Source organism: Oryza sativa, chromosome 3, assembly GCF_034140825.1.
Source record: "Oryza sativa Japonica Group chromosome 3, ASM3414082v1".
In the NCBI taxonomy this organism is placed as follows: Eukaryota; Viridiplantae; Streptophyta; class Magnoliopsida; order Poales; family Poaceae; genus Oryza; species Oryza sativa.
The window spans coordinates 24530250-24817727 of NC_089037.1; the positions used below are offsets into that span (position 1 = coordinate 24530250).

The 287478-nt window shown below is 40.9% G+C and overlaps 20 protein-coding genes, 1 long non-coding RNA gene and 1 pseudogene across 46 annotated transcripts; 17 read left to right on the plus strand and 5 right to left on the minus strand.

The window, feature by feature from the left end:
* Positions 1-25009: 25009 nt before the first annotated feature.
* Positions 25010-35557, plus strand: LOC9269134 (uncharacterized). 2 transcript variants are annotated; one of them, XM_015774428.3, is made up of 6 exons: positions 25010-25671; positions 26244-26320; positions 26592-26637; positions 26966-27071; positions 33472-33637; positions 34772-35557. In XM_015774428.3, the coding sequence occupies exons 1-6, from the start codon at positions 25257-25259 to the stop codon at positions 35321-35323; spliced, it is 1362 nt and encodes a 453-aa protein (XP_015629914.1). In that variant the 5' UTR covers positions 25010-25256; the 3' UTR covers positions 35324-35557. The 2 variants fall into 2 exon arrangements, with proteins under 2 accessions (XP_015629914.1, XP_015629915.1); XM_015774429.3 differs by having other exon boundaries at positions 25109-25671; positions 34781-35557.
* Positions 35558-45890: 10333 nt separating this feature from the next.
* On the plus strand, positions 45891-46510 carry LOC4333487 (uncharacterized). The gene has a single exon (XM_015774408.3). The coding sequence runs from the start codon at positions 45971-45973 to the stop codon at positions 46286-46288; it is 318 nt and encodes a 105-aa protein (XP_015629894.1). The 5' UTR covers positions 45891-45970; the 3' UTR covers positions 46289-46510.
* Positions 46511-65237: 18727 nt separating this feature from the next.
* On the plus strand, positions 65238-67354 carry LOC4333488 (NAC domain-containing protein 79). Its single transcript, XM_015773754.3, has 2 exons — positions 65238-65640; positions 66279-67354. Exons 1-2 carry the CDS (start codon positions 65487-65489, stop codon positions 67094-67096), a joined length of 972 nt encoding a protein of 323 aa, XP_015629240.1. The 5' UTR covers positions 65238-65486; the 3' UTR covers positions 67097-67354.
* Positions 67355-69666: 2312 nt separating this feature from the next.
* LOC4333489 (pentatricopeptide repeat-containing protein At5g66500, mitochondrial) lies at positions 69667-76943 on the plus strand. 7 transcript variants are annotated; one of them, XM_015777510.3, is made up of 5 exons: positions 69667-70141; positions 71291-73060; positions 73908-74174; positions 75787-75901; positions 76435-76943. In XM_015777510.3, the coding sequence occupies exon 2, from the start codon at positions 71424-71426 to the stop codon at positions 72771-72773; it is 1350 nt and encodes a 449-aa protein (XP_015632996.1). In that variant the 5' UTR covers positions 69667-70141; positions 71291-71423; the 3' UTR covers positions 72774-73060; positions 73908-74174; positions 75787-75901; positions 76435-76943. The 7 variants fall into 7 exon arrangements, with proteins under 7 accessions (XP_015632996.1, XP_015632999.1, XP_015632998.1 ...); XM_015777513.3 differs by having other exon boundaries at positions 73913-74174; XM_015777512.3 differs by having other exon boundaries at positions 71291-72990.
* LOC107280323 (uncharacterized) lies at positions 74084-85422 on the plus strand (annotated as a pseudogene).
* A 15040-nt stretch (positions 85423-100462) lies between these two features.
* Positions 100463-102389, plus strand: LOC107280398 (uncharacterized). Its single transcript, XM_066308323.1, has 6 exons — positions 100463-100655; positions 100735-100911; positions 100997-101092; positions 101181-101648; positions 101749-101826; positions 101929-102389. The coding sequence occupies exons 2-6, from the start codon at positions 100852-100854 to the stop codon at positions 102043-102045; spliced, it is 819 nt and encodes a 272-aa protein (XP_066164420.1). The 5' UTR covers positions 100463-100655; positions 100735-100851; the 3' UTR covers positions 102046-102389.
* Positions 102390-111913: 9524 nt separating this feature from the next.
* LOC4333492 (protein JINGUBANG) lies at positions 111914-113953 on the plus strand. Its single transcript, XM_015773621.3, has one exon. It carries the CDS (start codon positions 112048-112050, stop codon positions 113527-113529), a length of 1482 nt encoding a protein of 493 aa, XP_015629107.1. The 5' UTR covers positions 111914-112047; the 3' UTR covers positions 113530-113953.
* Positions 113954-119900: 5947 nt separating this feature from the next.
* LOC9269577 (uncharacterized) lies at positions 119901-123860 on the minus strand. The gene is made up of 4 exons (XM_015773367.3): positions 123768-123860; positions 122121-122218; positions 120787-121771; positions 119901-120668 (listed from the first exon to the last, which is right to left on the minus strand). Exons 1-3 carry the CDS (start codon positions 123841-123843, stop codon positions 121574-121576), a joined length of 372 nt encoding a protein of 123 aa, XP_015628853.2. The 5' UTR covers positions 123844-123860; the 3' UTR covers positions 119901-120668; positions 120787-121573.
* Positions 123861-127969: 4109 nt separating this feature from the next.
* On the minus strand, positions 127970-139150 carry LOC4333493 (exocyst complex component SEC3A). The gene is made up of 25 exons (XM_015776914.3): positions 138869-139150; positions 137174-137250; positions 136917-136997; positions 136749-136816; positions 136393-136495; positions 135986-136143; positions 134516-134633; positions 134242-134346; positions 133743-133844; positions 133529-133666; positions 133065-133193; positions 132891-132971; positions 132732-132806; positions 132306-132479; positions 132076-132220; positions 131905-131969; positions 131580-131750; positions 131397-131476; positions 130573-130654; positions 130371-130468; positions 130126-130234; positions 129979-130047; positions 129106-129171; positions 128631-128720; positions 127970-128372 (listed from the first exon to the last, which is right to left on the minus strand). Exons 1-25 carry the CDS (start codon positions 139038-139040, stop codon positions 128262-128264), a joined length of 2667 nt encoding a protein of 888 aa, XP_015632400.1. The 5' UTR covers positions 139041-139150; the 3' UTR covers positions 127970-128261.
* A 4031-nt stretch (positions 139151-143181) lies between these two features.
* On the plus strand, positions 143182-147383 carry LOC4333494 (probable E3 ubiquitin-protein ligase ARI1). The gene is made up of 5 exons (NM_001417716.1): positions 143182-143576; positions 144703-144735; positions 144840-145113; positions 145339-145819; positions 146408-147383. The coding sequence occupies exons 1-5, from the start codon at positions 143415-143417 to the stop codon at positions 147078-147080; spliced, it is 1623 nt and encodes a 540-aa protein (NP_001404645.1). The 5' UTR covers positions 143182-143414; the 3' UTR covers positions 147081-147383.
* Positions 147384-148441: 1058 nt separating this feature from the next.
* On the minus strand, positions 148442-155030 carry LOC4333495 (U3 snoRNP-associated protein-like YAOH). The gene is made up of 7 exons (NM_001417715.1): positions 154434-155030; positions 152391-152727; positions 151290-151514; positions 150688-150898; positions 150286-150458; positions 149623-149688; positions 148442-148994 (listed from the first exon to the last, which is right to left on the minus strand). Exons 1-7 carry the CDS (start codon positions 154859-154861, stop codon positions 148899-148901), a joined length of 1536 nt encoding a protein of 511 aa, NP_001404644.1. The 5' UTR covers positions 154862-155030; the 3' UTR covers positions 148442-148898.
* A 3183-nt stretch (positions 155031-158213) lies between these two features.
* Positions 158214-163836, plus strand: LOC107276191 (probable E3 ubiquitin-protein ligase ARI1). Its single transcript, XM_015774102.3, has 5 exons — positions 158214-158580; positions 160411-160443; positions 160581-160899; positions 161756-162242; positions 162857-163836. The coding sequence occupies exons 1-5, from the start codon at positions 158434-158436 to the stop codon at positions 163566-163568; spliced, it is 1698 nt and encodes a 565-aa protein (XP_015629588.1). The 5' UTR covers positions 158214-158433; the 3' UTR covers positions 163569-163836.
* Positions 163837-166743: 2907 nt separating this feature from the next.
* LOC4333496 (probable E3 ubiquitin-protein ligase ARI1) lies at positions 166744-170452 on the plus strand. Its single transcript, XM_015774670.3, has 5 exons — positions 166744-167073; positions 167874-167906; positions 168022-168331; positions 168957-169452; positions 169521-170452. The coding sequence occupies exons 1-5, from the start codon at positions 166903-166905 to the stop codon at positions 170221-170223; spliced, it is 1713 nt and encodes a 570-aa protein (XP_015630156.1). The 5' UTR covers positions 166744-166902; the 3' UTR covers positions 170224-170452.
* Positions 170453-172579: 2127 nt separating this feature from the next.
* LOC9270708 (mitochondrial import receptor subunit TOM6 homolog) lies at positions 172580-175232 on the plus strand. The gene is made up of 2 exons (XM_066309058.1): positions 172580-172917; positions 175009-175232. The coding sequence occupies exon 1, from the start codon at positions 172719-172721 to the stop codon at positions 172887-172889; it is 171 nt and encodes a 56-aa protein (XP_066165155.1). The 5' UTR covers positions 172580-172718; the 3' UTR covers positions 172890-172917; positions 175009-175232.
* Positions 175233-178998: 3766 nt separating this feature from the next.
* On the plus strand, positions 178999-182953 carry LOC4333499 (type IV inositol polyphosphate 5-phosphatase 11). 2 transcript variants are annotated; one of them, XM_015773383.3, is made up of 10 exons: positions 178999-179256; positions 179608-179749; positions 179829-180987; positions 181079-181232; positions 181314-181444; positions 181534-181610; positions 181734-181859; positions 182175-182362; positions 182435-182572; positions 182680-182953. In XM_015773383.3, the coding sequence occupies exons 3-10, from the start codon at positions 180956-180958 to the stop codon at positions 182842-182844; spliced, it is 1011 nt and encodes a 336-aa protein (XP_015628869.1). In that variant the 5' UTR covers positions 178999-179256; positions 179608-179749; positions 179829-180955; the 3' UTR covers positions 182845-182953. The 2 variants fall into 2 exon arrangements, with proteins under 2 accessions (XP_015628869.1, XP_015628870.1); XM_015773384.3 differs by lacking the exons at positions 178999-179256; positions 179608-179749 and having other exon boundaries at positions 180811-180987; positions 181338-181444.
* A 2671-nt stretch (positions 182954-185624) lies between these two features.
* Positions 185625-192630, plus strand: LOC4333500 (protein DA1-related 1). Of its 18 annotated transcripts, none has more exons than XM_015777232.3 (15): positions 185625-186191; positions 186365-186459; positions 186851-186979; positions 187484-187550; positions 187894-188040; positions 188389-188473; positions 188675-188846; positions 190351-190471; positions 190550-190633; positions 190726-190845; positions 191156-191368; positions 191449-191508; positions 191601-191719; positions 191904-191962; positions 192093-192630. In XM_015777232.3, exons 3-15 carry the CDS (start codon positions 186960-186962, stop codon positions 192425-192427), a joined length of 1602 nt encoding a protein of 533 aa, XP_015632718.1. In that variant the 5' UTR covers positions 185625-186191; positions 186365-186459; positions 186851-186959; the 3' UTR covers positions 192428-192630. The 18 variants fall into 18 exon arrangements, with proteins under 18 accessions (XP_015632718.1, XP_066165157.1, XP_025879968.1 ...); XM_066309060.1 differs by having other exon boundaries at positions 187899-188040; XM_026024183.2 differs by having other exon boundaries at positions 187508-187550.
* An 8494-nt stretch (positions 192631-201124) lies between these two features.
* Positions 201125-207278, minus strand: LOC4333501 (protein DETOXIFICATION 29). The gene is made up of 8 exons (XM_015772761.3): positions 206789-207278; positions 203442-203983; positions 202929-203015; positions 202768-202824; positions 202134-202372; positions 201837-201955; positions 201638-201724; positions 201125-201496 (listed from the first exon to the last, which is right to left on the minus strand). The coding sequence occupies exons 1-8, from the start codon at positions 206984-206986 to the stop codon at positions 201392-201394; spliced, it is 1434 nt and encodes a 477-aa protein (XP_015628247.1). The 5' UTR covers positions 206987-207278; the 3' UTR covers positions 201125-201391.
* Positions 207279-219589: 12311 nt separating this feature from the next.
* Positions 219590-226342, plus strand: LOC4333502 (calcineurin B-like protein 3). Its single transcript, NM_001402189.1, has 8 exons — positions 219590-220078; positions 220224-220306; positions 220432-220491; positions 220750-220858; positions 221889-221941; positions 223242-223322; positions 224257-224369; positions 225817-226342. Exons 1-8 carry the CDS (start codon positions 219958-219960, stop codon positions 225872-225874), a joined length of 678 nt encoding a protein of 225 aa, NP_001389118.1. The 5' UTR covers positions 219590-219957; the 3' UTR covers positions 225875-226342.
* Positions 226343-231008: 4666 nt separating this feature from the next.
* LOC136355665 (putative pentatricopeptide repeat-containing protein At5g59200, chloroplastic) lies at positions 231009-231401 on the minus strand. The gene has a single exon (XM_066308496.1). It carries the CDS (start codon positions 231399-231401, stop codon positions 231009-231011), a length of 393 nt encoding a protein of 130 aa, XP_066164593.1.
* A 7189-nt stretch (positions 231402-238590) lies between these two features.
* On the plus strand, positions 238591-244160 carry LOC9271868 (iron-sulfur protein required for NADH dehydrogenase, mitochondrial). Its single transcript, XM_015772830.3, has 8 exons — positions 238591-238855; positions 239001-239124; positions 239466-239588; positions 241108-241205; positions 242163-242289; positions 242370-242455; positions 242621-242746; positions 243701-244160. The coding sequence occupies exons 1-8, from the start codon at positions 238832-238834 to the stop codon at positions 243869-243871; spliced, it is 879 nt and encodes a 292-aa protein (XP_015628316.1). The 5' UTR covers positions 238591-238831; the 3' UTR covers positions 243872-244160.
* Positions 244161-256562: 12402 nt separating this feature from the next.
* Positions 256563-265065, plus strand: LOC4333505 (flowering locus K homology domain). The gene is made up of 7 exons (XM_015777033.2): positions 256563-256684; positions 257337-257803; positions 260401-260647; positions 261457-261605; positions 261698-261982; positions 262080-262274; positions 264636-265065. Exons 2-7 carry the CDS (start codon positions 257342-257344, stop codon positions 264828-264830), a joined length of 1533 nt encoding a protein of 510 aa, XP_015632519.1. The 5' UTR covers positions 256563-256684; positions 257337-257341; the 3' UTR covers positions 264831-265065.
* A 6982-nt stretch (positions 265066-272047) lies between these two features.
* Positions 272048-274630, plus strand: LOC136355878 (uncharacterized). The gene is made up of 3 exons (XR_010740417.1): positions 272048-272416; positions 273222-273284; positions 274401-274630. It is a non-coding gene; the product is annotated as an uncharacterized lncRNA (long non-coding RNA).
* Positions 274631-287478: the final 12848 nt, after the last annotated feature.

A 287478-nucleotide genomic window follows, 5' to 3' on the forward strand; every position in this document is an offset into this window, starting at 1 on the left:
CGTAAATAAAAGTTTTATTCACAAGTTATTTTACGTTTACAAATATGCCGTATCGTTTATTGCCCGAATAAGTGAAACGATATGTCCATGCTGGCTGCCTACCTAGCTAGCTAGATAGTAGTACGTCTATGTGCATGTATAATCCATTAATGTTTTGTTGGACCATGTCACCATGCATGGACCAGTTATTTTATCTTCTCCGGCCCCTCTGCAACAAGAAAACACACATCTATATTTTTCTAGATTAATTAGTTGTACACATCAACTTCTTCCTTGAATCCAAAGCTATGACAAGAGGGTCCACCGGGTTTTAATCAATTGAACCTGCAGCGAGCTACTCCCTCCGTTCTAAAAAAAAATTTAACTTCTAGAGTTTGAATTTTATACTATAAAAGTTTGAATTTTATACTATAAAAAATTAACTTCTAACATCCTATCTATCCTTAGCATATAAAACGAGAAGTTTTATTTCTTCAATACCCTTTACCTACCTATCACCATTACTATTTCTTTCAATAATAAGGGATATTTTGGTTATTTTCACTCTACTAATTTTGCATTGGGATATTAAGGTTGGATTTTATACGGGACATATGAGTAGGGGTGCATTTGCTTAGGAAAAATAAGGAACAGTGCTGCCGTTATATGCCATTGGTCCTGCTTTCTTCTGGACTTGTCTGGGCGACTGATGCAGTATAAAAAAAAATCCATTGGTCCTGCTCTCTTGTGGACCATCCTTGCATCTAAGTGAAAAGTGTTCAAACAGGCAATCATGATTCGTACTACCACGGCATACCCTTCGGTCTCATAAAAAAATAATCCTATTTACGAATCTGGATAATACATGTTTAATTTCGTAGATATTTTATTAGAACGGTATAGTATTTTCTTACATTTACTAGATTTGTAGCATCTCATACGAGTATAATCTAAGTATGAAATATTCGTATAACTCGCTTAGCTCCAAGAGTTTTGAACTTGAACCTTTAATTTTGCTCTAGATTAATTGCCGTATTTTACGAGCTATATATATGCAAGATAGTTTAATAACTAGTAATATAAAACATTTTTTGCAACAACGTATTCAAAAAGTAAACTCATATATTTACATAAACAGAAAGATAAATTCATAACTCTTGGAGTGAAGTAGAATGGCTGTGCTATTAACAAGCTAGCTCAGTTCGAGTTAAAAGCCTAGCTCGGCTTGGCTTGTGAGCTGGCACATAAAGCTCGTTGACGCATTTATACCACATTTATAATTTATAATTTACTAATTTATCGTATATAAACTTAATAATAAATAATAACTAATGAAGAATTCAAGAAATATAAATAGTTCTGATGGAACTAAAAGACTCATCACTAGTAAATTAGTAAAGAAACACTAAGTATACTAGATATGATGATTCTTTGTACTAACGGGCTCAACGAACAACTCTAACTCATTAAGATTGTAAGTTCGAGTCGATCTGAAGCAAACTCACTACTAGCATGGAGCCTTTTCTAGTGTTGTTCACCTTGTTAGGAGTGTCTTCCTATAGGGTTAAAAGGAGATACTATATATATAGATATATGGTTGCGCGCATGTCTATATATATATATATATATATATATATATATATATATATATATATATATATATATATATATATATATATATATATATATATATATATATATATATATATATACCTTCTCATCCATATATTAGTACTACAAGTACCTCTCTTGATGGAGGAAATTAATTAGAGAAATTAAAGAGAAACTGTTTCTGGCTCCTCCTGAATGCATGCATGCTATCAATTGCTACATGCATTGTCGACTGAAAAAAACCATTGCAGCACGCACATTGGCATGCACACTGAGAGGCAGACAGATTTGTGCAAGCAACCTCTCCACTTATGACGACCGATCAAAACGGAATTGAAAAGCAATCTCTCTCTCTCTCTCTCTCTCTCTCTCTGTGTATGCAATACTATGAATGCACATTTTGACCGATCGATCGATCGATGCATTATGCTTTTGTCTGCCTAGCTAGTTGTACTACTATATATCTATCTCTATTTATCTTTGTCAGTACTGTCTCTGGATCTAACTATACATGTTGTGTGTGTTTGGTCAAGCTATATATATGCATGCAGCTAGTCGCGCGTCTCGTCACCTTTTCCTTGGAAATAGTTGGAAAAACTGAATCACCACAAAGTTTGTCTCCAATCATGGTTCAATCGAGATGCCGGACCTTAGCTTATTGTATGGCCTTGCTGCCTGCCACCACCCTAAGAAATTACTACCATCTCTTTGTTTAGTTGTTTGGGTGTAAACTTTTTGAAGTATACGGACACATATTTAAAGTTTTAAACACAAAACAAATTACAGATTCCGCCTATAAACTGCGAGACAAATTTATTAAGCCTAATTAATCCGTTATTAGCAAATGTTTACTGTAGCACAACATTGTTAAATCATGGTATAATTAGGCTCAAAAGATTCGTCTCGCAATTTACATACAATCTGTGTAATTGTTTTTTTTTCGTCCACATTTAATACTTTACACATATGTTCAAAATTTGATGTGATGTTTTTTGGTAAAATTTTTTTTGGAATCTATATGTACTAGTATCTCTTTGCTGACGCGTGTAGTACAGTTTAAAACCGTACGTCATTATACTCACACAGATAGTTTCCATCTCTTTTTAGCGAGTCAATTAGGAACATTCACTACTGGTGTGTGTAAAGCTAGTTTTGTGTTGCCTACGTATAGTATGTAGTAATGTGTGTGTGCATCTTTAATATTACCGTGTAATCGGGAATTATTTTTATCAAACTCTGTTTATTTGTGAACTAAAGTGTGCATTATTAGGACGCTAATTAATTATATATATACTCAATACATCCAAAAGTCTAAAACACATTCCATTTTTTTGGTTTTTCCAAAAATCTAAACTTTATTAGTAGTCACTGTGTGCTAAATTAAATTGTTGAATGGAGCCCAAGAAGACATTTTAGCACTGTGTGCCAAGAAGACATTTTGTCACATATTGAATGAGTTAATTGCTTCTTAGTCTTGGTAAAAAAGAAATAGGTTTTAGAAGGGAGTAGTAGTTTTTTCTTTCTCTTGGAAATTAAGGCTTGGATTAGTTCCCAAAATTTTTTCCCAAAAACATCACATCGAATCTTTGAACACATGCATGGAGCATTAAATATAGATTAAAAAAACTAATTGCACAGTTAGGGGGGGAAATCACGAGACGAATCTTTTGAGCCTAATAAGTCAATGATTAGCCATAATTGCTACAGTAACCCACATGTGCTAATGATAGATTAATTAGGCTCAAAGATTCTTCTCGCGGTTTCCAGGTGAGTTATGAAATTAGTTTTTTCATTCGTGTCCGAAAACCCTTTCCGACATCCTGTCAAACATCCGATGTGACATCTAAAAATTTTCTTTTCGCGAGGTAAACAGGCGCTAACACTATACACTAGTGGAGAAACAGTTTGTAGTCCCGGTTCGTAACCCCCCTTTAGTCCCGGTTGTCCAACCGGGACTACGAATCCGGGACTAAAGATAGCTATCTTTAGTCCCGGGTGAAATAACCGGAACTAAAGATCGATCTTTAGTCCCGGTTCGTGTTACCAACCAAAAACAAGGGCAACGAAGAAGGCAAAAGTTGACGCCACCAAAAACAAGGAGCCGCCGTACGATTGCAGTCAAGAGGAGCTTGATGCTTATGTGGCAGGAGAAGTGAAGAGGCAACTCAAGCCTCGGAGTCATGAAAAGAAGATACCTATTGACCCGAGCGTGAAGAACTTCTTCAAGGGAATGTCCACAACAAACAAGGATGCCTTAAAGATATCGGACTATGACCGAACACTTCAGAAAGCCCATCACAAGAAGTCCAAACTAGTCCCTCAGCTTGGAGAACAACCAAACCAAGAGGTCGAGCCGTTGGTGACCGGCAAAGATTTTGGCATAACGGATTTCATTTCAGACACCGGTCTAACTGTGGATCAGCTAATTGGAGGCGCACCAATCCCGAAGGCGGAAGTGGCATACAAGTTTGAACTCGGTAAACCGCTTGTCACGCCTAAGCAGCTGTAGTCCCTACTGACACTGATGTACAAATTCCATGAACGGTACATGGAAATGAGCGCCAAGGGTAGAGAGATGTTTGGAGCGAGGATCAGAAACCCTGACTTCTTGCAAGGAGAAGATGTTCTCTGGATCCATTTCAAGGATCTCTTCGATCTGTACCATCTGGACGCCCTCAACGTCTCTCTTCTGAGCGCATGGATTTTGTGAGTATCTTTGAGTTCGATTTGTTTCGTTCAATAATTAGCTCCTGGCATATATGTAAGCAATAATAATTTCATTTCATCATTGTAGAATGGAGATTCAAAGGGCCCGACGGCGGAGGGTCTACGTTACTGGGTTCATCGACCCTCGGAAAATCAACACCGAAATGATCGACAAGTACGAGAAAGACATAGAGGACAATCTCGTCCATCTCCTAACGCAGCAGCATTTCAAGACGTACATACTACTGCCGTACAACACAGAGTGAGTTTTTATTGTCGTTCGAAGAAATTTCGTTCCCATGCATATAGCATGTACATTTTCATATATATCTTATCTCACGCATATTCTAGATTCCATTGGGTCCTGTTATTCTTCGACTTGGACGCATGCAGAGTCACTGTGTACGACTCAATGAATAAAGAGGAGAAGATTTTTGACAAGGTCTTCCAACTGATAGACAGGTAATATAATGCCATCTATTCCAAAGTCGCGGGGATCCTATTGCTATTATATTGATCTCGGGTAATAATTAATTAATCATAGCTTGCAACTGCATATGTAGGGCTTGGGATCGGTTCCGTCAATTGGTCTGCAGGACTTGGAAAGAAAAACTTGGACGGAGGTTTCATTTTCCAGTGAGTACATGCATGATCCAAAATTATATTGAATTGAATCTCTAATTACAGTGAATATAAAGAGTATATTAAATCTCTTCATCGTTTCTCATGTAGTGTGCAAAGCAGGACCAGGGAACTAACTTATGCGGCTACTACGTATGCGAGTATGCCCGCTGCCTATCAAACCAAATATGCACCACACGAGAGCTCGATGTACATATACATAAACCATTCAAAATTTCATTGCGTATCGATTTGTTAAGTTGTTTATTAATTTCATATATTGATATGTCATTATTTTTCGAATGATAGCGTATTCACATGAGGGATAATCTCCCACACAAGGATTTTATCACGGCTGTTCAAGAACAACTGATGGGATTCATCAACGAAGAAGTCCAAAATCCCAATGGTGAATTCTACTACGACGGATCGACAATTCATAATGTCGGTCCTTCCTCTTCTGACATAACGCCGGCGTCGAAGTAGTAGCTATAGCTAGCGTGCAAATGAATCGTACTATATATGCATGTATATATATATATATATATATATATATATATGCATATACATGTATTGTAACATATGTGTGTGTGTGTATATATATATATATAATCAACCATGCAGCAAACAGGGCCATGCAAATAAAAAAAAATGGTACACCGATCTTTAGTCCCGGTTGGTAAAACAAACCGAGACTAAAGATGGTTCGGCCGGCCATGTGGCTGACCGATCTTTAGTCCCGGTTGGTAACACGAAACGGGACTAAAGATCGATCTTTAGTCCCGGTTATTTCACCCAGGACTAAAGATAGCTATCTTTAGTCCCGGATTCGTAGTCCCGATTGGACAACCGGGACTAAAGGGGGTTACGAACCGGGACTACAAACGGTTTCTCCACCAGTGAGAGTATATAAAGTTTTCTCTGGGGGACCAAGATATAGCAGGTGCGGGGGTCACCATTTTTCTTGATGTGTCCCTAACTAAAGTTGCATTAATCTAGCCATGTAGAATTAATCCGATCGTTGCTCCTTCTCTACGCAAACGGACATGAATGCAGAATCGTTCCATGCAATTTCCCCGCGGGCTGCACGTCTGCCTTGACTGGTTGCATAAGCCAATGGAGATAAGTGTGTAATTAACGACTGCATGTCTGGACGAGTCAGGCCTGTTTGCATGGTTGGTACTACAATGGTCCTAAAATAAATTTAATTTTCACCTATCCTACGTATACCAATACAAAACTTAAAAGATTGATGAGGAACTAGGGTTCCGATCTTTCAACAGGCCGGTACGATAACTCTTCATTTGGCGAAAACTTAACACATATGATCCGACTTCCAATCAACATGACCCGAACCATGCAATTATAACACCACGTCTCATCTGGTTATCAACTGTGCGCTGCTCGGTTGACCTCGTCGAGAAGGCTAATCCTTGCATACGAATCGAAGAACACAAGCAAGAGCAAGGTAGATTGCAACTCAATTTGCAGATGAATGATTAATATCTCAAAATTGGTGTTTCACATACCGAACTAGTGGCGAAACTGCGATGACAGAAATAATCTAATCAAAACCTAACTCTAAACGATGATGTCTACTAAATAAATATGATTAGGAATGTCCTAGGGTTTCCCTATGGCGCCATCCCCTTAGACTTAGGCTTAGGCAACGATACATTATAAGGCCCAAGGTCCAAATTGAATTGGATGGGACAAGTTATGTGGCTTCTTTTGCAGATTCTCGACAGCTTGGTAGGAATTTTGACATGTGACCAAAACCATATAAAAATAGACTCCATAAGCTTTCTAACAAGTACTATGGGCCTCGAGATCCCTTCCAGATCTGCGACTAGGTCCGTTTAAAGTTGATGCTATCAGGAGGCTTGAATCTGAATGTAAACGTGCAAAACTTCTTCTCTTACCTTCCATGGACCACAAGTGACGGGGTAAGGTACTGGTAGACTTGAGGAAGGTGTTAGATTGGTCCCCAATCAACTTTACATTCCTTGCGCTCGATCTATTTCCCTTCACTCAAGCAAATACCTCTACAAACGAGAATACACAAAACTCATGGCGTAGTAATGTTTGTTTAAGTATATAACATGCAAATCTTACATAGAAAAACACGCACCTTTATTTGATGAATATATAAGGTAGCTATGGTTATTTTCGAGCTAGTAGTGTCCTCATCAGATATTGTTTGGTTGGTTAGATGAGAAGGATTAGATGTTTTGTTTGATTGATTGGAGGTATGAATATCTAGTTTGATTACCTCCTTATTTGGATGGTAACATTAATTTCCCTTTCCACCCATTGTATATAAATATTGCATTAGCCAAAAAAGTACTCCATATTATAATAAAACTCACATAAGCCTAAGTTTAGTTACTGCTCCTCTTCTTCTTTGATGGCGAGCTCACCCCTTGCATCTTATGAGAAGGTCTGATGGCTCTTGTCGCCCCTCATCCTAGTTATCTGTCACTTGCTGCATGTTACCGAGCTGCTCAATGCCATAGCTGCCACAAGATCCGGTGGCCCAGCGGTTGAAGAAGAGGTGCTAGAGAGAACAAATGAGAGGATAATGACTAGTGAAGGCAGTGACAACAGCGGTGCACGCTAGTGGCGATCGATGATGGTGACCGTGAAGACTGCAAGCGGTGTGCAGATCTAATCACGGTGGACGAGTTGAGGTGGGGAAAGGAGCGCTAGATCTCCTCGAGCAGCTCACCACCATTGAGCCTCTTCCCATTTTGTTGTTGTTATTGATTCGTGGGAGCTAACATCTACAATAGGGAGGTGGGGGCCTGGCTCCACCATGGCACAAGGACGACCACCCAATCTGTCCGTCTGAGCTTGGAACAAGCCATTAGTCTCGCTCAGTCTAGATCTGACAACACCTCTTCTCATGGCTCTAGCAGTCAATGTGTATGGATAGCACATCATAGAAGGAGAAGATGAGACAGAGGAAGAAAAGCTAGTGCTTGGAGAGAGGAGCCACTACACCGTGACAACAAGTTAGTAACAACCACAATTTACTAGTATTAGCAGCAGTTGTCCTGACATACCCTATTTGTCGGTGAAGTTTTCCCGACACATAATTTGCCAGTATATGAAGCCTGTGTCGATATATTTATAGTAAATAAATTTAGGGTATGGTGTAGTGAACAAAAATGAGGGATTATACGGGGTAAGGACGTTGACCCTAATGAAGAGGCTACACACGTGGATGCAATTACGCTCGCACCCCATCGGCATGGCTCGCGAGTGAAGCTCAATCCTTGTTTTTCTCTCATCCTAGATGAATGATGCAAATTTGCACGAAGTTAACTTAGCCCAAATAGCAATGTAGCCTACTAAACATCATGTTGCTCACACACAGATGCGAGCCACCCCTTATGTAGGTTACCAAATAAGCCCTAATTGCATCCGCTTAACTAAGTGCCGGCAAAGGTGGAAAGTCAGTCTTAGACAAAAGCAACAAAAGGCATATATAGTGTCGGTGAAATGGGAACTAGGGTATCCATTTCTCCAGCAAAACAATTACAAGTAAAATAAATGACATGCTTAAACCATCCTTAAAAATAAAAAGCTACCCCCAGGGTGATGTGACTAGGGGCCCACCTTGGTGGGTCCCGGGCCCACCTTTATCTGTTTGCGGGATAAGAATGTAGCCTAAGGTCTGCCTCAGACCCGGTCTTGTCCTTGGTACCGGGTTCACCTTGGTCCTTGTAAGTCCTACGCTACTCCATAAGAGGAGCTTAGAGACATACAACATCTACATATTAAGAGAAGTAGACTAAGATCTGCCTCAGACCCGGCCTTACTCTAGGTCTCGGGCTAGCCTTAGCTCATCTAAGTCACACACTACTCTGTGAAGAGGAGTGTTGAGACCTATAAAATCTATATCTTAAGTATGTAACCTAAGGTCTGCCTCGGACCCGGTCTTATCCTGGGTCTCGAGCTCACCGTAGTCCTTGTAAGTCCTACGCTACTCAGTAGGAGGAGCGTAGAGACATGCAAGATCTACATCTTAAGAGAAGTAACCTAAGGTATGCCTCGGACCTAGCCTTGTCCTAGGTCCTGGGCTCACCTTAGTCCTCATAGGTCACACTTTCTGCAAGGGGTCGAGGGTGGAGACATATGATTAGAAGATATAAACTAAGGCATGACTCGGTCCCGGCCTCGTCTTGGGATCCGGACACACCATAGTCTTGTAGTTTCCGCATTCTTCTACAAAGAAGAGCGTCGAAACATACAAAATAAATACATTATCTATTCATCAAAGACATCTTTGAGAAGCTCGCCTAAGAATAGATGAACTATCATCACAAAAAGTACGAGGACGCGACCTCAGGACTGGCTGGGGAGATGGGCGCGCTCCACGGGCTGTTGTGAAGCGGTCCTCTCCGCCATAAATAAAACAGGTTTATGGGAAGCCCTAGCCAGTCTGGAGCTGAAATGACGTGAACAAGACACCAGCGCTGAGTCATTAGGACTGGTGGTGTCTTGGACATGTGTCGTACATGCCCCACGCCACCTGATTTAGCCAAACGGGTAGAAGCGAAACCGTGGCGCTGTTTTAGGAAGTCCGGGTTCCACCAGGCCCACCACTCGCCACGTGGTCCCAGCTGGCGCGACCCAGTTGTCTCAGACAGAAGCCCGGGTGCCTTGGATAATGCAGGTTTCAAATCTCGGTGTGTTACATGAAGATTGTGTAAGAGAACCAGCCATCATCGACAAGACGACTGATAAGACAAGACATAGAGTAAATTTGTAATAATGTGAGCCCCTCTTTGGACTATAAAAGAAAGGGGACAAGCTACGGATGGAGGGTTGGATTTTTTAGATCAGTATACTTCACTTTGTAGCCTGGAAGGGCCTCTCTTGTACTTAGCTGATCTAGAGGAGACAACGAAACAACATAGGAGTAGGGTGTTACACCTCCGGGTGGCCTGAACCTATATAAATTCCTGTGTCTTTTCCTTGGCAGGGAGCTCGGGCCCCGTAGATCCTTTCTTGTTTAATTTGATCCCTTCCTACGTCTTGCACCGCTAACCTCCTGGTCGAATCTTCACACTCGGGGAGGGGTCTCCACTCCCCGCTGTCCGAGGAATTGATCCCTCGACATATAGAACATCCTATAATTTTTTTGACACCAACAAAAATTTTACATGTCCTATAAAATGGGAAAAGTGGGTACTAATTCCCCGATATTCAAATCGATATATACACTTGATCGATCCAGGTTTCTGGTTTTTGTTTCAAACATGAATCCTCCATACATCTAGTTAAACTTTCAATCTTTGAGTACAACTTTTTTTATATAAAAAAATAGTTTATTGGATGTATAAAAATCCATAACATGAAAATTTATCTTATAAAAATACTTTCATATAACTTTAAAGTGTATTTTGGAGGCAACATTGATGTTAAAGACAACACGTTATTATAGTGGTTTGCAGTTAAAAAACTTTTTTACGTGGTCCCAAGTTTTCTCTAAATTTCCTTAATATATATCGCTAAATATTGCTTTGACCCTTACATGTTATCGAGGAGTTATTTTAATAATCAACATGCATTTGATTTTCATCAGTTGACTGTTAGAAGTTCTCCAAATGGTCATATTGCCCTTGGCTCATAACATGAGAAACCTTTTTGCTAATACAAATCAAAGTATTGAATTTAAAATTTTCTAATAAGGTATGGTATTTAAATTTAAAATATGTTTAAATCATCTTTGAAGCAATTTCAAATATGGTTAAGTCCCATTTATCCCCCCTCAAATATCGCAAAAAGTTTGTTTTACTATACCCCCACCCCGCCGAACTATAATACCGTACACTATAGCCCCCTCATCTATTTAAACCGGATGAAACACACCTCTCCCTATCCAATTGAAAGTGATTATTTTAACTATGTGGCAATCTAGTCCGTAGTATAATTATAAAAAAGACGTGCTCCACATGTCATTCGCTACCCTTCTTGTTAGTCCACTTCAATCCCCTATTTCTTCCCAAATCAGACTGGCACCACCTTCCTGAGCAACGGCCGCACGCCAAGCCACTACCACTCTCTCATTTCCATCTTCCTCCTCCCATTGGGGCCACCTCGATGTTGTGCCCACACCACCACACTTCCTAGTGGCCATTATGCCCATGGCCCCTTCTCCTCTTCCAAATCAGCTTGAAGTGATCTCTGGTATGTAGAACTGGTCGGTGTGGAAGGGATAAGGCACTAGGTGAAAGACGAGGAAGTCGTCAAGGTTGGTATGCACGGCATGTGACTTTGTAGATTGGGGAGGCGGCAGTGAGGCAAAGGAACTGGAAGTAGAGGTGATCAGTAATTGACAATGCTGGCGTAGAGCGAGCAATCAAAGAGCTCACATAACACATGCTTCTAGACCTCACCTAAAGCCACCACCACATACTTCATTTCGATGTCGATGTCTTTGCGGACGGAATCTAGGTCTGAGATTGGGCTTGTGTGGGTAGACGAAGTGGACAAGCTTGATGAGGTCTGCGTGCCCCCTCCACGGAGTAATGACGAAGGTATCCTTGTTGTCAAGCATTTCTTGGAATTGCAAGAGAGAAGAACAGAGGTACTTCAAGCCACGTAGCTTGCACCTACCTTGCTGGAGAGAAGTGGGATAGATAAGGAGACGGCAGGAAGGAGGGTACATGCCGACAAGTGGGTTTGTTGCCATGTTGGACCCCACATAAGCCCATAAAACCATGTGTTGAGCAGAGAGGGATAATTTGTCTAGTTTAAAGAGTTAGGGGATAGTAAATTAATGTTCAATTTCGTAGTTGAGGAGGTAAATTGTACTTTTGTAGTAGTTGGGGGGAGAGGGTGTTAAATTGGAGTAAAACCTTTCAAATATATCCAAATCATTAAAAGTTTTCTTATTTTTACCCCATGTTTGATATCCATGTGGAACATAAGAAACAACTGGATATTCGAAGGACAAAATCCGAATCACCCCTTGAACTATTGCGAATTTGCGACAGTCTGAATTATCCCCGTCAATTCAAATACCATACATTTTAAACCTCAAATTTTCATACCAATCTAAGTACGCCCCCTCCCAACTCAATCTACAGTCGTTTTAGTCCAACGTTGCACACAGGTGGAAGTTTAGAAAAAATTTAAAAGCAACAGGGCCCACATTTGAGATTGCCTCATCTTCCTAAGGTGATTTTAGACGGTAGCTACTGTCGCGCCCAGAGATTCGACAACCCGAATCACTAGCTACCTGGTGCATTTAACCTCTGTCTAGGCATCAACCATAGTTCACAGATGACAATTTGATACAGTTCCACATATTACAATAATAAACTCATACGCAGCGGAAAAACTAGAGAACTAGACTTAATCTTCTCAGCAAAGCGAAGCTTCCTCCATTACTCCACAGGCAAACTCTTGACGGCGGGCACAAGCCTAATCTTCATAGAACTCACCATCTGACAGATTCTCTGCTTCTAGGGGGATTGGGAAAAAGAAAGCAAGACTGAGTACAACCAACGTACTCAACAAGTCATACCAAGGGGAAGGTATGATGTAAGGGTAATCAAATGATTGGCTCATAGGATATTTTTTGCAGTAAAAGCAGCATTTATAAATCATAAGTTGAAAGTAGTAAAAATAGTAGATAATAGAGCAATATTAACATCATCACTGTCCAACGCTAAACCACGTTGCGACAGGCCCAACCCAAAACCACCTGAACTGCACCAGTTCAATAAGTCAAGTTATTAAAGTGAGACTAATCACGATGAGCTGGTTGACCGCCCAATAACCGTGGGCACGACTATTCGAATAGTTTTACTCTGATTAGAGGTGTACAACTTTACCCACAAGACACAATCCACCGGCATGTTACCATGTCATCATGCGCCCATGATGAACATGTCACCATGTCGAGTGATTGTGACAAAACCCGTCATATAACTCTCCCTAACCGAACATACCCACCTTAGGTTTCACCCCCTCCTTATTCCAAGTCGGGTAGTCCCCTCTCGTGTCTAGGTAGATCCAGAAGTAGCATAGACCAAAATCCAGGTCCATCCATACTCCATCACACCCACCCTTGCCATGGTACGTCAGCTAGGTTAAGTTATACTCCTGATTTAGCCTGGAGCCCATTTGGCTTGTAGTTAGTACGAGTATATCTTCCAGGAATTCCCAAGAACCAGTCCTTAGTTGTCATGGGCACGACCACCAAATAAATCATGCATGTACCCACGACCCACCAAATAAATCATATTTTAATTAATTAACCATATGCCAAGATGGCATAAAATCATCATAAAATTAAGGACTATATTAGAGTGAATCCCATTGTGAACTAGTTGATCTAAGCATGGCTCAGATATCCTAGACCAATCATCTAGTCAAATTATAATCCCAGGCTAACAATGAATTAGGATAAACAAAGGCTGACCGGGTAAATTCCATCCCACATGACATTATAAAAATAATGCAATTTTAAGAGAAAAGCGGTGGTTTTGCAAATAGGCTCAATATGATCAATGATATCTATATGGCTTGCCTTGCTCTTGAGCTAACAGGACCTCGGCGACCACTTCAAAACAAACTGGAGCGTTGGAACTGCCAGAGTCTAAACGACAAACAAGGCACACAATAAATACAAGCTAAAAAGCTACTCAAATAGCAAAAGAAACCAATCTTAATGGATTCTTGACATTTTAATGAATTAACTGCAATTTGAATGGTAAAAACGAAGCTCAGATTATTTAGCTATGAATTTTACAAGATGCTCTGCGTTATTACTAATAACGGAAAAACCTTAGTCAATTGACAGGGATTAAAGCCCAAAAGCAACATAGGATCAAAGGATAGATTGACTGGCAAGCGAGCCTCGCGATATACCAACTCCACGAGTCAATTCCACGTGACACGGGATCACCCAAATGATCAACCGAAACCGGCGAATGGAACCGGCGGCTCTGAATGGCTCTAAACTAAAGGATGACTCAGGACGGACGAACGAACGAACCATAGGGAAACACCTCGTTCGAACGAACGAGCGAATGACTCAACAACGACTGCGACTTCATCGCAAAAAAAAACAATGACTGCGGCTAAATCGGCGGGCTAGACACGATTCATGGTAAAGCCCCGGTATGACAAACGATAGGCCCGGAGGAACCTAGGGTTTCACCTACGGTTAGACAACTCAACTTCCGAGCAGCGGGACAAAACAATGGCTAGGGTTTAATGGCACACGGCTGCAACACGACGGTGCAACGCAGCTAGGCTTGGCTAGGCGGCAGCGGTGGCGGTGGCGGCTAGGCGGCTAGGCACGGCGCGGCATGGCACGACGGCGCAAGACGGCGGAGCGGCACGGCAGCGGCGGCGGCTAGGTAGTGGCGGCTTGACAGCGGCTAGGCACTACAGCGGCACGGCACAGCAGGGCAATAGCAGCGGCTAGCTAAAGCGCAGCACGGCAACACGACTAAGCTACTACACATGGGAACAAAACCCTAAAATGCAGGAGGGAGGTTCTCACCGGGGAGCAAAACCGGCGAGGGAACACGACGACGGTGGTGGTGGTCCGGCGGCAAGCACGAGATCGACGAAGACGGCGGCGCTAGAGAGGACACAACAGGCTAGGTTAGACAGGAGATAATTGACGTTGGGTTAACCAATTCAATTGAGAGGGAAAACATATTACCGGCGACGCGAGGGCGACGACGGCGGGGACGGCGATGGCGGCGGCTAGCTAGGGCGGCGCAGCAGCTAGGGGAGGAAAAGAAAGAAAATAGGGGGGAAACACTTAAGTAGGGGAGGACTAGATTAGGAAAGGAGGAGTCCTAGAGGGAGTAGGACTAGGGGAGGGGAGGGAGTCTAACTCAAAGGGGGAGAGGGGGAGGGCGCGCACGCGGGGAGGAGAGGGGGAGGGGAGGCCGGCTAGAGAGGGGGAGGGAAAAGGAAACTAGGAGGAAACTAGGACTTTCCCAAAAAGGAAAATAATGCGGTGCCATTTCAGGAAAAGAAAGGAAACGGTCCCGCGGACTGACACAGATACGGTTCGTCATGCAAAACGAAACCGTGGACCGAGAGGGGAGTGAATTGGGCACAATTCATAACCAAAGGCAAAGGAAAGAAATTAACTTGACACTTTTAACTTAGCAACATTGCCTCTGGTGATATAATATTTACTCTTTAAGTCATGTTAGTGATTTTCAGAGCAAAGAGAATTCGAAAAAAAAATTTTCCCTGGCAATTCCGATTATTAAATGCATTGTTAACTGGGGTTTTCTCCTGGTTAACCAAAGCAAATTCTTGAAGCCAATTATTAGTGATTTGGAACCTAAGGGAAGGGAAAACTCCGGGTGTGACAGCTACAGTAGCGGGGGATAGGGGGAACCTGACATTTAGCCATGGCAGTCTCCATTACTCCTCTCGTGTCCAGTCTCTCCTGTAGCCAGCGAGCTGCGTGCCCCTCTCTCCCCAACCTCTGCCGATGGCCAGGACCCTGACCACACTTGATCTAGGCCTGTTGACCACTGATTGTGGTCTCCACGTCCACCCACACCACCACAGGTGCTAAACCTCTCCACCGGGATCTGTCTCTACCACCACCGACGGGAGGAGTCCTCCTTGCATAGCCTCTGGAGCGGCCGGCCTCTTTTGTACACAACGTTCTCCTCTATGTGACTCCACCACGCTTTCCCATCTTCTCCATCGCTGCTGCAGAACGGGACACTGCTCTTCGCCGCCCTACTCCACGAGGCGTCACCACCCCGACCCCCTTGTGGACTAGTCTCTACTGGGCACCTCCAGCTGGCCACGACAGCCCTAGGTGTTCGTCTACTCTCTCTGTGCTATGTGGGGGAGGTGGGGGATGCCTCGCCGTTGTTGGCTTCTCCTGCCGAGGAGCCTAGTGAAGAAATGAATTGGGCAACGAAAGTTGAGGTCCGAGTCACAGTTGTCCTCTCGCCCGCGTCGCTTGCAAGGGGCAAGGGAGTAGGGGAAAGAAAGGAAAGGTGAGAGGCAGGCAGGCCCACTAATTTTTAAAATAGTTTTTGAGAAATACAGTATAAACACATGTACTCAATGGTTGAGTGGAATGCTATATGTATGTCACGTATGACTAAAACCACTTCAGATTGAGTCAAGAGAGTAAGATTAGCAGGTATATAATTGTCGGGATGCCCCAAAACATTAGGAGCAAAAAAAATCCAAATGGAAAAAAAGATAGCAGAAGCATTGGGTCGGAGGTTTGCTCCAGAAAAATTCGGAACAAAACGTGCCTTCTTCTTCTTCTTCTTCATGTTGAACGGATTTTGGCGGGGCAAAGCTTCTATGACAGCTTCCCCCTCATCGCCATCGTTGGCCTTCCTCAGCTCCCCTCCGTTGACCTAAGCCCCTGTGCAGTGGCTCGGCTCCCGTACGTGAGCAACCTCATAATTTATCTGTTTTGCAGAATTATTTGGGGTGTGAAATATCTGCTATTTGAATTGAGGGGGTAATTTGAACAGTGGTAATAGTTCATGTATGTAATTGGACTTTTTCATATTCAAACTTGCCAGATATCAAGTTTAAATTCAAGTTCCCTAGTTGTCTAGCATGCAGAAAGTAGATATAAACCACAAATCTCGGACTGGCTAGAGAGTCTGATGTAAATTTTCATCTGACAGTGAAATCACCAAATACCATTATCCACTTTTTGGGAGAAATTATTTAATGGCTGGGGTGAGTTTAGAGTGGATACATTTGCACAAATATTATTCAAACGGACTATAAACCAGCTACCAACATATTTTAAAAAGATAAAAGAGGAGACATAAGAGCAGCGGGCTACAGTTTTGTAGTCAGCTGCAGCACGGACTCAAAGACGAATGTGTGTATGTCAGGTGGGACTAGATATTAATTGTGCAGTATATGTTTATATATAACTATTGTATGAATTTGCTATTAAGTTGACTATATATATGATTTAGAGTCAGTAGTTAACTGTACTATTATAAGTTTCATGCCTTTGGCAGGACCATGCAAGCTACTACTCCTAGAAGATACAAAGTTGAGATCGACAACATAATAATGGTCGATGTGGACATTAATAACGGACAGCCGCAGAGGATGTTTGCTAGTGGCAGTTGGACACATATGACGCCCACATGGTGATTTTCAGAAACCATCGATAGATAGATATATGCATGCTATGTACACATATACTGTACGACATATATATATATATATATATATATATATATATATATATATATATATATATATATATATATATATATATATATATATATATATATATATATATATATATATATATATATATATATATATATATATATATATATATATATATATATATATATATATATATATATATATATATATATATATATCCAACCTCCACATATACTATTGTCAGCGAAGATATAACACAAAATAAAAGGAACAATGCATGTCATACTTGATCTCTCTCCTGTTTATGCCTTGTTTCGTCTCCTTGCACTAGTTTGGCCACACATTTCACGTATATATTGAGCTTTTTCACTTGAAGGTGAAGAAATAGATGAGTAAATTTGTTAAATACAATTAAAAAAAATGTTACTTAGGAAATACTAGTGTAAGTGGCCTATCAAGTAAAATGACTTTGCAAATGTGAAAAAATCCTAGCAAATACCAGTACAGCCATTGAAGCTTCGTTGTTTTCAAATTAACAATTACTCCTCCCATCTCTAAAAGAATATAGTTTTACAAGTCAAATAGAGATTAAAAAAATTTAAAAGACTACTATATCATTCATTAATATAGAGATAAAAACAATCAAGTAGGGAGAGATAACTAGAAATGGGAGCGAATGCAAGTATTAGTAGTAGTAATATAGTATGAAATAGATCTAATAATTTCTACTTAAAATGTAGTTTTTTGAGAGAATTTTTTTTTAACTAAAACTATATATTCTTTTAGAGAGAGTGTGACTGTGTGAGAGATAGAAACTAGAGAGAGAGAGTAGTTAATTTCTATCAAATCCTTTCACGGGCCGTTTGGTTAGGAGGAGTTTTTAGGAGGGATTAGGAGTTTAGTGGGATGAGGATATTAACTACTCCCTCCGTATTTTAATGTATGACGTTGTTGACTTTTCGACAAACGTTTGACCATTCATTTTATTCAAAATTTTTGTGCAAACATAAAAATATTTATGTCATGCTTAGAGAACATTTGATGATGAATCAAATCACAATAAAATAAATAACAATTACATAATTTTTTTTAATAAGACGAACAGTCAAACGTTGAACAAAAAGTCAATAGCGTCATACATTAAAATATGGAGCTAGTATTTTGTTTGGTTGAGAGACATTGGAATTTTGGTGCTGATTGCAGTACTATAATGAACTGACTATTTATACATGAGAGATGGATCCAGCGAAGGGTCCAAAACATATTCTTTTTGAGAGGAGAAAGGTCCAAACTGGGCTCACGTGCATGCACGTATGTCCGGTCCGGTTCCGGTGAGCGAGAACGTCTTCCCCAGCAAAGCCAGACGATGTAACAAGTCGGGTTCTCGGTCGCTAAACTATCGTTGTCTCTTCCGGTTTTACTTAGGCCCTTATTAGTTTCTGAAACAAAAACATTTCACCTATCACATCAAATATTTAGACACATACATGCAGTATAAATTATGATAAAAAACCAATTACACAATTTGTGTGAAAATTGCGAGACGAATCTTTTAAGCCTAATTGTACCATGATTTGACAATGTGGTGCTACAGTAAATATTTACTAATGACGGATTAATTAGGGTTAATAAATTTGTTTCGCAGTTTCTTGGTGGAATCTGTAATTTGTTTTGTTATTAAACTACGTTTAATATTTCAAATATATTTTCGTATATCCGATGGGACAACCAAACCTAAAAATTTTCCCCAACTAAACAAGACCTTATTTTATTTTCCTACAGCTAGCCCTATTTACATTAAGTTGCACGACACTAAAATACTCTTTCCGTTTTAATATATAAACCGTTGAATTTTTTTATGTTAGACTATTTATCTGTAATTACCATGTCTTTTGTTATGACTTGATTAAAGCAACTTATATTTTATATATTTATATTAAAATTTAAATAAGATAAATAATCAAATGTACGTATCTCGAAAAATCAATATATGGTATATATTAAACATGAATTGTATTAACAATAATAATTAATTGTATATACTCACGGCCGTATGTTGAAGGTGAGTTGCTATGATTTCATAAACTCTTTTAAAAATGGTAAAGTCCAGTTGAAGTAATATCGAAGTAATATCCCCACACCAATTATGTACTACCTCTGTATTATATTTCTACCTTTCAAATTTTGTCAAAAAAATATATATTTGTAATATATGGTGGAACCCATCCAATTAGTTAGATGGAGATATACTACTGCCCTTTCATCTTTTATTTTACGCATGGAGAGCTACTGTGGTCATTTATATGTATTGGTAATATATCTAAAATTTCCTAGAAATGCAATTATTTTGAGATGGTTGTAGTACTTCCTCCTTTCCAAATTGATCATCATATAATCCCAAATTGATCATCATATAATGTAATCCAAAATGGACATAGATTTCATCGGAATATAATTAATGCAGCATGGAAGAATGTGTGCATACTAGGGTGTAATTGACATGTTGTGTTTTAGTCGATACATGCATTGTGAGAAAATGTGTGCATGGTGTCTTAATTGATACGATTTAAATTATCCTTGGTCTTGGTATATAAACATATATTATGACCATTTTGGGATGATGGATGGAGTATTTTTTAGTACAAATTAAAATTATCAAGAACATGCGGGCTTCCTTCTTTTCAAGTATATATAAAAGACGTGTGCGCACATGCCATTTACCACACTCATACACCTTACACCCAAAGTGTGCCCCCCTAGCATACTCTCAAAGAGACAGAAGCCAATCGTAAAATCCTATCTTTACTAAATTCATATTAAATCCAAATTAATCACTCATAAATATAAGTATTTGTTAGTTGTTTAATAAAAGTAAGGATATTGCAAATATTTCCTTTTGACTTGGTCCAATTTTGATTTTTAAATTACTTGGCAATTCCCCTCCTAAGCAATTGAAAGCTGAAAAATGCTTGATTCCCAGCGCTAGGGTCAGTGTCATAAAAATGCTTATATTATATATAAAATTTGAGTCCAAAAAGTACTTATATCTTAAAAGGGAGCAAATAGCTTTTATCATGGACCGGTATTGATAATAGAACATCTAACCGGTTTTAAGAAAAAACAACAATTATATAACTGTCATTTTTTATTTCGATTCGACCATGATGCTAGGCCGAACCAATTATATATATAATGAGATAGCAAGCTTGCCGATACAGGCAAAGAGTGCAACTTTTGGCCATCTTGATCCCCTCGTCACCCTTTCTTTCTTGGCTACTCCTCCGCTTGATCTCTCACACTCAACCTTGAGAAGCCAACGGTGGGGAGCACTTGAGGCACATGAGGGCAGTGATTCCAGCTGGGAGCTCTGGAGGTGCGTCGGAAGCCAACAGGTCCACTAGCGGGGTGCTTATGCGAGAGGGCTTGGGTCCCTAGCGGGGAGATCTGCACGAGAATGGGGTGGCAAGCGAGGAGTCTAAGGCCTTTGGATCTGTTAGAGCAGGTACAATAGCAGGCTATAAGCTGGCTATAACCATATATCGAGAAGAAAATAGAAGAGAGAAGAAAGTGGGCTACAGATTTGTAGCCGGCTGCAACACGAACTTCAAGATATTATATGTGTATGAGAGATGGGACCGGGTATTAATGGTATAGTATAATTTTATAGTTAACTATTGTATGAATAGGCTATTAGATTGGAGATGTTTTGGAGCCAGTAGTTGGCTATACTATTGACCTTGCTCTTAGATATGGTCACCACCGCTTGGGAACCTGCGGAAGCATTGGAGCACCGGATCTATCATATCCCTTAAACTAGAGGTTGTGTGGGAGGGAATGATTCGGATGCACATCGCTCGTCATGTCTTGTCAACGCATTCCTGGGAGCTAGAAGGGCGGCTACCAATTTAACTCGCCCTGCTTCTCCGCAGCTTCATGATACTTCCTCGGCACTGTCTCCACCGCCGCCACCGCCGCTTCACATAATTATTCTGGCTGGTTCTAGAGCAAATTACCTGATTTGTGCTTAGTGAATGAATTCATGATTGCATTGTTTGTTTTTGCAGTTTCAAAACATATTCCATATCAGTTGTATCTCCTTTCGGTGGAAGTTTTCATGAATGTTTTATGAAGTGATAACATTTGTTGGAATACTTTCATATTTACAGCATTACAATGTCATGTGTAAATCAAATTATATTTAAATTTTTGGTAAAATTTGTTTCATACCATTGAAATTTCACAACCTTAATTTAAATCATCGAAAGATTCAGTGGTGTTCCTTTGTACATCTTACCGGGTGCACCTGACATCAGGTAGCATGTGTATTTCTAGTTGTTTTGTTATATTAATGACAATATTCGTTGATGATTAGAGTAGTAGTACATACATGACCCCGGTAAATTTTAAATTAGGTTCACCACTGAAAGTATTAGTATATACTTTAATACCATTATCTTTGTTTCCAACATTACTCTTTATACCATTTCCATACACATCTGTTCAGCTTTACTTTTTTTTTCATTTTTTGTACAAAAATTTCATAGTAAATGATAATGTTACCCTTCATTTCCATACCTCTAGCTATTTTCTAGGATTGCTTCACTTGGGCCCAATTCCCTACAACATGTGCATGTGCGAGTGCAAGTAGGAGCGCTCTTCAAACAATGAGGGGCACATCATGTGAGAAAATGCGATGATCTGCCCCATGAGCCCAATGACACGATGTCAACTGCTTTGCCATGGCTGTTGGTTGTAGGTTGTAGCTGACGGTTGGAATTGGGAAATACTGGTACTCCCTCCGTTTCAAAATGTTTGACGCCGTTGACTTTTTTAGCATATATTTGACCGTTCGTCCATTCGTCTTATTCAAAAAATTTAAGTAATTATTAATTCTTTTCCTATCATTTGATTCATTGTTAAATATATTTTTATGTAGGCATATAATTTTACATATTTCACAAAAGTTTTTGAATAAGACGAACGGTCAAACATGTGCTAAAAAGTCAACGGTGTCAAACATTTTGAAACGGAGGGAGTATTTGATAGTGGAGGAGCTCGAAACAGCGGAAATTAACTTGAAGCCAAATCATGCCAATGGCGGTGGTATTTGGGGGTGGTGGGGTGGAGCTACTACACAATACCGTCATGAAGACCTCAACCTGGAGCCAAATCACAACCCAGCAGCAGGTGGAAGATCCGGCATGAAGGAGCTTGCCACCTCACCCTTATGTTCAAAAGGGGAAGGAGGAATGAGAGGTCAAGTTTTTGTTGGATGGGGAGCGAGCAAGAGCTGGACTCGAACGGGATCAGTGGGAAGGATGAGAATGCAGATTCTGACTCAATATGCCCATCCCAAGAGCTTGGAAGATGGGTACTTATGTTCTAACGGACAAGAGTAAATATAGGATGCTATTAAAGTATGGAAAAAGTCCAAATTACCCTCCTGAACTATTGCGATCGAACTCCAATACCAGACATTTGACACCATGAACTCCTAAATCCGAACAAATTACCCCCCCCTTCAATCCGGAGTAGTTTTTAGCCTATGTGGTGCACACGTGGCAATCTAGTCAACAACAAAATATTAAAAATCGGTGGACCCACCTATCAGTGCATCTTCCATTCCTCAACTCCCCGGCTCGACCCCAGCAGGCAACAACAACGAGGGTGCTCTGTCGTTGCCATCCCTCTTTGCCAAGAAGCCAACATGGGCTCCGACAATGTGGGACTCAGCCATAGGTCCCCCTCTTTCCTTGGATCAACCTTGGGAGGCGACTTAGGCTCCGACACGGTAGGGCCTCAGTCATTGCGACCCTCTTGCTAGGCTCAACCTACGCAGGTAGCAACCCGTGGAGCAGAGGAGGGGCATGTCCCCTAGCAGTGAGGAAGAAATGGGGAAGTCCAGCGGGGTCAATTAGGTAGGTCCAGGGGGCACCGACGGCGATGGTCGATGGGGCCATGGTGTGCCGGCAGCGCCAACGGAGTTGACGACGACAGGGATACTCATGAAGGAAGAGGTGGTGGGGCAAAAGCGGCGTGGCATGATGACCCGTCCTCTTGTCCGTGGAGCTGGCGGTCAGAGGTACATGGGGAGGCCAACTCAAGCTCCCATCATGGAGGCTGGTGGAGGTAGCGGCCGGTGGCCAAGCTTGAGCTCGATTCAGGAATGCAACAGAGGTAAACCTTGAGCTCTGTGTTGGGGTGGTGACAGAGACTTGGGGTGGGCGACCAGCGGTGAAGGGCAGGCGCCAAGCTTGGGGCTATGCAACCGGCAGTGAGCCAGTGAAGGGTGGATGCAGAGGGGGAGGAGGAAGATCCTATCATTGGTACCGCAGGCCTCCAACTTCATGATAGCCACCGCCACCTCTAGCTTGCAGGATGGCCTCCACACATCCATAGCTTGTCATCGTCTCAACATCTCGGACGACCTGGACAAGGGCGGGTTTGCCGCCTCCTCATAGAGGCAGCTTGTCCTCCTGAACATCTCAGACGACCTGGACAAGGGTGGGTTTGAGCTGAGAGAGAGAGAGAGAGAGGGAGGCATAGAAATGGAGGGGAATTTGTTTGGATTTAAGAGTTTTGGGGTGTCAAATATCCAATCTTGGAATTAGGGGGGTGTTAATTCGGACTATCGAAATAGTCAGGGGACGTAATTTGGACTTTCGATGGTGTTACAACCTTTTGATTTGTAAAACTTAAATCGCATACTTTGGATGGCATGGAACCAATTTTCCCCCTTTTTTTGTCTATATATGGATGAAAATAGCTTCGACCATTTCAGTAACCATATTTTTCACACAAACACTAAAGCTGGAAAGGAAAATGGTATAAAAAATATCATAAAAACGGAAACAGAATCATATGGACAAAAACATGTTGATGTCGATAGGAAACCGGTAAAACATGGAACAATGGAATCACATATTTAGCTTTGTTTAACTATATAATATAAGCAAATAAATTCAAGCTTACACTTGGTAAATTATAAATTGTCACTCTTTTAGACTTGCACTCAAACTATAATGATTTGGTTGAGGAGTTGACGAGCCTCTAAACTACATATCAGATAGAAACATGAAGCATAGATATTGGGGTATTAGAAATATGGTAATTACTTTATTATAAAAACATTAATTAGATCAGATAGAATGGTAATTACCTTAGTATAAAAATGGTAATTGCCACAAGAATACAGTAAAATATGGAAATGGTCGGGATAACGGGAAAATTGTTCCCGCTTCCGTTTCCATATTTTTTTCCATTCAGATTTTTGTTTTGGTTACCATTTTCACATGATAGGTTGGTAGAAGCTAGTCGGAAACTAGAGTCGGTCGGTCGGAAATTTTCATGACCGTTTTTACACTGCCGGTTGCACAACTGACATTGCACTTAAGAGTGTCACTCCCGATGATGTACCGCGGTGATGTCGGCTTTGTAGTGACACTTCATCTAGCAAAAATACACACGGTGTAACAAGGGTTACCATTTAATACATACAATATGAAGATTTGAAATATACAGGAAAAAAAAAGATATGTATCGTGTCAAGTCAGTTTTAGAGCCCATGCACCAACCCTGTTAGACCATTCCTTATTGCTGGTCTGCTACAACCCATCAAGAAAGCAAACAAATCAATGTGTCAAGCTGATGAGTCCCCTCTAGAAGAACAAAAAAAAAAAAACAAGAAGACCGGAGAGGGAAAAAAAATTGCATGGCAAATATACAGTGGTGGTGCCTGCTCCACCAGCTCCCCGTGCATATTGATCAAACAGCCCCCACACGCACACAAAAGCTAGTTTCTTCCACCAACTTCGCTATTGCCAATGATGCTGCTATGCTATCACCCCCCCCCCCCCCCCCCCACAATTTGTACCATGAGACACCCAACAACTTCTTCCTCCATTATTCCTCTCCCTATCTAAGCTATTGCTAGCCCCATTCCCTATGCATCGATCCATCGATCTCACCCACAAACACAAAGCCCTATACAAGAATCATCATATGCCACTCATGACCTAATCAACCAAGATCCCTCCCTAGCTAGCTTCTCGCTTCTCTCATATATCTCTCTTCTAGCTTGCAAGAAGAAGAAGCTTCCCACACCAACTCATTTTCTTAGCTTTGGAAGAAGCTGAAAAATCCTTTCAGTTTTCTCCCAAGAAACAGCAATGGCGACTACTGCTGCCACCGCGCCGGATCTGTCACTCCACATAAGCCCGCCTTCGCCGCCGGACATGGCCGCCGGCGGCGAGACGATGGAGCAGTTGGCTGAGCCAAAGCTGTGCCTAGGGTTTGGCACGGCGGCGGCGGCGGCGGCGGAGCAGTACAACAATGGCGGCTGCAACCTCCAGCAGCAGCAGCGGCTGCACCAACCTAGCCAGATCCAGAGATTCAAGAAGAGCGCCAGCGGCGGCAGCCCTGTGTGCTCCGGCGGCGCCACCGGCACCGGCGGCGTTGCGGCGGCGAGATCCGGGAATGGCGGTGGAGGTGGGAAGAGGAGCTCTAGGGCGCCGAGGATGCGATGGACGACGGCTCTCCATGCGCACTTTGTGCAAGCCGTCGAGCTTCTTGGAGGCCATGAAAGTAGGTTCATATGCATGCATATATACTATGCACATACAGATCATACAGCCTTGGATGTAATTAATTAGTTAATTAATGCTTTGCTTGCTTCTTCTTCTTGTTCGATTGTTCCTTTTGCTGTTTGACCTTTTTCAATTCACATGACTGTTCTTGGACTAGTTGAAGTTTTTGCACAATCACATGAGACAAGGGAATTGTGTCTATTCAATATATACACCTGCAACTTGAGTTTCTCGCGTGTTCTTGTATTAACTTTCTTTTTTGTTCTTGTATGAATTTCAGAGGAGTCAAATTGACTTTTTCCCCCCTTAGCTGTTCCAATATAATGCATCGATTGTTTGCAATCTTGTGACTCCATTTGTAGTTTTCCCGTTTACTTTTTGAAAGCATTGTTGTTCGAAGAGTTTTTTTTTTCTAATCCAATCCAGTATTTGCTATCATGGTTTCCTTGTTGTTTTGAAATTTTCTCTTATTCATGTGTACCATATACTACGGATTTAACAAGTTCGATCGTTCATTATGAAAAAAAAAATGTTGTAAAATGAAGCTATTAATTTTCACTATGTTTCTAGGAGCGACACCAAAGTCAGTATTGGAGTTGATGAACGTGAAAGATCTCACGCTGGCTCATGTGAAGAGTCACCTGCAGGCAAGTAGATCTCTCACTCTAGTCCATATCAACATTCAAGAGAATAAAACAATGTAACTAAAGTATGTATAATTGTATAATAATAAATTTTTTTATCGATTAGCTCTCTTTTCTTTTTTATTTTTGGTCTCTCTCGCTATAACATTTTGCATCTTAAGACACACTAGTATGATTAACTGCAAAAGTAAACCAAATGGAACACGCGCGAGGTCTAGTCTATTCTCTCTTTTTGCCTTTGTTTTACTTAGCTTATTTGCTTGACCTGGTGCAGATGTATAGAACAGTGAAGGGAACCACAGACAGAACATGTGCTGAAGGTAAAACAAGGCCTAGAAAATAATAACTTCTTCTTTTCCAGAGACATATTTTCTTGCCTGAGTTGATCATTCAGTAAGGTCAAATCACATAATGCTAGCTGAATTATTGGCATGGGATGTGTGTATGGTTTTGCTAGGAATGTCCCATAAAGCTAGCAAAGCATGCAGTCTAGCTAGCACTGTATATATTGGGTAGTACCGTTTATATATATGATTTTAGTGGAGGCATATATATATCATATACTGAACTGTTCCATCCATAACCAAAAACACATAATTTTTGCATATGAATTAGTTGGTCAGACATGCATCTATGTGGTGCCTGCAGGCCATGGGCAGATGAGAGATATGGGCTTTCTGAGGAGAGGAGGTGGTGGAGTGGATGGCTTTGACGTGCTTGGTAACACCTCTTCAATTGCAATCGCCAATATTAGGTTAGTATACTCCACATTATATCTGGTCGATTAATTAATTATTGTAGCACACTAATATTGCGCAATGAATGAAATAAAAGTATCAGCTAGGGTTTCCCTTTTCTTTTACACATCAGGGTTGTTTCTAACCTTAATTTGATTCTTCCTTTTTTTTTTGCATAATCGGCATTTGTATTATAAAAAAATTATATTGTACGTTGTGGCTGCAAATCTCTGCGTCTTCCATTTTTCTCCATTTGATGCATGTTTTGTTGGATTTGAGCATCTTCTGTGCATGCAATTAAACAGATATGTCTTTATATACATCAATGCATGCTTGCAAGTATGTGGGGCAGTTAAATTGCATGGCAGAAAATTTTGGAGCTATTTGAATGTACATCATAATTAAACTCATGTGCCGGATCTATTAGATCGACTCATAATTGTCTTTCGATACTAATTTGTACAATGCTCATGTTAACTTTCTCTATATCAAATTAATTATGTGAAGGGGTACGGTTTGCATGAAACGACGTTTTAATTTCCATTTATGGTTTATGGTTATACATATAATTAATTGATAACATTTAATTAATAGGGCCTTCAATCTCAAGGATGCAAATATATAAGTCACATTAATTAAAAAATCAATATTATTAATATGTTTCGATGTTCACATATTGTCAGAATGTGCAAGTTTAACAGTTATATTGTCTTACTATTTGGCATCGTTACTTAATTAAACTTGATATTCGACACTACATTAGCAATTCCCTTTTCATTAACATGACCAGGGATGCATCTAAAATATTAATAAGACTGCAGCCGGTTTGTGTCGCAGAAGTACTCCTGTTTTGATATGATTGTTATTAATTAAATATCCTCAGTAGCGCATTTAGAGAGTAGATCTAGTACTCCTACTTGATTTTCAGACACTTAACGCATCATTTCAATCAGGTTTTGTCCTGTGTAGAAGTACAAGTTAACAAATTATCATTAAACGTTCAGAGAATGTACGACAGATTCAAATTAATGGATTTTTAGTACAAATTAACAACGGTCCGTTCATATATACTCCAGAAAATTAGGAATGCAAAAAATGAGGGGATCATCATATCAAACATTGTGTGTAATGCATATTATCCACAAATACACATGGTATTTGTCATATGGATATTTGTATGGATGAATTAAGTAGATGGGAGTGATTCTGAAGGATTTTATAATTAAGAAGCTGATCTGAGAAAGCTACGAACAGGAAAATTGTGTATATTATATATCATTATTAATATGTTCCATAAAGTATAAACATATTAAATTGTATTTTACATTTTAAATTTTTTAAAAGAACTTGGGGTCGAATAATTAACAAATATTTTCTGCAAGAATCTTATGTATTTTATCTAAAGGAAGGAATTCTCATATATTTATATATTGATTTTTTCCAAAAAAAACCTGTTATTTTGGAGGAAAAACAAGTTTCCTAAAACAATTAGTTTTTACCCATGTTTTTCAAAAGCTTGTTTTCTCAAGAACTACCACATGAGATGTTTGCTAGCATTTTACCCACGGGAAATAATTATTAACAACATTATTACAAAATTAAATATCGGTTACGTGCAGGGGCGGAGCTACATGTGCATGGGGTGCAGGAACCTAGCTCAGACATTTTTTTAGCTATAATTTATCTATTTTCACTATATATGCACCTTCTAAATTAAAACTTACATACTCGTTCCAGTCTAAACTTGATCTTGTCCCAATATATAGAGGGTAAAGCAAGCGATTGAAACCCTCTCCATTTGATTCTAGCTTCACATCTGGTTATGTGTATATCGATCTAGGATACTTAATTTCACGCCTAGAATATACATCAGGCTGGTGAACATTTATCAAATACTTCAATTGACCTACTATATATGTTATATCTAGGATGACTGGCTGTGAACTTAATTACAGTAACTTACTTAGGCATATGTAAAAAATAAGTGAAGTATTCGTGTATTATTGTGCAGATTAAGATATTGGTCAAATTCATGAATCTATATTTATTTACACATGATAAAACTTTTTCCTCCCATTATTAGTTTGGGTAGTGTGAGGTTTTGAGAGGATTTGCTATGACGTGTAACTGTATCTACAAGCCTTAATTTCATACCTATGATATATATATATATATATATATATATATATATATATATATATATATATATATATATATATATATATATATATATATATAGACACACACACACAAGGGTTGTACTTTAATAAACTAAAGTTTAAAAAAAACACACTTTTATAACCCTTGTATAATTGTACGTGTATGATCTTAGAATAACTGTACTACTTAGGCCTATGTAATAGAATAAATGAATTTTATCGCATTATTATTCATATTTAAGACATTACTTTTTGAGCAATTTTACAGTCCTTGAGGGGTAACATGAGGCACCATTTTTTCTATTGCAAATTTGGTATCTCTTTATATCTAGATACTATGAGGTACTAAATTTTATACTAAATTTTTAGTATCTTATGGTACATCCTTAAGGACCGTAGAATGCTCTTACTTTTTAGGTATGGTTTCATGGGTTATCACTCATTTGATGGTTTCCTCGCATACTATTCCCCTTTCTTATATATAATAACAACTTATTTTCTCTCATTAGTTTTGTGTGGTGCGGTGTGATAGGTTTTGGAAGGGTGCGGTTGCAGTAGTGTACCCCATTGTCAATCCTAGGATTTGATCCCTGGACCAATATTTGGTTATCGGTCGTCCTTTTCGACACAATGGGAATTGAGTGCTAACAACTTCTATTGGCTGTCATGCATATTTCCCTTCACTTATGCATGAATACATATATCTCCCAGAGAACAAGGTGGCTAGCTATAGCTAAGGGTGACAAATCCTGCATACTGTCTGATGTAGTAGTACTACTACTACAGCCATGCATATACTGTCCTTCTCTCGTGATTCAAACTCTCATGCATGACACATCCTCTGGTGTATGCTCAGCATGCACACAGGGATAGAGCCATCTATCAGACGACTATTATCACATATGCTACCCAGGGTGGACATGGCCTGGGCTGGGGGACATTGATTAATGTCTTTAAAGGAAAAGTAATGCCTACTAGTAGCTATCATTAATGTTTGCAAAAAAGAAATAAAAATTGTACTGGCTGCTGGAAGAAAGGTCATGATGCATGGCAAGACTTTCTTCTGGCCTCCCCCTCTTCTCCTTGCTTGCAGTACTGCAGTTTTGTTGCAGCTACAGTAGCTGATCTATTCTCTCTGAGGTCCCAATATTAAGCATGCACAGAGCTACTCCCTTTATAAAAAAAACTCAATTTAGAAGAGATTATATTGGCTCTCAATTGAGTTTTTCCTGAACGGAAGGAGCAGAAGTCTAGCCACCATACCACGTACGGACCGGGAGTGTAGCTAGCTAGGGTTTCTCTCTATATATTTTTTTCTCTCGCTCACTTGCCGAGAAAGGGGGCGCGTTTGGTCTTGTGTGTTTCTCCGTCTCTTTTTTGTTAATCCGCATTGCATTGCATCTTGCCGTTGTATAAATCTGGTCCATACATTCTGTCTGTCTAGACCCGTGTTTTCTTCTAGGTTAAGTTTTTTTTTTATGGATGGAGTAGAAGTATAGCAGCTGTAGGTACGTAGCAGTGGCAGCAGGGATATATGCAGCAGATAGCTGAGAGAGGGCTGCATATATGCCTTAGTTGTTGCTCTTGTGATGATTCATTGATTTCCATGGCCAGATCCATATCAATTGTCCCCCTGCACCCATGCATCAGGGCTAGTGGTGGCCGGAATCTTGGCGTAAAACAAGTAGAAGATGACAAGCCGCTGCTGCAGCTCAGCTTGCTTGCTTGCTTCTGCGCCCTGCGATCGACTACATTTCCATCCATCCATCCATCCATCCCTTGCCTTGACCGAGCAGCCCAGAAAGCCTGCCATGCACACAGCGACCTCTAATTAGCGCATGTAGTACTAAGAAAATATTTTTAAAATTTTCTCTAGGAAAATTAAGGGGCTGTTATGTGGCTCAAAATTTGATGGCCACGCTTGTGGCAAACTTTGACTAAGAAAAGGGTTTATGACTAGTGGGACCAAAAGAGTAGAAAGTGTGGCATACCAAAGTTATAGAAACAAACCAAACACTAGCCACATTTGGTCAAACTAACATACCTCAAGTGTGGCAAAATGTGGCACCAACCAAACAGGCCTAAGAAGATCGGTTAGTTATGAGATAATTAATTAGTTGTGTGATTGGTAAGAAAAGAAAACGGATGTAGAAATTAAGTCAGAGATGATTACAGTTTAGTTAGTTATATTTGAAATAAATTTTAAACGCTACAAGTTACTCCTCTATGGCCATGTTTAGTTCTTTGGCTAAAAACTTTTTAAAGTATACGGACACATATTTAAAATATTAAACGTAACAAAATAAATTACAGATTCCACCTGTAAACTGCGAGATGAATTTATTAAACCTAATTAATCTATCATTAGCAAATATATACTGTAGCATCATATCGTTATGATATCATGGCGTAATTAGGCTCAAAATATTCGTCTCGCAATTTACATGCAAACTGTGCATTTGGTTTTTTTTTCGTCTACATTTAATACTCCATGCATGTGTCAAACATTTGATATGATATTTTTACCAAAATTTTTTTTATCTAATTAAACACTCCCTATATATATTTTGTGGCCATGTAGGAGATCTATTACTTAGGCCCTGTTTAGTTCACACCAAACTTCCTCCAGCTCCCAACTTTCCATCACATCACATCACATCCAAAACTTTCCTACACACATAAACTCTTAACTTTTTTTTTTCAAAATACCAACTTTCTCTAAACTTCTCCCTAATTTCAGAAACTAAACTTCTTCCTAATTTTAGATACTAAACACAGCTTTAGCTAGTGGCGAGCATGGACAAGCCAACTTGGCAGCAGCTAGCTAGCTGTAGCTAGCAAACATTGCATTAACAGCACAACGACGACACTGTCACTGCTGCTGCTAATGCCGGGCTCTTTGTGCCTTTGCTCTCGTGTCTCTCGATCTCTGACGATGATGCGTTGATTGCGTACACAAGCGACGACAATGTATGAGAGCGAGCGAGATCCTCTCTCTGGGCTCTGGCCTAGCTTGCCAGGCGAGACGGAGTTAATTCCTTCTGTGCCGCTGTGTACGTACAGTATGTACGTACGTGTGAGTGTGCTAGCTAGCTAGCTGCTGCTGCATGCATCTTTGTTTGTGTGATGAGTTGTAATCTCTGATGGTTTTAACTGTTTCTCTGCACGTTGTATTCATTGTGTCTGCTGCTCTTGTCTGACCCCCGGCCTGCGTACGTGTACGTATGTATATACAGTATGTATGTATCTACGATTCTACGTCACGTGATCCGCTACGTATATATCTCTGTACATGCATATGTACTACAGTACGTATATCTTGCTATCATCAGATGTACACTGCAGTCTGCAGGCATATTTTCTCGTCTAGTTCTTTTAATTCCAGCTGCTTCTTTTGCGCACACACACACACACACACATATATATATATATATATATATATATATATGCTAGTACTACCTCCGGTCATTTTTAATTTATTGTCGTTTTGGACATATGTCTTAGCTTGTTTTCTTTCTAATTTGGTTGTCCTAAATATTAATTCTTAATTAATACAAAGCACACCCCAAGTCTTCTGTTGTGTAGTTATTAGCCAAAAAAAAATACGCTACATGCAGAATGCTCCCACCATCCAAATTTATGAAAGTTTTAACTAATAATTAAACTATAACAATATGCATGTTTACTGTTACGCATGTGATATTAAGATATATTCGTACATATTCGAGTTTTATTTATATTACGTAAATTTTGTAGTTGCTGATAATATATTATAGAAAAATAATACAATGTAGTCCATGTAAAACAAATTTTACGTCCTATATTTTAGAGACGGAAGTAGTGTTACAGATGTGTAAAAGGAAAAAACTAGCTGGGAGTGTGGAGCGCTAGATCGATGGGGTGTGTGGGGTCAGGCTGTGTTCGAGAGGAGGGGAACGCAAAATAAAGCTCGTATTATTGCATAATTAGTTAAGTATTAACTATTTTTTAAAAAAATAGATTAATATGTTTTTAAAAGTTTTTTTTTTGCATAAATTGTACCGTTTAGCAGTTTGAAAAACGTGCGCACAAAAAACGAGAGAGGTGGGTTGGGAAAATGGGGGAAGGAACACAGCCGCCTAGCTACCGAGCTGTCTGTTAGAATTCCTAATTAACAAATTTAATTTGATTGATGAAATGTATCACCTGTTAGCGAAGAAAATTAACTGAGAGCCGGAGTATGATGCAATATTAATTTATTTGTGTTGTTTTATTGCAGAAGGCAGGCAGCAGGGTCGCCGGGTGAGCATCATCAAGAGACGATGATGAGCAGCGCCTGGTGCCAGCCGCAGTTCGCCCAGCAGCAAACCACTGCTTGTGGGCTGCCGCTGCCTTGCCCCTACATCGTGTCCACTCACCACTACCTCATCAAACAAAACCAGCTGGTATATGCATATAATTGATCATACATTCACATCCGTGCTTGCCGTTGGTCTCTACGTATATACAGCTATATAAAGGCCGGTTAGATTGATTTAGATTATCAGAAAAGTAATGCATATTTAATTTGCCCATTATCTAAGCTAACCACCACAAAATATAAGTAGGTTTACTTTATCACTGCTATTTTATTAATTTGGTGAAAACAGGTGATTCAATAATCAATAATTCATACTTTCATAGGGGTGTCTGGTTTACTACCAAATTTGTCAAACTCCGTTAGCCTATTATTGTTTGTTTCGTTGCCACAGTTAAATCAGGCCATAGTACGTTTTATTTTAATCTAGAGGCCCACACGTCATACACTCTTTTTTTAAAAAAATTCACATCTTGTCTAAGGTATTGCCATCAATTAGCAACACATTTGGGTGGCAATCATGTCTGGCAATTTCTGGGGTGAAATAAACATGACCTTAAACTCTAGCTTAATTCCTGGCTTTCCTCCTTTTGACCTTTTTTTTATTTTCTCTTTCCTGTATTTTGGATCATATTTTTCAATCAATCTTTAAATTACCACACTTCCAGATCCCCCTTATGTTTTCCCCTTAAAAATAATTAACTAAAACTCAATAGGAGTGTTATTCTCATTGATGTGTCCCCACAAAACTAAAAATTAAGTGCATGATGGTCACATGCATTTATATGGATCACATCCTGCACATTAATGGGTTTTCTCTGTATACAGCGCTAGGTGTGGGGATATAGAGGTTTAATTAGGGGAGTAATTGATATTTGCAGTGTTGGGGACTACAAACAGCATATTTTCAATGTCCCTGCAGGCTGTACGTACCTTACTCCAGCTAGCTAGCACTGTACCCTCTGCCATATATACGTGCCAAATATTTTTGCCTTTGGACCGGTTAATTACTGTACTCGCTCCTGATTGAATGCATGTCCAAACAGTAGTATATACTGTATATTGCAGAGCTTGTCCTGCCTCGATGATAAATCGGCCAGGTCTTCAGATGTGTACAGTTTAATGCCGTTAATTACTACTCATCATCGATCTGCATTACATGTTGACATGGATATGTGTATATATATTAATTGTGAGTTTTAATTAATTAATCATGTAAAAGATGATGCAGGGAGGTTGGAGGGGATCATCAGGGCAGCAGCTGGCGGTACAGCAAGATGCTGCAGCCCATAGCAGCCTAGGGATCAAGAACATGGGACAACAACGTCTGCCTGCTGCTGCTGCTGCGGCTGCAGGCAACCATGATGATGAGATTGTAGTAGTCGCCAGCAGGATTGGACGACGATCGTCGGGTACTGCAGGCTTTGCTAGGTCGTCGCCTCCTGCAGCTTCAGGCTGCTGGACGCCGACGACGACGACGTGGTCGCCGCCGCCGCCGCTGACACCGCAGACCACGTCGACGACGACGACGATGAGGGGCAGCAGCGTCGTCGTCGCCGCAGCAGCGCAGGCGTGCATGAAGCAGCAGCAGCAGCAGCAGACGCCATCGAGGGTGCCAAGCCTGGAGATCAGCCTCGGGAGGCAGGGGTGGCAAAGCGGCAGCAGCTTGGAGCAGCAGCAGCAGCATCAGCAGCGTCATCATCAGCAGCAGCAGCGGCAGCGCAGCGTGGAGTCCTCGGCGTCCAAAGAACTAACGCTACTAAAGTGCTTGTGAGATAATTAATTAAGTAAATTGAGTTTATAGTAGAGTATGTTTAGCAAGTAGTAGTAGTTTAAGTAGTGGTTAATTAGTTATTAATCTCAACAAGCAGAATTAATCGAAGTGTAACAAAAATTAATGGCCGATCCCCAAGCCTGCTGCTGGCTAGCTTAATTTCAACAAATATGAGGGCGGATGCTAGCTAGATTAATTCTTGGCTAGCTTAATTAATGTTTTTGTTCTGTCTTCTCTGCTGGTTGCTTTTCATATTTTCCAACTTTATTTTTTCTTTCTAGTGCATGCATGGCTTGAGTTTATGATAAAAGAAGATTGGATTTTCATCCCTCAAGCGATATCACCTCATTTCTCACATGTCACCTCAAAAGTTATATAATTTTTTTAAAAAAAGATAAGATAGATTAACAAACATACACTAGCACACAATTTTTCTGTGTGGGCCAAAACCTATTTTTGCGTGTGGAAGCCCAGCCTGTCTGCACCAAAACGTCTGCGAAAATCTAATTTTTATGTGCGGGTGGCGCACCCACACGCGAAAATCAGATTTTTCGCGTGCGGTTGCTTATATCGCCCGCACGAAAAAATAAAAATTCAAAAAAAAAACAAAAAACCCTAAAATCCGGCAGTGGCAGCACGAGTCCGGCCGACGCGCATTCGCAAGGGGCTGGCTATGCCGTTCTGGCCAGCCGCCGCCTCCTCCTCATCGTCATCGGCGAGGGCGGCGTGGATCCAGCCAGCGCGCGTGCACGAGGGGCTGGCGGCACCGCTCCTAGCCACCGCCTCCTCGTCGTTGTCGTTGGTGGGGCCGGCGTGGATCCGGCCAGCCCGCGTGTGCGCAAGACCAGTGGCGCCGCTCTCGGCCGCCTCCTCCTCATCCTCCTCATCAGAGGGGCAGCGCGGATCTGGCCGGCGTGCGTGTGCATTGCTCCTGGCCACCTCCTTCTCATCGTCAGCGGCGGTGGGGGCGGCGTGGATCCAGCTGTCATGGGGCCAAGGATGCCGCTCCCAGCCACTTCCTCCTTGTCGTTGTCGGCGGTGGCCACCGTGCCGCCCGCCGCTGGATCCACACGGGGGAGGACGGGAGAGAGCCCCGCCGGCCTCCTGCTCAAGCCCGCTGCCTGAGCAGCGTGGGGGAGGGCGAGGGAGCCACCGCCTTCCATCCCCTGTCGACCACGCCGCCCGTCGCGATGCCGGCGGAGGCGAATCCACCCGCCACCAAGTCGTTGGCTGCCGCCGTCTGTGCCCACCGCCCACCACCGTCCGCGCCCGCCGCCCGCCGTCGGCCGCGGCGCCACCCATACCCGACAGTGAGAGGAGAGTGAGAGAGGAGACAGAGTGAGAGATTGAGGGAGAGGTGAGAGTGTGAGAAAGGAGAGGATAAGGATGAGTGGATAAGGATGAAATTTTGAAGTGTTGAAGAGGGAAAATAGGAGGGAGAATAGACTTGTAGGCAAGATCCGCATGCGAAAATCGTGCGGCCGCTTAAGAGGTCCGTCTGCAAAAATAGGCTTATTTTTGCGCGCGGACTGCTAAGAGATCCATCTGCGAAAATCGATTTTTACATGCGGTCCTCTTAACGATCCGCTAAATGAAAGGATGATTTTTACATATGCGACCAGTTACAGTGTGTCTACAATCCAAAGAGCTCCTTTTTAGTAGTGATGCAAGGTTACATTTGTTAGTACTTGTGTAGGACTTCTAAAAGTAGTAACAATCGGAACAAATTAATTTAACTAAAACTAGTTTACGTATATTTCTAGTTATATTTAACGTATAAAAGTCGAATTTTAAATTGCATATTTATCGAGTGATATATCCTATACTAATCTATCATATCATTTATTTTCTAAAAATATTTTAATAACTGTTTAGGTGGTACTCTGTTCGTTTCTTATTACAAGTCGTTTTAAAACTTTTTTAAGTTTTACCACGTTTATAAAAAACTTTAGCAACATCTAAAATGTTAAATTAGTTTCATTAAATCTAAAATTGAATATATTTTGATAATATGTTTGTTTTGTATTAAAAGTATTACTATTTTTCTACAAACTTAACCAGTCAAAAATTACTTTTCAAATTCGTAAAGTTTCATAATTTTTGACATTTCAATGATTTTGGTAGTTTATCCTTGCTATTTTTTTCCATAACTCAAATAGTTTATCCATGCTATCTTTTCATAAAGCAGATAACTTGATCTACATGGAACAATTGTACCTTTTAGCTAAGTGGTTGGGAGAATAAGGTCATTTCTGTACTACTTAAAATGTTAGTAGTGGTGGTGTCCATTCCAGCACCACCTTATCACTAACATATGAGTCTCACAATCTGTATTATTACACACCATCTTTAAGTCCTCTCCCAATTCATTATTGGCTCCCCTCAAATTTCAAAATCACATATTTTTTTCAATAAGAAAAATCATAGTATTACTTAGATTAAATAAGTGCTTATTAATCAATTTAATAAGCTAGAAATTCAATTTGTTTTCCATTGCAACGCATAGGTTCTAGTAGGGGTGGGCAGAAAAAAACTGAACCAAAATGACCGAGACCGAAACCGAACTAACCGAGACTGAAAAATTCGGTCAGCAGTTTCTACTAACTAAATTTAGTTCGGTCAATTCAGTTTTGGAGCTCGGTTAACCGAATTGACCGAAAAAACCGAAATATAGTACTAGCCCATTAGGCCCAATACCTCCTCAGCAAAACCCACCACCACTATAGGACCCCACGACCTTATCCATTCCACACGACCTTATCCACCCCACCACCACCATCCTCCTCTCCATCCACTTCCTCCCCTTCCCATCCCCATCCCCTCCTCCCCCGTGCTGGTGACACTGACGTTGGAGCTCTCGGATAGTCTCCCGCAATCGCTCCTCCGCCTCCCACAGGCCACAGCAGCTCCGCGCCACCGCCTCTGACGCTGGCACTGCCTACTGCTGCTGCGGGGTAAGCTGGTGAGGGGCGTCAGCAGGAGGAGGAGAGCGTGGGCGAGGGTGGGCTCGGCGCCGGCAGAGAGGTCGAACGACGGCGTCGAGAGGAATGGCATGGCTGGCGCGGTGGGGTGGGCCCCCGCCTAGGATTCCCCTGCTTCAGTGGTTCGCGTCATCGTCGTAGGCCGTAGCCGCACCCCGGTGGATGGGATCTGGAGCTTCCGGTAGAATGGTGGAGATCGATGGGATGCAAGATCGATTTGCTTTGATTTGCTTCTCTTTTTTTTTTCTGAATCATGTGCTCTATTTTCTAGTGGCATCACATCCTAGTTATTCATCCGACTTACTTCGATTCATTGATTCTTGTATGGATTACTTATTTTTTGTGATTAATTTTTTTTATGCTCAAACTGCGATTATGGTTAGTTCGGTCTATGACCGAGGCCGAACTGAACTAACTGAAGACCGAAGTGCTCGGTCTTGAGTTTTCTTGAAGACCGATCAGTCTTGTGATTCTGAAGACCGAATTTTCCAAAAGACCAAGCCCGAACCGAATTTCTCGGTTAGACCGAATGCCCACCCCTAGGTTCTAGGCTAGTCTTTAAAAAAGGACGAACTCTTGATGAAGTATTAACACAGTGACCATGTAAGAACCAGAACAAAAACTCAGGTATATAAGGGTTCAAGCAAATCTCAATGGTATAGAAGGATTCGGGGTGAAATTTTGGGGCACTTAAGGAATTTTATTAATATATTTTGTTAATTTTGTTGCATATACTAGTACATACGACACCACATGCACACAAGCGCACAAGTACTCCACCTTAAAAAAAGCGCATATGTTTGATATTTTATTATACTAGCAAAAATATTTGTGTGTTGCAACAGGGTGAAGACAATTTTCACAATTGATAAAAATTCTATCAATTTAAACAATAAGCCAAAACAAGAAAAACAAAATAATAGAAAAACAAAGTTAGAAATAATATATATAGCATTGAACCCAGTTACGCTCACTTCATGCGTCACCACACGAAGAAACCCTTATTTACACCTTTCCATAGCCTTACAAATCGATTGGGTGGCTATTCCATAAGTTGACGCATGTAAATTTTGCTAAACCCCATGGACCAAACATTAAAAACTTTCATTATTCAATTAGTAAAATTTATTTTTACGATAGATGAAAAGCTTTTGCAAAGTAACAAACTTGCCACATGCATAAAAAATTTATGAGGAAAAAAGAGAAAATGAGGAGAGAAAAGAGTAGATTGGAAGGAGAGGGAGAAGATCATAATTATCCGAAGAAAAGAAAGGAAAGAAAAGAGAAAACGAAAAAAAAAGAGAGAGAAAAGATGCCAACCGGAGGAGGGGTGCGCGTGGTACCGAGTAGAGGTGCACAGGATGAGACGGTGGGATGGTGTGGGCCGGATGGGTTGGGCTGGGAGGGCGAGGGGTTGGGCTGGGTTAGGAGTGTATAGTAGTTATTCTAGACTCATGTCGAATATGATGCGAGTGAAATATAACCAACTCAAACACAGATATTGTACCAAAATTCTGGTGGAAACATCTTTAATTGTTATAATAATAGATATATAGAAGTTACATAAATAATTATAATATTAAAATATTATATGTTATTGATAATTGGTTAGGTAAGATAAAATCTGAAAGAAGCTACAATTCTGGTGTTGCTGTTTTATAAGTTGGAGAAAAATGTTCCGTCTCTCAATTCAATGTTTTAGCTCACTTGATGAAATATTTCAAAAGGATGAAACATTCAAAAGTTATTGATTACAACACCGAAAGCCAACTACATGAAGCATGCAGTCCTACCAACTGAAACATCGAAAACATTTATGAAATCAAAAATTAAAATCTGCAACCAAGTCAAATTCCAATTGAAACATTTCGTAGTCACACATGAAACTTTAAATTTAATGGTTGAAACATATATTTTCTTCGTTAGAATATAATCAAGCAAGATCGTGTTACAAGTATTTAATTGCAACGAATACGGTGTTATAATCAGGTCATTGATCATAAAAGTAATTTTGGAAATCATTTGAAGTTTAAAGTTTCAATGTAGGCTCTTTCTTAGGCACGTGCAACATGAGTAACCAGGCTGGGCCACAAAAATTAGGGTCTCCAAAAATTGTATTTTAAATATATGCCAATGTTATGATATATTTAGAATATCTTTAGTCCGGTTTTCCATTTTTTTCTTATTTTGGTCCTGTTATTTGGCTAGAACATTTTTTTTTATTCCGACAAGTGTTCGGTGGCCACCTCAATGAACTGTACTTCATGACAACAATGTGAACATGTATTCCAAGCATTAAGGATACCATTTTAATTTCTACTTAGTAAAAAAAATGAATTGGTGTATCGATTCTTCTTCCACTTAGCCAGATCATGACTACATACGTTATACGTAGGTGGATGAGCTCCTTTCCCGTATCACTAGTTGTCGTTGGTCACGAAAGATTTATGTTCGTTTGACAACAAGACATAGCTAAAGAGAAGCAATAGGTTGATGCTATAACTTTCTTGATGTGGTTAGAGGGTCAATGCGTATACACTCAAGACCCATCCCAACTTACTGTAAACTATTTACATTAAATTAAAAGTATGTATAGCCCTGATCTATGGTATTTTTTTCTTATTTTGTAAAATCAATGCTTAATTAGCACCCGCACCTAAGATTATTAGGGATGGTCATGTTCCAATGCTTCAAATGGATACCGTTTCCTCACGCGCTAGAAAAAATGGGGCTGTTGTATACACAAAGATCCCGTTTCAAACTTGTTGCCTAGGTCTGCTCAGTTTAGTTTAGATTAATTAGAGCATCCGCGATCTTTCCCAATAGATTTTTATCGAAAACACCAGGCGCCGGGCGCTTGATGCCACGCACATGGATCAGGCGCTCCTGCTGCGCAGGGGCCCACCACGTGCGCCTGTGTTGCCCTCGCCTCTCCCACGCACACCCGCGCATTGCAATGTGTCCCCACCACATACTCCGTTGCAAAAAAATCACCCACATATTTTGGAAACCCTCTATTAAGAAAATTCGTTTCATTTTTTATTCCATCAAAAATGTTTCACCTAGTGTACTCACAATGTTTCACTATGTATAGATATAATGTTGCAGCGGATTGAAACATTCTTTTGCAACAAATCACCCACATATTTTGGAAACCCTCTATTAATATAATTCGTTTCATTTTTTGTTTCACCAAAAATGTTTCACCTAGTATACTTGTAATGTTTCACTACGTATGGATCAAATGTTGAAGTGAACTGAAATATTCTTTCGCTATTTACCGAAACGTTGTTTTTATATAAGGTGAAACAACGCCCAATTTAAACGATTGAAACATTTTTGTTCTACTTAGTGAAACAATTCCGACATACTTGGTGGAACAACGTGCAACATTTAAAAATAATTCAATAATAAGCTAATTTTTTTCATCGTAATATATCTATGTGTAGTCTTGTTTTAAAGATTTAATTGCTACAAATTTAGTTGTGCAATCAGATCATGAATTGAATAAGTAATTTAAGAGAAAAACAGTTTAATGTTTTCTTTAAAAACATTAACCACACTAACTATTGATTGATTACTAGTATACATGCATGCCTATGCTATGCAGGCTGCGCCTGCATGCGCTGGCAAAGGCTGGGGTGGGCGCCCAATTTCACTGTAAAAAATTTTCCAGTGCATATTCTCATTTTGATGATCACAGTTGCATACTTAGCTTGTGGGCTACGTACCCATTCCATTGCATTGGCACCCAAGAAGCCTCGTCAATACAAATCAGGTAGATAGAAGTGAAAGATTGGTGATTTGGTAAACAGAAAACAAAAACAACTCGAGAAAATATGTAACGGAAAGTCAGAAAAATACCAGTACAATATTTGGCATCGTCCAATTTAATTCCGGAATTACACCGGATATCCTTGGCGCCGGGCCCCCGATGCCACTAGAAAAAATCGGGCGCATCGGGCGCCCGCGCCTTCGCCTCTAGCCCACGCGCCGCCCCCACACCCTAGCATATACGCCGTTGCAACAAATCACCCACATATTTTGGAAACCCTCTATTAAGGGAATTTGTTTCATTTTTTGTTCCACAAAAAATGTTTCACCTAGTGTACTTATAATGTTTCACTATGTATGGATCGAATGTTGCAGTGAACTGAAACATTCTTTTGCAACAAATCACCCACATATTTTGGAAACCCTCTATTAAGGGAATTCGTTTCATTTCTTTTTCCACCAAAAATGTTTCACCTAGTGTACTCACAATGTTTCACTGTGTATAGATTTAATGTTGCAGTGAACTGAAACATTCTTTTGCAACAAATCACCCACATATTTTGGAAACCCTCTATTAAGGGAATTCATTTTATTTTTTGTTCCACCAAAAATGTTTCACCTAGTGTACTCACAATGTTTTATTATGTATAGATCTAATGTTGCAGTGAGCTGAAACATTATTTCGCTATTTGCTGAAAAATTGTTTTTATATAAGGTCTAACAACGCCTGATTTAAACGATTGAAACATTTTCGATTTACTTAGTAAAACAATTCCGATATATTTGGTGGAACATCGTGCAACGTTTAAAAACAATTCAATAATAAGCTAAAAAAATTTTCGTCGGAATATATCCATGTGTTGTCTTGTTTTAAAGATTTAATTGCAACAAGTTTAATGGTGCAATCGGATTATGATTTGGATAAATAATTTAAGAGAAAAAATAGTTTAAAGTTTGCTTAAAAACTTTAACAACCCTAACTATTGATTACTAGTATACATGCATGCGTGTGCAGGCTGCTCCTGCATGCGCTGGCGTAGGCTGGGGTGGGCACCCGATTTCTTTGTAAAAAAACGAGCGCCCGATCTGTAGACCCTTCCAATTTTTATGTCGGGTTCGAAAGCTTAAGAGGAAAAATTTTCCTAAATGGAAATGCTAGAGTTTAGGTGACTGAGATTTTTCCAAATCTCCAGCAACTGCTCCCTGGAACGACTATATATGGAGTCATCTTCAACCTCCAGCCGAAGGAGAGGGAACTAGAGGAGACAAGAAGAAAAGGGCAAGGTGGCAACCAGGGCTTACCGGCAAGGGTGACGACAACGAGCTCCTTGCCGACCCCTTCATCTTCCTCACTATGATCAACACCCATCTCCAGACTATTACAAAATCGATTTTTCCGGAAGAGACCCCCTTTAGATTACAGACGAATCATAACTGCTTTCGCATGCAAAAATGATCCCCCCGAGCGCAGTTCAACAACCGCATGTGAAAATCAATTTTCTAACATGCGAAAATACCCCTCTTTCTTTTTTTTTCTCTCCTCCTTTATTTCTCCAAGTAACTCCTTTCCCCACTCCTCACACTCCCTCTCGTCTCCTCCCAGCCCCTCTCCTTCTGATGGCTTCTCCCACTCCTCTCCCAACAAGGAGACGGTGGGCAAGGGCGTTGTTTTCGGTGGCAATAGTGGACTTGGGCAAGGGCGGCGGGCCTAGGTGAGAGGGTCCAACTGGCAGCGACTACGGGAGGGGAAAATACAACGCCCCCTCCCCCTCCCGTGCAGATCTCGCGGCCTTTCCGCCCTCCCCCCCCCCCCTCCCCACACTCACTAGCTTGTGAAAATCGATTTTGACCGCAAGAAAAAATCTTTTATGTTATAGTGCCGGTAGAGGATCTATAAATTTGGGTTAGGGTTTTAGTGTGGGGGTTGGGTAGGGGGAAGGGGGCGATTTCCCTATACTTGGACTTGGGCGGTAGCCAGTAGCAGGTAGTGAGATGGCGACGACTGCTGCCGGAGATGTGGGGATGGAAGCTGGTATTGAGCGGGGTTGGTGGCAGGGACAAGAAAGACCTTTAGAATGGATCTGCCATAGGCTTAGGGAGGAAGAAATGGAGTGGGGGAGGCGGGAAGAGGGGAGAAGGCTTGTGTGACGGGCCTCACTAGCGCTGGTGACGTCTTATGTCCAGCCGACTATGCTAGGGATGGCATGGTCAGACGGAGAGGAGACGATGGCAACCCATCGTGGCATCTACTACGTGTCTCAGCGAGTGAATGGGAGAGGAGATGAAGATATAGGGTGTGTTCCGCACCCCTAGTTCCCAACCCATCTTCCTCGTTTTTCGCGCGCACACTTTTCAAACTGCTAAACGGTACATTTTTTTCAAAACGTTTCTATACGAAAGTTGTTTAAAAAAATCAAATTTATTTATTATTGATAAAAATTTAGCTAATACTTAATTAATCACGCGCTAACGGACCGCTTTGTTTGCCGTGCACACTATTGGTGTTGGGAGCCATGGGTGCCGAACACACCCATAATAGGGAGAGAAAAAAGGATGTACAATCTCAATGTAATTCTGTATATATAAAATGTGACTGAAATTTATGGTATTTTCAGGAGATTGAAAATTAGGCAGCCTTCTTTTTTTTTCTAAAAATCCCAGCCCAACCCATCCACGCACACGTCTTTGCGAAAAAGTCCACACTCCTCAATATTCACGTGCGTGGCACAGGAACTCGAAACTCTCCCGACAGTGCCAATTAATCATACTTGTCGAGCTTTTTTTTTCTCTCTCTATATCCAATCAGATATATGCAGCCATTTTAAATTGGGAACATAGCTCATCAAACAACATAATCTGAAATTCGCTTCTATAAAAATGTTACTTATATCACTGGAAGTACTAGACTATATGTAGTTTTGCACTTATCGAGTCTAGATATAATTTGATAAATTTACATCATCAGTGAATCAATCAAGGCGCCAATAATAGAGTTTCGCCTGACCTGATCGCCGTGAAGTTCCATCCCGATCGACAGAAATGTAGTAGGAGAAGACGCAGGAGACGATAGCACAAAAGGCAACAGCTACGTGGCGAAGAAGAGTTCCAGATAAGCCACGCGCCTCGCTGTCACCTATATATGTCCACGTCACCGCCTAACCCCGCTGGAATAGTAGACACGCACGACGATAAGGCGCCAAGGCCGACAGCAGCAGCGACCTCGCTTGGCCGCATCCACCGACTTTCCACGCTCGCAGTTCCAAACCGATCCAATCATATGTTTATTAAGACTTTTTTTTGCTTATCATATCATATATTTTCTAAGCTTGATTTTTCTTAGCACTTCTTTTTCAAACTGATAAATTATATAGCTCCTGTGAAACTTTCTATGCAGAAATTGCTCTCAAATGAATTTATTTTTAAAATTTATAATAATTAAAATTCAATTAATCGTATGTTAATAGCTTCATAATTTTTCATACTCTTACTATGTCCTGTTCTTGTCTTCAACAAAAGTTGGATTAAGATTAAGATTTTTTGGTACGTTTTTTAAACTGTTAAACGATGTGTTTCGTGCGAAAACTTTCTATATGAAAGTTGCTTTAAAATATCATATTAATCTATTTTTCAAGTTTGTGATAATTAAAACCCAATCAATCATAAGTTAATACCACCTCGTTTTGCGTAAAAAACTTAATATTCATCTTCATCTTCAGGAGATTCAAACACCACCTTAATTCTTATCTTTGTAACAGTGTTGTTTTTTTTTGGGTAATCTCTCCAGTTGCAGACTTGCAGTAGCAGTATAAGAAAGCCACTAAACCCAAGCCTCTTGCCAATCCATTTCCTGTCTTTTGCTGAAATATCACCGTACGTGTAGCATTAGCATATCATGTCGTCGTCGCTGCTGCAGCAGCAGCAGCAGCAGCAGCAACCGCAGTCGCCGCCGAGCTTGGTCGGGGCCTGGCTCTGCCAGATCTCGTCGGGCCTGCGGCAGCGTGAGGCCCGCCGCCGGGGCGGCCACGCCGAGGTTGACGACGAGCAGTCGTCCCCCAAGAACGCCGCCACCGCCGCCGGGCGGAATAAGGCGGCGAGAGAGGAAGCCAACAACAAGGCTTCAAGCACGGCGGTGACGGCGTCGTGCCGCGCCGGCGCGGCCATGCCGGAGGCCACCGTCTGCCTGCTCCTCGACCGCTTCGCCCCCAGCTAGAGGTTTCGTCGACGAACGCACGGCGGCGAAGAGTATATATGTCTGTTCGTCGTGCTGCCTGAGTACCTGATGATCACTGTAAATACGGCTTGTCGATCTGATGATATTCAGATCTTGCCTTTTCATTTCTTTTCGATTCCTCTTTCGATCCGTTCTGCAGATGTCAAGCCTGTGTACGTAAGTTGATGATAAATAAAAATGGAAAAGGGGTGTTGAACTCGACGTCTACAGCTTAAGTTTCACAAAAAGCAAACAATTTTCCTTTTTTTTTATCGAATCACAAGAACTAAGCCAACCAGAGGGAGGGTGAATGGTTGGTATACCCAAAAACCGAAAACTTTTAACGGAAATAAAAGTTACCCTCGAAATCGACGGATCGCGGTCTAACCGAAGTTGTCCTGCCGGTCTGACCGCCTGGTTGCCATCGGTCTGACCGCGGTTATATCTCTGGTCCGACCGCCGAGATCAGCTGCTGCTCGCTGTCGCCGCCGCCGGTCTGACCGCCGTGCTCCCGCCGGTCTGATCGCCGAAACCTGGTAAACACAAATCGAAGAACTCTTAAAGTAGATGATGACTTTATTGATTCTCTCTGTGTTTACAAAGTGCACCAACAGCACTCCTTACAAAAATTTCGACTAAACTCAAAACCCTAACTCAAAACTCAACTCAATTGCTCTCAAAAGCGATACCGGGAAGCCTCACGCTCCCCCTCTATTTATACATGAGGTAGACAGCCTAAATCCACGAACCAAACTCATACTAAGAATCCTAAACACCTTAGGAAACTCTCTAGTACAAGAAAGAAACTTTACATAACCAATCGTACCAAATTTGGACTCCTTCCAAATTCGACTCCGCATCTCATACGCACACAATAACTCCATCGTATGCCATATGGAATCTCCATCAACCACGTCCATCAACTCAAGCCTAAGTATCCCGCATGATCTCTGACCACCACGGACGTCGTCTTATCCCCAAGCCGACTCCCGGTCCATCACCGCAAATACTCTCCCGAGACATCGAGTCACCTACACATGGAACAAACAAAGAAACCATATTCCGAGACCAAGCCATCTCCAACTTGACTCATTAGCAGCAAACAATAGTATTACATACGTATAGTATCCATCTAGAAGTTATAATCATGAAATAAACTCGAATATCCAAATAAACAACCCGAAACCGAAACCGACACAGTGTCGGCTGGTCAGACCGCGTGCTGCGCCGGTCTGACCGCGCATTACACGCCGGTCTGATCGACTACCAGAGCCCGGTCTGACTGGTCACATAAAATGACGAATCCTGCAATCACCTGTGAAATCCAATCATCTCCAAAACCACTTCGTGAATAAATTCCAAATAACAAAACCAATAATCTCCAATGCCCAATTGTTCATCACAAAATAATAATCAAAAATACCTTTGATTTTACAATCTCCCCCTTGATGAACACATTGGCAAACCCATAAAAATGTTTTGGTGTTTGGAAAAATAAAAACAAAAGTGGTAAAAAGCAGACTTCGTACAAATGTACATATCGTGCTCAAAAATCCAAAAGAAAACTTCTCCCCCTTTTTAAAAAAAAAAGAAATTCCCAATTGAACCAAAAACATGCTCTTCTCAACAACTCTCCAAAAATTCACCTTGCTTCTCCAAAAATCCAAAAATTTTCACATTACTTCTCTCCCTTTTGACAATGATTTCATCAAGCATAGGAATTATGTTCATTAATGTTCAAGAGCTTATAGCATATCAAGTCATGTGTTGCAATAAAAAGAAGATGAACCCATCTATAACATAACAAGCATGCATTAAAGTATAACCATGAACCAAAGATTTTACAATTAAGCTTGAATCAACAATCGAAATTCATGATTTCATACGATTTATAATGCAACATCTTAACAAGCACATAGGTTGAAGAATAAACACTAAACACATATACCTATTGCATTTATCACTCTTTCTCAAATAACCTTTAGCACAAAATAACCAAGAGAATTTTTTTTTCAATTTTTTCTTTTCTTGAGCCTTTTTGCTCATATTTTTCTCTTTTATTCCAGGTACATCCCTGTCATCAAGACTGTTTCCAGGGATTCGGCACCCATTATTTTGCTCACATCGAATACGTCCTTGTCGTCAAGACTGTTTCCAAGGATTCGGTATTCATTTTTTTTATATTTTATTGTCTTTCTCACAATGAGCAATTAAAGCTATTTGAGGAATAACAATTCAATAAAGCATATATATAGAGTATTTATAGATCAAACCATATGCTAGCATCAACATTGCATATTTTCTTAATTCAAGTATAGAATTTAAGTGTCATGCATCATCTCACTTAAAAGTAAAATCTAAATCTCATGAAAAGACTAGAATACATACAAGCTATGCTAGAGACAAATAAACCTTCAAAGTATTGCTAGCATGCACAAGAAAATACCATATGTATAAACAAAGCTCTCTTTTCTCAAATTTTTTTCATTGTCATATTATTGCTTGATAAAACCATGAGGTACAAACTCCCCCTCAAACCATGCCAAAAGGATGAATTATTCCCAATTCACCACAAAGAAAAGTAAAGCAATTAGAATCCAAAGGTTTAGTGAAAATATCAGCAATTTGCAACTTGGTGTCCAAAAACTGCAATTCAACATCTCCCTTCTCAACATGATCCCTCAAAAAGTGAAAACGAATATCAACGTGCTTTGTGCGTGAGTGTTGAACAAGATTCTTAGCAATGTTAATAGCACTAGTATTATCACAAAAGAGAGGTACTTTTTCAAAAGTAAGACCATAATTTTTCAAAGTAGATAAAAGCCAAAGAATCTGTGAACAACAACTAGCAGCAGCAACATATTCAGATTCAGCTGTTGATTGAGCAACACTAGATTGTTTCCTAGAAGACCATGCAATCAATGATGTACCAAGAAAATGACATGTTCCACTAGTACTTTTCCTATCAATTCTACAACCTCCAAAATTAGCATCGGAATATCCACTTAAGCATAAAGAAGATGAAGTAGAATACCAAATTCCAAACTCAAGTGTATGATTCAAATACCTCATTATTCGCTTGACCGCTTGACGATGTGAAGCACGAGGAGAAGCTTGAAAGCGCGCACACAAACACACAGCAAATTGTATTTCTGGCCTAGAAGCAGTTAGATACAACAAAGATCCAATCATACTTCTATATTCTTTTTGATCAACGGCTTCACCATCTTCATCAGGATCCAACACAGCTGTAGAATCAATTGGTGTTGAAATCGGCTTGCAATTCTCCATCTTGAACCGTCTCAAAAGATCCTTCGTATACTTCGTTTGATGCACAAAAGTACCTTGAGGTGTTTGCTTAATTTGCAATCCCAAAAAGTACGATAACTCACCCATCATGCTCATCTCAAATTCCCTGCGCATAGTCTCAGCAAAATCTACAACCAAAGCATGAGTCGAACAACCAAAGATGATATCATCCACATAAATCTAAACGAAAAGTTGATTATCACCATGCTTAAGAACAAAAAGCGTTTTGTCAACCTTTCCCATTGTAAAACCTTTCGCAAGCAAAAAGTTCTTAAGCCTATCATACCATGCCCTAGGAGCTTGTTTCAAACCATACAAAGCTTTAGACAATTTAAAAACATAGTTGGGAAAATCAGGATTTTCAAAACCTGGTGGTTGTTTGACATAAACTTCCTCCTGTATAAAACCATTTAGAAAAGCACTTTTAACATCCATTTGATACAATTTAAAACCTTTTGAAGAAGCAAAAGCCAAGAAAAGTCTAATTGCCTCAATTCTAGCAACAGGAGCAAAAGTTTCATCAAAATCCAAACCCTCCACCTGGGTAAAACCTTGAGCAACAAGTCTAGCTTTATTTCTCACAATCAAATCATCCTCATTTTGTTTATTTTTGAAAACCCACTTGGTTCCAATAATATTATGTCCAGAAGGTGGTTCAACTAAAGTCCAAACTTTGTTTCTCTCAAAATTTTCAAGTTCTTCATGCATGGCGTTAATCCACGATTCATCAGTTAATGCATGTGACACATCTTTGGGTTCAAAAGAAGCAACAAATGCATAATTTGCACAAACATCATGAGTCGTTACCTTAGACCTTGTAGTCCGCTCACCTATATTACCAATAATTTGTTCCGGCGGATGTCGTTGTTGAATGTGCAAAGGAGCAACAACTTCTGAAGTTGATCCATGTTCTGTATCAGTACTGGTCGAAGTAGTAATTTCCAGAGGACCATCTCGAACAGCATCAACAGAACCCTCAGCCGACAACCCTGGCCGGTCTGACCGCTCCTCATGAGCCGGTCTGACCGGAGGTGTGCCGGCGGTCTGACCGGCCTGGCGCCCGGTCTGACCGGCCGAGCCAACCTCGTCGTCGTCGTTGTCGTCGCTCTCGTCTTCAAAAATACGACCATCCTCCCCTTGAACCTGTGATAGTGTACCTTAAATATCGGGTCTAATACCTGAACTAGCCTCATCAAAAGAAACTTCGCCAGTCTCCACGTTTTTGTTAGTCCCAAAAATAAGTACACGATAGCCACGAGTATGTGCAGGGTAACCAAGAAACAATCCATCGGTAGAACGTGCCTCAAACTTATCTAAATTTCCAGATTTCAAGACAAAGCACTTGCAACCAAAAACACGCAAATGTGAAACTTTGGGTTGATGTCCAAATCGAAGTTCATAAGAACTTTTTCCAAGTTTAGACCTCAAGAAAACCCGATTTGAAATATAATAAGCTGTGTTAATTGCCTCAGCCCAAAATTTTCTAGGAGTTTTATATTCATCCAACATCGTTCTAACCATCTCAACCAAAACATGATTTTTCCTTTCAACAACACCGTTTTGTTGTGGAACACGAGGAGAAGAAAATTCATGTTCAAGACCTCTTTCATTGCAAAATTGTTCAAATGAAGCATTTTTATACTCACTACCATTATCACTTCTAATTCTTTTCAAAGAACCAGGAAATTCAAGCTCCAATCGAAGAAACAAACCACGAAAGTGTTGAAAAGCTTCGTCCTTAGTTGCCATAAAGAAAACCCAAGAATATCGAGAAAAATCGTCAATAATAACCAACACATACCACTTTCCTCCAACAGATTGCACTCTAGCTGGACCAACAGTGTCCATATGTAATAGCTGTCTCGGTGCATCCGTCATCACAGAAACAATAGGAGCATGTGAAGAAGCAACCATCTTAGCATGATGACACGGTGCACAATCCAAATCAAGATCTTTCTTAAGTTTAGGCAAACCACGAACAAGATCCAAACCACTTAACCTAGTGAGATGATCAAAACCAACATGTCCAAGTCTACGATGCCAAAACATCACATCTTTATCAAACTTAGCAACCAAACATGTTATCACAGGTGAAACAGGATTTTCAAAATCAGCTTTAAACACTCTTCCATAGCGAGAAATATTCAACACAGAATCACCACAAGAATCAAAAACTTTACTTCTAGTTTTCTTAAAGTGAACCTCAAAATTTTCATAAACAATTTGTAAAACTGAAAGCAAATTGTAATTTAAGTCCTCAACCAAAGCTACATTCTTCAATTCAAATTTTTCATTTACCTTAACCATACCTGTAGTGAGAACGGCACTTGTAGCAGCATCACCAAAAATAATCGATTCAGTCTTAGATGCCTTCTTTAGGGAGGAGAACCAATTTTATCACCGGTCATGTGCCGCAAACAACCGGAATCCACGATCCACACGTTCTCCTTCCTTGCCACCAAAGCCTACACACAAGCAGAAGTCGAAGCCTCAGTACTGGGGTTAGGTGACAATAAAAATTTAGGAATGCAGTACTGAGACATACGACCAAAAGATCCAATAGGCATATATCCACGTGCAAAATCAATTTTAGAATTTTCAGAAAAATTCCTCCGAGGCCGGTCTGACCGAGGTACAGTGGCCGGTCTAACCGAGGGCCAGTCTGACCGCCTCTGTACCGCCGGTCTGACCGCCGCTCAGTAGCCGGTCTGACCGGTCGCCGGTCTGACCGCGGGACCCACTACGGTCTGACCGGTTTCCTCAAGGGAAAACCCGATTTTTGCCACTTTGATTTTGCAAAAGCAATCTCTCTCTCCTTTTTCTGTTTATGAGCTAATCTGAAACAAAAACCAACAATATGTCCATCTTTGCCAAAAAAGAACAAGTATATTATTCACGATGATTAGACACATTAGTAGAATTAGAAGATTTAGCAACACAAGCAACAATAGGAGATTTTGCATGCACAACATTGGATTTTGAAGAAGATGCATTCATAGTAGACATGATACCAGCAGATTTAAACACAGTTTTATTAGTATCAGGTTTAACCAAAATCTCACCACTTCTAGCACCAACACCTAACACAACAGGAGGATGTCTAGAATTATGAGCATAAGGATTAAAACCTAAACCACGATTATGTGTGCTAACCTTTGATTGATCCAAAATCATGTTGAGATTCTTTTTACCATCAGAAAATCTTAGCAAAGAATTTTTCAAATAAGAGACCTCTTTTTCCAAATTAGCACAATTTTCACAATCTACCATGACACATTTGCTTTTACGACATTTAGGGCAAGAAAGCACTTCATTGTTTTTCACAACATCTTCCATGTACTCAACACGACCTAAAGCATCTTTCAATTTCAACTTATTCAAATTACATGTTGAGCAATCCAAAACATCATGAGGTTTTTTTAAATTTTTAGCAGAAATCATGTTAAACATCAAACTAGCATGAAAAACAATTTGATATTTTTGCAACATCTTTTTAGTTAAAAACAATTCATCCAAAGTGCGTGTATGTAAGGCAAAACTACAAGTAAGAGAAGGTCTATTTTTCAAATCATGTGCAGTATTAACATCTCTAATTTTTGAAATCTCATTCATTAAAACCTCACAATTTTCACAATCATCGTCATTAGGAATAAGAGATTTTAAGCTATCAATTTCAGATTTAAGAGATTCAATGATAAATTCCTGTTTTCTATACATCTTCTCACACTTCTTATTTTTTGCACTCAAAATATTAATAGCTTCCTCAAAAGCACTCACCTCATTATCTTCATATTCTGTGTCAGATTCACCACGTGCCATGAAGCAAACATCGGAGACGTTTTTTCCCTTATCATCATCTCCACTTTCACCATCTACATCACTTAGTGGCTCGAAGGCGGCGCAAACTTGTTGAAAAGCCTTCCTAAGATTCTCCATCTTCCTCCCTTGATATGAACCTTTCGGCTTGTTGTTGTTATTCTTCTCACCATCTTTGTCTTCTCTTTTGCCTCTCCCAAGCTTAGGACAATGCGAACGAAGATGATCAATTGAACCACATTCAAAGCAACGATTTGGACCACCTCTTTTCCTGTTCTTGGCATTATTCATAGCTCGAGCAATTTTGTTAGCAACCAAAGCCAAATCCTCTTCCTCGATTTGTTCGAGTTAATCATCGGATGTGACATTAAAAACAGCAAGAAAAGAAGACTTAGATGAAGAAGCATCAACATCCAAAGAGGAAACCAAAGCACTCGACTTAGAATCAACTTTTCGAGAAAGAACATTCATCTCATGTGTTTACAATTTTGTATAAAGTGAATCCAAAGTCAAAGTAGACATTTTAACAGATTCCTGAATAGATGTAACTTTCATCTCCCAAATAGACATGTCAAGACCATTCAAAAAGTGGCGAGAAATCTCAGATTGTGGATAATTAGCATCATAAGAAGAATCAACAGATCTAAGATCACTCAAAATTTTATTAAACCGAGAAAGATAGTCATCCAAAGCTTCTCCAGGTTTCATCTCAAATTTAATATACTCCTTTTTGAAAAGATCACGACGAAGTTCTTTAATATTATTTGTTCCTTGATGAAAATTACTCAAAGTAGTCCAAATCTCATGAGCAGTTTGAAGATGAGCAACACGATCATAATCCGAACGAGAAATACCACTCAAAAGAATATTGCGAGCTTTGCAATTTTGTTCAAAAGCAGTTTTTTCAGCAGCAGTATTAATAGCTTCAGGAATCACATAAGGATGAGAAACTTTCCTCCAAATATCATAATCTTCAGCCATAATATAAGATTGCATCCTACTACACCAATGAGAAAAATCTGTTCCATCGAAAACATGAGGCTTAGTTGAAAACCTAGCGGGAGTAGCCATGGCAAAAACTCTAGATCGATAAAAATCCAAAGAAAAAAACAAGGCTCTAATACCACTTGTAGGATCGAATCACAAGAGCTAAGCCAACCAGAGGGGGGTGAATGGTTGGTATACCTAAAAACCGAAAACTTTTAGCGGAAATAAAAGTTACCCTCGAAATCGACGGATCGCGGTCTGACCGAAGTTGTCCTGCCGGTCTGACCGCCTGGTTGTCGTCGGTCTGACCGCGGTTATATCTCCGGTCCGACCGCCGAGATCAGCTGCTGCTCGCTGTCGCCGCCGCCGGTCTAACCGCCGTGCTCCCGCCGGTCTGACCGCCAAAACCCGGTAAACACAAATCGAAGAACTCTTAAAGTAGATGATGACTTTATTGATTCTCTCTGTGTTTACAAAGTGCACCAACAGCACTCCTTACAAAAATTTCGACTAAACTCGAAACCCTAACTCAAAACTCAACTCAATTGCTCTCAAAAGCGATATCGGGAAGCCTCACGCTCCCCCTCTATTTATACATGAGGTAGACAGCCTAAAGCCATGAACCAAACTTATACTAAGAGTCCTAAACACCTTAGGAAACCCTCTAGTACAAGAAAGAAACTTTACATAACCAATCATACCAAATTTGGACTCCTTCCAAATTTGACTCCGCATCCCATACGCACACAATAACTCCATCGTATGCCATATGGAATCTCCATCAACCACGTGCATCAACACTAGCCTAAGTATCCCGCATGATCTCTAACCACCACGGACGTCGTCTTATCCCCAAGCCGACTCCCGGTCCATCACCGCAAATACTCTCCCGAGACATCGAGTCACCTACACATGGAACAAACAAAGAAACCATATTCCGAGACCAAGCTATCTCCAACTTGACTCATTAGCAGCAAACAATAGTATTACATACGTATAGTATCCATCTAGAAGTCATAATCATGAAATAAACTCGAATATCCAAATAAACAACCCGAAACCAAAACCGACACAGTGTCGGCCGGTCAAACCGCGCATTACACGCCGGTCTGACCGGCTACCAGAGCCCGGTCTGACCGGTCACATAAAATGACGAATCCTACAATCACCTGTGAAATCTAATCATCTCCAAAACCACTTCGTGAATAAATTCCAAATAACAAAACCAATAATCTCCAATGCCCAATTGTTCATCATAAAATAATAATCAAAAACACCTTTGATTTTACATTTTTTTCTCTCCCCGTTTTTTTTTCCTTGATTCATCATCTATATAAGTGAATGTGCAAAAAGAAACATATATAACTGAGCGTGGAAATCCTTATGCAATGCACAATTCTGAAACTTGCAAGTTGCCGTCCTCTTCAAATGCTTAGGAGCACTCTACGATTACCGTTTTATCCTGAAAACCTGATCCCTGTAAGATACAGTTTGCAAAGTTCTGCAAATGCTCGATTTTAAGCTAAAGATCGGATCATAAAGAAAATCAGAGGGATCAAGGGACAATATGCAGAAGGATGATCTTGGCCATTTCAACATCAAGTCGAAATTCTTCATTTTAATTAATCCAATACAAGTGAGTTATCCACCCCCATAGGCCCCATTCAATATGCTAATCTCAACGGCGCGCCCCATTTTATATCATTTGGATGACTGAACTATTCATGGGTATTTGTCAACTATTCATGGTATTATGACAGTTTTGACTCTGAAGGTGGTTTCTTCTTCACGACTGATTGCTTTCTGATATTTTAATAGGTTGAGTGATTTTTAGGATGACGATAAGAACGACTAAATCTCTCATTGTTATTGAGGAAAATATGAAGTGCGAACTCATCTGCAAACTTAAAAACTATAGTAGGATTAAACAAATATCTGATGTTCATTTTTTATCGTAAAATAGCTTTTAGGTTCCAATATATGTGTGGTTTTCACTGCATATTTTCTCCTTTGTGTTCAGGGGCGAATCTAAAATAAAAATAGCAGTGGCCCTCCTATCCATAACACGATAACTTTTGAGCTAGACTAGCTAAAGCCCACAAAATTCCTAGTTAGTAGAAAAACACAAAAGTTTTTTTAAAAAAAAATGATTTGCAGCCTTCATAATAAGAAAAATGTTAAGTTGTCAGATTATGCCTAAAATCTACCCCTTAAAACTCAGATTTCTTTTTTTTTAACGAATTGCACCAATGATACGAGATTCCATATTGATATAACATTATAGGATTACGATCCTGTAAGGGTATAATCGGAAAAAGGAAAAAAACACAACCACATCCTAATGACTCCTACACATCAACTACAAGACAAAAACTAACATCGAGCCGGCCGCCACTATACGTGACCGATCGCCATAAGCTTTTCAACAGGGTTAAGGAGCTCCGTCCTACCCCAACTCCAAGCACAAAGCCACCCAAAGGCTCCTGATCGTTCCTAGAGAAGAGGATGTCGAGGGAGAAGACTAGAGAGAAGAAGAACCACTCGTCCCTCGAGCAAACCCGAAGCCGACTTTCGAGAGTGCCACCGAAGGTCCTACAGCTAGATGTAGAAAGAGGTAGAGACAGGACCTCCTCCAAGATGATGCCTCCAAGGAGACTACGACACTGAGAGTGTCACTGCCATCCATCCAAGAACTAGCCAGACTTGGTTTTCACCCGGATGATCCTACCTATGGGACGATAGAGGTGTATTGATAATGCCCCCATAGATAAAGGAAAGTGACACCCAAAGACGCCCTCATCGTCGACCCAAAATTCTAAGCTACGCTTTCGCCTACAACCTCCCTTCCCTAACATTGCAACCCCAACACCTCCCACCAACCTTCGCTGGCACGCAAACTCCGCCACTCCGAAGGCTAGCCCTTGCCGGCACCTTCACTGTGCCCACGTTCCTCTACGGCACCTACGCTACACCAACACCTCTGCTGCCCAGCCTCTTGCCTATGCCCGTCCATCAAGCCCCACACTACGAGATCATGGTGTCGCCGCACTTGGCATCCCTTCGCATCATGGGAGCCCACCACTTGTCGATGCTTTCTATTGCCACTGTCAGCCCCGCATGCCGCTTACCACTAGCGCCTGCGCCGCACACCAGCGAAGTTGCTGGCTACCTCCACCTCAACCTCTGCACCGTTGTAGCAACAACCCTACTTGGTTGCCACTCCATCGTTGTCACGGACTCTACAGCTGGATCTAGCATAGAGGCGCTAGATTCTGTCGTATCCTCCACTCCGACAGCATGGAATCTACCTGCCACCATATACGTGCCAAACCGCTGCGGGGGCCGATGCTGCTCCCAAATCCACCTCCTCACGGTCTAGCCGGTCGGTCAAACTGCCACCTCACCACTGCCGTAGGCTGGCGCAAATCAGTGGGGATGCCATCACCGCTGTGGACTCCTTCGATGGCTTTTTCCTTAGGAGTCGAGTGGAGAGAGGGAGTGAGAGCGCCCCACTGCTGTCTTCCCGTAACCGTCTGGAGTTCCAGCGATAGGCTCCGGCAATGGCGAGGTGAGGGAGAGGAGGCAGACAACTTGGTAGCGTGCACTAGGGTTTTTCAAGTTTCTCCCCGAGGGTGACAACGCGGGTGTATGCAAAAAAAGAGAGCCCTGATTTCTTATAAAGCCAATGAACCTAACCGCACTAAGATTATCTGCCAGTGCCATGCCCCTAACGTCCCTATGAAGCTGGATTTTAAACTATATTAATCTACCCGACGGGAGGCAGCTGGTGTTGTGGCTCTCCACGGTGGTCATCTCTGCTGCCAAGGAAGGTTTCCCCACCGTTGTATACAAGGGCAAGTCCCGTCGGAGGACCCCTTCAAGACCGTATGCGTCGCAAGGGGAGATACCAAGAAGATAGCTGCCGCCGCCTCATCCTCCTCTGCTCCAGCCACCGCCGTAACCACTTCGGCAGCAGCGCATCCCTCAGGCAACAGTGCGGTGGCTCCTCGTCCAACCACAACGGGCAAGTCGTTAGCAGTGTTCAATTGAATTTATCCAAAGGCGTTTTAGAGAGTTCGTCGTCGTCCAGTGTCCAGTGGAGTAGTTTGTACTTTGTAATAGATATCAGGGCATGTGTTCCTCTGTTTTTTTTTTTTTTTGGATTGGAAGAAGACGCATGTGTTTTTTTTAGATAATGAGAAGACGCATGTGTTGTCCTAGATAGAATGATTCTTTTCGCGTTCTTTGCATTGTAGCAAGAACGTAAGCCTAATATATTCAATGTATTTATCTCTGATTATCTGTGATTAATAATAAGATCTTTGTCTCTGTTTTCTCAGGAAAAAAGCACACTGATGTTCTTAATTTTTTTTATTGAACCCTAGAATTTACATGATACTCACTGAGATCATCATCCAAGTCCTGCTTCATATAGAGTCTTCGTAAGATCAAGATATTGATCTTGTTGCAATTTCCATTCAAGGAAAAAAAATCAAGATCAAGACGTGCACCATGGGGGCAGGGCAATGGAGGTTGTACAGTGCTAGCCCAATTTGTGCGCCTCTGTCCCTTCTGAAGAAGGAGCCCATGGGCTCCAATGGTGTATTTGTAGCCCATCAGTGTGTCCAAGACTCTTCCAAGGTTAACAATTTCGCTGCAATTTCTCACCAAAAAGTTCAAGATCCAGAAATGGAGATTGTGAAGTCCTATTCCGCTCTCCCTTTCAACACAGGAAGCCAATCACTGTGCGATCGTACTGACAGAGGGTGGCAGGAAAAATCAAGCTCTCCTCATCAATGAGGAACGTTGAAAATTATAGAGTACATATCAAGGCCACTGGCAGAGGTCGATCGATAATATTGCTTCAGTAGTTCACAAATATAAATTAACATTTTACAGCATCAACATCCTCTTCGGTTTGCTACTTTGACTAATCATATCTATAGAAATAAATTGTTTTTTAATAAAAAGAGTCGCATATTAGGATAACTTATTTTATGATAAATCTAATAACATTATTCTTGCGTCGTCAATCTTGATTACTTATTTGCTATCGACGCCGGTCATTTTAGAGAGTTTAATTTACTTAATCACGTCCGCAAAGCGACGATCATTCTCTTGGCAAATGAAGTGGCCATCAACCTCTTTTTGGCTAGGGCCAAACGCTTCTATTTGCTGGTCAAGCTTCCTTAAAAAAAGCGATGCATGTTTTTCATTTTCTCTTGGAGAAAATGCGAAGTCTTAGCATAAACATGCATGATTGCATCTGCTTAATTACGTGGAAATTGATCTAACTGACCTGTGAGAGGATAAAGCCATTGAAGACTTGATTTTCGATTCTGCAAATTTGGTGTTCTAGCTTCCTTTGTTTCTCCTCCCTTTTCTTATTTTGCTTTTTTTTCTGTTCTTCTTCCTTTTCTGTAAAGAAACTTGTGAACGTGAGCGAAAACTAGCCGGAGACACTACACGAACACCTTCAGCGTTTAGATCGACCGGGCAATTTAGATAAAGGATTTGGCATAGATAATTTGGGCATCCCCTCCTCTGCATCTTTTTCCCTTTTACGCTGCTGAGACTCATGGGTTTATCTTTGATTAGAATCAAATTTGTTTTTGGTGCCGATCACATAAAAAAAGGACTTTTACAATACAATATACTAGCAGCATATACTGCTAATATTTACATGGGCATCAAAGGAATCTGCTAAAATAATATAGAGAGCATTTTAGTAATTTATTTCTTAGGTTCAATGTTCTGTTAGTGCCGTCGTGTATGCGTGGGACGAGGCCAGCGGCGGCGAGATTCGACGGCGTGCGTGGCGACAACGTGACTCTCGTACCTGCTCGACTGCTCTGGCATCATGCCTCCGCTAGTGAGAGATATGGCGGCACTCTAGGTGGTAGCATGATTCGACGGCGTCCTGCCTACCGCCCAGGCCAGCCTCCTCCTTGGCATCTGGGCTCCCTGCTCGTGTCTTCCGCCCTTCCCCAAATAGCAGCGGGAGGCCTTGTGTTGTTCCTCAGATCCTGTTTTTTTGAGTAACTTTGTCTTCAATTTGTGAATATGTGACGGCTAGCCTGTGCTTAAGCATGCTAACCTATTGCTTCTTGTACCATTGCCATGTTCAGATTAAATTGTTCAGTAGAATGGCAGACAATGATAGTATTTTGGTCTGTCCTAGTATCACAATTTGACTTAGGCCTAGGACCGAGAGTGCTGGATGGATGGCTGCCTTTGCGTGCGTGCGATTGTGGCGGCACGGCGTGGTGCGGCACCGGCTGGCGGGGACATGTGACTACATGAGCTGCGAGGGCACCGAGCGTGTGGGCATAGCTCTAGCCTGAGACAGATCACGACGTGAGCGACAAACGAGTAGCAGGTGCCCTGGAAAAGCTAGCACAACCATATGATTTGAATTTTACGAAAATGCCCCAAGCAAATAACATAGAAAGACAAATTTACCCTTTCAAATTTTATATTACAATCTAATTAAGTAAAAGATCAAATTAATCTAGACCGTTAGATCATTTATACTAAAAGTATATACTACTAGTATTTTGTACCGTAAAAGTTCTCTAAAAAAATCTTGTCTCTAAGTATCCTTTTCTTGATAGGGAAGAAAATGGTGGTTTTCATCTCTTCCCTTAATCTTGTCAGCGGTGGGTCGATAAAATCAACCAATATTCTTCCCATATTCTTCCCTTAATTTTTAGACTAACTGACGAGTCTACTGAGTAAAACAGCTATAGTTCCGCCGACAAGTCATACAATCTATTATACATTAAGTCGATCATACAGTCTACTTAACCATAGCATGCTACCAGATCTAACTGCATCGTCGCTCCCTATGTGAAAATGTGGATATAGCTCAGTCTGATCTAACTTAATAATGGTCTTTCTAAGTATCCATATATCTCACAAAATAAATGTATGAATGACTCAAAACTTTAGAGGCTATTAGACCTTAGAAACATGAGTGTGTTACTTGAATTGCTTGTAAATGAGTAGAAAGCTCAGTGGTCTAGACTAGATTATACATACAAAATTTGTATGCATTCATATTTGAGCTAATATAAAAGCTTCTGTCAGCTGAATCATAAATTATTATATTTCTAATTTACTTTTTAACTCATTGAGATTTTAGTTGATTTCTCTTAAATTATTAAAGCACGTATCATATAACATTATTTCTTCAATTTATGACTTACTAACATAAGTCAAATACTCCTTTAGACCAAATTTTTATGACAAAAAATTATTTAGTTTCTCATAACAATATACTTCCTCCGTTTCACAATGTAAGTCATTCTAACTTTTTCCATATTCATATTGATATTAATAAATCTATATATATATATATATATATATATATATATATATATATATATATATATATATATATATATATATATATATATATATATATATATATATATATATGTGTGTGTGTGTGTGTGTGTGTGTGTGTGTGTGTAGATTCATTAACATTAATATGAATGTAGAAAATACTAGAATGACTTACATTGTGAAACAGAGGGAGTACTTGCTAATAAAATATCAACATAGAGTATTAGTTGATAAATGTCAACACCTGGGGATGGAATTTCCGAATACTCGAAGCATACACCGTACTACTCCTATCATTAGTGGCTAGTATAGTGGCGTATCCACTGTTGGGGCTTGTTGGTGCGCAAGCCCCACCTCCAATCCATGTTCTTATTAGCCATTAATGATTTTCATTAAGTCATAATTAGTAATTAGTGTAAAATTTTGTGAAAGTGCTTAGTGCCTAAAATTGTAAATATGTGATGCACTCTGGATAAATCATACCAATTTATTCATAGATTTTTTAGGCATATGTTAATATAGCTATAAATTAAAATGGAGAAGACGATAAGTTTTTTTTATTATATGTTTATTTGGGTTTTATCAAAAAAAATACCAAGTTGATATATCTCTTAGTTTACTTTAGCCCCACCTTAATTAATTTATATCCTGGATTCGCCACTGGGCTAGTAACATACTAACATGGTTCACATAATTTAGCGCGCACACAAGTTGTACTACATACATAGTGCCGATCAGTCAAATGGAAGAGTTTAAACAAAACGGAATAAGAATAGCAAAATATATAAGTTCTTAGGCATGCCCATATACCAAACCGTCACAAGCAACTGACTAGGAATCACCCTAGAAAGAACCTTCCTCGAAACCTCCGGTACCTAGTACAAAGTACTCCTCACTAAACATCTCATTTCTTGTATCAATGCCTAAAAACTGATTAGTAGAAACTGATTTCTCACATGTTTACATGTTTATCTCAGCAGAGACCCGTGCTGATAATATGTTAGGAAATTGGTCTATTCTACCAATCAGCACACAAGAAAGCAAATATAGAGCTTTGGAACGCAGAAGTAGGAACGAGTTCACACTTTATTTCTTCTTGGATCTGAGTACGGAAGGAGACAGGAGATATCCGAGAGGGTTGACCTATCCCTGGACCTTCTGGGTTCTATTTATAGGCAGAGAAGGTTGACGGCTTCCGTCTTAAGCTTGCTTCCGCGGCAAGCTTGCTTACACCCTAAGCTTCCTTCCATGCTAAGTTATCTTCTCGTAGTAAGCTTTCCACTAATTCCTTTAATTTGTCCACGTAAAACATGTTTCGTAACAATCAGAGCCAAGTATGTGAATTAAGCCATGTAAGTATGCGAACCTTGTATATAGGCAACTCTAAGTAGTTGTGTGAGTTGCAGAGAGTATAACTATATCTCGTAGATTGGGATTATTCTGAAACGCGACTACCCAGGCTGCCAGGCACGACCTTGACGATGATGGTAGAATTATTCATATCCGTTGTGCACTCCATTGAACACACATATAATAGATTTATACTGTAAAAATATATTCAATGAACTAATATGTTACTACATATATTATATTTATTTCTATAAACATGTTAAAGTTAAGCCTTGATGTAGGACAAACCTAAAACGTACGACTTAATTATATTGTGAAACGAGAGAGTAATAAACTCCTAAGTCCAGCATTCAAGCGCATCGGCATGAAACACCATGTCTGGCTTTACATGTTTGTGCGTACGTTATGGGTTTTGTTAGACTCGTCCGGGCTCCAAAAAATTCCAGCTCCACCACTCCATATAACTAGGTGATACCCAGCGCTTTGCTGCAGGATTCATCGATTAGTATATGTTAAATATTGTCAAAATGATAAAAGTTGAAATGTTAAGAAAATAATGTGAGGAAGATGATTTGACACATACTTGTTGATATCTATAATATAATATTGTAGATGATGTGTTATGCTTATATGAGATTTTAATAGGCTAGAATAGTAATTTCTACTGAGTGAAGATGTGGCATGCTTGCATGAGATTTTAAATGGTCTAAAATAGTAATTGCTAGTGGGTGATGATGTGGCATACTTGTATGTTGAGCTTTCGTTTTTAATAATTGTTAGTGGGTATCAACTATATAGAAAGTATAGATTAGCACAGTTATATAGAAAGTATAGATTAGCACAGTTTTCTTTTCTTTAGGTTCCATAATCCATATATTATTAATTTTTCCTTGGCCGACAAACAAAACACAACCAAACGCACCGTTGCTCATAGCAATGGCCCGAATACATAATTCAATTCCAGCGCAGTTTTCGCCATCGATTCTGTCTTGTCTGAATATATTACAAGTCGTTTTCAATTTTGCCGGGGGTGTACGTACGTAGTAACGTACTGTACGGTCTCATTCCCAGGATTCGACCAAATCGCGGCCAATCGATGGAGGTAACTGCAAAATATATAGAGCGCACAAAAAAATCAAACCTGCACGGTCGATTGGAGAATATATATGCCACCATAGCCCTTTCCTGATCGCACTGCAACAACCCGATTTGATTAATTAGCTACTAGCAGGATCGTACGATTGATCTGTCCTTTTCACACGTGCGACCCAGCCTTGTTTCCTCACTCAGCCGACACATCCATCCATCGATCAGAAGAGAAAAATTAGTGCCAGTGCAATTTATTTGTATAGAACTAGTCTAATTAATACTGTAGCTAGCCTACGCGCTTGTCTGATTGTGCATTGTCTTATCCACTTCGGCAGCAGTGGCAGTATAACTAATGTGATGATTAGTACTCCCTCCCTCCGTTTCAAAATGTTTGACACCATTAACTTTTTAGCACATATTTGACCGTTCGTCTTATTAAAAAAATTTATGAAATATGTAAAACTATATGTGTACATGAAAGTATATTTAACAATGAATCAAATTATATGAAAAAAATAAATGATTACTTAAATTTTTTTTTGAATAAGACGAATGGTCAAACACGTACTAAAAAGTCAACGGTGTCAAACATTTTGAAACGGAGGGAGTAGTAAGTAGTATAATTATATTGCTGCTGTTAGAGAGGCAGCTATAGCTTAGTAGCTGCTGTTAGAGAGGCAGCTATAGCTTAGTAGCTCTCGATGGCCATGGCCAGTGCCGGGTCGCCGTTAATTTCACTGTGCTGGTGGTTGGGAAGTGGTTGGAGTTGGCTGGAATTGAAACGGTCGATCGATCTCGACGGCCCCCGGCCAGCAGCTGACAGCTGCGTTCCTATGATCGAATCGATCGATCGAACGTGTGGTCTGATATGATCATGGAAGAAGAATCGATCCCAGCAAATACCTTTTCCTGTCGTCGCTGTCGCCTGCGATATTCCTTCCCGTATCGTACGTCGCTCTCACCTCTCTCACATATGGCCGTGGTTGTTGCGACCCTGGAAATTCATCAGAACCCCCACGAGGCAACGTACCTTAGCTCTAGAAGGAGATCGATCAGATGATGAGGAGGAAGACGACGAGCATGCGCTGCCACTGATCGATCATCCTATTTGTTTATTGCGACTGCCTAGCTTGTCTTCACGCACACATGTGCAGTGTGCAACCGGTATATATAAAGGTGTAGCGGGTGCCTCTGCCATGGACATTAGCTAGCTCAGCTCAGCTCACTGCCACTGCCGCTCTGCCTGCCGGCGATCGAGGAGAAGACCGGCCGGCGGCGAGCTAGCAGGAGAGGGCTAGTGATGGAGGAGGGGTTGCCGCCGGGGTTCCGGTTCCACCCGACGGACGAGGAGCTGGTGACGTACTACCTCGCCCGCAAGGTCTCCGACTTCGGCTTCGCCACCCGCGCCATCGCCGACGTCGACCTCAACAAGTGCGAGCCATGGGACCTCCCCAGTAAGTCTCTAGCTAACTCTTCGATTTCGATCCCCAGTAAGTGTGTTTAGCTTTAAAAACGAGTTTTGAAGGGAGAAATTGTGAGCATATTGAGGATTGAACACGGAACATTCGCGGGTTGAAATTGAAGTGCATCTCTAAATTGTGTTTAGCTTTGATTCAGCGAGTAATATAATATGCATGAATATGTCGTCCATTAATCATTCTTTGATCTGCAAGTTGATTTTAGGGGAAATGTAGGCTCTTCTGTGTCCCTTTCGGACTTGTTCAAGAATTCCCTTTTGAGAAGAAATGCCAAAGGCCCTGCATGCTTTCATAGAAAGCAGAAGACTTGTTCAATAATTCTCTCCTTTTAACTCTATACACTTTCTTCGATTAAGCTTTTTCTTATTCTCAGACTCGTTCTTTCTGATTGGTGAGAATTGCATTGCCCTCTCGTACCTTTATAGTTGCACCCGAAAATTTTAATAAAATTTCTACACGTGCACTTACATTATTATCGAATTGTACGGGTGTAGTTTAGTGGTCACTGGTGATCATATCACTGCATGCATACACTACAAATGCACACGTACAAATGAATGAATTGATCAATCGTTCTTACACATGAACGCAATGTTGATGGATGTGATATGCAGGCAAGGCAAGCATGGGGGAGAAGGAGTGGTACTTCTTCAGCATGCGCGACCGCAAGTACCCGACGGGGATCCGCACCAACCGCGCCACGGACTCCGGCTACTGGAAGACCACCGGCAAGGACAAGGAGATCTTCCACGGCGGCGCGCTCGCCGGCATGAAGAAGACGCTGGTGTTCTACCGCGGGAGGGCGCCCAAGGGCGCCAAGACCAGCTGGGTGATGCACGAGTACAGGCTCCAGTCCAAGTTCCCCTACAAGCCCGCCAAGGACGAGTGGGTCGTCTGCCGCGTCTTCAAGAAGCTCCAGTGCCACCTCGCCAAGCCCCGCCCGCCGCACGACGACGTCGACGGAGACGGCGCCTCGCCGCCGGAGATGGTGGACGCCTCGTCGCTCGGCGAGCTTGGCGAGCTCGACGTCTCCTCCATCCTCCTCGGCGGCTTCGCGCCGCCGTCGGGCGAGCTCTGCCATGGCGGCGGCGGCGGAGACGGTTTCGGCGCGCACAGGCTTCATGTCGGCGCGTACATGAGCTGGCTGCAGGCGGCGGCGGCGGCCAACCAGGGCATGTTCCAGTGGCCGGCGGCCACGCAGGCGGGGCTGGTCGGAGGCACCGTGTTCGCGGCGGCGCACAAGGCGGCGGGGACGATGCCGTTCGGCGGCGGGTGCAGCCAGCAGCAAGCGCGGGACGTGGGCGTTTCTCTGGCGAACGTAGGAGGAGGCGATGCGTTGTTCGGCGGGGCGCCGCTGGCGAAGGTGGACATGGAATGCGGCGAGCAGGCGCCGCAGCTGGACATGGACGACTCCACATGGAGAGCCTTCTGAACATGGCCACGCCACCATCAATTTGGATAATTATTAAGCAAACCATGCATACACGTATTATATACTCAGTTATATACTAGATGAAGAATTAATGTGGTCGTCATCCAAGATATCCACAGTACAGTACACTACAGTCAGTTATTAATTAATTAATCAAAAATGAAAGTGTAGTGTTGTCACCTAGAAAAAATGTGCCGAAAATATTTTGGTGGAGACGGGGCCCTCAAGTTTAATACAAAGCAGTAAGTCTATTTTGCATACTCATCTTTTACCCACGATTGAATCGCATCCTTCAACCACAAAACCGGGTATAACGTCTCTCCTAACTTCGAAAACCGATGCAAATCGACTCCTTTGATGGTTCGGGAAACGGCTTTTGCTAACGTGGCAGAATGACCGCGGTCAAAACCGTGAGTCAGCGCATGGGCCCACATGTCAATGAAATGTAGCAATCATATGTGGTAGAGCCCACATGTCAATTACATCCTTTTATCCTTCCCTGTCTCTCCCCTTTCTCTCCCCTGCTGCGGAAGCGGCACTGATGGAGTCAGCGAGGAGATCTACAGCGGGCAGCGACGAAGACAACATTGTGGCCGCCGGCGAATTCACAATATCTTGGGGACGACAGCCCATGGCTGATTAAGATGTTGCTATGATTGCCTGTCACCTCTGCAGGTTGCAGCGAGATTGAGGTGGCTGGCGAGGGCGGCGGCGAGGATGAGGAGGGAGAGGAGCCACAACGAAAGATGCTGTAGGGAGGTCACCATCTCCCCATTGCCGGGGGTGGGTTCACCTCTACCACCAGATCGAATCTAGATAGGGTAGGAGAGGCTACAGGAACAGGGGTCCTCCCATGCCCTTGGCCTGGCTCCCACTCCCTCACCGGCTCGCCCGCTCTGCCTCCCTCGCACGGAGTCAAACATGCAACCCCCACCTTCTAACACCGCCGCCCATCTCTAGAGAGGGGAACGCCACCAGCTGCCCACCATCATCCAAGCGTTTCCTTGGGTTCATCACCTTGCCAACCCCATCGCTCCTATCCCACCATGGCCGACGAGTTCCTTGGGGCTCCTCTTCCCGCTGCCCCTGCCCTCAGATCCTCCACCGTTGCCTGATGCATCCAGCAAACAGGGATGTGTCTCTGGTCACCATGTTTGTCTCCTCACCGCACTCCACAAGGGGGACAGGAGGCTCCCTGCAGACGGTGTCGAGGGTGGCATGGCCAGGGCACCGGGGAGCTACTCCGCCGCAAGGCGATGGATCGGCAGCAACAAGATGGAGTGAACATCGACTGTTGCCTACAAGGGGAGAGGGGGAGGTGAGGGAAGGAGAAAAGAATGTGTCTGACATGTAGGCCCTATGCTGACTTACTGGATTTGACCACGGTCAACCCGTCACGTCAGTGAAAACTCCTTTCCAAAATGCTAAATGAGTCGATTTATACTGGTTTTTAAAGTTGGGGGAGACGTTATACCCGGTTTTACGGTCGATGGATGCAATTCGATCGAGGGTAAGATAAGAGGGAGGAATGCAAATCGCCACCTCCTCAACCGCCTTCCACATGAGGCAAAATGGGCTTTCGCGCGCGGCTGCATCATGTATCATGGGTGGCCTCGTGGACTGACAGTTGAGATGGCACGTAAGTAGATTCCATTCCTTGTAGCTTGGGCCTGGACCTGGGCCCGTTCCTGGGACGGAGAGGCAGCAGAGCACGCGGCACGCCCCACAATCGACCTCTTAATCCATCCTCCCCTGTCTCCTCGCCCATCGCCCTCGACTCCCGTCTCCTCACCTGCCGCCTGCGCCCGTCTCCATCCTACTAGAAGAGGCGGCGGCGGCGTTCTCCTGCTTCCCCCCGCATCATCGCTCTCCCGTACTCCATCCCATCCGGCCTCGAATCCCGTCTCCTCGCCCTGCCGCCTGCGCCCATCTCCGTCATGCGAGCTGAAGGTGGCGCCCGGCGTCCTCCTGCTTCGTCGCTCGCCGCCTCATCAGGTATTTTCTGTTATTCTTCAAGATACAACGTTAGATCTGCCTCTGCCCTGCTCCACCAGGGGTGGGCCCAGTAGTAATTCAAGGGTATTCCCAAGATTTTTGGACAAAAAAATATGTATATGTACTCTATACTTTGCATATGTATTCAAACAAATAAAAAAGATGCCTTAAACTAATCTTGGGCCCTATTTTACCATTGGGCCCAAATTTTCCACTCCCCTCCCCCTCTCCTCTCACGGCCTGTTTGGCAAGAGAAGGGAAGAGGAATGGGAGTTTCAAGGAGGGAGTTGATGGTGGGATTGATCATGGGAGTTATATTTTTAGTCCCCATTCTTTGTTTGGTTTCACATCGAATTCTCTACAAGTCTCACGAATTAACAGGCCTCCCCCAGGTAAGAGATTGGTGGGAATTGGACCTCTTAATTTTCCATCCCAAACCCCATCGAATTCCTAAGTCTTCCAACCAAACTACAAACTTAAACTCCCAGATATCATAGACTCCCATTCCCCTTCACCAACTCCCTCCAACCAAACAGGCCGTCAGCCCATACTGAGTTTGGGCCACAACTCAGCCCATTCGGCTATTCCCCTCCCCTAACCCTAAGACTAGAGGCGGGCTGGAGCGTGGAGGCGGGAGGCGGGCGCGTCGGCGCGGGCGTGGCTAGGCGGCAGTAGGCGACGCGTCGGCGGCTCAGGCGTGCGCCCGCGGCGTGTGGTGCCAGTGCGGCTGCGAGCCGGCGACTGCGGCGTGCGACGACGTCTGCGAGCCGGGCCGGCGACTGGGGTGTGCGGCGTGCATCTGCGAGCCGGCGTGAAGCAGGGTCACGGGCGGCGCATGGACGACCGTTGAGGCGTCGCCCACAGCCGGTCGGCCCCTCTCCTCCCGTCCTCTCCCCTCGGCCCTTGCATGCCTCCTCTCCCCTGTCCTGTGGCCCTATGCTCCCACTGGTCACGCTGCTGCGGCCGCTCCCTCGCGCCGTGCTCCGCCGCCGTTGCTAGGCCGTCTCGCCGATCATGCCTGACTCGATTCAATCGATTGCCGGAGGTGAGGTAACCCTTCAATCCTCATCATTTCCCAATTCGATGTAATTTGTTGCTTGCTCAACTAGTCCAACAAGACAAGTATATACTGGATTTGAACCCAATTTGTTGTCTAATTTTGTAGACTAAACACCAAGGGCCTGTTCACTTTGGTGCCATTTTCAACCTTACCAAATTTTGGTAAAGTTGTCAAAAAAAGTGGCTACATTTAGTTTGTTGCCAAATTTTGGTAACTATATAATAAATCCTACCAAAATTTTGACAAGTTACCAAAATTTTGGCATAGTTGCCAAAATTTTGGTGCCAAAATTTGGTAAGGTTTTTTTTGGCATCAAAGTGAACAGGCCACAAATTTGAACTCAAGCAAAGCTGTAGTTTGTTTATTGTAGTGCATGGCTACCTAATTTTGTGCATTAACCAATGAATTTATGAAAATATGCTTATAGCCATTATATATATTATATAGGTTGGAACTGTACGAAACTATACATACATATCATTTATTAGGCTTGATGTTGTATTTTTTTATCCCTTCCTATTTCGAATACCCCAACCCAAAAATCCTGGGCCCGCCACTCTGCTCCACCTACTTCCAAGTTGTTGATTTTGATTTTTGCTTTTAGCAGATGTAATTTGGTGACTGAATCTCACGTCAATAAATTGTGAACAGGCACATTGCATCCATTCTTGTGTACTCATCCAAACATCCTTAGAATAGTTGCATTAGAATGAAAAAAGTAAGCTCTCTCATAATTTTGTATACTCATCCAAACTCACATAAATTTCTTAGCAAGAGTCAGACCACAAACTACTCATAGTCACTTAAATTATCTTTTTATCAAAGAATATTCTTATTTCACTTCACAAAATTTTCTAGACATACTTTGTCACAAAATTACTTTGTCATATTTTTATAAATTTTAAGTACAATCTATAAATAAAAATTTATAAATATAATTTTATATATAATTGATAATATAATAAAATACAAGTTAAAATTATTAATAAGAAAAATATTATTAATAAACAATGATATTTATGTATTTATAAATATTTTATCGAATATATTTATATCTATTAATATTAAAATATATTTATCTATTTAAATACATGGGTCATACTATTAGTCGAACATAAACATCCTTCTCTTCTTGACAGGTTTTTGGATTTTGGAGTAGCGGTGTGAAAAAGGATTAGATTTCTCATTCCCTCTCATTTCCTTTTCCGACTACACGAACTAGAGATTAGATTTCTCCCGCCATACATATCCTGTCCCTAACCCAAATGCGTGATGTGGCCGCCGCTTGCAGCGCTGCTCCGTCGCCTATCCTCTCACCCGTTTGACTCTCCCGCCATCCACGCTAACCTTGTCAAGTCCTCCTCCATCTCCAGCCCTATCCCTGCCACCGCCCTCCTCACCGCCTACGCCAATGCGGGCCTCCCAGCCGCGGCGTCCCGTCTGTTCGACGAAATGCCCACCCGGGATGCCGTCGCCTGGAACGCGCTCCTCGCCTGCCTGGTCTTCCATGCTCGGCCCTGCGCCGCCGTGGCCGCCTTCCGTGACATGGCCACCGCGGGGTTCACACCCACGGCTACAACCCTCTGCACCATGGCCAAGGCGTGTGCCACGTCTCGCGCCCTTCGTCCTGGCCGTCAGGTCCACGCGCGCAGCATCCTCGCGTGTCAAGGCGATGTCATCATGGCAACAACGCTTGTAGATCTCTACATGAGCTGTGGCCTTGTTGAGGAAGCGCTGAGGCTGTTTATGTGCACGGATTGCCCGAAGGATGTTGCTCTATACAATGCTGTTATTTCAGGTTGTGTGGAGAATGGCAGATTCAGGGAGGCTTTCTTTATTCTGGGGAGGATTGAGCTTAATGGAATTACGCTGACATGTGCTCTCACTGCCTGCTCAGCAACAGCGAATTTGATGTATGGTATGCAGGTGCATTGCAAGGCTCTCCGTGGTGGGTTTACTTTAGAGACGATCTTATGCAATGCACTTATTGATATGTACGCAAAATGTGGGCGGACAACGGCTGCTCGTATGGTGTTTGATCGAATGGCTTGCAGGAATGTGGTTTCCTGGTCCAGTATGATTGATGCTTATAGTCACCATGGGCATGGGGAAGCAGCATTAGATTTGTTTAAAAGGATGGATGAAACTGTACCAGTGGTCTTGCCAAACGCCATTACATTTCTTGCTGTTCTTTCTGCTTGTGGACAATCTGGTCTTGTGGATGAAGGCAGAGCTATGTTTCATTTGATGAAAAGACAATATGGGATTAATCCGGGACCAGAGCACTATGCATGTTTTATTGATTTACTAGGCCGTGCAGGCCAGATTGATGAGGCATGGGATCTCTATTGTAGTTTCAGTACAACCCGAAGTGAGCTTTCTGGTTCCATCTGTGTGGCTATGTTGAATGCATGTAGAGCTAATATGGATGTGGTGAGAGGCAACAAAGTAGCTCTGCACCTTCTGGAGGTTGATCCAGAAAATCCAGGAAGTCATGTGCTAATATCGAATTTTCATGCTGCTGCTAGACAATGGTTTGAATCGGATGAATCAAGGAGGATTATAATTGATAAGGGTCTCAGGAAAGAAGCAGCTAGTAGTCATATCTCCTCCACTGGCTAGAAACTGATTTTGCACTAGTCTGGAAGTACAACTCATCAGCTTAGCAAAATTATACAGCACAAGGATACCAAGAACTTGGGAAACCAAGCCACAAACACAGCTCATGCTAATTGGACTTGATGAGTGATATTGTTAAAGGGACTCACAAGGACGCTAAGTGGGAAAGGGGAACATTTTCGGTTCAGTGTTTACTATGGACAGGATATGAGATTATATGGTAGGACCAATTTTTCTCGCACTAGTGTACATTTGTAAAGCAGTCATCTTGTTTCCAAGACTATGCATTTGTAAGTGGTAAATATACCTTTTTATATGAAATTAAGCATCATACCTAGCTTATCTATGTTATCAAATATACTATGAACTACATTAGTTGTGTTCATTCTTACATGTTTTGGATTTTTTTGTTGCAATGACAATGATTGTGCCGTTGAACATGATGATAATATACGTGTGATTTAACATTGACACACTGTTTTGTGTCAAAAAACAAAAATATTTCAGGAGTGACATAAAATGTCTCTATCCACTAGCAGTACATGTGCATGCGTTTTAAGAATTTAAAAATGATTTATGTTTCGGACAACTATCCTCTGATATATAGATCAATTCCAGTTATGTCTTATCAATTTTACATATTGTTATCTTTTTATACATTTGAGGCTTTTGTTGGTCTGAAGTCTTGTTCAAACAACTGAGATCACTTGATGTGACATTAATAGCATAATTCATTTTCAACCCGGACATTAATTTTATATGTGATTGTTTTTTTGGAATATTCTAGTCACCAACTTCTGCACAGAAGTTACAAACGTAGGAAGGTGACCCACTATTGAAATTGCATGGTCTGAATGATAAATAAAGACTAAACAATATGATCATGTAATGGAACTGCTTGGTATAGTTAAATATGTTGTTAAAAAATGCTTTACCAGTTTGATTACTTTGTTTTGTTAGTGTGGTGAATTCTTATTAGCTTCCTACAGGGGCACATACAAGATTCAAGCCTAGTAGTCTGCTATTTAGATTACTTGTTTTTTTTAATTACTTAGAGGAGCACTTATGATGCTTGGTTCTCTGTAGTCAATTGTCTCCCTGATAATTATAATGAGATCAGTGAAATCTCTTTTGTAGGAAAGACTGGTCTTGCACCAGTTCTGTGGTGACAGGCATTAGTACGACAGCACTGAACGAACCGTCTACTGGCAATGAATGCTGTTACTTCTGCCTGAGACATTGGAGGTAATCTTTAGCAGCTAGCGCCCCATTTTGGAACCCCTTCTCTGAGGGAGGGAGAGAGATGGTTTGGAATGGCTTTGGGGAGGAGAGAAGAGAGGGGCCTTGAGCTGAGCCTTGGCCTCCATGGATACTTCTCCATCTCATCATCACCAGGCCAAGCAGGTGAGCTGCCTTGCTGTTCTTAGTTCATGCACGCACACACCCTTGCTTGTTCTATTCCTTGTTGTAAAAGTTGCCTACTTTAGTTGATCAATTGGTGCTTGTTTGTCTTTTGCATTTCATTCTGCTGGCGTTTTTCAGTTAAGCTTGCTATTTCTTTGTTCAAGGTAATAGCCAATTTTGTTTGTCAGACAGTACCTAGTTTTGTTTGGTGGTTTTAGGAGGTGCGCTCAGGGATTCCTGAAGTTCATTAGAGTTACTTTTGTTAGATTACAGCAGTTGGATTTTCATATTGACATTTTTGTTTGGAAAGGAGCCTGATTTAGCATAGTTACTGATTATACTGCAAGTCCAATTCTGCAATATGCATTATGTGAAGTTCTATTCAGGCATTGAACTATATAAGGTTTTGTATTAAAGGAATTAATGGAAGGTTTTGTTTGATGGTAATTAATGGATTTTTATATGGTTTTTACGCATAAGGTTTTATATGTTTGTTTTGTTAGCAGCTGGGCATTTCTTACTTTTGTTAGGCTCTAATAACACTTACTCCATCCGTCCAAAAAAAAAACGAATCTAGGATTAGATGTGACATATTCTAGTACAACGAATCTGGACAGAGGTATGTCTAGATTCGTAGTACTAGGAGATGTCACATCCAGTACTAGGTTGGTTTTTTATGGGACGGAGGGGGTAGTTTTGTTAGGTTTTAAAAAACACATAAGGTTTTGTTTTCAACTGTCATAGCTATGTTCTGTTTGCTACTAGCAGTACCTCATTTTTTCCCTTACAATTATAGCTTCTTTTTTTTTGTTAATTAAGCTACTAGAAAATTCACTTTTGCAAGGTTCTGTTCTGTTAATTTTTTTCTCTGTTTGTTTCTTTTGAGGGAAGCAAAGAAACAGTATTCTGTATTGAGATTGCTGAGTTCTGTACATGGCAACAGAGATTAGGCTAAACTTTAATTGCCTTTTCCTGTGCACTTGAAGCACTTACAGTAATAGCACGCAAGCTTGACAAGATGATATGTTATTATGGTACTAATAACACTTAGTTTTGTTTGCCACTGACATTTATTAGTTTCGTTAGGTACTAATAATACTAAGATTTATCAGCTATCAATAATACCAAGTTTGCTTATTTACTACCTAGATTTGTATGTTTACTAATAGTATTTAGGAGACTAATAATTTCACTTGATGCAGAACCCGTAAGCTTAGATGTCTCAGTGTTTGCATCATCAAACTAGTATGCTCTCTAAATTTAATTAGTTATAGTGATGGCTGGGTTTGATGACTCCTAGAGGTTGGCAGTTTCTTTATGTTCTGTTAGTTATGCTATAAATTTCTGGCTTGATACACCCAGACAGAACACATTTAGGCAGATTTTTGTTTAGGACACTAGTATACAGATTTTGGTTTCTGAAAATTTTAGGGTCTAGAATTAGGCTGATTTGGCAAACTAATTAAGTGTGAAACTGCATGGCCACTTGGCAAGCACTGCAGGACATGTAATCACTGTGTTCATGGATTTTATCACTATTGAAGGGTAACCATTGTAACTGAGTGACTGAGTACTTTTTTGGTAGTCTGTGACTCTGTGTTTCGTACTGCAGCCAAACAATTGCAGTTTTTGGAAGAAAGAACTATGCACCGGTTTAATTCTACCCATATGGCCATATTCTCTTTTGTTTAGCGCATGGCGGGGGCTATTTCTTCTAATATGCCAAGGTACTTACTCTCTTTTTGTTCCTATATGTTCTATTTTCAGGAGATATAGTACTACGAAGATTTTTAATGCAGAACTCATAAGTCATCAAACCCAGGATTTGTTTTTAATGTGTAAACCCAAGAAGTTTTGTCTGAAATTCGGAACTTAGTATACTTTTCTTCAAACTACATATCTTTTTGTCAAAGATATATATGCTGTTCCTTTTTTGTCGTTGAACGCACGTATACCAATACTTCTAAAATGTAAGTCTGAGAAATAATTTGACCTTTGTATTTCATGGCATATGGATTGTCCTAAATAGTTATGTTGTATTGGGCAGCATACATAATCGAAGCACTAGATCCAGTTTATCTAAGTTAATTTATAGTTACCCTAAAAATTTAACTCTGTTGCATGCATCAAGCTTTCTGCTACCATCTGGATGACAGAGGGGTAATATCAATTTGAATCAATCTATTATGCTCAGGATCAGTCAAGTTTTTTTTAGCTGTAAGAATTTTGCTAATGAAATCACATTTTCTTTTTCATCTAGGTCTTAAGGTATCAAGGACTGCAGACACCTGCTATATGCTATCGCCACTAAGTTAATTTCAAGCTAGTTGGGGATTGATTTTGCAACTGAATCAAACTACATATCTTGGTCTGAATCCATTCCTCAATTTTCTTCTTGGTCCATCTCCACGCTCGTTCTGGCGTTCCTTTGTTGGTCGATCTCAAGTTTGCACCTCAGCATTTCCTCACTCCCAATATTACTTGTGTTCTTTCTTGGCAGCAAACTCGATATTTTTTCTTTTTTTTGTGGGCTGGGCTTGTTAAGTAACAAAGAGAATTGTTGTTTCATTGCGTTTTTAGATGGATCCCTAGGTTTGTTTTCTAATGAGCCAAATAACCACACTGAGGTTGTACTATGTTTGAAGCCCAACAGACAACTAAACACAACGTGCCTGCTTATATGTTTGAAGCCCAGACCCGACCTAATAAGAGGTGTATTTTGGACCTGTTAAAATTTACTCCTATTTACTAATGTTACACTTTAGACCATCTTATCTCTTCATCTCGCTCAACCTGTTTCTTCCTGAACTCCTGGTGAATAGCAGCATGGTGCTCCTTTGCGAGCGTGGCACTGCTGTCTGCTCAGCACTCGAATGGACGAAAAAGGGGTCGGTGGCTATTGTTGGCTATAAATACAGGGAACAACACATGGGGAGAACAGCAGGGCGAGGGGCCAATCGAATCAAAGGGATGGTATGCAGTGGAAACCGCAAATATAATGCAAACTTGAAAACTACTTGGATAAAAAAAATGGACGTCTCAGTCATCACGAGTAAAAAAAAATTACTTGTAATGACGTGGACAAATATCAGATGATCATTTTTCGGTCCAACGATAGTATCTAGGTTAATACTACATGTGCAGTTCCCACTACATATTTTTCCCTTGAATCGAATCAAATTCTCACCACATATTTTTCCCTCGAATCAAATTCTTCTTTCGCTGCATGTTATTGATGTTCCCCTCGCCACCACTAAGAGTACTCCCTCAGTTTTATATATTATTAGAAGTTTTAATTTTTTTTAAGTTAAAATTTATAATTTTGATCAATCTTATAGAAAAAATATAGTAATACTTTTGACATCAAATAAATATATTATTAAAATATATTTAAAGGAATAACTAATTTGGTGTTATAAAAGTTGCTAAATCTTAGGAAAAAGTTCAAGTGTCATAATTTGAAACGAAGAGAGTGGTATATATTGTGGATAAATTAATTAATTAATTATTATGCCATTAGATTTTATTGTCAGAAATTGTTCCTCAATATTGTAAAGTTTTATCGTCACAAAAAAATATCTTTGTGTAAAGTCGCAACAAAAAGTATATTTTAAAAATGCATGGATTAAAAGAAGCCCCCATTACTTATGCAACCTCCCAAAAATTTGACAAATTGGCCCTTTAAAAAAACTTATTTTCAAAACTAGAACTTCAACAAAAAATGGCTCGTGACCTCAACGCCAAGTCGCCAATGACTCGACATGTAATCTCTCTATTATTATATTTACAAATGACATGATAATTATTCTAGAAACACATGAAAAATCATAAATTTTCTTCTCTAAGGTATTTAGATCACAAAAAACATCAAATTCGATATAACCTAAAGTACGTAAAGAAATATTAATTACAGCTCTTCTTGGTCATCAACAACAGCAAAGATACGTTTATTTTGCGTGGAAACCAAATATTCAGAAATCGAAATAGAAGTACCGTGTTCTTTCACTAGTTGTGGTATGTATTGCACAACTCTTCCTCATTACAAACATTATCAATGTAAGCACAATATGAAGTTTTAGCTTCTAATAAAGTCAAATTAGAAATTCGTTCCACTATAGGTTGCTCTAATGTAGCATAATTAGTGGACAATTCTAGCATATTATAATCTTTCTTACATTGTGAGTGGACAATTTGAGTGAGTGAAGTCAGTGCTGTCTCCGAAGGTCGAACTGGACTTCAAGTTGTCATTGTAACTTGTGGAGTAATGCGCGTATCCGATGAAGTGATGCCCTCATCAATTTGGTTTCCATCGGTACTTTTCTCTACCACATAATCACCAAAATAAAGTCGTACCAATCTATACATCTATTAACTAATAAATAAGATAAGTTCATTTTAATATAATACATAACGTGTAATCTATAATAATGTCACGGGAATCCCAAAACTACCTAGCGTACAAAAAGTATATTGTTTTAGAGTATGAAATCTATAATAATGTCACGGGAATCCCAAAACTACCTAGCGTACAAAAATGTATATTGTTTTAGAATATTTCATACAGCCTACGAGATTTTTGGAATTTAAACGTTGGCCTACTTTCTAATAACCTTAATCCTAACCCTACATCTCAATGTCCTTTGGTTTTAGAAAATATTAACTACGGAGCACATGCGACACGGTAGTTCAACTACACACATTAAAACTAATACAAAATGGCCCAAAAAAATTATATACCGTAGTTGTAGCCCTACCAACATCAACATGAACTATCCATGCCAATCCCTAAATATTCACAATGCATCCCACCTACCAATTTCACCCATGCCAAAATATTACAAAAGTTGCAAAATCAACGTGAATCGCCCCTACCAACATAGAGATGGAAGTATAATTCACAGCGCATCCCGAGCCACATTTGACAAATGACAAACCACGGTTTTAATAAAGAAAATAGTCAGCATACATGGGCAAATATTTGGAAAATTAGGCTTTTCGGAGGATGTTTACCTTGGATCAATCTCCAATGCAATGCCCACGAAATCCCCTTCGATTTTGGGGTGAATTTGAGGAGATTTGTGAAGGGGAGGAGAGAGTGCCCTAGGCTCGACTATCCCTAGCCGGAGAAAGGGGTGGGAAGGAAGAAAATAGCGGTTTGGCAAGCACGGCCGTGCTCAGCCTAGGTGTCCTAGCTCAGTGCTAACGGGCATGGTGCTGAGGTTGGGGACTCGCCGTCAAGACGGTTGGCGATGAAGTCCTGCCACGTCAGCAAGAGGATCAACTTCGATGAAATCTGGGCAGCGGGTCAGCGTCAACGGACCTACGCTGTCACGCCCAGAAATTCACTAGTAATTTCCGAACTAATTTGTGCATAAAATCCTCGTCCAGGAATCAGCCGAGGTACACAAATTGACAATTTAATATACAAATTCATCGTAATAATGACGTTACATACTTACAAAAGAAAAGAGAAAACAACGGCGGAATTACGGTCTAGCGAAGCTCCGGCTCCACTCCCACAGGCAGCTCAACTGGGGTATAAGCCAAACGTCTTCTCCTGTGCGACTTTTCTTCAAAAGAGGTTTGATTGATTATTGCAAGGTGAGTACATGGAATACTCCGCAAGCCACACAGCAAATATGCAAGTGCACAAGGATACCAAAGAATGGCATAATTTAGGGCTCATTTGCAAAAGCAGCATTTAACAAATATTTGAAAATTGTAAAACAGTAGAGTAACTAATCATCAATATTAATCAACACTGAACAACACACCCATGCTGCACAGGCCCAACTATCCTGAATAACCATATCTGGCTGTACAGATCTATCTCCAAACCAGGAATGTACCATTCCAAACTAGGAGCTAAATTAATTACTATCAATTACCACATTATTATTAATGAGTAGTGTGGGACTAATCACAAAAGTCATTGTTAGATCCTCCTATAACCGCGGGCACGGCTATTCGAATAGTTTTACTCTGGCCAGATGTGTACCACTGTACCCACAAGACACAACTCCACAATATGTCACCATATCATCATGTGCCCATACTGAACATGTCACCATTTGTGTAGTTGTGACAAGACCCCTCACATAGCTCAACTCAAAGCAGCGCACCTTTCCTGGATCATAATCACCCCCCCCCCCCGTGGGCTTATCTCCGCCACTTCTCAGTATGGCACACCATAATGAGCCTTGCTATACAAAGTGTCCAGCCGTTGCCCATTTTGGCTTGTGGTTGGCACGGTTAATGTTTCACAACCGAAGCTCGTGAACCGGTCCTTAATTGTCATGAGCACGACCATCAAAACTATGTGCTCACAACCCACCATTATCAAGTTTTAGTTGGCAAATTAATTAATTAACCAATCACGATTAGCCATCATGAGCTATGATTAAATATCCATCATTAAGTAATAGTGAAACATTAGTTATCCCAATTGTGTGCTAATGTTTCTAAGCATGGCTAAGCAATTATATCTAATATATCTAGTTGAACCAATATATAAATCCAACTAGTCAAATTATAACCCGAGGTAATCAAGAAATAGAGTGATCAATGCAAATTGGCCATAACAAAGGAACAGGTTCACACCACCCGGTGACATTCAAAAATAAATGCACAGTTGAAATAAATAGAGAATTTAAATATAGGATCAACATGCTCAAAGGAATTGTGTTTGGGATATGTGTGACTTGCCTTGCAATAAAGGGTCTTCAATTAATCTTCTTGAATACTTCCGGCGCACTCGCGAACCTTTGAAACGACGGAAACGACAAGCTAACACACAAAACGAGGAAAAAGACTAATAAAAACCAAATAAACAGTACACATAAAGTAAAAAAAAACATGTAGATCATGATTTTAGATGAATTATGAGACTTGAACGGCCTCATTCCGACTTCATATGAATTGATTACCAATTTTACAAGATTAAATCTAATTAAAGCCTATTTAAAAAGGATTAAACAAATTTAACACAATTTATGGATAATTTTAATATATAGATCTTTATTTTATAAAACTTTTGCAACTTGAACCACATTAAACCGAGTTACAATGAATTAGTTATGAATTTCTAAAGATTAAACCGCATTAAAGCATTTATATGGGTTTTAATTGAATTATGACGCAATAAAGAATTATTTTGAAAATAAAAAGGGATTTATTGCGTCATCAAAGACGGTCCACAGTAAACCGGGTTCACAGAAGCGGCCCACGGAACCAACGGCCAAGATCTAATTGACCTAAACTTGACCGAATCGGACGGCCGAGAACGATCCGGTCTACCACGGGTCTACGGCTAACATCAGCAATGACATCAGCGATGATGTCATCGCCGGCGGCGGCTCGGCAAACAATGCTCGTCGGCAAACGACGGTGCAAACGGAGGACACCAACGCGTAGAGCTCGGCTCGGCGAACTCACCAGCGATTTGGACGATGACAGACGGCGACGATCGACGACGGCAAAGAGGTCGAGGCGGCGGTGGTCTTCGGGTCGTCGATGGCGGCGGCGCTCCGGCAGTCTTCGGCAGAAACGGAGGACAGGACGAGGACGGCGGCGACCTAGCGAACCTGGCGATGGCCTTCCTGAGCGACGGCGGCGACTGGAGCAGCGGCGACACTTGGCTGGACTCGCGGCGGCGACGGCGGCGCACGGGCTGACGCGGAGGCGGCGCTACAAGCGACGGCGGGCTAGGGCGAAGGTGGCGGCGAAAAGAGGAGGTCCCGGGGGTCCTCTTATAGGGGCTAAGAGGCGGCAATGGAGGCCCATGGCCGGCGGCAAGGAGATGGAAGGTCTAGGGTTAGGGAATCCGAATCAAAATCGAATCCGAGCTTTTTCCAAACAAAATTAGCCGAAGTTTCCAAAAGAGAAAAGGAAGAGGAGATCCCGAGGATCATTTCCCTTCTATCAATTTGATCGGAGATGGAAAGCGGCGGCTGGATTTGGAAGGGGCATCGGCGGCTGCGTGACATGGCTGGGGCGGCTGGAGGTTGAAGACAACCCTGACAGGTGGGTCCCACCTGCCAGCGGCTGAGAGAGAGGCGGGAGGAGAGGTGCGGCGGACTGGGCCGGCTTGGGCCGAAAGGAGGGAGAGAGAGAGACTTGGGCCGACTTTCGGCCCAAAGCCAAAAGAGATATTTAAAACCTTTTTCTATTTAAATTATTCATGAAATGATATTCCGTTTATTAAAAATACTTCCTTTGCTCAAATAAATCCTAGAAAAATCTAGTAACTATAGAAACAAGAGAAGTATTTAAGAAAATTTTATCTATCTCACTTTTATATTGAGATTTATTAAATTAAAATTAGATCTTCTCTTTTAGGCTTTTAAGATCATTTCTAATAATTTCTTTTAAACAACAATTTATAATTTAAGGATTTTTTAAATAAGAAAGTCATTTAACATAATTATGATTAGATCATTAATGATTAATTATTAATTAACTAATTGCTGAAATATTCTTTGTATTACTAAACTTAGGAATTGAGCTTTGAAAAATCCGAGAAGATTCCAAAGAGTATAATTAATCCTGGAGAATTTAATAAAAATTAAATCCAGCCATGCTTTATATTTAGGAAATTTTATTTCCCACATTTAAATTCACTTGTAAATTAATGAACATTTAATATAAATTCTATTAATAATTTATTAAATAATTTATAAATCCTAAAACGGAAAATCAGGCTGTGACATACGCTGACCGTAGGACCTCAGCGTGAGGTAGTTAACGTTGAGGTCGCGAATCATTTTTTGTTAAAGTTTTCTTTATATGGTTTAGTTTCTAAATAAGTATTCGAAAAGTACCAATTTATCAATTTTTTGGTGCAACGTACCTCAGCCTCATAGTTTGGCGACAAAAGTGTGTGCCTAGTGACACTGACACACCTGGGGTATGCATACAAGGACAATTAGCATATAATAAACCACTATCAAGTCGTAGTTAAACACGATGACGATTCATCATGCATGCACCTGTGTTATTACTAGTACTTTACTTTAAATAATTAGTCGCTCTCTTATCTCTAATCCTCTCTTCCACTTTAAAATAATTGTCGCTTTAGTTTTTGTTTTGTTTGCTGCTATGCAACCTAGATGGCGGCAACAGTGCTGCTATGCTGCTATTTTCTAACACCCTTTACAGCTGCTTCGCGCCCCAGCAAACGACACGAATTCATCCCAAAAACTAAACTAAGATTAATTTCGAGTCAAACGTACGTTAGCTCGATCCCAACTCGAAATATATATTGTTGTGCTGCGATTGCAATCGATCACGTTCATGTCTCCTGTTAATTGACAAATGCAACATATATCGATCCACGTTGCAAAAGAGGCTTCGTTTTAAAACTTAAATAGCGTTTATTCGTACATGTCATACGATATTAATTACGGGCTTACGTCGTGAGATCTATGAGAGCCTAGCTGTACATATATATTAGCTGGCGCGGGAGAGATCTCCAAGATCTTTTGATCGTATCTTGCACGGTTTTAAATATGTTATCGCAACATATATTCGCGATGTCACTGATGTTCGATTTTTATTTTTTATTTTTTGTTTAAAAGAAAACAAGAGTTGCAATCTCTCCAGTCTCTCCTATGATTAGCTGATGATAATCATTACAGTACAGATCTGCTTCGAGATCGAGGTTCTCCCAAGATTTGGCTAATTAAATCGTGAAAGTTTGCGCTTTAGACCTACCTCGGATAAGTTATGGCAAATTTTGTGCACGCACGCAATCGTGATCCCTTTCTGCCTGGCACTTTTGATTAGTTTAATTTACCAGCGATCGCATGGTAATAAGGCTACTTTTCAAAGATAATTAAGCTCTGTTCAACATGTTTTTGTCCACACTACTCCAAATAAAGTGCGCACATTACAAAATTAACAGTCGACACGTTTACTGGCTAAAAGATGAAAACCAACGTATTGGCCGGGTTAATATCTAGCTTCTAGAACTAGCTAGCAATACTGAAGTTAGTTAGTATTTTTGTGTAAAATGAGTTGGTAAACTATTTTGTTCTTCATCTCGCACAAGAGCGACACATGTTAATATATTTTAAAAAAAATAAAAAAGAAAAGAATATACCACACGTGCGGATCAAACTTGATACTGTATAAATGATCTTTCAGAAATTAAACTGTCTCAATTGCACGCAATTTACGCAGAAGCCAGGGTTGGGACAACTAGGGCTTAAGCTCTGGATTTAAGCTCTATAACTAATCCTATCAGAATCTTGATAAATTTATATAGAGATTTTGGAGACGAGGAAGGACATATTATACGACCTATTTGGAGGAGTTTTCGGTAGCTACAGCTCCTCCTGAAACCAAAAGGTCCTCAAACGGTCCAGCTTTTTATGCAAATTGTACGAACGAAGTTATATTTATAGAATAAAAACTGAGTTAGAAACCAAAAGTCTCAAGGTTATAACTGGCTAGGTTCCCACCAGCTAAATAAGACAACTCAACCCTACACGCGCGTACCTTAATTAACTTGCTAGAGAGGAGGAAGGAGGGGGGATACATAAGCTTAAAATTTAGGGTTAATTGAATCCATGCAACTGTAAATATGCCAATTCGGAAAAATACCATTACTATTTAGCATATCGGCTACGTGTTACTGAAAATTGGAGAAATTGTAACCGTACCACTCCATCACATTTTTCATCAAAAATCTCCGTTAGCCCCCAACTGCACGTGGGCCCCACCTCCCTTCCATCTCTTCTCTTTTGATGAGGACATCTTCCACTATTACCTGCTGGCAAAGACGCAAAAGTCGGGCGGCGACCGTGTGAGCCTCTGAATAATCCCACATTGCTTAGCTTGGGAGGAGAAAGCCACCTTAAAAGGGAGAGCCACCCTTCCCCTATTGGACTAGTCTTTTAGAGAGATTGGGCCTTTCCCCGAGTGGGTGTGCCTAAGAACTGTTGGGATCCAGGCAACCTTAAGTTATTGGGTCTCGGCCAACCCCACCTGGGCTGGATTGTTATCATCTTTCCCCTTCCTCTCTCTCCACCACCGTAGATGCGGCAAGAGGTGTCGTCTCCATCGTCGTCTCAAAGAGGGAGGTCAGGCCGGGCTACTCCTGCGTTGTTGTCGTCGTTGAGCGCCTCGTCTCGGAGCCGGCAAGCCACGCGGTATCCCTTACCGTACAAGGGAGGAGGAGGTGGTGGTGGTGGAGGCATCGCCGACGACAAGTACCCATCCTTGCCACCGTCGCCGAGGACCTCCATGATGCGCGGCAGCCGGAGGGGTGCGCCACCGGCGCCAGCAGCAAGGACCCCCTCCTCAATAAATCCATTGCTAGTATGTCGCTCTAATGGCTCGCTTCGCCGTCGTCGCTGCCATCGTCACCCTCCTCGCCGTCACGGCTGCTGTGCAGGCCCCGGGAGCGGCCCTCATCCCGGCGCTCAAGATGGCCCTGCTGCCTGCTCCCCCAACGAGGTCCCTGGCCACCGCCCCCATGCCGGTCGCCACCTCACCCACCGCCACGTCACCTTCCCCCATGGTGCCTCCTCCGACTCCGCCCACTGACGCCCCAGATGCCAATGCTCCCTCCACCCTCGCCCCGTCCGTGGTCACCTCCACCGCCTCTGCACCGACCGGTGCCCCCGTGAGCTCCTCCGCGTTCACCACCACCGACGCTCCCATCGTGGGGATGGAGGAAGAGATGGGGAAGAAAAAAGAGGGACAATGTAGGAAGATAGAACTGACATGTGGGTCCCACGTCCAGGAGGCTGACAAAAAACGTGATGGAGTGGCACGGTTCGAATTTTCTAAATTTCCAGTGGCACGTAGCCGATATGCTAAATAGTAGTGGTATTTTTTCGAATTGGTATATTTGCAGTGGCGTAGATCCAATTAACTATAAAATTTATCTCCAATAAGTCTTATCTAATGAGGAAATGAAAAAAAATCTTCAGAATTGACATTTAGGGCATGTTTAGAGAGCTTAAAATTTTAAGCAGCAGCTGGTTGGTAGCCAATTTTTAAGAATCATTAGACCAAAAGTAGAACTGTTTTAGGGAGCTTGTGATTTTGGGAGAAACTGCAGCGGTTAAAAACTCTCCCAAACAGGTCCTTAGTATGATTTTCATGCTAACCTACCCCAGTACTACAATTCCGTGGGGTACTACAATTCCTTGTAACGCGCTCCCTCCGTTTCAGGTTATAAGGTTATAAGACGTTTTGACTTGTGTCAAAGTCAAACTATTTCAAATTTAACTAAGTTTATCGATAAATATGATAATATTTATAATACTAAAATAGTTTCATCAAATCAATAATTGAATATATTTTTATAATAAATTTATCTTAAGTTAAAAATATTACTATATTTTTCTACAAACTTGGTCAAACTTAAAGCAGTTTGACTTTTACCGAAGTCAAAACGTCTTATAACCTGAAATTGAGGGAGTAGATGTGAATGGTACACGGGCTTCTATATATATATATGTTACATCTATCTCTCTCTATATATAGTGTAGGCTAGGTATATACTCCAATATGCGAGTAATTTTACAATCTTTAAAAAGGTACCATGAAGTAATTTTAGTGTAAAATTTTGTATCTCATAGTTTTTAGGTATAAAGAGATATCAAATTTACAATATAAAAAATTGATAAGCTCATATTATCTTCTTAGGGACCGTAAAATTACTTCCAATATATATATATATAGCACAGGAATAAAATATTGTACTAGACACAACGCTGAACGGGGCTCGTGCCGTGCCGTACGCACACGCTGCGGTGTCGCACTGGTAGTGTACCCCCGGCGCGTGAAGCGTTGACGTGCACCATGGCCATGCATCTTTTGACGCCCTTGATGTTTTTAAAACATATTTGATCGTTCGTTTTATTAAAAAATTTAAATAATTATGAGTTCTTATTCTATCATTTGATTTATTGTTAAATATACTACTACTATTCAAGTTTTTAAATAATATTTATAAAAATTTTTAAATAAGATGAACGGTCAAATATGTTTAAAAATATCAACGGCGTTAAATATTTTGTAACGGAGGGAGTATAATCTAGCTAGCACAAGTTAAAGTGCATAATATTGTTGCATGCAGGGGCACGGCCGAGCTCAATGCAAAGTCTGAAATTAACCCCCCAGCAGCAGCATGGAGTACTGTATATGATATACGTAGGCTGCCTGCTAACGTGTTGCCCGGACAGCGGGGCGACCCGTCGCTGTCCCTCCCTCCGATCCCCTCGCCTCGTCTCGTGTGCTACTACACAAAAGCAACATACATTAATTGATACGGAATACGTATATCCTTCCTACTTATCATTTAATTCATTGTTAAATATATTTTTATATATACTTATAGTTTTAAATATTTTATAAAATTTTTTAATAAGACGAAAGGTCAAACATGTTTAAAAAAAGTTAACGACGCCAAATATTTAAGTACGAAGAAAGTTTATAGCATAAAAAACTGAAACTTTTTACATTTTAAACCTTTTCAAAAACTTATTTCGCAAATAGACAAAAAAAAAACTTATCTTGAAAAAACTTATCTGTCTACGCAAGCCTTTTTCGAGCGGTACTTCCGCTAGCACCGCAGCCGTACGTGCCCACGCAGTTAATTGCTGCAAGTGCGCCACTCATCCTGGCGCCGTGTAGAGAGGAGGTGGCGCCAGCGGTGCCGGCGCCTTCCCAATGTCACGTCAGCTGGAGGGGGCCACGTGATGCCATGGTGGTAGGACGGTGCCAGCGACTATGATGTCTCAAAAATGACTATTTTTGAAATAAGTTTTTTTAAGTCTATTTACGAAATAAGTTTTTTAAAAGAACCAAATTGTGAAAAAAACTCCGCTACGTGGTGGGGCTGGCTTACGCACGTCCAAACGGCCGGCCGGCCGGCCAGGTGGATCGAGTTACGTACGCTACGTCACCAACGTACGTACGCCACAAGTGGAAACGGGGTCACGGGGCCGGAAGGACCGGGTGAACACTAGTGCTGCCCTAATTCCACTGTCTAATCTAAAACGGCCAGGAAACGGAAATTTAATGCATGGAGATCGTGTTGGATTAATTGACCACCTATGCATATGTGTGTACTACCCGTTTTTCCGGAGATAAAAAAAGCCTGCACTAGTACTACTATAGGAGTAGCTCGTTAACGGGACACGTACGTACTCAAAGGTAACTCAACGAGCGATCGACATGATACAAATCAAGAAAGGTTGTTATGAATGTTTTACAGCGGAAATGTGCTGAAACACGCTTATTTGGATGCTAGTTTTTCTTTACCACGTGTCTGTCCGCAGCTTAATTGGCTCGTTGAAAATACAAATCAGTTCGTTGTAGCTTTTGCTATATTAAAATTCGAGTTTACCCATTATCCAGTAAATATGTACTATTAAACATAAATACAGCTCACCATTTAGTTATCTCAAATAAACGGTACTAGGCTATCTATTACACCATTTCAACAAAACATCGATATTCTCTCTCCGCTTTCTTGTTCCTAGCTCCATGTCAAAACAAATTATACCTAACAACCTAAGATTATCTTTGGACAATAAATCTAAACACATAGGTACGTTGGTTGCTACATATTGAAACGGAGATAGTACCATATTCTTATAAATGCTATTGTTATACTAATATTTGTGTCTTAGCTAAACCAAAAAACACGATAGCCTTTAGTCCAACAAGAGAAAAGTGGGGACTAGAGGGTCCAAGGAAGGAGAACTACCGGTATGAAATGGAGGACATGGTTACACATATACTCCCTCCGTTTCAAAATGTTTGACACCGTTGACTTTTTCGTACGTGTTTGACCATTCGTCTTATTCAAAAAATTTAAGTAATTATTTATTATTTTCGTATCATTTGATTCATTGTTAAATATACTTTCATGTACACATATAGTTTTATATATTTCACAAATTTTTTTAATAAGACGAACGGTCAAACATGTGCTTAAAAAGTCAACGGTGTCAAACATTCTGAAACGGAGGGAGTATATTGTATCCAAGATGGAGGTGGATTGAGATCATCTGTAGTCGTAACTATATATGGCTGCAACGTAAAACTATGTATGTATGTTTAGCCGTTCATTTTAATGACCAGTGGTCCATATTTACAGATACTGTAATCAAACTAAATAATTACCATAACAATATTTGTTATAGTGTTTTGTCTAATCTGTGATGTTTGATTCACATTAAACGGTAGCTGCTACGACTGGATAAGTTGCAATCAGTACTCAGTACTACGACTTATCCGAATCCGATCGAGGTTCCTGGCTAGTTTGCACTACCGCGAGAGTAGGATCATCTAGTAGGTGTCATGGGGACCCGGAAGGAATAGTGTTGTTGACTTGTAGAGATTGAAAGCGTTGGCATGATAAGATGGGAAACACTATATATATGTATCATGGTTGAAGAAGGTTAACTGGAGATAGTTGAAGGAGACGTACGTGAGAATATACGGAGAGTCTGTATTTTAGATAAAGGAAGTTTGTATGGTTCTTAATTAAACGAACAATTACAGAAAGGTGATACAGTAATTATTATAAGATCACTTCCAATTTCTATGTAACTAGATGTACAGAACATATAATATATTATCATTCATAAAGAACGACAGGATTAAAATATCATGTCCTGGGTACGGTAGCTACAATCATGCAAACTATCTTTCATTCTCGTACACTACCAAGCCAACATTTGGACTGCAATGAATACCCTAAAAACAATTAATGTCTCCAATGAAGGAACGATATGCTCACGCACCGCCGTTGCTATGGTCTAAGCAATAAAGGTCGTTAGAGCATAGGTTTCCACCCCAAAGAGCAAATTCTTCGAACTCTAGCCATATCTTCAATAAGGAAGCAAAACCACTATATTGCTATGAACAACCAGCTAAGCTCTGAGTGGAGATTAATCAAAACTCGATGTCTAGAAACCGGTACTCGATAAGCACTACCTAATCGGGAATTTGATTAGTTTTATGTGTACCCCTACAATAGTTACATGCTTCTAGCTACATATATTCAATTTAATTACATATTGCAAAAGTGAGTGTAACTAAACTTAGTATTCTTGTGGTGAATCTAGCTAGTACGCGCGTCCACCTGAATTCAAATCCTAATCTTGATATAGGTGCTCGATTTACGGGCTAATATTATTTTAATGGTAGGCCGGTGATGCATCCGTCGACAGCGAGATATCCATAATGACTTTGTTAATCTCAAAATATGTCGGTCCGATCTTTCAAAGGTGGTTATATGGGTATGGTGTACACGTATGTTTATAAACACGAGTATATGTTATGAGTAGTTGTGTTTGTACTGTGTTTTATCAGAAAAGAAAATTAATTAATTGCGTACTGTGTGGACACATACGGGCGCCAGAGGGGGGTAGTTACTGTACCTGACGGCCGTGCGTATTGCCGTAAGCAGCAGGACGCGTACCCAACGCATGCGTGCCGCTTGTATATCCTATCCTAGTTAATTAGCTATAGCATATACAGACACTGGCCGGCCTACGCATGAAGGCCACAGGTTGGCCGGTGAAGCAAATCGATCCAGCGCGCGCGGTCACGGCCCGGGCTGGTAGGACGAAAGCGAAAGTGCCGTACGCCCGCGCCACGTATATATATACCCATGCAACATCCATTATGGCGAATGCATGAGTAATTAGGTTAATTATAACACTCATAATGAGTCTTAATTAGTGCCTAGTGTTACTTAAGTACTACTTAAACATAACTAAGGACTTGTTTGGATCCTTCGGGCTATTAAATAACTCTCCGGAATCTTGCTATTTAGGATTATTAAACGTAGATTATCGACAAAACCGATTCCATAACCCCTAGGCTATTTTGCGAGACGAATCTAATGATGTATATTAATCCATAATTAGCGGCTGATTACTGTAGCATCACTGTATCAAATCATGGATTAATATACCTCGTTAGATTCGTCTCGCAAAATAGCCTAGGGTTTATGGAATGGGTCTTGTCAGTAATCTATGTCTAATACTCTTAAATAGCAAGATTCCATAGGGCTATTTAATAGCCCTCCGGATCCAAACAGGGCCTAAGTACTCCTCTCGTTTCATAATTACTCCCTCAGTAATGGAAGTCGTTTTGGACAGCAACACGGTCTACAAAATACAACTTTGACTTCTTATTTCTATAAAAATATTTATTGTAAAGTGATATATGTATACTTTTATAAAAGTATTTTTCAAGACAAATCTATTCATATAATTTTTACATTTTCAAACTCAACAATTTGAGAGTTATTCATGATTTATATTACCAAGGTTTGACTTAAACATTGTCCTAAACGACTTCCTTTATGAGTATGGAGGGAGTATTTAAGTTTTGAATAAAATTGGCATAACTTCGTAAACTTTAGAATTACTTAAAATAATGCACGTACTAGGCCAACATATATAGATTTGTCTAACACCTGTAAGAGCAGGTACAACAGCAGGTATAAACCAGCTATAAACATATTTTAAAGAGATAAAAGAGAAGAGATAAAAGCAGCGGGCTACAGATCTGTAGCCAGCTACAGCATGGACTCCAAGACATAATGTGTGTATGAAAGGTGGGACCAGATATTAATAGTATAATAAGCAACTATTGTATGAATTGGCTATTGATGTTTTGGAGCTACTCCCTCCGTTTCACAATGTAAGTTATTCTAGCATTTTCCATATTCATGTTGATGCTAATGAATCTAGATATAATATCTATCTAGATTCATTAGCATCAATATGAATGTGGGAAATGCTAAAACGATTTACATTGTGAGACGGAGAAAGTAGCAGTTAGCTATACTATTAAACTTGCTCTGAAGAGAATAGAAGGAGCTAGGCAGGCACGGTGGATGAAATGCAATTAATGCGCCAGCATATATCACATGTAATCCGTGGAACGTGTGTTCACGATACAAATATTTGCATTGGTCCCGGTCGGAAACGAAGCAAATTGAGTAAATTTTACAAAACTACAGGTATTTTGACCAAGTTATCACAAAACTACAGATTTAAGGAGTTGTATCACAAAACTACACATTTAGCACCAAATTTATCACAAAACTGCGGATTTTAGGTTAAGTATCACAAAAATGCATATTTAATATTGAACTTATCACAAAACTACAACTTTTGGAGTTTAAATCCCTAGCACCATTGTTATGGTGGAGCTATAAACATTATTACTTTGTGATTAAATTGGTTCTAAACCTATAGTTTTATGATAATTTAGTTACTAAATATGTAGTTTTGTGACACTTCATCTTAAATATATAGTTTTGTGATAAATTTGGTATTAAATATGTAGTTTTGTGATACACCAAGTTAAATCTGTAGTTTTATGATAGTTTGGTCATAGTATCCGTATTTTTGTGAAATTTACTCAAGCAAATTTAAACGTACAGGTCCAGATTACGTACGCCGCCAGCCAATCCATCGAGACGACACGGTGGCATGCAGCTCGGCGCGCGTTTTGTTGCGCGCGCGCACGTCCGCGTGTGCACTAACCATACGACCACCTGTTTTGCCCGAAAGAAGATCGAGTTATCAATGATTGCCCAAAAGGGAAACCCGTGTGCTTCATCTTTTTCTTTTTTGGGGCTCTCGAATTATTTCTAGAACAGTATAACCTACCTAAATTGGTCAAAGACCAACACCGGCGTGCAACAGTTCTCGATCAGACGTCTCTCCTGCTTTTCTCAACCCTTTAGGAGACCATGCATGGCTAATCCATATCTGCTGCTGCCAAGATCGATCATATATATCTTCTTATTTGGGTTAACTTGCTAATTAAATATCCGTACTTTTGCTACAGATAAAATAAAAATATATTAATGTCTTATATACCCATTTTTTTATAGGGAATATTTATCTTAGTTTAATTTTGTATACGGATATCCATTTAGATTTTTTAAAAAATATTAAGAGCTCAAGGAGTAACGTAAAATTTATAATGGGAATAGATGCCACCATGCGCAACACTACCAGAGAGTGGAAGACTACCGTGTACCTCAGTTGGTTACCGAGAGTGTTATATGGAACACGGTAACATTTAAAGTATATCGTGTGTGAACAAGGAAAAACTCGGGAAGTGGCTAAAAATGCCGTGTGACGAATCGAGAAACACGGTAAAGCGTGGGACCCACGGTTTCTGCCGTTACGCGTGCGGAATAATTGGTCTGGCGCGCGGGATCGCCGTTGGCGCAGGCGGATGGCGCGCCAAGATTTCCGTTGGCGCGGCCGGCTGGCGCGCCTGATTTTCGTTGCCGCGCGAGTAACAGGAGAATCCCGCGCGAGTTACAGCCGAAGGCCCACATGTCAGCCCAAAATAGAGACCAACAAAACCCTAGCCCTTTTAATCGATCCCCTCACTTCCCCACCCCCTGCCGCCTCATTCTCCTCGCCACTTTTCCCCTTTCTGATTTTTCCCCTCTCTTCTTCGCACATGGCAGGATAGCTGTGCACCCCAGCGTCAGTCCGCCGCACGGCCGCCGAGCAACGCTGTGCATTCTTGGCCGTACGAACTCCCTGCATGTCCACGTCCATCTGCTAGGCTCCCCTTCGTTGTCCAGCTTGAGCACACCTCATCTTCCATCCAGCTGGTGGTATGTATATGTTGAGTTTTTTCTTGAATCGTATGTAAAGTTGGGTCTTGGTTCTAGAAAACCCATCCATTTTCTCCCAGGATCTAGAAATAGTTCGGTGTATGATTTCTAGGAACTGTATCTCATTTTAATTTCTTGTAATACCACAAGTACCATATGAATAAGTTGTTGTGCTTTGTAAATAAAAACAATATTAGACTACAAAATGATGTGGGTGAGAGTCCTTGCACAGTCAGAATAATGTGTTTTCATATTTGTGTACTTGTTGATGGATACATATTGGTTAGGAAAAACTTGCCCTCTTTTCAGAAGACATAATGGTGAGTGTGAGTGTTTGCCACAGCCCTACTTGTTTAGATCGTTGTTGAATGGTTGAATCGGGTTGGAATGACAGCACCATGTTGTGTGATGATCTGCAATGCTATGGTGTACTACATCTTTGTATCGACATTTTATAATAGGCATTATTATACCATGTTGCTACTATGTAGTTTTTGACCTGTTTAATATAATACTGCATATCTTAATTTTGTAGCAATATGCGGCGATTGAGCTTGGGCTGCAGGGAGGATTCCAATCCTTCAGATCAGGCTGTGAGCGCTGCTACCTTGCCGAGATGTAGAACAAGGTCCTCAGGTTCCCAACAACTTGATAATTCTTCTGATTTGGATGAGATATTGGCTGACGAAGAAACAGACGAGGAAATGTTTTTTCGTGGTCCCACACGGATGCCACCGCGACCTACCCGAGATGAGGACAAACCTGTGCTGACTCCAAAAGGAGATAGGTAAATAGGGTAATTTTGGTATGTTTCATTAGTCGAAATATGAAGGCTTGATCTGTTTGTTCATTGATTTGCACATGCAATGGCAAGCTGACGGAGCTCGTGGCTCCTCACCGGGAGACCGCGCAGGCCCCCCTTTGCCAGTTCGGCCGGGGGCTTAGGGTGAAATCTCAAGCTCTCTCGGTATGTGGAAAGATCGCGAGCTAGGAAGAAACGCGAGACACGGGCGATGTATACAGGTTCGGGCCGCTGAGAAGCGTAATACCCTACTCCTGTGTTTTGGTGGATCTGTGTATGAGGGAGCTACAAAGTGTGAGCCAACCTCTCACTTGTTCTAAGTTCCGAATCTGGAAAAGATCATCCCCCTTTCCCTATGGGCAAGGTCCTCCTTTTATACTTCAAGGGGATACCACATGCACCCCTCTCTTTCCAAACTGGACTTTTCTTCTCTTCATAAATGGACGGAGATTTGCACGGTTGTCCTCCGAACATCCTTCTGACGGGACGGCACACACCTACCTCCACTTCTGCCGAAGGCAGGCGCGTCGTGGGAACGTGGCTGTCTGCCGACGACATGACCAGTGTCAGACCGGTCATTCTTGTCCTCCACGCGTCAGTTCAACAATCTGCATGTTCGCCCTTCTTCATACAACATATAGGCTGTAATGGTTGGGATGGAGCCTGGTATAAATCTAACCAGGGCTAACGTGCCATCTCTAAGAGATTACACGCTAGCTCTGGCTTGAGACGAGTGCCTAGAGGCTTTCGTCTTGACGGGATGGGGCAAGGCGTGCGTCAGACCGCCAGTCGCCACCTAACCCGTGATCTGACCGGTCTGTGACCGGTCACAGACCGGATAAAGGAACGCGCTGCACTGCGCTGCATGCAGCGTGACACGCTTGACCAGACTTACAATAAATGCGGTTAGGTGAGCACTGCCGTGTTCACCTATCCCATATATGTGGCGCAAACTTCCTCGAGGGGTCGGGGTGCCTCGGCCCTCGGGGCCGGGGCAGGAGTAACCCGACCCCCCCTCGGGGGAAATCAGGAGGAGGGCGGACACCTCACCCTCGGGCCCGACGTCCCCGAAGGTGCCAGGCCGCATGGGCGATTGTGTCTGCCTCAAGCCTCTGGTCACGATACTCCCGGTCCCATATCACCGACAGTAGCCCCCGGCGTTATGCCAGGGCGATCGCCCTTCTCAAGGGAAGCGGTCGGGCGTGACGCCACTCCTAAGGCCTGGTGACAGGTGGGGCCGGTCTCTACAGTTGCCGTCGAACTACATCACCCAGTGGGCGGTGTGAGGCAGCTGCGATGGGCCCAAGCTGGCCTCGGGGGTTGAGACGGTCTCTGGAGCCGGGGTCCACTCTGCCACAAAATCGGCGAGGGCCTGGCTCTTGATAGCGTGGCGTGGTTCAAAGTGCAGATCGAACTCAGAAAGCTCGATTGCCCATTTTACCACTCGTCCTGTACCCTCTCGATTATGCAAGATTTGACCGAGGGGGTAAGACGTAATCACAGTGACCCGATGCGCCTGGAAATAATGGCGCAGTTTCCTCGAGGCCATCAGAATAGCGTAAAGCATCCTCTGGGCCTGAGGGTATCGGGTCTTGGCGTCCCGGAGGGCCTCACTAACAAAGTAGACAGGCCGCTGCACCTTTCGGCGGGGCCGATCCTCTTCGCCAGGGGCCGCATCCCCGGGGCGTTCTTCGTCCAAGTGGCCTCTCGGGGCGCACTCGTCTTCTGTGCCGATGACCTCGGGGTCGGAGGATGGCAGGAGCGGCCTTCCCACAGTGGCCTCGGGGCCGTCCTGGGGGTCGGGGGCTCCTGGCGTCGTCGGACAAGCGGGCAAAGGGCCAACTCCGGTCGTCAGGGGCCTTAGGCCACCGTTCGGCTCGGGGGCCTCTTCTCCCTGCTCTCTCCCGGACAGAATCCCAGCGGTCGCACATTACGCGCATCGGCAAGAGAAAACCAACCGAAAATAATGAGCGGCCGCTGGGCTCGTGTTTGCCTTCAACTCCGACGAGGAATGCGGTGACGATGGTACGGACGACCGCGACGGCTAGGCCGGCTACCCGGGCGCGTCAGAGTGAGCCCCCAGGCCCCCTTCTTGTATAGACTGATTTAATCTGCAATCAAAAGAGGAAATTTCTATGTCAAATCTATTTGTTGTGTGTATGAGACGAGGATGGTCTGTGCCGCGGTCCTTCTGTGTCTTAGCTTGAAGTAGGGCTCGTGCCCAGGTCCCAGCCTCAGATGGCGCGGGTCGAGGCTAGTGCCTGGGGAGATCCACATGTCGAGACTGGCCAGGCCGGGAGCGTGGTGACCGAGGGTTATGGGTGACCCGATTGTGGGTTTTTGCCGATTCCCCCCCGGAGTTCACCACGCCCCGGGGCACGGCTCGGTTCTGGGCCCCTTTTGGCGATTTTAGCCGACCCGAGCCCCCGAGAGTAGGATTGAGCACGGGTGACCTATTTCAAGTCAAGATTCTTCAAAAGGAAACAAAAGCATAGACACAGCCTTTAGGAAATCGAAAATGCTTTTATTGAAATACGGAAGAGAAAAAAAAAGAAAAGCCCCCGGCCAACCCTGCACGCCCGAGGGGGGTGCGGGGTTGGCCCGAGCCAAAACCTGACACTCGACCCCCCCCTCAGGGGTAGAAGCGACGAAGGTGTTCGATATTCCACGGGTTAGGCAGCTCCGTGCCGTCGCCCGTGGCCAGCCGAACGGAGCCCGGCCGGGGGACGCCGATCACTCGATACGGATCCTCCCACATTGGTGAGAGCTTGCTCAATCCAGCACGCGTTTGGACGCGGCGTAGGACGAGGTCGTCGACGTAGAGTGATCGGGCCCGGACGTGGCGCTGATGGTAGCGCCGCAGGCTCTGCTGGTAGCGCGCGGCTCGAAGGGCCGCGCGCCGCCTTCGCTCTTCCAAGTAGCCGAGGTCAGGGGGCGTCGGCTTCCTTCTTTTTGTCGCTCGCAGGCCTCCCCTTTCGGGTGGCCCGCGGAGCGCCCTCGACGGCGAGGACATGACCCTCGTCGTCGGTATGGGCTGACCTCTTCTTCCTCCTCCTGTCACGCCGCCCTGTCTGAGCGGCGGATCCGGGGGCGGCCGAAGCTGCCACTCCGGAACCGGAGGAGTTCCAGGTCCAGGCCTCCTCCTTGCGAGCCACTCGGTCCGCGAGCTGAAAAAGCTCTGCGGTAGTCTGGGGCTCTTTGGAGGCGATCTTTTCGAGCATGCGGTTGTGCCGCACACCCCCCCTGAACGCGTAGATCACCGCGTGTGCAGGGATGCATGGTATGGTATTGCGGACTTGGCAAAACCGCTGAATGTACGAGCGAAGTGACTCATCATCCCCTCGCTGTACCGCGTGCAAGTCCGCTTCTTCGCCTGGGCGCGGATAAGTGCCTTGAAAGTTCATAGTGAACTGTTGGCATAAATCCTCCCAAGAGTGGACCGACGCAGGTGGCAGGTTCACTAGCCAACCCCGCGCCTGTCCCTTCAGGGCCATGGGAAAGAAATTCGCCATGACCCTGTCATCACCCCCAGCGGCCTCAATCCCAGTCGTATAGACCTGGAGAAACTCGGTGGGGTTGACGCTCCCGTCATACTTCTCAGTGATGGTGGGCCGGAACCTTGGGGGCCAACGGACATTCCGAAGACTCGCCACAAAGGCTCTACAGCTGACACCACCAGCCGGGGGCACGGAGGGCTGGTCCTCACGTCCATGTCGAGGTGACACTCTGGACGAAGAGGCGCCCTCCGTTGCGCGGGGAGTACGCCGGCTATTACGCCGGCGCTCGATGTCGAGGCGAGCATCCGGCTCTCCATGCTGATCCTCCCGAGTCGGAGGTGCCGACGAGGGAGTGGCAGCCGAATGGCGTGCAACAGCCGCCGCTCGCCGCGCCCTCCGCCTTGACGACACGGAGCCGGTAGTGGCGGCGCCGGAGGTCTTGGTGGTGGCGGACCGTCCACCAGCACCCAGGCGCTGCTGTGCCGTCATGACCAAGTTGGCCACGTCGTCTAGCCATCGCTGGGCTGGAGACTCCGGGTCAGGGACGACGGGCGGGTGACGTAGGAGCGCGCCAACAGCCTGAAGCGCGCCCTGAGGCGTGCTGCCGTCGCCGTAGACGAGGAGGCGACGCTCCCCATCTCGCCGTTCTCCTGCATCACCCGCGACTGGCGATGCTGCGGATTTTTCGACCCTCTCGAGCGCCTCCCCCTGCTTAGGATTTTGGTGTGGAGGAGGTGGGGGAGTACGAGCTCGACGGCGTGGGTTTGGCTCCCCGTCGTCGCCGCTCACACTCGGAGAGAGGTCGTGCACCTTTGCTTGCTCGGCCATTAGGCTGAACAAGAAAAACTTGGCGCACACGGAGGAGTACGAGAGCTCAGAAAACACACGCTGAGCCCCCTACCTGGCGCGCCAGATGACGGAGCTCGTGGCTCCTCACCGGGAGACCGCGCAGGCCCCCCTTTGCCAGTTCGGCCGGGGGCTTAGGGTGAAATCTCAAGCTCTCTCGGTATGTGGAAAGATCGCGAGCTAGGAAGAAACGCGAGACACGGGCGATGTATACAGGTTCGGGCCGCTGAGAAGCGTAATACCCTACTCCTGTGTTTTGGTGGATCTGTGTATGAGGGAGCTACAAAGTGTGAGCCAACCTCTCACTTGTTCTAAGTTCCGAATCTGGAAAAGATCATCCCCCTTTCCCTATGGGCAAGGTCCTCCTTTTATACTTCAAGGGGATACCACATGCACCCCTCTCTTTCCAAACTGGACTTTTCTTCTCTTCATAAATGGACGGAGATTTGCACGGTTGTCCTCCGAACATCCTTCTGACGGGACGGCACACACCTACCTCCACTTCTGCCGAAGGCAGGCGCGTCGTGGGAACGTGGCTGTCTGCCGACGACATGACCAGTGTCAGACCGGTCATTCTTGTCCTCCACGCGTCAGTTCAACAATCTGCATGTTCGCCCTTCTTCATACAACATATAGGCTGTAATGGTTGGGATGGAGCCTGGTATAAATCTAACCAGGGCTAACGTGCCATCTCTAAGAGATTACACGCTAGCTCTGGCTTGAGACGAGTGCCTAGAGGCTTTCGTCTTGACGGGATGGGGCAAGGCGTGCGTCAGACCGCCAGTCGCCACCTAACCCGTGATCTGACCGGTCTGTGACCGGTCACAGACCGGATAAAGGAACGCGCTGCACTGCGCTGCATGCAGCGTGACACGCTTGACCAGACTTACAATAAATGCGGTTAGGTGAGCACTGCCGTGTTCACCTATCCCATATATGTGGCGCAAACTTCCTCGAGGGGTCGGGGTGCCTCGGCCCTCGGGGCCGGGGCAGGAGTAACCCGACCCCCCCTCGGGGGAAATCAGGAGGAGGGCGGACACCTCACCCTCGGGCCCGACGTCCCCGAAGGTGCCAGGCCGCATGGGCGATTGTGTCTGCCTCAAGCCTCTGGTCACGATACTCCCGGTCCCATATCACCGACACAAGCTAATGATTTTGGGGGCAACATTCGGGTCCCCACTGGCATCCTGACCGTGCTTATTAAGCATTTTTTCCCTGGCATTGTCAAGTTTAAAGGAAGAGATGAGCCAGCATGGAGTTGGAAACATTACAGGATTGCACCAGACGATCCAGAAAGCGCTGTACTGAATCGCTTGCCAAGCCGTCTCCATCGTGTTGAGGAAGATTTCTGGGTTTGTTTTAGAGCATTACCTTCTCCAATATGAAGTACACTATGCATTTTATTGTGTCTTCAGTTTTCATAGTTTACGGCCAATTTGTACTGTACAATAGTAAAGTATCTTAATACCACACTTTTCAATGTCAAGCAGGCTAACTTTTTGTAGTTGCAGCTTTACTTTAGGTGGGCAGAGGGAATGGAACAAGCTGCTAGAAAGGTTGTCCGCAATTGTATCAAGCGCCTTTTTTCGGACCTGATTTATGAAACTCGTATCATGGCCGTGCTCAATTACCAAAGGAAGATCTTAAAGGTAGAAACTTCTCGGGATATTGCTTGCAGGACATATCTAATAGAGGAAGAGTACCTACAGGTGCTATGGTTGTTCATTGATAATTTGTTGTCATCTACTGATCATATTAGTAATTAATAAATCTGTGCTTCTCCTATAGGTAGAACCATGGTGGTTCCTAAAGGCAAAAAATGCGTGGCGGGAGTTGATACGATTGAAGTGGTGTAATCCTGAATGGTAGGCTAGCTCACATGCTCATAGGATACGGAGGGAGAAAATGACATGGCCATCTCACCGCCAAGGCAGTGCTAACTTGAGTCGTTTCCAAAAAAATTTGGTATGTGCATCTATGTTGAAACATGTAGCAGATCATGCACAGCAGATCATGGTATAATATATATGGTACCCATGTTCTGTTTTAGGAGAAGAAGAAAAGGCAGGTAGTGTCTCAAATGGAGGCCTACACAGAAGGAAGGGGGGAATATGGAGAGGATGGACGATTCAGATGTAACACACATGTAACTGGGAAGCTTGTAATTGCTGAATATTTAGTGGTAGTTTATCATTTGTGCATGAGTACTAATACACTATTTGATCTGACTGTAGGAGGCCTATAATGAAGCTTATGTTCAGCTGCATGGAGCAGGAAGTGATTGGCGCAATTCTCCCATTGATCCAATGGCTGTGCACATGGCTGGTGGTGGAAAGAAACATGGTCGATTCATGATCGGTGATGGGCTCATTGACTCATCAGCAATCTTTGGTGACAGTTCACTTGATGATCCACGTCCTCGCAGAAGACTGCGAACAAATCTTGACAACACAAACCAAATTGAAGACCTTGAGCGGCAACTACAAGAGGAGCGCGAGGCAAGGGAACGAGAGCGTGAAGAAAGGGAGCGTGAGAAGGAGAGGGAGCGGCAGGAGCGGGAGCAGGAGAAAGAGCGTGAGTGTGAAGAGAGGGCACGGGAGAAGGAGCAGGATAGAAAGGAGAGGGAGCTGGAGCGCAAGGAAAGGGAGTTGGAAAAGATAGCGTTTGAACAGAAATCATCGTTCTTTGAAGTTGCTTTAAGAGTAAGTGGTTATGGGATCCATCTAGTAGTGTTTTCATTATTTGAGGGCTTGAATTCTGTGATGGTCGCACTAACTAGTGTACATGTGAAATGGATTGCAGGCTATACAACTTAAGCTGAACATTGACTTACCTTCAGCCTCAGGTCCTCCTCCCTTGCCTGTCATGTTGACTAACCCAGTAAGTATTTGATACATGGTAGTGTAGGTGTGCATGAAGTAATTGTTCCCCATATAACTTATGAGGACTAATATTAACCATTTTGTTTGTAACATAAAACAGGCTTTGTCCGTATCTTCGGCTCTGAATGGAAACTCATTTTGTGCTGACCATGGAGGGGCTGCTATTGTTTCTGGTGCAATTTTGATGGTTCAGCTTGACGCAGCGAGCGCAATCTGAAGATAATTATGACTTTGCTACTGCTGGAAAGAATGGACTAGTTCTACATGCCTGGAACATGTGGATGTGTTTTGTAATTAAACTGACCTAGATGGTCATGGCCATGAACCTGAGTAGCTGTTGGTTGTGGCTGTTGCCTTTAGTCTTTTGTTCTTAGTTATATACGTTTACTTTCCTAAGGGGTTGCATGAACCTGAGTCCATATTCGGACTCTAGTAGCTATTTCGGTGTGCATGTTGCCTTAGGTACTTTTGGTCATAGATGTTACTGTGCTCTGGAGTTTGTGAACTGGAAGTTTGGTACTTTTGGTTGGAAATGTTGGCATTCAGTGGAACTTATCAACTTGGAACTTATGTGGTGTGGCAGTGGCCACTGTCCAGATATAACTCACGCGTTCAGCAAAACTGATGACTGATATTATTTCATATTTTGGAGTGAATGTCTGGCAACTTATGGAAGGGTCGCACAAATTAGTAACAAACTAATTGTGTTTGTTCATTGTCAACCAAATTATCACTCAACGATGTTTATATATTATGAATGCTTTCAAATTAATGCCATATGAAAATTTTTTAAATAGGAGTCCCAATCTCAACAGCATGACAACAAGCTGATATCTTTTTTAGTTGAAAGTTAGAAATGTTCATTGTTTAAAAACATTTTAAGACATAAAGCTGAACATTTCCTAAGAAAAACAGGTTTGAATATTTGGATAGCTTTTAGAAAAATTAAAGATAAACGAAAGTTTTCTCTTGAAATGTACGCAAATAAATTCTGAGATAGACCTCTGAACAACACTTTTAATCAAAATTATAAATTTGAATAAATTTGATTAAATTAATTGAAGAAATAAATTCTTATTATATACAACAAACCAAAGTTTAATTCTTAACGAAGTTAAAAAGGAAATAGTTTTTGTTTAGCAAAGGCACTTAATGCAAGGATCAATCAAAATTTAGTTCAAAAGTTCTACAAATCATAACAGAATCAAAGGAATTGTTAACTAATTTTAATAACACGCACTCCCTCCGATTCATATTATATCTCGCTTTGACTATTTTGTAGTCAATTTTTTAGGTGTTGAATAAGTTTGTAGAAAAATTTAGCTACATCTACAAAAACAAATTTGTTTGATAATATGTTGGTTTTATGTAAAAAAATGTTGCTATGTTTTTTATAATCTTATTCAAAACTTAACTACTTTTTTTAATCACCTCATATTTTTCTCATTGTCACACGGGTCGTCCTGCGTGACGCGGTCCTTACGGTGCGCCGGGTGGTGAAGGCGAGGACGGGACGGGCGTCAGACAGGTGGACGAGGTGCCGCGGCGAGGGAGATGGGTTGCGCGGCGAGGGCAGAGCTTGCGTCCACGGCGTCCACGGCGAGGAACCGGATGGTGTTCACCGACTGCTCCACCGCCGCCGGCTGCTGCGCGTGGAGGGCAGTCGGCCGTCGGCGGCCGACGGCAAGGCATTTTTGACATGAAACAATGGCGACGTTCGCATTCCCGACTACGTCCGTTCCTCTTCTTCTTCCTTGGTTAAGGCCAAGTAGGCAGAGGACGAGCGGGCACGCGGCATCAATCTTTAGAATATGAGTGGAAGCGAAAATCATGGAATTTAGATGAAAGCATGTTCATTTTGCTAGTTTAAAAAAATTGACCAACAAAAAGTCAAGACGAGTAATATAAAACATAGTGAGTATTTTTTTTAGCTATTTCACATTGTATTGGGACCAAACGAAATTTAGTACAAAATTTCAGTTTGCAATCCACATGTAAATAGTTCAGTTCGAAATTTAGTTCAAAATTTTGGTTTATCAAAGGCAAATATATTTAGTTTAGAATTCCACACCAAATACAGATTTGTAGAGAAAAAAGGACGAACAGGGTAGTTTGCATTCCTAATCTTATCGTGTGTTTTGGTTAGAAAACAATACAGTAACGCTCGTGGTCCACATGTCAGAAATACATCGCGGCAAAATTCTCGCAAGCGCGCGGCAAGGTCGCCAAAAATCTGGTGGGTGTGGCTAGGTCACCAAAATCCCCAATCTCTCTATCCACCTCTCATCCCAATCAACCCACCACATCGCGCCGCCGTCCAAGGCCGCCGCCGCCGCGCCGCGTCCCATCCAAGGCCGCCGCCGCCGCGCCACGTCCCGTCAAGGCGAAACCGCCGTGCCGCAGCCAGTCCAGGCCGCCGCCACCGCGCACCCTATCCAAGCCCACGACGTCGCCCCGCGCCCATCCATTTGCTGTCGGTCGAGTACGAGACCCCAGCCCGCATGCGCACCACCGTGCCGGCGCCACCAGTCGCCACGCACGGCAGAGGATTGGCTGCTCTTCCAGCAACCCTCCCTAGGACTGATTCGTCTCAGGTGCTGTTGTCTTGCTCCCGGAATCCTCATTCGGCCTTCAAGTTTCATCATCTTTTTGATTAGTGACCAGTTCTAGAATTTACTAGTCAGGTTGCGGTTGTACTAAGGGATTGCAGAACTAGGTTGTTATGCCATGTGAAAGTTTGTGTGATTGATGATCTGAACTAATGTTTGATATTTTATTTCTCAGTCATACAAACTAAACTAGGCCTTTCTTATTCTTGAACCTTTCATGAATAGAAGGACATTTCCTAACATAAATTTATTCTGTCACTTTGTCATAACTAAGTACAATGGAAACTGATCGCAGTTGGATGTACAAGGGCCGTTGAAAGCGTGGCGAGGTTACCGCTGAGTGGATATCAAAGACTACATAATTTCTTGACAAGGCATTCAGCAGGGAGACAGGACGTGCTGGTGTGTTGTGTCCATGTAACTACTGCAACAACACACGTCCTCAAACAAGAGATATGATGATGAAACACCTTTGCAAATTTGGTTTCAGGCCAGCATATACTGTGTGGGTGTATCATGGTGAGACATATCCTGCACGTGAAAGCGATATATGCCAAAGCACTGAAGATGAAGATAGGGTGGCAGAGATTGATCGGATGGATGAGATGATAGATGATGTCCATGATGATTATGTCTCAGTTGAGGAGGAAGATCCAGAGCCTACAGCGCAAGCTTTTTTTCAAATGCTGTCTGCAGCAACTCAACCTCTCCACGAACACACACAGGTATCACAACTTGATGCTATCACACGACTACTAGCTGTCAAGTCTCAATATGCTATATCAATTGCTGGATTTGATGCACTTTTAAATGTGATATGTGCTCTCCTCCCACAAGGGCACAAACTACCAGCAAACTTGTATGAGGCAAAGAAAGTTCTTAGTGCATTGAACATGCCATATGAGAAGATAGATGCATGCCCTAAAAATTGCATGCTCTTTAGGAAAGAGAATACGCAGAAGACACACTGTGATAATTGTGGAGAGAGTAGGTATGTGGAGGTTGAAGACAGTAATGGTCACAAGAAACAATTAACTGTTGCCAAGAAGGTACTTCGTTATCTTCCATTCATCCCAAGAATTCAGCGGCTGTACATGTCTGAATCGCAGGCCAAGCAAATGACATGGCACAAGAATGGTCATCGGTACCATACTGACAAGATTGTACACCCAGCTGATGGTGAAGCCTGGAAGAAATTTGATAGGGACTTCACAGGCTTTTCAATGGAAGCCCGCAATGTTAGAATAGCAATAGCAACAGACGGGTTCTGTCCATTTGGTATGGGTTCTTCTTCGTACACTTGCTGGCCTATGTTTGTCATTCCTTTAAACCTTCCACCTGGTGTTTGCATGCGCCAGCACATCATGTTCCTTACCTTGATAATTCCTGGGCCAAATTATCCTAGCAAACACATTAGTGTATTCATGGAATCCTTAGTTGATGAACTTATACATGCTTGGCAGCAAGGTGTGTTGACATATGATCGTGCCACCAAGACGAATTTCATCATGCGAGTCTCATTTCTTTATTCTATCCATGACCTTCCAGCATATGGTATATTTTCCGGTTGGTGTGTGCATGGAAAGATGCCATGCCCAACATGTATGGAGGCACTCCAAGGAAAAAGGTTGAAGTTTGGTGGAAAGTACTCATTCTTTGATTGTCATCGCCAGTTCCTCCCAATTGATCATAGCTTTAGAAGTGATTCAAATTCTTTTCTATCAAACACTACAGTTAGCAATGAACCACCTCTTCGTCTCTCAGGTCAAGAGATCCGTGCCCGGTTAGATAACCTTGTCCCTGCTGCTAATGGAGATAAGTTTGTAGGCTATGGCAAGGATCACCATTGGACACATATATTTAGTTTGTAGAGACTCCCGTACTTTCACAAACTAGTACTTCCTCATAACATCGATGTCATGCACAATGAAAAGAATGTCGCTGAGGCAATTTTCAATACTTGCTTTGACATTCCAGACCAAACGAAGGACAATGTCAAGGCTCGCCTTGATCAAGCAGCACTTTGTAACAGACCTGAATTGAACCTCGTCCAAAAACATGCATCTAGTCAGTGGGTAAAGCCAAGAGCTGACTTTTGCTTGAATAGAGCTCAGAAGAAGGAAGTATTAGAATGGTTTCAAATATTGAAATTCCCTGATGGCTATGGATCGAACCTAAGGAGAGGAGTGAATTTGAAAACCATGCGGATCAATGGGTTAAAAAGCCATGATTACCACATAATGATGGAACGTATCTTTCCAGTCATGTTCCGTGGATACTTGCCAACTCATGTGTGGGAAGTGTTAGCAGAGGTAAGCTTCTTTTATCGCAAACTTTGCGCAAAACAGTTTGATCCTATAGAGATGGCAAACATGCAGTCTCAAGTAATTGTTTTGGTTTGCAAATTAGAAAAGATCTTTCCACTTGGATTTTTTAATCCAATGCAACACTTAATGATCCACTTACCATATGAAGCTAGCATGGGTGGACCTGTGCAATTTAGATGGAATTACCCCATTGAAAGAGGCCAAAAGTATCTTAAGAGCAAGGTTAGAAACCGAGCACGTGTTGAAGCATCCATAGCAGAGGCTTACATACTAGATGAAATCTCAAACTTCACATCCATATACTTTGCTAATCAAGTGCAGACAATTCACAATCCTGTTCCTCGATACAATGTTGCTACTCAGTCTATTGATTGTTCCCTAAATCTATTCTTTATTAGGGGGGATTCTACTAGCCGTGGAGTCCCTCGACACCTAACTCGTGAAGAGTGGAATGCTGCCATGTTGTATGTGCTTACAAACCTTACTGAAGTGGATGACTACATTGGGTATGAACTATGAAATTGATATGAGTTACTTCTAGTTCATAGCTGCATATAATTTTACTTTAAATCATTGTGTGCATTTTTATCTTGCAGGAAATTCATAGATGAGGAATGGACTAGACGAGGTATCCCAACAAGGCAACAACAAGAGAATATCTTACGGAATGGTGCTGGGAGAGATCGTCCTAATTTCGTATCTTGGTTCTATCAACAAGTAATTTCTTTAGCCCAGACTTTACTTATATTATACACTTAGCTATGCATATCCTTTCAGATCAGATTAGGAAATCTATCTAGCTTAGTTCGATGTAATATCTTGCATGTGTATACATACTTTCCTAACTGTTGAACATTAAGTTCTTTCATGAATGTTCCTGCAACCTAGGTAATCCCCATCAAACCAATAAAGTATTACTGCTAAAACTCTAAATTTGGTGACTTCTTATATCAGTGCTATAAATTTGGTCCTACAACAGTAAAGCACATTTGGATTAGTGCAAGTTCCTAGTATGCATCTGCCTTTTTCATAGTACAATCCGAGTTAATTTTTTTACAAGCATTATGAAAATAGTACTGAACATGTATGTACATGTCATTAATATGGAGACACTTCTCAATTGATCATCTGTTAGGTCGGAAATCTGGAAAGAATAAAATCATTGCCAATTTCTACTAACAAAAAGAACCTAGCCAATTAATAACTTGATAACTTCAGTTTTGAAATTCGATACCTCAATAATCAATAGTGCCTTCTTCCATTTTCTTTTTGTTTTCATTAGTTTGCAGTTTAACACCTGTTAATTGCATTTGTGTCAATAACCTAATAATACTTGTGTTTTTCTATAACATAACCTTCAATATTGCCATAATAGAACATTATGCCACAATTTATTGACACATTATTTCCTTTCATTTCACTGCTAGAGTATGTTTAGACGAAACTATGAGTGATGATTTGAGACAAGTAACTAAAGGATGCCACACTCGAGTCTTGCAATATAATATGTATGATGTGAATGGGTATCGATTCCGAACACACAAATATGAACATGAGAGGCCAAATGCAACTACAATAAATAGTGGTTTGGTGACTATAGGATAGGGAGAAAATAGTGACACAACTGAGTATTATGGTTACATCAAAGAAATAGTAGAAATCAGCTTTGATGGCAGAAAACCTCTCACACTTGTGCTCTTCAATTGCCATTGGTTTGACCCAAGCAAAGTGAGGTATACACCAAGATATGGTCTGGTTGAGGTTGCTCATGCGTCAATCCTTCCAAAATTCGAACCATTTGTTTTGTCTCATCAAGCGACACAGGTGTATTACATGCCGTACCCATGTAAATTTGTGCAAGACCTCACTAATTGGTGGGTTGTGTATAAGGTGCAGCCAATTGGTAGACTACAAGTACCCAATGATCAAGATTACAATTCTGTTCCTAATAGCAATGTTGTCCACTATTTCCAAGAAGATGGTCTGTTTGGCAGTTTTGTAATCGATCTTGGTCAAGAACTCAACAATGATCCTGAGCAAGTTGCCATCAGCAGGGATACTGAAGATATTTGCAATGACAAGGACTTGAAGCTTCTCAATGGATCATCTATTCAAGATGAAGATGATGATGACGAGGATGATGAATCTTATTGCACTTCCTCATCTGCTGAAGATGATGAAGTTCCCACTAGTAGGGATATCTTATTTGACGAATATTTCTAAGGTACATTATTCTTTTTTTTATGGAGACTATAATGCCAATTTTTTATATCCTGTGCCTCCCCAAATGAATATTTCCTTTGTCAACTATGCACAAGAATTAATCTTTCATAAACTGGTTGCGTGCTGTAATAATATTTGGCAGTCATCTTACTTTCGTAAAATTTCAGGCATACAATTGGATCATTGCAAAGGATTGCAGTTGATTGGTGCTGTCAATACACAAATTTGGAGTTGGTTACTCACTAGCCTCTAACATTTCTCTATTGCCTCCCTAGGAGAGGTTGCAAGAACTGAGACTCACCTTGTTACTATTGCATTATAGCCACTTCAGACAACCATTGATATTGTGTTTTTGTATCATTGTATTCAAAAATTAATACTGGGATAATATACAGCTAATGTTCACCTGACATTTGTGTGGTTCCATATGTGATGCTTGTCTGTCATGTTTGGATGATATATATATATGCATACATGTTAGTTGCCTGCCTACTGTATCAGTGCAGTACAATCGTGAATGTGTAAAACCCTGTACAATGAGCTACATAATCTTACCGTGTATTCATCTCAAATGTCACCGTGTGCTAAATCTCACGGGAAGAATTTAAACATTCCCGGGCCACTAAAAACTCTCGGTAAGGTGTTTCATGTTCCCGTGTTTTATGGATTTCTTCCCGTGAGTTCCAACCACCCCATTTCACTCCGTTCCGTGCATGACGTGCCGTTAACTGGAAAGTTACCGGCAGGGTGTTTTCACACGGTAAGCTTTCAGCACATCCTGAGTTCGCAAGCAGTTTCTCACGGGTAGAGTGACACGGTAAAGGTGAAAGGCTGCCGAGTACACCTTCCCGAGAGTTTGCTCACAAGAACGACGTTACCGTGAGTTTTAGCCCTGTTACCGAGTTGTTTAGGCACACGGTAGACTTCCGTTCCCTGGTAGTGCAACTACCTTCTTTTAAATAGATATATAAAACTCTCGAATAACTCAATGCCCATGTAATCGATCATGTATACGTTGCTTTTTTTTGTGGAAAGAAGATAGTACCTTATTTAGGGAGAAGCGAATTATACCAACTCTAACGTCCCAAATTAATTTATCTTCTTAAATATTTCGCAGATAATTTCAGTGTTAAATGAAAAATGGCTGCTTCCATTGTGAGAATCATTAAAGTGAGTCGTATGCTGTATGCATGGGATGAGCCAAAATCCCTTTCATGTGTCCAGCCGACTATGAATATTATAGAGACCCTTCAATTCAAATTGCATGCCTCCTTGGTAACAAGCCGCACCACATGCATCGATATATCGTTTTTGCGTAGTTGGCCGGGGTGGGAATTGTAGCATGCCGACTTTTTGGGGCATTAATACAAGATATATCTAGCTTAGTTTTAACAAAAAAAAACAATAGCAAAATTATCCTAGAAAGTAATGTGCAAACAATAATATTCAAGGGACAATGAGCTGTTGTTGACTTTGTTAGGGATCGATCATTCTGGCGAGTATATTCCAGGGATAGTTAATTTTGTCAAAAAGATTCCATTTAAATCTTATGAGAAATTTTACGGACTAAAAATATTGGTGCCTCAAGGTATACAGTATCTGGATAATTTTACTTTATAAAATATCATATGTTATTTCACAACGTTATCAAAATCTTTGTGATGGTAGCCATGAAAATAAACAAGTTAAATTGGATAGAGTGTTTATTTACCAGCCTCAGGTTCATGCGCAATTTTAGTTTACGTGCTTTTGCTTATACGAACGTTGCACCCACCGTAGTAGTTCTGTTCGGCACGACCGAGTTTGCGAAAAATGCTGGAATGTACAATTCAACCGTGGTGTTGTTTTGTGGAGTTCCTTTTTTTTTCTAATCAATAGTGCAATTTTTGTTTTAAAAGAAATCAGCACTTTATTTAATACTTTCTCCGTCATAAAATATAAAGGATTTTGATTTTGGGTTTTGGTTTTGGTTTACGCTAGTCTTGTGTAACTAGTTGCTGGAAAAATGCTGATAGCCGGTGCAACATTTTCGCAAGGGAAACTGGAAACTTTTTGAGTTACGGCTGACACATAAGAGTAGTGGAGTGTCGTTGACTAACTCGATGGTCACCAAGCAGATGGCATATGTCGGAGCAAGGTCTAGCAAATCTATCCATAGTTGAAGAACTTCACCATCTCCTTCGATCTGCAAAAAAAGGAGAAAGGAAAGACATACAAGGCTACAACGGAATTCACTCGACTATGAGACAAACCCGTCCAGCCTCCAGACCGCCCTTCCCTTGTCTGTGACCAACGGCCATCGCAGACAAAGAGGAGATGGGATTTGGCAAGGGAAAAAAGAACACTTGGAGTTATCTTTCATAGAAGCACTCACAAAGAGATAGAAAGAAAGTTGTCATGAATATAGCTAATTAAGACCGGTTAATTTTGGGCTACAATGACTATACGATACGATAGTGGATAAGTTGAAGATCTAAATTGATATTCATGTACTCCCTCTGTTTTAAATTAAAAAACCTAAAGTTTTATCTCAGATATCTAAATTAGTAGTACTAGATTAAGTTCAATCCGAACATATATTAATTTATTTTAGAATGAAAAGATTATAGAAGGACAATATTGTAAAGTAAGATATTTATACTGTCCTTCCATACTTGTGACGTGAGAAGGAACCAAATTTATACTCTGCAATCCCCAATACTGAGACTGAGCACACACCCACACCTGCCACGTGTCCCTGGTTGGGTGATCGAACACTAGCCCAAACTGCCAGAAATACACAAAGTTTCTCCCCAAAAATAGCTGAAAAGAAAAATCCTGGGGCCACATGTCGCGGCGTCGCGCCTCCCACGGCATCCTCCCGCGCACTCTACGTCTCTACTGGTGTTCCTATATATACCGCCACGTCTCGTCTTCCCCCGCCTCCAATTCCAACCTAGCAAGCGATGCGACCTGCCTTCTCCTCCCTTTCGGCCTCGCCTTCCTTCCTTGCGACTCAGGTCATTCTTCCGAACACCATCCCCGCCTTGAAAAGCTCTCGACCAGGATCGATCGATCGCCATGGGCAGCGGCCACAGGAAGCTCATCCACTTGCTCCGCGCCGAGCAGGCGGCGGCGGCGGCCTCGGCGGCGTCGGCGTCGTTCTCGCCCAAGTCTTTCTCGTCGTCCTCCGCCTCCGACGACGACGGGTGTAGCTCGTCGTCGTGGCAGACGAACGACGGCGCCGGTGGGTACGGGTCCGCGGCCTCGTCGCCGTCGCGGTGCAGCGCGTCGACGCCGCCCAAGTCGCCGTGGGCGGCGCACCTGCCGGGGCTTGGCGGCGGCGGGGTGGGGACGGGCGCCGGCGCCACCGGGCTCGTCGCGTCGCTGGTGAAGGAGGACGGGCACGTGTACTCGCTGGCGGCGGCGGGGGACGTGCTCTACACCGGCACGGACTCCGAGAACGTGCGGGTGTGGCGCGACCGCCGCGAGCTCGCCGGGTTTAGGACCGGGAGCGGGCTGGTCAAGGCCATCGTCGTCGCCGACGACGGGCGCATCTTCACGGGGCACCAGGACGGCAAGGTCCGGGTGTGGCGCGCCGACGCGGGGGACCCCGCCGTGCACCGCCGCGTCGGCTCGCTCCCGAGGCTCGCCGACTACGTCCGGAGCTCCGTCAACCCGTCCAGCTACGTCGAGACGCCGCGGCGCCGCCGCGGGCGGCGCCGGGAGGTGTGGCTCCGGCACTCCGACGCCGTGTCGTGCCTCAGCCTCGACGAGGGCGCCGGGCTGCTCTACTCCGCCTCCTGGGACGGGTCCTTCAAGGTGTGGCGCGTATCGGACTCGAGGTGCCTCGAGTCGGTGTGCGCCCACGACGACGCCATCAACACCGTCGCCGCCGCCGGGTTCGACGGCGTCGTGTTCACCGGCTCCGCCGACGGCACCGTCAAGGTGTGGCGGCGGGAGGAGGAGCCGGCGGCGAGTGGCGGCGAGGCGAAGACGAGGCACGTCCTGGAGACGGTGCTGCGGGAGGACGAGAGCGCAGTCACCGCCATCGCCGTCTCGGCCGAGGGCCGCGTCGTGTACGTCGGTTCGTCGGACGGGGACGTGACCTACTGGCACTGGATCGACGGCGAGGCGAGGTACGGCGGCGCGCTCAGGGCGCACGGGACGGCGGTGATGTGCCTCGCCGTCGCCGGGAACGTCGTCGTGAGCGGCTCGGCCGACCGGACGCTCTGCGCGTGGCGGCGCGGCGGCGGCGAGCACTCCCGGCTCGCCGTGCTCGCCGGCCACACCGGCCCCGTCAAGTGCGTGGCCGTGGACGAGGAGGAGACATCATCGTGCAGCTCCGACGGCGAGCGGCGGTTCGTGGTGTACAGCGGCAGCCTCGACGGGTCAGTCAAGGTGTGGCGAATCTCCGACATCGAACCTACCAATCCTCCGCCGCGGCTGCCGTCGCCGCATGTATGGAAGAGAGAGGATCAGCCGGCGGCGGCGACGGCGGCGGCGGCGAGGGCGTGGTCGCCGTACCAGACGTCGGAGATGAACAGCGTGGCAGCGGCGTGACGGCGAGGCTAGAGCTGATCACTAACTTGACACAAACGTGCGTGCATGCAAGAACAGTGTGGGGCTCACACGTGTACTGTAGCAGAAGAGTGTAAATATACGTAGAATATACGGTGCCTGTACGTAGATTACGTATTTGTCAAATGTATGGATGCGAATGGGTGGCTTGGTCGGAGATACCATTTTGGTAGGAGGAATGGGCGGTTAGTTGACAGCGAGAGGTCTACCAGCCACGTCAAAAACCAATAATGGAAGGGAAAAAAATAAAAGGGAGAAGGTTTTGGGAATGGCTTTGTTTTGTTGATTTTGGTAGTGATTTAATTAACGCTCTGTGTAAGATGTACAGATGTATATAATAATATAAAAGCCACCATATTAATTTTGATGTATGAATATATTATTAACAGTTCGGTTTTGGTGGCAATCCTCACCTTTAATCTGTTACTACTTCTCTTCAGTCATCTGTAGTAGCATCAAAGGACAGCAGCATGCATGTATTCTTCCCTAAATTAATCAGGAATATATATGGCGGTTCATCGTAATTAAAAGTCCTAAAATTACATTTCCCACACCAATGGCGACATGAGATTGTGATTTGTGTATTCTAGTAGGAATTTGACCACACAGAACAAAAATTACCATGAACAGGTCTAGTATCCAGATCATTCCTGATGGACAACGTCAACAAATCAAGGCATCAAGTGTGAAGGACATATATTTCCCTCCGCCCAATCTTACAAGTCGCGAATTGACTTGACAGTTGACACTAAGTCGTAGTACTAATTAATTGTGCATATAAAAGAAAATTTGCCTTATTCTTCAAATACTTATTTTTTTTAATATTCAAAATTTCTCACAAAATACTTGACACTCTCAAGTATTACTTGTCTCATCCATTATCTCCGATTCAAATTTCTCTCTATTCTACCTCTACTTCACTCGCAAAGTCTCAACCATATATCATTTAATGGGATAATATGGTTTTTTTTAAAAAAAACTATACTTAAACTATCTAAAATAATAAGTATTTTAAGAGGTACTCTATCCATTTCAAAGAAAAACAAACTTAGAACTAGATATAACAAACATATTCTAATATAACCAAATCTGGTCATAGATCTGTAGGGAGTAGGGAGTAAGCAATTAATTAATTTTAACTTAATTGTGTAGGACTGGACGACTCGGCAGGTAAAGAGTGTAATAAGACCAAATTGCGGTACAGAGGTCGCCATCTTTCCCTTTCCAATAGCTCGCCGGGGGTTCCCCTGAAACAGGAGTTCCCGTGGCCGCCGAGGATTCCCTCCCCACGCCGCAACGCAACCGGAGATGGAATGTATAGTATCTGGTGTTCGCAGCACCGCTGTTGCGCTGCTGCGCCGGCCAACGCCTCGTTCGCCGCCGGGCATCGTCTCGCGACCACACCCATCCCTTTCCCGGCCGGCCCAACCACGGCGACTCGATCGGATATTGCCTGCCTGCCATGCATGCATGGACGACAACTCGCAAAGGTTTTTGGGCTGATTTCGAGCTGCCGATGCAAGCAGATTCGGTGATGACCGTTCGATGAAGGGTGTGATTAGGATGCAACAAGCCAAAGCTGTTTATTCTAAATATTAAGGTCTCGCTGTTCTTTTATAATTAAGATATAAATTAATCTTAGTTTTTGTTAGCTGTTAGCACGATTTTTAAACTGTCATGAACTTTTTATATTGAAGTTGCTATAACATTTGACCGAAATCCATTTTTTGAAGTTTGAAATAATTAAAGCTCAATTAATTATACGCTAAAGATTTCATCTGACCCATGTTCAAACGAGACATAAGAAATGTACTTAACTATTAACTTTCCTCTATTCCTTCAGGATGTGTTTGGCAAGTGGGATATAGGAGATGGGATTGAGAAAAGGAAATAGATGAATGGCTAGGATTAAATGAGGTGTGAAATATTGCCCTTTTGAGGGTGGGATATTATTTCCCAATTCCATTTGCCAAACAAGCCTCATGGTATGATCGTTTCGAATTTGTTCAAAGTTATTTTTTAAATTTTGATTAAATTTATAAAAAAATTTACTCTATTTTTGTATCAAAATATATTTGATTTTACATTTAAAAAAATTAATTTATTGTTGTGGTAGTTACTAAGATTTTTTTTTATACATATGGTCGAATTTAAGGAAATCCATTAAGAAAAAAATTAAAATGTCTTATAATATAAAATATTATAATAGAGTGAAAAAAATTGTATCTTTAATCCAATATTAATGTATAAAAAATCTAACCGCTCAATTTCATGGAGAAACACTACTAGTACATATACTAATTAGGGACAATTGCTTATTTGACCTTGTTTTAGAGCCTAACTACTAATATGACCCTACTTTTTCAACTTTGCTTACTTAACCATACTTTTCAAAATCAGAACTGCCGTCTTAGCCTATTTTACTGTACCATTAGGGTTTAATCTAGGGTGCAAAAAAAATATTTTATACTCGGAACTGGCTAAAATGCCTCTGACTACCAAATCAATCGTGTCCCTAAATTTCTCACCCCACGGTCTACTCATCCCGCGCGGATAGGCCTTCTCGGCGGCATGACGTTCGGCGGAGGCGGCGCTCAGTGCACGCTGAGGCGGCGGCGCGTGGAGAGGTCATCAGCGACGGTGGCGGCAGTAGGAGCTGCGGAGGTTGCGCACGGAGAAGGGATCGGCGGCGATGGCACGCGGAGGCTGCGGCGGCTGCACGCGGGTACTGAGTAGTGGATGAAACTAGCTTATGACTTAGGGATTTTAGGGATGAAATTTGTGAGATTTTAGGTTTATATATGTTGATTTTTATATATGTGGCTTAGTGAAATTTATATGTTTATGACTTGGTGATTTGCCCATTAGTGAATTACTACGATAAGTTTAGGGTATTTTAGGGTTTTAGTGCAAATGTATGAAATTTGTGATGTGGATCTAAGTGGATTTATTTATTTGTGACTTCCCTTTCTTTTCTCAACAAGAGTTGGATAAAGATTAAGATTTTCGTGGCACACTTTTCAAACTTTCTATATGAAAGTTGCTCTAAAATATCATATTAATCTATTTTTCAAGTTTGTAATAATTAAAACTCGATCAATCATATGTTAATACCACCTTGTTATGCGTAAAAAAACTTAATCTTCATCTTCAGGAGAAAAGAACACCAAGAGTTATTTTAGAGATGCATGATGGATGATGGATTTTAGTGTAGATACTACCTAGGTTATCAAATCAACATAGAATATGAGGTGCTGTCCGGAGTTGGTTTGATCGAGTTAGTGCATTCATATAACTGATTAAGATACCTTCTGACCCTAAGCCCCTCGTATTCTGTCATTTTTAGATATTTTAGGGTATTTATGATATGTTTGTGGTAATTTAGAGTATTTTAATGAATTTTTAGGGTAATTTAGATATACATGTGACTAGTGATATATAATTTAGGGTATTTTGTATACTTTTACTGAGATAGTAATCTTTGTTTTTACTTTTTATCGTACACAGGTTATTTAGAAAATGTCTCAGAAAGACAAACCCACGTTAGCGACTAGGAGAAAAACGGAGTGGATTCAGACTGATAGTGGTCATACTATATCCTAAACCATATTTATTAAGCTAATTCAGAGCGGGTGCGGATAGTGTACGGATGTCAAAAATGGAGCATAATTGGTTCGAAAACGGATTAAATTTATCGGATGTTACGTGTGTATGCAATCAATACAACATCGAGTTGGCAATGCAAGGAACAATAATACAATAGTCAATAAACGATCCATTGTAATAATTATGTGCTTAAGTGCTAAACAATATGAATACATGATGTCTATAATATAAAAATACAACTACATAAGTATGACATGAGACGGTGAAAGTCTCAGACTAAGAAATCTAGGGTAATTGATGAATTAGTACATTGGATGGACCAACTTATGTTATATGCAATAGGTAGAGTCGTTACATGTGTTGATGATTTCGGATTATCCGGCAAACGGCCTATCGGATAATCCGACAGAAATGTCGGATAATCCGCAGCCGCCGGATTTTGGAGATACCGTATCCTCATCCGCATCTGCATTATACTATCCACATCCGCATCCATATCCGTCGGATTTCTAAAAGCCCATACTATATACTCGTTTCGAACGGATTTGAATCGGATTGGATCGGATCGGATATTATTATCCGATCCGTTTTCACCACTATTGGCGACAACTAGTGGGACCACATCGACCCGGAACCATAGGACCCGAAATAGGATTCCTAAGGATCAGAAATAATAAGAGCATCGCTAAAAGCCAAACGAGGGCTACCTCAATTTCTTCAAGACCTAAAAATGTCTGCCCCTATCTACAAAAATTTAAATTCACAGGTAATGACATATCCTGCAAGTGAAATATTTAAGATGCCAAATAATACATCTACAAGACATCACTGCACACCATTGTAAAATTCACAGGGAAATTCAGTTCCCACAACCAAACACATATCCAAGTTCATGAACATTTTATAGAAGTTGATAAACAGTTTTGTCACAACATGTAACAAAAAAAAAGAAAAAGATGAGTAAATTTCACATTGGGCCATATATTTTGAACATAGTTTTATAATGGACTAGGGGTAAGCCAGAGTGTTCACTTAACACTACATATCTTTACACTGATTTGCGCTTTGGGCTAGGGATGAGCAAGAAGTGGAGCAGCGGGGGTCTCACCAGATCTGGACGGCCGCGGTGGCAGTGGCGGATGTCGTTGGAGATGCTGCGGGCGAGGTCAGGGAGGGTGGCAGCAGCGGGGATATCACGCACGACGTCGGGGAGGGCGGCGCTAGACCAGCGTGGTAGCGAGGTCGGGATGGGCAGTGGACAATGTCGGGGAGGGTGGCGATCAGAGCTTCTGCCGCCGGCCGTGAAGGCGGCGGCCTCAGACGAGACAACGCCCGGTCGCGTGCTCCAAGAAGAAATGAGGCCGCCTCTGGGTCGGTGGGGAATTGGCCAATTGGGGAAAGAGTAAATTTCCTATATCCTTGCAAACTCACTCAATCCCTTTCGTACCCCGTGAAATTTACCCGATCTCCTTTATACCCCCCAAAATTTTAACTTGATCCCTTCCATGCCCCTACCGTTACATTTTCCTTCATTTCACTATTACGTTTGGTTGCAAATATTTATGCCCTTAATGCTTTAGGTTTGAATATAAACTTGAAAAACGATTAAAAAATTTTATTTCGCTGCACAATATGTGCATTTTATGAAACTAATTAGACTAAATAATTAGTGCAGAAAATTTTGACATAAATTTTTAAAATAAAACAAATGTAATAAATTAAATTTTTTATTTAAAGTTTTAATAGGACAACGGGTATTTTGATCGGGAGCATTCATAAAAAATATTGTGAGCGCTGGTAGTCCTATGCATACTCCTTTTTTTTATGACTTTCTTTTAAAAAATAGATACATATTTTTTTATTTATTTATCTAAAAATAAATTTTGTGATAAATAATGCATTGCACAACAAACTCATAACTATAATAGCCTTATGCGATAAACTTTTACATTTTTAATACTGTAATTCATGAATTTCTATGTTCATCCAAAGGGTAAAATGGTCAATTTTTATAGAAATTAGACAGTCAACTAACGGTCAACTGATGGGAGGGGTATGGAAGGGATCAAAATCAAATTTTAGTGGTATAAAAAAAAGTAAGAAAAATTTAGAGGTACAGAAGGAATTAGCAAAATTTCAGAGGTATTGAAGGGATTTTCTCTTTGGGGGAATTGGGGATCATGTGCGGGTCACGTGGCAGGGATCAGGATCTTCCAAGTGACTGGCCTTTATCATTAGCATATGTTATTATATTATAGTCCTATAAACCACCTTAGCTGTGGTATTTACCCTATTTTTTTCATTCACGCCAACGTTTCCTAGACTACTTAACAATATTTTTCTTTAAAAAAATCTATAAGATACCTGTCTCAAAAAATCATATTAATTTATTTTAAAAAATACTAAATAATATTTTTCTTAAAAAAAATCTATAAGATACTTGTTTCAAAATATTTTTTTAAAAAAAATAGCTAACACTTAACGAACTAATCATATGTTGATGATGACCGTAGAGACCCTTAGGGCTACTATTGGAAAAAAAAATTCACAAAACTATAAAAAGCCTTGATCGGGAACTATTCCATGAGGCTGTTGAACATGCTTACGCGAGGTAAGGAAACGTACGGTAAGAGATATGAGCGTAACAATGGAAACGGAAAGAAAATAGACAAGCGAAGGGGGATAACTCATGGATCCAGGCCAGCTGGTGTGCAGCCGTCAGCCGAGAATGATTGACAAAGGAGAAATAGGGCCGAACAATCTCAACAAGATATGAAACAAATCCGAAATCCTAAACAAATGGCTCAAAATCTATTTAGGGCTTAAACATTTTCAGGTAACTGAAAAGTCGACCTATGGCCATGCCATTGACTGATTTGCAGAGTGAGAGTATCTGAAAGTTATTTTGACGTAACTTAGGAACAATATGATTTTACAAGCAGGGTCTGTTCATCTAACATCGAAAATGCAGGACTGAAGGTTTGCAAACTTTTCATGAACGATATCACATCCTTTGTCGTTAGTTGCTAGTCTTTCAGCAGCTCACTTTCTACCTTAGAAAGACGGGATATAATTTCATCTGAAGGCACAACGGGTATCTTCAGTTCTACGGATGAGGGAACCCTTTCAATGATATACTTTCTGATAGCAACATAAGAACAGTAAGCCTCCCAGTCTGACTTTGGATAAAATTCTCTCCTAAAAAAATGTAGAATTCTCTCTTTGACACCAAAATTATTCCACCATTCTTGATAATCACGGGTTCCAGTGTCTTGTGTGATGCACGCCACCAAGTCCTTCCCAAAACCACGAATTCGGTTGTCCAGTGTAAGGCACTGAAGCGAAGTTGCGTTCTCAAGGATATAAAATATCAGCTCCACTAGTTCCTGCTTGTGGCAAAAACCGGTTACTGTCACATGCTTGATGCTCTGGTGGCTATGTTCTGGTGACAAATGTATTTTTAGGTATTTAGGATTAAAAACCAATGGATAGGGTTCTTTAGCAGACTCCTCCACCTGCACAGTAAAAAGGAAAGGAAAACGATATCATTCATTCTTAATGATAAAATGACAAGGGAAACAACTTAAGGATGAAAGAAGACAAAATTTTGCTTTGAGAGATAAAATGTCATACGTGCAAGATAAAAGTTTCCAGCACAGGAGAAGCTCTGAGGAAAGTAACCAGATAAGCGTACTGATAGCCAAAGCCATAATCCCTTGGTCCAACAATCGCAAGCTCCAGATACTTGAGGTGCAGGAATCTTCCATGCGGTTGAACTATGAGTGGATAGAAATAACCAACCTCATTCGCAGACATCAGGAACAGAGTTTCAACGTTTGGGGCAACTGTTGGGAGCTCCTTGCGAGCATATTCAAACAAATTAAACCAAGGGTAGATTGATATGTTTACATGCTTCAGTTGCAGTGAATCTCCAAGTGACAACTGTATTAGGGGCCCTTCATAGTAAAAGGTGGAGAGATTTGGAGCATCACTCATTATTAACTGCAGCAAGTTGCATCGTCTGACCCGCAAGAAATTAAGCAGCTGCAGTGTGCAAGGTATTTTAAACAATCTATCTCATGGCAAAACCCAAGTTCCAGATGCTCTAGACTAAGAGAATTATAAAGAAAGGTCCATAGTTCTTCTGTGGTGATATGCACCAAGCTAAAATAAGCTCTCTTCAAGTTTCTGAAGGAACAAGCTCCTAGATCAGGGCGAAAAGCGCAGGAGTAGAGACACAGAGACTGAATTGAGCATCCCTTTTCAAACAAGAGTTTACATGGGAATCTATATTTCATTTTATCATCCCGGGGCAGCTCTAGGGTGAGTTCCTCGATCCCAGGGATAGCTGCATCAAGCCAATGGTTGATATGATGGGCAGACAACTCATGAAAAAATTGTAGTTCAAACCTAAACCTCTTCACCCAACCACCAGTGTGGTTTTGCAGAGCAATATCAATCCTCTTGATATATGAATCCATTTGACCTTGTATACAATTGTGTTGTCCATCCATGGATAATGTTTTGGCACTGAATTTGAGCTCAGGATAATGTCTCCAGGACCGTAAAAGTTCTCGTGAGGCACAGGCAGGAGAGCAATTATCTGATGCAACACATCCTGAGCAAGAGATACATAAAAGACAACTTCAACAACAGGATGGCAAGAGGACGAAGTTGAGTTGGACAAAGTGATAATGCTTATAAGAGAAAAACAACAGATAGAAAGGCATGTCATAAAGTTGATAGTGCTATAACATTCCTATTCTATTATTCCAGTAGCATTATTTGTTTACTTATTTGCTGAAGTAGCTATGCCCTGATTCAGAAGAGCTGAAACAATGCCTGAATGTATGCATATCATAATTTTGTTTCAGGGCCATGCACTGGCACTGCTGAATCTTTTATGCTCTCCAGAATGTTTTGCTAAAATGTGAACTAGATCGCCCTCTCGGCATTATGTTATGTACCTGTGGGAGCCTGTCCAGTGTGAGATGTGGTCCCCTCTTGGCATTTCCAGACCTGCTGCGTGAATCCTTTCTTCCCATGTCTGAAGCACTCGATCCATCTACAGCACAGCAAGCATCATGATAAGGAACAAATCTGGTCTGCTTATAGAAAAGAAAATGATGGGGAAAAAGGGAGAAAACCAGTGTTACTTGGACAGTGTCCGAATTGTTTGGCCAAACCGGACACCTGTGTCCGTGTCCAGGTAACACCGGGGAAAACACTAGACTGGCTATATAATATAAGGAAGCAAAATCACACAGAAGTACAGAACCATTTGATTTAACTGTTCAGGTTGGTTTGCGTTTTCATATAATATATATGCACCAACCCCAACAGCACCAGCCGCAGCTCACTCTAGCCTACCTGCCTCCTCTGCCACCACACATCCTCTCTTCCCCTTTCACAGGCTTCTATATTCGCACCTGCTGCCACCCCACCCAGCTCAGCTTTGGCAACGCTTCATGCCACCACACATGACTGCCGCTTGAGCTAACTTTTTCGAAGCCGAACCCTCCATTGCCTGCCCCACTCTATGGCTGTGAAAAAAGCTCAAGGCTCGCAAGCTATTCATACTCGACTCATTATAAGCTCGGCCCCAGGCTACAACGAATCAAGCTCGAGCTTCAACTAAGGCTCATATCCATTAACGAACAGAGCTCAAGTAGCTCAACAAAGGCTCGAGGCTTGAGTGCGTGTTTTTGTCTCCGTGGCTACTGCTGTACTACTGCAGGAGTACTAGTACTGCTACTATGCTGGCCAGCCGCAGCGTCCATCTTTATTTAAACAATTAATATTCCAACGTTCAAATCTAGAGGCTAATACCTCCGTCCCATCCTAGGTTGCTATATTATGGGACGGAGGGAGTAGCTAGTTGCAGTACTTGTGCAGCCTTTTGTCAGTGTTAGTGTTTATTCTCTTGATGGTGAACGCATGTGCTTGCATTTGTTGTTCCTCCTGGGCAAGCTCGAGTAGACTCGAGGCTCGTTCGAGCCAAGCCCGAGCTTAACTGCAAACTCGAGGCTGTTCGAGCTCGGCTCTGAGTTCATAACGAGCTCGAGCCTAATCATATAAACTCGCTCGAGCTCGGCTCGTTGACAGACCTACCCCACTCAACCATCCATCCTCATCGCATGGAGGGAGCCTCCCTGTCCCGATCACCAATTCCACCACTGGCCCATCAACCTCCCGACCATCAATTCCTCCCCAAATCCAGAACCCTAACCCTACTGGCTCAATTGCTAATCGCCGCTGCCACAACCGACCCATTGATCTCCCTGACCACTAATTTATCCCTAATTCCTCCCAAATCAAGAAGCCTAATCCTACTGGCTTAACTGCGAGCGACAGCACCGGAGTGGAACCAGAGCTGAAGGGGACGAGGCCGGTGCACAGGGGTAAGATTCGCATGATTTTGTCCCCGAGAATATCTTTTCTTACACTGTAAACAGATTACAAGTTGACGGAGAAGAGGGCGATAAAAGTTTGAGCTTTCTGTGCACAGATCGATGACGATGCCCTTTAACTTGATGATTTAGCTATATAGGTCAGTGGATCTGGTTATAGTAGATTAAAGCAGAGAACAAGCTGAAAATTTAAAAGAGGCATACCGGCCTGGATTCGCCGCCGCCGCCGCCGGCGGCGGCGTTTCATGGACATGATCCTCGCCAGACCCAGCATCCCCATCTTGTAATAGACGACACGACACGACACGGAGAAGTTTCCAAGTGTTGTATAGTACTACTCTACTCTAGTCCTGACGCCGACTCGTAAAGTTGTACTATCTCCGTTTTGAAATGTTTGACGCCGTTGACTTTTTAGCACATATTTAACTGTTCGTCTTATTAAAAAAAATAAGTAATTATTAATTCTTTTCCTATCATTTGATTCATTGTTAAATATATTTTTATGTAGGCATATAATTTTACATATTTCACAAAAGTTTTTAAATAAGACGAACGGTTAAATATGTGCTAAAAAGTTAACGGTGTCACGTATTTTGAAACGGAGGGAGTACTGATCGGAAGCAGCAGCGACTCCTGTCCTCCCCATCGTCTCTTGGTGCAAGGAGCTACGGCGGCGGCTGGAGCCTGGAGGGGAACGGGGCAAGTAAATCGTGTTCAGGCACGGCCAGGGAGACGAGGGATGTATAGCCCGCCCGGCCCAGCAAGCCACGGGCCCTCTGGTGGCACGGCAACTGTAGCGGGCCGTGCCAAGGCCTTAGCCCAAGCACGGCCAAAAGAGATGCTGGGCCGTGCCGGGCCAGCACGGCTACTGTTGCGAATTTTTTTCATTTTTAATTTATTTTGTTTTAATATTTACAGAAATATTATACCGACGAAAATATTTACAGAAATAGAGGGCGACAGGGTGACGTGTGTGATTGAAGGCCGCTGAGCGGGCATGCAAATTTTCCATGCGACGAAAATTGCATTTACCGGGCGGCAAGGGACCTAAGCGCAAAATACACGCACGGCGTCATCTTGCATGTCATTTTGCCGCCCTCCACTTGGGCGGTAGGGTCTATTTTTGTAAATATTTTCGCCGGTATAATATTTCTGTAAATATTAAAAAAATAAAAATGAAAAAAAAAAATCCTACTGTTGCGGCACGTGGGCCGGCACCAGCACACGTGACCCATAAAAATTTGAAACTTGAGGGGAAAAAAAGAAAGAAAGGGAAAAAATAATAATACGAAGGAAAAAAGGATGCATATAGGATTAATGTGAGGAAAATTTAGGGAAAATTGGAAATATAACCGAAAATATACAGTAAAAATATGATAAAATGTGAAAAAATAAAAAATATGAGAAATATAAGGGGAAAATAAAAAATTGTAGGGAAAATAATTGGGCCGGACCATCGATAGGCATGCCGTGCCGTGTCGGCCCTAAGATGCTGGCCCAAGCACGGGACGGGCAAACGGATCGTGCCCGCACGGCCCATAGGCTGGCATGTCGTGCCATGCCTGGGCCGGCTACAATAAGGCCGTGCCCGGGCCAACCCAGCATGGCTCAGCCTATTTGGATAGCTATAATCGGATGGGAATGGGATCATGAGGAGAGAGACCGCAGTGGGTCCTATTCCCTCCTCACATTCTTGGCATGTTGGTTTTTGGAATTGGGTAAATTTGATTTAAGCCATTAGAAATTTACTATATTGGAAAACATCATCACTATTCATGTATTTGAAAAATTGTTATTACAGTTTTATAGTTATTCAATATATGGCACTACTTACCTCATCAATGCATTTTGTTAAAAAAAAAAGTTAGACCAAAATACCATTTTTTGGGGGAAATTTAACTATTTGTCACTATTATGATTGCCAATTATCCAAATACTCATCTTAGATTTGCCTTTTTTTTTTTTGCCCCTCTAAGGTGATGACTTCTTTAACTATTTTCTACTTTTACCCATGTGGCATGCCAACGTGACCACCTAGTGTAAAAATCGATGTGAGACCCACTTGTTAATCTCACAAACACTTCCCTTCCTCTCTCCCTCTGTTCCGGCTAGCCCCGCTGGCTGCCAGTGCTGCTCCGGCTAGCCCCGCTGTCGTCCCTTTCATAGATCCTCGGTGGTTGATGGCTGCGGTGTTGCTGGACCATGGGACGATAACTCCGGTGCTTGGTGGGTCCCACTCCACACCACGCTCCACGTGATCGTCGCCCGCTTCCCGACCGTCTCCAAGCTCGCCCTCAAGTGCGACTATCGCGCTGAGGGCGTCACCAACCCCACGTTCGTGCTCCTCGTCGACCGCCTCGACCCGACCCTTCAACGACTCAAGCTCCGCTCCCTCCGCCTCGTCACCGATTACGGCGTCGTCGTGCTCGCTGTCGCCGCCACTAGCCTCCGCAAGCTCTCCATCGCCTCATGCACCTTTGGTGCCAAGGGGATCGAGGTCGTCCTCCGCTCCTACCTCCAACTCAAGGAGCTCTTCGTCAATGCTGCCTCCCACCTCCAGGACAACGGGGCTGATTGGAGCAGCGCTGACAGCAAGTGAGGCTAGCCGGACCGGAGGAAGAGAGGAAGGGGAGAGTTGTGAGACTGACAGGTGGGTCCCACATTGAATTTTTACACTGGGGTGCCACGTTGGTATACCACATAGGCGAAAGCGGCAAATAGTTAAGAAGCCACCACCTTATAGGGGAAAAAATAAAAGCAAATCTAAGCGTGGTGTTTGGATAAGTGGCAAATATAATAGTAGCAAATAGTTAAATTTCCCTCCTCTTTCATCCCCTCCTCTCTCATGTTCTTCTCTAAACCTCGCCCGCCCGTCCTTAGCAAGTCAGGCATGTTCATCTGGTTCTCGTCGTGGGCGCCGTCAGCCTTCAGTGCCTCTGTGGCTACGGAGATGCCGACTGCAACTTTGTCTCCAGTAGCCATGGGGGGTGTGTGTATAGCTGACGTAGTGACGTGGCGCCGGTGTTGACAGCCGCCGCGCCTGTGGTTGAGGGGTTGTCAGTTCGCTGCGTTTGTGATCGCGGATATATAATTTTATCACGTGTGTATTATTACTGATTTAGGGAATGGCATTATAAACAAATAGGGTTTCTGGTGTATAAAACTGGGGGGCCAACACATAGCTAGAAGTTGCTATATATTGGCTGATAGATAGATGAGGGATATTAAAGGAATAAATTTTTTTTTATCTATGGACAGATGATATGTGAGAAAGTAAGAGTGGATTTATTTTGAAATAAAGTTAAACTAACCGCAGAACTCGATTTGTTTTGGGCAGAGAGAGTACTAAGCAATTTTGTTTGCTTGGTTATGCCTTGCCGGGCAGAATGAAATGAACCACGTGATTAGGGGCAAAAGTGTAAATACAAAGGGAAACTATTATTTCCAACCCTAGATTCCTTCCTTGTGCTGCTATAAAGCTTTTCCAGTGTGTGACAATATGCAACTGCCTCTACCGCCGCCAGCTCTGCGTTAGTCTGCTTCAATTTCTGTTTCTCCCAGGTTTCTTGATTCTTGCTTTGAGTTTTCCTCTCTTCTTTTGGATTATTTTTCTTTTGTTCTTTATTTGGAGAGATTTTCCTAATGATGATGCGAATATCTATTCACCGAAATCGAGGCATTTTTCTCAGCTCTATCCTCCCCCATATTTCGTGTTTTTCTTTCTTTTTCTTTTTGTCTTCACAACTATGGTTTCTTGATATGAGTAATTGGAGATTGGTGATACGTTTACATGTTGTAAGAGTTTCTTCTCTGATGAATGATGAAGGGTTTCTTAGTTTGTTTTCATGGAGGCTGTGTTATGGGTTCTGATGGTGCAGTGATATGGTCCTTTGTTCAATTTCGCAACCTTTTGAATCATTTTTTGTTTGTTTATCAACAGTTACATAGACATGCAGCAGTGATGATAAGCAAAAAGGACTCATAACGTCATGAGGTTTGGACAAAACATGATTGCTTTCAAGCACTGTTGAGCTGCATCTGTCTCGCATTGCAAAATCTATTGTTCAAGAAATTTTTTTCCCTCGTGTTCGTAATTTAAGTCCCTCGTATTCATAATTTAAGGAGCCAGTCATCTGGAATCAAGGGCCAGAGTGACTGAACGTTCAAGTCAAAAGTTGTTGATTGACAGACAAAAGGCGATCTCACCGTTATCCACTACACTTTAGACAACCCCCTTTAAAGGTAAACAAAAAGAGAACGAATCAGATACCACTATACCAGCAAACAAAGGAACTCAGACCTGATTTTATTTTTCCATCCGTAGCTCAAGTGGAGATATAACAAGTACTAAAAGCTTAGCCTTGCAGCTCACACAGCCATAAAAGGACAGCAGCAAGTTTCGTAAATGGCATCACGGTAACCGGGCACATTTTATCCAAACAGGTGTTGTTACATTGAGACACATAAATTTAATTGTTTTACAGTTCTGAGCCTGATGCAACTGCTCAGCATGTATGGTTTACGGAAGCAGATCATATCCACGGCTATACAGAGGCCACACAGATAAACTTAACCAGGGAACATATATATATATACTCTAATAAGGCCTAGCAAAAGTGGATGTGTAAAATTCAATCAAATGAATTGAATATAGATAGCTACTGCACTGTGAAATGATACATGGCGCTGTACTTATATCTAGAAGTTAGCAAGGACATCTTTCATATCAGCAACCGACATGATGGGCTCATTTCCATAGATCCGCGTCACCATCTGAACGAAGCTCTCGTACTTGTCCAAAAACTCTTTCTGCAAACATTCAGCAGGTGACAGAAATCAGCATGAGGCCATTCCACATTGGAAAACCAATGAATCATAAAGATCCACACTGTTTTTTTGCGATGTTTGCATCAGTATCCCAAACAGAGCTTATTTTTCTACTACAAAATTGCATCACTGGTATGCATAAAAAAAGGTTAATATTTGACTTCACTGCGATAGTAAACTGCAGCGTAACCTACCTACCTTATAATAAAGGTACGTAAGGTTGTTAAGCAGCTAGCTTACCTTGCACTTGTCCCACAGTGAAGGAAACAACTCATCAGAAGTCAGTGTCTTCTGTAACCTCCTATACATGGCACCGATTGACTTGTCAATCTGCACATGTTCACAATTTTGTGAATTCAAATTGAAAATGTTACATTACCGCAGCATCTTAAACAAAAGATATAATGGCACCAGCTAACATTTCGGTCTGCAAGGTTTACATGTGAATTCATAGTGACAATTTTAAAGTGCACCAGCTTCATAAGCAAAATAAATAAGGGAAGAGAAGCTGCTCCATTATTCTAGAAGTGAGGGGGCAATTAGCAATTGGGGCCAAAATTGAAGAGATGATTAAACCAAATTACAAAATAACATGCACCAAGTATCCAAAAAGAAATGGACAGGCCCAAATCCTGTTATTTATGATTTGCTTGGCAGAAACTAGAAAAGCACTTGAGTACATCAAAATCATGAAGCAATTCTCTGTTTGACTTACCCCAGATAAACTGGATTTGATCACCCTCCTTAGATCAGTTTTTGACAGCCCTAGCTGGAAAGGAATCTGAATTTAAAGAAACAAAAGTTAGATGTTTCCTTCAATGAACAGGAACTTTGCATAACAAACTGTTGTCATTTCTGTCTTTTCAATAGAAATCAGTAAAATCAGCATGCAAATCATTGTAGCATGTAACCCCACCACCTCAAAAAGCCTGAGTTGTAAATCCTATCCATGTGGCAATAGACAGTGTTGCTAAAAACAGGCAACAAACTAAGCTGCTGGCTTGTTATAAATCTAGGACTAGTTCAGACACCACTAGCCTACAACTTTTACTGTTATACAGTTGTACCCACTCATCAAATGAATTAATTATAACTAGCAATGTGCCCATGCTCTGTAGCAGACACCAAATAAAAGTACTAACGAGATCTAGAGTTAAAAATGCATTCAATTCAGAAGGATATATATACATGATTACCTGAGATCAATCATAAACCTAAAAATACACATGCAAAGAATGACATCTTTTACTATAGATAGCATAAAGTCGCATGTCTACATATATGTAGTAACAAAAGATCTCCAAGGAGTGATGGGTGTATTGGACCATCACCTCACATCCTATGGAGTAAAGAAATAGTTCAAATTTATTACAAAGAACTTCATAAATTGTTGCCTTTAAATACAGTAGACAACCTGAAACAATTTAGAATGTGAACTGTTTGTAACTCAGTCTCGTACCAAAAGGCACTATCTGCTGGTCTATAAACATGCCAGTTTTCATGTAACAGCCCAGTTCAACATTACTAATTAGGATTCGAAATCATAGTCCATGGAATAGTAGAACACTAAAACATAGTATCAGCTCACCTCTTCAGCAGCTATGGTGTATGTCAATTCATCGACTTTTCGAGAAAACTGAAACAGCCTCTCGAATTGCTGCCATATATAAAACAAGCGCTTAGAATTGGAATTCATTATATGTACAGCAAATAGAATCTAATTATAGATACATACAAGATAAATAAGTGAACTGATATGACGAGTGCAAGCTTGTTCATATGATTCACTGGCCTCATGGTAGAATTTTGCAAGAGTTGGCACAACATTAGCCAAGTCATAAAGACTGCATCCAACAGACACATAATAGTTTAGTCACCTGTATATCCACAAAATGATGAGGTGCCAAACATACAAACAAAAAAGACCTCATGCAAAAAAGATTGAGAAGATTAATGAACAACACAAGAAAGAAACATAACCTGTTCTGGAAGGCAGCATAATTCTCTATCAATACAATGTCTGCAGTTTTGGGGTCACTATGTGCAATTTTGTCCAAAGTTGTGAACATTGTGCTGACCTATAAATCATACCAAGAGCCATTTATTCACAAAGGAAAAATAGGTCGAATTTATACAGCTAGTAGTATAAATAGCTAGGGGGGGGGGGGGGGGGGGTACTCACTAGCTTTGTGTATGCTTTATCAATTAAATCTCTGGATTGCCCTTGAATATATTGCTCCATTCGTGATGCAAGGACAGCAAATCTACATGCAAGTGAAGAATGCATAACAGTGATATATTATCTGTATTACAAATATGGCAGTTGATATAAAACACAGACACTCTCATCACAATATAAACAGTGTTATTGGTTCTGAACAGAGCTAATACAGATACTAGTCAATGTTGCACCTTATATTATAAAAAGAATAGCCATATCTTGCCAAAGTCCTCAAATATAATATAAATCAATGTTTCCCAGATTCAAAGGACCTTTATCATCATTTTTCTACATACTCCAGTCACAACTAAACATAAGCGTTGCATAACTGAGAATCCACTGAGTCATACTAATTACGACAACCTATGGAGACAGACATTCATTTTTTCAGGTTCTCCACCATGTATGTTCAGCTTCAGTTTTCCAATGGGACCTTTGTCCTTGTGGATGTTCTTATGAAATATATGAATTACTGGGTTTGGCAAAGAATCCAATATAAATTTAGGAATTTTATCTTGGTCTAAGTATAAGCGTCTAACTATATAAAATGTTTGATATATTGTAATAAGAACTACTATACCAACATATTAAAAATAAAACATCCAAGAGGAAAGACACTCAGACACCTCACCTGAAGAATTTAATTAGTATGTTTTCATAGAATAACTAAAGTAGCACTTTTGCGCGTGCGTGCACAGAGAGAGAGAGAGAGAGAGAATATCTAAAGTGGCAGTACATCATAACACCATGCTGACAGAGATGATGAATGCATTCCATTCACGTACCTGGGAATGTAGGCTAGTATTCCTGTCTGCCGTACATTTCTTTCATTGCGCTCGATTTGATGGCACGCTTCATCAATAAACTGGAAATGGAAAATTAAGACGACATTAATGAGAGTAGATAGACTATGGATCTCTTCTACATAGATATAATATAGCAGCACATCCTGAACTGAGGGCACTAACCCTGCTGAACTGTGTTGATATTCTTGACTCCAAGTCATGAAGTAGTCTGCGAACAAATCCTGCAGCATCAGCTTTCTGACCGGACAGGTATCGTTCTGTAATCCCATGCATTGAAATGCAACGCAAGGGATCAATCTTGTATGCCCAATCGACAACCGCATAGAAGTCTTCCTAAAAGAGAAAGGCAAAAGGTGTATTTTGCAATCAATATGAGGAGGCACTATACTGGATCACAAGCTGCTGCATAGAAAGTTGTATTCCTTTTGGTTCAAAATTTGTTCCTTTTCTTTGGTTCAATTGTCAATGCAAGCAAAATTAAATCTACCTGGATTCCATCGAGTAGTTCTTGAAGAGCATCATTCAATGTACCCAATTCAGCAGATGTATCATCTGGAAGTATTATTGTCATGTAAGAAAATGAGCATTGACATTATGAATACAACACGGAGGCATATATATTCATCAAGATTCAAGGCAAGCTTTGAGGCAAGCATACCTGGTTTGAGATCATTGCCATCTGGATCCATAAGATTCAGGTCATCATCTGGGTCATTTCCCCCTGATCTACTTTTAGCATTCGGAGCACCAGCTGGAACAAGGGCAGGTACTTCAAAGCACATAAAATGTGCAAAAAAGGAACTCTGCAAATGTAGTACTCATTATTTTGTATACATCCTCAAGCAGATTTTATAGTCAAGTAATGCACTAAAGAATAAATGGAATAACCTCATCCACAAGAAGTGGGATAAATATTGTTAGCATCTTTGAATATGCATCAGATACTGTTGAAGTGTCAGCACTACTGCCATTCTGACCGCCACTATTAGAACCTTCAAGCCAAACAGCTGGATTTTTAGGTGCTTTCGTGCTTGCTCGAAGTTCATTGGCGAATTCACGTGCCTAAATCAAATTATGGGGAAAGATTACATGTTTAGCTGTTGGAATGGACAAGTTAAAAAAATCAATTAACAAGGACCAGATAGAGTGTGTGTACATTCATATGGTATATGTTCACAAATAGTATAGAGAATTCAAACGCGACATAGAAAACAGAACATATCACAACGAAATACATAGGCAAGATATTAGAGTGCGAAGAACTGAACATAGACTATATCAAATACCAAAGTCATTCAATGTTTTTATTCTGACCTCTCGACGAAGCAATAAATTAAGAGAATGACAGTATGCTTTCCTTAAGGGGCCTAAACAGCTCTTGTCCAGACTCTGCACAATGAGCAATGGGAAATGAGAGAGTGACAGAGTTTATAATATGTAATGAGCACAGAACAAAAGTTAAGAGGTTGGAACCTTCAAGTGCTGCAGAAGTCGGGCATAAGTTCTGCATTTGTATCTTAGGTCTGCATGATCAGGCCGCTTCAATTGCCCTCGCTACTTTCAGTTAAAAGAGAACTCTCTGAGTCATCTCAGAAAACAAAAATAGAAGGTAATAAATTGCTGCGAAGAATGGGTCTGTGAAGAAACCTGAGAAAAGTAGCTTTTGTCACTTATCATGAAGTCCACCAAGCTAGAGAAGTAGTTCCTCAAAAATTCTGATGCGCGTCGAACAAAAGTTGTCTTCAGTTTCTCCAGTTCTGCTCTTTTTTCCCTAACCTGGAAGGTTTTTTGTAACAGAAATAGTTTAACTCAAGAGGGTCTAATTGTCAAGAAACTTGAAGCAATAACTGTTCACCAAGAACCTGGATTCCTGGAAAGGTCTATTTGTGAAATGGCTACATCCTATAAATGGCTACCTGACCACTATAAGTAATTCGAGAAGGCACATTTAGTTTATTTCGAAATAGGGATTCAGATTTACAAAAAGAACAACAGTGTTTTATTATGCAAGTTATTATAATTACACTGTTATCATTGTGTAAAAATCCTTGTACATGCCTTGGTTAGAAATAAATGTGCTAAATAAGAAAAAATAAGCAAGCATAGCTTACAGCTCGCATGTTAACATAGCATGGATCCAGATTTGGCACTTCAAGGCTGCGAATGGCCCCTGTCAACCATTCACATGCCTCAACATTTTTCAGCATTCGTGACTCTTCAAACGAACCCCCAGTTAATGATGCTGCAAACTGCAACATTAAATAAAAAAACCAAATATTAGGCGTCACATTTCAGAAGTGAATAACGTTTTCCTGTGCACCATACCTCCTGTGGAATTCGCAAGCGATCAAGCAACTTTTCTAGTTCTTCAACGAGTCCTTTGTTATTTACGGACTGCATCTCCAAGCCATTGTTGCGTGATTCAATCTGCAAAATATGAACATGTATAGTTTGAATACCAAGAATATAAGGAACTTTGGCAAAGAGTAAAAAGTAATACTACCTCCGTCCCATATTATAGCTATTTCTATTAAGGTTGAGTTGGTTGATATGAGAAAGTACGTGAAGAAAAAATTAAATGAGAGATGGCTGTGATTGGTTGAGATGGAGAAGTAGGTGGAGAAGTAGCTACATTTGGGACAAAATAGCTATAATATGGGACTGAGGTAGTATGTATTATAAACACGTGAACTTGTGGGGAGAGGTGTTCTTTAACTATCATTAGACATGTGTAACTATAGGCAAGAAGATATTTAATTTCTAGATGTTGGTAAGAGAATTTCATAACTTCTACATAATATCAAACATGTAACCATAAGCATACCGATGCAATATCTTCTCTCATATGCCTGAGCTTCATATTAAAAATGCGTAACCACTCATCCATATCATCTACGGTTGCACTAGCAGCATCCAGACCCTGCAAAACCTGAAAATCCAATAATTGTATCAGTCAATGAAATATAGTTAGTGCCAAGAAAATACATAATCATCATTTGAAGAACTAAAGGTTAAATGCAGACAGCAGTGCAATCAGATACCCATTACTGTTCATTGCCAAAAAAAAAGAGCCACATCAAGTATAAAGAATGCAGTACCTCATCTATTAAAGGTTCACTCTGCAGTAGTTGATAGACATTGGCTGCTTCCAAAGCAACAAGTTCCTGTTTCAATCTCTCAGAGAAAGCATCTGCTTCACCTATGCCCATGACATATCTGCATTGTTTACAACAGTAAAATGTTTGCTGCCAAAGGATTGATGCTAAAAGGTTGAAGTGAGAGATAACGGAGTGGTGGACTGAAATTAATTTCAACATATGCAAGTATAAAGTATGAATTGTGTAAGAGTAATTGCATTTGCACCACAGGTCGTCAAAGTTGTATGGTTTGTTTAACTAGGTCACTGAACTTTCAAAATGTGTATATGACTAAACCTGTTTGATGCTTTAAGACTTGTCATGTTGACTTATCCCCTCAAGGCAGCAATTGCACCTTGGTGACACATGATGACAGCAATGGCTACAATAAATTGTGATTCGCCCATGAGTTTTGATCTTTCAAGATTTCCTCTCTCCATATAAAATACATATGAGAAGTAATGATTGATGCAATCAGGATATGGCTCATGTAAGTATTGTAACTTGTGATAGTGATTGTTGGAGTCAAGGACTCAAGGGCAATTAAGAAGGTTTAGCTAACCTTATCTCCAATCTAATGCAACTTTTACGATTACATATGAGTCAGCATTCCATGTCATTAGTCATAGCCTGACTTGTAATGACCCAAAGTGATCCACTTAACAGGTTTAGTGACCTAGATATAAACAAGTTAGTGACTTAGATAGTCTTGGGTCTTTGGTGCAAACTAATCAACACTGTTCAATTATGTCTGGAATTCCTGGAACATTCTGTTTCGTTAAGAAAAATGGTATGTAGAGGCATTAATACTGTTAAAAATCTCTAATTCCGTTGAGTTCCACACTTTCTGGTTGATACCGCCTATCCCGCTGGAATTTACTCTTCCGAGCATCTAGGTAAGCACTTGAACCAAGAAGCACAGGAGAACCGCACGCTCCTGTATGGGAATACCTAGCCAAGCATGATTTCTAGTACTAATCGTCTAATCCGATATTATATGATATGTTTGCATTTGTTTCTTTACATGTTCATTCACTTGGCCACAGCTAGATATTATTCTTTGCATCACACTATTTGGCTGTTTGCAAAGGTTATAACATGTATGACCACATATACATTTTTGAAATATTAATTATTATATACACCATAATGGTACACTGGGATAGTAAGGTACTGAAAATTTCCATACCAATATGCAAACCAGAATGACTATCAGATTGATCATGGTAAGTTTAGTCTAAGTCACCTATTTGAACTAGCTGAACAAGCTAAGTGACTGAGTATGTGCAATTTACTCAGAAGAGTAAATATGAAAGTAGAGTTAAAAGTTAAAACAATAGTAGAATAATAAAATGGTATAGTCACAATTAGTCCTTTGTAGTTTGTAATAACTAGACAATAAAGCGCACATACGGCATCACCCATACTTACGTGTCAAGAAGTGCCTCCATGTCTTCCTCTTCATCCTTTGCTTGGGACACAAGATCATTTTCAACAGTTACAGTTACTTTCCTCTCAGTTTGAGTTGTGACAGATTTTTCTTGTCCATCTTGGGTGCTCGATTGGTTGTCCAGAGTCACTGTATTTTCCTGGAAAAGGTTAATTAGAAATTATCTAGCCAACAATCCATTGAAGTCATTTAATATGCAAAAGGTACGCCAGCAGCTTGAAAAACTAAACTTATAACCCCCCCCCCTTCCAATTTGAAGTGTTTTAGGCCAAAATGGGTTGGATTTCAACTACCCACTAATTAAACCAGTAAATTGGGAGGGAGTGGTCGAGTCAGGGGGAAGTCAAAAGACAGTTTTATGTAATGAAAGGCAAAGTTATATATGCACCTTGGCCCAGAGGGCTAGCTCCACAAAATCAATTCCAACGACTTTTGGAAGATAGCTAAGTATCTCTTTGCACATGGTCAGGATAGAAAAAAGTAGGCGGTTTCTGTAAAAAAAACGAATAGAAAAAATTTGTTAAGAGCCTGCAAATAAACATATCAATGTATTCTCCCGCAACATGCAAACAGACTCATGCCAATGCAATGAATGACTTAACATAACGATAGAAGGTAGATAGACACTACACATACACATAGAAGTATGTATACATTTGCAAAGTTTGTAAATTCATTAAGGCATGTAAATTACATAAATAAAAGTAGCAGTTCAGTACTACAGAAATGTTTCTAGGCAATAACCTGTCATCAATGTTGCGCATTGTCCATTGTGGAGGGGCAACACTCTGACTTCTAAGGTTATCAAACCCCTGCAATCCAGCCCATAACAACAAGTTAGAAGAGGATAAGCCATTAGCTTTTATTAACTATTACAGAAAGACAATGCAAATGAGGGATCAAAGTAAGTACCAATACAAACGTGCAACCACTAGGATCATTCGAAATAACCTCAACCTTTGTGAGATGTTTCAACTTGTAAAGCTTGGCTGGCTGAAACAAAAGGAAGATATTATGTTTCTAAAGGGAGACTAAAGAGAACTGCAGAAAGTGGTAAGAAGAAAAATACAAAGTGTGATTTGTTTATTGAAGTAGTTGATAATGAAGGCAAGTTACAATAGTAAACATAAGCTAGATGCAGATGCTCACATATAGTAAAGAAAACAAACCTCAAGTACTGCGCCGGATGAATACTTCAATACTCGGAGAAAAGCTTTGGCTGCCTCACCTTTTGTCGATTGTTTAACTGCGTGAAGTTGTTACTGTTTAGCAGTTGTTACAAGCATATGCTTTACATAGAAACGAATACTGTCTTAAATCTAGCATGACAATAATTAAGTCCTATTTATACGTCAACCAAACCAGCTTGCAAACAGACATACTAGCAAATCTCCACTGTTAAGTACTAACAAGTTTAAAATATGTTTATAACATATTGGCAAACAACACTTCTAAAGTATAACTATCATGTTTATTTGAGATAACCAAAGATTAACTCTTCACTTCATTTAGACCATGCCAAAACAATCAGAGTAATCAATATCAAAATGTCAAGGTTTCCTTGTTCTAATAATCAAGTATTTATAGAGTGTTGCCCACCAGATAGAGCAGATAACTAAATCCAACATTCCAACTGCAAAGAAGTAGGAAGTCAGTGCAATCGATTCAGCACAGCAATGTTCATCAATCCACGCTAACTTTGAGAATTCCACAATCCACACTAACGTGCATCATTACATTGAGAGACATCAATTCCGGTTTCATAAGTTTTAAACATCTTGATTATCTTATCTGCCTCCCAAAAATAAAAGCAAGCTTCAAGTTAAAAGTCTGAAGTGGCTATACTGGCCAAGGCTTCTGATTCCCTTAGCCAATGAAGCCTTTCAAAAGAAACCAGGGATAAAGTTTTGGTCTTGGACATGCAAGGATTTGACAACTACTTGGCCCAGGTCCATCCATATGGGAGAAAAAATAATTAGCTCGTCGGTCCTAGCCCCTTTTATGACAAGTAATGGCAGATCCTTCTGACAATGATGAACATTTCATCCTACAAGTTGTAGTGTTAATGAGCATCTCTAACAACTGTCATCAACTCCAGGCTCCATCTAATCACAGTTCACAAGGACTTGTCCAATCAGCTCCAACACCTAGTCGATTCCAACGATTACTGGTCTGGTGAGATGCTTAGACGTTCCTATCAATCCATGCATTAACTCTTGTGTACCGGTATTCGAAATTTCGGTCTCAACACCGCATGATGAAAGCTCTAAAAGAAATGTTCCTTGTACAAGATGCTTCAAGTATAGGATCGAATTGTAGTGTAGGCTACTTCCAGTATAGGATCAGCTCCAGCTTCCAAAACTCTGATGATTCTGTGTCCTTGCACAGTATGGCAGATTCTCATTTGGAGCTCCAGTGGCGCATGCACGAAAATTTACTAATTTTAGCAATTTACAGCTAACCGCATAGAATAAGTAAAAAAAAAAAGGATCTCTGCCCAAAACAACACCTTGTATAGTCCCCTAGTGGTCTAGGCTGTCAACCGAAGTCCAACCACAGGCCATCGCTCGATCCAAGCTCCCCAGATCACGAAACTCGAATCCCAAATCCGAGCAAGGATCTCGGCAGCGAAGATCAGACAGGATTAGGGCAGCGTGACATTTTCTCCCTAAACATGGTAGCTTTTCCCCGAGCAACCAAATCAGCTACTACTACTACTTCTCGAGTCTCACCAGAGCGATCCCTCTCCGAGCAACCAAATCAGCTACCGTGGACCGAATCGAAGCAGGGGAACAAACCAGCAAAGCTGCAGCAGAGCGAGAAGAGAGGAAAGAAGGAAGGAGGGAGGGGGGGGAGGCAGTGACCGGTGAGCGCGAGGACGCGGGGCTTGGCGAGGCGGCCGAGCTTCTCGAAGATGCCCCTCCCCTTGGCGACGCGGATGGAGAAGGACACCTCCTCGCCGCGCGCCCCCGAAGCCGCCACGGCCTGCGCGCACGCGCGCCGCAGCTCGGCGTCGTCCGCGCTCGACTTCGCCATCGCCCGTGCGCCGCCGCCGCCGCTCGCCGCCGATCTGAGGAGAGGAGGAGGACGACGAGGTGGGCCGCGGTTGGGGAAGAGGGATGAGTTGGTGTCGCCTCAGACTCCTCAAAGAGTCGAGATTAATCAATCAAAAACCAAATCATTTTCTTTTTTACCGTTTTTACTGCCTGTTTTTCTTTTTCTTTTTTTTTTACCTTTTTACCGCGGGGACGGTGGGAGATGGTCGGGTTCGACTTTGGACGTGGTTTTGGTTGGTTGACTTGTGGGAGGACTTGACTTGCGACTGGAACCGGAGTACCGGACACGGACTCGTTCGGTCGCTGCTTGCTACGGTAGACTGTGCCAGCCTCTGGCCTTCATTTCTCTCTGTATTTCCTTTTTCTGTTTCTTCTTCTCCTTCAAAAGCGTGGCTACCCTACTCTCCAAGTTAATTTTGCTACCCTACTCTTCAATTTAATTTTAATAATTTTAGATATAAAAATCACATTTCAACAGACTAACCAACAAGACGCCAAGCCATCCAGCTGGCCAAACTCCTCTTTGCGCTGGTCAACTTTGAGCAGCCAAAATCACCTTGCCAATCATGGCCCCACGCGTTTTCCCCTCTCCCCTCCCGTCCCGTACTCTCTCTCCCTCAAATGGAGCGATTTCCTCCTGTCATATCACGCAACTACTCTCCCCACTCCATAGATCTAGCGTGTCGGCGCGCAACCCCCGCCAGCACCGACACCGCCCCTCCGCCCCACTGCCAAGGTTGCCATCGTCCGCACCCAAGGCCGCTGCCCCTCCGCCGTCGTCGTCCACTGCAGAGGCCGACGCATCGTAATCCATTGTCAACGCCCCATCGTCTACAGTCGAGACCATTTGCTATCCCCTACTAAGACCGGATGTGGCCCTCCACTACCGAGGCCGCTGCGTCGTCGTCCGTTGCCGACGCCGCCGTCATCCGCTGCCGAGACCACCGTCATCCCCTCCCGAGGCCGCCGCCATCCCCTGACGAGAGGGAACTAGTCGTTAGGATTTGGAGAGTCTGTTGGAGTGTGTGCAACAGATATGGAAAGGAATCTTTTTGTCTAATTGGCCAAATAGACAAATGGAGAGTCAAAAATAGCCATGTTGTTGGATCTGGCTGCCACAGCAAAATGTTAAATGACAACATTGTCTAAACTATTCCCTTTGGTCAAAAATATTCATCATTTATGATAAGATCTGATTAAACTTTTAAAATATCTGAAATGATTTATCATGTACTCCAGGTTGCAGCAATTCTAGCATAAGTTTGTCTTGCATAATCTGTAGCATATCTTAGATAAATAATTCATAGTTCTTTCTGTTTCATAATTTTTAACATTTTGGATAAGAAGGAAATCAAATATAGAAACTTTAACTATTAATAACTTTAAAAAAAATTAATTCACATTTAGAACACGATGTATAAATTAGTCATAAAAGGTATTTTAGTAAAATTAAATATTTAATTTCCATTATTTTATATGTTATAATAAAAAATTATAGTCAAGATATGTTTCAAAGATTGGCAGGTTAGTTCCACTTCTACTCCTAACAAGGTCTTCTTTGTCGACTCTGCCGATGATTTAAAAAAGGGCGACCGAAGTGTATCTCTGCTTTGCCTATGTTGCTTTAACCTCCATCCTTCAGAGGGCCGTTTGGGTTTGCAACTAGGCTTCATCTTGTGCAGCTTGCCATGGTGTTTTTGTTCCCATTGTTGTTGTATAAGTTCTGGCTGTTGCAGTTTGCAAAAGATGCAAAGTTAAGGACCTGATTGCTTTTTCCTCTTGTTATTGAGTCTTTCTTTACATTATTACTACAATCGATGCATTTAGATATTGTAGTAGGTAATGGTCACGGTAATATATGATAAATTATTTGTTGTTACGATGATAATCTTAATGACAAATCAAGGCATATAAATCCATTAATGTTATAGCTACACTTTTTAAAAATTATGTTAGAAACATATTTATTATTAATTATTATTAAACATTTATGTCCATTAACATAAACAACATATAAACATATTTAATAGATGGAGAGGTCATAGTCGTGTGAACACACGACTTAATATGCTAGTTTTTCAGGACTAATGTGTAATTTGCACATTCACAAGGAACCTCTATGTAAAACTGGCTATATTCCCAGTTTGCACATATATATATTATTGTGCTGAGGTAGTAACTCGGTTTATGCTTAAAAAATTGTAGAATACTCTAAAATTACTAATGCATGCGTATGAGAGTTCTATATAAATTATGATTATGTCTAAGCGTCTCCTTAATCATTCAGACTTATCATAGATTATATCCATATACTAAAGTAGTCTTGGCTAGAAACTCCATCTCAAAGACCATACCATGAAGTAATGCGTCTCAACTCCGTTATACACACCTTCTTAACCGACGATAGATAAGGGTAATATAGTACGATGGACCAACCAACGACCCATCCATCTGATTCATAATACTATACCCTTTTGGAGAAGTTGTTTGAAACCACCATCACATCACGAATACGATGACAAGAGGAAAAGAAGACCCTATAGAGAGATCATATCAGGTACCCAACCAGAAGTGTGTGTGAGTTCCACACGCACACGTGACACCATGCCTAAAACTTGAACAACTCGAATTGCATGCACATCATCTCTCGAGAAACCATATGTCATGAAGTGCATCACAGTCCCATTAAATACGGGCTTCTAAAATAGCGGTAGTAGATATAGTATGATAATATAATAGTAGACCAACCAACCCATCCCATTCATAATGTGCATAAGATACTACTCCCTCTGTTTTTTGAGACCTTTTCCCCTAGTAAAACTTTTTTAAATTTAATAAAGTCTATAGGAAAACACAATAGTATTTTTAATACAAAACAAACATATTATGAAAACATACTCAATGTTAGATTTAATTAACATATTATGAAAGTGACTTATTATAATATAAAACAGAAGGGTTTCCTAGTGCGTCCTTTGAGAAAAGTTGCTTGAGAATTGAAAATGGTACAATATTAGAGCAAGTTTAATAGTATAGCCACTACTGGCTCCAAATCATCTATAGTCAATTCATATAATAGTTACCTATAAACATATAGTACACAATTAATATTTGGTCCCACGTGTCATACGTACATGCATCTTGAAGTCTGTGCTACAGCTGGCTATAAACATGTAGCTCGCTGTTCTTCTCTCTTCTCTCTTATCTTCTCAAAATGTGTTTATAGCTGGCTTTATAGTCTGCTATTGTACCTGCTTTTACGAACACATTGATAAAAATTAATAAAGGAGATCCAACGGAGAATTGGAGAGGGAATAAGGCTATCTTATGATGCCATAATTAGAGCAGGTACAATAGCAGGCTTATAGCATGCTATAAATATATTTTAAAGAGATAAAGGAAGAGAGAGAAGAGCAGCAGACTACAGATTTGTAGCCAGCTGCAGCATGGACTCCAAGACGTAATATGTGTATAACAGGTAGGACCAGATATTAATAGTATAGTAAGCAAGTATTGTATAAATTGGCTATTACATTGGCTATAGATAATTTGGAGCAAGTAGTGGGCTACACTATTAAACTTGCTGTTAAAATACCATCATAATTGTTGAGGAAGATTAAGTACATGTACGTGAAACGAGAAAACTATCAATTAATTAAGTTTTAGTTCTCTTAAATTTAAAAATAGATTTATATGATACTCCCTCCATCTACTTTTGATAGTCATATTTCATCTTGACACACATACCAAGGATAAGTAACTCTACTTATCATCCATTTAAACATGTTACTAGTCATTTCTCGTAAACAAGCGATTCATTAATATTTATATTTCTCGATGCCCATGTAGCCAATCATGTGTAGAGGAATGGAGAGCCACGTATTAAATTCAAGAAAGTCATTAAGAGGATAGGTTGTTGGATTGAAATATGCCTATCAAAAATAAAATTCTCAGATTTGGAAATATGACTATCAAAAATAGATAGAGGGAGTAGTATTTTAAAGTAACTTCTATATGAAAAGATTTCCATATGAAATACACCGTTTAATCATTTATTTATTAAGAAAAGCGCGCTAACAAAAAATCTTAGCTAAAATCTAGTACTCCTAGATTGTATAATCTTAATCGAACTAAACATGTCTCATCAAACCAAATCTTTCTCGTTCTCCTAGTCTATGATCGAGTCGAGTCGATCGGACTACTTTACTGCACACGACCCTTCAAACCCGAAATACCAGCCCTTAATTCCCCGGTCCTTTTCCCCCAAATAACAGTAATTAAGCGGGGACACACACACACCTGACACGCGGCGATCAAAAAAACCCAACCCCTCCTCTCCTCGCCGCCGCCGCCCATGGCCAGCGACCGCCGCTACTACTACTTCGAAGAAGACGATGGCGATGGCGAGGAGGAGGTGGAGTGGCTGGCGATGGAGGCCGACGAGGACGACGTCGGCCTGCTCGAGGAGGACGACCTTCACCTGCGGCTTCCCGACGACCGCCCCGCGGATTGCTGGGTGAGCATGCGCTACTACTACACCCCCCATCATCACTTCATCACCACACCACACCACACCACGGGAGGGGGATAGATAGGGGGCGAACTCAACTCGCTCGATGGATGCGTGCTAGGCCGCCTCCTGATCGTGCGCGGCGCGGTGCTCGAATCCATCTAGTAGGAAAAAAAAAGAGTCGTCCTCTGATTTTTTTTTTTAATTTTGTGCCGTTTGGGTTATCCTGCCTGCGTCATGGGTGGAGTATAGTAATGCCGCTGATTGCACACAACAAGATATTATGGAGAAGACGCCGTCTGGTCGCTTACCGGATCGGGATGGGGATTGGCTTCTTATCTTGTACTACTAGTAGTAATGCCGATTGTTTTTGGAATTCCGGTGTGTGATTTGAGAGAAAAAACAAAGTATTTTAAATTAATTGCTCTTGTTTGCACCCTCATAATAACTACATTAGTTCCAATCTGGTTTTACCTCTAAGTATTAGGATTTAGGAGTACAAAATCAATTCAATCCCTCTTTTCCCTGCAAGGGTTTGATCATCTGCATCAAAAATCATCCAATTCTCACAAACTAGTTGTCCTTGTAGCTTTGTATTATAATTAATTTGCCTTTATTGCATTCTGTTGATTTTTTTTTTGCAATTATCGTATCTTAGAACATGTAAATTTGGTTTACAAATAGAATGGTTGACATGCGCAGCTTTGTTTCTTAAACTTGTACATTATTACTACATTTATTATTGTGTACAACTTCAAGCAGCGCATGAGCCATGTATGCTGCATTGGATGCATTCATTTCTTTGTGCTGATTAGCTTAATATTTACAAATCACCATTTTTTTAATTTAGCTGCTAATTAGGGTATCACGAATAGATATCTTTCGCACAATTTACCTATGTTTGGTTAAGTTCCCGTCTGTCACCACCAATGCATTGATCTTTACTGTAAAAACTGTGCTCCAAATAATTTATCTTGTTGTTCTCACAGAAAAAATATTATCATCTCCACATTGCCTGGGATTTGTCATTTATGCATTCAAATCAAGTGAATGGAACTGAAGCCTTAATTTGTTTTTTTTTCTCCTGAGAAGATCTATTTAGTTATTTTGACATGTATAACTGTTGTTGTAGGCCATCACACAAGAGTCACTTCCTGCTGCCCAGGTAATGTTGCTCTAGTCATTCTTGCCATTTCGAGATTCAGATTATGTTGGTCCTACCTATACTTGAGATCAATTGACTGTTTTGTGTATCTACTCTACCCACAGCAACAAGACCTGTCTATGGTAATGAACTTGCTCAACATAAAGCAGCACCTTGCACGCACACTCCTTATCCACCACCGGTGGAAGATGCATTGCATTTATGATCACCTTGACAGAAAGGGGCGGGACCGCATGCTCAGTGAGGCATGCATTATTTTGCCGAAGAATAGCATGTCAGCAGCTAGCTCAACAAGTGTTACCTGCAATGTGTGTTTTGAGGACTTCTCAATGACTGATGTCTCGACCATGGACTGTGGGCATTGCTTCTGCAATGACTGTGAGTCCCTACGAACCCTTCAGTAACTTCCTTCTGATGTCCTGATCCTTACAGCTATTACATTACTATAAACCTTTTTATTCGGTGGCATTCGATTTTCCTTAAGAATATTCATCAACCTAATGTATCAAATAGTTTCTAGGTTTTCATAAAAATGAAAAACAGTAGGACATATTTGTTAGCAAAACACTGCACATTTTCTTACCTATCTTTTTTTTTCTTCAGGTTGGACAGAGCACTTCTTTGCATCCATTAATACTGGCAACAAGCAGATTCGGTGCATGGAGGTTAAGTGCAAGGCCATTTGTGATGAGGACATTGTGCGCCGCCTCCTCAGTCTGAAGTACCCTGCTGCATCTAAGCGCTTCGATCTCCTCCTACTTGAGTCTTACCTTGAGGACAATGACTCAGTGAAGTGGTGCCCCAGTGCCCCACACTGTGGCCGCGCAATCCAGGTAGGCACCGGCGAGAGGTACTGCGAGGTCGCTTGCCCCTGTGGTGTCAGCTTCTGCTTCAACTGTGCAGGGCAGGTGCACTCGCCTTGCCCATGTGCCATATGGGAGAAGTGGAAAGCTAAGGGCCATGGAGACTCGGATAGCGTCAAGTGGATTCTTGCCAACACCAAGAGCTGCCCCAAGTGCTCCAAGCCCATCGAGAAGAACGGTGGCTGCAACCTTGTCCATTGCAAGTGCGGCCAGTGTCTATGGTAAGCTGTTGTCAGTTGTTACACACATATCCACGCAGGGTTTAGCGGTGGGAGCTTTTCATCATTTGGTGAGTGAGCTTGCTCTCTATGGTGATCGGCAACCTGGGAATAGGCGATGGTGTATCTAGCTTAAAATCAGTTTTTCATCTCCTTGATTACTACTCTCTCTGTCCCAAAATAATTTAACCTAGTACTCCCTCCGTACTCGTAAAGGAAGTCGTTTAGGACAGCGACACGGTCTCCAAAACACAACTTGAACTTCTTATTTCTATAAAAATATTTATTGAAAAGTGATAAATGTATACTTTTATGAAAGTATTTTTTAAGACAAATATATTCATATAATTTTTACATTTTCAAACTCAACAACTTGAGAGTTATTCATGATTTATATTCCCAAGGTTTGACTTAAACATTGTCCTAAACGACTTCCTTTGTGAGTATGGAGGGAGTACGAGATATGACACATACTAGGACTGTCTAGATTCGTAAAATTAAGATGTGTCACATTCCGTACTAGATTGGTTTATTTTTGGACAGAGGGGTACTCTAGTATCTTGAATTGCTGACCCTACTGAATGCATGCAGCTGGCTCTGTGGTGGGCCTACCGGGAGGGAGCACACTTGGGATAGCATCTCCGGCCACAGCTGCAACCGCTACAAGGAGGAAAACGGCGACAAGGTGGACACCAGCAGACAGCAGATGCAGCGGTACACGCACTACTGGGACCGTTACAACATCCACGCCGGCTCGTACAAGGTGGAGCAGAAGGATCTTGGGCCTGCCGTCGAGGAGCAGGTGAAGAAGCTGGAGTCGAACCTAACAGGTCCGAAGATGAACTGGGACGGTAGCTGGCTCGCCATGGCGTACCAATCCCTGCTCGCATCGCGGCAGGTGCTGTCGCGGTCGTACGCCTTCGCCTACTACATGTTTGGCGGCGGCGAGGTGAAGACGCACCCGTCGGAGCGGGCGAGCCTCGCCGTGGCGCAGAACCTCTTCGAGGACCGGCAGGAGCAGCTGGAGCGCCACGTTGAGCATCTCTCCAAGGAGCTCGCCACGGACTTGCTGGGGCTGCCGGAGGAGGAGATCGTCCTGAAGAAGGTGGAGATTGCCAACCTCGCCAAGATCGTCCAGGCAATCTGCGGGCAGTTGTACAGGTGCATCCAGGACGAACTCCTGCCACTGCTCGTCCAGCCCATGAACATTGCCGCGTACCAGCCGGACGGCCCTGACAAGGCCAAGGAGTTCATCGGGGCTTGACATACAGACAAGGCTAGCTTCCAGTTTGGCAGCTGCCGCTAACCTCACTGTGCTTATCAGGTAAGTTATATATATATATGTGTGTGTGTGTGTGTGTGTGTGTGTGTGTGTGTGTGTGTGTGTGTGTCAGTATGTAGATTTGACTTACTTACGCCTGAGCGAAGGACGTAATGTTCATTCGAAATTAAAGTGCTATACTTGCCTTATTTTTTGGTTGTTGGGGCGTATTTTGGTTTCAAAATAGTATTCTAAGCATTGACCATTCTTCTCATAAGATAGATAATTCTTTTTTTTTCCGTGAGGTAAGGGCAGGAGCTATGTCGATTTCATTTCAGGAAGGAAAGAGAGTTTTTACATCACACTGGTTACATGGATCCTAAGATCCCCCCCTAGGGGCAGCTAGGATAGATAAATTCTTATACTAGCTATAAAAGCAATATTGAGTGGAAACACTGTACAATTCGGGCATATTGATTTACATGGTTTGTATAAAAAAAACATGTATTTGTAATTTGAGTGACTGTTACTGTTAGTGATCAAAATCTACGAACTTTGACATTTGAAATTAAAATATATATCCTATAAAATTAACTTAGGCAGTATTTAAACATTGTTCAGAAGATTCTCCTAATCTGCCGCAAAACATCTTGTGTTATATAATATTGTTGAGAAGATTCTCCTAATCTGCAGCATAACATCTAGTGTTATATAATATGAGACATCAAAAGTTCGTTTTCCTACTGAAAATTAACCAATAAGACCAAGTTGCAAAAGGCAAATTAAATTTGTTTCAAAGGGTCATCACAAAGAGCATCACAATGAGCGATTTAGATTTTCTCTTGGGTACATCATGATGGATCCCTATGAGCAATTGACGCCCTCTGTTTATAGCACTAAGCAAGACAAGTTGCATTGTTGTGTCAGGATTCTAAGTTTAATGTCTTTTATATCTTTCTGTCCTTTTCTGCCGGATAACTAAATATCTGAATGGTTTTCATAATTATCCGAGATACAAATGAATGAATTAATTATAATAAAATTTGACAAAGGATTTAAAACAACATTCTAAGAAAAATATATAGAAAATTTTCTATAAAAATCATAAAAGCTCAAAAAGCGTTTATTTGGCTATGCTGAAATATAGATAGGTTGAAGGTAAAGAACACCGACAGTGTCTAGCCTCTCGAGAACCAAAGGATCTTTCAGTTTTCGTAGTCTGCGTATGTTTCGGTGAAAAGAATCTTGCCACTATAGACGATCCAAAACACGTTCCAGTACTATCAGATTTGGGCCACACGCAAGCCAGGTCAACAACGAACAGTTTTGAGTACAGTAATTAAACTAGCCAAAAAAATGGATTTACAGTTGCATAGTTTTAAGGGATTAGATCAATAAAGTATTGGTACATAGTTCAGGGCCTCAAAATCCTCCCGTGTGCAATTCTCTATCTGATATAAACCACTCCAATTGTAGAGAACAATTGATCAAGGCATTTTTGAATCAAAGGCCAATTTTCAAAACCGCCTTATCCTACTTGTTTGATACATAAAAAAAATCTGTCTTTAAACTTAAGGAAGCAATGCTACAAAATTGCCTGACGGGACTTCCTCTACAGAATACATCTCAATTCTTCAGCTCAAATGGTCTGTAACACCCCCTCCAAATTCCCATTGCTTGTGAAGGTAACCCGTTCAGCCTCTTGTATCGAATTTCATCGGTGGGAATGGTTGCAAAAAAATGCAAGGTGGAAGGGATTTGTCCTTTGTGTGACTTAACAACATTTAAGGGGTTTTTCGGCATCAACCATCTACTACTACCCTACAAGTCCTCGCTCTCTTCTTTTAGTCGGATTGGATGGATTACAACTCCATTTTGAGCTGATCGGACACGGCCCCATCTTCCAAGACGAGGCTCCTGGTAATAAAAGATATATCAGTATAAAATTTAGGATTTTGAAACGAAACTAAAAAGAGTACTGTGTTGCAACAGTATAGAAGACTATGGAATGGATTAACATAAATGGTATCTGGTCCACTTGTAGTGCTAGGATTACAAGGCAGTAGTATTCCTATTCATCGGCTAATGAACAAGAGAATGCGATGATGAATCTGCAATTCTGCAATCTGCATTCACTTTTGAGGCTGTCATGGAGTTTCAAAACGTAGCAGGATAGGGTGCTCTACTTCTATTAATAAAATGTTGTAAGTTGTGTACAGTGGGAATTTTAGTTCAATCAGTTAAGTGTTTAGCCAGAAAGATAAGTTCAATATAGTTGCTGCTTCCCAGTCTTTATTTGCTGAATAGTATCTCGTAATAAGCTTTTTAGTCAAGGCGATATTTTCCATTGTAATCAATGAAAATGGATAGGGTTTCCATGCTCTAAAAAAGTTTCAAGAACTTAATGTCAATGATTAAACCGGAAAATTAAGTTTTTCCATCCCTGTTGCATTCTCAAGATAATCTTGGGAACATACTGATATCAAAGGTTAAAAAAAACTGAACTTTTCTGTAACAATTAACAAAGGGGATTTAATATACTGACCTGGCCCACACCAGCAACAATAAAGCGTCCAGATTTCGGGATGGCGAGAGAATTAACAAATCCATCCTGATAATGGTAGAACAAAATGTATCAATTATTTGCAACCAACAGTAAAAATATGTAGACTCAGTTTTTTCTAGCATTGGCAGTACAATAACCTTGTCATCTGAAACGATTGCCCCTTTTCTTGGAAAGTGCCATTTTCACTGTTTATTTATTGGGGGAAAGCAAGATGCATGATTTGCAATGTTTTCATTTTCTACCCAATTCAATTAATTGCATAAAAGAAGCTGAGCAGCTGTACTATTGTAGTATGGCATTTAGTAGGTGCACAGTTATTTCATATTAATTCTTAGATCTGGTGTCTTGATCTAAGACCCATGGTGGTCCTGATAAATGCTGTAAAACCGAGGGAGTATAATTATCAGGCCAAAGTATACGCTCCTATGAAGTACAACAATCAGAAAATGTTAGTGAACGTAACTAATATGATTATACAATCAACTAAAAATCCCAAAGGACCTAGAACTGAGACAATAAATTCCAGTAATGCCAAGTCAAAACAGTCAGAGGTGTCTTGGGACCTTGGTAGCTTATCTATGGTGCATTTTATTTTCATAATAACATCCAAAGGGGTATCATGGAGTAGCTAGTGTAGCTTACCAGTCTCAAACTAAATAATGGCCGAATGCCCTTAGAATCAGGTTCAATAGCCCAAAGACGAACTGAACCATTTGCTGCTCCTGATGCAGCAAGATCAGAACCTCTTCTTGCAGCAATAGCACTAACCCATGATTGGGCTGATGAGACACTTTCAGGTTTATGTATGCCATTTTCTGCATTTGAGGTGCAAAGCAATAGATAAGAAACACATATACACACAGAACAAAAAAAAAATACTGTGGTGATGATGAAAATTGATAATCAAATTGATTGACATCTCAACGACAAAAAGAACTACATAATAACAGAACGAGAAAAAAGGTGAAAATAAAACAGATGTAAACTCAAAGTATAGGAAAACTTTGCATGAAGTAGTAAACTGTTCTTCGTATAGCATCTTACCCTCAACATTATTTTCAAGCGAATTAAGGTTGTTACGGAATACTGGATGAGCATTTCTTATTATGTGAGTAGGCTTCTTTCTCATAATGCTCCAAAGCTCAACACTTCCATCATCAGATCCAGTTAAAAATTCCTTGTCATCAATAAAGCAGCAACACTCCAATGATGCAGTAGCAGGAGCACGGAACAGTAGTTGTGATTCTTCTGGTATCTGTCCACACAAGAGTTTTCAACTTTCAGGTTAAATACTGAGTCACACACCAGAGTCAAGCCAGTCTAAGCGTCATATCCTTAAATTCATGTGGTCCAATCAGTTTTACCTTGGTCAGCATCATCATGGTTATTTAGATTTCCCATTTGAAAATGATACAATACAAGTAGATTTTTTTAAGAGACATACTTCCATAATATTATAACATTATTAGGGATTCACAAACAATATGTGAATTTTGGTTAGTCACGCACCATAATGAACAATGGGAAAATAATATTTCTATGTATCTTAATCCTAGAACAATGTTTAACTAAACAGTTTCTTTCAGTTATAATATGTAAATAATCTTAGTGCATGTGCATACACACACTTTTAAGGAAAGATGTACCTTCCAAAGATGCATTGTTCGGTCCCGTGCTACAGTCAAAAGCCTATCTTTACTAAGTGCATCCATTGTCAAGACTTCGTTCTGATGGCCAAATAGGCAGTTCATGTACGTTCTGTCTTCTGCATTCCACTGCATTATTTTACGGTCAAAAGAACCAGAGAATAGCTCCGATGAGTCTGGTCCAAAGGAAAGACAAGATATTGCTCCTCGATGACCACTAAATGCCTGATGAAAATAATCAAAACAGACGGTTATAATGTTGAAAGAACAAGAAAGATGGCACCAATAAGAAGAGCTCAGTTAAACTGCAAGCAAGGTTACACTGATTTTTCGGCACTCTCTTTTCAGTAAGAAAAAATGCAGTGTATATCCCGGAACAATTATGGCTAGTTTAGATCAACTAATACATTCTACCCCTGAAGAATACCACTCCGAGATTCTACATTGCCTTCTTGGTGGCTTAAAATATATACAAAAGTATATCTATTTTGCAACCAAAACACTAAATATTTGAAGTCTAACAAATAACATGGCTCAAATACTTCCTCTGTGGACCACAAAAAAATAAAATCTATGCAGTCCATGGAAGTCTTATAGCAACCTTTCAGTTTAATTTTCAGTTTAATTGAATAATATGTTCATATGTATCAGAGAAAATTGTTGTGAATCTCTGATAAAGCATTGAAATAGGTGTTCTATTACAGGTTACATTGACAATAAACAAGCTAGTAATTGAATAATATTTCCGTGCTCAAGCGTTGCAACAACCTGGCACCAGCTAGAATAACAAAACAAATGCACCAGTGAAGAATGGGTATATGCAAACCAGGCTATCTGTAGTGCTATATAGATTTGCAAGCAGCATTTGATCATGCACTTGCTTTTTTACCTACACAATATTGTAGGTTGATCAATAAGGCAACAGCTATTGGACAGGACTGTCAGGTGAGAATTAGGCATGGCAATACATGTACAGATATAAACACAATGCAAAACGACAATCACATGGTCCAAGGATGCAAGCAAAATTGCATTTTTCAACTGTATATCATCAGAAATTTAAATTACAACATGTTATTGTTAAATTGCTGTACTAACTACCTGTATGTGCTCCCGTGACCGAACATCCCATAAATGGATGTGACGATCCAAACCTCCGCTTGCCAAGTAACGACCATCTGCACTAACAGCTAGAGCTAATACTTGCTTACTTCTTTTAGCTGATAGAGGTGGCTTAGCATGATGAGAAACCAAGACATTTTCACTTGGCCATAAATACTTCTCACTTTTTCCAGTTTCAACATCCCAATGCACAATGACTCCATCCTTTGATGCTGAAAATCCCTTATCACTGTCCTTGGATAAAACAACAGCAGTAACTGGTTGTCGGTGCTTCACGAGCATCTTAAAGCCATCCTCAGGATCTGGTTGTAATATCCTGCAATAGTTTTGCAAATTTTAGTCATATCTATTTTAACCTCACCATTTATGTGATCAGTATTTCAAGAACACTTATATTATCTTATTGCACCTTTTAGTTAGAGATTTTTTTAAAAAAAAGATGGATTCAATTAAAAGGTTATCATATTTATATAGCTTTTAACAGCTGTAGACAGTTACCACACCCAGATAACTGATGTCATATACAAGTGACTTGTGGATAGCACCTTCAGTAATCATGATGACAAATGCATTCCCGAGCCATCTAAATGTGTATAGTTCTTCCGCTCACGTTTCATTCCGTTTCAGCATGCTAGTTTTGGAACATTATCCAAATAGATCACGCATGAATTGAGAATACAACCTAAGTAAAAAGTAAATGGATGGGGATGGCAAATGAGAAATTATTGGAAGAAGCTCCACATGCAAACACATCTAATTTTGTAGATAAAATAAATGCCATATGGTTCAGGTGTTGAGGGCATATATAATCATGTAGCAAGCAATATTTCCTAATATTTTAACCGCCCCAGTTTGTGAACTACTGTCTATAAGCAGAGTAGCAGATTCTGCGTAAATTAACATTATGCCAAAGTGTACAGGTTGCAAAAAAAACCAATAGCAAGCGGAAGAGGAGGGGTAGATGTGAACTCCAACTTTCTTCTTCCATTATGGCACATCCCACTACTTGTGACTATAAACGATTTTCCTCTCATGTTTGGTTCTAACAGAAACATTTGAATATACAGTTGTTTGGATGTCCCAATTCAGTACCACCAATGCACTTGCTGGAGCCATAAAAGGACAACTGCTTGAATCCCAAGAGGCCAAGAGTGCATCATTCACAACAAGAACTTCACATGTATTTCGAAACTAACTCCTATGTTGCAAGTAAGATCAGTGTAATACAAATATATGACAAAAAGTTGAAAGCAGAAAATTACAAGATAACAAGAATCAAGAATAAATACGAGGTTTTAGAAAGTTTAGAGGATCCAGGACAGTTTTAGGCAACCAGGCTGTTTTAATGGTTGGTTTCAGGACATCTCTAGTTTGTTGTTAACTCTATATTTTCCCCTCGATGCATTTTGTTCGGTTGGTCTTATATAAGCAATAAGCCAATAACATAAGATCTTGGCGAAGTTAACATGAAAATAAATACTCTTTCCACATAGTATAACCTACTGGTTCAAGCCAGTGTATTCCTTTATTTCTCTCCATGATTATAGCCCTTTATTTCCCTCCATGAGGATATATCATTGTACCACCACACTCAGATAACCATATATTAGCAGGAATGTTGTCCATATTCCACCCCTAAAAGCACCCACCTATGTACCTAAGCAAAACCCCAAACGCATACATGTAACCTGACCCGTGTGCTTGTCAGCTCGCAAAACGCAAAGGGCTATTAATTTGGAACTAATCAATTAGTACAGACAATGGAACCTCACTCTGATCCAAATTGCTACCCTAAAACATCAGAGATACATGTCCTCTTCATTTCAGGTTATGAACTGTGACCATTGACGAAATTGTCGTGTAAATTTCGTTGACTCTGACCACTGACGAAATTGTCGTGTAAAATTCGTTGCAATTGAGGGCGCAAACATTCAGAGCTACTGTCCACATTTAGGGGGCTGCAAGTTGGAATTTGCAAACAATTCCCACCGACATTTAGGGGGGGGGGGAAGAAGATCTCACCTGTCGGCGAGCTCCATCCGCTTCCTGCCACTCTCCTCGAATTGCCTCTTGAGGAGGATATCGGCGACCCGCCTCCGGCCGGCTTCCTCGCCCTCGTCCTCGTCCTCGTCATCCTCCCTCCTCCTCCTCGCCGCGTCCGTCACCTTCTTGAGAAGCTCCTTCGCGATCCGCATCTTCTTCTCCCCCGCCGTCTCCTGCTCCTCCTCCTCCTCCTCCTCCTCCTCCCCATCGTCGCCGACGCCACCAGCAGCAGCCGCTGCCACGCCCTCCAGGTCGCTGTCCTCGCTCTCGATGTCCTCGTCGCGGCCGCCCCCGCGGCGCCGCTTGGGCTCGGACTCGAAGAAGGGGTCCTCATCCCCGCCGCCGCGGCCGCGGGAGGTGGCGCGTGGCTTGGGCCGCGAGACCCGCTTCCGCGGACGAGGCGCCATGGCCGGGGGAGGGATGGGGGGAGGGGAGCCGCAGGCTGCTAGCGCGGCTCGGCTCGGCGGAGGACTCCGGCTGTCAAGCTTCGACGGCGGCGGCGGCGTAGCGAGAGGGGGAAGCGGCGGGAGGTGGGAGAGGCGAGGGTTTAAGGGGGAGGAGGAGAAAGAGAGAGAGAGAGAGAGAGAGAGAGAGAGAGAGGCGGCGGCGGTGGTGGTGGGGGGTTTGGTTTGCTAGGGTTTTGGGCCCGATGGACCTCAACTCACATATGGGCCCTGTTGGGCTTTTGTCTCGGCCGCTGGAGTGAGATGCTGCTGTGTCAGAGTGCGCTCACAATCTTTGCTTGTAGAATGTTTAACTATGTACTCCCTCCGTCCCATAATATAAGGAATTTTGAGGTTTTTGTTTACACTCTTTAATCACTTGTCTTATTCAAAAAAAATTAGAATTATTATTTATTTTTTTGTGACTTGTTTTATTATCCAAAGTACTTTAAGCACAACTTTTCGTTTTTTATATTTGCACAAATTTTTTGAATAAGACGAGTGGTCAAAGAGTGCGAGCAAAAACTCAAAATCCCTTATATTATGGGACGGAGGGAGTAGTAATGTAGCAGATAGGGGTGAAAATGGAGCGGATTCGGATGGATAGTTGTCATACCATATTCTAAATTATATTTTTTAAGCAGATTTGGAGCGGGTGCGGATAATGTACGGGTGCGGATGAGAAGCGAATTGTTTCGGATGTCGGAAATGGTACGGATAAAAGGAACATTAATACAATAATCAATAAATGACTCATCGTAATAATTAGATGATTAAGTGCTAAACAACATGAATAGATGATGTCCATAATATAAAAATTTAGCTATGCGAGTGTGATATAAGATGATAAAAGCCTTAGACTAAAAAAATCTATGTTAATTGATGAATTAGGCCATTGGATGTACCAACTTGTGTTATATGTAATAGATAGAGTGGTTACATGTATTGATAATTTCGGATTATCCGGCAAACAGCCTATCGGATAATCCGACAAAAATGTCGGATAATCCACATCCGCTGGATTTTAGATATACCATATCCGCATCCGCCTCATACTATCCGCATCCGCATCCATATCCGCCGAATTTCTAAAAGGCCATACCATATCCTCATTTCGGACGGATTCAGAGCAGAGTGGATCGGATATTATCCGATCCGTTTTCACCCCTAGTAGTAGACATTTATTCACATTTTCTGCTTGTACTCCCTCTCCTGATGAATATATTACCTTAGTCCGAAAATATAAGGAAGCACCCAACGTCCTAGAGAAAATGGAACGCTCATATCTGGTAGCTTAAGGCTGCATTCAGCCTCACTCCCTCGCACAGAAAATGAAGCAATGATTAGGGGGTGATTAATTAAGTATTTGCTAATTTTTTAAGAAAAAAAGGATTAATATGATTTTTTAAGCAACTTTTATATATATTTTGTTTTGCAAAAAAACGTACCATTTAGCAGTTTGAAAAACGTACGCGCTGAAAACAAGGAAGAAAAGTTGGGAACAGGAGGTTACGAACGCAGCAGCCTAATAGAGGCAACGTACTGTGTATAGAAGCTGAGCGATGGGACCTAAGGTGAGAAGAACCAAACATGCATACTCGAAGAGAAGAGAGAGCTAGCTGCATGGGCCTCTGTCTTTTTTTCTAATGTATGTAACAGTTTCATTAGAAATATTCAAATAGTATTTCTTTTTCATGAACTATTTATCTACTTTATAAACCAGATGTATCTTTATATTTGTTACAATTAAATCTTCATGAGACTATACATGATTATATTTTTGATGAAAATATATATTTAGCACTTTTTTGTTATAATTAAATATTTAATAATAAGATATCACATTATCATATTTTTTTTAGTTTTTTTCAACAAATATTTCTGAATGTTGCACACGATGTTATTTGGATGTTTAAATAAGTATTTTCTTATGGTTTATGAGGTCATTTGTAAATGTTGCACATGGTGTCTTTTTCATGTTTCATTAAGTATTTTGTGAAGACTTGATAGTTGCAACTCGATGTTTCACGCGTAAAAACGTTTCAATAAAGTCAAGTTTTTGCAAATATGTTGATGTTTCACTAATGAGGACCTTAATGTATAAGATGGTGGTTGTCGGTGTTGCAGTCAATATTTTTGAATGCTTCATATGTTTGAAGTATTTTATGAAGTGAGTTGGAACGTTTGATAAAGTGATGAAACAATTTCCTATGACAGGTGAAACTATGTTTCAGCTCACCCTCCACCTTTACTCGTGTTCTGAGTTAAGGATGCAACTTGCCAAATGGAAAACCCGACGAGATGAAGCCTCCTTGCGATAGCCGTCCATGACCTTTTATTGAGGAAGAAGTGGCTCATAAACAAAGAGAAGTAAGGACATATTTGTCTTTTTGAAGATAACTTAACAGCTCATTCACGATATTGATGGCAGTGGCATACATGATAAATAAATTCAGTCCAGTGGCATATACAAGAATAACATGTTTTTATGACATATAAGGAACGCAAAAATGGTTCCATGCCATCTAAATTTCCCCAATGTAGTTTTAAGCCTTGTTTGATTATGTTTATTGGGCGTGTAGCCAACTGGCTTACCGGACAAGACACTCAATTAGCGCATTATTTAGTGGTTTGAGAAGTGTGCCGATGAATCAAAGTAGATAGTACTTCTCTAGTACTTAAAAAACGAAATCTGCTTGATTTGTCCGTCCGTCGGTTTTCCTACTATGTTTGTATGTATGCGTGTCCGTGCGAACCGTGGACGCGCGGCAGGGAGAGCGAGTGTTACTGTGTGGGGAGACGTGGGAGAGTGGTGAAGAGAAGATGGATGGAGAGGAGGCAGAGGTAATGTTGGGATGAGAGGGAGAAGGCACGGGGAGGAAGAGTGGCAGAGGAAGAAGTCCAGGGTGGGGGTGGGGGGGAGAGAAGTTGGTGGCGGCAAGCTGTAGAGGGAGGTGGCAGTGGATCGAAGATGGCACGGGGAAGGAAGAGATGAGCCGCCCGGGTGGAGGGGGGCGGAGGGAGAAGCCGGTGATGACGCGTTGGAGGGGAAGGGGGCAGCGGGTCGAAGATGGTGCAGGGGAGTAATTGTGGTTGATGGTGCTCATGTTAGGGGGATCGAGAGAGAGAGAGATAGGTGGAGTAGCATGGGAAGGATATAGGATATCAACCGCTAGATCTAAAGTGAAACAAAGAATCCCGGGAAGAATCTCAGCCCTTGCAGGGAAAATCACCATCCCCACTATGTTCTTTTTATATAAGAAAAAAAAGTAAAAATAAAGATAAAGATAAAAAAAATTAACAGGGCCACGAAGTGTCAAATAATTTGGTCCATGTCCCAGTCAAAGCAACAGCCTCTGTGATGTCACCCGTGTCTCACTTGAGTTCTGTAACTCGGAGGAGGACGACCTCTCATAAACCCTAATAAGCACCTTCCGTAATAATAGTAGGCTTCTTAATTCCTCGCGATCGGCCGGTCGATCGATCGTTCCTCTCGCCTGCCGCCGCCATACCCACGCCCCGCCCCGGCCGGCGCCATGTCGAGCGACGACGAGGAGTGCTTCTACGACTACGAGGAGGAGGAGGAGGAGGAGGAGGAGCCGGGCTGGGACGACGGCGGCGGCGGCGACACCATGCTGGTCGAGGAGGAAGCGGCGTTGCCGGAGCGCCCCGTCGATTGCTGGGTGAGTAAAGCCATCCCGACGTACGTACGTATAGCGATCGCATATCGATTGAGCAAAGGGGATTGATTAATTATGTTTGTTAAATCTTGATCTGATCCATCCATGATGCATATCAAGCATAATAAAGGAAGGAATTAGAAACGACATTAGATCAGATTTAATTTGCGCGTTCTTTTAGTTATTCTGGGGAAAAAATGAGTTACGGTTTTACATTACTTCTAATGCACATGCATAATATGTTAGTATTTCTTTATGCTTTGCATTTGTGAAACCATCGGTGAACTTTAAAAATTCTTGCCAAATATGTTTTCAATGGATTTCTCCCTCTGATTTCAAATATGTACCGTTTTAGGCTTTTAGCATATGTTCTCAGATACCCCCTCCCCCCCTAAAAAAATTGTGTCCTTTAACTGGAGTTGTTTATATGCACCTTTTCTTTTCTTGCTAGTTCGTCTTTACGAAATAAATGCTAATTTTGTGACAAATAAGTGAATCATCCTTTTCAATGTACTATAAATGAAGCGCAACAAAGTGATTTGACCAATTTTTCAAAATCTTCTGGGCAAGCTTAGAACATGTACTCTTGGATTCAGATGGAGTATGCTTTAGTGCACGGCTTAATGTTGTTCGAGTTTGGAATACAACTGGGATACATATTTTTCTGAAAGGTATATGTGAGTTAATTTGCAGCCATAATTAGCATGTTTTTTGTATGATAAATGGATAGCATACTCACAAGCCTAAAAAATCCCATCCACGCTGATGTTATGCATAAAAACATTCACAGGTAAACCGAGCAATTTGAAATGTAGCCACTATGTATGTTGGGTTAAATTTAACCTACTGGCCGGATTGGTCGACTCATTCTAACAAATCTCACGTAAAACCAAGGAAGTGTGGCAAGATTATATTGTTACCTTCATCGAAGTACATCCAAATTGTTTTTCTATCACTAAGTATACCCCAATTATTTTTTCAAAGCAATCATTAACACTGATTATTTGAGATGGGCCAATAAAAATTGTGGCTGTATTGATATGTGACTGCCATAGGGTAGAGGGGGAATGTCACCTCTAGAAAATGCTTTCAAATGAGAGAACAAGAAGCATTTTGATAAAGAAAAAAGTTGAATACTACAACGACAAGTAATATGAAACGTATAAAGTCTATAGAAAAAAATTGGTGTGCAGTAGATGTATTTATACAATGTGCGATTGATAGTTAATAAAGTATGGGAAACAATAAAAAGTATGTGTCGCCAAATTTCGCGAAGCGAGAGCCAGGTGGCCTCCTTAATATAGGAAAAATGTAAGCCAAATTAATTTGTCCAAAGGCTAGCTGCTAGTTTCTAAGTTGTTCAAGCCCCCTCGGCCACTTTCCAGCTGTAATCTGACATTTTATTCCTTCTAATATATTCGGCAAATCTTTTGCCACTTTTCGTTTAAAAAAAGTGTGAGTGTTTGGAGGGGGGGTTGAATGACTTGATTATGCAGTTTTTTTTAAATAACGTGCTCACTTTTTTATGTCAACAGCTTAAAATTGGGTCGACCTTTCTCTCATTGTGAGTGGTGTTGTTGTCTCTTTCTATCTTTTTTCTTGTATATTTTGCTATCTTTCAAACGTCCAAACGAACTCACCTTAGGGAGCTTTTATGGATTCTCCCCCCTTTTAGATCGACTAGAATCTTAATTTTAGCACTAAGCATTAGCATACAACTCAACATAATATTAGCGTTACAATATACTTCCTCCGTCCCATAAAAAATAAAATCCTGTGGATGAATCCAGATGTACTGTACTGATTAACTTTTGATGTCTGTTGTTGTTGCAGGCCATTACAGAAGAGTCTCTTCCGGCTGCACAGGTAATGTGATTCACTCCACCTGACCTGACATTGTTCTCTGCAGCTTGCAGCTTGTGCTACAGCAATTAGTACTAGTAACAAATTACATTGTGTTTCTTGACATGCTCGATCTACCTGCGCTGTATGTATGTACACAGCAACAAGACCTGTCCATGGTGATGAACCTGCTCTACATAAAGCAGCACCAAGCTCGCGCCCTCCTCATCCACCACCGCTGGAAGATGGAATCCATCCTGGACCACTTCGACAGGAAGGGCCGAGACCGCATGCTCAGGGAGACCGGCGTCGTGATCCAGCAGCAGGCGGAGGAGAAGAACGGTGGCGGCATGGCCATGGCGGCGTCGCCGTCGCCGCCGCCGCGCCCCAGAAGCAGCGTGACCTGCTACGTGTGCTTCGAGGATGTCTCATCGGACGCTGTCTCCACCATGGATTGCGGACACTGCTTCTGCAATGACTGTAAGTTGCATGTTTTTCTCCATTTTATTGTTTCTTTGTTTTCTTTTTGTTCTGTAAAACTACATCAGAAGAACTTTATAAATTGTATTTGTGAAGAACTTATAACTGTCTTCATGAAAAAGAAGAATTATAGAATTTGGTTTCTTCCTCACTTGCATTGCCCTGTTCTTTTTTCATGATCGGGTGTATTTGAATGGTTGAGTAAATAAATGATTTTATGCTAATTGTTCAAGGTTAAACAAATGAATTAAATATTATAAAGTTGAAAAAGTAATTCTTCCGCTTTAAATTATAAGTCGTTTTCACTTAGTGAAAATCAAACCACTCCAAGTTTAATTAAATTTATAGAAAAAAGTAGTAACATATTCAACACAAGACAAATATACTATAAAAAGTATTACTATGTTACAGAAAATATCTATAAACTTGATCAAACTTAAAGTTGATGTTGTCAAAGTCAAAACAACTTATAATCTAAAATGGAGGTAGTATTTTTGAATCAATATTATAAGAAATTCATACATATAAAGGTTTTGCGAAAATCACATACCCGTTAATCCATTCCTCCATAAAGTAGACAAGTAGAAAATCTATCCAAAGTATTGTTTTGATATCAATTATCAAAATTTAAAAATAGATTTTTTTAACATAATTTAAAATTAGATGCTTTGTTGGTACTCTCTCTGTCCGAAAATATATACCTTTATCTAATCTTCCTATATTTTAAGACAGAGAGTTAATTTTCCCCGGGGAAATTTCATCATCAATTATATACTTCACGGTTCACGCACAAGTTGGAAAGGTTTTTTTTGTGTTTGCAAAAGGTGTGTGATTGTGATGTGTTGAAATGGTTCAGGTTGGACGGAGCACTTCTTCGCGTGCGTGAACGGCGGGCAGAAGCAGATCCGGTGCATGGCGGTCGGGTGCGCGGCCGTCTGCGACGAGGACGTGGCGCAGCGCCTCCTCGGCGGCAGGTACCCCGGCGCGGCGCGGCGGCTGCGCGGCGCCCTCCTCGCGTCGTACGTGGAGGACAACGCGGCGGCGCGGTGGTGCCCCAGCGCGCCGCACTGCGGGCGCGCCGTCCGCGTGGACGGCGGCGGCGGGCGGTGGTGCTGCGAGGTGTCGTGCCCGTGCGGCGCCAGCTTCTGCTTCGGCTGCGCCGCGCCGGCGCACTCGCCGTGCCCGTGCGCCATGTGGGAGCGCTGGGAGGCCAAGTGCCGCGGCGAATCCATGAACGTGGACTGGATCCTCGCCAACACCAAGAGCTGCCCCAAGTGCTCCAAGCCCATCGAGAAGAACGGCGGCTGCAACCATGTCCGCTGCAAGTGCGGCCAGTGTCTCTGGTAATAAACAATAAGATTTAAAACTCAATTCATCCTTTAGGGGATATCACCTCATTTTTTATGTCACTTAAAAATTCATCAAAATATTTAAAAAAATTAGGTGAGATAGATTAATATGTGATATATCACTTCACAAACATGCAAATTCAAACTCAACTTATATAAGTAGAAACAAAAATAACAAATTTAACTATGAATAGAACATGTAATTCACAGTTAAATTTGTTATTTTTATTTCGAATTGTATAAGTCAAATTTTAACTCTCATGTTTACAAAAAGATATACTCTCTCCGTTTCACAACGTAAGACTTTCTAGCATTGCTCACATACATATAGATGTTAATGAATCTAAACACATACATATGTCTAGATTCATTAATATCTAATTGAATGTGGGCAATACTGAAAGTCTTACATTGTTAAACGGAGAAAGTATCATATATTGATCTATCTTGACAATTTTTTTAAATTTTTTTAATTACCTTATAAACGCCATGTACAAAACGAGATGATGCCCCCTCTGAGGGACAAAAATCCACTTCCAAGATTCTTAATTCACCTTGGCAATTCGATCGCCATTGATGCGACGACCATGCATGAATGTTGTTTGCAGCTGGCTGTGCGGCGCGGCCACCGGGCTGGCGCACAACTGGACCAGCATCGACGGGCACAGCTGCAACCGCTACGACGACGCGGCGGAGAAGAGGAAGGTGGACGGCGCGAGGCGCAAGGTGCTCCGGTACGCGCACTACTACGAGCGGTACAAGGCCCACGGCGACTCGCGCAGGGCGGAGGCGGAGAAGCTGGGCCCGGCCATCGAGGCGCGGGCTCGGCGGCTGCGCGAGGACCCCGACCCGGCCACGGCGCCGGCCAGCGGCGACGCCGCCGAGGCGCTCGCCGCCGCGCACCGCGCGCTGCTCGCCTCCCGCGACGTCCTCTCGCGGTCCTACGCCTTCGCCTACCACATGTTCGGCGGCGAGGAGCGGACGTTGAAAGCGGCGGCGCCGGAGTCGGAGGTGGCGACGGCGCAGGCGCTGTTCGAGGACCACCAGGAGATGGCGGAGAGGCACGTGGAGAAGCTGTCGGGGCTGCTGGCGGCGGACGCGCCTCCGGCGCCGGCCACGGCGGGGGACGCGGCCCTGCGGCGGGCGAAGCAGGACGCCGTGGCGCTCACCGCCGTGGTGGAGAAGCACTGCGGCGAGATGCACAAGTGCATCCAGGACGAGCTGCTGCCCATGCTCGTGGAGCCCATGTCCATCGCCGCCTACCGCCGCGACGGCCCTATCAAGGCCAAGGACTTTCCAACCTGTGGTGGCGCGTCGTGAATTGAAAAGTTTCAGGGTGTTTGGTTTATAGCCACACTTTATCACATCATACTTGTGGCTGTCACAGTTTGTTAGGTATGTGTCTGGTGTACTACTACAGTTGTGACTTGCCACACTTTTTCAGTAGCATGTCCCACACTTTTTCAGTAGCATGTCCCAAATGTCATAGACTTAATTTTCTTGCTAACTTTGCTATACTTTGTGACTAGCAATTTGTCCATCACTTTTTTTTGGCTGCCATAATTTACCTAATGTTAGTTGTGGTAAAGTGTGGCCGACAACCAAACACACCCGTTCCCAACTATGTTATGCTTACTAATAATGATTTTTTAATTTGGAGCACATAGATTTCTTTTTCCCGATTTCTATACAAGTTTCTGAAATGAGGTCTGAAGTTTGTTGCTCTTATAGCCCATAGAGGTGTGCCCACCTGAATCATTTGTTTCCTATTTTAGATGAAGCAAAATTTTAAACCACTTTAATTAAACTTGCATACTCTAAATCAAATGTGGATCTGGGATCAAGGACTGCCAAAGAAAAGGATTATTTTCTCTAACCTGACTCCGTGGGAGAGGGGGGGGTTAACAAATTTTAAAAATCAAAAAGGAAAAAAAAACTAAAGTGAAGATATTTTCGCGGTCCGTTATTTGTGTTTGAGTCGGTTATAAAATTGAAGATGTTTTCGCGGTACGTCATCCGTGTTTGAGTCGGTTATAAAAATTGAAAATGTTTCCACGGTTCGTCATCCGTGTTTGAGTCGGTTTTAATTTTATTTTGGTTTTAATCTATATTTCTTCTCTACTATTATAAAAATTGAATTTGTTTTGCCGGTATTTTGGTACGTCATCCGTATATGAGTCAATTTTTAATTTCGTTTGCTTTTAGAAATACATATCCGTATTTGAGTCGGTTTTTACGATCGTTCACTTTTGATAATACATAAGGAATCACATAAGAAATCTATTTAAAAAACTCGCATGCTAACTTGAGACGATCGGACTCCTAACTGTAGCTCAAGATTTTCTATATATGTATATATATATATATATATATATATATATATATATATATATATATATATATATATATATATATATAGACACACACACACTAGAAAAAATACTCGTGCGTTGCAACAGGTAAAGACAATTTTCAATGATATATTAAGAGCCGAGTAATAAAATGAAATATTGAAATCGCTATACATTATAATTAAAAAAAGTTAATGAAAATCCTAATATTGGATCGCTATATTAGATTATAATTAAAAAAGTTAATGAAAATCCTTCCTGGTATTAGGCCGAAAGCCTTCCTTCCTTTTTCAGCCATAAGCCAGTCCGCTACCTCTCTCCGTTTGGTTTGCTTCCTTCGACCCAACCACGAGTGAAGTCGTTTTCAGCCCTACCCATTTCGCTACCTTCCTCCGTTTGGCATGCCTCCTTCGACCTATCAAATCCACCCAAAATTGGTTGAGGGTTTTTGATCCACTCAATCTTCTCTTTCCGTTTTCCCAAAAATCAAACTCGAGGTAAAAAAGATTGGGGAAGATAGTCGTCATCGTCGGCAACTATTAGGTTAAATCCAGCGAAATAAAGCCAGGAAAATCATGGAGAAAATAACGAGAAAGGAGTGGGAATCGATTTTTTTAATCAAATTGGAATAGAAGACGCACTATCGATATGGCGCGTTATCATCGGCAACTGTTATATTAAATCCGATGAAATAAAGCTGGGAAAATCATGGAGAAATGATGAGAGAGGAGTGGGAATAGATTTTTTTCAATCAAATTGTAGTAGAAAACGTACAATCAATATGGCGCTGAGATTCAACTCGGGAGACATGCGGGAAGCGTAGTGAACGGATTCAAAAAACCAGACGAAAAAAACCAATGCGCACAAAAAAAAATTCATTTGCGTGCAAAAACAAGTCACAAAAATACCGGTGAAAAAAACCAAACAGATTTTTATTTTTTGGTTTTTTGTTGGCGAGATTTTTTTTCCTTTTTTTTTCTAGAGTCGGATGATTTTTTTTCACTGACGTCACAGAAGCTATTTTTATTTTTATTGCTTGTTGAGTCGGACTTTTTTTCCACCTTTTTAGTTGGACTTTTTTTTACCGCCTATGGAAATTTCTTGTTCTTTTTAAGTAGAGAAGATTTTGATAAGATATTAAAACCGAAACATAAAATTAAAACCGATTTAAATACGGATGACGTACCAAAAGTACCGACAAAAACATCTTCAATTTTTATAATAGTAGAGATATATCTAAGTGAACTCTCACAGTGAATTTCATCTTAACTAAACCATATAACAATAATAAGATTAAAATAGGCTTTACCTGTTGAAATGCACAATTATTTTTTCCAGTAATACATAATTACATATTTGTATATATAAATATTGAATTTATAGATAGAAATATATACATGGAAAATTTTTACATAGCAGTATTTTGTAAAAATTAAATTCGAATTGAAATCAAAATCTGGCCCATAAATTTGCATACAAACTTTCGGTGTATAAATTTTTGAGGTATAGACTTGTAGGTGCAATGCAATATTTCATATGAAAAAATTGAATTCGAACTGGAATGCAAATCATGCATATAAAATTCTGATGTACAATTTTTCAATGTATAATTTTTAGGTGTGCAAAAAAATTTTCGGTGCATAAACTTTAGATGGGTAGACTTACCTAAAAGTGAAAAAAAAAGAGGTGAGAAAAAAGGAAACATAGGACGTGAGGGGAGCTAACGCGCAATAGCATTTTCGCTAACCCACTTTCCGTTCCCTTCCGTTCCAACATTTTACCGCTACGGCCACATCTTATTGATGATCTCTCTACTTTTTATACAAACAAAGGCTAAGTTAGAAACACCTATTTAGAATCAAACGCTAGATTAGAAACACCTTTATCGCTATCATTTTGGCTGTTGCTCTTTTTTGGGCAACGATGACTTGTATTATGAGCTGCAGTTGTGCTGCCACATTTTTAGACCCGGTTTTGTCTCAAAACTAAGATAAATCTTTTCTTCTTACATGAAAATAGATAGATGCTCCCTATCCTCTTTTTCAGTTTTACCTTTTCTAAAAAAAGAAACATCTACCGCGACCTCTTGTTTTTAGAGATAACAATGCCAAATTATAAACACAAATCGCGGTTTGGATAGGTCTACTACTAATACAACTTTGTCACTCCGGATCTTAAACCTTATCTGTGGTCATGTGGTGGGGTCGAGCCGAACCGAACCGAGCCGAGCAAGCTCCATCGATCGGCCGCCTCGTCGCATCAAATTCCAAAAACCCTCCGCGAGCTCCGACGACGCGGCCGCCATGGACGGCAGCGACGACGAGTGCTGCTACTACTACGACGCCGTCGACAGCGATGGGGACGAGGAGGAGGAGGAGGAGATAATAATGCTGGACGAGGACGACGTAGGCTTGCTCGACGGCGCCGCGCTGCCGCCGCCGGAGGAGGAGGTGGAGCACCGCGCGATTTGCTGGGTGAGTTCTATCTATAATACCCTAGCCTATATATCTCCCGTTCTCTCTCGGGTGGGAATTAAAACCCTGCAGTTCTTGTGATTGAACTTGGCACTATGATCGATCGAGTTCCGATATTGGGGGAGGGATCGCCTACTGGGTTTAGTTAATTCCTTTGGAATTCCAACCAATGTGACCAAGTTAATTTTCATCATATATTAATTATTGATAACAGCAGTTGATTGTATCGATTTGGTTGAGAGAATTTGCAGCCCTTTGCTGGGTCTCTTTCAATCTTTGATTTCAGTAGTAAGAATTATTTGATACACTTCTGAAAGAAAAATGTTCTAAACAAAATAGTTGATTCACTTCTGAAAGAAAAATGTTCTAAACAAAATAGTTGATTGAATCAAATTCGCATCTTCCACTGCAAGCCATGGTCTTTTGTGAAAGTAAATGGTCCGTTTATACAAGAATATTGCATTGTTTCAATAATTGTTACTTATGAGAGTTAGTTTTAGCTATATTTTATCCTGTTCCAAAATAATTGTTACTGGATATATCATATTTAAACTCTGATTACTTGTATTCTTCAAAAATAAATATAAATGCTTAAAAAATGTCGTATTATCAAAGTGTGTTGTACCACAAACATAAGCTTTAAGCTTTCGTCCACTGTAGTCTAATCATTTAAAAGTTGTTAATGGTCAAAATTTAATAATAAGTACTATTTGGGCATGAAGTATTATCTTTTCTTTTTATTAAAGAAAATATTCACCTCGAGAAGAAGGCTGCACTAATCAAGTACCCTGTTTTTGCAGGCCATTACAAAAGAATCCCTTGCAGCTGCGCAGGTAATGATGAGGTTGAGCAATAATCAGTCATTTCAATATATTCATAGTTTCAGATTCTGTCCAAAATCTCAACACACTGTTCTTAAATTTTGCTGCTATATCAATACATCTACAGGAGCAAGACCTGTCCATGGTGATGAACCTGGTGAACGTTGAGCGGCACAACGCGCGCGCCCTCCTCGCCCACCACCGGTGGAAGATGGAGCGCATCTACGACCGCCTCGACATGATGGGCCGGGACGCCTTGCTCAGGGACGCCGGCGTCGTTGTGCTGCCGGAGAAGAGCAGCAGCAGCGGCAGCAGCATGGCCATGGCGAAGACGAACCCCCCGGGAAGCGTGGCTGTCACCTGCAACGTCTGCTTTGAGGAGTACCCACTCGGCTCTGTCTCCGCCATGGATTGTGGCCACTGCTTCTGCAATGACTGTGAGTTGTGCCCAATGTTCATCTCTTGAATGATGCTTCCTCCGTTTCACAATGTAAGTCATTCTAGCATTTTCCATATTAATATTGATGTTAATGAATCTAGATAGATATATATATATCTAAATCCATTAACATCAATATGAATGTGGAAAATACTACATTCATATTGATGTTAATGGATTTAGATATATATATATCTATCTAGATTCATTAACATCAATATTAATATGGAAAATGCTAGAATGACCTACATTGTGAAACGGAGAGAGTACTATGTTATTTTAAAAATGTATGACACGTTAGAATTTTCCGCACAACGTTTGATCATTTGTTTTATTCAATAATTTAGTATAAACATATAAAACTAATCGATGACAAAAGAAGTCAGAACAAAATAAATGATATTTATATAATTTTTAAATAAGATAGATAGTCAAATATTATGTGAAAAATTAAATCCGTCGTATATATATTTTTGAACGAAGCATTTCATTTTTCGCATAATGTTTTACCATCTATCTTATTTGATTTTTCGGATATATATTTTTGAAATGGGGGAGTATTTGTTGGTAGTAAATGAGAAAGATTTGATGATCTTTTTTTTTTTGCAATTTTGTTCGATCAGGTTGGACGGAGTACTTCGCTGCGGCGGTGAGCGACGGCAGCAAGCAGATGAGGTGCATGGAGGTGAAGTGCACGGCGATCTGCGACGAGGCGGTGGTGCGGCTGCTGCTGCACGGGAAGCACCCCGGCGCGGCGGCGCGGCTGGACCGCCGCCTCCTGGAGGCGTGCGTGGAGGCCAGCGACGCGGTGCGGTGGTGCCCCAGCGCGCCGCACTGCGGGCGCGCCATCCGGGTGGACGGCGGGGGCGGCGGCGAGGAGCGGTACGCCGAGGTGTCGTGCCCCTGCGGCGCCGTCTTCTGCTTCCGCTGCGGCGGCGGCGCGCACTCGCCGTGCCCGTGCCCCATGTGGGACAAGTGGGGCGCCATGCGCGGCGGCGGCGAGGTCGACAACCTCAAGTGGATCGTCGCCAACACCAAGAGCTGCCCCAAGTGCTCCAAGCCCATCGAGAAGAACGGCGGCTGCAACCATGTCACTTGCACCTGCGGCCAGCATCTCTGGTGAGCTCGACACGACATCTATCGATTCTCCATGAGATTGATGTCACGCCATTGTTGGATGGATGCAGCTACGCGTGCGGCGCGGCGACGGGGACGTTGTACATGCACATCTGCAACCGCTACAAGGAGGAGGGCGGCGGCGGCGGCGTGAAGGTGGAGATGACCGCCGGTGGGCGGCAGCGGCTGCGGTTCATGCACTACTACGAGCGGTTCGAGATCCACACCGAGTCGTACAAGGAGGAGCAGGGGAAGCTGGGTCCGGCCATCGACGCTCTGGCGCGGCGGCTGGAGGCGGACGCCACGCTGCCGTGGTCGGGCACCAGGGACGCCCGGTGGCCGTCGGCGGCGCACCGGCGGCTGCTGCGGTGCCGGCAGGTGCTCCCGCGGTCGTACGTGCTCGCCTACTACATGTTCGGCGGCGGCGCGGCGACGCGGCGCGAGCGGGAGGAGGCGGCGGCGCAGAACCGGTTCGAGGATTTGCAGGGGCAGCTGGAGCACCACGTGGAGGTGCTGTCCAGGACGCTGGCGGCGGCGGCGCGGCCGGCCGACGCGGCGGAGGTCGTGAAGGCGAAGCGCGACGCCGACAACCTCGCCCGCGTCGTCGAGGGGCTGTGCGCCGGGATGTACCGGTGCGTCCAGGACGAGCTGCTGCCGCTGCTCGTCGAGCCCATGAACATCGCCGCGTACCATCCGGACGGCCCGGCCATGGCCAAGGAGTTCCCGCCGGCGACCAGCGTGACCGGCGGAGCACCGCCGGCGACACGCCACTAAGCCACAACGTGTCGAGTTCATTATTACTATACGAAGCAAGGTTGTAAACGGTCGATGGGTGAAGGGAAGCAGGTGGTTTTGGGAAAAATTCTATTGTCCAAACATGTTTGTGGTTTGGCATGGTGGATTTTTGGATTAATTACTAGCTAAGTAGTATAGGAAATATCCTATATTGATACAGAGGAAATGATGGATTATTTTGTGCTGATTAATTAGTCTAATTGTTCGACGTTGTGCAACGTTTCTGGATAACTTTTCAGTATACGAACACTTCAAATGATCAGACCTCTCAATAATTTGCAGCCAACCAAACGGGTCCAACTTCATCTTAAAGACCCTATCCTATGTTGTTTGTGGTCTGTTTATAGGAAGTCGGAGCTGCTCTTGAGAGCTTGGTTTGTTTATAGGAAGTCGGAGCTGCTCTTGGTAGCTTGGCAACGATGACCTTTGTTTTATCCTCCAGTTGTACCGTCGCAAGTTTTTAGTTTTTTCTCCGTGTGGGTTTTGCTCGGTTTCCCCCTTCAAACCGTGCTTAAGTGAGTTTTTTGGGTCCGGTTTCCCTTAAAAAACTGGGCCAAGTCTCTTATTCTTAATTGAAAACAGGCTCTCCCTATCCTCTTTTGAGGTTTTTCCAAAAAAAAACAATTGTCGGTGACACATAAATTTGGAGATATGAAAACAAAGTGCACGAATGGTAATTAACACACGTAGATTTTGAGATATCAATGTAAACTTTTTTTTAAGAAAAAAAGAGGAACAACTACAGATGACACAAATACATTTGGGGATGTGAACGTAAACTGAAAAAAGAAATAGCACAAACATGGTGAGAAAAGTTAGGAAAATTGACAACCACGATGAGAAAAATGTAAGTAAATAGGAAGAACATGGAGGTTTGGAGATATGAACATAAACCGGAAAAAATAGCATAAACATGATGAGAAAAGGTAAGTAAATAGAAATAAGATGAATCTAGAGATTTGATGGATGATGACAACAATCAAGAACTAGGCCACCACATGATGCATTCGAGAATGGTGATATTGTAGACCAACAAGGAGGTGCAATAATAAAGGACAACAACGATCAAGTGAGGCAGCTCTCGAGGACGACAAATGCAAGCCTCACCTGAAAGGAAACAAACTACGGAGAGAATTAAGGTGTGATCTAGTGTGGTGTGAGAATGGAGACGTGAGAGAGGTAGATGAATGAAGCGAATAGGATTTGGATTGTTGATTGTCGTACCGTATCTTATATCACCTTTTCTTTTTGCTATATTGGTAACGCACACTTATATGAGACATCCAAGGAAAAAAAATCAACAAACAACAACCAGTAGCAAACAATGCAAGCAATACTAGCAGAAGCCAACAGCAAATTGAGCTTCCCACTGTTGCAGCCAGCCAACAAGCAACAACATAGTAAGTCTTGTCAGAAACAAACAACACTTGGTGCAGCCCACCCATCAAGCTACAAACACCACATGTAGCAGGCCCAAGGAACAAGACAATGTGCTAACAAGATGGGGCTTGACATCTTGATAAGTTGGCCAATTATCCAATAGTTTTATTTTATACTGTTGAAGATTTTCCCCCTAAAACTTTTGCATTTTTAGATCGTTCGAATGTACTTTGAGATTCATACGGGGAGGGAAAAAAATCTACGCTATGAGCGAGGCGGGAGATCTCATGGGCGAAAGAGGAGTGCAACTAGCTAACCTAGCTACATGTGTTTCATATCTATCTTATATGTTATATATACGTCGCATTGTAACCACACTAGAGTTGCATTGTAATTATACTAGAATTACATTAAAGTTACATTTGAAAGATTTGGTAGATTTTTATGTTGAAAGTTGTATAAGTAATCCTTATCTAAATAGCACACGACCAACTTATCCATATAACATCATTTTTTTGCAAGGGAAAAAAAATCATATTTTCATCCAAATTCCGTACTAATTATTAACATATGCCAAATTTTAAAGAAAACATATACCAAATCTTTATCCAATCAAATTTACGAATTTACAATTGAAGCAAACTAACAACATCCGATCAGTTTTCGTCCCTACTTCTATATTACTATAATATAAGATGACAAAGTAGTAGTTGTATTCTCAATTTATACATGGCATAGGCTTGTAATTTCTTACAAACTCCTAGGGCAAAGGCTATGAAAGATGCAGAAGCGGGGCCTTTGCCCAACTTAAATTGATGGGACTGGGCCTAGCTAACTGACTAGGCCTAGTTGGGCTTTCCGAAAGCGCCCCACATATCGGGCCCATCAAGCAACGTTGGCCCATCACATCACGTATTTCAATTCGTATTTCTTCAGGGACTCGGATGTAAAAACCGACCCAGCCAAGCCTCCTCACCCCCACCTGTCGTCCCGTCCCCAAGAGAGATTCGTCTCGTCGCCGTCTAGGGTTTTAGCCGCCGCCGCCGCCGCCGCGAAACCCTCGCCGCCTCGCCTCGCCTCGCAGCGGAGTCAGGATGTTCCTCGGCGCGATCCCGCGGCGGCCGAGCAAGGAGGTGGCGTACAAGCAGCTGCGCTCCCACCTCATCGTCATGGCCTCCTGCGTTGCCGCCATCCGCGCCGCCCCCTACATCCTCCACTTCCTCAACCGCGACGCGGACCGCCTCGAGCTCACCCTGGAGCTCTAGGCCGTAACCATCCCCCGTCCCCCGCTAGGTGAGACACCCGCTTCTCCCTCCTCTCCTCCTCTTTGATTGGTTTAATTCGGGATTGGTTTAGTTGGGGGTGAAACTCCTCTTTGATTCGGGACGGAACTCGCGATCCCGTTGGAGAAACCGTGCGGAGATCCTGTGCATGCTTATGCTATTAGATATTTACCCTTGCCCTAATGATCTATTTCGAATGAGTTTTGCACGGTTAGGTTCATGCTTATTTATTGCACAAACGATTTTTAACTATGGTTGATGCACCTCGTATAAATCTTGTATGGTGGGTATTCAGGGTTATGGTACTGTAATGCTGGGTTGCTTACTTGCTTTAAACACCACTGTTTTGAAGAAGCTTTCTAATTGTTGAATGCTGTGGAGAGGATCTGGTAGAGTTAAATGGATTGGTATTGCATTGGAAATAATAGGATCCAGTATGCTGATCTATATTCTTGTAGTATTAAATTTGTGCACCTTGTTTAGATAATAATTCCTGTTTAGATTTGGTTTTTTAAAGAATATTTGGGTTCTGTGAGTCATTGGGCTATCGTTGGTGATTCGTTTTCTTTCTTCATGGTACTATCTGCCATCTTTAGATGCCAATTCTTTTTTCAATTGGATAATTTATTATTTTTTCTGCACATAACCCTTGCTGGATTTGATGCACTCGAAAACGGATGGCCTACCAGTGTGCTGTAAATCAGTAGCATCTTCCATCTATTGACAACTTCAGAGTTCATATGCATTTGTTCATATTATCGCGCAAACTAGACTCATGTCTCAGCCAAACACTGTATTGGTCAAAAGCTGTTTTCAAATTTCTTGTCAAAACAAAGTTCATATATGATGTAACAGAAGAATAACTTTAAATTTTGTTTTCCTAAAAAAATCCCACCCAAAACATATTATGTGACAAGTCATTAACAATCCTTGCAAACCGACTTGACTGAAAGGATTAAGCTATCTTTTGATAATGTTAGCGCTTCTGTTTCTATAGGAATTTCTCTTGGTATGGTCCTCAAAGTTGAACTTTGACGATAGACTTACGGAAATGCATTTCTAATACTACAGAACCGTGATTTCACAAAATTACTTTCGATTTTCGAATGGATCTAATTGTTCCACTTTTATATCACTAGTTGTTTAATCTATATATGTAATAAGACTTAACTATTGGTAAAAATATGCATTAATTGAATATTGAGATATGTGCATGCTTATTAGTATTTTTTACCTTTAGTTGATTTACATTCTTATTGTGCCACGGATTCTTATGTTTATGATCAATTAGTGTGCAGTTTGATTGATAATTATAGTAGTCTTTATGTATCGGCATCAGCTTTGGGTCACATTTGTAATGTTAATGTAATGCACTCCTGGTTTTGCAGTGTTCCTGTTCTATTTGGTGTGTTGTTTTTCCCCCAATTGATTTAGAATTAATATCGATATATTCAGTATGTTTTCAAATTTCACCAATTATCTTTGCTGAATAACGATAGGCTATATCTTGTGGTTTTATGGATTTAATATGTTCTAAATTTTAATTTTTCTAGCTGGTCAATGTGTAAACCCGTGCAATATGTTCGTAATGGTACTTCTACTCCTGTTTGGCTACTATGGCAGCAGATTACATACAAAAACATATCAGTCTTTTAAGTAGGAAGAAACTAGAGTATTTTTAAGTTGGAACTGGAATACGTGTTCCAACTTCCAAGCGTGTCTAGTTTGCACCCGGCTACTAACTAAGCCTACTATATGCCTGCTGAACTTTTTAAACAGTGAGGTTCATTATTCAGTCACAAGTCATCATAACCTAATGGGCCTTGTTGAAACTGTTTCTCTGTTCACTAGCAACTCAATCAATAGTTGAACCGTTGATGTGCTCAGTGAGTTTGTTCTTGTATCTGGCATTGGAATCCATCATTCGACCCAGTTTTTTTTTATAAATGATCTGTTAAAATAAACTACCCTATATTAAATCTGCATTATTTTTTGGTTCCATTGTGGGAACTTTTGTGGCTAAATGGGTTGATAGCATGTTGCTATTTTTTCACCTAATTACAAATGAGCCTCACACTGATTTGTTTCTGATTCTTGTTAGGTGCTGCAGCGATGGACGAATCATCTTCGCCTTAGTGTTCCATGGATGGTTGCAAAGCTATGTTTGGATAGGATTTTTGCAGACCTTATAAAACTTAATCCTATTATTTTTGCTTGAGAGGCATTTAGCTTTCTGTACGATAACTCAATGGCAGCACTCCTCGACTTATCTGTTCTTTAAGTTTGCAGTCTTTGCAATAGGCATTGTGTTTCCTATTGTGCTTATATTTTAACTGGCTATGGAGTGATTTCTGCTATTTTACTTGAGGATAGTTTAGAAAAACAAGACTGAGCCATGGTTAAACAAGCAAGTTAAGATACATGGTTCGGAAAAGCTTTCTAAGCAATTTCATAATTGTTTTGAGGGAAGTTCACTAAACGTTTTGGAAATTACGGTGAGCGTAAAATGCATGTGCTGGCAATATGTTTGTCCTCTAATCTGATCTGGACCCTCGGTTGATTGAAACCATCTTGCATGTCGTGGATACGAGGCTTTGTTACCAACAGTTAAAATAGCAACAAGAGTTCAAGATCATGAATGAACCTTTTCCCTTCTCTTCTTGTGCTTGTTTTTATCGTCCCTGGCAGCACGGCTTCTACCGGAAATGCTTACCATGCAAGGTGGTTTATAAGCATGCAATGCTGTTTCAAAATTAAAACATTTTTTTATTAAATTATTTATCCAAATTCTAAACTAATTATATTTTTGGATTTCGTTACAACTAAATCTTTATAACAATATATCACATGACTATATTATGACAATTTTTTTTTAACTTTTTAAATGTTGCATATGTAACGTTTCAATTTATTGATGTTTCACTAATGCATTTGCAATGTTGCATGTTATCTTTTTATTTGTTTCAGAAAATATTTTTTTTATGTCTCAATAATTACAGTTTGATGTTTCAAGCTAAATGTAAATTTGTTAACAAAATCAAATATTCCAAAATGCTTATAGTCATACATACGACGCAATCACATAAATCGGACGCCTCCACTCCATGCTACTAGTATATTAAATAGATGCTCATAGCCATAGCCTCATGTATGATGATGCATATGCTTAAAATGATGTTTTCTTTAAATGATGTTTTCTTTTATGTTACATATCAATGATCTAATTATATCATTATATTCGTTATAATTAAATCTTTATCACAAGGATCTTACTTATTATATTCTAATTATTTTTTAACATAATTTTTAATGTTGCGTATATTTTTATTTAGATGTTTCAATAAGCATTTTTTTAATGTTTCACTATTCATTTATAAATGTTGCACACAAACTTTTTTTTGTTTCGTACTGTCTACAAAATGTTTTAGCAAAATTAATTATTGTTGTGAATATATTGTATGTTTGACATGCCTTTTTTAAAATGCTTTACTAGTTGGGACTAAATGTTTCATGAGTGATTATTGATGTTGCATTGTATATCTTTGAAACACATCTGATCAAATGATGAAACAATTCTTTTATAAGCGGTGAAACAACACTCAAAAATTTCATTCAAAATATAACCATATGATATCTTATTGCCAAGATTTAATTGTAACTAATATAACAATGTAATTGTATTGTAAATTGGATAAATAATTTATTAGATAAAATTATCTATAGTTTAGAAAATAAGTGGGTATATATGCATGCACGCTAAGAGGGAGCACGCGCAGTGCTAGTGAGGCATCCGATTTTTGAACATCTCGTCCGAGATGTAGGCGTTCCTGGCTTCTACACAAGCTTTTAACGCATTACCTTTTGAATTAAATTTTAAAATATACATTATTTTTCTTGATTTTGCATATATATACGTGCGTTTGAAAATTTTACAGAAATATATGTTTCCCACGGTCTTGGGACATGGCATCACTCCGTCGTCGTAGCTCAAATGCGCGAAACTGATGGGAGGGGCGGTGCCATGGGGCAATCGCGCGGGATTGATGTGGTCTCCCGGATTGGTCGCACGACACCGGCGCGGTGCCACGGTCTGCTGGCGCAGCACCAACACTATTTTAGACATAATCGGTTCCACGTAACGATGCCGTGGGACCGTCTCGGTGCTATGTGGTCTCGCTGGCCACCACGCTGCCACACTCTTGGTCCGTGAGACCATGGCGGTTCCGCTCGTCTGCTCAGCGGGAACGGCTCGAGCGGCGCTCCCACGTATTCGATCTGTGGGATGCGTATATTTGTGCCATTTCTTCCTATGAAGATATATAAACTCAAATTATTAAAAAAATGGGTATATTCTCAATTTTTTTTCTCTATCTTTTCTGATTGTATATTTGTTCCTTGTACTTCACGCTGTTTTAACTTGGAGAATGATTAGTTTATGATGAGAAAAATGCTAATTGTATATTAAGCAAGAACAGACAGCACTCTGTTGAGGAAATTCTCAGCTTGGAGTTAATTAGACTTGAGGACACCTCAATGTTGTAAATGTCCCACAATTACTTCCAATTCCTGTACACCACATTTTTTACGAACTGTTCCTTGTTATTCAATTTTTGCACATTAGTCTAACGTACTGCTATGTTTCTCTTTGGCCTTCTTAAAATATTAAACGAAAATGCCCAGGATAAATTGTACCAACATTATGCCACTCCAAGCTAATCGTATAATTAACCGTGTGAACAATTTAAACTTGCAAAGTGTTCTGTTATAATAATGCAAAGAGCTCCAACAGAAGAAGAACAATACATTTGTTTTGAGCAATAACATTAGAGGCTTAAGTAGCGGCTTAAGGGTGTTTTACACTTTCCCAACTTTTATTTTCTCGTTTTCTATATAAAAAATGTTTTATTACCTCCGTTTTATATTATAAGTCGTTTGATTTTTTTCGAAGTCAAACTTGGTTATGTTTGACCACGTTTATAGAAAACTTTCGTAACATATATAAAGTATCAAATTGTTTTTATTAAATCTATCATTGAATATATTTTAACAATACGTTTATTTTGTGTTAAAAAACCACTATATTTTTCTATAAATCTGGTCAAACTTAAAAAAAATTCGAGTAGAAAAAAAGTCAAATGATTTATAATATGAAACTGAGAGATCACTAATTATTTACGCATCAATTCGTCATTTCTTTTTATTGGTCGGTGAGGAAAAACTCGAGCATGTGAGCATATGCAAACAAAATTTAAGCATCGGGTTTTTCCCTGTGTGCTATTAAGAAAGATGGTGTCTACCTCCGTGCCACTAAAAAGTTCAAGCCTCCTTCTCTATCATCGTTGAACTTTATCGAGCCCTCCACACTACTCTCTCTTCTCCCTCGATTCCCCTCTCTCCGCAACATCCGCGTCTGCCTCACTCCTGGCCAGCGCCTAGCTGAGCGTGGCCGAGCCGCTGGACGCCTGCACCGCCATGCTGGCCTCCCCTTCCCTCGTTGCCGCCGTCTCCGCCGTCTCTGCCGAGCCAAGCGGACAGCGCTGCTGGCCACCCCTCCAACCGGCGTTCGACCTCCTCCTTTGCCCGGCGCTGCTTTGGCTCGTGCACCCCGACGGCTTCCGTCGCCGCCGTGCCGGCCTTCCCCTATCCTCCTCGATGCCGCAGGGCCACCTTCATGCCGCAGCCGCGCAGGGCCGATCGGCGCCTGGCCGCCACCCAGCCGGGGCACCGCGCCGCCATCGCCTCGACCCGGTCGCTGGCTGCGCCGCCGCCCCTAGCCTCGCCGCTGCACTGGGCCGCCCCCGAATGGTTGCCCTCCGAATGGCACACAAGGAAACAAACTTCATTAAATGTCCTCTCAAGCCTAAGGGCAACTAAGTTATTTGGCTGCGCCGTTACCCACCGTTACGACTAAAAATGGACGAAATAATGTGGAGGGCGTGATAAAATTTGATGATAGTAGAGAGAGAGGCTCAACTTTTTTTTAATGGCACACCATCTCACCATCTGCCCTTTCTTAATGGCAAACAAGGGAAAAACCTCCAACTCTGTGCTGTACAACGGCTAAATATTCGAGAAAACCCCTCATATTATTATGAACTGAAACACAAACTTCGTCGGCAGCTGAGGCGCGATGCGTGGCGGCGCGCCACAACTGGAGCGGCCCTCCCCTGAGCCTGAGGGGCAGAGGTGGGCTAGCTGGAGCCTGGAGGTGGCAGCGGCCGCCGCGCACTCGCAACTACTCACAAGCCGCCTCGGCCCCCTAATCTTCCGCGAGAAGAACGCGGAGTAGCAGCAGCAGAGGCGTGCGGGGTCGGTGGACTCGGTGCTAACGGAGCAACCTTTCTGCTGGGTAATACTAAGTTCTTGCCAACTCTAATATCGCCTGCAACCGTTCTTAGCTATGGGTTGCCGCCGCAACGGCCTAAATCGGTTAGATCAAAATAATCCATCTTTAGCGATGAGGCAGATTTATTATTTTAACACATTGAAATCACATCACATGGTACTGTACTAGTATTATTGATTGATACACTTGTGATGTCATGCCAGTAATAATGCTGTAATGGTAAAACAGAGGGATCTAAAAGCATTTGACTGAACAAGAACAGTAGGATCAATCTTTGTGCATGCCTTCTGGGATCAGTACTGATTGATGCTGAACCTTTCTGCTGTTTCTTGTGCTATGTATGCCTTGATGCAGTGATAAGAGCATAAGACCTCTTCTCCTGTGAGCAGAAGCAAAGCACCGGGGATTGATTCTGGCACAGGCATATAATGCAGTAATATGCCTCAAGACAGATCATCTCCTTTCGGTGCTTTGAAATTTTTTCGCCAACCAGCAGGTGCGTGCAAATACCGATTTGCTTCTCCTGCTAGTCTGCAAGCAGACAGCCATTAAACAATTGCACATGCCTAAATCAGAAGCAAGCCATTTGATTGGGAACTCCATCAAAACAATGACAAGAAGATTCTGGTCCTCACATCATGGGAGCACTAAGCTATGTCACTGTCACTATTCTGGAAATTTCTCAAGGTATTTGATAGCTATCGCGATTTCTGTAGGCCTTCCAGACTCTGTTGGAGGAGTTTTATCAGGACCTGTGTCAAATGTGGCAACAAGGTGGTACTTTGGTATTTGGTAGAAATTTATATTGAAATGATGGGGGAGGATCGGCATTCTAATTTGGGCTGTGTTTAGTTCGTGTGCCAAATTTTTTTTGAAGTATACGGACACACATTTGAAGTATTAAACGTAGACTAATAACAAAACAAATTACAGATTCCGCCTGTAAACTGCGAGACGAATCTATTAAGCCTAATTAATCCGTCATTAGCAAATGTTTACTGTAGCACCACCTTGTCAAATGAGGCTAAAAAAATTTGTCTCGTGATTTACATGCAAACTGTGCAATCGGTTTTTTTTTTCGTCCACATTTAATGCTCCATGCATGTGTCCAAACATTTGATGTGACGGAAAAGTTGGAAGTTTGAATCTAAACAAGGCCTTTGGTTCAAATGTGAAACTTCAGGAAGAAATTGAGACCCGTGCATTCCCCAAAGGTGCTTCTCCATTACAGCACATGGTCAACAACATTACTTGCTGTAGGAAATGACCTTATCATCATGCACACTGGTGGTCCTATTCATATATCTAGTCTCTTTCGCAGTTCCCCTAATTTTTGGACTGAAGTTATAGCCTTGTAATGATGTGATGAAAAATGAGATTGCGCTGTCACATCAAGGATACCCAGTACCTAACTATGTAATCCACATAGCTCATATGGTTGCTTATTTGGCACTCCTCTTGTTACTTTCGGAGCATGTTGAAAGTTTCACAGGAATATTGGGGCATCCAAGTAGTTTCTGAAAGCAACATGGAGACCAGAAGCATCTATATTAGAACTTGATCACTTCTCTTCAGCCTGCTCTGGGTTGCTGAAAGAAGTTCTTGTTTCTTAGAGAACTTTGAATTTTCTGAAGATAACAGTAAAGAAAGGGCTCCTTTCGCAATCTTCACATAAGGGGAGGGTTCAGTAACAAGTTGAGATATGGGAAACTGCGCCAGCTTTACTCCAAAATGGTATACATCTGATCTCGCTAAAGGTTTCCTGTCATACTATTGCCTCGCATCTTTTGATATGCTTACTTCTGTTTATCTCTGTGTTTCTCAGGGGATTAAGTGATCTTCACTGTAAGGGTATGGTTCCAATTGATGAGGATGAAACTCACGAAGGCATAAAGACAATTAGGATTCAGAAAGCCTGTGAATTCACCACCAGTTCAGTTCTTTGCGTCTGCATTATCACCTGGAACATGAACGGCAAGGTGCATATAATTTACTTCATTTCATTCTTCTAGATGATGACTGCGCCATTTTCTTTGATCTGATATTCATTGTTTGTGAAGATGTCTGTGGAGGATGTAACAAAGTTAGTGAGCTCCAACAGGAAGTTTGATTTGCTAGTTTTCGGGTTGCAAGAGGTACCAAAATGTGATGTTGCACAGGTTCTGCAAGAAACCATGGCTGAGACACACATGTGAGGACCTTTCCGTTTCAACTCCTCAATTGAATACTTGGAAGGCTTTCATTGTATTTTAATATAGTTTAATGGTTGTCAAATTTTAGTCTATTATGCCAGAAAACCATGCAGTCTCTTCAGATGTTTCTTTTTGGAGCAAAGAGTTCAGAGAAATACATCAGAGGTGATTCCATATTTGTTCAGCACTTGAACCTGTACATACATACATATGGCCAGATGCTGTTCATGTAAAAGTATCTTTTTCTTTGAGTGACTAAAATTTGTTTAATTTCCTAATTTTGCATAGAGTTGAAGGTGGACAAACATGCAGTTGGAGGTTGTGGAGGTATAATTGGAAGAAAGAAAGGAGCTGTAGCCATGTACATCAATTTCAGTGGGATCCGTATGGTTTTTGTATCCTGCCATCTTGCAGGTTTCCTTTTCAGCTTTGGATAATTTCATTTTCTCAGTGTCACTTATACTACTAAATATGTGCCAATGCATGATGTCCTTTTTGTTATCGCTTAACCATTCAACTGTGCCATTGCTACACAGTATCAAATGGAACTAAAGTAGAACTGTTTTACAATTCCCTTTGCTGAATCACTTGGATCAAAAGATATTTGATGATCAAAGGATATCTTGACACCATAAACTACCATCTGCTTATACTGATGACAAGTTGTTGCTAATTTGCCATGAATCAAATGCCATTACAAACAACTAACAGGATCTTGCTGAAGTGTAGCTCATGAAAATAAGGTGGAGAAGAGGAACTCAGAATGCCAGCACATTTCACACTCACTGTTCTCCAAGAATGATATACAGTATACTAAATCTGCAGACATAACGGTGTGGCTTGGTGACTTGAATTACAGACTACAGGGAATAAGCTCAATACCAGCAAGGAAGTTGATTGAAGAGAATCGTCAAAGTGTAAGTGTATGCTGAAATTACATATTTTTGCACCAGGGACGCCTCATATATTATATGTATTAATTATTTCAGAAGCTAAGAGGCAAAGACCAGCTTCTGCAAGAAGCTGAAAAGGGTGAAGTATTCAATGGGTACTGCGAAGGGACCTTGTTGTTTAAGCCAACGTACAAGTATAACATAGGGAGTAGCAACTACGATACAAGTTATAAGGTATCTCTAGTTATATCATTTGTGAATCTTAAAATGGCAAGCTGCAGATCTCTTTCAATTGTGGATATTTTCCACAATATCTAATGGTTTGATCTTCACTTGCACAGATCAGAGTTCCTTCTTGGACAGATAGGATATTATTCAAGGTTGACCACACTTCTGGCTTGGATGCGGTCTTAAACTCATACGAAGCACTTGATTGCATTAGGAGTTCTGATCACAAGCCTGTGAGAGCCCATCTTTGTCTGAAAGTACATGGTGACAGTGCATAGATAGACATTTCCAGATTAAAAAAAAGGAGAAATATAATTTAAAATGATTAATTTGTACAATTGTGTATAACCCGGTGATGATAATAAAGTATGGTGGTGTATCTGACTATCTGCTATGCTGAGCAAGACCAACTGACCACATGAGGCATGGTTAAGCTTAAGCAGTACTGACTACTGAACTATTTCTTTCCTAGTTGCAATAGCCAACATATGCAGCTCATGTAAAACCTGTCGACATGCATGTTTCTGATACTGTTCTTTCCTCCTTCCGTACGTCTGATGTAGAAGACTTCTGCAAGTTGCAATGCATAATTGTGCTGTAAATATGCAGCATAGAGAGTCTCCATAACGTATGGAGGTTACTGAAGTGTGTTTCAAGTTACAGTTGTGATGGAGTATAGTGAAGTAGTATTTGGAGAGTGGAGAATGGGGTTGACTTGTGGAGCAAAATAATGCAGATCCAGAGTTCACTTCTAGGATGGTACAGAGGGAAATTGTATCTGAAAAAAGAGAAGCATAAATGTTTCAGAAACACCATGCCTTAATTCTTGCATGATGTTAATACATATTCTTGCTAAAATCAGTGTTTCCTTTGCTGATTGGTTCAAGGACAGTATGGTTAATAATGGTTTAACACTCAAAAAATGGAATCATCCCTACTATAGACAGTCTTGGTGTTCCTTTCAGCAAGTGCTTGTCACAGTTGCGTCGGTTAGGATGCATCTTCTCAAGCTAGGGTGCGTGATCCTTCAATTTTGGCAGCTTGTCTACTACTAGAAAGAGGTTATACATCTTTTGTCTGGCCTCTGGCCTTATCTTTCATTCACTGTTTTTCTGTACTTCTTTTCTTGAGATGAATTGATCTTTTTTTTTTGGTAAAACTTGATGAGGTGATACTTATTGATGGAGATGAAGAGAAAACATAGTAGAAAATTGTCAGATGCCAAGAGCCCAAGAGAATAGAACACATGGTGATTTGGCTAGGATTATGTCCATATGGAGCACTTCATGATAATTCTAGTCATCATCATCATATATTGAAAATGATAGTTTTAATTGAATATTGTGGGTGAAAATGTGAACCATAGGCCCATAGCTAACTAACGAAATGCGTTGTGTATGTGAGCACTTGTGATTAAGCTAATTAATTAGGCATTGCATCTCCCGTCCATTTGACGCCTTCAAATCTACTTTCGCAAATAGCACCTTACAACTTGTAACATATTTGCATCGTCGTAGCTGTTCGTCAGTTCCAGTCTTGCAGAATCCAAATTCAAAGTTTGTACAGATAAACCTTTTTGCAATTGTTTCCCTGCCATGAGGAGAACCTGCTGGCATCTGGTAAGAGCCATTTTAAATCCAGCTGATAAAAGTTTGTAAGTTGTTTGATTAATAGATTTTTAAGTCTGGTTATAAGTATACTAATCCTTTCAGCTTGTAATATTTGACATTATTAACTTTTAGACATAGTTTGATTATTCATTTTATTCAAAAATGTGTGCAATTATGTAATAGTACAAGTCATGCTTAGATTATTGGTAATGATAAAATAAATCACATCAAATAATAGTTGTGTAGTAATTTATTAAAGCTTGGCCAACCCACAACAACAAACTGCCAACATAATCCAAATCGGTGATGTGGCGTTTCCAACTCTTTGCTAATCATCGATGAGCCTAGCAGCTGCCAAGTGCAACCAGGCTCGAGCGCCGGTGGTGTTTAGCTAACACTATCTATTTCAAAAGGGAAGACTAGATAGTATCGGTAGAGCCAGGAACATTAAAAAAAATGTTAGGCGCCGATAGTATTGATATTGTTTTAAGAATTTTCTTTGTTCTAGTAAATACAACAAAAAATTTCAAACCATGGGACAGGCCAAGCTCATGGTCGCCTCTCCTTGTCTTTGCCGATGCTAGGTAGCAAGTGAGTTGGCTTAGTTACAAACATCCATTGATGGCTTGTTTTGCAAATGAGATTATGAACTAAAGGGTAAGGTTCAATAATATCCATCCATTATTTTTATTGGGCTTCCCCTAATACATGAGTGATCGTGCACATCAAGATACGTGATTAGGAAACGACAAAAAACAGCCCACCCTAGCCTATGTCACTGGCCTAACTCATATGCTCTCTCTTTCTCTTTTCCTATCCTCTTCTTCTCCGCCACAAAAGGAAGGCGAGCTTACGACGATACAACAAGGAGGTTGATCAAGGCAACGCGGCGACGACCTTCCTTGCCCCTTCATTTTCCCTCCAGCAAACTCTAGATCTAGGTCAGCTCCACTCTCCCACCTCCTCCGCCGCCCTACCATCCTTCTCCGTCTCACTTTTGCCCCCGCCACAAACTCTAGTCTACTGCCCGCTACCAACCCAGTGGCTCGCGGCCGCCCACCCTTGTTCGTCACCCACCGTCGGTCTGCTGCCTCCTAGGTAATCCCTCTTAAGCTTGATCCCCACTTCCTTCCTCCTCAAATCTCACCCATAAAACTCTAATCCTAATCCCAACCTAGCTGCTTCTCGCCACACAGTCGAAAAGTGATCGTGTGCGCGACTGATCGCGAGGTAACATTTTAACTTTTAGCTCATATATAATAATCCACTCATTCACATTTTCCAATCCCATCCCTTATAAGTTATAACCCATTGCCAAAGAGGGCCTAAATAGATTTCTTTAGCCATTTAAAAAATTCTCAAATTTCCAGGACTGTGAGCCCCTTTCTGTAAAATCACCGAGAAGGCCTCGATGAAGAAGAAAAAGGGAAGAAAGAGAGCGACCTCTCACCGTCGCTCCAAAAAACCACATCACTATTCACAACAGCCGCGGGAAGGTATTAAAATCGAGAGCGCCCAACCACCGCTGCTCTCTCCCTCTCTCTGCTGCATCCGCCCACGAGGTGTTCGACGGAATGCGTGAGAGAGACGCCGCAGCGGGCGCCACCCCTCCCCCCATGTGGGCCTCCTCCCTACTCCCTCTTCCCCCTGGCCACGCGCGGGAGGGGACGGGGGGTTGACGTCGCCGCGACAGCGACCCGGGCGGTGGGCGAGGGGGAGTGTGGTGTGTGGCGTGGGAGAGAGAGAGAGATGTCACCTTCAACCCCAGTTTTTCCTTTTTCCTTCTCTTTTCTTCTTGACTTGGCCTACTGCCGGTCCTCCCTCCCCCCGCGCTCCCCCGTTCGCGTCCATGTCACGCTTTCCTTTCGTTCTGTTTCTCTCTCCTCCTCCTCCTCCTCCTCCTCTTCTTCTTCTTGTTCGTCGGGTTCTTGCGTGAGGCCTGCTTGGGGGGATCCTCGGGCTTCTTGTCGCAAGAAACCAAGGAGGAGGCTTTAGCCGAATTACAGGGCTACTTGGTGAGTCTTTTGGTGATCCTCAGGCAAATTATGGTGATCCTTAGTTGTTTTCTGTAGAACTTGGGGGGATAATGATGGCGTTTTGCGGTGAATTGGTGAATTGTGTACTTTGTACCAGCTGGTTGCTGTGTGGGGACTGGCATAATGACTTTTGTTTCTGTTAAAAAGTACAGGAGTTCAGGCTTGAAAGTGGTGGCCAGGTGGGGTTGCCCTGATGCCTTCAATGATCTGATTGTTTCTATGCGGTCCCTGTGGTTCTGAACTCGAGGTATTTTTTTTTCCTCCAGTGATATTTGCTTTTCCTTTTTTTTTTCCTTCGATACTGCTTGCATCTGTGTTGTTAAAAGTTCCATTTTTCATACTCTTTATTGTCCGTTTTGTCTTCGTTAGTATCTGCTCATTGGCATCATCTGTGTTCAATGATTGTTTGACTCATGACTCTTTTATGTGCTTTACCATGATTTCAAGATCCTCTCTAGCTTTTCGAGGCCTCCTCATGGAACAAATGTTTACATTGATCATTCAATTTATCTATTGTCTTTGCTAATTTGTTACTACTAACAAGAGCAATATTGACGCATCATACTGTAATGGCATCACAAAAATGTAAAATTGCTACCAGCGGGTACCACATAGCCTGAGCAACTGTTTTTTTGCAGGACCCGGGTCTGGATTTTGTGGAATTTGCTGTTGTCAGAGGTTCGTGTGTATTGCTTGTGTTGGTCCTTTTCCTTTATTGGCTCGGAGGAATACCAATCATAGGGAGATATGCCAAAGAGACTGGACATGTAATGTGATTGGTTGCTGGTCATTTTAGTTCATATAAGAGCATTCCACATTACATTTTCATTTCCATCTGTATTTTTCTGACTTCTCACATACCTGGCCTTTTCCAAGGCAAGAAAGCAATTTTATTTTTAACTGGATCCTGTCATGGATAATTTATTCCTTACCGCCAATGTCCACCAATTTATAGAGGTTTATATCTTACACTATGTGCTTGCATGCCAACAATTTTACCTTTTTACCAGTTTGGAGGCACACCAAGCCAATATCTAATCAGATAAATGAATATTTGATATCCTGTTCTGTATGTAGTTGATATTCTGTTTCAAAACAAAAGAGCACATGCTTGAAGCACCCAGTAAATTATACATGTGATGGGCAGATGGGGCAGACACTGTAGGGATTTTTATCTACATATTGTCTCTTACCAAATACATGCTATTGCAGTCTTCTTATTTATGAGTACTATATACATGTTATTGCACAATTTCAATATGTATTTACAGATCGTTTCCTCTACAAACCTATAGTGTAAGAATCCAGAAGGGAACTAGTGGCTCTAGGCTTGGAAAGGTATAGTAATGCGGTTATTAAATAAGATTAGATGCTGGAATCACATATATTTGATTATGTTGGTGGTACACTATTAGTTTTGTAGAACATCAGTTTCTACTACTGAAATATGTGTAATTGAATGTGGGGAAAATGTGTAGTGGAAGCCATCCATTTTTGGATCCAACGGTAGTTTCCAGGTTTCCACTACATATGTGGTTTGCACTACATATTTTCCCTAGAATCTAGGCCTATAACCTTATATTGTCCTTCTGACTTCCTCTCACAATTGGCTTTGAATGCAAATAAAACCTCATATGTATGCGTTTCTTTTAGTTTGATTCTTAATAAATTTGTTATGCAGTGCAGGTACAAGGATTTTCGTCTGCCAATACTTGAAAACATGGGTTGGCTGAGCAAAATTTTTAAAGGTTCAGTAAATAGAGTATCAAGAGGGCACTACAATGGAAACACCCATGAAGGCCACTCAGCATGGCACACTAAAGCCTATGTACGGCCCAATTCTGCCTGTCTTTTCATCTTCCCACACTAGCCATCTTAAGTCATACATACTGTGAGACACAGAAGAAAATTTCGCTCCTGCCAATTGCATATAAAAAATTTTCTCACTGAGTATTGCCATTTTCAGTTCTGAATTTCTCACCTTTCTTTTGTTCAGTCATGTGTATTTAAGATGACAGTTAGAAGCTTCATATTGTAAGCTATAGATAGTAAATGAATAAAATTCTGTGCTTGATTATTCAGGACCAAAAAAGCTTCTTCCTGATAAAAAAAAATGGATGGACTGGATGTTACTTTATGTACTTCACTATAGCTAACTTGGTTCTAATCACTATAGGAGCATGACAGTGACCATGAAGACATAGATCGTGCTATTGCATTATCTTTATCAGAAGAAGATCAGCGGAAGGGGAAGGCTGTTGGTCTGTATCATTGTCCCATCTTAACCTGTTTTGGTCATCTTTAGTTTAGAGATTATTGGATTTGGTTTTCCTGCAACATGATATTCACTTTAGGACTAGCATTTCTAGGTTGACTTGAATAAATGAGGACCTCCATATATGTTCTGTACTACTGTTGAGCAAAAGCATTCAATATTAATGCATTTTCTTTTGTTTTTACAGATGAGGTAGATATTGATCATCGTTTACATGAAGATGAACAACTTGCACGGGCTCTACAAGAGAGTCTGAATGATGAACCTCCTCGTCAGAATGTTCCAGTAAAAGATGTTCACTCAGAGAGTACTCCAGCAACTTTCATGCCCCCATATATATTCCCTTCAACTGGATTAAGGTATTTGTTATAATAGCACATTATCATGCTGGCCTCTCCTTCCAATTTAATAAACCTTTATATGCCAATTCAGAAGAAGGCCTCTTTTTTTTTTTTTTTTAACAGACACTAGTCAGTTAAATGTGCATTGCATGCCACGTTAATGAGATTATGAGAGGTAGTAAAAGAAAGTTTGGTACAGAACATGTGGTATTTTTTTTATTGTGGAGCTAACTGTACAGTCAGTCAGTGTCATATGTGTTAAACTTCGATCTGTTGCTATATTCTGGTAATCGCTCAAAAGAAAAAAAAGAACAAGATGGCAAAATTATTTGCGGGTTTGAATGTTTGATCCAGTATATTAACTTGGGAGAGGAAGTATACAGTAAGATTGACGGTTTCACTGCATGAGATGAGGTCTGTAGGTAGCAAGTCTGTGGGCTGTGAACAAATCCTACATTATATTAAAACAGCAGCAAGTGCTTTTCTAGATATTGGCTGCCAGGATTGATTAAACAAGGCCCGAACTCTCGTAGCATCAGAAGATTGCTATGTCTGCTTCTCTATTTAGCTGTACCACTACTCCAAATGTAGCATTCCTTATCTTTTGTTCTTTTCCAGTACCACATTACTTCCCTTGAGTAATTTGTCCCTGGCACCTGAGCCCACTCTCTACCAAGATGCACAATAAAATAAAATATCAATATGTAGGGCCTGTTTGGTACAGCTCCAACTCCTAAATTTAACTCCAGGAGTTGAGTCTGGAGTGGAGTTGTGGAGCTGCCTAAACCCAGCTCCACAACTCTAGTACATTTTGTGAGAGAGCTCCACCCAACTCCACTCCCAGTTTTAGTGGAGCTGAAACTGTTTGGCTGAGCTCCAGCTCCACCCCTCCTGGAGCTGGAGCTGGAGTTGTGCCAAACAGGCCCGTAGTCCCTCATACAGAAGAACACTCGAGCAAGCGCATCGGTATATATATTTTCACATCCTTGAAAAAGTGATGTGGCTGAAAGCTTATCAGTGTTTCCGATATGTCTTTTTTTGCATATGTAGAAGATCATTGTGTGAGAGCCAACATTTGGTTGGGGTGATGAGCAGGGTTCACAATTTTGGTACGCAAAAACATTTTCAGTGGGCGCGAGGGGCTGAAATTTGGAAATTTTGAGTTAGCAATCTAGAATTTTGAACAATTTCTTGCTGAATATGATCGATTGTTTTTTCTAAATTCCCAACAAAATTCGAAATTCTCGACCGGAAAAATGTCCTACTGGAAGACCTGCTAGTAGACCTGAAATTCAAAAATTACGTTGTGGAATTGTGAACCCAAATTATTAGCACTGAATATATGTACTATCTTATAATCATCTTGATTGGGTAGGGTATGGGTATGAAAATTATAAACGCATTCATAGTTTTAACTGGTATCTTCTTCATGTCTGTTCTACTTGGGTTCTCACCCTGTTCTAGTGCATGCGGTGGAACCCTTAGGGTTCTCTGATTCTCATGTACCACATTGACGGTGTAGGGTTTGTGCTGGATGTAAAACTCCAATCGGTCAAGGACGGTTTCTTAGTTGCATGGATTCTGTTTGGCACCCCCAGTGCTTCAGGTGTTTTGCTTGTGATAGGCCAATATCAGAATATGAGGTAAAGAGACCTAGCATATTTCAACATAACATGCTTTAAGTAAATGAGATAACTGACATTATCCATTCATTTGGGAAGTTTGCAGTTCATGAAGGTAACCCATACCATCGATCCTGCTATAAGGAGCTTTTCCATCCAAAATGTGATGTCTGCAAGAACTTTGTAAGAATTCATGTTGGATGAGCATGAGAATTTAGTAATAGCTACTTTTTAACTTTATCTGTTGAGTTGTGCTAATGACATTTGATGATCAGATTCCAACAAACAAAGATGGCCACATTGAATATCGGGCCCATCCTTTCTGGATGCAGAAGTATTGTCCTGCCCATGAAACTGATCGTACTCCTAGGTGCTGCAGTTGTGAACGAATGGAGGTTTGTGCTATCCTATAAAAAAGTTATACATGTAGTGATTCAAATGGAAGTGTCAGGATGTAACTAACACTTCGGCATGTTCCCTCAACAAAAAAAATAGAAGTTTGGCATGTAGCTTCTGTTACCACCCTTACAAATTTTTTTTCGAAATCACCCTTACAATTTAAATGTGTTTGTTTTCAATATGTGCCTATGCACATGCATTTGATGATTTCATAGCAATGTCCATTCGTAGTGAAAACGTATTTTAATTATGAATTGGTGAATCTAATGACTTCCCTTCTTTTCTTTTGTTTAATCTCAATGCTAGCCAAAGGATAGTAAGTACATAACATTAGATGATGGCCGGAAACTCTGTTTGGAATGCCTGAATACTTCAATAATGGACACAGACGAATGCCAACCACTATATATTGATATTCAAGAATTCTATGAGGGTTTGAACATGAAAGTGGAACAACAAATTCCCTTGCTGTTGGTTGAGCGACAAGCTTTAAATGAAGCCATGGAGGCCGAGAAAACTGTAAGTGAAATGATCATTTTATAATATTCTAACAGTAATGTACATTATTTAACTTATTGTTCCTTTGACCTCCTTAATAGGGACATCACCTTGCTGAAACCAGAGGTCTCTGCCTATCTGAAGAGCAAATTGTCCGAACTGTACGTTCTTAAAAATAATGCCTTGCTTTAGTTATCTATTGAATATGTGAACTTGATACCTGGCTTATGGCTAAATAACATAATATATGCAGATACTAAGAAGACCAGTAATTGGACCAGGAAACAAGATTGTAGACATGATTACAGGACCATACAAACTGGTTAGACGCTGTGAAGTGACTGCAATTCTTATCCTATATGGCCTTCCAAGGTATATTGAATTATTTTCATGTTTTATCGATCTAACTAATGAGTACTATTATACTGCATTTACTATTATTTTTCGTTTTTCCCCTTGTTATTGGCGTTGATTATGCAACTGGCCTACCAACTTAGGAGAAGTTATTTGTCCTGAATGCATAGATTTTCATTTCCATTATTTTGATTACATGCAGACTGTTAACTGGCTCCATTCTGGCTCATGAGATGATGCATGCTTACCTCCGACTTAAGGGTACTACAGTTACCCTTTTTTACCTTTTGCAGCTATATCTATTCATACCTCTGTGGATTAACGTAGGCTTTCATGTTAAATTTAGTTCTATTGAATGTTACATTTACATCTTAATAACAATTTTTGTCAGGATACCAAACTCTTGATCCAAAGGTCGAAGAAGGCATCTGTCAGGTTCTAGCTCATATGTGGCTCGAGTCAGAAATAACATCAGGATCTAGTAGCATCATTGCATCCATCGCAGCATCATCATCGTCATCGTCGTCATCTTCAGCACCCTCATCCAAAAAGGGTGTACAGACGGACTTCGAGAAGAAACTTGGAGAGTTCTTCAAGCACCAGATTGAAACAGACCCTTCTGATGTATATGGAGATGGTTTTCGAGATGGCATTAAGGCCGTTGAACGCTATGGCTTGAGAAAAACTCTTGATCATATGAAGCTTACAGGGGTTTTCCCGTGTTGAAGTCACAAATTTAGAGTATGAAGAATACATTGAGGAATTTTGGTTCAAGTTAGACATGCCAAAAGGGTATATATGCTGTTAACATTAACTGAGCAATAGAATAGACGAGAAACAATGATTTTGTTTTAGTAAATTTCAGAAAGTTACAACTATCTTGTCTAAATTATCGGTTTGCTGCAATATTAGTTGGCTATTTCAGAAAACTACAGCAGTAGTTGATTTTATCAGAAAACTGTTACACTTTGGGCCTAGATGTCAAACACTTAGTTTCTGATAAAATCATTCGCTATCGTTGTTGTTTTGTGAAAAATGTTTGGATGAAGTTCTAGGCTTCTAGCCATAGTGATAATTTTGACTAAACAGTTATAGTTTTGTGAAATTTACTTCTTTCTTTTTCAATCTTGAGAAACAAGTATTTAGTCGTCCGTAGATAGTGGAAAACCTTTTCTGTTTCCTGTCAAAAAATATTTTACATATATGAAGTTACAAGATGATGGTAAAAGTGTTCTCCTTTAAGCTTCTCTTTAAAATGTAAAAGAAGCTTCTATAAGGCGCAGTAGAAATCCATGATTTTTAGTAGTATTTTCTAAGATAGTCATTTCTTTTTAAAAGTGCACTGGCAACGACACACATCATTTTTGTTCTTAGTTGTTGATAAAAAAAATGTTTACCATGATGTTGAGAAAGTGTGGATGTAAATATATTTTTTTCCATGGATGCACATTAAGGATCTGCGATCTTGACATACATATTTTTCATGGAGATCTTGCGGTACATGTTTTATACTCCCTCCGTCCCAAAAAATTATAATTCTGTGATTTAAATGTTATAAAAAAAATCATCCTAGAGTACTACTGTTTCATCTCTCGTTTAAATTTCTTTTCATTTTACCGCCGATTAACCTCCCACCTCCAATCATCCCTCATTTAATAAGGGATGTGTGGTTATTTTCCTTTGCTACTAATCTCCCTCTCTTTTAGAATTGTAATCTTTCTGGAACGGATGAATGGACAGGTTTGAACCCAGAACAAGTATTTTTTATAGGGGGACAGAGAGAGTATATATTTGGTCATTTTGAATAATAATGAAAAAACATTCAAATTGATTGTCGTGTACTATAAAATCAGCGAGGTGAAACCAGTCTTAAGTAATCGATATCATAAATAAATTGTATACACATAACGTATAGAAATAAGACAAAATACTCTTTTGTTGCCCTGAGTGAATGCGTTGGATTCATTGAAATAAGGAGAGACATTTTGAAGATCCTGACATGACACTGACTAGATTGTCCAATCGCACGGTTTAAGGGCCCCTTTTCACTGCAGAGGAATAGGAAAAACATATAATTCTGTGACAGGAATACAAGTGTAAAACATAGAACTGCAAAACATAGGAATGACTATTTGATTGGGTCGTAAAAAAACACAAGAATTTAAGGAGAGATAAAGACTCAAGGGATTCTTTCCATGATAAATTTGCTTCAAAACTTGCGTGGAAAAAGATATTCCATAGAAATTTCATAGGATTTTATAGGGTTCAATTCTTTGATTCAAAGGGTTATGTGTCATGACCAAGGCTATGACAGGATAAACACCATCGGGAAGATAGCCGGGCGGCGTCGGCTCCTGGAGAAGGGATGTAGATTTAGATTAGGGAGAAGAACATTGTTGGGAGAGAGAGAGATTAGAATAATTGATATTCATTGCTTAGGCTCTGTTCGCTGCTGGCGGTTCCCATCCGGAACAGTGCGCTTGGAAAACGGAGCGGTCCATTAGTGCATGATTAATTAAGTATGAGCTATTTTTTAAAAAAATGGATCAATATAATTTTTTAAGCAACTTTCGTATAGAAACTTTTTGCAAAAAACACACCGTTTAGCAGTTTGAAAAGCATGCGTGCGGAATACGATGGAGAGGGGTTGGGAACCCTGGGTTCCGAACAGACCCTTAATGATAATAGACACAATCCCATCTTTATCCCATATTTATATAGATGGTATAGCTTAACCCCTTAGTAAGGATTGAAAGGACCTTAATGTCACCAGAGGGGGGGGGGGGTGAATAGGCGATTTCTAAAATAAATGCGGAAGCTAAAACAAAACAGGGTCGGATTGTCTAATATCAGGTCGGATAGTCCTATGTGATCGGATTGTCTGAAATGAGATCAGACTATCTGACCTGCACAATAACAAAACAAACAAGAAACAACCTAAAAGCTCTAGATCCAATCCACACGCAAGGAGGTGAGCTCAACCAACAACAATATTAGCATGGCATAAAGCAATGCAACAATAAGGTAAAGAGAGAGATCACTGAGGTTTATGCGACGATGTATTTCCCGGAGTTCAAATCCTTGAGGGGATTCTAGTCTCCGTTGAGGGGCTCGCAAAGAGCCGAGTCTTTTTCAACCCTATCCTCGTGAGGTTGCACAAATACACTCCTCCTTCCACTAAGGGTATCTCTTTCCTTGCGGAGGCGAGATCCGGCCTTCACAAACTTCTCTTGGCCAACCACACGTAGATCGGTGGCCCAAGAATGACACCTAGCCGTCTAGGAGTCCTCAACCTCCAAGAGTAATAAACACCACACAACTCTTGGACAAATCCTAGTGCTCAAGATCTAGAGAAACACACACTAGGCTCCCAAACTCCAAATACACACACAAAGATCCAAGTCACAAAGAACAAGAGGGATTTGAGATAGAGAGGGAGAGAGCTCAAAGATCCAAAGCACTTAGCATAAAGCTCAACCCAAAGCAAGATTGGAATGAAATCAGTTTTGGGCAACCCTAGAAAAGGGTTGGTGGGGGGTTTATATAGATCCCCCAAAATGTGACCGTTGGAGGGGAATCTTTCAGCCCACGTCGGATAGTCTGATACAAGATCGGATAGTCCGATATTTTAAACCTCCAAGGCAACGAGAAACATAGAACGAAGTTCCATGAAATTTCGGACTTTCCGAGACATCGGGCTATCTAATGTTAAATCGGAGTATCTGATATTTTAGAAGCAAAAACTTCGTCCTCAAACAGAGACTCAAGTTCCATGAAATTTCGGAGTCTCTGTATCATCGGACTATCTGATCCAACATCGGATACTCCGACACTTAGAAAAACTCACTCGAAAGGATTTTTCAAACAAAGACAGAGAGTGAAGTTCTGTGAAAAATCGGATAGTCCGATACATTGGATAGTCTGATTTCAAATCGGATAGTCTGATGTTGCTCAAGTAAAAATGCAATAACTTTTTACTCCGAACTCCGATTTCAAAGATCTTGGACTCTATGGAAAGCTAGTTTCGTGGGCTATCAAACCCAACATAAAACATGGTCCAAAACCTTCAAGAGATTATGAAAAACTTGCAAAGAAACCCGGTGTAAGTGTTGTGGCAAGTGAAACAACTCGGGATTGAAATTTTGGCTTAGTTTTTCAACTCACACAAAGATGAAGCATTTTGAGCACTAGTATTCAACCAATTATATGCATGTGGTATCCCTCTTAATAGTACGGCATCCTAAACTCAAATTTAAAAAGCAAAGTTAAACCAATAGGAGTACCTTCACACCATATTGTTTCTTCACTTGGAGGGTTACCAACGTCAAGGTCATTTGATCATCAGGAAGATCTCATCTTCTTGATCTTTGACATTTCATCTTCCATTTCTCAAATGATTGATGCGGATAATCCATGGCTTCAAATGGCCTCACACGGTCCATCACGACACAGTCTTCACTCGCCCTTCACCACTGGTTTCGGTTCGTCGGCGCCAAGCCCCTTGCTTGCCCTTCACCACCGCATGGTCCATCGCAGCTGAGTGTCGCTTATGCTTCACCGTCTTGCCATAGGTAGTCACTTCATATCTCGCATCTTCAATCTCTTCTCTTTAATTCTCATCCATCGATAAGTCAATCTTCTAGCTTCTTCATCGGACTAATCATTTGCTTATACACTCAATAAGCGCATTAGTCCCTTAATCGCTCGTTATCAATTAACCAAAACCCACTAAGGGCATAGATGCTCTTTCAAGGATTCAACCTAATCTTATCTCTAACTGATTTAATCTAATCTTATCTCTAACTAAACTAATAATCTTATCTCTAACTTAACAAGTATGGGTTGTACATGGGCCTTAGTCTTATGGCCCAATGCACTTGGCATCATGTAGGAAAAATTCTTATAGAAATGAAATACTCTAAAATTCCTATAAATTGTCTTTGAATCAAAGGGGGCATAAGTTTTGAAATATACACCCATTGACAACATATATATAGCCCAACAGACCTTATTTCCACTGTATATAGGCCACAGCCCAATCGAAATATTAGAAAGAGAATGTCTCTGAGTTCAAGACCATAGCGAGATAAACTGAATATTTGATTGGGCTCAAAGCACACAACCACCTTGTCTAGTGAACTTGATGTTTTAAAAACCTTCTTAGCTTGTGATGTCACATGCCAGGCCTAATTAAGAGCAACAATTTGCATTACGATCTTATAAATCTGTACCTAATCCAACAAATCCTGGCTCCGTTATCTCCATATCGATCAGAGAGATAGTATATATGGCTTCCCCCCATAGAAAACTATCATATCGAACATAATTAATTATTACCACTTTCCTTAAAAAAAAGACCATTACTACCACTTTGGCCGCGTCAAACCTTATCCAAACCAGGGTTTTCAAACCGCTGGGGTCGGGGTTACCGCACCCTGACAGTAAACATGGTTACCGTAAAAAACCGTACGAAACCGTGCAAAATTTATCAAAAATTCAAATTATTTTTTAAATTTATTTGAATTTAAGGAGGTTACCGTGGTTTTTCTATTACCGCACCCAGCGGTAAGGCCGGTAATTACACGGTTACCGACGGTAATGTAAACCTTGATCCAAGCTCATCACAACGCTCATTGACTGCATCTATAGCCAACATTTCAATCATGCTGGTCGTGCAACACTGGGAACTTTTATCAACTTGTCGCTATTTATTACTGCAACTCTTTTGCTCCTTATCAAGTTCATTTAGTAGCAGTTGGTACATACAAAAATAATTTATGATGACACATTATTGTTCTTACTTTTATGTAGTTGGTAAATGTCTAAAAGTCAGCGAGATATGGAGAGAAAGAAACACAAGAAATCTTGGTCCCTTGGCCTATTTACAGAAGTCAAAGAGGAGGCCAAGCCATGCCGTGGACGCTCGCGGAGCAAAATGAACTGCTTGAGCTCTCATCATTCACTGTTTAGTCGGATTTTCCATCCCATTTCTCTCTGTTTTTTTTTTTGCTGCTCTTAGGGGATTAAAAAAAATTTCCTTTTATCTTAAATAATATGGGCACAATCTCGTTCTATTGTTAAAACTTGTTAGTTGGTAGAAGTAGCATTGTCGATTATTTTTACAAATTAATTTCAAAAATATAAAGTTAACCTCATCATTGGTTAGTACTTCTATTTGGTTTATATTGTGAAGAAGACAAATGTAGAAATTATTTTAATTACATTAGCATTGGAGAAGACAAAAGACATAATTTTTTCACTTTTACCATATGCTTGATCTTTATCGATAGCCAAAATACACTCTATATTAATGAGATACACGATTACATAAGTAGAAGCCGGAAAAAACAGAGCCATGAATAATGTTAAGGGTATGTCTTAATCAAAAAGTAGGTAAACTTGCATATCAACAAATTAAGATGCACTATATGATAGGGCCAACTGCATCTCATACAGCCACATTAATCTTTCTTTAGCTGTAGAAGTACTATTTGAAGGTTCAAGATTAATCGAGTCAACTCAAATAAGCTTTCGATGCCTGAGAGTGCATGTTTCATGATAGCTTTGGTCCCTGCGTGAAATTCAACGGTCCCAACTTTGCTTCTTTCCAGCAATATCCCAAAAGAATATGTTTGACTTGTGAATGAATTTTCGTGGAGCATATATATGTAAACCAAATGTTGTTTAAACGAGATAACCAAATCCTCAACTCATTGAATATACATGTGTGTCCTCAAAGAGTTTCCAAAATATTGTCATCGTGTTGGAAATTAAGCATGCAGCTAACTACTCCCTCCGCTTTTTTTTATATATGAAGATGTCAACTTTTGAATATACATTTAATCATTTATTTTATTTAAATTTTTATATAAACAGAAAAATATAAGTAATGCTCGAAGAACTTTAGATGATGAATCGAGTCACAATAAAATAAATAGAAAATATATAATTTTGTTAATAAGATGAATAATTAAACGTGTATTAAAATGTTAACAATGTCATATATTAAAAAGCGAAGGGGTATTTTATAGAACTAACAATTAGTTAATGGAACACTTGTTATAGATTAGAATTGGTTGTAATACATCTTTTTTTCTTCTTATTATTAATAACGATACACAGTTCTGCTGCATGTTCGGAAAAAAATAAACAGAGAGAGCACTATCTATTTGACATGTCTAATATATTTATGCACCTACGAACTCAATTGAAAATTTTATCAGCTGTGTCACAGATCATGAAAACCGTGTAAGAATAAACAAAAACCCAGTGGCTGATTGAAGGTTGTGATGAACAAAGCTGGAAACTTGTACATAATACATTTATACAACATCATGGATTGATTCATGTCCTGTCGTTCTGCCATGGGTAAGGAAATAAAAAGAAAATCATTTGACCTACATCACTTGGTAGTTCGTTCACACATGGTATTAACAGGACCAAATTTGTTCTTTGTGCTCATCTAGTCAAGTTTCTAATGGTGAAACCTGACTACGGGTGCTCGTATGTACAACCGATTATTCATTCAGTGGTTAGCAATTTACTCGTCGACAGCGAAGCGATATACTGGCCCAGTATTTCGAAGCTGCTCATGTGTAGGGTGTGGGTGTGCTGCGCTTCTATTGTGTTTGTAACAAAAATATTGTTTGTTTCATTTTCTAAATAATGGGTTTGACTATGCGGAAATTACAAGACAGATAAAGTCATGCGCGTCTAGTAGTAAAAACCATGCGTGAATAAACAATAAAAGTATCAAATGGATATTCCATCTTAATTCTTTGCTTCTCACTTCCATTTGAAGGATTGCGAACTGGCATTGAACAGGTCATTTTCGTCAGAAACGTGAAGAATCGATTGACTTGAGACGCGAGGAACGTGGCAGTTGATCATTTTAAGATGACTTCATTTTTCTTGCTTGTGTTGATGGGGTAGGATGGACGCAATCTTCACAACCTTTTCGATCAGTAAGAGGGCAATTTTTGTGATGGAGATAACTGACATCATCTGGTTAGGTACGTAGTTGGTGGGGGGAATATGGATCATATTTTCACAATATGTGTGATTAGTTTGTGCAATCAAACTTTGTATACATATATTGACTTGGGTTGATAACTTGATGTATATGCAGAGTATGCAGGGACTGTGTATTATATTAGTTGTTGTAGAAAAATACTTTAATACCATTTTTTTCTTATTAAAATATATTTAGCACTTAATCGGCACATCAATATGAATAGTGTTGGCGTGACTCATAACAATGCAACACCAGTCGTATCTAAACTAGGCGGTTCCGATGAACTGTGGATGGCAAAAAAAAAAGAAAAGAAAAACCCAGCCTAAGACCCATCTATGAAATAGGAAAAAAAATAACTTCTAGGAAGAGAAAAGAAAAAAAAACTCTATTATTAACATACCATCATACACCTTTAATCAATTTTATACTTATTTTTTATTTTATATGTTTTGTTATGTTACTGTATTTAAAAAAAATTATGTAAGGGTGTGTTAAGTTTTTTGGGTGTAAAGTTTTTGAAGTATACGGACACACATTTGAAGTATTAAACGTAGACTAATAACAAAACAAATTACAGATTCCGCCTATAAATCGCGATATGAATTTATTAAGCCTAATTAATCCATCATTAGCAAATGTTTACTATAACATCACATTGTGAAATCATGGCGTAATTAAGCTCAAAAGATTCGTCTCGTAATTTACATATAAACTGTGAAATTGGTTTTTTTTTCTACATTTAATGTCCTATGTATATGTCTAAATATTTGATGTGACGTTTTTAATCAAATTTTTTTTTATCTAAACAAGGCCTAAGTTGGACTGCCTTATCCAATAGCATCCCCTGACGCCGGCCTGGACCCTCTGTCCAGCAATGTGCTAACTGCTGGTGGAACAATACCATAATGAGAGAGAGAGAGAGTGTGTGTGTGTTAATTTTGACTTTCTTTGCATCCATATTATCTATATTCCTATGTAAAAACATATTTGTCATTTTTTAGAAAACTATTATCAACCTGGTATTACAATCATTTTCTGCATAAAGGAGTATATCTTAATTATTGCATATATTTGTTATTAACGTGTGAACACCGTTGATCTCACATTGTCCTTTTTTTTTAATTTTACGAACAGTAGATAGCTGATGAGGCTGGTTGATATGAGGACTCTCTACTCTCTAGCCCCACTTATCTTTTTTTATTCCTTGAAAAAGATAGGGGAGTTGGTGGTATAGATTTATTGAATATCACGGGAATTTAAGATTTAATTTAACTTCAGCTCTTATTTTGTCCGGGTTGAGTTAAACTTGTTACTAACAGCGGGGACTGGTATTTTCCTTGATCTAGTGGGATACCTTGTCAAATAAAGAGACGTTTTATAATTACGGAGCTCAAAAAATCACCTCAATGTGAAAATGAACCTCAGTAGTACAATAATTTCCAGCTGATCATCTTCCAACCAAAATGGAAGAAAAGGAAGGCAAGACAAAACGAAATTCAAGCTGAGGTTTAGCACCTATAAAAACCGAGCTTCTCTCTCTACATAGACCATATATGAATCTGTACAAAATAATTCTACAAGCCTACTCAGCTTTTGTGATGTGTGTATAAATAACTCCACTATTTAACTGCAAGTTTAATTAATTTGAAGGAATAATTAACCATCTGATCTCATCATCATCTATCTACGTTATGATCATCAGCCGTCGGCGTCGTCGTGGACGGCAGCGCGTCGTCGTTCCTCCCTCCCCACTCTCTGATCCTCTCCTCAGCCATCATGGCCTGAAAAATATATATTTACAGCTTTGTCAGTTAACTTATTTCAGATTAATCTTCAAGGGAACTCTCCAACTTAGCCTGACAGTGATGTGTTCAGAGTTAATTATTTAGCTTAATCAGAAGAGGAGATAGCTGTTAACTCACCTGTCTCTCCCATTTTGTCCTGAAGGAAATGAAGGCCAGTATGGCTGTCTGAAGCAGCGTGCCAAGTGACATACCCACCCAAATCCCCTGCAAAATAAATAGTAGCAAATCATATCAATATATAGTTGTGCTGCAGAATATATATGTGCATTACTAATTCAGATTAATTTGTGCGGATTGAACTTGTGCTATATATTACCATTGCATCGAGCTTCAGCTTGAAGCCAAAGAGGACACCCAGTGGGATGCCAACCAGGTAGTAGCAGCCTATGTTTATGAACGCCACGAGTGATTGCCACCCTGCTCCTATCGCCACACCTGCAAAATTCAGACCACCCAAAATTATCTAATTGTTCAGATATCAACTGCTTCTCCAGCTAAAAATCCAAAATAATAATAAAAAAAACAATGTGTCTCGAATGAATGATCGGTCGATCAAGTAATTTCCACTAATGATAATTAAGTTGATAAAATGAAAGGAATTTAATTAATTTACCAGAGAGGACGGGCTGGATGCTGTTGAGGAAGATGGTTGCGGCGAGGAGGTAGCCGAGCTTGGCGGACTCACGGACCACGTCGGCGTCGTCGCTGAAGAAGCGCGGCAGCTGCGTCCTCCAAATGAAGAACACGGCCATGAAAACGGCGCCGACGATCGCCGACGTCGACACCGCCATCGCCACCGCGAACTTGGCCGCCTTCGGCCGGTTCGCGCCCAGCTCGTTCGACACCCTCACGCTGTGCATATATTATGAATTGAAGCAGTAATTAATCAGCGTCAATTTAGTTAATTGTTCAGTAATTACTCCCTCCATCTACTTTTCATAGTCATATTTCATCTTGGCACACAGACCAAGGATAAGTAATTGTACTTATCATCTATTTAAACATGCTACTAGTCATTCTTCGTAAACAATCGATTCATTAATATTTATATTTTTCGATGCCTATGTTGCCAATCTTGTGTAGAAGAATAGAGAGTTACGCATTAAATCCAAAAAAAAGTCATTAAGATGATAGGTCGTTGGATTGAAATATGCCTATTAAAAATAAAATTTTCAGATTTGAAAATATGCCTATCAAAAATAGATGGAGGGAGTAATTAGCTAGAATGGTGGTAGATTATTGATTACCTCACTGCTGCATTGAAGCCCAGTGCAACCATCAAGGTCCAGAGCTGGTAATTGATGCTGCAAATTTTCATCGGATTAATTAATTATATGCAAAGACACACATATATATATACTATATAGAAATTAGTTATAAAAGGGAGTTGGTGAAATTCGTCACATACCAGACAGACATGACGTCAACCTGGAGTTTGGCATCCTTTAGGAGGCCGACAAGGATGAGCACTGCTGTGTAGTACCAAAGCTCCAAGCTAACCATTTCATCAACAAGATCAAAATAAATAATCAAAATTAGGTGAGTTGAATTGGTGACGCAAGCATATATGATTAGGTGTAGCAAATTAGTTACTCCATCCGTTTGCATAATTTTGTCAACTTTGACTAAAATTTTCTTCCACCTTTTCAAATGCACAATTTCCTATTTTGCCCTTGTGGCTGTCCACCGAAGAATCTAGCTTAATGTTGGCTCAAATCAAAATTTGAACACTTGCTACAGAAGAAATAATACCGCCAAATATTGCATTTAGATTTTTTTTCTTTTTATTTAAACAAGGGTTTATCAAGAGGTGTATATTTTGGTCATTCTATTTTCAAAAGGTAATTGCCACCCTATGTGTGCATTAATTGGTCAAAATTGTCAAAAGTAAATGAAAACGACCGGATCCAGGAATGATTACCAGAGCATGATGGCGGAGGCGAGCGAGAGCTTGACGAAGGCGGCGAGGTTCTTGAAGGCGAGCATGGAGAACCCCTTCCAAGCCTCCGGGAAGCAGCCGGAGACGAGGTAGATGAACTGGGCGAGAATGATGAGCCACCAGGTGACATTGCCGATGAGAGCGGCGGCGACGAGGCCGTGGCCGAGGCGGGTGAGGAAGATGTAGTTGAGCACAACGTGGAGCGCCAGGGCGATGCCGGAGATGGCCGTCATGGCCCACACCTTGCTCTGCGATTGAAAGAACTTCTGGAGAGGGAAGTTGGCAGCGTAGGCGAAGAGCTGCGGGATGACCCAACGGGTGTAGGTGCCGGCAACGGCGGCGATGTCGGTGGGCTGGCGAAGCCCTATGAGGATGCCGGCGGTGAAGACGTAGGTCGGGGTGAGGATGACAGCGGTGGCGCCACAGATGATCCATGAGCGTTGGATGTAGACGCCTAGCATGGACACCTGCCCAGCACCCACCGCCTGCCCGCACAACGTCTCCAACGCACTCCCCATGCCTAGCTGTATGTAGCATAGATGAGAAATTTTATAGTCTGTTAGAAAGTATCTCGAGATATCTAAATTTTTACAATAAAATTTTTGGTATCTTAAAGTAGTTAGTACATGGAGGGACCAAATTTTACACTAGAAAATATGGTATATTCCAATACCTTCTCAAGAATGATAAAATTACCCAGCATACTTGGTTTGATACTTTTATATGCTCATTATTATTTTACTTATGATCAGTTCATGTTTTGGGAGTTATTCTTTTACCTTTTTCCCATTGTTTTCTCCATATATAATCCAGTTTCATAGAATCAGCAGAAATTTGTTGAGTACATGATGAACCAAGAAGAAAACCACTGAATTAATTAAAATAATGTTCTTTTCCCGTCGTACTAACAAAATAGAACTTGATCCGAGGGAACAACAAGTAAGTATAGGAATAGGATTTGGTGCCTACAAAAATCATCGGCCGGCCGTGCAAGTGGAGCATCTATCGAAATGGCGTGATTCGGAGACGGTCGAACAAATCTACTAATCTAAAAAGAAAGCGATCGAGAGCTAGCTAGCTAAATACCAAAATGGGTTTGGTTTGGTTGAATTGGGTTTGGTTTGCTCGACGTCGTACGTGTCGAGACGCCTCCATCGATCGTCGCCATCGATCCATCCATCCATGTCCTACTCCTACTACGCCCATTCGGTCAACACTCAATCTCGATCGATCACCTAGCTCCATCCACTGCCGGAACAAATGTTTGGCCTAGCTGTAGCTACTTGTCTAGCTACCTAGCTATATCGATCATCCAGTCATCCTCAAGTTCTCAATAACCATGTATATTAACTCGCTACAATCTATTACATGTGATCGGTGCACAATCTTGACACACGTATACCGTTCGTGAATACTTACAGTTATTTACGAATAGAGAGAGAGAGACAGATAGACAAATAAGAGACACGCGACACATCGTTGTGCTAAGAGAAGGATATATATAGATAGATCGACAGTGGGAAGAATTTACCATGATGTGATCGGTGCACAATCTCGACACGCACACCGTACCGTTCACGAATACTTATAATTATTTTTGAACGGAGAGAGATAGATAAATAAGAGACGCGCGATAGAGAGAGGGGTATATATATAGAGATGGAACGATAGTGGGAAGAATCGTGTACGTGTGTACGTACATGGTTAGTTGCAGTATTGGTGCTAGCTTCTACCAGCTTCCGGGAAGTGATGATCATCATCATTTTAGAGAATGAGATGGCAAATCTTCAACCAGGCATTATTTGATGGTCCTTAATTTGCGTGGTTTTCTGATTGCCCACGCTAGCTAAAGCATCTATCTGGTTGTTGGTTGGTAAATCAATTAGCTTGAATTGCTTTATTCACCTTTAATTTGTGCATGTGATCCCTAGTCCCTTTCCCAAAACCACAAAATTAATCACTAGCGTACATGTGTCGGAAAAGGCAAAGATTATAATGCCAGTTCAACGTGTAGTATGCCGTACGTACAAACGTTCGTGGATGAAGATTATAATTAAGTTAAAGCACCGTGACATGTATTAATTAACTAACTAATGTTTCTTTAGTTGTACGCCTATATTCGACATGGCCCCATATAAAGGCATAAGTACTTAACAAGCTAGACTTGCTTGCTACTAGCTAGAATCGAACTAAAAGTGGTCATCAGTACACATCAATCGATATATTAGCCGTTGATTAATCGATTCATTAAATTGTTTTTGTTTAGCTGTACTCCATATTTTGTAGCTGATCGAGCTTATTAATTTTCTTGGCAAATTCGTTTCTGCTAGCTGCTTAATCCGGATGCATGCATGACGCATGGATATGATGGATCGAATTGAAATCCTCCAATTAATTGAAGGAAACAAATTGATGGTGTAGATTACAGCCGGGGCAGATGCAGATGGAGACGTGCAAACCACCCTTTGTCGCATGGTTTAGCTCGGCTCGTTAATTATGGCCTGCTTAATTTACTTATTAATTTAGGTAGTGCTATATGCTTAGCCAGCTATATATACATATGTATTTCATTCACAGGTTCGCTCCAAATAAATATTCCAATTTAATTTTAAAAGTGCTTTTGTTTTGAACGAAATGGTGGCAAGGAGAAGAGTTTTTGAGAAAAAAACATGCAAGCTAGCCGAATCTAATTCCTCGCACAAGTGCACGTACCAACTATAGAGGAATTAATATGCTAGCTAGCTAACTGTGACAAACTTTACCAATTAAGCAAGTTGAGTGGATTTTTCAACGTTTTTGTGGTGTTAAACAATTAGGCTGTCTTCGGGAGGAGAGACCCCTCCTCCCGTATTATTGCATAATTAATTAAGTATTAACTATTTTTTTTAAAATATGGATTAATATGATTTTTTAAAACAACTTTTATATAGAAAGTTTTTTTTTTTGCATAAATCATATAATTTAGCAGTTTGAAAAGCGTACGTACGGAAAACAACATAGGTGGGTTTGGAAAATGAGGGAAAGAACACAGCCGTACTAATTTACATATGAACTTGTAGCTGGAAGCAGCACTAATATAATAAGCTTATTACCTCCTCTGTATTAACTGTCTGAACTTTTAAGAGGGTTAGCTAGCTCGATGCAAATCTAATAAGATGTTCTGAATTAATGAACATGCATTTCGTACAAACACAGTAACTAACATGTGTGCTGCAAAGTATATATGTGATGGTGATCAAAAGTTAGCAATTAATGGAAGAGGAGAGGAGAGATGATGAGTCCTCAGTTTGTGTGCGATGAGGTTGCGCGTATTGAGTATATATACGTACCAGGACACCGTAGGCGAAGCCCTCGATGACGTTCTCGACGACGGTGACGGCGGCGAGCTCGACCTGGCCGATGTGGCCCACGAAGCCGACGGTGACGAAGCCGATGGAGAACTGGAAGACGGCCGTCAGGATGGCCGGGAACGCGATGTGCCACAGCAGCTTCGACTCCTGCCAGCTCTTGCTCACCAGCTTCCCCATATCGATCAATTACTCTATTTAACTGATCCGATCGATATCGTTATATCTCTCTCTGATCAATCAATCGATGTAGCCAAGAACAGTGTGTAGTCGATATCGCCACCACTCTGAAGAAGCTTTTGAAGAAGAAGAAGAAGAAGAGGAGGAGGTAGGCAAGCTAGCTATGGTTTAGCTAGCATTGAGAGAGAGAGAAGCTAGGCAGCACTATTTATAAGCTTTGTGGATATATTGTGATCTGACGCTGTTGCTATATGGAGAGGGAGCAAATTAAAGGAGTTGGCCAATTAAGGCTGCTACGATCGATACCAAGGTGTGTACTGCCGTGAAGCAGTTAAGTTGTTGCCGCATCGTTGTTGCTGAGTCTTTGAATCGAGGAAAAAGAAACCGTGGACATACCAACATATACTTATGTTTCGAAAGCTATCTCTAATCCTTTCATTTAAAATAAACTATCCTAGTATATGATACGATACTATAAATATAGATCAAGAATTTATCAAAATTTATTGTGCATGCACTTTATTTAGCTATTCTTTATTTCTTTTAGCTAAGCTTGACCACATCTAGAATTTAGAACACTATCTAAAATAAACAATAACGTTATCTAAAAATCTAGAATTAGAAGAATTGGAGAGAGAAAGAGGGGGGGTTAGTGGCATGTAGTGGTCGTAGGGGGGGGGGGGGGGGGGGGGGTTAAGTGAGCAGTGAGTGATACGATGTCGATGACGACGAGGAGGGCGATGATCGATTTGTGGAGGACACGTTGCGTGTGCTCTCTCCTGTGGCTCCCTTCATTTTTGCTGCCCGGTGAGGCCAAGATCGAGTACGTCTGTACGTGCGTGTGGTGGTGGAGGAGGCTGCTTGGTGAGTTGGTGGGGGCCAACTGGCGGTGAGTGAGAGGTCAGTGTGGGTCCCACCGGGATGAAGCAGGTGTGTGGGTAGGTGATCGAGAGCGTAGGTATGTCGGTCGACGGAAGTCGGACGGACGGATGTTTTGCGGCCAAACAGGGGCAAAAACCTCTGCCCGAGTAGTTCTGCCTGCCGTTTTGTTCACTCCACGGATTGTTTTCTAAAAAAATGATTTAAAGGGATGAAGAAATTGTGAGCGTGTTAAAATTGAACGCGAAATTTTACGGTTGAAACCATACATTTTTTATCATCGTACTATCAACTGCAGTGTATCTCTCTGTGGATAGTTTTTGGCTTCTCAAAGGATAAAGGCATGCCCTAGCCTCATCAATTGAGATACCTAATTATAAGGTTATTAATAGATAGATATATGAAAAATAGATTCCACATGTCAGTGGCTCAAAGCCATATAACTTATATCAGAGAATCTTATTCCCTTCTAGACACATAGATGCTTGCATGTGAGGCTGATGATTATTCTTTCAGTCGCAGGCAACGTGTCCGTCGACAGCGATACGCTTATAGCGATTTCGTGAATTTGAAGATACGCTGATATATAATCTTTGGAGATGCTCATAGGAATAGGTATGCATATGTATATTTACAGGGGTTAGTATGCGCATGTTTATATGAGCGCATAAATCTATATTGCGTTTTAGAAAAAAAAAGGCACAAATAGTGATCCTCGTCTGATATTAGACAAGCATTAGACGGTGTTTTACTATTTGATACTCTCTCCGTTTCAAGTTATAAGACGTTTTGACTTTAGTTAAAGTTAAACTGCTTTAAGTTTGATTAAGTTTATAGAAAAAAGGTAGTAACATTTTTAACCCAAGACAAATTTATTATGAAAATATATTCAATTATTGATTTGATGAAACTAATTTAGTATTATAAATATTATTATATTTGTCTATAAATTTAGTTAAATTTAAAACAGTTTGACTTTGATTAAAGTCAAAACTTCTTATAACCTGAAACGGAGGGAATATTTTATTACTTGGTAAAAAAATAATCAATCACAAGCAACATTTAAAAATACTACTCTTACCCTTTTTCCTCTTCTCTTACTTACACATGGGACCTCCTTAAACTATTGTTTGTACCCTCTCACACCTAATTAAGCTCAGTGTTTGTATGTGTTGTCAAAGCTGTGCCCATCTGTTGGGTAGAATCTGGCATCATTCCATAGCTGGGTGGAGTGGAGAAGGGCCAAAGATGATTACTGGATCCGTTTCAAATTAAGTTGACACTGCACAAGCCGCATACATCCCTTTTCCCCTGTCAATCGATCTGTGTTCTGGTGGAACAGAAAGCTACGTACTCCATACAAGCATCTCCCCTTTTTTTTTTTTGGACCTTTTGAAGTTAGGAAGAAATTAAACTTGGACCAATAATCGATCTCTTCTCGTTTAGACAGTACTCACTCCTTCCAAAAAAAAACTAACCTAAGTATGAATGGAACATATTCTAAAACAACGAATCTGGATATAAGCATGAGTGTGCTCATGATTATTTGAGTGGCAATGCTCCTTCTCTTTTTTTTTCTTTTTTCTTTTTTTTCTTTTTTTCTTTTGCGGGGAGGCAGTGCTCCTACCTGTTGCATGCATGTGTGGCCAATTCATTTTCTGTAGTTGAGTTGAAATAAAATTCGGACTTTCTGGGGAAGGCCATAATTTTCTCTTGAATCTGCCACTGCATATGGCACGTGGGACACGACATCAAAATCCATCATGAATAGTGGAGTAATATATTAATCATGCTGTTCATGTGCCGTAATCGTGCTTTTCGAAGGTTGTTACGGTACATTCTACGACTAGCCGTACTACTACCTCCGTCTAAACGAAATTCATAATTTTACACTGTTTATGCATAATGTCTTACCGTTAGTATTATTATTATTATTATTATTATTATTATTATTATTATTATTATTATTATTATTATTATTATTATTATATGATAAAATACATTAATAATAGTTTATGTGTGACTAACTTTTTAAAAGAAATTATAAACTTTTCAAATAAGATGGATGATTAAACGTTGGACACGGAAACCTACAACTGTACTTAAAATGGGACAAGGTGGTAGTACTAGGTAAGTAGAATTTAAATTTAATTATAGATTTTCATGAGTATAAAAATATTTTATTTAAAACTTCGCTAAGATATCTTTATCCATTGATGTATTTTAACATGTTATATGACATGTGGATTTATTAGGGCATTATTGATTTTAGGTTTTAATTTTAGCCCTATAAAGTTTTTACTATTTGTACTATCCGATGTACTTCCGCTGTCTCATGAAAACCTAACCTTGTGAAATGGAATATAATTATAATGACGGAGAGAGTAGAATAAAAGAATCGAATCCGTGGGATCTCACAAAATCGAATACTCAGAATCATTGAAATGTAGTTAGAAAAAAAAAAACATTTATTTACTGTGTGCAAGAGAGAAGGTGCCTAGAACAGTAACGTGCAGTTGTTCTTACTCCTATGTCCGTTATACGTAACTCTCGTACTCGACTCTGTGTCAAGAAAGAAAGAAAATAAGACTTTAATTAATTACAACTATTGTACTCTCTTTGTCCCAAAATAAGTGCAGTTTTGCACTATTTATCTCCAACGATTGATCGTTCGTCTTATTTAAAAAAGTTTTATGATTGATATTTTTGTTGTTATTAGATGACAAAATATGAATGGTACTTTATGTGTGACTAAATTTTTTAAAATTTTTTATAAATTTTTTAAATAAGACGAACGGTCAAAAGTTGAACACGGATTTTTATGACTGCACTTATTTTGAGACGGATGTAGTACTTGACTGTAGTGTGACGTCCTAACGTTTTACCTAACCACATTGGTTATGACGTCATGGATTATTTAGTCCTGTTGGCTATTGCAGTACAGGTATATACTGTATACTTTATATACTCCCTCCGTCCTATAATATAAGTTATTTTGACTTTTTTTTCACTGTTTGACCACTCGTCTTATTTAAAAAATTTAGAATTATTATTTATTTTATCTGTGACTTACTTTATTATCTAAAGTACTTTAAGCACAATTTTTCGTTTTTTATAATTGCACAAATTTTTTAAATAAGACGAGTGGTCAAACAGTGTAAGTAAAAAAACCAAAATCCCTTATATTATGGGACGGAGAGAGTATGAGTGTGTGTGTGGAGGAAACCGTTTAATTCAAGCTCAGTCCATGGATGCATGTTTACATGGACATTAATGGCTGTGTTTGATTTCACATTTGACATGTTTTCTAAACTGCTAAACGGTAGTATATTTTACGCAATAACTTTTGTATAATTTTTTAAACAAGAAAAATAAATTTATTTTTAAGTTTGTAATAGTTAATGCTTGTTAATTAATTAAAAAAGTCCGAATTACACCCTGAACTATTGTGTGAGTATGAACTACCCTCTAAACATCTAAACCCCAAAAACCAAATATCTTTCATCTTCAATAGTTAAGGGTAAAAGATATCTGGTTTTCGGGTTTACAAGGGTAAATCGTACTCACCCAATAGTGCAAGTTAATTCAAACTTTACTCTTATCTTAATTAATTAATCGGTAATGATCTGTCTCATTTTGCATGAAATGGAATAGCTTATCTGAACAAAAATTTCGAACGAGCCATAAAGCAACTAAATGCAGGGCAAAGAAGACACAGTTGGATGGCAAAATGTGCGTCGACCGGTCTGAAAGTTGCATGCACCGGTCAAAAAATAAAATAAAAACATGGGCAGCTGCTGCCAAATTATAATTGCTTTTTGGTCGAGCTGCTGTCAAATGTAGGGGATTGATCGGAGTGTGCAGGAAAAAAAATTGTCACCGCCAGGTCGATTGATTCGATCGATTTTATTCACGTGATGTGTTGGAGAAGGGAAAGAAAAAGATAAGTGTGGCCGGCGATCTGCAGGCCGCGACGACCTAGAAGAAGAAGATCGAGGTCGTCGTCGTTTACAGCAAGCAGGGTCGCGCAGGATGTCGTGTGTGGCAGTGTATGTGGCCATTCTTTGCCTTCTGCAGCAGCAGGGGCATCCCGGACGACGGAATCTCAACAGGTGGTGGTGTAATAAAATGATGAAAAACAATCTCTCCTCCCCCCTTCCCTTGAAAAGGAAAAAGAAATCTAGTGAAACCATCAAATAAGTGATAATAACTCATAAAAACCATATTTAATAAGTTCTGTAAATTCATGAAAAAGCTGCTAAAGGTAGATATAGACATAAAATACATTCATACCAAATCTTAAATCCAAACTCAACTTTATTTCAGAGAAACAAAATTACAAATTTTAAGTGAATATTGTTTTGTTACTGTTCATCCGAAATTTATCTTTTTTTTTTTACTTAAGAAAATTGTGTTTGAACATAAGATTTGGTGAGAATGCATTTCATACCTATACCTATCTCTAGTAAATTTTTTATGAATTTACAAAACTTTTAGATCTAGTTTTCACGGATTTTCACTTATTTGATGGTTTTCACCGGATCTGTCCCCATGTTAAAATATTCCAACTTTCTCGAAATTCTTTTTACCAACTTGTACAGTTTAAATTAATTTTGTTGCTAATATAGCAATCAACTATACTTATAAAGATGACTTTTACCACTAAATTGTTCATACTGTCTCTATTACTATCAGGCCATGTTCTATTCTTCAACTCCAAACTTTAACTTCCTCGTTTTCCGTTAAGCACGTTATGCTTTTTTTATAAAGGTTTCTATATAGAAGTTGTTTTAAAAAAAGCAAATAAATCTATTTTTTAAATTTATAATAATTAATACTTAATTAATCATATGCTAATGCGGTTTATCGTAATGTTTTGTTATAGCTCCCAATTAATCTGGACGAACACCTCCTCTACCTTGACTAGGCAACCAAACCTTTTTATCCATTTCGTCCTTAGGGTACTTTTAAAAAGATTTATGGAGGAATCTTATAGAATTCAAATCCCATGAGAATTTTTCCTATTTGACCGGTTGAATCAAATGATTGGACCTTTCCTAATCCTATAAAATTCCTATGGAACGACTCATTTGAATGTACATTTTAGAGGAAACTTAGCAGGAGCTCTAAGCTCTTAGAAAATTTTCTATGAGTCTATCTCTCTTATTCGATTCCTGTGTTTTTCATGCGATCTAATCAAAATAGTCATTCATGTGTATTTCTCCTGTGTTCTGCAATCATTTGTTTCACACTTGTATTCCTGTTAAAATTCTAAGATAAAATTTTAATAAGACAAATGATTAAACTTTAGTGCGTCAAATACTTATGACTGGATTGAGAATTTGAAAATAGGAGTATTTTTTATGCTAAGCTTGTTATAGTGACATATCTCCAGATAGGCATGAGTGCATGAGTCTTGATCTGTGCGTATGTTGGAGCCAGAGCTCCAATAGCGGGGAGCAGTGCAAGCCCTCTTTGTGGATTCGGCCAGAGAACATGTGTACAAACATGAGCTCGTGGTTAGATGAAAAGGGTTGAACAGGTGGTTTATACAGGTTTGAGCCCCACAAAAATGTAAACCCTATTTATATTATGTTCTTTCCTCGATATCTTTAGTTGAAATCTTACAAGATGTAGGAAGTGTTTGCTCTGGCTAGTCCTACTGAAAGCTGAGTTGGGTCCAATCTAGCAATCCCTTTCTCAGTGGTATTGGTCCTTCCCCTTATAGCTGACATTGTTTGGGGATACCACAGTGATCGTCACTTACACGTAAAGGCTGGAGCCCACATTAGTCAAATTAGGTGTATTAGTTAATTAGTTAACTAGCTCGGATATGACCATGGTTACCATCTATATTCATAAACTAAAGGTGTATGCTTTCTATGTGAGATTTACATGTTATATATTTGAACAAACATTATTGCACTATGAGTTTTATGTGTTCATATGCAATTGAGTTGCTATCTACCTTGTTTTTACTTATGTTCTTCGATTCACATATAGGGATTAGCCTTCTCGGTGAAATCAACCGGGTTTTAGCACGGTGATAATCAGAGAAGACGTAGTGCTGTGATTGTAGTGTTCAAATCGTGTTGATCGGAAACCGGATCATGTTTTCTAAGTTTCCGCTAAATCGATAGTTATCAATACCTATCGGAAGATCGGTACCTAGTTCCTCATCAATGTTTGGGCTTGCTCCGTGCTCACACTCTTGAGTTCGGGACGCTGCCAGTTGAAATAAGATACTGAACCCTAGGCCCCACTGATGAGTGGCGAGGCGTGGCGCCACGTGGCTTGTTCGGGACATCTCTCTGATGCTCCTAACAGCCAGAGTGGAGATTCAGGTTCTCAATGTTTTTATTTTTGAGAGAAAGGTTCTCAATTATTTGACAGCATAGGATACGTTGTTCTCTAAATAGCTGAATTTATGTGTGCATTCTTTCTTCTTCTATAAGTGATGTGACCATCAAGTATATACATACAACCAAGCATGAGAAATATAAAAACATTTCTAAATAATACATCGGATGAATGAAGGATCTACAAATTCTTAAACAAGAGTTGGATTAAATTTTGGATACTCGTGGCACGCTTTTTAAACTGCTAAACAGTGTGTTTTGTGTGAAAACTTTCTATACTAAAGTTGCTCTAAAATATCAGATTAATCATTTCTCAAGTTTGTAATAATTAAAGCTTAATTAATCACACGTTACTACCACCTTGTTTTGCGTGAAACACTTAATCATCATCTTCAGGAGATTTAAACACCACCAAAATATTAAAGTCTAATGAGTTTTGGAATCCATTTCAGCCTCCGGAAACAATACTAACTTCAAACGGACCTAGTGCCTTCATACCAACTTCAATTTGGGTGATCTTGGACTTAATTGGAAAGCTTATCTCGCTACCTTTCAAACGCATCTGGTCTCATATCCAAATTCATTCCGAGTCAACGGGAATCGTCAAAACAAGGCAGTGTAATTGTTGAAACCGAACTTGGGCCCTATCTGGGAAGTGTCTCCCTTCACCTCCACGAATTAGCACTTAACCCTAGATCTATTTTCATTTATAAATGTCTACGTACACCCTTTAGAACAATTGAGTTTTGTTTAGTTGAATTTTGCCAAGTGCCATTCAACTTGTCTCTAGTCCTCGTTCTATTAGTCGGCGATTATAAATTCAAAGCCTCCAATAGTTGGTGTGTTGATTTGCCAGGTCGATTAGATCTACCACTTCAATATGTTTAATCAACTATTCACAATATTTAGATTGTATCTTATCTTGTTCTTGCAGTGTTCTCTCGTTTGCATTGCAGGGATCATCTACCGCACGTCACGGTTGGTACGACATCGTTTGTGGTGTAGTGATTGCACGGTGTTCTGGACTTGTTTTGGTTGGTAGCCACGTCGTAAACATTGTACTCGATCAAAGCAAGAGTTATCCCCTCGCCGGGAGATCGGGCCAAGAGAGAGAGAGAGCGCGATATTCTTTCTGGTATATCACCACCGAGTTGTTAGGTCCATTTTTCCATGCGTGTTCTGTTGGGTAGAATCCGGCGCCGTTCCATAGCTTTTGGGGACAAAGATTACTGCCTCCGTTTCAAAGAACACAAGCTCTGCTCCTGTCCTGTCACTGTATCAGTGTGGCTGTGAGTTCACGAGTAGTGGAATAGTGGAAAATAGCCCATCTTTTCTGAACTTCTGTAGGAAGAAAAATACGAGCATATCATCCGCTTTTTCTCATTCAGACCGGGAAAGAGAGGGAAGAGAAACTTCACAGATGTTTGCTGATCGATTGGGTGGCAGTGAAAGATACTACTTTCTTGCATAGCACTTTCAGAATAAGTTTATTTTTAATCCTTCCCGTTTGTCTCAAAACAAATTTACTTCGGTATTTGTTAACATATGAAATAAATACATTAGAAGCTGATAAAGAGAAAGATAATTATATCAAAATTTAATAAAATGATAGTATCATTTTTTATTGGTATGTGTGAAATATATATAAAAAATAAACTTATTTCTGGACGGTGGGATCAGTACATGGGATCTGATCCGACAAATTGCTGAGTTTGAAATAAAATTAGACCTAAAGCTAGCTGTATCGTTTTCTCATAGAATATGCCACCGCATATGGCACGTGTGACACGACATCAGAATTGTATCATCTTAATTAAGCTTTCCATGTACTGAAGATTCTTAACTTGAAACTGAAAGCATCACCATTTGAAGGTACAATTGATTCTTACTCAGTTATTTGTTCAAAGAAAATGTTCCTTGCTCAGTTGTCAATTCTTCTACTACTACTTGACTCCATCTAGATCAAGATGGGAGATAAAAAGAACTACTACTAGTACTTCTAATATTTTTTTCTTTTTGGAAAAAAAAGAACAATTAGTACTTGACTATGTGGAAGGAAGGACTCTGTCTTTGAGAAAAAGAAATAGCAGTGAGCGTACTGTCAACGCTTCACCTAACCACATCTTGGTTATGACATCATGGGATTAGCCTGCCTAATTAGTCTAGTTTGTTGCAGCTACACTCTTTATTATGTGGAAGAAACCGCTCACAGATCCATGCATATTTGCATGGAAATTCAATGAGGTCAACTAGCTAGGTTTCGTTCCAAATTACCATCATTTCTCTGTGTGCCGTGTGCAATCATACAGCTAGTTAGCAGCCCTGATACGGATTAATCAACATTCTTTTTTCCTTGCATAATTAATTAACCTAACTCGACTCTGCATATATACTACTTGTGGATCGAGTTTATAACTGGCCAGAGAGAACTACGTCTATTACGCACGAGTGACTCAACACTGTCGTCATCTTTAATCAAATTTAATCTGACCGAAAAAAAAAATAAATTCAGAGAGTGAAGCATGTGTATAGTATTAGTAGTGCAGGTGCAGCCACATCACATACATACATTTGTTTTTTCTTTTTCTTTCAGATGCCAATAATGCCAAATACATAAACTGGGATACATGCAGAAGATGGCAAGATTGTAAGACGGCCGGGAGAAGGCAATCTTAAACCTGTTTTTTTATACTCGGCAATTAATTAAACTGGAGTACCTGTAAATCTATGTTTGGTTTGCGGTATTGGGCCGATGGGCCAAAAGAAATACTACTAGTATAAACCGGGCTGGTCGGCTGGACGCAAGGACCAAATCTATCAGGCTGGGTGGTCTGCAAAGCAGGGAGATGGGTCGGAATCGGAAGAGCCCTCGCCATATGCCATCCAAATCCATACTATTGATTTGTCTTTTTTGTTTTTGTTGTCATCAGGTATAATCTAGTTTCGACAATTCTGCAAGTGTTTCATTTTGTACTTGTGCTTGCTTTGCTTAAAAAAAAGACAAATCAAACCAGTCGGCAAATAATTTCGATCCCCTTTTTCTCACACTCCTAAAGATTGAGCCAGGGGCACATTGGTCAGTACACATGCTAATTCTTGGCTCAATCTAGTGAAAATGCAAAAAAAAAAAGCAGCTTGTTGGCAGTCGTTGACGATGGCATTTTAACAAGCCATTTTGCGGTATGGCATTACAGCGAAACCCACTCTTGAAAGGCACGATGTCAATTTTCTCCTCATCTACATGGATCGAATTGTTTCTAAATGAGAAATTTGAAGATAAAGAAAGTTTGTATTCTGTTCGGATTTGACTTGGACAGCCTGGACAGTCATACGATAAAACAGTCATGAAATTCGCATACAGATTCCGTTTTGGACGTTTGAGCACTTGTTGAAAAGCTAATTTAATAGCCCCGTCAAGGTTTTGATCCCACCTTCATATTCCTCGTGGTTTATCCACAATCTATAAAACCAGTCGATGGTTGTTGCAATAGAAGTTTCTTTCTTCGTGTCCAAGTCATGTAACGGGTTTGTTTCTTATTTGGAGGTTTTAGGATTGCTATATAAGCAATAGGTGTGCATTCATTGTAAAAGAGACTCGAAATTATGAATTAAAAAAATAGTTTCTATCTACAACCATGTGGGTGTCTCACCACCTATTCTTTCTATGATTTCACGCGATCACATAGAGGAGAATAGGATGATCATATCAAGATTGTACTTACTTTCTGCTGGGATTAAGGGTTCGATAGTTATGTTTCATATGTTGTGGTTTTGTGATGGCGAGATAAAAGGTGTGCTACACGGATAGCGTGTTATTCATCTACTTCGTCAAAAGTGCTTAGTGTTTTAGATGGTTTGGCCCATCTCTCATATCACTCATGTTTTAACCATTTATGCTTCTTAGGAATAAACCGTTAAATATATTTTTTTAGAAACACATTATTAACTCATACGCTCACAATACATACTCACCCTTAAGAACATGTACACACACCATGTACCTATGAGCACACTGAAAGACTGGATTGATATATTTTGGCATATCTTGGAATTGATAAAGTCATCACGGATGTCCTATGATCACCTTTAAAAGACTAGACCTGCATAGTTTGGTATATCTCGAGATTGATGAAGTCACTATGGACACTTTACTATCGATGGTACGTCACCTATCACTAAAAGTATAATTAATCGAAAATATGAGTACCCATGGCAAAACTAGAATCCGAGTTCAATAAAATCATTGGAAGCAACTTGGGGGTGTTTAAATCCAGGGATGTAAAGTTTTGGCGTGTCACATCCGATATACGAACACACATTTGAAGTATTAAACATAGTTTAGTTTAATAATAAAACAAATTACAGAATCCGCCTATAAACTGCGAGACGAATTTATTAAGCCTAATTAATCTGTCATTAGCAAATGTTTACTGTAGCACCACATTGTCAAATCATGAAGCAATTAGGCTTAGACTCTGTTTTAAGTCCCTATCACATCGGATGTTTGGATACTAATTATAAATATTAAACGTAGACTATTAATAAACCCATCCATAATCTTGGACTAATTCGTGAGACAAATCTATTGAGCCTAATTAATCCATGATTAGCCTATGTGATGCTACAGTAAACATTCTCTAATTATGAATTAATTAGGTTTAAAAAATTTGTCTCGCAAATTAGCTTTCATTTATGTAATTAGTTTTTGTAGCTAGTCTATATTTAATACTCTAAATTAGTGTCTAAATACAGAGAGTAATTTTTAAGTCCGTGGATCCAAACATCACCTTAAAAAGATTCGTCTCGCAAATTAGCCGTAATATGTACAATTAGCTTTGCTTTAAGCCTATATTTAATATTTCATACATGTGTTCAAACGTTCAATGTGACAGGATGAAAAATTTTAAGGTGGGATTTAAAAAGGGTTGGATGGAAGAACATCGGGTAGTTGCGTCGTGTCTGCGTTCTATACCCATGGTTCCTAACTTCCCTCACTCGTTTTCCGCGCTCACACTTTTCAAACTACTAAACGGTGTGTTTTTTACAAAAAATTTTTATACAAAAGTTGCCCAAAAAATTCATATTAATCTATTTTTTAAAAAATAGTAAACACTAAATTAATTACGCGCTAATCGTTGCTCCGTTTTCCGTGCAAAAGAGTGAGGTTCCCAACCCTCACTCCCGAACAGAGAAGATCACGAAAAGCTCGGCTTGGCGATAGCCACATGCATCCTCCGGGGTGGGCTGTTCGTGGGCCTCTCCCCACGTTGCGATGCGACGAGGTAATCATCAACCCAACAAAATTGATTAAACAAAACATTGTTATTAATAATAAAAATAATGAAGAAGTTCACAACTCACAACAGAACAACGGAAAACACACACAAAAAGGGGAAGAAAATCACGCAAAGAAAGGGAAAAAAAATAACTCGAAGAGTCCGTTTTTTCTTCCTCCTACTCGCCCCAATCCAATCCACTCCACCGTACCACTCGCCGCCGCCGCCGCCGCCGACGACGAAGCCGGCGCCGCCGCCGGAGCCGATCCCCCGCGGGCCCACCCTCCTACTTCGCGCTTCCTCGGCCGAAATCCCTACCGGGTCGAATCGCCCCGCGGCGCGCCGCTGATCCGCGCCGCCGCGCCCTAGCCATCCCGGGGACGGGCGGCGGCTGCTGCTGCTGCTGCCGATGCATGGTTGGTGGTGGCGGGTAGGTGAGTAAGAGAGTAGGCGTACCATGTTGCAGTGTCTGGAGGGGGTGAAGCAGCTCTGCGGCGTGCTACTCAAGTGCTGCGACCTCGACCTCAAGCAGCCCAAGGGGCTCGAGGATCCCGAAATCCTCGCCAGGGAGACCGTCTGTACGTCCTCTCTCTCTCTCTCGCTTGCTCGTGCAGTGTACTTGAGTGTCGATTGTTTCACTTGAACTGAAATTAATTGTGTTCCCTTTTTGTTTCGCGGCGCATGTGGCATTGGGGGTGGTGGTCTGCTCGTTTGTGCGTGCAGTTAGTGTGAGCGAGGTTGAGGCGTTGTATGAGCTGTTCAAGAAGATCAGCAGCGCGGTGATCGATGACGGACTGATCAACAAGGTCAGTGGGCTAATAATGCCCATCTGTTCAACTGAAAAAGGATGTCGTTTGTTATGATGATTTCATGATTCTTATGTTATATGGCCCTCTGGGGGTTGTGATCATTTTGGGTTGGTATGGTGCAGGAGGAGTTTCAGTTGGCGCTGTTCAAGACCAACAAGAAGGAGAGTTTATTTGCTGACCGTGTAAGACCAACAATAATATAACTTGCCTACCATGGAAAATATCCTGTAACTGTCTACATTTGAAGTGAAATCAATTATGAAATTAGTTTGGTTATGCTCTGTAGCATCTTGATGATGCTATACATTGTCCAAACAATCAATAGAGAATGATGTTGCTGCATAATTTGCTTTCTGCTAACATCAGTCAAACAGAGAATGATGTTGCCACATAATTTGCTTTCTGCTAACAACGAGTGCATTTCTTTCCCTGTCTTGCAGGTATTTGATTTGTTCGATACAAAACACAATGGTATTTTAGGATTCGAAGAATTTGCCCGTGCGCTCTCAGTATTTCATCCAAATGCACCTCTCGACGAGAAAATTGACTGTAAGTGTAAATGCATCTGGGTGGGTAGCTTAACTACAAAATATAGCGCCTTACTGATAGGGAAGTCTATAACCTAAAAATAGAAAAGGACACATCTATGGTTGAAAATAGATAATGATCACTTAACATAATGCAACATGCTCATATGTGACAAATGCTACTACCTATTATGTACTTTGCAAGTTTCCTTAAAACCGCAATGCATAGATTCAGCTTGCTCTAATTGCATAAATAGTAACTGTTCATACTAAGGAACAAATTAAAGGCTAGAAAGGCACAGTTTAACTACAAATAAGAACACTCATGCTTTTTTCTTTTTTTCTTTTTGGTCTAGTCTCCTTTGTGCTGGATGTATTAATTGTTTGGCTACTGACAGTGGCTGACAAAATTTCACAATTAGACAAATGGGAAAGTACTACATGGTGCTACAGTTAATTCACATTATGCAAACATGTACTGTAGCATCTTAGCATTAACCGAAAAGAAGCTCATAGTTATATATTGTGCAATGTAAACTATAGCATGTGAGATATCCTACCATTTTGTCTATCTGATTTCTGTTTAAATCATGTAATTTTTAACCATTACCGCTTGTCATGTATAATATACACGCCTTCATACCATGTGGAGCCAGCAAACTATATTTAATGTTTAAGTTAGCCCTCTTATTTACTTGATCCTCTGACATGTATTATGCAATTCATTTTTGTGCCATCTCAATGGATATAAGACTAAAATGCAACAAAACAAACAGTTCACAATATCCCTGAGATCAGACTTAACACCTGTATTTTATTTACCCTTTTTGGGTTATTTTGTGCTGATCCGAGAGTGGTCTTTATTGGAAGAAATGTTAACTAGGGGTGTTAATCTCTCTGCTTGGTTGATAATGCATCGCTATGCATTGAAATAAACCGGTTGCATGTTTTATTAGCATATGTTATGCCCTTTTTTTTTCTGTGTCTCTTGCTTTTATCTTCAATGTTGTGTGTGAAAAGAAATTCTTGCATTAACTCAATAATCCTTGCAGTTTCTTTCCAGCTATATGACCTCAAGCAACAAGGGTTCATTGAAAGACAAGAGGTACTTCTCTAATCAGCATGTTATGTTTCTCTCATAAAAGTCAGCATGTAGTATGTGTGAAGGTAACTTTACAATTAGAGTAAATTTCATATTGGACCATCGTTTTTTACCCATGTTGCAACTTGGACCAGGGCTAAACTACTTTGGCCTAGTACTCTTACAAAATATTTCACCTTAGGCCCTGTTCTTCTTCAACTCTCCTTCCTCTCTTCTTCCTCTCTTTCCTCTCATAGAGCCATGTGTGCCATGGCCCATGGCAGATCTAATCAGCACTGCTATGACCTGGGCATACAGATCAAAGCTCAAGCTCCATCCACAAGCCATCCCTGTGCTCTCGCTAGTTCTTCTCTGATGGAAAAAAAAAGAGGAAGTGAAAGGTCACTGTGTGCTGCTCGCTTCCTGGCAAGGTGCCTCAAATTTCCTGCACGCAGTGCCTCTACTCACTGGCTATTGGGGCTGCCATCTTCCATGGAAAGAGAGGGATCCCATTGGTGTTGGTAGAGCTCTCACCAGCCTCAACCAAGATGCTGTGCGCTCAAGCTTGAGCACCGGCCGCACGGCCTCTATGGGTGTTAATCTGGCACTCGAGCTCAAATCCATTCTTTGTTGGTGAGCCCAAGATCCTCGAGCTCCTCTGCCTTTGGCTGCGTCGCTGACTTGCTGGCATGGGAGGCTCACCATCGTGGGTGAGTTGACGGAGAATAAGACTGGCGGTGAATTAGGATCGGAGAGGACTGGGGTATCGGTCACTGCCATGCGGGCTAACTAGTCCAAGGTGCAAAGGTTGGTAAGAAAACCCAATCTTAATTGAAAACATCTTCAATTGCATAGTCCAATATGCAATTTAGGTAATAAAAATTAGTCCAAAGTTCAATTCACTCTTTTAATTATGATCGTACCATTTAAAAGTCCCGCTATTGGCTAGTATGCTGGAAAACCAACCAGATGCCAGCTCATTTTCTTCTGCAAGACCTCCCCTCTTCTCCCTTTGCATTTTTTTTACATTTTTTATGGGTGCTTTCATTGTCTTCTCTATTCACTAATGATCATGTATTATGAAAAATGCTATGGAACTAACCCAATTCAAGGCTACTTGTGGCCATATGCCTCCTTGTGGTTACCCTAGCACCACTTTCTTGAGCAGCGAATAGCATAGTTCAAAGTTTGTGTTCAGTGTAATTGATATATGTGTAAAATATTTGTGTCATAACTCAGAATACCATTTGCCTTCTGCAGATAATGCAACTGATCTTCTATCTTTTTTATGTTATACTTAATTGTTTCCTTTTTTGCCTATTAGGTTAAGCAAATGGTTGTTGCAACACTTGCTGAGTCGGGAATGAATCTTTCGGATGAAGTCATAGAGAGCATCATTGATAAGGTAAACATGAGTTGTTTACTTCAACGTATCAATCTGGGGATAGTTTTTTCATGATCATTTAATCAATCATGATGAGCATCATTTTCCCTTTTTATGCTCTCGATATGCTGATGCAAGTACCACACTTGTTTCAACTTATGAACTTATACTCTGAACATGTTTGTCTCTACAATGTGTGCTTGCAAATGGATATTGCTTTAGCTAGTGGCACTCCTAGTGTCATTTATGTTGTGTTTTGCAAATCATAGTTAAGTCTTACTGCCAAAGCTTTGTATTGACATCTTTTGCAGAAATATGATATATTTATAGCAGTGTTGAGCAATCTTACTAAGTTGCCACAAACACAAAAATTGTCTGCCTGATAACACAATTTATATTTGGACCTACAATTGTGATGCTACATCAGTACTCCTAAATGGAAATATAGTTATATGCACATATGATTGCAGCGGCTGTAGTATGTATATCTTATTAATTTACATCATTATTAGACTCATCGTGTTTTTTTGAAGAAGAAAATCTAGCCATACCAAAATAAGAATTATCAATTCTTTTATTTTCGTTCGTAACTAATGAGATGATTTACAGTTACTTTTTTAGTCTTAGTCTTAGTACGACTCCTTTCAAGTTTTGCATTTATATTTTGTCACATTTTTCTTTTGTGAGGCACAATGGTTAAACTATCCATAAATGTAATATTTTCTGTTAACCTTCTGGTTTCTGGTAACTGGGCATTTATTTGATCAATCATACAAAGTGATATTTTCATTGTTTTGCCAAATCCAGCGTGGATCAGGCCAGCCCACTGGCCACGCTATACAGGCTTTGTTGCTAATTGCTACCTTTGTACATTTTACAAACTGACTAGTTGCTGTGATTGTTTATATTATTCTGGCTGTTTATATTATTATGTTTATATTGCACATTTTACAAGACATTTGAGGAGGCCGACACAAAACATGATGGGAAAATTGATAAAGAAGAATGGCGCAATCTAGTTCTCAGACATCCTTCTTTACTGAAAAACATGACACTCCAATATCTCAAGTAAGATATGTTAAACTTGTCTGTGTATTTCTCTATTTGCAACTGATGATCATTTACGTTTCTCCCATCTGGAGCTATATCATAGGACACTATTGCATTTTGAGTTATGGCAAGAAGATTAAAATCTGTATGGCTCACAGGTTGCTCTTGAGCGAAGGATACTAGAGACTATTTGCGAATATTATTCCTAAATTACTAGTACAGTATCTTAGTTGTAAACAGAATATGAAACAGCATGGATTATCTAGATGATATTTGAATACAGTGAAAATAGTATGCTATCCCAGAGCATTGGTTTTTAAGTTCTTATTAGTGGTTCAGATTCAACGAAGCCAGTTTGTGGTCAGCCCCTGATTCAAAAGGATATATTAAAGCATCTGTTGTCGGTATTTCAGAATTTGTCTTCCTGTGGAGGGACGCAAAATATAATTTTACACGTACAGTATTAAATACCACAAAACTGTACATATTCTGGACAAACTAATGTTTTTATTTCACAAAATTACACATAATTTGGTAGGACATTTTGTGAAACTACGTATTTGGTGATTTTATTAAATATGATAGAATCTAAATGCGGAACCACCTATCAGACAACATATGTGTAATTATGGTCATGGTGTAGTTTTCTGATAATGTTACATGTGTATGTATAATGTATTTCTCCAAAGTTTACTCCTGCGTATGTGCTATGCATGCATTTTTAGACTCTTAACTTGTTATTAAAAGATGTGGACAGGGTTGTTTCACAACAAGTAGCCAGGGCTTAATATATGATGTTAAAATCTTCAGTTGTACATAAAATAGAGAAATTGTTCTACCTAGAAACTTACCTATTTTTTTTGACTTGTGCTTTGGTAGGGATTTCCCTTCTTCGTTTCTCTGATTGTAGTTTAACTTCAATTGCTATATTGTCAACTTCGGTTACAAACTTTTTTGAATTTTCGTTTTCATTTTTGTGCAGAAAATTTAAATTTAGATAATTCCACAAAGTGATTGTTAATTTTGGTTGTTTGTGTTGCTAAATATAACTTGAGAACTTCTCAGTTTTATGATATGTTTTAAATTAATACTACTAATTGCTTTTTACCACATTTCAGAAAACACATATTTTGTTAAACCTATCAAAAACTGTACTCTTTCCAAAATCACACATGTTTCTCACTGAGGGGTAGGTCTCAGCACACCATCCACACATCTAGGTGGATTTCACATGTTATGTTTGTTGGCGTTTACCATGAATCAACAAATATTTAGTTTACTTAAATGTTTTGCAATTAATTCTTTGAAACACAGACTGAAATAAGTATTCTGATAGCTAATGTCAAATAGGTGTATTTTTGTGATGATTTAGTCTGGATACTTTTTTTCTTCCTATTTTACTTCGATTGCTCTTTGGTTACTCCATTTCACAGACCTAAGTACCTAACCATATCAACTTTGGCAGGGACATCACAACTACATTTCCAAGCTTTGTCTTCCATTCTCAAGTCGACGATACTTGAAATCTGAGAATTTCCCCCTCCAATGGAATGCCAGAAGACAGTCTCGTTGCTTTTGAGGCTTTGCAATGAGTAGTTTTTGGTTCAGCACTTCATCTGAAGCCATAAAGTTCCAGAGATGATCACATATTGCAGTGGAGAAATCAAACATTTCCGTATTGTTAATAATAGTTCTTTTTCTTGCTTTTAGCCGGTGTGTGATATCTGTCTCAAGTTTCTTTTCCCTATTTTCTGTTTTTTTTTCTTTCTGTTGGTTTATTGGTTAGTAGTCGATCTAATTGTTTGAAGAAACCTCCGACCGTGTATAAAGCTTCCTTCTAGTGAACTGTATTTAAGTCAGGAAGTTTTCTATTGTATATTGCAGATTAATTGAATGGCTCAGGAATTCCCTAGTTGATTTTTAAGTGTTTTACCGTCTGAATAATAATATTTTACAATCAGATTTCGATATTGTATTTTTTTTGGTACTCAGCCCCATACCTTTAGCATTTAAAATTTATTCTAAAATATAGCTAATTATTTCTCTACCTTTCTATCTTTCATTTAAGAGTGAAGTGTACCAGCGGTACCTAAACTTGTGCGGGTGTATCATCTAGATCCTTAAACTCTCAAAATGCATTTTTGGGTCCCCGAACTTGTCTTCGGTATCATATAGGTCTAAACGGGCTCCGATCTGCTCCATCCGCTGACGTGGTATCCACGGTAACGCTACGGGTCAGTTGGGACCCACATGTCAGCTCTGTGCATCATCTCCACTGCCCTGGGAGCCAAGAGAGAGAGAGAGCAGGAAAGAGAGACGCCGGCGGTGCTCGACGCATCACGCGTGGCCAGGACGTGGCAACGCTGAGCTCCTCCCTTTTCTTCCTCAGACGTGTCGCCTTCTCTTCTACATTCTTCTGGAGCCGAACTACTCGGACGAGAGAGAGCCCTATGCCTCTCCGTCGCCCACATTCTCGTCGTCGATTGCGAAGAAGATGACGCTCGCTGTTGCCGACGAGTCGTCTCCATCGCCAAATCTTTCCCATTCCAAACTTCCCACATTATGCCGAGCAAATCTCCTTTTGACCCCCATCTCGTTTTATCCACTGCAGCAACGGAAACGCGACCTTGCCCACGAGAGCTCCGGAACTCGCACCAGGCGCCGCCGCCATGACGTCGTCGCTGTTCCGGCCGACATGGTCCATCTCAAGCCAAGCCATCGCGCCAAAGTCATCGCCTCACCATCATGGCCAAAAGCCCTCAAGAAATTTTAAGAATCGTGCACAGACGAGGGAGATCGCCGTCATCTTCTCCAACTCCGGTCGCCGAGTGCCATCGCCAATCCCTCTCTCCCCGGTGAGCCACGGACTAATTAATCGTGCATGCAACTCTTTAGGGACCTCACTAACCACCCATGCACCTTCTCTAAGCATTCCACCGCTCAAGCGAGCCGTCGCCGTGAAGCCGACGTTATCCACCACCGCCGGGCTGTCTTTTCCATTGCCGCTGTTACCCAGACCTCGCCATGCCGTAATCAAGTTCCAGTGAGCACCCAGGGACCTGCTAGACTCGCATGCATGCATCTTTTTGCACTAAATTGGGCTGGGACTCTACATGCACAGGCGTATTGAAGACCACCGCCGCTCGCGACACCACTGGCATCGATTCCGGCCACCTCCGGCGACGAGACCACCTTCAACAGGATCGCAAGGAAGTCCTCAGCATTTCTTCTTGTGGTTGTGTCGGCCGAAGAATCGCCGTTCGCCAACGGCATCATCGTGAAGGAACGCCGACCGGCGAACTCTGTGGCTGCTGCTGCTTTCTCCCTGTGCCTATGACAGGTGGGCTCCGCTCCATTAGCACGTACAGGATTTGATTAGAGTAAGTTTAAAACATGTAAGGTTCTTTCTGTAAATATTGTTATCATATCATATATTTATTTTTATAAATATGACTGACATGTGAGTCCCCACTGATACGTAGGCGCTACCGTGGCATGCCACGTCAGCGGATGGAGCGGGTCGGTGCCCGTTTGGACCTATATGACACCTAAGACAAGTTTAGGGACATAAAAATGCATTTTGAGAGTTTAGGGATCTAGATGACACATCCGTATAAGTTTAGGGACCGCTGATGCACTTCACTCTTCATTTAATTTCTTCGGTTTTTGTCTTGATCAATCACAATCTTTACCTATTTAATTGGTTTACCCTCTAAATAATCATAATAATATTTTACAATCAGTTTTCGATATCTTATATTTTACTTTTTGCAGCAGTTGCGTTCTTTATATTGTTCATTACATGTGTATATTAATTGGCGATGCCGTCATTTGGACCCATGCACATGTTTTATGGGTTTTCACATTTCAGTCCTCACTTTTCAGACCTTTGACTTGCATAGTTTCAGTGTCAAAAGAATCAACAGTTTTTCCCGGGTGCTCGTCTTTACGACCATGCCGACCTCCTCTTGCTGACTGACACGTTGACAAAATCATGACGTCTCAAGCTCATAGATACGTACAGTAACTCATTAATTCCGACATATGTCTACCCAGTGGGGGCATTTGCGAACAAACAGCAATTTAGGCCCTGTTTAAATTCTACCCTAAAATTTTTCATCCTGTCACATCAAACGTTTGACACATACATAGAGTATTAAATATGGATAAAAAAAACTAATTACACAGTTTGTGTGTAAATTGCGAGACGAATCTTTTAAGCCTAATTGCGCCATGATTTGATAATACGGTGCTACAGTAAACATTTGCTAATGACGAATTAATTAGGCTTAATAAATTTGTCTCGCTGTTTACAGGCGGGATATATAATTTGTTTTGTTATTAGACTACGTTTAATACTTAAAATGTGTGTCCATATATCCGATATGACATGGTAAAAATTTTCACCTCTGGATCTAAACACCCTCTTAGACATATTATTCCAAGTATAATACATTGATAATATTGTGCATTTCATGGTGTTGCGTTTAATTATAGTTGTTACCTCAGTTATTTGTAAACATTGTTCAAACTTCTAAATTGTGCTTATTTGTGCTGCACACTCCCCCACCATCGAGCTGTGCTGCTACCACCAAATTATCCCCTTCTTGCTCTTTCTCCACGTGGTTGGCTCTTCCTTTCTACCGCACGGATTGGGGGTGGCGTGGTCGACCCAAGCTCATCGCCTCCACCACGCCCTCCCTCGTCTCGTCAGGCTGCTTATCTCCTTCCTCCTTTTCCTCTTCGTTGTCGGTTCTCTCCTTCCACCCGCATGCGAATCGGGAGTGGCATGACTGACCTGAGCTTGCCGTCGCCACTGTATAACAGCCCTTCCTCCTTCTTCCTCTTCGCTGCAGGTTCTCTCCTTTCACCCGCATGCGAATTGGAAGTGGCATAACCATCTTGAGCGTGCCATCGCCACTGTGTAACAGCCCCCCCTCCTTCAGAACCGCGTAACCAGCCTATCCGACGGGCCACTTACACATACCACCCCATTTACACTTTCATCATCGCTTCGTATAAAAGGGTTATATGGTTGGAGCGAAGAGACCTCATAAATTAGTTCCACCCTTACTAAACTAGTCAAATATTACTAATCATACGCACACAGCTCTCATTGGTCACACAGTATGTCAGCATCTGCACACAGCTCTCATTGGTCACACAGTATGTCAGCATCCTCCCTCGCCATCGCACCGCCCATGCCGGTGCACGGCTGCCCCCTTTCACCTACACGTGGATCCAGACGGTGGTGGATGAAGCTGTAGCTAGTGGATCTCTGGTCATAACAGCGGTGGCCTCCCTAAATCGACTCGACACACCGTCGTCTCTCTCTAGCCCTACCTCAAGCACCCACTTGCACGCCATGTACTGTCCTAAGGAAATCAAGGTCAGATCTCGTGTATTGCTTCTTGATTTGCTCGATTGTGTTGGACTGCAATCCTGTGGTTTCCTCCAATCTGATTTTTTTTGCGTTATTTCATATGTTTCACAGTCGAAATCGAATCCCCTTCTTCACTTGTTTCTTATTCTTATTTCTTACTATTCCCATGCATATATGGCGCAACCATCGCAATGGCAATGGTTCTGCTTCTGCAACCATCGCAACTATTGTTGCAGCATCGCATGTTGTTCTCTTATATTATTTTCTAATGATTTTATTTTTAGGCAAAATTTGCTACATGACACTTAAAAAACGTGTAATTGTCTGAGAGACACCGCAAAAACGAGACACGGCTGATAGACGCTACAAAAATTGTGTAATTAGCTATAGGACACCGAAGACAATATTTTATAATATTCAGGTCAAAAGAGGTGAGAATTTTTTTTGAAATGGCAAGATTGCCCCTAGCTCCATCTTCCTCCACCTGAAATCACACCCAAAAAAAATTAGCAAGGAGCAGCCGCCGGCGAGTTTGTCCTGTGGAGCGGGTAGCGGCAACTGCGCACCAAGAGCGGCCGACGGCGCGGAGGCGGACGCGGTCGGGGAGGGAGCGCGGGGGCGGCAGCGTGGAGCGCTAGCAGGAAGCGGCTGCGCGCGTGGCCGGCGACGGCCATTCGACGCGTACGTGTTCGACATCAGCACCGAAAACCATTCGACGCGTACGTGTTCGATTAACGCCTATACTCAGCCGGAGGAGGAGCAGAAGGGCGTCCACGGCGGCGGTGGCGTCGCCGGAGCGCAGGTGGAGGCGGCGCTGAACCACAAGAACGTGGAGGCACTCCCGGAGGACGAGACGGTGGAGGGCGGCCCAGAGGACGCGTGGGTGCCCGACCACGAGACTGGCGTCTTCGTCCCCGCCGACAAGGCCGCCGTCTCCGGCACCGAAAACCATGACCACTGCGGAGCGGCGGCGGCGGCCGGTGGCTCGCCGTCGGTGCTTGACTAGGCTGTGTTCGTCCGCGAGGAGGACATGGAGAACGTCGAGAGGCCGGCCATCGACATGGCCGCTGCCAATCACAAGCCCAAATGAGCATCAACTTCTTGCAGCAATAACCAATAAAGCCAAATAATGCCTTCTGAAATCTCATGTACAGCTAGAAGTAGAAAATTTCCAGTGGAAATCTTGCATCCTGCTTGGTTCTATGAATCTTGTTATCTACAGTGATCAATCGATCAATCGGATAACCTGTTCTTTGATGAATCTTGTTGTGTTTTTATCGGATGGAATTTGCTGGGATTGCTTTGAATTCGTGCACGACGCCATCGATCTCGATGAGGCTGCAGCCGGGGACCTTGTCGATCTCGTTCCTCCTCATCTGCCTCCTCACCTTCACCGCCTCGCCGTGCCGGCCATTCGACGTGTACGTGTTCGACATCAACACGTAGTCGCCGGCGTCTGCGTCGGCGTCGGTGGTGCGCCGCCGCATCACCCGCTCGGCGCGCTCGACGTCACCGTGCGCGCGGCATGCGACGAGCCGCGAGCCCCAGATGAGCGCGTCGGGGTGTGCTGGCATTGCCGCGACGAGCTCCTCTGCTTCGTCTAGTCTCCCGGCGCGGTCGAGCATGTCGACGACGCAGCCGTGGTGCTTGATGCGAGGTTCCGGCATGGCGTCGAGTTGCTGGAGCCCCTACTCGACGAGTCCGGCGTGATAGCACGCCGTGAGGATGCCGAGGAGGGTCACCTCGTTCGGCGTCACGCCGGTTCGTTGCATGCCGGCGAATAGAGACAGGGCGTCCTCACCGCGGCCGTGCATTGAGAGACCCAGGATCATGGATGTGTAGGTGTATCGGCGAGACCCAGCGACCGACGGCCACAGCAAGCCTCATATCGGCCAGCGTTCAACAGCCTCCTTGCGCACGGCCACCTCCTGCTCGTGCTCCGCGCCGCCGTCGCCGCCGCCGCCGCCGCCAGCCTCGCGCGCAGCCGCCTCCTGCTCGCGCTCCACGCCGCCTCCCTCGCGCTCCCTCCCCGACCGCGTCCTCCTCCGCGCCGTCGGCCGCTCCTGGCGCGCAGTCGCCGCTCGCTCCCTTGCCATGGACAACCTCGCCGGCGGCTGCTCCCTGCTATTCTTTTTTTTTTTTGTGTGTGATTTCAGATGGAGGAAGATGGAGCCTGGGGCAATCTTGCCATTTCAAAAAATTTCTCACCTCTTTTGACCCGGATATTATAAAATATTGTCTTCGGTGTCCTATAGCTAATTACACAATTTTTGTAGTGTCCATCAGCCGTGTCTCGTTTTTGCGGTGTCTCTCAGCCAATTACACTTTTTTGAGTGTCCTGTAGCAAATTTTGCCTTTTTTTAATGCGTAAATGAGTTAGACATATTTGTTTTTTTTATGGTTTACAACTGTTGCATTTCTATTATGCGCCTCTGCTATCAAGGTTAATGTTAATATGGTTTACATTGTTTATACTGGATTAAATTTAATGATGAATTGATAATATTTTCATGAATACCATACAAGCAATAAAACAAATATTTGATGTCAAACACATATCAACCAGACATACATGCATTCTCATCACTATTGCATGCATGTTTATGTGTGTACTACTGTTCTTATGTTCTACCCATGCATGCATGTACAAAACTTATTAAAACAACAGACACGGTTCCTTAATTAATACAAATGCAGAGATCTATAGGTGCCACTCCATATCAATATAGGATTACATATATAGTACAATGCCGTATATATATATATATATATATATATATATATATATATATATATATATATATATATATATATATATATATATATATATATATATATATATATATATATATATATATATATATATATATATAGACACACACACGTGCATGCATATTTATTTATATGCATGCGTAGCTAGTAAAACTTCATGGATATATAAAATTAATGAATCGGGGCGCCGGTATATATATGTGGATATATATATATTATCTCAGAGATTGATCATGCATAAGATCGATCTAAGGCAGCAACAGTACGTTGTCTTGACTCTTGATCGCTCTCAATATATATAAGTCTCGAGAGGAGATCGATCGATCAGTGATGGATGTTGGGATTGTTGGTGTGATCGGAAGGTCCAGAGCCTTTGGACTCTCCTACGACGTCGTCGCCGTCCGGCGACGCCACCACCAGCCGTCGTCGGCGGCCACCGTGCTGCTGCTGATCATGGCCGACGGCGATCAGCAACGTAGAAGGAGAAGCCTGACGACCGGCCTCCTCGTCGTCGTGCAGCGGCCTCGCCGCCACAACGCCGCCGGGGCAGTACGCCGGCGCCGCCGTGGCTAACAAGATCACTAGCATTATCGCCATCACCAAGGCACGCACAAGCTTGGCCAAATTACGAGCCATTGGCAAACTAATTATTACTAATTAATCACCCTCTTTCGATCGATCGATCAGCTGTATGTTTTTGAAAACTTGTAATTTGTGTGTGTTGCTTTTTTTTCTTCTTGATGATGAGTAGAGATCGATTGTGTAGTGCGATGAGGCTATGGTTAATTAGCTAGCATGCATGCATATTTATAGAGAGGGATAAATAAATAATAACTATGCATATATTATTTGCTGTGTGCATGCATGTACATGTACACTAGTGAGAACTTGACAAGTATGTTGGTCAAGTTCGCACTCTTTTACCAAAAGCAATCAAACGGTAACAGGATCAGCAGATGACGTAGCCCGTGTGATGTGAGATCCAGTCCAAGCAGTGTGTGTGTGAGTTAGCGTCAACAAGTTACGTCCCCAACTGCTTTAGCTACAGTAACTTACTATGTGTTCCCCGCTAGTAAATAAGAACACAATAATTAATATTTGTGTTTATCAGTGGAGTAAACTAATTACTTGTACCTAAATAATACTCCTTGGTCTAATTAAGTAGGCCGGACCGATCGATCGATCGATCGACATTCAACGTAACTCCTAAATTGACCCCCCCCCCCCCCCCCCGGCCCAAAAAAAAAAAACTCCTACATTGAACAATAAATTAATTATATATGAGCCTCTTGCGTTACATTACATCATAGCAAATTAAATCAACTTTGCATGCGAGGACGACCTACCAGGTGCCACTATATATGGAGCAACATGCATAAAAAAAGGGGCATGTCGATCAATCGAATAAGATACTCCTATTTAATTTTGAGTATTTAATTAAAACGCTGAAAAATATGTAAGGTACATATATCACAATCAAATAAAACTAATCAAGTTCTATACTTTGCAATAAATATGTTGTACTTTTGACCTCGAATAATGTTATGAGAAACAAAAGTTAATTAAATATGTTTTGGAAATTCCATTTCGAAAACTCCATTATAAACTGAAAATATATAAATAAAATCACTTCTCTTTCTAGTCTTGACATGATGAAATATATAATCAGAATTCGCAAGCTCACGACATTGCTGGAGAAAGCATCTTTACTCCCGATTTGCAATCCCTTTAGTCCCGGGTTGCAAACCGGGAACTCGAATCTGGGAGTCCCTATTAAAATAATTGGGACTAAAAATCCATCTTTTGTCCCGGTTGATGTTAACAATCGGGACTAAAGATGGTAGCGTCACGTGGCTCTGCTACATCTTAGTCCAATTTTTGTTTTTTTATTGTTTTTTGCTGCTTGCATTCCCCACGTCAAGTTGCTCCACTAATTCACAAATCATACAATATACTACTGTTAGCAAATTCATCCACAAAGCAGCTGGCGCGCGGCTCAGGGCAGCTTTCCGGATTTTTTTTTTCAATTTTGGTCCCGGTTATTAAACAACCGGGACTAAAGATAGTGGAGGGTCTAACACCACCTGCTATTTTTTTGAACCGGGACTAAAAATGATCTTTAGTCCCGACTGGTAACACTAAGCGGGACTAAGATCAAAAAGTGTCATAGGGTTTTTGAACCGAGACTAAAGATATTCTTTAATCCTGGTTCCTATTTAAACCGAGACTAATGTGGATTTTGCATGACCCAGCAAAGATCAATTTTCCAGTAGTGCGAGTGAACTTTTATTTTGTTGCTCACTATTTTTTACATCAAGACATTAATTAAGGAAAAAAATGTTATTTTTCAAAACACAATATAGACACAAGCGCTTATATATATATATATACAAGCATGCACACTCAACACTATAAACACACGCACATATACCATATCTCTTGTGAGCATCTTTAAATATCAGACTATCATATTTTGATATTGAAGAAATCATCACATGCATCTTGCTATCGATGGATACGTATTAGGTGTAAATATGTGCACCTATGGAAGATCTAGAACTTGAACCCAGTTAGACAGGTTCCAAAACAAGAAGCTTAATCGACTGACGGTTCACATTTCTTTTCTTATTGTATTGGATCAATTGCCTTATAATATATAACTAATGTAATAAATAATGTGTATAATCTTTCTTAAGTTGAGATTCTCCTCCCATTTCATATTGCAAGACACTTTTATTTTTCTAAAGTCAAACTTTTTTTTTAAGTTTGATCATATTTATAGAAAAACATAGCAATTAACATATACAACATCAAATTAATTTCTTTAAATCTAACATTGAATATATTTTAATACTATATTCTTTTAAAAAAATATCGTTAAGTTTTTTTTATAAACTGATCAAAGTTAAAAGTTTGACTTATAAAAAAGTCAAAATATCCTGCCCATAATATTAAAGAGGAGTACCTAGGAAGTAAGTGTTAATCAGATCGAATCACGATGGACAATCGATGGTCAAGAGAGTTTTGGTTCACTGTAGAAGAATCCTCTGCAGAAAGCTAGCAGTTGCATCAAATTAATGCTAGCTAAGCTAGCATATATGTGTGTGTTGTAAATATATGTCATATAGGAGTATAAAGTTAGATGTTTCGCTGCTAGTTCCTATATTATCTCCTGATGTTTCCCTGCTGGTTCTTGCATTGATAAAGCTCTCTGCATGATAGATGCTATTCGTAGGGAGTTAGAACTTCCTGTACTTTACTTACAACTTCGCCAATTAATTTAATACGCCCTCCATCCCAAAATATTTGACGCTGTTGACTTTTTAAAAAATATTTGACCGTTCGTCTTATTAAAAAATTTAAGTAATTGTTAATTCTTTTTCTATCATTTAATTTATTGTTAAATATACTTTTATGTATACATATAGTTTTACACATATCACAAAAGTTTTTGAATAAAACGAACGGTCAAACATGTTTAAAAAAATCAACGGTGTCAAACATTTAGGGAAGGAGGGAATATTAGTCAAAGTAGTTCCCTTTCAGATAAAAATATAGGTATGGTACTCCAAGAATGTATGAGCATGACTTAAGCTAAGCATTACGTCTTGCTTTAGGCTAATCAACGCATGAACCACGAGCTGAATAGATTAACATTTCACATCTCAATCGGAATCTCTGATCTCATGATGATGTTTTCTTTTTTACCCCTTTTGCCGACATGCACACACCTGCATAAGCAATTTCAGTGTGTTTTCTAGCTTACATACACCGCTCAGTCAAAGGATAAGAACTTAAAAATTATATTATATAAAGGGTAAAAATTCCTTTCTCATTGTACTTGGGTGGAAATGCATGCCAATATTTCTTCACCCGCAACGTACGTCAGGTTGCCTGATTGGGAATTAGCTAGGGTGCAGTAAGATTAGAGTGAGGTACGATAAGAATGTAGGACAGGGTATAGCATGAAGCTCTATATGAACAGGGGGCGGATCTACCTATTAGATATGGTGGGTTGACCGACCCAGTTATGATCCGTGCCGTCCTACATCCCAAGACACCCCTATCTTCTTATAGTAGTTATGGACCATCAAAATTAGGTATAACAAGGTGAAAATGTCTCATAGATTAGTCGTCTCTCTTCACAACACATGCACGCCACAAACAATATGATCGAGACAATTATGCGATTAGTCGATTGCTCTTATCGAGTGAGCATCTCCGTTCTCCACCCCATTTATATTTTGAAATTGTGTCCGCCACAATATATGAATATATATGATGGTAGGCTATAAGCCATGAAGGCAACGGTAGGCCACAAGATAAAGCCTTAATTAATTAGGCTTGTAGTCTTGGGTTTTTGTCATAGTGGAGTCTAATTAAGCGGGTCTTATGTAGTTTTACCAACGGTGATATTATTTTTCCTTATCTGATTGGGATGTAATCATCCCTAGCTAATAGTACAAGTAAAAGCTTCTCGTGTACATATAATTATTTTTTATGATTATTGGTCTATCTTAAAGTTATAGGGTAGATGTCATCATATTTTTATACATCAATAGTATATTGGGCTTAGCTATGTCAGATTTTAATGCTATAGCACTTTTACCGGCCGTTGAGGTTGGTAGGTTCTGTTTCTTATATAAGGGTAGGGGTTGATATATAGTTTAGTTTAAGCTTGGTTATAGAGGGGAGAGGTTGTGCTACAGTGATAGGATGCATATGAAACATGACACACGGCCATCGATCAAAGGCACGGTACCAGTGTAGAGGAAGTAGGTGGTGACTGGTGAGAAAAGTGACGGCAGCAGTGTGAAGAAGAGGAAGCTGGATTTGTGTACCAATTCACCTCCCGGCCGGCCACGCTCCACTGTTGCATCTTCTTTGCTGATTGTCATCGACGTATGGAAAAATTGGATTGGGATATCCCACGCAATTTGAACAGGGACTGCAAGTTTAGCAGTCTTAGGTCTTCACAACCATCAGAACAAAGATTTTAACGGCTAGGATTTAGTAGCAGCACTGTTTGTTAGCACTTGCTACAGTATGCGCTACAAGATTCGTCTGCTGCAATAATATGATGAACAGTACTTTTGTGTGATCTGAGCCCTTATTATTGGCCGGTGATCTCAATTCAGAAAAATTAGTTGGTAATTGGGAAGCGCTATACATTAATTAATCGATCCAACTTAATTACTTAATAACGCCACTGGCTCTGCGAGGTGCACTTGATAGTGCAGGTGTGTGGTTTCAACCCTAAAGTCCCGTGTTCGATCAATCTCTAACACTCTTATAGTTTCTTCTTAAAAGGGATGTATCTCCTTCCAAATCTTTTTTTTGCCACTCCACTAATTAATTACAACTATTATTATATGCAAGATGCATACATCCAATTTTTTTTCTTATAGTTTTAGTACCTTAGATTAAATTATAGAGTAATTGCACATAAAATAATTTTCAGTTTGCATCTAGATTTTGTCATATAACTGAAGGACAATCTTATAAATCATGAGTGAGACTTATGGATTTTTTTTTACTTTAAAACACGTTCCATAAAGTCTCATTCACATTTTATAGAATTTGATGAAATTTTCCATAGTCTGATAATGTATATCCTGGTGCTAAGTGAAACTTATTAATTTCAAAGCGACCTAGTGTAAACTGAAAGTATATGCTAAACCTGGGGTAAAGTGAAACTAGATGCACTTTGCACCTTAGAGAGGGAATTGGACAGAGGTGGTGAGAGGAGAATAGAGAAAAAAGAAACTGTGTCTATGACCTAGGGGTTCCACGTTTATCTTTTATGGTTGTATTGCCACGTTAAATAAAGACCGGGTTAATACGGCATGTGGACGTCACTTCGATAAAAAGAAAAAAAAAGTATCCTTAAAACAGTCGAGATAGTTATGAATAGTTTTATTAGTTGAAGGGACGGATATACCGGTTTTGCGATCGAGGGATATAACTTAAAGAATACAACCTATATCTGAGGTAGTCAAATTGGACTTTTTTTCCTTTTGTTTTTGTTGCAATTGGGCCAGATTGGCCGATCTTCTTCCGGCCCAAATACTCTTCGTTGTTCCCATTCACACTGCGCGAGTCGAAGTCCCAAGCGCTCGCCGCCGCCGCCGCCTCCTCTTCTCCGTCGCCGGCAGCCGGTCGCCGCCACCGCCGCCGATCCGAGCCCGACCGCCAGCCACCCGCTAGCTCCCTCTCTCGCGTTTCCAAACCCCCAAAAAGGTGGTGCCGCCGCCCCGTGTTCCTCAGGCGCTACCACTAATAACAAACTAGAAGAAAAGGGAGGGTTTCCTGCGATTTCTCCTCGATGCTCCGGATCGCCTCTCGCGCGGTGAGAGAAGATTTCGATTTTTTTTCCGACCATTTCCCTCTTCAAATCTGGCCCCTTCTATGCCCACTCGCTTGCTGGTGTCCAAGAACCACGAAATGTTTCTCCTCTCTCTCCCGTTCGCGTTTCATTACTGCTCTCGATGTAGGGTTTGCTCGGTGGTAGGAGATGCTACAGCGCCGCCGCCAAGAGCGGCCCCTCGATCGCCGGGGTAAGCGACATCATCGCCGTCGCCTCCGGGAAAGGCGGCGTCGGCAAGTCCACCACTGCAGGTTCTCTTTTCTTTCACCGTTTATTTCAACATTTAATTAATTATGTTGAAATAGATACAGCGCCAGGCTTGTGCAGGCAGATGCCGATTATTGAGGTGCAGAATTTCAGCCTTGTACATTCCAATGTACGTAGTATGTAGTGGCTATCAATAAGGTTAACCTGTCAGGTTTCTGAATTTTGCTGTCCATGCTCGCTAGGCATGTGTATCGAATTTGTACTCAGCCATATTCATTCAATTGAACAAACTTGGGCTAACTTATGGCGCTCAGAAGAAGCAGATTGTTTTGTGGACCTGTTAGATCAAAATTTCCCCTTATCCTAATCATTTGTTTTCCTGCAGTTAACATTGCTGTAGCACTTGCCAAGAAGTTTCAGCTTAAGGTTGGTCTGTTAGATGCCGACATATATGGACCATCCATACCCACAATGATGAATCTCCATGCAAAACCTGAAGTAAGTGAAGGTATCTGCCGTATCACTCTCAAAACATGCAACAAAGTACATAATGTTTTCTTCTTAAATTTGGATGCTACTATGCTACGATTCTTAGCTACCTTTTAGTTGTTTACTTGTTACCCCTAAAGTTTTTGTGTTTTTCTTTGTCATACTTTTGAATGTCTCACAACTACTGAACATTTATTGTTTTGTTCAACTTTCATTTGTAATTTTGATCTATCTGAATCGAACTAAACCCGAAAATTTTAATACATGTTGAATTAATAATTAATATTTACTTTATTGACATAAAACACAAGTCAAAACTACACAGAAAGCAATGACGAGAAGTCTGCCTTTGAAAAAACTGTGCCTGTTTATTGCTATATTGTTTTTGGTAATTCTCACTGAAGAAGTAATCCAGTTAATTTGTGCATGTTTAAATATTACGAAGTATTTATAAATTCTAGTCAGTCTGCAAACTCAGTTTTAATTGTTTATTAGGCAAATGAAACCAAGGTTTGTCAACACTTTTTTACTAATGGCGTTTCAGTTTGCAACTGAACTACACTTGTAGTTTCGTTTACTTAGGTGGTTGGGTTCAAATATTTGAGCAGCAGGAACTTGCTATTTGAGTAGTTTCAATTAGTTTGGAACTAATTGCAACACGCTTTTTGACCAACTTTGAGCATAAATTGAACTCCAGGATTCTCCAATTGTAAAAAAGGATTTGTTTTTATCACAATTATAGATATGTAGATTGACTCACTCTAGATGAAGGGGGCAATTTTGGACATGGCTAACATAGACTAGCTGACTAAGAGAGGAGTGTGCATTGGAACTTTGAAACATAGGGAGATTCCTTTCTTATTCCATTGCTAGAACATACTAAAACTTAGGCTTCATTTTTATAATGGAGGATGATTTCACCACTAAAAAAATTATCTATTATTAAGTATTCCTAGTTATTAGATAATCTTCCAAACACTCAAAATTGCAACATCCTGGTGCATGCTGCCCCTCCTGGCTGTGGCTTCCCCTATGTCCATAACAGTACTCCATCAACTTTGTGTGACACTTTCTCAATCTTGACTTACTGAGCATTCAAGAAAATGTATATCCATTCTTTCACCACATTTGCATCAGAACACACATTCAATTGGGTAATAAACATGGTAAGGAAGGGGAGAAGAGGGTGAGACAAAAGACTCTTGTTTATTCCTTGGTTGCTGGAGAAGACAACCCGATCGTTGTTATACGGGATGAATTAACTCTTAAAAATGTCCTTTTAACTTATCCGATGCCATCTCTAAAACAGCTAACCCACCCATGTGTCACTACATGAACAGTACTATCATTTATGTGAACAATACTGCTGGCCATAGAAAGGTGTGGTGTGACTTTCTTCCATGATGCCCCCAATGGACTTGATATGACATTGTTTGGACCTTGAGTTCTTTATCTCAGTGCAAATATCTTTACCTGACATTTTGCTTGTGTTAGCTATTTCTTCATTGACTGACTGTAATTATCTCTCTTTTGTCCAGATATGAGGATGATTCCAGTTGACAACTATGGAGTACAATGCATGTCCATTGGGTTTCTTGTTGACAAAGATGCACCAATTGTTTGGAGAGGTCCTATGGTTTGTTTTTATGTGCTTCTGTTAACTTCTCATTTAAAGTGTCTATACCCTTAGTGGACGTGTATTTTTCATATAAACTATAAAGTATTTTGTCTGTTCTTTGCCCATTCTTAATGAATATAAAAAAATCTGCAAAGATTTACCATTGGAAGCATGCATATCAATGTGGAAGTAAACTATTGCGAAGTTAGAAACATGATTTAATTTTCTTCCATAAATTTTCAGCCCTCATGCACTAACACAATGATGGGCACATGGAGTACATGTTTTCTTTTGCGTAGCAACAAGCAAGTCCATACGCATGTTATTGAAATATGGTTGCTTTTTGTAATTTTTGTAATCTTCGGGACAACAGTGTTGGTAGGATAGAAAGAGCTAGTGGATGTGGACGTTTTCTTTACCTTTTCATTCCACATTTTTAGTTTTTCTCTATCAAAACTACAATATATATTGAAATGACTAGTTAAAATTATTTAATATTGCCCCTGAAACCTTTAAATGCTGCATGTTTGATAATTCCATGGCAATAGCACATCATGATTCATGAATTGCAACAAAATAGGCTATTTTCTAGAATTTTCAAAAAAAAAAAAAAACTCATCTATTTGTCTATGCAAATTTAACAAACAGGTTCAATCCTACGTGTGAGGTAGAAAAAAAAAGACAAATTGTACGTGCAATACCAACAAAAATATATTATTGACATCAATACCACTCTTTTGTAGTATTCCTTTAGTTGTGCAATTGTTTGTGAAATTTTTTGTATGGACGCAAGACATAACCTCACCTATGGCTGTGATTTCTTTGAGAATTTCGTAGAGCTTCTTTGTATGATTCTCTAGGAATATGCACATTGATAATATGTTTACCTTGAAAGACTATTGTTTCATGCTTCCATTTTGGTCTATTGTTTTATAAAATTTATGTTCCTTATACTACAACATTTCTTGGTATCAGGTAATGAGTGCTCTTGAGAAGATTACAAGGGGGGTAGCCTGGGGTAATCTTGATATTCTTGTTGTTGATATGCCCCCGGGCACTGGTGATGCTCAGCTATCAATGTCCCAAAGGCTTCGGTTATCTGGTATTTATAAGTCGGTCTGTGAAGTTTGAAATGATGGTTTTCTATAGCTTTTTCAGTATTTGGTTTACATGTTTCTGCAGGTGCTTTAATTGTTTCAACTCCCCAAGATATCGCTCTAATTGATGCTAGAAGAGGAGCAAATATGTTTCGTAAAGTTCAAGTCCCTGTACAGTCTATTTAACTTATGTATTGTGATTTTCCAATGACATAAGGCATTGTTCCTTCATGACTGATAAATAATTAGCCTCCATTTGATGCCGTATGGATGAACCATTCCATAATGTTACCCATAGTCTTACCAGCAGCATGACTTAGTGAGGCATTTTGGCAGATTCTGGGTTTAGTGGAGAATATGAGCTGTTTCAAGTGCCCGAAGTGTGGTGAGAAGTCTTACATTTTTGGGGAAGGTGGAGGTCAGAGAACTGCAGAAGAAATGGATATGAAATTAATCGGTGAGGTAAGAGAAATCTAACACAACTTAGAATTGGCATGAAGTTGTGGACTTATTCAGCTGTGAGTTTATGACAATCATCTGCACCTTACATATTTTTCTGTGAGAAAAACTGGACAGATTTTGTAGCACCGTACTGTTGTTTACATGTCTAAGTAACAACCTTTCTAAAAGACAATTTTTTTATGAACATGAAATCATTTTATCATGTTCTTGTGGTAAATTTACTAGTTTTACGCTGTTAAGGAACCGGGCGATTGTAAAATATGTATTATGAGTACCATGTTTGCACAGCTTGGTCCTATCCCTGCCCTGTGCTGCTGATTGAAGTTGACTGAATGAGTTCTGAATATATCTAGTCAATATAATGTTCTGCAACTTTATAGTCGCTAAATACTTCACTATGTGATCATGTCCACTGCCATTTATTTTGAAAATTGTCATTCTTAATTATGAAATGCATAACAAAAGTTGTAGGCTTTTTTAGTTATGAGTTATTACAACAAAGCTGTGATTTTGCGTAATTTACGCATATATTCTTGAAGCTTACAAAATAATAGGACTCAGAGTGATGAGACCATTGCTGATTAATACCTTAGGGTAGTGGAAAGCATTGAGAAAGATCCAGAATCTTAGTGGCTAGCACCACAAGTTGGTGGGCTAGCTAGCCTGGGTTTGAGACTCATCTCCTCCTTAATACCATTGATATGGAAGTCCTTCCTTTCATATCCACCTTTTTTAAGTAGAAAGCATTTTTCTTTCGGGGCTATTGCCTTTTCTGGGGGTTTTCTTTCTTGATGTTTCCTTCCAACTCCATATCATTGCAATAACTGACTTGCTAGTGAGTTTTCTAGGTTTCTTATGGTACTTTTTCAGTAGTACTGGCCCCGCTTATCCACCATAGGAGTAATTTCTAACTTCCATCTGACTATTTTCCTTCTTTTTTTACTTGTGCAATAGATACCTCTTGAAATCGACATCAGAACAGGTTCAGATGAAGGTACTCCAATTGTGATATCATCACCAGATTCTGCATCGGCACAGGCCTACATACAGGTCGCTGAGAAGGTGATCCACAGGCTGAAGGAGTTAGCCGAGGAACGACAGATGGGACCAGAAATCTTGCTTTGAGAGTTCATACCGCCCCTGTAGAACTGTTCCCGTTCCTCTTCTGGTTCGAGCTGCATCCCAGTAGCTGATAGCCTTTCACTCAAAATAAGAAGTAAACATTTGGTAACATCCTTGTCAGCCCCACAAAGTGTAGAGGCCGGGTTTGATAATCCTTTATCTAAAAAAACATCCTTGTCACCCATGTACTTTTGCCAAATTTTGTAACATTGCAGAAATATTGTTGAATCCTGGTATAGGATCATATACTCATGTACCATTTTAGAGAAGTAAGGAATTTTCACTGCGTTTATTTATTGGGTTAATTGGATTTATGCCATTATAAAATTTCACGTTTTTAAAAATACCATTACAATTTATAACTAATTGAAACGATGCCATTATAAATTTGTTGAAACCGTATACATACCACTACTTACCCCTTCAATGAATACACATAAAAAAGTTTGGACCAAGTTGCCACCATCTTCAACCTTCATTCCATCGCAGCCCCATCAATTGAAGCCTCACTATTTGCCACACCATATTTCGTTCCTTGCGACGCTATGTGCAGGATGGACTTGCACAACAGGGAAGTCACTGACTAGCTCGTCCATTATGAGTTGCATGGGTTAGTTGACGAGGGGAGGGAAGCCGCATCAGTGAGTCGACGCGTCCAGCATGATGGGGACTGGATCAAGCTCACTATAGATTGGTGTAGAAGAGGGGAGAAGATAGAGGAGGAAGAAAGAAGGCATGGGCAATTTCGTCCAAAAAATTTAACAAATGCATTGGAAAGGTAAGTAGTGGCATATCTTAATTTTTTATAATATTGTAATGGCATCTTTATAATTAATTGTAATGGTATATTTTCAAAACGTGCAAATTTATAATGGCATGAATTGTAATGGCATCTTTACATTGACGTGTGAATTATCGAGTGCTAACATAAAAAAATCTCTTGTCTCAAAATATAGCTATTTTTAGACATCTCCCCCGCATTCTATCCTAGTCACTTCATACCTAGGGAAAAACAAGAAAAAGAACGCTGCTACTACTCCTAAAGTCTTACCGCTGCAATTGGGGGTGGATAACGAGTCAACTCGGCTCGTTAACATTAATGAGCTGAAAAGCAATCTTGTCTTGTTAAAGCTCATTAATGAGCCCTATCTCACCTATATCATATTAATACTTTCAATTTTACTATTTTATTATACATTAAAAAAATAATAAACACTAACTAATAAAGAATGCAGTAAATAGAAATAGTTTAGTTTTGATGGAATTAAAAGACTAAGCACCGATTAAAAAGCAGTGAGTATATAAATATATGGTGATATGTTTTACTAACGAGCTAATGAGCAGCTCACCATCTAAAAGGCTAAAAGGCTAGCTCAACTTGACTCATTAAGACCACGAGTTTAAACCGATCTAAGCCAAGTTCGCTACGAGCCGTTCGAGCTTCTTTTTTCCACCCATAGCTTCAATAGGCTCTATGAGCTGTAGATGCAGTAATGGGCCCGTTTGGGTGGGCCTCGGCTATTAGATCTGGATTTTCCACATTTTCCATGCTCATAATCTACAACATTGAAATAAAAAAATATTAGCTCTATGGCACGCACGTGATTCAGGAACGAGTTCTCCCCTCTTCCGAATCGGGCAGCTATCCCTGCTGCCACCTCCGCCCCCAATCCCTTCCTCGCCGGCTCATCGCAGCTCGCCGTGGTTTCGTCGCCGGGGTCGTCGCTGCCTCATCCTCCTTCTCATCTACCCCCTCTGTCCTATAAAAAAAAATCCAATCCTAGCTACGAACCTGAACACACATGTCCAGGTTCGTAGCTAGGATTGGTTTTTTTTTGGGACAGAGTAGTAGGTAACCCTTTTCTTCTTACCTCTACGCTCGTAGGCATTCTCCGCTTGATCAGGGCAGAGGAGGGTTCACTTGTCGTGCTTCCCAACTGCAGGGGTTTGGGTATTGTGGAATTGGATGCAATTCTAGTAAAAGGAGATCTTTGGTCTTGCGATTGAGAATAAATTGGGCCTAGTCCATTATTCCAACATTAACTTCGTGAAAATTTGTGAGCACTTGCTTTATTCCCAAAGTGATCTTTACATCATTTGTTACTCGTGGAGGTTAAGAACTCCTAGACGGCTAGGTGTCATTCTTGAGCCACCGATCTACATGTGGTTGGCCGGAAGAAGTTTGTGTAGGTCGGATCTCGCCTTCGAAAGGGAAGAGATACCACTAGTACAAGCAGGAGTGCTTTATGCAACCTCTTGAGGAAAGGGTTAGTGAAAACCTGGCTCTTTGTGAACTCTGCAACAGAGAGTAGAATACCCTCAAGGATTCGAACTTCGGAAACATCTCATATTGCAACAACCTCGGTGATATCCCTCTCTCCCTCCTCTAGCTTTGCTTGTTTGTGCCGCTATAAGTCTAGTTGTTGTTTGTGCTAGTATTTCATTATTGTAGGCAACTAGATCTAGCATTTCTTTCGCTTGCGAATACTCTGTGATTTTAGGAATTTCTGAAAGTCCTGCTTCCGCATTTTCTTAAGTTTTTAAATCAACCTATTCACCCCCCTCTAGGCCTAATTGACCCTTTTAATTGATATCAGAGCCTAATCTCCAGATTAGGCTTAACTGCTTGGAGAGATCATGTCGGGTCAAAAGGAGGAAGGCAAGGAGGGTGAAACAAACGGAGCCAAAGTTCCGTTTGATTACTCTTCCATGACATCTACATCTTATATGAGCACCTATACCCTGCTTGGAAGCATAAGATGAAGATGCACTTGAAGTCTATTAACCCGTCTATTTGGAGAATAGTCGAAAAAGGCTATGATTTGCAGAAACCCGATGATCCCACCAAGGAGGACGACGAGAACAAGCACAAGAACGCTCAAGCCGCTAACTCCATACCTAGCGCCTTGAGTGGAAGTGAGTTCAACTGAGTGGATGGCATTGAGGCATCTTGTTCTAAGATTGTCCCAAGCAATGAACCGTGCTCAAGGTGTAAGGATATTGATATTGATGCTTATGCTACTAACTCTACATCTTTGAGTGCTTTACAAAAGCAAAATGAGAAGCTTATGAGACTCTTTTACAATGTCCTTCTAAAGTTTCACATCGTAGTAAGGCCCTAAAGGAGTACCTAGGCTATCAAAGGGACAACTTCAATCATGAAGGTTTTTGGTATGTTCCTCCACCAAAAGGCAAGGTGGATAAAAGTGTGATGATCAAGAAGACCAAGGTCTAAACAACTTTGTTAAGGCCAAAAGTATCCTTCCTAATGAGTGTGCTTCACAATGTTCATTTGATGCTTCTTATGTTCTTAGGACGAATGCTAATGGTCGTGTTGTAGCTAAGTATGTTGGCCTAAGGGGCAAGAGTGCTTCTATCAAGAGAGTGCTTTGGGTGCCTAAGGCACTTGTTACTAACATGAGAGGATCCAACCATGTATGGGTACCTAAAACTAGTAATTAATCTCTTGTAGGAATATATCTTCGGTGGAAGAAGTTGGGCGATTGATAGTGGATGCACAAATCACATGATCGGAGAAGAGTCAATGTTTTCCTACCTTGATCCAAATGGCACTTCACAAGACAACATAGTTTTCGAGGATGATGGAAAGGAAAAGGTAATGAGATTAGGTTAAATTGCAATATCAAATGATCTTTCCATTTCCAATGTCCTCTTGGTAAAATCTCTTAACTATAATCTTTTGTTTGTTTCTCAACTATGTTCCTTGGGTTACAATTGTCTTTTCAACGATGTTGATGTGACCATGTTTAGAAGGAATGATTCCTCCATAGTCTTTAAGGGTGTTCTCAACGGAAAGCTTTATCTTGTGGTTTTCACATCACATAAAGCTAAACTTGAGACATACTTAGTGGCTATGACCAACACGGGGTGGCTTTGGCATCGGAGGCTAGCCCATGTTGGTATGAGGAATCTTCACGAGGTTCTAAAAGGCGATGACATCCTTTGACTAACAAATGTGCAATTAAAGAAAGATAAAGTGTGTAGCGCATGTCAAGATGGGAAACTCTAATTGGAGCTCATCAGCCGGCCAAGAACGTGATGACTACCATAAGACCATTGGACCTTCTTAACATGGACCTTTTCGGACCCATTGCTTATCTAAGCAATGGAGGTAACAAATATGGTCTTGCTATTGTTGATAACTTTTCATGCTTCACATGGGTGTTCTTTTTCATGACAAGAGCGAAACACAAGCAAGTCAAGAAGTTTGCAAGAAGAGCACAAAATGAGTTCGAACTCAAGATCAAAAACATCCGAAACGACAACGGCAAAGAGTTCAAGAACAAGTGCGTGGAGAGTTTCCTTGATGAAGAAGTGATAAGCATGAATTCTCGGCTCCATACTCACCTTAACAAAATGGAGTAGCCGAGAGGAAGAATATGACTCTCATCGAGATAGCAGGGACCATGTTGGATGAATACAAGACCTCGGACCGTTTTTGGGCCAAAGCTGTCAATACCGCATGCCATGCCATCAACCGTCTCTATTTTCATCGTCTTCTTAAGAAGACTCCCTATAAGCTTCTTACCAGTAATAAACCCAATGTCTCATACTTTCGTATTTTCGGTAGTAGGTGCTGCATTTTTAATAAGAAGGCAAGATCTCAATGTTTGGTACTAAAGTGGAAGAGGGGTTCTTCCTTGGATATGGTTCAAATGAATGCGCACATCGCGTTTTCAAAAAAAATCTCCGGTGTTATTGAGATCGCGCGAGATGTGACATTTGACGAGACTAACGGCTCTCAAGTATAGCAAGTTGACTCACATGTACTAGATGAAGAGAAGGACCCTAGCGAAACTATCAAGAGGTTAGCTCTAGAAGATATTCGTCCTAGAGAGCAATAACATGGGCCTCTTCCTCCACACAAGCGGAGCCATCCACATCCACCCAAGTCAATGATCTCTCACCCTCACACTTGGATCATGATGAAGGAGTCATGCACGTGCCATCTTCACCAATCAACTTTGCACACCCAAGGATACACCAAAGCATGCAACGAGTTCACCCCACCGACAACATTCTAGGTGATATCAACAAGGGAGTGTCCACTAGATCTCGAGTTGCAAATTTTTGTGAATATTACTCTTTTGTAACTTTTAACCACTAAGTGTAGAAGAAGCACTCGGTGATCCGGATTTGGTGATGACAATGCAAGAAGAGTTACAACTTACCACGGAGTGAAGTGTGGACATTGGTGGAGAGACCAAGGCAAAACGTGATTGGTACCAAATGGGTCTTCCAGAACAAGCAAGATGAGAATGACGTGGTGATAAGGAACAAGCAAGGTTAGTGGTTTAAGGGTTCACCCAAATCAAAGGTTTGGATTTTGGGGAAACCTTTGCACCGGTAGCTAGGCTTGAGTCAATTCGAATTTTATTAGCCGAACAAGCAAAGTTAGTGGTTCAAGGGTTCACCCAAATCAAAGGTTTGGATTTTGGGAAACCTTTGCACCAGTAGCTAGGCTTGAGTCAATTCGAATTTTATTAGCCGAACAAGCAAGGTTAGTGGTTCAAGGGTTCACCTAAATCAAAGGTTTGGATTTTGGGGAAACCTTTGCACCGTGTAGCTAGGCTTGAGTCAATTCGAATTTTATTAGCCTTTGCTACTAACCTTGATTTCAAGCTCTACCAAATGGAACGTGAAGAGTGTATTCCTTAATGGTCCAATTAATAAGTTGTGTATGTAGAGCAATTGCTAGGTTTTGAAGATCTAAAGTATCCTAATCATGTTTATAAGCTTCACAAGGTGCTCTATGAACTTAAGCAAGCTCTAAGAGCATGGTATGAATGCCTTCATAATTTCCTTGTTAAAAGTGGCTTTAAGATTGGCATTGCCGATTCCACACTCTCTAGACCTAATTCACCCGGTAAGTTTGAAACGAAAAGCTCACTGTCATAACTTTTTCCTAGCATTTTTTTTTTGCTATTTTTAATGAGACGAAAACCGTATTTTTCTCGCATGTTTTTTTGTTTTTTTTTCTCGTGTGTTTTTTGCCTGTTTTTTCTGACAATCTTTTTCTCGCGCGTTTTTGCTTGTTTTTTTTGAGTGTTTTTATTTTTTGCTTTTTTCCAATACAGGAGAATAGATAACGAAACAAAAACCGTGTAGGAGATGAAAAAAAATGGTGGACCCTATCCGACCCAAACGTCCATTAATTTAGCATTTTTTCGGTTTTCCAGAGTAGCTTATTTTTTTATAAACGGTGTTTTTTTTCTTGTGCGGTTTTTGCAAACCATTTTTTTAATTGTGCATATCGCTCCCTATCCTTTTGTCTTCTTTGTTCATTATGATCCAAGAGTGGGGACAACGATGTAGATGCCATGTCACCAGTATTTATCATGCTAGCTGGAGCTGTTGATGATAAACAAAAAAGTTACATTAGTTATTTTGCTGCATTATTGGAAAATGAGATGCATGTTAAGAGATGTAACATATATATTCAATTTGTTCATTGGTTGAGTTTTGCTCAAAAGATTGTCTTCAACCTTCATTTCATTGTCTTTTACAGGGAACCACAAGGAAATACTTACTATAGGTAAGGCGCTGTTTAGTTCCCAGAAAGTTTTTACCAAAAACATCACATCGAATCTTTGGACACATGTATGGAGTATTAAATATAGATAAATTAAAAAACTAATTGCACAGTTAGGAGGGAAATCGTGAGACGAATCTTTTGAGTCTAATTAGTCCATGATTAGCCATAAGTGCTACAGTAACCCACATTTGCTAATGACTGATTAATTAGGCTCAAAAGATTCGTCTAGTGGTTTCCAGGTGAGTTATGAAATTAGTTTTTTCATTCGTATCCGAAAACCCCTTCCGACATCCGGTCAAACGTCCGATGTGACACCCAAAAATTTTCTTTTCGCGAACTAAACAAGCTCTAATATGTAGTATTATTAACTACACAATCTCATATTCAACCAACGAAGTAAAATGCATATAACATAGTTGTTGGATTACCTAGCATCGACATAGACGCGGAACTCTTGGACTAAAGGAGAGTTATGTGCTGTTTTGCCTTTTACCCAAGTGCTATAAGGCTGCCAGTGATTCTTTGTTACGTGCTGTGATTCTTTATGGTTTATGCTATGTATGTATGTGTGTGTGTATATATATATATGTATATATATATATGTATATATATATATATGCACTTTCGCCTAGTAATGCTAACCGAATAGGACTCAGTATAATTTAAACCAAGTCCTATTCGGCCCAAACGGAAACGAACAAATTCGTTTTTTTTCCCACGTGATAGAATCGGATTCGATTTGTTTTTTTTTACCGTATCGCATTTTTTTAACCGTGTCACATATATTAGGATTTGTTTTTTTTTACCGCGTCACCTGTAATTCATTTTTCTTTAGAATTGGACATATTCTTTTTTTTTTTGCCCTTTTTTACCGCGGCGATAGAGTTGGATTCGATTTTATCGGACATATTTGATTTTTTTTATCCTTTTTCGCCCTTTTTCATCCTTTTTTTTGCCGGCTTAAAATTTTGGGAGTATGTGTTGTACAACCTCACTGGAAAGCTTAGGAACACATCCGTATCCGTGGAGATATCTACACATCCAAATCTCAAAAGTCTACTACAACTCCACATCCAAATCTCAAAGTCTACAAACGGTTATTATATCTCCATATTTACATACTTCATGGAGAAAAATCGAACGGAGAAAACTTAAAACACGTTGTTTGTTGAGCCAAAGTTCATTTTTTGCTCCTGTCGGATTTCCCTAATTTTTCTAGATTTCCGCGGTAGCCAACTTATGTTTATCAACGAACCCAATATTGTACTTAAAAAATATATACATCACAATAGTTGTCACGGACAGTTTTTTCATGCTTCTCAAAACATTGTTGAAAATCTCCACCACATTGCTAGTCATGAAGTTGTATCGACGTCTATCGGTATCGAATGATCTGGCCCATTTAGCCTTAGGTGGCATATTGTCTTAAGTGGCCCGTTTAACCTTTAGTGGAAAATTCTAATTTTCATTAAAAAAAACTAATTCCTCTCTTTAAAAAAGGGAAAATTTGGGAAATACCATCGCAAAGATATGTGAGTTGCAAAATACCATCATACGTGAGAATGACATGTGGGGCCCGGACCCACATGTCAATGACACATACGATGATATTTTCCAACTCCGTGATTTTTGTGATGGTACTAGGCAAATTGGCCAAAAAAAATATACCTAAAATACCTCTAAGAAATGTAAAAACTCAACACGTCAGTAATAACTGGACTAGAAATAAACTAAATCATATTTTTATCTCTAGATCCCGTTGTAATGCATTGGTATGTAACTAGTAAATAGTAAATAGTGAAAGTCACAAGTCACTTCAACAATATACTATATATATAGTGCACTATGATAATTGGATTCATAACAAGTGTCAATTTATAATTTATCCAATATATATATATATATATGTCTATATATAGTTTCAATATTATTAATCTTTATAGCATTCTAGATTATGTTTAGCAAAAAATATCTTTCCAGTTTTTAAAAATAAATACAATATTATTAACAAATATAATAATTATTTTACTCATGTGAAGGCATAGATAATATATATTACGGAGCATACACACATGAGCTAGTTGGTAGTATTCATGTGGAAGTAATAGTGTTGGCTCTAGGAATATTATTATCGAAAATAAAGAAGAACGAGAAAAAAAGAAAAAAAATGGAACAACGGAAGAATATATGGTTAAAGTTTTAGTTTCACACTGTATTATGATAAAGAACAAATTTAATAATATTAGTATATTATCGATTAATGTGAGCAACTTTTCTGCTCATGTGTGTGGGCTATACTAATCTCCTAGTTTTCTTACCTTCTCTCGAAGTTCTCCTGCCATGTTTAGGTAAGAAATGTCTTGAATGAAATAAATAAATGGTTTAACTGATTATTTTTTATGGTTGTTACTTAACTTGGGGGGCGGGTGTGAATAGGCGATACTAAAAATACATAGCACCTAATTAAAAGTAACCTAAGTCGCTAGGCAGGTGAGGGATACAACTAACAAGCAACTAGATTATATTTTGCAATCATAGGGTGAGAAGGGCTTAAGTATGTTTCTATGGTAGAAAATTGCACAAAAGTAAATGCAATAAGTAAATGAGACAAGAGACAAGAAATTTTCCACCCGAGGTTCGGAAACTCATCGGTTTCCTACGTCCCCGTTGAGACAAACCCAACTTCACCGCTCAAGCCATGAAGCCACCGAACTCCTTCGTCAAGGGGTGGGCATGGTGGGAGTCGGCCTCGAAACCAAACACACACAAAAATGGGTTCAACCCAACCCGACCCATTCCAACCTTTTAACCAAACGCATGCGAAATGGACTACCCAAGCCTCGATCACTAGGGTAGTTCTTCCTTCACTCCGAAGGTGGTGAACTCCAAACCACTCACAACCAACACTAGGCCTCCTCTACAATCTTTTCAGAGAGATCACCGGGCAACTCCTCCAAACCGTCTAGGAGGCAACAACCTCCAAGAATAACAAGTATCAACCCAGCTCGGAGATGATCAAGTGTCAGACTAGGTCAAACAATGAAATAATGCACTTGTCTTGGCTCAAACAACTCTCCAATACCAACAAGGATGAACAAATGCTCAAGGATTGTGAGAGTGGATGCAAGGAGTGTATGCAAGTGAAGCAAGTGCCAAGAGAGTTCTCTTGCTGCTGGTAGGGGAGTATTTGTACCACCACCCACAAAAACTAGCCGTTGGGGGTGAAATCTCCATCCTCGGATACTTGCCGATCGGACTGCCATGAGGTGGTCGGTCAGACCTACCTCTCATGTAACGTTTAGAAAACTAGTCATTATAGTGCATTTAATGCATAGGTGACGGCTAGCCGGTCAGACCGTCATGGGTCGGCCGGTCAGACCACCAGCAGCTTGGTCAGACCGGTGTCGGCTTTGGATCGCCAAGCCGGGGCCAACACCTCGGCTCATCGGCCACCCGGTCAGACCGGCCTAGACATGTCAGTCAGACCGGCATTTAGCCCACGGTCAGACCGGCCTCAAGGAGAAGGAAATATGAATGAAAGAATTCGAACCAAGTGACAATGCAAATGACCTAATGTGGCATTTTGATCAACTCTTTACCTAGGTCATTACCTCTCCTGACAATACGGTAAAGCTAGCAAAAATTTGATCGCCCAACACCTCGATCTATTCAAATAAACTGCTAGATTTATCACCTCCGCTCGTTAACGCTAATGAGCTAAAAAGCTATTTTGTCTCGCTAAAGCTCCTTAATGAGCCCTATCTCATCTACATCATATCAATAATTTCAATTTTACCATTTTATCATATATTAAAAAATAATAAACACTACTCCCTCTATGCCAAAATATAAGGCACAACCACTTTTCTCTCATGTCTCATAATATAAGGCGTGCATGCATGCATATATTAACTAGCACCTCTTGGTCCAATATAATTGATTTGTTTTAAATCCTATACATCAAATCTCCCAATCACATTGCTTGCGTGCCTTAAGGTGATCCAACAAGAAGGTGATTAAATGTTTTCTTGGTCTTTGTGTTATGAGTGGTTGAGCCTTATATTTTGGGATGGAGGGAGTAACTAATAAAGAATGCATTAAATACAAATAGTTTAGTTTGGTGGCTCTACCATCGCTCCACCTCCAAGTCCAGTGACTCTGCCACTACTTCGCACACTAACTTTCTCTTTGGAGAATCGCTAGATCTAGCAAGGAGGATCTCGGATCTAGCATCTCTGCTCTCTGCCTGGTCGGCTCCTGCCTCCCCAAGTCCCTGTAAGGCGACAGCTCGGTCTCAACGGCGACCATGACAATAGCGTGCATGACAACAAGGAAAGAGAAGAGACATTTTGGTGGTTAGAGTGTGCGGCTGCGCATGCGAAAGTGAAGAGGAGAAAGAGGTGTGGTGGCAGTGCTTGGAGCAGCAACTAGTGGTTGCCATTGGCATGAGAAGTTTGCGGTCGACACAATTTCCTACCAAGTTCCTCGCATTTTTTTTTCTCTAAGTACTATTGCTATGTGGGTCACCAATCATTATAAAGAACTACCAGCTAAAAGGTGTGTGCATTGCAACATATATTATAAGAGATAAAAGTAAAAGCAAAAATTACAAGTTTATAGACATAACTAATTATTTAGGCATACAAAGCCGGGGATTGCTATCTGGCGCGCGCGCCAACAACGGAAGTCACGCGCGCACCAGCTGTCACCCTGCCACCGTTTCTTTCCCTTTTCCCGATTTTCTCTCTCTTTTTTCTAGCGTTTTTTTTTCGCGCGAGTTAGCTAATCGATTCGGTTTTTTGCCATATGTTTCCTATTTTAGCGCACCTCTCACGCTATTTCCTTTTTTCGTTTTCTTTTCCGATTTTTGTTAGTTGCTAGCACACGTGTTTTTAAAAATTTTTGAATTGAAAGTTTTCAAATCTTGACTTGAAAGTTTCAAATTTTGAGTTGAAAGTTTTTAAATCAGGGTTGAAAGTTTTAAATTTTGAGTTGAAAGTTTTCAATTTTTGAGTTGAAAGTTTTTAGATGTGAGTTAAAAGTTTTCAAATCTGGTTTGAAAGTTTTCAAATATGGGTTGAAATTTTTCAATTTTTGGGTTGAAAGTTTCAAGATTTGAGTTTAAAGTTTTCAAATATGGGTTGAAAGTTTCAAATTTGAGTTGAAAGTTTTTAAAATTTGAGATGTAAAATTGAAAGTTTTTAAAATTTGACTTCAAAAATTCAAATTCAAATCTGAGTTGAAAGTTTTCAAAATTTGACACCACCTATAGATTTTTTTTAATATGTTACTTAAAAAAATTCTTATGTTAATTATTGTTATTATCTAAAACTAACAGATTAGTTATCGTCATTACGTCAATACGTGTTTTCGAAAATAATTAAAAAAAAAGTCAAACCACCTCTGCGTACGCGCCGGAAAAAGAAGTAAAACAAAGTGAAACCCTCCGCCGCTCCGCTTGCGCGTCGCCGGCGCGTACGCGCGAGATAGCTTTTCCGTACAATGCCATATACAAAATAAAAGTGTTCACGTGTGAGAATCTTGTGACCTCGTATATCAGTAAGTATATAGATGTAGGCCTTGTTTGGATCCAAGAAATATTTTTTAGCCCTCCATCAAATAGTCCAAATAGCTCTAAAAGATCCAAAAGGGTGAGCTATCTGAGGGCTATTTGAAAATAACCCACTCAAAAAAACTATCCCACCCAAAGGGTGCTAATTGGGGCTATTTTTGGTGGGGCTCACTGAAAAAGTGTCTTTTTCTCTTTATCTCTCTAGAAAGGTACATAAAGGCTAAATAGCTCTCAAAATAACCCTTGGATCCAAACAACTTAGGGCTATATTTTTGGAGGGCTATTTTCTTATGCTAAAAATAGCTCTTAAAATAACTCTTGACTAGTTCTCTAAACAAGGCCGTAGTAGTAGATGTGTTGTGATATTAAAGGCAAATTCGGATAACACTTTCAGAAGTACTCCTTTTGGGAAAAAAAAGTAACTTAGATGAGGTCGTTTTTGTTTGTTTTTTTTTTAACGGAGGGAGTATAGTTGTAGTAGATGTGTAACATAGCCTAGGCTTTATAGGGTAGTGAAAAAATTGAGATAAAAGGTGGGGTACTCCGAGTATATTCCCCTTCCTTCCGTTGGCGTAAAAGAAACAGAGAGATCTCCCGTCTCGTCGTCTCCTCCGCTCCTTCCGCCTCCCCAACACGAGTCGCGCCGCCGATCTCAGCAGGGGAGGGGAGGGGAGGGGATCCTGGTGAGGTGAGCATCCACATCCTCTTCCTGATTCATCTCTCTCCCACCCCACCGGGACTACGTTTGTCTGGAATTTGCTCGCGTCCGTTCGTTAAACCCTAGCTTCTCTTGTAGATCTGGAAGAAGCTCTTCTCTTAATTCCAGAGCCTTAACCTTAATACTAGTAACACTTTGTTTGTTTGTTCCCCCAAAAGTTTGGGGGTTCAACTGTCCCAGGTTGGATCCGCCCCTGCCCCCTAGCCAAATGTTTTTTTTTTTTAAAAAAAATTCAAAGTCTTGGGTGTTCATGTGCCTTAAATTTATCATCGGAGGGAGGGAGTAGTATGACTCATTGAACGTAAATGCCATTATAATAGCATACATACCTGCTAAGTATTCAAGGAAGTCTTATCTCCTCTAGGTATCAAGGTTACCTGCCCATTCAAGCGTTTAAACATGGGCTGGCCACTCATTAAAACTGCTATGAAGTACACAACTGTAGAAGAGAATAGAATTCTATGTGTAACACCTCAGAAGTAATAAGGAGTAAGGTCCACAGTGGGTTTTGCCTGTCATACATTACATACATGTCTCCCTGATAAACTTAAATTTTGTATCTTCCATAAATTTGATATAGCTTGTGGTTTCAGTCTGACATTCTTGTTTTTTTCGTGACCAGCAAATATGGATGGACTGGTAGAGAATTTTGACGCAGATGATCTCGGCGAAATGCCTCAGAATCATTATAATGAAGAACAACTGATCCCCTACAGCGATGTGTCACATCCTTACAACGAAGAACCCGATAACATGGACAACGTAGAAGAGGGGAACCCATACATTCAGCAAGTGAGTTTGTACAGTGAAGAACCAGAGAATCAGTACAATGAGGAGCCATCAAACCCTTATCAGGAAGAGTCGGATAATGCATACAATGGGGAAGTGAAGCAACAGGATAGCTTGCCGGTAGAGGCTGATAAGAAATGGCCTGGTTGGCCAGGAGAGAGTGTTTTTCGTATACTGATCCCAGCCCAGAAGGTAGGTGCTATCATTGGCCGCAAAGGGGAGTTTATCAAAAAGATGTGTGAGGAGTCTAAAGCTCGCATAAAAATACTTGATGGCCCGCCTGGTGTACCAGAAAGAACAGTAAGTTCTCTATGAAATAAAAAATCGACTATACTCATTTGTTCAAGTAGTAGCACCATATTTCTTATGATGTCATGGTCATTATGCGCTAGGTTTAGGCATGTCCATGCATGAAGTCATGTTTCGTTAATTGTTGACTGCAACACTAAATTTTTTAGTATTTTTATGCTCTCATCTGGAACTAATCAGCTATAGACTTCATGTTATAAATCTAGAATTGGGATGATTTACCAACATAGCAGCAATTCAAGCACCTCATTTCTTCATCTTACTCTTTATATTTAGGGAGCCAAAGCCACAAGTTTGGCATGCTCGATGGCTCAAATCTAAAGTTGGGCTGTAGCGCTGTTTGGTGGTTGTTTGTTGCAACCTGGAGGGCTCATTGTAACAGGGGGATATACTCATAAGAAAAATAGTTAGTTGAGCACTGGAAGTTCCCATGCTGAAATTTAAAATACTTTACTGAAGTCCTGTTGAACTTGCATGAATTGTAAGATGCGGTTACTGATTAGATATGTGGTTAAACTATGCACTTACCATAGCCTTATATGGTATTAAAATTACATTACATACAGCTGTAATGTACACAGAGGTGCAAATAATGAAGAATTTATTTAGTTTAGTATTGCCAGTGAAAATAATGGAGGATTGGCTGTGTAATTTTCAGGTAGCTTAGCTGAATTCCGGTCTTGGGTGTACTTACATGTACTTATATTACCCTTAAAATAGTGAACAGTTGGTTTATCTTCTGTGAGTAACAACTGTATAATCTACTATTGCACCTTGAGGATGATTTTATAATGCTTTAGGGGAAGCTGGCCATCTTAGTTATAGTTAATAAGATTAAAATCAAGCTTCAATCGTGAAACATAATTATTATCCCATTCCTAGCATTGGCTAAGTTCACATTTGTGAATACATCAATACAAAAGGAGAAAATATATGTCCCGATGAATGATCAATGATTTTCTTTCCCTGTACAACTTAAAATATTTAGTGTTTCAATAAAACAACTTAAAATATTTTCATGCAATGTTAGTGGAAATCGCTAAACAAATATAACTAGTAAAAAGTAATCTCAGAGCATGCATGGCGACAAGTGCATTTGTCTTGGTCACATAAAACATAGTTGTGAAAAAGAAAGCTAAAATTTTCCATGGCATTGTTGCCATGATGTTTATGGTCCACAATATCAGATGGTTTATCAAACATCTGATATATCTGCTGTACCATTAATTCATTCTCCACTGCACTTTTTAAGTTGCAAGACACCTAGCTATGAGTTTCTTCGCTTTCTAAACATTCATTTAGTATCTAGGTGTAAAGTCAATATGATATCAAATATTAGCTGAACAACGCTCAGAAAGTGCAGGAAAGTAAGCTCTGCGCACACATTAATAATAACGGCTCTAAAACTAATAAGACTAGAAGATCAAACTCCAAAATTGACTACCTTTCATAATAGTAACACAAATTAATGTTTACAGGTTGTGACTGCAGTCTAAGGCCCCAAATCAAATCACCATTCCCAAAACGATGAACAGACATGGTTTTGAAAGTTGGGATTCGTGCTTCTGTGCTGCAAATATGATCTAGTATTGAGTATTGGATGAAGATTCTTTTCAAGACATGCCACATATTATCTGGTAATTCTACGACCTATTTGATCTTTTGACTGAAAGGAAATCACAATCCCACCATTGGCACAAAGTAAAAGAACAAAAAAATGCAATTTAAAATTGGACTGGATGATGAATTAGATACTAATTTATAACCTGACACATGAAAATGAATACAGGTTTTTGGTATTCCTTCTGGAATTAGCTAAAGTTTTGTACTTTCATGCTATTTAAATTATGAACTAGGGAAGAAATTAAATTTTAAATCACTTGAAAAAAGAACAAAAATATATTTAATCTTTCATCATCTGGCTTTACGATTGGATGAATAATATAATATGACCAGTGTAAAATAGTAAGGTGAACAATAACCATGGGATGTTGAATTTGGTAAAGAAGCATAGTGACTAAAATAAAAAGTAATGGCGAGTCTCTTGGTTGTGAATACTCCTTGAATTCCGTCTATGTTGATTGTGCTATTCAATGTTTTGTGTTTCTTGTTTCTGTAGTCATTTTAGCATGATATGATCTGTTGCTGCGGGCTGAACTGCTAATTTGACTGCTATAATATGGATTAATATAAAATAAGCTGATGTGGGAGATTATATCTGATGATATTCAGCACCCACAATTAGGTCCTTATTTAATCCTAGCGTAACAAATATTGATTGTTTAGTTTATATGTGGAAAGATTCTTTGCCTAAATATGTGCAGAGAACACTTTCAGCTATTGGGCATTGTGAAGTTTACCTAGAAGAACCTAGTTATGGTACTGACAACATTTTATCGCTCATGTTTCAGTACAGTAGTATCAGCATAGCATATTTCACCTGTTCTGGCGTTCTTGAGTTCATCTTGGTCTGCGTATTGTTTCTCATACCATTTTCCAGTACATCTACTATTTAGCTTTGCCTTTGTAAAGTTTTTTTTCCCCTTTTTTACATTAATGTGGTGAACAATATTCTTTCCCATTTTAAGGTAATGATTTCAGCAAAGGATGAGCCAGATGCACCTATATCTCCAGCTATGGACGGGTTATTTAGAGTCTATAAACGAATAACTGATGGTTCAGATGGTGATTCTGGTCAACCTGAAAGAAATATTAGTAATGTAGGACCAACACGACTGCTAGTACCAGCTTCCCAAGCTGGCAGCCTTATTGGGAAACAGGGAGCAACCATTAAATCCATTCAAGATTCTTCAAAGTCCATTGTTCGTATTGTTGGTAAGGTTTTCCATATTTTTCTAGACATTATATTTCTTTCTCTTTCTCATATATCATACAATACATACATTGGATCCTTGAGGTTATATTCTCTGTCTTGCTATTCCTACATAGAGGGCATGGGAGGGAACATATTTTTTGGACTGTCATGAAGAGAAAACCAGTGATACATCTTTTAATGCCAATTTTAACTGACACACCAAATTACAAATTCACGCTTCTTCAATATGCATATAAGCATATTAGATCTCCATTGCTTCATGCCATTGCAGAATTTGGTCTAGCAAGAATAAATTAGAGCAATGTTCTGAGCTGTTAGCTGGTTTCCTGTGAAATATTGAAAACCATATTCAGGTTTTTCTTTGTAAATATTGTTGTTCTTTTGAATGCTAATTAATATCAGAGGAAATAATATTGTTTGTGATGCTTTGGCACATGTCAGTGTAAAAGTCTTATTTTATCTGTGAACCGAATGCCATGATTGTTTTTTCTGTTAGTTGCTATGGTTTGGGACCTATGTTTTGCTTATAGCTGAATATAATTATTTTTTTATAGAGAATTGTGAGCTCTTTACCATTATGTTTTATTCAATTCCAATTGTTATTGTTACAACATTTGGTTGTATTATTATAAGTTTGATTGCTGTTGGTTGATCATCTGTATTGGCATGCTGTTATAGCATATGGGGAATTCTTAATTGATACGTATATTGCATGTGCATATGTGATAAATATGCAAAAGGTAGTGTTAATTATCAGTCTTATGCTTATAAAAAAATATTATTATATTATTCCATATTTTCTTTTCAGAGACTTTGCCTCTTGTTGCACTAAATGATGATAGAGTTGTGGAGATACAAGGTGAGCCTGTTGGTGTCCAGAAAGCACTGGAATCGATAGCCAGTCACTTAAGAAAATTTCTTGTTGACCGCAGTGTTCTTCCTCTTTTTGAAGGGCAAGTAAGTTAGATTTTTCTCAGGCATCTGGTGAACCTCTCAGTAAATGGGTTCATTGCAAGCATTCTTTGATCACTAAATTTTCATCTCTACAGATGAAAATGCACAATGCACAGAGGGAACAAGCAATGGCAGCTCCTCAGCCTTGGGGCCCACCTCAACCTTGGGGCCCTCCTCCAAGCCACCTCCCTCCTGGTGGTCCAGGTTATGGTGGACATCCACAGTTCATGCCCCCAAGGCCGCAAGACAATTATTATCCTCCCCCTGATGTCCCCTCTATGGAAAAGCAGCCACACTACGGTATTTCTGCCTATGGACGAGAAGCACCAACTGGTGTTTCTGCTTCTGGGAATCAACCACCATCACATGTGGCTTCTCAGGTCAGTTTTTGTTGCACTTTGAGCTAAACACGATAGTACTTTTATCTTTAAAATGCTAATTCACGAGGCAGCTACTGATATGTGCATCCGTCAAAAGGTTACACACAACATGCAAATTCCTCTCTCCTATGCTGATGCTGTGATTGGAGCAGCTGGTGCTAGTATTAGCTATATTCGTAGGCACAGTGGTGCAACAGTAACTATTCAGGAAAGCAGAGGTGCACCTGGGGAGATGACAGTTGAGATAATTGGTAGTGCATCCCAAGTCCAAACTGCCCAGCAACTAGTCCAGGTATATTTTCTTGCATGCTATTCTGTTCCTTACTTGTATTTGTATTGTCCTATGTTCTGCTTCTGCATGCTTCATTTCATTGTTTTTTTCCCTTTTTTCATTTCTGCAAATTCTATTATCTAAATATGGCTCATGGTATATCAGCTATACTAAATGCACTATACATTTCTTGAGTTGTTGACTATTGGATAGCTACAAATAATTTGTTTCATCTGAAAAACATGTATGGATATTACTGCATGTGAATATGCAAATTAGTAAGGGCTGAGAGGGAGGGAGAGAGAGAGTGAGACTTAGGGGCTGTTTGGTTGGTTGCCACACTTTGCCACGCCACACTTTAGCCATGCCATAGTTTTTTAGGCATGTGTTTGGTTTGCTGCCGCAATTGTGTTATGCCACACTTTCTTAACTTTGGGACCCACATGTCATGCTCTCAAATTTAGAGCTAAGCATGCCACACTTGTGGCTAACTATTTCTAAGCCACATTTATGCCACCATGCCACAACTAGCCTAAACTTAGTTATGGCAATGTTAGGCATCAACCAAACATCCCCTTAGGCTGCGTTCGTTTCAGGGGTTCCCAACTCCCCCCTCGTTTTCCGCGCGCACGCTTTTCAAATTGCTAAACAGTGCATTTTTTGCAAAAAGTTTCTATGCGAAAGTTGCTTAAAAAAAACATATTGATCCATTTTTGAAAAAAAAAAGCTAATACTTAAATAATCACGTGCTAATTAATCGCTCCGTTTCCCGTGCGGGAGGGATCAGTTCCCATCCTTCTGAAACGAACACAGCCTTAGAGACTTAGAAGCCTTAAGAAAAAGGTGCCATCAAAGAGATAGACCAAATGAAAAATATAGGGTATGTTTGGAGCTGCAGAAGGGGCCTAGACTTTCTGTGCAAGGACATCTGCTTGATGAAAGCAAAAAAGAAAATAAAAATCTTGCTTTGAATGGCAACCTAGTCAACAACAGCAAAGAAATCCCATCTCTTTGTGGGGAGCCGAATTGCGGCTCCTACAGAGGAAAGCGAGAGGACAGAAAAAAAGTAGTATGCAACTGTGATTGTGGATCTTGCATGAGTCCTATAACCAAAACGTGGCTTCCCTTCTACCTGAACCTTGCTTAGGATAGCAAAGTGAGGAATCCATGTTCATTTTGATTTCCTGTGTTTTTTCTCACCAAGTGTGGACGGCACTCTTCTTGAGGATGGGGTTATCTGATGTGGCGCCTCAACCTGAAACTGAACCTTTTTTGAGATGGTGGAGCCAAGCTACTAAAGACCGGCTGAAGGAGGTGCAAAAAGGGATTAACTCTTTGGTTACCTTAGTGGCTTGGGAGATTTGGAAAACATCGCAATGATTGTGTTTTCAATGGCGCAGAGAATGAGGGTAATCTTTGGTGTTTCGCAGGAGCAAGCCCTTCAAAAGCTCCTTAGTGGGATAGCAAACCTGGGCAGCTAGTGCTCCCCGGTGTGGTCTTGGGTGTGTGGGTCTCGGTGGGAGGGCTCGGGTCCTCCTACTGTGTTTTACTTTTACTTTGTTTTCTCTTCCCCTTCAATGAAATGCAGTTCTCCTGCGTTTTCGAGAAAAAAAAACATATAGTCCCTGCTCGCCAGCTAACCCTTGTCTCAGCCCATGAAAATATGTACATATAGATTATATACAATATGATTTGTGAAAAGAAGGAAAATGCCATGGAGAACTGATAAGATGAGGGGAAAATGTTATGGAGACCGATAAAGTGGGTTCACTGAAGATGCATGCTATAAGACTTGCAGATCAAAATGCCTTGTATTAACCTGGGAGAAAGTCAAACTGAACTTCTTTTCTGCCTTCCTTTCATGGGCTTCCAAAATAGTGGTGGTTGCTCCTGTATCAGAAAATGTCGAACACATGGTGAAGTGTCAAAAACATATTGAATGTATTTGGTGATGTGTTTTGGGCATCATTGGCACAATAACTAAACCACACATCTGGTATATCGAACACCCTGGAACGTCTTTGTGGTGACAGTGTTTTGGGGGACGGTCCTTTCGGCATCTCCCATGTATTTATTCTTCTTAATGAAATGAAGCGCAGCCCTCCTGTGTTTATGAGAAAGAAAACTAAACCACATATCGGTTGTTGCTTGCCTACCCCTTTTGGTTTGAAAATAAAGGAAATTAATCTTCATCGAATTATAGCAGTAGGGAGTAGTTTAGGAAAATATGAATTTTGTTGAAAGAACGATTAAGCATTGGCATTGTAACTACATGATCGAAGCAATCACAAAAGAGAGGAAAATGAACATGCGTTACGCCTTGCTACGATGTAATTTCCATCCTTCTACTTCTCTTAAGCTAACACCATCTGTTGCTTGCAGAATTTCATGGCAGAAGCTCCTCAGGGCCCTCCTCCGCCAGCTTCTAACCCTCCGGCTCCAGCAGTTGATCTGAGCTACGGTTCATACCCACCACCATATGGCGCATCCTACGGATCGGCTGCTTCAGGAGCAGGGCCTGCACCTCACAATGGAGGCAGCTACGGTGGCACCACCTACCCAAGCTATGGATACTAAGTATCAGCAACGCTCAGCTTAGCTTTGTGTCGGTTGATGAACAGTAGTACATTTTTGCTGCCGAATAATGACAATCCTGGATTCCTCAGCTGCGACTACCTTAAGCTCTTAGTTTACTTTTTCTACTCTTTTTGCCGTGTGTATGCCCAACCAGTTTACTTTTGGAATATGTTTATTCTCGTGGTCTGGATTAGTTATATAGTAATCCGATGCTGCCCTTTGTCGTCGGAAACAAGTGGTTGACTGTCTTTAAACTCGATTTTGGGGTGGAAAGTGCTGAAATTTACCAAGCAAGTCGCGCATCAGACTACAGCTCTGATACCTATATCCCCTGTTAAGCTTGGTTTCATCTCTTTATTTTTCTTTTCCAAAAAGGGAACACGCTTGGTTTCATCTCTTTATTTTTTTTTCTTCCCAAAAGGAAACACTTTTCTTATGTCAACAGTCTAAAGTCTAAGCTGTACTACAAGTTTTCAGGAAGCGTCGTGTAATTTTCCTCTATTTTCAATCTCCTGCAGGATGGAACCTTCCATAAACACTCTTAAAGCTGTGGCCACGGTTTATCTACATCTGCTCTAGAAGGAAGAAGACTACCGATCTAGGCGTGTAAAAATCGGACGCTGACGTCAGCATGACGTTAGCGTCACGTATGCGTGTAAAACCACTTTAAACTATTTTTTTTCTTAAATTATTTATCCAAATCATGATCCGATTACACCATTAAATTTGTTGCAATTAAATCTTCAAAACAAGACCACACATATATTCCGATGAAATTTTTTTTAGCTTATTATTGATTTATGTTTTAAGTATTGTACGATGTTCCATCAAGTATATCGGAATTGTTTTACTAAGTAGATCGAAAATGTTTCGATCGTTTAAATCAGGCATTGTTTCACCTTATATAAAAACAATGTTTCAGCAAATAGCGAAAGAATGTTTCAGTTCACTATAATATTAGATCTATACATAGTGAAACATTGTGAATAGACTAGGTGAAACATTTTTGGTGGAACGAAAAATGAAACGAATTCCCTTAATAAAGGGTTTCCAAAATATGTCGGTGATTTGTTGCAAAAGAATGTTTCGTTCACTGCAACATTAGATCTATACATAGTGAAATATTGTGAGTACACTAGGTGAAACTTTTTTTTTGAGACACGTGGTGGGGCTAGGGGAACGTGCGCACCGGGGGCTAGGGGAACGTGAACCCCCGCCAGTCGCCAGGCCTGAGCATTTTCGGCTCTAGAATATAAGGATTTTTAGGGGTAAACATGATTATTATTAAGAAAGTAGGTAAAATTAAATGAGAAAGATTAGGATTGGATGGTAGTGCAAGTAGATGGAAAAATTAAATGTTGGAGAGTTGTGATTGGTTGCGAAGAAAATATTGGTAAAGATGTTATATTTTTGGATAAATTTTAAAAGTTAAAAGTTAAAAGTTGTTATATTTAGAAAGGAGGGAATAAGAAATTTATAGCACATTTCGTCGAAGGGGTAGCTTAGCTTGCATTCCATCTTGTGGGTAAAGAATAAATTCCCTGTGTGGCCACGATGGGAACTCTAAATTTGTGATCGCGTTTTGACATTTTTTTAATTAGTTGGAAGTGCCAGTACGTCTGATATCGTATACCAGTCAAGTTTACTAATGCAATTGCTAACGATAATGAAGGAACGGTGCATACTTGTTCTTGTGTGTGACAAAGATGGAGGAATAATAATTAGCATGTAATCAAGCCCTAGCTGATGTCAAAAGAAAGAGCTAAAGAGAAGGGGGCATCGAAAAGAAGAATAATCAAGCTAAAAACCTGAAAATGAAAAGGAATGATCAAGTTAAAATGGGTATTAGTATAGCAATTTCATTAGTATAGCGTGCAACACTGTAAAAGCTATATAGTTGATAAGATTCTTTTACTTGACGACAGCAACCCAAAGTAAACTAAATTGATCTTTAATTTCCTTTCCTTTACTTCTGAATACCTCCCATACTGTATAAAGAATATCTTTTCGGAGGAGGTTAATTAACTTATAGATTGTGCTAACTAGCTAGTCTAGCTAAGTCACGTGAGAATATATTAATTTGAGATAGCGTTATTAAGGCCGGACAAATATTGATTAACTTTTATTTCGAAATTAATTAGTGATAATGCAATATGCATACTGCTGAAGTTCACATCTAGGTAATAGACAAGTACTCCCCCGTCCCTAAATATTTGATACCGTTGAATTTTTTAAATATGTTTGACCGTTCGTCTTATTAAAAACTTTTGTGAAATATGTAAAACTATACGTATACATAAAAAAGTATATTGAACAATGAATCAAATGATATGAAAAGAATTAATAATTACTTAATTTTTTTTAATAAAACAAATGGTCAAACATGTTTTAAAAAATCAACGGCGTCAAATATTTAGGGACGGAGGGAGTACTAGTTTAGCAAGAGAAAGCAGGAAAGAAAAAAAATCCAGCAGTTCCACAACAACTTGAGATTTGACCTAACTAGTTAATTGTAATCCGGAAAGAGTTAAGAAGGGCTAAAATGACTTGAGGTTTGAATCGCGAGGGAGTATAACTTTCAAAAAATGGAGTGATTACCTCCCTTTGTATGGAAATTTGGAAATAGCAGTTAATAGCAGTTGAGTTGCAATGAAACAGCAGGGAAGTGCCTGGAACTTTTTATCAACGAAAGATGCAGTGAGTAATGCGCATGCATACTGACATCTTTTAGCGACGTATTAAGATCCTATTGGCTAACTACCCTACTCTCTCAGTAAAAAAACAAACAACTACTGATTAAGAATTTAGACATATGTATAATACCCAAATTCATAAACAGAAAGTGATTTCTAAATATAAGTACTCCGATCCATTACTATTTCCCAACTAGTACTCCGATCCATTTTTAAATAAAAGTACCTCTAAATTTTGAATTGCTAGGTTCCCCTCGTAATAAGCACATGATTTGATGAAAGTATTTGCATTCTCGAGTCTCAAAGATGTTTATATTTTACGAAGCAAGCATAGCTTAACTGATTATATTTCTTGTGGTGGAACTAGACTAGATGAGTTCAAGGTCTAGATTTGACACGGTTTTTTTAGGCTAATTATTAGTTTAGTGGTAGATGATGTATCCGTCAACAGCGAAGCACCCGTGTTGACTTTGTCAATGTTAATATATGCTAGCCTAGTCTTTCGAAGATCCTCATATAGTAGTGTGTACGTTCACATGGGTTTGTGCACGTGTTATGAGCATATGCATTTATACTGTTTTTTTTTAAATAAAATGTTATTGTTATGTACATAATAATTTAAATAATAGAAATACTTATATTTGGTATTGGAGATAGTATATGTGGCTAGCTGATCTCTTAATTTAATCTTAAATTAGATGCAAAGGGCCGGGCCTATCTAAACACAACACTACTTCTTGCCATGATGTCAAGCTCCTCTATATATACCAACCACCACCCACAAGCATGGCCATCACACACAAAAACGCATGCATATGCAATACTATGTATCAGCCCAATTAATTAAGGTAATCAGGGTGTTAGACGATTGACATGGGTTTCCTCCTGAGGGTTGTGCAGCTGGCCATAGTCATTGCAGCTGCTCTCGTGATCGTCATCACATCATCAGGCAGCCACTACCGCGACAGCGTTGGAGTGACTGATCACGGTGCGTCCATGGCGGCTCGCCGTGATCAATCATTACGTCATTTGTTAGTGCCCGGCGAACACGACGGCGCCGCCCGCCGCCTCCTCCTGGCAGCGCCGCCGGCGGCGAAGACGACGACGACGACGTCCGACCATCATCGGAACAAGCTGAACGTCGTGGTACGTGGCGCGACGCCATCCAAGGGCTCCAACGACCCCAACAACCGGAATTGATCGATCGATCTCTGATCGACGGCCGGCATTATATATGCAGATGGAGATTTGGCAACTACGTACGTACTAATTAACTAGCTCGATCCATGAAACATGATCTGTTTGATTTGAACGTCTACTGTATATCGAAGGTAATTAATTAACCACCCTAGTAATTTAACAGAAATGTTTGTTTCTGCCAAGAACGATGATATATGCCAGATCGTGGTTTGTATGGTGTCAGACTGACGGTGATCGAGCAGAGTATAGCTGGGCAGGCTAGCTAGCTGCTTATGCCCAGTAGTTTGTTTTTCATGTATATATATGTGTTATGTGTACCTCTTATTGTATCAAATATACTTCATACTTCAACCTTCTGATAAAATGATATACTGTTGATTTTATCGATGTATATTGTAAAACAAGGTTGATTATTAGTGATCCTCGGATTTGTTCTCTTAATTTTCCTCCCATAAAAGCAGAGGTGCAAAAAAGTTTAACTCTATCCCTTCGTATAAAAATCACACCATGGAGAAAGATACAGAATATATGGTGAAGCTGTTTCTTTATTAGATCAATCTATGTTTGCATGCATATAAATGTCTCGTCCTGCCCTCTCTGGTGTTGGTAGAAGATAATCCTTATCTCTACCCCGGTTCGTATGAGTCCCACTCCGGTGCTTTCTACTCCGTCGCCGTTCATCTCCCTCGCCGCCTCCGTCGCCCGTCCTGGCGTCTCCTCCCCCTCCAGCGCCGTCGCCTTCTCCGCTCCCTCCGTCGAAGCCCTTCTTCGCTGCCCTCGCTGCCTTCTCCCCCGCCCACGTCTCCACGCCGGCTTGTGAGCCCCCTTCGTCGCCGTCCGCCTCCCCCGCTATCGGTGCCTTGTGAGCCCCCTCCATCACCGTCCTCCTTCCCCGTCCCCTTCTCCAGTGAGTCGCGTCACGTCGCCGCGCCTCCACCCGCCTCTGCCGGCTCGCCATGAGCCCTCTCCGTCGCATCGCCTCCTCCCGCCACCGCCGCCACGTCCTCCTCCCCATCAACCGCCGCCCCCTTCTCCTCTCCACCGCTGTCGCCATCGACCTAGCCGCTATCGCGGCTCTCCCCTCCCCATCAACCGCCACCCCCTTCTCCACCGTGCCACTACCGCCGGCACCCCCTGCATCTGCCGCCCCCTTCTCCAGTGAGTCGCCTCACGTCGATCTCCTCCGCGCCACCAGCGATCCCGTGCCGATCTCCTCCGCATCCCCCTCTGGCAACCTTCTCCTTGGCTGGTGGTAAGTAAACGGGTCAAAATTTCTTACTGTTATGATTTTGCATATAAAGGTTGTTTGTTCTTCAATCCATTGTATTGTATTTTGATTATTTGCTTGAATGGTTGGAAGCAAGGTCAGTTTACAAGACGGTGGCATGCGCGAAGGGGATCCGCATGCCCGCGAAGGGGTTCTCGGTGTTCAGGTGCGACATTGAAGCAGATGCACGTCGGTGACATCGACAGCTTACTTCCCTGAGTCACCCCAAAGCGTAAGGTTTCATATACCACTCCTTCTCAAATGGATACAAATATCAACTATGAATATTGTCTCAAAAAGGCATCAATGTTTGGGATCAGTCAAATACCCAAGTAGTATCTAAATTATTTAATAAGGGGAAGAGAGCATAGTAAGGTAAATGTTGGAGAGATAATCCATTTATATCATGGTTGGTAGCAGTGGACGGTCTTTAATCTTGTTCAGTTCGGAGTTGATCAAAATTCCGACTAAGTCCTGCCGAAATGTTTTCATATCCTTCTACATAATGTAAAGGGAGTGCACTGGTGCAAAATATGAATAGAGGTCGTTGTAGTTGCTTGTATTTGAATTTTTGGGAGATAAGATCTGCTCCAATGCTCCATGAACTTAAGGGTGTACAGGCCACACGAGACGCTACAAGAATTTAGTCGTTGTGCTAACACGTTACCGTAATTGAAAAATGTGAATATCATGTGGAAGAGTTTGAGTCACCCACCCGTCTCCTTGCTTTGGCAATTTTTGGACTTTGTTGTATTCCCATTCGGTAATATTGAAATCAGGCCAATCATGTTTTAACTGAGGGTGTTGATTCTCTGTCCCATCTAATCCTCTCCCGATAGCTAGCAGCTGGGAAGTTTTGTGCAACGTTGGTACGGTTAAAAGATAGCAAAACCAATTTGAATTGTACAAGTGGAAGTGTATCGCTTACCACACGCCTTAGATTGGGTCGATCTTCACTGATTGGCTTTGCGAGCGAATCTAGTATTTGCACCTCACGTCACTTGGTGTTAAGAACGGCTAGGTGCCAGTGTGTTTGTTTAATATTAATTGGGAGGAAAATCTGCAGATGTTCAACAGCAAGATAGGGTCGTAAATTGTATTAGCCATTACATAGATAACTTAAATAAGTATTACCATGTCAAATGCTAGATAGTCGCGTGCCATATCTCTTATCCATCGATTTCACGAGGTTTGCTTACTTCGACATGAGCTCCCTCTACATTTAGTAGACCTATTTTTAGGGCCAGCTCTAGGAAGGCCTTGCCATCTCCCCTGATTTCTTTCTCTTTATAGCGGAGACATTGGATGTATGCATCCATGACCTGAATTTGAGGTTAGTTCAGTTACATAATAACAAATATAGTTATAAAAAAATAGTAGGCTTGTTAAATAGGCGAACTTACATCATCATTCAAGAATTGTGGTTGTGTTAGTACTTTCATTGATATCTGATTAACCTCCACTTCTTCAATATGCACCATCACTTTGTTAACCTCTGTCTTATTAATGTAGGTAATGAAAGGGTGTTCTTTTTTAGTCAACTCTACAAAGGAAGGACAAATTAGTAATAGATGTATAGGAATGTTAAATGGTTAGGTATTACCTTCTGAATTTTTTAACAGTGTCACGTCCTGACTTTTCGCTTTCTGTTCTTCTCGCCTATTTGCGAAAATTCACATTTGGTTTATTCGTCTAAAATAGCTTAATGAAAATTTCGTTAAATCAAACGGTTTTAAAGTGATTAATTAATTAATTACTTTGTTCGCTTTGTGATTCTTAATTGGAGTTAGTTGGATTTAATTTGTATTTCGGAAGTGGAGCTCAATCCCTAATTCAAATTCCATCCAAATCCAATATTCCTTTTCAAATCCTAAATCCTTCCCAAAAATTCCAAATACTTTATATTTGGAATTTTCCAGAGAAGTCCCTGTCTTTTTCCCTTTTTCCTTCCTCTCTTTTTCTCTATTCTGCCCTTTTGCAGTTTAGCCCTTATTCTTCTTTCTTTTTCTTTTTCCCCCACCTTCTTCTACCTCCAGCTCTCTCTCTCCTTCTTGAGCTGCAGGCCCGGGGAGGCCAAGCCCCGAGCCCACGTGCTGCCTCGGCCCGGCCTCCTCCTCCTCTCTGCGTCGCCGGCCCAAGCCGCCGCCGACCGAGCCCGCGCCGGCCGCGCCGCAAGCCCACACGGCCGCCGCCAAATCCCGCAAGCCGCGCCGCCAAATTCGGAGCCGCCGCCTTTCCAAAGCTTGCGCCGTGCGCCCTAACCCTAGCTACTCCCTCCCCTATAAATACCGTCGGCCACCGCCCCTTTTTCCCCTTTTTCCAAAGCCGCCGCCATCTCCACCGTGAGCAGCCGCCGCGTTGCTTCGTGCCGCCGTCGGGAGCCGCGCCGTCGTCGTCACCATCTCCTTCCCGTGCCGCCGCCGCTGGTAAAGCCCCGAGGCTGAGCCCTCTCTCCCTTTCGTGCCGCCGTTTCTCTCTCCACCTCAACTCCGGCGTCCGCCTCTCGTCGCCGTGCGCCATCTCCACGCAGTCCCGGAGCTCGGTGCTGCGCCACCGCGTTGGCCTCGACCTCCTCTGCCTCCGCCGCTGTTTGCCGCAGCCGCCGTGCGCCGTCGCCGACGAACGCCGCCGACGCCGCCGCGCTGGAGCCGCCGGTCCTGCCATGGCCAGAGCACGCCCAGGCCGTGTGATGGAGCAGCTGCTGCTTGCCTTCTCCCCTGTGACACTGACGTGTGGGACCTGCCATCCAAAATCCTCAAATAAATCTAAGCCGTCCAAATCCCTAGATCAAATCCCAGCCGTTGGATCTACATAATCCCTTCTTTCGCCACGTCAGCCCTACATCCACCCACGTCAGTGCCACCTCATCGCCTTGTGTCGCCACGTGTCGTTCCACGTCATCGAGTCCACATACACCGAGTCCACTCATACACTCTATGCCAATGACAGTGGGCCCACATATATTTTTCCTATCCAAAATTAATTCAATTTCCGAAATTAAATATCCAGAGAATATTCTCGGAATATTCCTTTTTCTTTTATCCTCGGATTTTCCCCGAATTCAAACTTCGGAGGCCATAACTTTTCCGTTTGAACTCCAATTCGATCCATTCTTCTTCCTAAATTCTTCTAAAATCGAGCTTTACCTCCTGGTTTAATTGGTTATTTCATTTGATGTTATTTAGTTAGATTTTCTTTGTGTTTTTTTGTTTTTCTTTTGCAATCGTGTAGACGTTGGAGCGGAAGAGCAGTTTGCTTCAGAAGACGCTGTGCAAGGACAGTACTGGGATCAAGGCAAGTGCACTCTTTGAACATATTGAACCCATTTGTGAAATGTTTTGTTTTGAATACATGCATTGTTTTGTTTATAAACCATCGATGGGTAGCGTGACCTAATTGTTATTATTATCCTACCTTTGATAATTATTGATTGCCCGTGATTCCTTGTCACCCTAGTCTTTGTGAGTTGAACATTGGGCTCAACTCATGGTAGAGTAGTTATGCTTAGCCCGCTCAAGGTTGTTTTACAAGCAAAATATAATTTTGATTAATCATATACTTATAATCACTTTTATATGAACTGTGTGGCTGTGTGCTATCTTTTCGGTAGCATGTGTTGCACCGTGTAAAACAACGGGCGGATAAAACATTTTTGACCGGGGTGATGGGTGGTTCTGTGTGAACCTGGTTAGGTGGTAATGTATCTGTGTGATCGTTGCCGGGTACGGTCTCTGTGTGAGCCTACTGTTGAGCTGTGTGCTATTGTAGTTTGGCAAGTTGCCTTGGTCAATTAAGGACTTCACTTCATAAGTCATGGATCTGAGCCTAACGTGCAACCACATGTTCTCATGGGAAGAACCTGGCCCAGTAGGATTCCGAGTCTTGGCACTGTCAGCCCAGGTGGCAAGATGATAGGAGTTTAGGTTCGCCATGGGGACTTTCTTGTCTGTGTGAGGGAAAGGTGTCTCATGGGGGAAGGCAGTGTTGGGCCGCACACAACCTGAAGTGTGATACTTGCGCATGGCCGTTAAAAGGATGATGTATCTTGTGGGTCAAGCTGTACAACCTCTGCAGAGTGTTAATTAATCTATTCGAATAGCCGTGTCCGCGGTCATGGACATGCTCGGTGATATTTCATGAGGGGTAGTTTGTGAAAACTGGGAATGAACTATGTGCAGGTTAATGAATATAGCTATGTGGTCCTGTGTGGACGAATCCTGTGTGGATGGATAGTTGGTAATACCCGTTATTTATAACTATTGTTTTAAACCTGTTCATAAATTGTTTATAACTGCAAACTGCTGTGTTATGCAAAATAGCCATTGCCTTTGTTGTCAGCTTTGCATATGCATATTTCTGTGTGCTTGCTGAGTATTCCATGTACTCACCTTGCAATTCCTCCAATTCCAGAAGAAAGGTTCCCGCTGTTTCCTGAGGAGTTTGCTGCTGAAGACGAGGAATAGGTTGTGAGTCCCAGTTGACTGCCTATGGCAAGTTGAATGGAGCTACTGCGCATTTATCATATTTCCGCTGCTACTTTAATATTTTCCTTAGACCCTTCGTGGCAGAATAAATGTAAACTTTAGCCATAAGGCTTATCACAGTCATTATTAATATTAAATATTAGGTTTCCTTTGTGATGTTGGCTGTGATATTATCTTTGTGTCTGTGTGTGCTAGCTTGATCCTGGACTAGCACTTATACACAGGAGGTCCTATTTTGGGTCCTCACAAACGGTGTCTGGCTAATCATTTTTTTTCTTCTTTTGACCTTATAAGGCGTTCTTTGGTGGGCTTTTGTGTATGTTTGTTTGGGTAAGATCTTCCTTCTCGATGTACACTAGAAAATGGTAAGTCAAATCAGTAACACACAAACATAGAATAGAAGTAATAAAATTATGGATTATGTAGAGAGTTCGTACATTCAGATATTTCATTCGGTGTTTGGTTGTTTTGTTTCCTCTTTTTTTCACCCCGTAATTCATCTGTGTCTGGCATGATAGCTTCTTTATTCGTTTGTGCTTGAAAAGGAGGAAAGTTAGTACCATTGACATGAGCATATGTCACGATGAAATAGCATAGTACCTATTGTTTTCTTTGTCTGTGTTTGGGTTCTGACTATGTCCTTTTTATCCCTTGTTTCGTAGATGAAGTCAGTCCGATTTGTTGGTTTGCATGTTCTTCCTGTAGGACCTGTAAGCCTCTTCCTGCTTTGATTACACTAGTTACTGTTGTCCTGTTAGGTAACAATGTTCACGTTAGTATTATGATAAGTTGTAGTAACGTTAGCGAGAGAATTAAATTTCAGTTTACCTTCGTTTCGCAAACCATGTTTACATTTTGGTTTATATAGGCCTCTTCGTGATGATTTGATATAAGCTCCCTGGGATCAATTTGTTCTTGTTCAACATCCTGCAATAGCGTTAACCTTTTTTAGCGGTGTTACATAAGTAATATTGATTAACATAAGTAATATTGATTAACAGTATAGTTTATGATCTTTACCTCAAACACATGCGTAGTATCTTTTTGATCTGGGCATTTTGAATCATTTTCCATGCAATCTAGTATCAATGATCGCATACGTGGCCAAAAATCCTTTGTGAAACTGTTGAAATTATTCTCTAAAGTTTGGATGCTTTCTTGGTAACCTTTCTTGTAAAGTGATATCGGCTGATTGTTCAGTGGATGTTATAGAGTGTACTAGAATAGCACAAGTGAGAAAAGGATGTCAAACATATTTTGTTAAATAGAGGTCGTATTAAAACCCCTTATATATAAATCTTCAGAAGTGCATTGAAAATATTCATTGCTACGTGTTTTCAAGTCTTTGTCCTGCTCTTTTTCATCGGGGATTTCATTGCAATCTATAGTTCCACTAATGTTGTCGACAACCTATGTTTTAGTCAAAAATGTGTATTAGTGATTTTACAGACAATTGATATAATTAGTACATAGTATTAAAAATGAGATAGTTACCTTCCCTTTTCCAAAAAGGTAAGAAAATCGTTTTTTTCTTTTTTGTAACATCCTCAAATTTTAAACTAAAATTTGACTGCATCATGCTGGCTTTTGATTAATTTAGTGTGTTTTAAAAATCCATTTGATTTTTAATTGGTTCAAGTATTACTTCTTTAGAACCCTACTAATTTATCCTAACTATTTCTTTTATTCCAAACCTTAGTGAATTTGAGCAATTCTCTCAAATTTCAATTATAGATTATTTCCTTAGCTTATCCTAATATTAGTGAGGATTTGCTATAACTCCAAACCCTAGTGAAACCCTACCAAATTCATAGATTAAATTCATCCTTTTCTAGGGAAATATTCAAAATTTCTGAAATTCACTGTTCATCGCACTCAAGGTGCTTGATGAAATGCCCAGCCCATCTAGAGCAACCCAATCACTACCCAATTTTGTGCAAAGTCTAGAATTGATCCTAGGGGACCACACCCCACTCAAAAACCGTGGATTTCTTTGCCTCTTCCACCCCTTCACGCGCGCCGCCCGGTTGTCCGACTTTGCCGCGCGTCGTGTCGCTGCGCGTCGGCCTTGGGGCCGCTAGCCGTTCGACGCCCTCAGACCGCCGTCGCCAACCAATCTTGACAACAACAAAGCCGGGATAATGACCACCGCCAGAAATCGCCGCTCGACGCCGTGCGCTCCTGTCCAAGCCGCTGCCGAGTGCGATTTCGCTTCTACCCGGGATAAATCACGCCAATTCTTGCCGCACGGTTGGATTGAAGATAGACGATGGTATCCCCTCTCACAATTCAAACCATTCACCCCCGAGTCGGTTGTTTTCACCCTCGCCGCCGTAGCGCGTCGCGTCCGGATTGGCGCCGGCACGTCGCCAGCCAATTTCACACGCGGTCAAGCCAATCCTTCGCCAGTAAGTATTCAAACGTGGCCTCCGCCACTCAAAGTGATCTTGGCCACCCTCTAACAGCTTCTGCCGCCCCAGCCATATCCAATCTTTGAGCTCATCCATGGTGATGACGGTGCCCGGGCTCATCCACTCCTTCTAGCCCTATAAATAGGACCCCAATCCCTTCCTTGTCCATCATCGATCAACAACAACCACAGCCCCACAACCCCGAAGCTCTGCTTCACCAAACCATCTCATCAACCACCATCATCCGTCGGTCGAACACCTTGTGCGCGATCGACTCCACACTCCTCCATCCATCCTCCGCCTTAAATACCGCTTAGAACACCTTATATCAACCATGTTCTAGTATAGTAGACCCTAACCGAAGCTCTGCGTCGAGTTTTACCTCGCCGCACCAAGCCTGAAGTACTCAGGCCAAATCGAGTGTTTCATATCAATGACTTAAATACTACCCCAATTTGGACTGAATCTCCAGAGGAAGAGGAAGATCCAGAAGAACGAGAGCTTGAGATACAAGAACATCTTTCTATACATGCTGATAATCAAGAAAATAATGAAGACCCTTACTCATGCTCTGCTCCCAATATTACTACATCAACTTCTGCATCTCCTCATGATTTCTCACACTTCGCACCTGCATCATTATTTGCTAATCCCACAGAAGGCAGTGGTGGATGGCTTGACGAATAGAAGTTATAGATAGTTAGAGGTCTTAAGTGTAGAATAGTTAGTAATCCTACTCTTCTCTAACTTTTATGTGTGATTACCTCTTCTTTTATGGTTGTGGTTTTCTTTGGTTTGTTTCTTTTGTAGCATACACCATGTACAACGTTGTTCATAAATAAAATCTATGTTTAATTATGGATGTTGACTCCCCTTTGAGAAGATATCAATTACCCCATTTTCTAGATGAATGCGGGCAATGGCAGTACGGGTGAAGGAGATACAGGAGAAATCCCTTCACCAAATCCTACCACCTTGGTAGAAGTAATGGCAACACAAACTCAATTATTACAAGCCATAGCACAAAATCAAGGAAATAAAGGTTACAACGCACATCCATAATTTATGAGAATTAAACCACTGGTTTTTTCTAAATCTGAAGAACCTATGGATGCCGAAGACTGGCTAAGGGCTATTGAAAAGAAACTAACCTTGGTCAGAACAAACGAACAAGAGAAGATAACCTTTGCAACCCATCAACTAGAAGGACCAGCCAATGAATGGTGGGAAGCATATCAAGCTTCTATAGAAGATCCTACACATATTATTACATGGATGGAATTTACTACAGCTTTTAGAGATGCTTTTATACCTACAGCTGTGATCAGGATGAAAAAGAATGAATTTCGAAGATTGAGGCAAGGTTTTATGACAGGACAAGAATATTTGAATAAATTTACACAACTAGCTCGATATACTGCCTCAGACATTCAAGATGAAAAAGAAAAGATTGAAAGATTTATAGAAGGATTACATGATGAACTTCAAGGATCAATGATTAGTCAAGATCATGAAAATTTTCAAAGCCTAGTCAATAAAGTGGTTAGGCTAGAAAATGATCGTAGAATGGTGGAAGGACTCCGTAAGAGAAGAATGAATTTACAACGACAATCGCCAACTAGAAGTTCACTACAAGTTCGGAGGCCTTATCCATTTAAACCATCTCTACCCAATCCAAAGCCAGGCATGCCACCAATACTACCAAGACCTGGATTAAAAATGGAAGACTCCCCATGTTATGTTTGTGGGAATATTGGGCATTTCGCGAGACTCTGCCCTAATCGTCAAAATATGGGTGGCCAAACTTCTTATCAGAAACCATCTACTACAGGTTTTATAAAGAAAAATCCTCCAATTATTAAGAGTGGACCTAATATTAGACGTGGTCAAGTACATCATATTAAAGCAGAAGAAGCTCAACAAGACCCTAATATATTGATGGGTATGTTCACCATAACTCTAAACCAGTTACTGTTCTATTTGATTCTGGTGCCTCTCATTCCTTTTTATCTGCAAAAGCCAATTGGAATCAGTCTTTACCTAAAGATAATTTAGATAAGGCTATGCTAATACATTCACCTGGAGGAACCATATTAGTATCATCTATTTGTAGAAATGTACCGGTTAAATTAGGAGATCAAATATTTTTAATTGACTTGATGGTACTACCTACCCAAACTATAGATATTATTTTGGGCATGGATTGGTTAGCCAAGAATAATGGACTAATCAACTGTGCAACAAGAGAGGTTATCCTTAGTGATGAATGAGGAATAAATACAAGGATAATAGTTAAACCTAATCTATCCATGGAACATTATATGACAGACATCTATATGCGTATACCAAAAGAAGAAGTTCCAGTAGTGCAGGAATATTTGGATATATTTCCTGAAGAACTAAGTTCATTACCTCTAGATCGGGAAATAGAATTTATTATAGAGTTACTTCCTGGAACGACACCTATATCAAAAAGATCCTATAGGATGCCAATTAATGAATTGGAAGAATTGAAGAAACAGATAGCTGAGCTACAAGAAAAAGGTTTTATTCGACCAAGTTCTTCACCTTGGGGAGCTCCTGTATTATTCGTAAAGAAGAAAGATGGAAGTTTAAGAATGTGTGTAGACTACCGAGTTCTAAATGAAGTAACTATTAAAAACAAATATCCTCTACCAAGAATTGACGATCTATTTGATCAATTAAAAGGAGCAAGTATATTTTCTAAAATAGATCTTCGATCAGGATATCATCAGTTGAAAATTAGACAAGAGGACATACCAAAGACTGCTTTTGTGATAAGGTATGGATTATATGAGTTTACAGTAATGGCATTTGGATTAACCAACGCCCCTGCTTACTTCATGAATCTTATGAACAAGATATTTATGGAATATCTAGATCAATTTGTGGTTGTATTTATTGATGACATTCTGATATACTCCAAGAATGAGGAAGAACATAAACAACACCTACGATTGGTATTGGAGAAGTTAAGGCAACATCAGTTATATGCCAAATTGAGCAAATGTGAATTTTGGCTAGATCAAGTTGCATTTCTAGGACATATAATAACTAAGGAAGGAGTTGCCGTGGATCCGCAAAAGATTAAAGCAGTAATGGAATGGAAAACACCAACCTCAGTATCTGAGATAAGGAGTTTCTTAGGACTTGCTGGATATTATCGAAGATTTATTAAAGATTTTTCTGCTATTGCAAAACCCATGACTAGATTACTTAAAAAGGACATGAAATTTGAAAGGACACCAGAATGCCAGAGTAGTTTTCAAAGATTGAAACATAAGCTTACTACTACACCAGTATTAATCTTGCCAAACATCCAAAAAGATTTTGAGATCTATTGTGATGCCTCTCGACAAGGATTAGGATGTGTTCTTATGCAAGAAGGTAAAGTAGTAGCTTATGCGTCAAGATAACTAAGACCCCATGAAGATAATTACCCAACTCATGATTTGGAGTTAGCGGCAGTCGTACATGCATTGAAGATTTGGCGACACTATTTAATTGGGAATCATTGTAAGATCTATACCGATCATAAGAGTTTGAAATATATCTTTACCCAGACAGATCTTAATCTTCGGCAAAGAAGATGGTTAGAATTAATTAAGGATTATAATTTGGAAATTCTATACCATCCTGGAAAAGCTAACGTGGTTGATGATGCTTTAAGTCGAAAAGCTTATTGCAATTTACAACAAGAAATAATATCAGAACAATTACAAGCGGAAATGCTTAAACTAAATTTGGGTATTATTAAGTATGGAGAATTAAGCACTTTGGAGTTAAAACCTACCTTGATGGATCAAATAAAAGAATATCATAAAGAAGATTCTGAAATACAAACTTTTAAGGAATGGAAGGTGCATGGAAAGGCTGCAGATATTACCGAAGACTTGGAAGGAATATTATGGTACGGAAATAGGATCATCGTACCACAATCAGGAAACTTAAGGAAGATAATACTAAAGGAAGCACATGATTCACCCTACTCTTTACACCCAGGTAGTACAAAAATGTACCATGATTTGAAAGACTTATACTGGTGGCCCAATATGAAACAACATATTGCAGAATATGTTGCACTATGTCATGTTTGTCAACAAGTTAAAGCAGAACACCAAAAGCCTATAGGATTACTACAGCCTTTACAAATACCTGAGTGGAAATGGGATGAAATAGGAATGGATTTTATCACTGGATTACCTAAAACTTCTACTGGATATGACTCTATATGGGTAATCATTGATAGACTTACAAAGACTGCTCGATTCATTCCTGTAAAAACAACTTATACTGGAGCACAACTTGCAGAACTCTATATGACAAGGATAGTATGTTTACATGGAGTGCCAAAAACAATTATTTCTGATCGCGGTACTCAATTTACTTCACATTTTTGGCAAAAACAACATTATGAATTAGGAAGTTATTTGGATTTCAGTACAACATTTCATCCACAAACCGGAGGACAAACGAAAAGACTGAATCAAACATTAGAAGATATAATAAGAGCCTGTGCTCTAGATTTTGCTGCTAGTTAGGACAAATGTTTACTTACGCAGAATTTTCATCTAACAATAGTTATCAAGCTAGTTTGAAAATGTCACCACATGAAACCTTATATGGAAGAAAATGTCGAACACCACTGATATGGACAGAAACCAAAGAAAGAAGTATATTCGGAACAAACCTTTTAAAGGAAGCCGAAGAAAAAGTTCGACTTATTAGAGACAGACTTAAAGTAGCTCAATCTCAACAAAAGAGTTATGCAGACTCTAGACGGAGAGAGTTAACTTTTGACATTGGTGATTATATTTATTTAAAAGTTTCACCTTTACGAGGGATAAAAAGATTTAAAGTGAAAGGGAAACTAGCCCCTCGTTATATTGGGCCATATCAAATAATTGCTAAACATGGAGAAGTAGCCTATCAATTGGCTTTACCAGATTATTTATCTGATGTACATCCTACATTCCATGTTTCACAATTAAAGAAATGTTTACGTATCCCAGAGGAAGAAATATCAATGAATACTGTGGAACTGAATCAGGATTTAACCTATCCAGAATACCCTATCAGAATTTTGGAAGAAGCACAGAGAACTACTCGTACTAAGACAATAAGAATGTTTAAAATTCAATGGAATCATCATACAGAGGATGAGGCAACCTGGGAACGGGAAGATTATTTACAATTGGAATTCCTGTATCTTTTCGAAGACTCCTAAGCAAATCTCGGGACGAGATTTCTTTAAGGGGGTAGGTTTGTAACATCCTCAAATTTTAAACTAAAATTTGACTGCATCATGTTGGCTTTTGATTAATTTAGTGTGTTTTAAAAATCTATTTGATTTTTAATTGGTTCAAGTATTACTTCTTTAGAACCCTACTAATTTATCCTAACTATTTCTTTTATTCCAAACCTTAGTGAATTTGAGCAATTCTCTCAAATTTCAATTATAGATTATTTCCTTACCTTATCCTAATATTAGTGAGGATTTGCTATAACTCCAAACCCTAGTGAAACCCTACCAAATTCATAGATTAAATTCATTCTTTTCTAGGGAAATATTCAAAATTTCTGAAATTCACTGTTCACCGCACTCAAGGTGCTTGATGAAATGCCCAGCTCAGCTAGAGCAGCCTAATCACTACCCAATTTTGTGCAAAGTCTAGAATTGATCCTAGGGGACCACACCCCACTCAAAATCCGTGGATTTCTTTGCCTCTTCCACCCCTTCACGCGCGCTGCCCGGTCGTCCTACTTTGCCGCGCGCTGTGACGCCGCGCGTCGGCCTCGGGGCAGCTTGCGCGTGCCCGATCGCCTTGGCGCGTCGCTAGCCGTTCGACGCCCTCAGACCGCCGTCGCCGCACCAATCTTGACGACAACAAAGCCGGGATAACGACCGCTGCCAGAAATCGCCGCTCGACGCCGTGCGCTCTCGTCCAAGCCGCCGCCGAGTGCGATTTCGCTTCTACCCAGGATAAATCACGCCAATTCTTGCCGCACGGTTGGATTGAAGATAGACGGTGGTATCCCCTCTCACAATTCAAACCATTCACCCCCGAGTCGGTTGTTTTCACCCTCGTCGCCGCCGCGTGTCGCGTCCGGATTGGCGCCGACACGTCGCCAGCCGATTTCACATGCGGTCAAGCCAATCCTTCGCCGGTAAGTATTCAAACGTGGCCTCCCGCCACTCAAAGTGATCTTGGCCGCCCTCTGGCACAACTGGGCACTTTTGCAATCGGTTTGCACTATCATGCTGCCCTCTGGGCTGCCGACGTGAGCCCGGCAGTGGCCTTCGGAGGCGCTCGTCGGCAAGTATACTCCGTGCCTTGCCAAAGGTCGGCAAGCTATTGGAATCCATCTAGGTACCTCGTAGATTCTTTAGAACCCCTTCCCTAGCCACGTCTAGCTCTCATCGTCCCAATCGCCTTCACGGCCTAACCGTGCCACCGCCGCCCTAGCCGCCAACCCATCCACACATCAAATTAACCCCTCCGCCGCCGCTCACCATCGCCGGAGAACCCTAGCTCCCTCCCCTCCTCGGCCGCAACCACTTTCCCCCTCCATCGCCGCCGCAATTGTCAACCCTAGCGCCGCCGGCCCGATTTGGGGAATGGCCGGAGGTAGATGAAGAGAAGAGAGAGAGAGAGACTGACTGGTGGGACCCGCCTTTTATTTGATTTTCAAACTTTAGAAGCCCATATCTTCTAAAATATAGATCCAATTCCAGTGAAACTTGGACCAATATTGTTCTAAAATCATTCTCTGTCTTTTGAGCCCATTTTTTCTATTTTTGCATTTTATTTTATTTTCCTTATTTTTGGATTTTATTTAAACTCTTTTTGAATTTAAATTTTATATGTCTAACCCTAGGTCTTGAGGATTCTCCTGACTCAATAGATAATAGTAATCAATCTCAGGACAACGAGCAAGGCAAGTTACCATATACCTTTTGATCATTTGAGCCTATATTTTATAAATTATTTATTTATAGCCTTCTATTCAATATTCTATTTTTCTATGCATAAATCAATCATAATAACCCAGATAATTTAGTACTGCTTACTTTGCTTACAATCTGGTTAAAATACCTTATACTTAGATTGGGATAGTACGTAAGATTTGGTTGATTTCCGGGTGGCTAGTACTGTCTCGATCGATATAAGTTTTACCAGGTACTTATGTCGAACGAACGGGTACGACCGCAGTTTCTAGAATGGGGACAGACCTAGTTATTATGTTAATTAGCAATATGGCACCTCTGTATAGTGGTTCTTATTTTTAAGTCCTCGTGCAGGAGGCAACTATAGCCACAAAGGGCAATTTACACCATTACCTTGTACATGTAATTGGTTTGTTGAGCTCAAATATATTTATGGTATATTTCTAAACCCTGATCGAGATGACGTGGTGTCATACGATCAGTTCCCCTTAAATACCTCGGGAACGCCAGAACTCCTCTTACTGCTGCTAACATTACGTTCAGAGCATATGAGGATATAAGTTCATGGAACAGGTGTCACAATTGTTAATAACCTAATACTGGGCCATGACTAAAGCTGATGATTATCAGCAAGTCGTGGACTGCGTGTAAAGCGTACATCTGCTGCAGTAGAATATCTTTGAAACTATTTGAATAGCTGTACTCATGGAATTGAGTACCGGGACTCATATGGTACCCTGGTTAGAAATCTAAAGTCTATATGTTTTATAAGTTCTTGCTATAACTCTTCTAGATTGTTTATTACTGCTTTTTGCAAAGAACCCTACTATATACTAATGCATAACATATTTCCATGATAACTTGCTGAGTATTGCGAATACTCATCCTTGCTCTTATAACCCCTTTTACAGATCTGGGTCAAGAGGAGGACCCTTATGACTATTACTACAATGACCCCGATAATTTAGAAAACCCCTAAAGGTTATACCTTCCTAGTCAGAATGTATTAGAACTTCCGCTGTGTAATATTAGTACTTATGTTTAATTAGGTAAGTACCTACCCTTGTAAAACCCCTAGTAATGTAAACTTTAACGTATGCAATGAAGAACCAGTTATATTGTATGTATCAAAATTTACTGATCTAGGGATTGATACATTAATCTCAGTCGGATCTAAGTTATTAGTTTCGAGTTCCGACATTTTTTTTGTCCCAATACTGAGTTAGTGGCCTTTGACAGCAAGAATAATATATTGTCGTAGCCAATTTATCTATTCGCACTTTTTCCCAATACCAAATCTGTAAGCATTTGTACATAAGATATTGAGTATTGGTATGAAAATATGTTCATGTCAATTTTGTAAACAAACTCAATTTGTGCATTGTTTTGAAACGAACCTGTAAGAGGCATACGTTCCCCTCAATGTTTGTTTTCTTCTCTCTAAATTTTAATATGCATTTCAGTAACTGATTCAGGGTTAGACTAGACCAGTTTAGTTCCCTCATTTTGTCAATGTCGTCGACAAGATTGAGATATTCCGAGCGCACATATCTTTGAGTTGTAGGACATATGAAGGATCCAATTGAGAAAATAATAAATCTTCGAATGAAGTGGTCATCGTAGCTCGAGGAGTTGATTATTGCTTCCCATAATGCTTGTAAAGTAATTATTGTTTGTCCTTCCTTTTTGTACAGGTTGAACAATTCATGATTATTGATTTTTGGTGCCTCAAATATCTCATCTCCTTTTGATGGCAGTCCAAGCAAACAATCGATATCATCGAGTGTCATTGTTACGAAGGTACCATTAATATTGAAGGCTTTCTTCTCCTTGTCGTAGCTTCTTGTAATCTCATTGCACAAGTTTCGGTCAATATGTATTTTGTTAATCTTTAGCAAGTTGCCAAGACCTGAATCCTCGATAGCTTCCTTTTGATGTGGACTTAGATGGAGTATTACCTCGTACATGGCATGTGGGGAGCAAACTAGAGTTCCCTGATTAACCGAAAAGAGAATAAGAGTTTAGTCCATGTGAAAATTTATGCAATTGCACATATATACAGCAGCCATGAAACCTAATGGTGCACTGTATTGCACATCATAAGGTACTATCACACACACACTATATCCGATTATACAATACATGCTCCTAGACTCCTATTTGTTTATCTGATTGCACATTACGAGGATATGGAGCCTGTGAATTTATGTGATGTTTGTGCAAGATATCTGAGGAAGAACATCACTGCATAATTGCTTATAGAAAATAGAGGCATCACGGTGTATAAATTGTTCTTGGCTACTTTGTATTTTTACATTTGTTAATCAGAAAGTAGTGATTCGTGAGAAAAGACTTTTGTACAGATCACCATGACATCATAGCATGGTCTATGAAATTTTGTTTTTACCTAAGAACTCATATAGACTGCACTACAAAAATAAGTCACATTGACTGTTCTACTTTTGTAATAGAAATTTTTCTAAGCTAATCACACTATGGTTAGTAACAAATAATTAAGAAGGCAGAACGAAGCATAGATCGTTGGGATATGGACTTTCAGGATTGAACATCTCAGATTGAAGAATCCTACCATGTAGCACTGTTAGTTTGCAGTAGCAGCAGATTATGTTTCCTGTTGGTCTTAAATTTTTTTTCAAGTTTACCTTCACCATGTATATAGCAGTTGCATAAGAATTTTATTTTTCTGCTCATTCATGCATGCTTTCAACGATGCTGGATAGATTTTCAAAGTGAGCAGTACAAGTTTAACTCTATGCTATGGAAATACATAGCACACAGTCCTGCGCATTACATTAGAAGTTTTTCACACTGAAAATTCTATAGTTCGACATGGTTGGGTTTATAGCAAACGTAGTGATTCAGATGATATTTCACTACCATGATAAATGTAGTTTCTGTACTATGAAAACTTTTTCTTTGCAATATGGTGGGTTAATCCAGGTTTGTTGGAAACAGAACCTCTTCTTGAATCCTATATATCTATACAATTGATCCCCACTAAGTGCAATAAATTATATTTTCCTGTTTTGTGGTGCAGCCACGTCATCTACATTATCTCACAGCGTTGGATCAAAGTTGAAGGGATATTAGATCAATTCATCCCTTCAGTTGAAGATGAGTCCGTTGGATTCTAGCAGTACAAGGCCAATCATCGGATGATCAGATGTGCCTTCTCGGCTTCTCCATGTCCCGCATCCCTGTCCATTGAGTTCCCAGTCCCCACCTGTTTTCATGCATGATTGGTGACCTGCTTCAGGTAATTAATGGATACAAAAGTACAAACTGACGTAGTAGGCTACTTGAAGAACCTCTGAATCTCTGATCCTGGCCTTATCCAGTGATATGCGCCGGGAATCGATCCTATTCAGAGCTTCTCCAGTTTAGAGGTCTTCGTGATTGTTCAATCCGATTTCAATCTATTTTGACAACAGGTATCTGGTTCGAGTGATCTACCTACGTAGCCGCTTCTCTTCCCTAATGACATGATTATTTTATATCCTGTTTTTCTATCTTAAAGTTGCAAATTTCATTTGCTTTCTTTCCCCTATGAGAATTCGGTTCAGTGTATAAGAAATTAGTTCTCCATTCCCTATTAAGAAGGT

Coding starts and splice junctions, on each gene's coding strand:
- LOC9269134 (XM_015774428.3), top strand. CDS start 25,257: ATGGCGACTACTGCTGCCACCGCGCCGGATCTGTCACTCCACATAAGC. Junction 25,672..26,243: donor GCTTCTTGGAGGCCATGAAA/GTAGGTTCATAT, acceptor CTATGTTTCTAG/GAGCGACACCAAAGTCAGTA. Junction 27,072..33,471: donor ATTGCAATCGCCAATATTAG/GTTAGTATACTC, acceptor GTTTTATTGCAG/AAGGCAGGCAGCAGGGTCGC.
- LOC4333487 (XM_015774408.3), top strand. CDS start 45,971: ATGTCGTCGTCGCTGCTGCAGCAGCAGCAGCAGCAGCAGCAACCGCAG.
- LOC4333488 (XM_015773754.3), top strand. CDS start 65,487: ATGGAGGAGGGGTTGCCGCCGGGGTTCCGGTTCCACCCGACGGACGAG. Junction 65,641..66,278: donor CGAGCCATGGGACCTCCCCA/GTAAGTCTCTAG, acceptor TGTGATATGCAG/GCAAGGCAAGCATGGGGGAG.
- LOC4333489 (XM_015777510.3), top strand. CDS start 71,424: ATGTGGCCGCCGCTTGCAGCGCTGCTCCGTCGCCTATCCTCTCACCCG.
- LOC107280398 (XM_066308323.1), top strand. CDS start 100,852: ATGACATGGCCATCTCACCGCCAAGGCAGTGCTAACTTGAGTCGTTTC. Junction 100,912..100,996: donor GTCGTTTCCAAAAAAATTTG/GTATGTGCATCT, acceptor GTTCTGTTTTAG/GAGAAGAAGAAAAGGCAGGT. Junction 101,093..101,180: donor GATTCAGATGTAACACACAT/GTAACTGGGAAG, acceptor ATCTGACTGTAG/GAGGCCTATAATGAAGCTTA.
- LOC4333492 (XM_015773621.3), top strand. CDS start 112,048: ATGGGCAGCGGCCACAGGAAGCTCATCCACTTGCTCCGCGCCGAGCAG.
- LOC9269577 (XM_015773367.3), bottom strand. CDS start 123,843: ATGGGGATGCTGGGTCTGGCGAGGATCATGTCCATGAAACGCCGCCGC. Junction 122,219..123,767: donor GCGGCGGCGAATCCAGGCCG/GTATGCCTCTTT, acceptor GCTGTGCTGTAG/ATGGATCGAGTGCTTCAGAC. Junction 121,772..122,120: donor CACTGGACAGGCTCCCACAG/GTACATAACATA, acceptor TCTCTTGCTCAG/GATGTGTTGCATCAGATAAT.
- LOC4333493 (XM_015776914.3), bottom strand. CDS start 139,040: ATGGCGAAGTCGAGCGCGGACGACGCCGAGCTGCGGCGCGCGTGCGCG. Junction 136,998..137,173: donor CATCCGGCGCAGTACTTGAG/GTTTGTTTTCTT, acceptor CTTTTGTTTCAG/CCAGCCAAGCTTTACAAGTT. Junction 130,048..130,125: donor TCAGTTCACTTATTTATCTT/GTATGTATCTAT, acceptor TATATATGGCAG/CAATTCGAGAGGCTGTTTCA.
- LOC4333494 (NM_001417716.1), top strand. CDS start 143,415: ATGGCCAGCGACCGCCGCTACTACTACTTCGAAGAAGACGATGGCGAT. Junction 144,736..144,839: donor AGTCACTTCCTGCTGCCCAG/GTAATGTTGCTC, acceptor CTCTACCCACAG/CAACAAGACCTGTCTATGGT. Junction 145,114..145,338: donor GCATTGCTTCTGCAATGACT/GTGAGTCCCTAC, acceptor TTTTTTCTTCAG/GTTGGACAGAGCACTTCTTT.
- LOC4333495 (NM_001417715.1), bottom strand. CDS start 154,861: ATGGCGCCTCGTCCGCGGAAGCGGGTCTCGCGGCCCAAGCCACGCGCC. Junction 150,899..151,289: donor GAACAATGCATCTTTGGAAG/GTACATCTTTCC, acceptor TTGTGTGGACAG/ATACCAGAAGAATCACAACT. Junction 150,459..150,687: donor GCTTGAAAATAATGTTGAGG/GTAAGATGCTAT, acceptor CCTCAAATGCAG/AAAATGGCATACATAAACCT.
- LOC107276191 (XM_015774102.3), top strand. CDS start 158,434: ATGTCGAGCGACGACGAGGAGTGCTTCTACGACTACGAGGAGGAGGAG. Junction 160,900..161,755: donor ACACTGCTTCTGCAATGACT/GTAAGTTGCATG, acceptor GAAATGGTTCAG/GTTGGACGGAGCACTTCTTC. Junction 162,243..162,856: donor AAGTGCGGCCAGTGTCTCTG/GTAATAAACAAT, acceptor TGTTGTTTGCAG/CTGGCTGTGCGGCGCGGCCA.
- LOC4333496 (XM_015774670.3), top strand. CDS start 166,903: ATGGACGGCAGCGACGACGAGTGCTGCTACTACTACGACGCCGTCGAC. Junction 167,907..168,021: donor AATCCCTTGCAGCTGCGCAG/GTAATGATGAGG, acceptor ATACATCTACAG/GAGCAAGACCTGTCCATGGT. Junction 168,332..168,956: donor CCACTGCTTCTGCAATGACT/GTGAGTTGTGCC, acceptor TTGTTCGATCAG/GTTGGACGGAGTACTTCGCT.
- LOC9270708 (XM_066309058.1), top strand. CDS start 172,719: ATGTTCCTCGGCGCGATCCCGCGGCGGCCGAGCAAGGAGGTGGCGTAC.
- LOC4333499 (XM_015773383.3), top strand. CDS start 180,956: ATGGGAAACTGCGCCAGCTTTACTCCAAAATG. Junction 181,445..181,533: donor ACCATGGCTGAGACACACAT/GTGAGGACCTTT, acceptor GTCAAATTTTAG/TCTATTATGCCAGAAAACCA. Junction 182,363..182,434: donor TTGAAGAGAATCGTCAAAGT/GTAAGTGTATGC, acceptor TAATTATTTCAG/AAGCTAAGAGGCAAAGACCA.
- LOC4333500 (XM_015777232.3), top strand. CDS start 186,960: ATGCCAAAGAGACTGGACAT. Junction 190,472..190,549: donor GGCCAATATCAGAATATGAG/GTAAAGAGACCT, acceptor TCATTTGGGAAG/TTTGCAGTTCATGAAGGTAA. Junction 191,509..191,600: donor AAGAGCAAATTGTCCGAACT/GTACGTTCTTAA, acceptor TAATATATGCAG/ATACTAAGAAGACCAGTAAT.
- LOC4333501 (XM_015772761.3), bottom strand. CDS start 206,986: ATGGGGAAGCTGGTGAGCAAGAGCTGGCAGGAGTCGAAGCTGCTGTGG. Junction 203,016..203,441: donor GCCTCCGCCATCATGCTCTG/GTAATCATTCCT, acceptor TGAAATGGTTAG/CTTGGAGCTTTGGTACTACA. Junction 202,373..202,767: donor GGCTTCAATGCAGCAGTGAG/GTAATCAATAAT, acceptor ATATATGCACAG/CGTGAGGGTGTCGAACGAGC.
- LOC4333502 (NM_001402189.1), top strand. CDS start 219,958: ATGTTGCAGTGTCTGGAGGGGGTGAAGCAGCTCTGCGGCGTGCTACTC. Junction 220,079..220,223: donor CCTCGCCAGGGAGACCGTCT/GTACGTCCTCTC, acceptor TTGTGCGTGCAG/TTAGTGTGAGCGAGGTTGAG. Junction 220,307..220,431: donor ATGACGGACTGATCAACAAG/GTCAGTGGGCTA, acceptor GGTATGGTGCAG/GAGGAGTTTCAGTTGGCGCT.
- LOC136355665 (XM_066308496.1), bottom strand. CDS start 231,401: ATGCCGGAACCTCGCATCAAGCACCACGGCTGCGTCGTCGACATGCTC.
- LOC9271868 (XM_015772830.3), top strand. CDS start 238,832: ATGCTCCGGATCGCCTCTCGCGCG. Junction 239,125..239,465: donor CGGCAAGTCCACCACTGCAG/GTTCTCTTTTCT, acceptor GTTTTCCTGCAG/TTAACATTGCTGTAGCACTT. Junction 239,589..241,107: donor AAAACCTGAAGTAAGTGAAG/GTATCTGCCGTA, acceptor TCTTTTGTCCAG/ATATGAGGATGATTCCAGTT.
- LOC4333505 (XM_015777033.2), top strand. CDS start 257,342: ATGGATGGACTGGTAGAGAATTTTGACGCAGATGATCTCGGCGAAATG. Junction 261,983..262,079: donor CATCACATGTGGCTTCTCAG/GTCAGTTTTTGT, acceptor ATCCGTCAAAAG/GTTACACACAACATGCAAAT. Junction 262,275..264,635: donor CTGCCCAGCAACTAGTCCAG/GTATATTTTCTT, acceptor TGTTGCTTGCAG/AATTTCATGGCAGAAGCTCC.